This window comes from Solanum lycopersicum, chromosome 11, assembly GCF_036512215.1.
Source record: "Solanum lycopersicum chromosome 11, SLM_r2.1".
NCBI classification, from domain to species: Eukaryota; Viridiplantae; Streptophyta; class Magnoliopsida; order Solanales; family Solanaceae; genus Solanum; species Solanum lycopersicum.
In genome coordinates, this window is record NC_090810.1 from 28,044,891 (window position 1) to 28,333,248 (window position 288,358).

The window sequence follows — 288,358 nt, forward strand, 5'->3', positions numbered from 1 at the left end:
ATGAGCCATATCAAGGCGTCGTGAGTTGCATATGACACCTATTTTAGAGGTAGAGTTGTTTAATGTATGGGGAATTAATTTCACGGATCCCTTTTTGAGTTCACATGGAAAGAAGTATATTGTGATAGTAGTGGACTATGTATCCAAATGGGTGGAAATTGTAGCATTACCTAAGAATGATGGAAAAAGTGTTGTCGTGTTCCTAAAGAAGAACATTTTTTGCTAGATTTGGAACACATAGAGCTATTATTAGTGATAGTGGTTCTCATTTTTGTAACAAAGTGTTCAGTGCGCTTTTGACCAAGTATGGGGTGAAACAACACAAGGTATAAACACCATATAACCAACAGACCAGCGTCCAAGTGGAAGTGTCTAACTAAGTGCCAAGGAAATTTTTGCCAAAGGAGTAAATGCTAATTGGATAGATCAGGCAAGAAAGCTGGATGATGCATTATGGGCATACCAGACAGCTTTTAAAACACCTATTGGTACATATCCATATCAAATGGTGTTTGGAAAAACATGCCACTTGCCTGTTGAACTTGAGCATATAGCAATCTATGCATTGAAGAAGCTTAATCTCAACTAGAATAAAACAGCAAATTTAAGGCTAGATCAGATATATGAGATGGATGGGTTTTGTCTGAGAGCCTATGAGAGGCAAGTGGTTTAAGCATATGTAGGTGTCCAAGAAGAGGTCAAGATAGTTGAAGAATGTATGTTTGATGAAGTCTATGTAATCAAGGAAAGTGTGTGGCACCGCGACGTTAAATTCTGCGCTGCTTCGGAGGCAACCCGATGTCTTAATATAGGTATTTTTGCATTTTTTTGTCTTATTTTAGTTTACAAAGTTAATGGGTGCTAAAATGTGTAGGAAAGCTTAGTAAAAAAGTTGCAGAAGAACTGGTACAATTTGCATCTGCCGGGGGACATCACGAATCGTGGTGCACTTCATGGGCGCTTTCACGATCCGTTTAATTGAGGTTCATATACAAAGGCTACTAGAAAACAATTAAAAAGGTTCATGGAAGGGTTCACAATCCATATTAATGTAAACGGAACCCTTAAACCTATCGTAAATCGTAGGTGAAACTAAACGAGTCAAAGTATTTTCGATGTGCAGCCTTATGGACCGTGAACCTCTTTACGGGAGACTTTACTGTACGTCATCTGTCCCAAGTAAGTATAATCACAAAAGTTATTTCCAAGGGAAGTTTGACAGGCCATGACGCCTTTCACGGGCTATTTCATGATCCGTCGTCATGATTTTAACTCATTTAACCCGACCCCACCCGAAACTAGACCCATCCAAAATTTGTAATGTATTTAGGTCCAAAATCGATTCTTTTGACTTTTTCCTCTTTTCTTTTCCATTTTTTTCTATGTAACGGTTCCCTCCCACCACTACAACCAAATTCCACTTACTACAGTCGTGGAGTCTTGTGATTTTATCAAGAACCCCACTTTACAATTGCTAAGTGTGATGTTCAAGATTCCCCCAAGTATGTAGCATTTTGCGTGTTTAGTTCTCTCTTTTGGTTTGATAATTTTCTTCATTAATAGTTTCTCTTAGTTAAATATGGTAGTAATAGGATGATTGTTGAAGTTAAAATTGACTACCTTGGTGTATTGGGTTGAATCCTGTTAGTTAGTCGTCTGGGTAAGGAAATTGGGTTTCAATTAAGGTTCTTCTAGATCAATAAGGGGGGGGGGGGTTGAATGTTTATACCTATTTAGCATTGGTTTTGGGTTTAAGAAAGGTGTATTGAGTGATTTGCATGGTAATGAGGGTATTAGTGGTCTGAACCTAATGAATGGTGAGCCCATGTTAGACTTCACGGATTGTAGAAGTGTCTATGTACCGTGGACCATAAGCATAGTACACTGAGTTCATGAACAAGATCACAGCTCGTGGTTACCACCACAGACCATGAACGTGTCCGTGAACATGACTTGGAAAATAACAAAGAGGGTCACTTATGCATTGATTCTGCCCTAATTTCACGGAGGCCTTCACTGTTAGTGGTTCCTCCACGATCCGTGAAATCAACTGTGAACATTACTTGAAGTTTTTCTTTTATTTTTCTTAATATTTCAAGTATTTCATAGTATGTTTTGTTGATCCTGTGAGCCTTTACGATGATAGAATGGGTTGTCACCATGATATTAAATATAGGGGAAGTCTGAGTACCAGATAATGTGTCACATATTTGCACTCCTGCTAAAAATTGTTGTCCTTAGAGGTAAAATGCCACGCCGATCAAGAATGAAGAATGCCAATAAGCCTGCCCCCTACAACTTCCAATCTGAGGGACATGTTGCATCTAAAGCTAGTGAGTCTAAGGTTCAATTAAATGTCACTTCGGCACAACATTCACCTCGGACTATTAGATCACATGTAATGCAATTCACATTGTACAAAATAGATAATAAATTGAAGAGAACAAAACAGAAGATGGAGATAATGACAGTTATGTACACTAAATAATAATATTGTGATGATTGTTTTTGAAAATTCTCTTCACAATATCTAGGCATAGTTGCAAAACAATGTTCGTCCATGCTTTGTCAAGATCTACTTCTCTATCTTCTTTGAAAATGTTCGTAGCAATAATACAATGAACCGATCATATTTTCTCATTTATTAATTGTTGAATCTTGTCAAGTTGGTTACAAGTTGACATACGAGTATTACGCTTGATACTTGAAATTGATGCTTGAAGAATTATCTACTTTGATTCATCATCTCCGTCTATATTTGTTTCTTCCCTTAAAAATATGTCCATTTCAGGGACACCGATAAACCATCAGATTCCTATGGTGTAATCTGCATCTCGATTGAAAATTCTTCGCACCTCATCCACTAACCTTGGGTGCAACACAAATTTAAAGAAGAGTTTTATTTAGTAGAACATATATTTGGTAACCAAAAGTATTATTAAGAAAATTATATAAGAAAAGTTTTTAGCTAGCTGCATGATAGTATATCTTGTTTGATACATAAAATAATTACAAAAATTATCTGCTTTGACCATTTGATCAACCCTAATGTCAACTCTACGGTTCAAGACTGATTTCTAAGCATCAATCCAAATAAAGCAACTATCATACTTAGATTTGCACATGAAGACTAGGTCTTCCACAAATTTTCAATATACGAATTTGACCCTCCAACAATAAGTGGAACACATTGAATCTTTAGTATTATTTCTATATAGAGGACAGCTTGCAAATAAAAATCTCCAGCTGTGAAGTCTGAATCTGACTCAATTTCACCTAAGAAAATGTGATCAAATTAACATTCTCTGAATTCAAATAAATAATTTTTTAGTAGTAAACTATATTTATCACTAGAATCAATAATTACTACTATAAAATTATCTAGGTAGTCATTTGATATAAGTATTCTTGAAAATAAACATAAATACCTAACAAATAGTGTCGTACACATTGCTTCTCAGTGCGTGATCTTGTTTGTAATAATTTCAGGTCCCTTGTAAACATGCATTTTATCCGAGTTGATTATTTCTCATCGAAAATGGATGGCAAGGTAAATAGAGAGATGGAATTTCCGCGTTCCTTTGGCCCCCATTATGAAGATCACTTTCTTCTTGTTGAACTCTTCATTGTTGATGAAAGTATTCATTTTATCTACACAAAAAATAATAATAATTAGTTTATAATAGTGAATTCATAAATTCAAACATTAAAGAATCTTGTAAATATAAAGCTTGTAAGTATAAAAATTGCTTGATTTGGAAAAAAATACTATCTAAAAACATAAAATTTTCTTGATGGTGGATGTGAAAAAAAATTACATTCAGCTTTATTAGTAAAATCTGTTTGTGGACTTATTAATTAACATACCTTTTTCATAATTACAAATATATTATTGGATAAGAATGGATTTTTAAAAGTTTATAGATATGTCAACTTGAATTTTTGTAATTATTATTAATATATTTTACGATAAAGTTATTAGTGTACGTTGTTAGGAGATCACATAGATTTAGGCTTTTATAGAGAAAATTGTATTTTTATTGACTTATAAATTAGTAAAACAAATCAAATATATATAAATTTCTATCTTTTAGAATAAGAATAGTTCATTAAAAAGTTTAGAGATATGTCACCTTAAATTTTTGCGATTAAGCTTAAATCATTTTAGGATGACATTTCTAGATGTATATTGTTTTGAGATCACAAATAGTTACAAAAAGATTGAACAAAGAACTCAATAATATTTTTGACGGAATATATTCAAGTGATTATGCATCAAATCTTGCACTATTTAACAACACATCATAAGTGTTAAGTCTAATTTCATAAGAGGGAAGTGAACAATTATCGATAACTATTTCAATTACGAGTATTTATATTAACTTGTGCAACATATAATAATAGATAAGGACTTTATTTAATGAAGTTTCAATCACCGTGATAGACTTAGGTAGAATATATTCATTACCGATAAATTATAAATTTACTATTTTATCTTCTTTGACTATGTAACATTTTTAAGTATTGAGTTAAAAAATTCTTTTCTTTAAAATCCTTTTAGGGTGAAATCTTCCGAATCATTTATGGTGATTTATTATTTTGTAATGCTTGACATTATGGGTGATCTCATGTGATTGTGTACATACGTATTTGTATTCATATATATTAAATGTAGAAGACTTTGACTTGGACTTTGGGCTTGGGCTTGGATCCGAACATATAATAAATATTTCATATATAGATTAAAAAATTTTTAGACAAGAATAACATATATAGAAATAAAGGTCATATCATACATACATATTTGTAATGCGATAAAAACTGTACAAAATAGGTCAAAAATTAAAGAGACCAAAACAAAAGATTGAGATAAAGACAGTTTATGTACACCCAATAATAGTAGTGATGATTGCTTTTGAGAAATCTCTTCGTAATATCTAGGCATGGTTGCAAAACAGTATACGTCCATGCTTCGTCAAGATCTTCTTCTCTATCTTTTTTGAAAATGTCCATAGCAATAATATGATGCACTTACCACATTTTCTCGTTTATTAATCGTTATATCTTGTCATGTTTGTTACAAATTAACATACGAGTATTACGCTTGATACTTGAAATTTGAGCTTGAAGAATCATCTGCTTTGATTCATCATCCCCGTCTATATTTTTTTCCTTCCTTAAATATCTTTTCATTTCAGGGACACCGATGGACAGTTGGATTCTTACGGTGTAATATGCATCTAGAATGAAAATTTGTCTCACCTCATCCATTATCCCTACATGCAACACAAATTTAAATATATATAAATTCATATGTTTTAAAATAATAATAATTCATTAAAAAATTTAGAGATTTGTCACCTTAAATTTTTGCGATTTAGCATAAATTATTTTAGAATGACGTTTCTAGATATATATTATTATGAGATCACAAATACTTACAAAAGGATTATACAAAGAACTCAATAATATTTCTGATGGAATATATACAAGTGATAATTCATCAAATCTTACACTATTTAACAACACTTCATAAGTGTTAAGTCTAATTCCATTAGAGGAAAGTGAACAATTATCGATAACTATTTCAATTACAAGATTTTTTATTAACTAGTGCACTATATAAAAATAGATAAGGGCTTTATGGATTCAAACTTCAATCACCGTTATAGAATTAGGTATAATATATGCATTACAAATAGATTACAAATTTACTATTTTATCTTCTTTTTCTATGTAACATTTTTAAGTATTGCGTTAAGAATTATATTCTTTAAAATCATTTTAGGGTGGAATCTTCCTGAACATTTATGGTGATTTACTTTATCCCTCTATTAGCTTGACAGTATGAGTGATCTCATGTAATTGTGTACATATGTATTTGTATTAATAAATATTAAATATGGAAGACTTGGACTTGACTTGCGGCTTGGGCTTGGATGGGCTTAAAATATATATTTCATCTATTGATAAGAATTTTGTACAAACAAGATTAACATATATAGACATAAGGGTCATATGATACATATATATTTGAAATGCGATACAAACTGTACAAAATAGGTCAAAAATTTAAGACCAAAATAGAAGATGGAGATAATGACAGTTTATGTACACTCAATAATAATATTGTGATGATCATTTTTGAGAAATCTCTTCAAAATATTTTGGCATGGTTGCAAAATAATATTCGTCAATGATTCGTAAACATCTTCTTCTCTATATTCTTTAAAAACATTCGTACCAATAATATGATGCACTGACCACATTTTCTCGTTTAATAATCATTGAATCTTGTCAAGTTGGTTACAAATTAACATACTAGTGTTACACTTAATACTTGAAATTGAAGCTTGAAGAATCATCTATTGATTAGTCATCTTTGTCTATATTTATTTCATCCCTTATATATCTTTCCATTTTAGGGGCACCGATGGACCGTTGAATTTATTTGGTGTAATCTACATTTGGAATTAAAATCTATCGCACCTCATCCACTAGCCCTGCATGCAACACAGATTTAAAAAAGAGTTTTTATCTAGTAGAACATATATTTTAAAACCAAAAATATTATTAAGAAAATTATATAAGAAAAGTTTTAGCTAGTGCATGATAGTATATTTTGATTGATTTATAAAATAATTACAAAAATTACCTTCTTTGACCATTTGATCAACCCTCATGTAAACTCTATTGTTCAAGATTCATTGCCCAACATTAATCCAAATAAAGCAACTATCATACTTATATTTGAACATGTACATAGGGTCTTCCAAAAAAATTTCAATATACGAATTTGATCCTCCAACAATAATTGGAACACATTGAGTCTTCAGTATTTTATCTATATAGACGACAACTTGCAAAAAACAATTTTCAGCTGTGAAGTATGAATTTGACTTAATTTCACCTATGAAATTGTGATCAAATTAACTTTCTCATAATCGAAAGAAATAATTTTTTAATAGTAAAATATATTTTTCACTAGAATCTATAATTACTACTATAAAATTATCTAGTTAGTCATTTTATATGAGTATTCTTCAAATAAACATGCATACCTAATAAATAGTGTGGTACACATTGTTTCTCAATGTGTGATCTTGTTTGTACAATTTCAAATCCCTTGTAAACTTGCATTTTATTTGAATTGATTATTCCTCATCGAGAATGGGTGACGAGGTCAATCGAGAGACTGAATTTTCCCATTCCTATGACCCCCATTATTAAGATCACTTTATTCTTGTTGAACTCTTCATTGTTGATGAAAGCATTCATTTTATAAACGAAAGAAATTAGTTTATATTAGTGAATTCATAAAGTCAAACATTAACAGATCTGGTAAATATAAAGCTAGCAAGTAGAAACCTTTCTTGACTTGGAATATACTATCTGAAAATATAAATTTTTCTTGAGGGTGTATGTGAAAAAAAATTAACATTAAGTTTTATGGTAAAATCTGTTTGTGGACTTATTTATTGACATACACATTTCATAATCACTTATATATTTTAGAATAAGTTTATAGATATGTCAACTTGAATTTTGGTAACTATTATTAAATATATTTTAGGATAATGTTATTAGTGAACGCTGTTATGAGATCACATAGAGCTGGGCTTTTATAGTAAAAATGTGATTTTTTATAGAGTTATTAATTCGTAAACTAAATTAAATATCGATAAATTCATATCTTTTAGAATAAGAATAGTTCATTAAAAAGTTTAGAGATATTTTTTACCTAATACTTTGGCGATTAAGCTTAAATTATTTTGGAATGACATTTCTAGATGTATATTCTTATGAGATCACAAATAGTTAAAAAAGAATTGTACAAACAACTCAATAATATTTTTGACAGAAATATATTAAAGTGATAATGTGTCAAATCTTACACTATTTAACAACACATCATAAGTGTTAAGTCTAATTCTATAATACGGAAGTGAAAAATGATCAATAACTATTTCAATTACGAGTAATTATATTAACTTGTTCACCATATAATAATAGATAAGGACTTCATTGAATCAAGCTTCAATCACTGTGCTATAATTAGGTAGAATATATTCATTACCGATAAATTATAAATTACTATTTTATCTTCTTTGTCGATGTAACATTTTTAAGTATTGAGTTAAGAATTCTATTCTTTAAGATCCATTTAAGGTGGAATCTTCCCGAGCATTTATGATGATTTATAATTTTATCACTCTATTAGCTTGACATTATGAGTGATCTCATTTAACTGTGTAAGTAAGTATTTGTATTAATATGTATTAAATATAGAAGACTTGGACTTCTACTTGGGGCTTGGGCTTTAATCGGAATTTAAATAAATATATTTTATCTGTAGATATGAATTTTTTTATAGACAAGAGCATATACAAATATAAGGGTCATATCATACATATATATTTGTAATGCGATACAAACTGTACAAAATAGGTTAAAAACTAAAGAGACCAAAACAGAAGATGGAGATAATGACACTTTATGTACACTCAATAATAATATTGTGATGATCGTTTCTGAGAAATCTCTTCACAATATCTAAGGCATGGTGGCCAAACAGTACTCGTCCATATTTCGTCAAGATCTTCTTATCTATCTTCTTTGAAAGAGTCCATAGAAAAAATATGATGTACTGACCATATTTTCTCATTTATTAATCATTGAATGTTGTAATGTTGGTTACAAATTAACATACGAGTATTACACTTGACACTAGAAATTGAAACTTGAAGAATCATCTACTTTGATTCATCTTCTCTGTCTATATTTTTTTCTTCCCTTAAATATATGTCCATTTTAGTTACATCGATGTACCGTCGAATTTCTTTGATGTAATCTGCATCTTCAATGAAAATCTGTCGGACCTCATCCACTAGCCCTGCATGAAACACAAAATTAAAGAAGAGTTTTATTTTGTAGAACATATATTTGATAAAAAAAACTATTATTAAGAAAATTATATAAAAAAGTTTTTAGTAGCTTAATAATAGTATATCTTGATTGATGCATAAAATAATTACAAAAATTACCTGCTTTGCCATTTTATCAACCCTCCTGTCAACTCTACGGTTTAAGACTGATTGCTCAACCTCAATCCAACTAAAGCAACTATCATACTTATATTTGAACATGAACACAGGGTCTTCCACAAATTTTTCAATATATGATTTTGATACTCCAAAATAAATTGGAACACGTTGAGTCTTACGTATTTTTTGTATATTGACGACAACTTACAAACAAAAATATTCCGATGTGAAGTCTGAGTCTGGCTCAATTTATCCTTAGAAAATGTGATCAAATTTACTTTCTCAAAATTGAAAGAAATAATTTTTTAATAGTAGAGTATATTTTTCAGTAGAATCTATGATTACTACTATAAAATTATCTATGTAGTCATTTGATATAAGTATTCTTGAGTATAAACATAGATACCTAACAAATTGTGTCATACACCTTGTTTCTCAGTGTGTGATGTTGTTTGTAATAATTTCATGTCACTTGTAAACTTGCATTTTATCCGAGTTGATTATTTCTCCTCGAAAATGGATGGCAAGGTCAACATAGAGACTGGATTTTTCAGATCCTGTGGCCCCCATTATGAAGATTTTTTCTTCTTGTTGAACTCTTCATTATTGATGAAAGTATTAATTTTATCTACACAAAAAAAATTAGTTTATAATAGTGAATTCATAAAATCAGACATTAAAAAATCTTGTAAATATAAAACTAGTAAGTAGAAACCTTGCTTGACTTGGACTATACTATCAAAAAATATAAAATTTTCTTGATGGTAGATGTTAAAAAAAATTACATTCAGATTTTATAGTAAAATCTGTTTGTGGACTTATTTATTGACTTACCAATTTCATATTATTGATATATTTTAGGATAAGAACGAATTTTTAAAAGTTTATAGACATGTCAACTTGAATTTTGGTAATTATTATTAAATATATTTTAGGATAATGTTATTGGTGTACTGTAACATTCCGAAAAATCATATGTCTAAGGAAGAGCAAGTAAGTCCGTTAGAATACTTATTAAGGATACATAGGCATTCCAATGCCCAATATTGACAAATATTGGGCATAGTATAGAAAAATGGCCAAGGGGTGGTAACCAATTTCTATATATACCTATATAAAAAAAATATAGTCCAACCTTTCTATAAATATACCTGCAAAGAAGACCCTAAGCTAAAATAAACTGTGATAATTATCTCCAACATACTTATTAGGTACTACGCAACCAAGTGTGAAGCCTAGAACAATAGTACATAACCATTTTAAATTATCATGTAAAGTAAGAAGTACCCAAGGACATAATGAGTTTTCTTGGAACAATAAGAAAACATTCCCAAAGGAACCATAAATAATAGTTATTTAGGAAATTTTAACCAACCCATGTGCAAGCACATGTGCAAGACATGTGAAGAAGCACCTAAGAAAGGGACCACCCTAACCGAATTTGGTTAGGGTAGTTAAGGGGACAAAAACGTACATAATGGACTACTCCATGTGGGTCCTAACATCCTAACCAACTTAAGACTCTAACATAGTGCCCCAAATAGCTAACTAACCAAAATGGATGAAACTAGTACACCCGACAACTTAGTACAAAAACCTAGGATGGTCAAAAATGTTAGTTATGGTCCTATCAACTGAGGGGTACTTTATTAATTCCCCTAGGTTACTTGATTAATTTATTTAGAAAATAATTAATTAATTTAAAAGGTCTAAAACAAAAATTACAAAGGAAATTTTCAGATTTTTGTTAGGACAAGAAAGGGACAATCTAGTACCTAACCTATGATGGTCCAAAGAGTTAGTTATGCTCCTACCAACTTAGGTATACTTTCGTAAGTACCCTAGGCTACTTAATTAATTAATTTATCATCTTAATTAATTAATTTAATGGGTCAAAACTGAAATTACAAAGAAGTTTCAATATTTCGGTTGAGACTAGAAAAAGACAACCTAGTATTTAACCTAGGATGGTCCAAAGGATTTGTTATTGTTTTTACTGACTTAAGGGTACTTTGATAATTACCCTAGTTTTCTTAATTAATTATATTCAAGGGATCAAACGGAAATTCTTATGCTAACCTACTATAATGCAAGAAACATCCTTGTACTTAACCTGGGATGGTCCTAAAGGGTTGATTATGGTTCCAATGACTTAGGGATACTTAAGTAATTACCCTAGGTTCGTAAATTAATTAAATTAAGGATTTAATTAATTAATATAAAGTCAAATTTTTTACCTAAATCATAGTCAACACCAAAATTTCAGATTTTAGGTCAAGTCAACATTCTCCTATGTTTAGTCAATTTAGGAGGGTTTTTTTAAACAATTAGTAAATTTATTTATTTAATTAACTTATTAAAACCTAAGTTGAAAAAGAAAGGTCAGTTACTAAACCTAAAAACCACGTTCAAACTCAAACAAATACACGACTAAAACTAGAAAATAAGCGTGAGCAAAACAATGAACAAAACAAAACAAAAAAAATAGAAAATTTCTTAGATGATTTTCAAAGGTTTCTTCAAGGTTCGTGCAAGGTGGTATTCCTATATTAAGTTCTACTTAAGGTATGAGTTTCTCTCTTGGACTACTTTCCCCAAGACAACTTTCTTTCGAACGATTCAAAGATCTTGAAAACTAGGGTTTTTTCCTGTCATTCTTGTTGAACTCTTTTCCCTAGTATCCTTGTTACAATTTCAATGTTGAATAGGTTAGAAATCATGTTATTGGTATGTGGTGCTGGCTGTTCTTAACATATAATGTTCTTGAATTATGAGTATCGAATGAACTTATGAACTTGGAATTGCATAAAGTTAATCTTATCATGATAATTAAGAATCGATAATATACTAAGTTAAGTCCATAATGTGTTAAGTGAATATGTATCTTTGGCTTAATGTTGACTTGATGTTGTTGTGATGTTATGAAGATTTTAAAGCCATCAAATTTTAATATAATTCTTTCCAATATGTTCTTAAAACGTTACACTAAAATCCATAAACTAAGAATTGGCTCAAAGACATCTAGGAAATCATATCTCGGATAAATTGGTTATCTGGCTCCAATAAAGTTGGCTAACTTTATGTGGTAAAAATGAATACATACTAATGGATAGGAACTTATGTAAATGGTTAAAAGATTGACTAAGGGTTCATGCATGTGGCAATTTAAATATGAACATACGTAAAAATTGGTTTATGCCAAAAAGAATGCATTTGCTAGTCTAAGATCCCAAATCGTGAGCCCATACTAATTATATGTCAATTCTTGTGTAGTAAGAGTATCAAATATGTATTAAACACTTCTAAAGTAATATTAATGAATCAATAAACAAGGTCATGAAATTCATTGGGACAGCTCCCAACATGCTCCACAAGAATGAACTATGAACACATGAAACTCATTGAATGACGTGCCCATCATCCATAAACGGTGATATGAAGCTACTACACTAAAGTAATTAAGTAACATGAGTTATAACATAATTAAAGGGGTCTAAATTATGTAAGTGACCAGAATGGGGTATTAACTGAAGTTAGACAAGTCTTACTTACACCAAAACTAATTTGTTAAAAGAATACTCACGAATGAAGGTGTTAGAATGTGTGAAACTAGTCTCATTATAACCCGAGGATGATATGTAAGGACAATTGACATTCATCAATATAAATAAAGGATGATGTGAAAGAACAATTCACATTTCATAAATGTTAAGTAAGGATGACTAGTCATCAATAATGTAAGTGGATTCAATCTAGAAGCAAGCCTCCATAATGTTTGAGTCAATGCTAAAAGATGATGAAATGAACATTCACGTAAAAGGTATGTGTAATAATGAAAAGAAAATATTCTAATGCTAATGAATGTGGTGACAATATGATAAGAGGATAATGTGAAAGATAAGAGAAATCTCAAATGAGCCTAAGTAAATGTTACAAAAATGTACTCACCTATGAGAGTGTAAAGCTAATGAAGAGACCAATCTCTATGTACACTCTAATGAAAGTATTGAGACTGATGTATACGCAATACTAATGATGAAATGAGAAATAATCTATTGAGTTATGATGTCCTCATACTAGAAGCCATCTTCCATGACGTATGAGCTGAATGAAATGGAACTTTATACTGAGCACCGATAGGCTAGCTATGAGAGGTGATGCCTTCTTTCCGAAAGGGCGGAGGTTCATGTAAATCTCGTGAGATTATACTATCCAACATGCCGGGTATGGACTCCTTATATCTCCTAGTCTTCGAACCAATACTGCCAATATAGGAATCAAGCAGAGTTCAATTCCCATGTACGCTAGCATGTTTTGGGTCAGCTTGGCCGGTGATTCCACCTCTTTTCGGTGTGGGGTAGACACTGAATTTCATGATGCTCACATGATCTATGTCGGTTAAGGTTGGAGTTCCTCAAAGAATGAAATATACTGAAATGAACGATACTGAGGTGTTTGTGCAAGACAATCAGGAGGTGAAATTAGATTCAAGTAATGACATTAGGTCATTCTTGGTCATTGCACTTCATGATCCAGATGAGAGTCTTAAACTTCATTATATGTATAGATGGTGTTTAAATCAGCCTACGAATTAATGAAATGAATAATGTGAAGTACGAATGAACGAATGAAGAAGACTCTATATTTACTAAAGAAGGCCCTCGGGTTGAGGTCCCATATGTTGGGCACTCACTTGAGATGTCTTATGCTACATCAATGATTCCAAAGTCTCGTATATATTAAATGTATTATGTATAAAACATAAAAGTAATGAAATCAATGGAATGATCAATAGAGAAATTCTTATGAAAGGTAATGAATATATAGTGTAAAGAATGATTCACTACAAAGTAGGGAAATCATTCCTTAGTCCTTGGATTACTTACATTGATTCATTGTGGGTATGGGACTACAATGAATCATTGCACTTGTACGTAAAAAATAGGACCAAAATAATAATTTAACTACAGAACAAGAAGAAGAAAAAAGATTGAAAAATAATCGAAGTGTACAAAGAGGAGGTCTCGTCCTAAGAGGATCAAAATCTCAATCTTCGCCCGAGTAGTTCTAAAATTATGTGGATGATACTAATATTTTGTAATTATATAGAAAATTAGTTGTGTGCTTTGAATGCATTAAAATAAATCATATCATACAACAATTCACATCTAACAATTTAGGAAAGTCTAGTAACCAGGCTTTCCAAAAATATCATGTTGTTTAGGAAGAACTTTCTATGATCATGCATAGCCTTATGTATAAGTGTGCATACACCGATACTTAGTACAAGTGGTGTACTAACCCTTACTATTTACTATATTATAGATGCAGGTGAAGGAACAGATTCACGACTCTTGCAATGGTTTCGACATCAGCATTTCTCGAGACCATTTGGTAGGTTCCCTTGATTTAGAGGATGCTACAGTTTTAGTCTAGCCTTAGTTTTAGACATAGCTAGTGGATGTTGTCCCTAGATTTTCTTTCATACATTTATTCGAAGCTTTGTAATAAGGCTATTTTGGTAAACTTCTATGATATGTTATTTTTTATTTGAATTGATTCCGAAATTGTTAGATGATTGTTTCTTTATGTTGAGCTTAGTATATGATAAATTCATGAAATAACTGTATGAAGTCTATGTATACTTCATCCGTTTAAAAGTTTTAAATTTTCCACTAAAATTAACCATATGAATGTGATGAATGCAACATGAGGTGTTGGCGACCTCTGAGTGGTCAACGACGCCTGTTGCGATTCGGATTCCAGAATCCGAGTCATGACAAACTTGGTATCAGAGCATGAGGCTAAATTACCTAGGAACTAAAGCTCAACACAACCACGTTACATAGTTTCTAGATTATGGTTGTGAAGCACGCCACAATCATGACATAGAGACTATGCGATGATAGGAAATTCTCCTTTTTCTTCTAGCTTAATCAAGCTATCTAGAGCTTTAACACTTTTGTCATTATAAGTATCTAACTTCGTCCTTGTGTTAGCACGTAGAGGGTTACACACAAGAATTAGGATGGCCAAGTGGTCTAAGGAGCTAGAATCAAGATCTAGCCTTCCCAAGAAAGGGCCCTAATGGAATTGCTAAAGTGGATGAAAGCCGTATGGTGAGTGTGGTTGTGCGCATGGAGGTAAATACATGGTAATGTCTAAAATCCTTCTATGAGTATTAATGAGGAAAAGAAGGATAAGTTGGCTGCATATCAACACAAGAATATGGCTTAGAAATGGATTTGCTTCATAAGTGTTATTCTATAATAAACTATAGAAATAGGGTAGTAAGGATTCACATTCCAAATAAGTTGGATTAAAATGGGAAGGTCATGGTTGAAATCCAACAGGTCAAGGTAGATGCTCAGCCTCGGTCAAATGTTGTAGTCGAACCCCCAAAGAGAAACAAGTTCTATGTGTTGAGAGGAATACGGAACAAGAGAAGTACATGGATGTGGACAATGGTAACTTGCTTGTATTTTTTTGTGTGTGTTTATACATTATTAGATCCAGGATCTACTTTGTGTATGTTTAATCCTTTTTGGCTAATTAATTTTAATTACTTCCTGAACTCTTACATGAATCGTTTCTAGTTAATACTCTCATAGAAGACATTGTTAAGGCTGAAGGGGTAAGTATAGAAGTTGATGACATAGTGGCAAGTCCCTTTGTAGTTAACTTGGGCGTCATTAGGTTCAAATCTTAAGGACAACAAGATGTTATCTACGAGGTTAGATATACTCTTACTAAGTGTGGTTTATTCTTAAGAAACTGTAACTTCTAGCGTTTTAGTGGATTTGGTGTGGTAAATCCCAAATCATATGTCTTATAGTAGAACTATGTGAGTTAAAAAGAAGTTATGTTGAATTTTGTGTTGATGTTTTTGTGTAGCATAGGGATGTTTTCTATGTTGCATGATTTTTGATGTTCATTAAGTTAAGTGTGATTGAGAAGGAAATTACTCAATCTCAATTATGAAGATTAAGATTAGCTTGAATGATATGCATCATCCAAATATGTGTTAATAAGATATTCACAAAGGATAAAAGTTTAAGCGTGATAAAGTAACTTTCAAATATCACCCTATTTGTTAAAATGATATGTAAGTGTCATTTGGAGACGAATGTTCCTAAGGGGGGATAACGTAACATTCCAGAAAATCATGTCTAGTAAAGAGCAAGTAAGCCCGTTAGAATACATATTGGGGATACAGAGGCATTCCAATGCCCAATATTGAAAAATATTGGGCATAGTATAGAAAAATGGCTAAGGGGTGTTAGCCAATTTCTATATATACCTAAATAAGCAAAATATAGTACAAGATTGCTATAAATGTACCTACAAAGAATACCCTAAGTTAAAATAAATTGTGATAATTATATCTAACATACATATTAGGTACTAGGTATCAAAGTATCAAGCCTAAGACCTTAGTACATAATCATTTAAAATGATCGTGTAGAGTAAGCAGCTTAAGGACATAATGAGTTTCCTTGGGATAATAATTAAACATTCCCAAAGGGACCATAAATAATAGTTAGTTGGAGAGTACAACATACCTAGTACCTAACATAGGATGGTCCAAAAGGTTAGCTATGGTCTTATCAACTAAGGGTTACTTTATTAATTCCCCTAGGTTACCTAATTAATATATCTAGAAAAATAACTTATTAATTTAAAAGGGCTAAAACCAAAACTACAAAGGAAATTTTCAGATTTTGGTTAAGACAAGAAAGGGATAACCTAGTACCTAACCTAGGATAGTCCAAAGAGTTAGTTAAGGTCCTACCAACTTAGGGACACTTTAGTAAGTACCCTAGGCTACTTAATTAATTAATTTTAAGGGTCAAAACTGAAATTACAAAGATGTTTGAAGATTCCGGTTGAGAGAAGAAAAAGACAACCTTTTATTTAACCTAGGATGGTCCAAAAGATTAATTATGGTTATAAGGACTTAAGGGTACAGTGGTAACTATTTTACAGATGCAGGTTAAGGGAAAGATTGACGACTCTTGCAACGGTTTGAACATCAACATTTCTCGAGACCATTTGGTAGGTCCACTTGATTTCGAGTATGCTAGAGTTTTGGTCTAGCCTTAGTTTTAGACATAGCTAGTGGATGTTGTCCCTAGCGTTTGTTTCATAAATTTACTCGTAGATTTGTAATAAGTCTGTTTTGGTAAACTACTATGATATGTTATTCTTTGATTTGAATTGATTCCGCAATTGTTAGATGATTGTTTCTTTATGTTGAGCTTAGTATATGAAGAATTCATGAAATATATGAAGTCTATGTATACTTCATACGTTTAAAAAATTTAAATTTTCCACTAAAATTAACCATATAAATGTGATGATTGTGAGATGAGGCTTGTCTGCGACCTCAGAGAGGTCAACGACACCTGTTGCTATTCGGATTCCAGAATTCGGGTCGTGACATGTACATTGTTAGGAGATCATATAGAGCTAGGATTTTATAGTAAAAATGTTTTTATAAACTTATTAATTAGTAAACCAAATTAAATATATGTAAATTCATATCTTTTAGAATAAAAAAAGTTTATTAAAAAATTTAGAGATATGTCACCTTAAATTTTGGCAAGTAAGCTTAAATTATTTTAGGATGATGTTTCTAAATGTATATTGTTATGAGATCGCAAAAAGTTACAAAAGGATTGTTCAAAGAACTCAATAATATTTCTGATAGAATATATTCAAGTGATAATACATCAAATCTTACACTATTTAATAACACGTAATAAGTGTTAAGTCTAATTCCATAAGAGGAAATTAAAAATTATTGATATATATTTCAATTACGAGTATTTATATTAACTTGTGCCCCATATAATAATCGATAATGTCTTTATTGAATTAAACCTCAATCATCGTGATATAATATATTCATTATCGATAGATTACAAATTTACTATTTTATCTTCTTTCTCTATGCAAAATTTTTAAGTATTGTGTTCATAATTCTATTCAGTAAAATCCTTTTAGGGTGGAATCTTTCCGAACATTTATGGTGATTAAGTTTATCACTCTATTATCTTGACATAATGAGTGATCTCATGAAATTGTGTATGTACGTATTTGTATTAATATATATTAAATATAGAAGACTTGGACTTGGACTTCGGGCTTGGGCTTGGATCAAAACTATAAATGAATATTTCATCCATAAATAAGAATTTTTTGACAGACAAGAGTAATGCGATACAAACTAAAAAAATAGGTCATATCATACATATATATTTGTAATGCGATACAAACTGTACAAAATAGGTCAAAAATTAAAGAGACCAAAACAGAAGATGGAGATAAGGACAGTTTATGTACACTGCATAATAATATTGTGATTATCGGTTTTGAGAAATCTCTTCAGAATATCTGTGCATGGTTGCAAAATAGTATTTGTCCATGCTTCGTTAAGATGTTCTTCTTTATCATCTTTGAAAACGTCAGTAGCAATAATATGATGCATTGACCACATTTTCTAGTTTATTAATCATTGAATCTTGTCAAGTCGGTTAAAAATTAACACAAGAGTATTACGCATGATACTTGAATTTGAAGCTTGAAGAATCATCTACTTTGATTCATCATCTCCGTCTATATTTGTTTCGTCCCTTGAATATCTGTACATTTCAGGGACACCGATGGACCGTCGGATTCCTTTAGTGTAATCTACTTTTGGAATGAAATCTATCGCACCTCATCCACTAGCCCTGCATGCAACACATATTTAAGAAGTTTATTTAGTAGAACATGTATTTTATAACCAAGAGTATTATTAAGAAAATTATATAAGAAAAGTTTTAAGCTAGATCCATGATAGTAGATCTTGATTGATACGTAAAATAATTACAAAAATTACCTGCTTTGACCACTGATCAACCTTCATGTCAACTCTACAGTTCAAGACTTATTGCTCACCATCAATTAAAATAAAGCAACTATCGTAGTTATATTTGAACATGTACACAGGGTCTTCCATTAGTTTTCCATTATACAAATATGACCCTCCAACAATAATTGGAACAAGTTTAGTCTTCAGTGTTTTTTCTATATAAACAACAACTTGCAAACAAAAATCTTCATGTGTGAAGTCTCAATCTAGTTTAGTGTCACCTAAGAAAATGTGATCAAATTAATTTTCTTACGAATTGAAAGAAATAATTTTTTAATAGTTAAGTATATATTTCACTAGAATCTATAATTAGTACTATAAAATTATCTACGTAGTCATTTGATATAAGTATTCTTGAGAATAAAAGTATATACCTAACAAATAGTGTCCTACACCTTGTTTCTCATTTTGTGTGATATTGTTTATAACAATTTCAAGTATTATGTAAACTTGCCTTTTTACGAGTTGGTTATTTCTCTTCGAAAATGGGTGGCAAGGTCAACAGAGAGACGTGCTTTCTCCGTTCCTGTGGCACCCATTAAGAAGATTACTTTATTCTTGTTTCACTCTTCATTATTTATGAAAGTATTCATTTTATTTACACACACAAAAAAATAATTAGTTTATAATAGTGAATTCATAAAGTCAACATTTAAAAATCTTGTAAATACAAAGCTAGAAATTAGAAACCTTGCTTGACTTGGAATGTACTATCTAAAAATATAAATTCATAATGGTGGATGTGAAAAGAAAAATTACATTCAGCTTTTATAGTAAAATTTGTTTGTGGACTTATTAATTGACATCCCAATTTCATAATTACTGATATATTATAGGAGAAGAATGAAATTTTAAAAGATAATAGAAATGCCAACTTGAACTTTGGTGATTATTATTATATATATTTTAGGATAAATTTATTAGTATACGTTGTTAGGAGATCACATAGAGCTGGTCTTTTATAGTAAAAATTTGATTTTTATAGACTTATTAATTATTAAACCAAATTAAATATATATAAATTCATGCCTTATAGAATAATAAAAGTTCATAAAAAATTTATATATATGTCACCTTAAATTTTGGCGAGTAAGCTTAAATTATTTTTGGATGACGTGTCTACATGTATATTGTTATGAGATCACAAATAGTTACAAAAAACTGTACAACGAACTCAATAATATTTCAAACGGAATATATTCAAGTGATAATGCGTCAAATATTACACTATTTAATAGCACATCATAAGTGTTATGTCTAATTCTATAAGAGGAAAGTGAACAATTATCGATAACTATTTCAAGTATGAGTATTTGTACTAACTTGTGCACCATATAATAATAAATAAGGACTTTATTGGATCAAGCTTCAATCACCATGATAGAATTAGGTAAAATATATTCATTATTGATAGATTATAAATTTACTATTTTATCTTCTTTGTCTATGTAGCATTTTTAAGTATTGAGTTAAGCATTTTATTCTTTAAAATCCTTTTAGGGTGGAATATTCCCAAGTATTTATGGTGATTTATTTTAGCACTCTATTAGCTTGACATTATGAGTGATCTTGTGTAATTATGTATGTTCATATTTGTTTCAATATATATTAAATATAGAAGACTTGGACTTGGACTTGCATCAGAACTTAAAATAAATATTTCATATATAGATAAGAATTTTTTACAGAAAATAGTAACATATATAGATAAGGGTCATATCATACATATATAGTTGTAATGCGATACAAACTGTACAAAATAGCTAGACAATGAAAGACACCAAAACAGAAGATGGAGATAATGACAGTTTATGTACACTCAATAATAATATTGTGATGATCATTTTTGAGAAATATCTTCATAATATTTACTTATGGTTGCAAATGAGTATTCATCCATGCTTCATCAAGATCTTCTTCTCTATCTTCTTAGAAAATGTCCGTAGCAATAATATGATGCACTGACCACATTTTTTCATTTATTAATCGTTAAATCTTATCATGTTGGTTACAAATTAACATACGAGTATTACGCTTGATACTTGAAATCGAAGCTTGAAGAATCATATGCTTTGACTCATCATCTCCATCAATATTTTTTTCCCTTAAATATCTTTAAATTTCAGGGACACCGATGGACTGTCGGATTCTTTTGGTGTAATCTGCATCTGGAATGAAAATCTGTCGCACCTCATTCACTACCCTTTCATGGAACACAAATTTAAAGAAGAGTGTTATTTAGTAGAACATATATTTGATAACCAAAAGTATTATTAAGAAAATTATAAAAGAAGAGTTTTTAGCTAGCTGCATGATAGTATATCTTTATTCATACATAAAATAATTACAAAAATTACTTGCTTTGACCATTTGATCAACCCTAATGTCAACTCTATGGTTCAGACTGATTGCTCAACATCAATCCAAATAAACCAACTACCATACTTACATTTGAACATCAACATATGGTCTTCCACAAGTTTTTAATATACGAATTTGACCCTTAAACAATAATTGGAATACGTTGAGTCTTCAACATTTTTCCTATATAGACGATAGCTTGCGAACAAGAATCTTCAGTTGTTAAGTTTGAACCTGGCTCAATTTCACCTAAGAAAAAGTGATCAAATTAACTTTTTCAAAATTTAAAAAAATATTTTTTTAATAGTAAAGCATATTTTTTTTGTAGAATCTATAATTACTACAATAAAATTATCTAGGTAGTCATTCGATATAATTATTATTTGAGTATAAACATATATACCTAACAAATAGTGTCGTACACCTTGTTTCTCAGTGTGTGTGATCTTGTTTGTAACAATTTCAAGTCCCTTGTAAACTTGCATTTTTTCCGAGTTGATTATTTTTCTTCGAAAATGGGTGGAAAGGTCAACAGAGAGATGGGATTTTCCCATTCTTGTGGCCCCCATTATGAAGATAGCTTTCTTCTTTTTGAACTATTCATTGTTGATGAAAGTATTCATTTTATTTATACAAAAAAATAAAAAAAATAATTTGTTTATAATAGTGAATTCATAAAGTCATACATTAAAAAATCTTGTAAATATAAAGTTGGTAAGTAAAAACCTTGCTTGACTCGGAATATACCATCGAAAAATATAAAATTTTCTTGATGCTGGATATGAAAAAAAATTACATTAAGCTTTTACAGTAAAATATTTTTCTGGACTTCTTAATTGAAATACTAATTAGATGATTATTGATATATTTTAGGATAAGAATGATTTTTAATAGTTTACAGATATGGCAACTTGAATTTTTGTAATTATTATTAAATATATTTTAGGGTAATGTTATTAGTGTACATTGTTAGGAGATCACATAGAGCTGGGCTTTTATAGTAGAAAAGTGATTTTTATAGACTCATTAATTAGAATAAGAATAGTTCATTAAAAAATCGGAAAAGGATCTAAAATAGCCTTGCAGTATTGGAAATGGTACAAAACTACCTTCCATCCACCTATTGGCTCTAAAATGCCCTCTTAATCTACCTATGGCTCCAAAATACCTTTGTCATTGTAACGACCTGTTTAGTCGTTTCGAGCAGTAGAATCATTTGTGATAAAAACTTACTGGGTCAACGGATCACGCGACGGACCGTCATGGTCATGCCGGACCATCATGGTCATGCTGGACCGTCATGGACTCCGTCATCCCACACTTGTGTAATTTTCATATCGGTTATGGGATCAACTCTCTGAACTTCGCGATGGAATTGCAGCACGAACTGTTGTAGACACGACGGATCATCACAAACAAACTTACTGAATTTGACTCTCTGAACTGTGTGACGGATCTGCAAGACGGACTGTAACACGTACGACGGGCCGTCACGAGCGGCGTAACCTCGACTGGGTCGGATTTCTGCTAAAAGTTTTAAGGGGTGTTTTGGACTATTTATGACAAACTGTATGAAATTAGTGGGTAAGTTTAATAACTTATTTACTTGGGGGTTAAAGGAGGTAACCTTTAAAATAAATAATGGGCTACTTTTATCATCTTTCATACTTGATTATATGATAATTAGGGTAAAAGAAAAAGAATCTGGAGAAGGAAAAATAAAAAGAAAACAGAGAGGAAGAACGAGCGAGAAAAGGGAGAAGCGAAGAGGAAAGCAAAGGCATTGAGAAGTAGCTTGCTTGATCACAATTCTTCGGTAGAGGTAGGTTATGGTTTATGCTATTTCATAGTAAACTCTAAGTAGCGATTGATATGTATTGAGTAGTATTGTAAAGTCTTCTATATGCTTGATTGTGTGTTTGTATGTTGTGATTGTGGAATCCTAAATCTTATCCCTCTCTATTAAGATGATGCATTGACATAAAAGAGGCTTGATGAACTAAAGCAATGAGATTATGGGATCGGGTGTCACGTTCCGACACGTAGTATTAGGGGATCGGGTGTCACGTTTTGACATGTAGTATTAGGGGATTGAGTGTCACGGTCTGATACGTAGTATTAGGGGATCGGGTGTCACGTTCCGACACGTAGCATTAGGGGATCGGAGTGTAACATTCCGACACGATAATAATAAAGACGTTGAATCTTGAATTACGTAAAGAACCTATTTCCCAAATGAGTATGGTGTGGAGGCTTGAGTCCTCATGGGTGTGTTTGGTGTTGTTGCCAATGATTCTTGTACTTGTTGTTGTCACCAGTTAAGTGTGGTAGTTGATTTTATATTATTATTCGATATATATTGCTTTCTATTTTGAGTTGGCCGATGATACCTACTCAGTACGTGTTCCTTGTACTGACCCCTACTTGTATTTTCTTCTCTTTGTTATTTGTGGAGTGCAGCAAACGTGCCATCAACTTCGACTCGTCCGCAACTCTAGCCAGTCTCCAGCATATCAGAATTCAGGGTGAGCTACTGTTCCTAGCTCGTGCTGGATTCTCTACTTCACGTCTTGATGTCTCGAAGTTCGGACATGGACCATCTGTTTTACTTACTTTAGCTTCTTAAATACTCTTAGATTTAGAAACTTGAGAATAGATGTTCTTGGTGTGATGACTTCCAGATTTTGGGGATAGTAATTGATAAACTTTAGAAGCTTAATTACTGGTTATATTAATAAGATTTTTAGTCTTCCGCATTATATTTTTTTCATTGTGGTTGAAATGTTGGGGTTTAGATTTGTTGGTTCGCTCACATAGTAGGATAAGTGTGGGTGCCACTCGCGGCTCGTTTTGGGTCGTGACAAACTTGGTATCAGAGCTTTAGGTTCATTGGTCTCATCACACAAGAACGAGTCTAGTAGAGTCTTGAGGAACGGTAGGGGGACACCCTTACTTTTCTTTGAGAGGCTATAAGACTTTAGGAAAATTTCCATTCTTTCTTCCTTTCGTGCTATTACTTGGATCCAATTGGTATCTGGGTGATACAAATTGGTATCTGACATCCTCACTCTATTTCGCAGATGGCTAGAACTAGAGCAATGGTTGTGCCAACACCAACACCGGCAAGACAGGTTGCGTCTGAGCCAGCCACAGGGGCTGTAGCTCGAAGAGGAGCAGTGGCAAGAGGCCGTGGTAGAGGCCGCGGAAGGACGTCCTTTAGAGGTAGAGGACAAACATCTGGTCCAGCTAGTACTAGGGCGGTAACTCCTCCACCGACTGATGAGGTAGTAAGAGAGGGTGAGGGAGGAGAAAATGAGCAAGTGCAAGATGAGGAATTACCACCCCAACCTACCCTAGAGATGATTAACCAGGTTCTTGCTTATCTTAGCGGGTTATCTTATCAAGGCAAGACACCACCAGTGTTTTCTGCACCAGCACCTCAGGTTCCGAGAGTACAACATGCAGCTGCTGTGGCTCCTTGCATGGATGCCTCATTGGGAGTAGGCACGTTTCCTCGATTGACTGTAGGGCCTATAATGACGAGTGATCAGCATGAACTTTTCAGTAAGTTCTTGAAGTTGAAACCTCCAGTCTTCAAGGGTGCTGAATCTAAGGATGCCTATGATTTTCTTGTTGATTGTCATGAACTGCTACACAAGATGGACATAGTGGAACGATTCAGTAGTGAGTTTGTGACCTATAAGTTTCAGGGAAATGCCAAAATGTTGTGGCGGTCGTATGTTGAGTGTCAACCCGCACAGGCACCACCTATGACGTGGGCATCACTCTCTAGCCTATTTATGGAGAAGTATATACCCTGGACTTTGAGAGATAGGAGGAGAGATGAGTTCCTGAGCCTAGAGCAAGGCAGGATGTCGGTTACTGCTTATGAGGCTAAGTTTCGTGCACTATCCAGGTATGCCACCCAGCTTTTCTTCAGTCCACAAGAGAAGATTCGCCGTTTTTTGAAAGGATTGAGGTCAGATTTGCAGATCCCAGCCTTACAGGTAGCTGCTGCAGCAACATCCTTTCAGGAAGTGGTAGATTTTGTGATAGAGGTGGAGGGGGTGAAGCCAGATAACTTCACTATGGCGTCGACCTCTAAGAAGTTTTGCACGGGAGGTGAGTTTAGTGGTTCTTACTGCAGAGGGCAGAGTTCAGGAGGTTACCCAGCCCGACCTATTCCATCTTCACTGCAGGCTGTAGTTGGGGGTCCACCGCAGACCGGTCAGCATTTCTCTGAGTTTGGAGGTTATCCCCAGACTTCGTCGTTCTCACAGAGGCCTATGCTTGACTCTAGAGAGTGTTACAAATCTGGAGAGACTGGACATATTAGGAGGTTTTGTCCAAAATAGAGTTGCAGACCCCCAATAATTAGGGGTAGAGGTGGTCATGGGAGAGGCCGCCATTCTGGAGGGCGCATTGGTCAAGGTAATGGTGGTCACCAAATCAGCCGAGGTGATGAAAAAGTTGGAACTACTTTAGAACAACATGGTAGGGGCAACGGACAGACAGGTGATAGGGCCCATTGTTATGCTTTCCCCGAGAGGTCTTAAGCAGAGAAACCTGATGCTGTTATCACAGGTAATCTTTTGGTTTGTGATTGCATGGCTTCTGCATTATTTGATCCTGGATCCACATTTTCATATGTATCTTCCTCATTTTCTACTGGACTTGATTTACATTGTGATTTGCTTGACATGCCTATTCGTGTCTCTACTCCTGTGGGTGAGTCTGTGATAGTTGCGAAGGTGTATAGGTCTTGTCTTGTGACTTTTATAGGGAGCAATACTCATGTAGACTTGATTATACTAGAAATGGTTGATTTCGATGTAATTCTGGGTATGACTTGGCTTTCTCCAAATTTTGCAATCTTAGATTGTAATGCAAAAACTGTGACATTTGCCAAGCCTGGGACAGATCTGCTAGTGTGGGAGGGTGACTATACTTCCACCCCAGTTCGTATAATCTCCTTTCTTCGTGCTAAGAGAATGGTTAGTAAGGGTTTTTTATCTTTCTTGGCACATCTCAGGGATGATACTTCCTAAGTACCCTCGATTGAGTCTGTCTCGATAGTCCGTGAGGTTCTAGATGTGTTTCCCGCAGACCTTCATGGTATGCCACAAGATAGGGATATTCATTTTTGCATTGAACTGGAACCGGGTTCTCGCCCAATTTCCATACCCCCTTATAGAATGGCTTCAGCTGAGTTAAGGGAGTTAAAGGCCCAACTTCAAGAGTTTTTAGGTAAAGGCTTTATTAGACCCAATGCATCCCCTTGGGGTGATCCTGTTTTGTTTGTGAAGAAGAGGGAATGAAGTTTTAGGATGTGCATCGACTACAGGCAACTGAATAAGGTAACTATTAAGAACAAGTATCCTCTTCCTCACATTGATGATTTGTTCGATCAGTTACAAGGTGCTTGTACCTTCTCAAAAATCGATTTGAGATCTGGTTATTATCAATTAAAAATACGTACAGCAGATGTGCCAAAGACTGCTTTTCGAACCAGGTATGGGCATTATGAATTCTTAGTAAGGACTTTTGGACTTACGAACGCCCCTGCTGCTTTCATGAGCCTGATGAACAGGATTTTTAAGCCATATCTAGATCTCTTTGTCATTGAATTCATTGATGATATACTTATAAACTCAAAAAGCAGGAAAAGAACATGAGGAGCATTTGAGAATGGTATTGGACGTGTTGAGAGAGAAAAAGCTTTATGCCAAATTCTCCATGAGTGAGTTTTGGCTAGATTCAGTGTCCTTCTTGGGGCATGTAGTTTCTAGGGATGGAGTGATGGTGAATCCTTCTAAGATTGAAGCAGTGAAGAGTTGGGTAAGACCTACTAATGTCACAGAGGTAAGGAGCTTTGTCAGTTTAGCAAGCTACTACCGTCAATTTGTCAAGGGATTTTCTTCTGTTGCTTCCCAATTGACAAACTTGACTAAGAAGAATGTTCCATTTGTATGGTCGGACTAATGTGAAGAAAGCTTCCAGAACCTCAAGACCTTGTTGACTACTGCACCAATTCTTACCTTGCCAGTGGATGGTAAGGATTTCATTGTTTATTGTGATGCATCTTATTCTGGTTTGGGTGCAGTGCTAATGCAGGAGAGGAATGTAATTGCTTATGTTAGAGGCAATTAAAGGTGCATGAACTTAACTATCCGACCCATGATTTGGAGTTGGCTGCAGTAGTGTTTGCATTGAAGCAATGGAGACATTATCTATATGGGGTTAAGTGTTAAGTCTATACAGATCATTGTAGTTTACAGTATGTTTTTACTTAGAAATATTTGAATTTGAGACAGAGGAGGTGGATGGAACTATTGAAGGACTATGATATTACTATTTTGTATCACCCAGATAAAGCTAATGTTGTGGCAGATGCCTTAAGTAGAAAAGCAGGGAGCATGGGAAGCCTAGCTCACCTACAGGTTTCTAGACGCCCATTGGCCAAAGAGGTTCAGACATTGACTAATGACCTCATGAGGCTGAAAATACTAGAGAAAGGAGGATTTTTGGCCTGTGTGGAGGCAAGATCTTCCTTTCTTGACAAGATTAAGGAAAAGCAGTTAACTGATGAGAAGCAAAAATTGATGAGGAAGTCATCTTGAGAGTTAAGGGAAGGGTATGTGTGCCCTGCATCGATGATTTGATTCACACTATTCTTATAGAGGCTCATAGTTCAAGGTATTCTATACATCCTCGTGCAACCAAAATGTATCATGACCTAAAGCAACATTTTTGGTGGAGTAGGATGAAGCGTGACATTGTTGATTTTGTTGCTTAATGCCCGAATTGTGAGCATGTAAAGTATTAACACCAAAGGCCTAGATGACACTTCAGAGAATGCCCATTCCTGAATGGAAGTGGGAGAGAAGTGCAATGGACTTCGTAGTTGGTCTTCCAAAGACATTGGGTAAGTATGACTCCATTTGGGTAATTGTTGACAGATTAACTAAGTCTGCTCACTTCATTCCGATCAAGGTGACCTACAATGCAAATAAGTTAGCCTAACTCTATATCTCAGAAATTGTTCGATTGCATGGAGTTCCATTTTCCATGATATCAGATAGAGGTACGCAATTTACTTTTAAGTTTTGGAGAACATTGCATGCTGAATTAGGTACTAGGTTGGATCTTAGTACTGCATTTCACCCTCAGACCGATGGTCAGTCTGAGCGAACGATTCAAATGTTGGAAGATATGCTTCGTGCATGTGTGATAGAATTTAGTGGTCATTGGGATAACTTCTTACCCTTAGCAGAGTTGTCATACACCAATAGCTATCACTCAAGTATTGATATGGCCCTATTTGAGGCACTGTATGGGAGGAGATGTAGGTCTCCCATTGGTTGGTTTGATGCATTTGAGGTAAGACCATGGGGTACCGATCTTTAGAGGGAGTCATTAGATAAAGTAAAATACATTTAGGAAAAGCTTCTAGCCACTCAGAACAGGCAGAAAGAATATGCAGATTGAAAGGTTAGGGACTTGGATTTTATGGAGGTTGAGCAAGTCTTGCTGAAGGTTTCACCCATGAAAGGGGTGATGCGGTTTGGTAAGCGTGGTAAAATTAGTCCAAGCTAAATTCATCCATTTGAAGTTCTGAAGCGCGTGGGGGAGGTGACTTATGAATTGGCATTGCCTCCAGGACTGTCAGGAGTGCACCCGGTATTTCATGTGTCTATGCTGAAAAGATACCATGGGGATGGAAACTACATTATTCATTGGGATTTAGTTCTTCTTGATGAGAATTTTTCTTATGAGGAGGAGCCTGTTGCCATTCTAGATAGAGAAATCCGCAAGTTGAGATCAAGGGAGATTGCATCCATCAAGGTTCAATGGAAGAATTGGCCTGTTGAAGAGTCCACTTGGGACAAGGAGGCTGATATGAAAGAAAGATATCCACACTTTTTTACAGATTTAGGTACTCTTTCTCCCCCTTATTTTTCTTCTAGTGATTGTTCGAGGATGAATGATGGGTAAATTCGTATCTATTGTAACGACCAGTTTAGTCGTTTCGAGTAGTAGAATCATTTGTGATAAAAACTGACTAGGTCGACGGATCACGCGACGGACCGTCATGGACTCCATAGTCCCACACTTGTGTAATTTTCCTGTGGGTTATGGGATCAACTCTCTGAACTTTGCGATGGAATTGCAGCACGAACCGTCGTAGACACGACGGATCATCACAAACATCGTTACTGAATTTGACTCTCTGAACTTTTTGACTGACGTGCAGAACGGACCGTCGCACGTACGACGGGCCGTCATGAGTGGCGTAACCTCGACTGGGTCGGATTTCTGCTAAATGTTTTAAGGGGTGTTTTGGACTATTTATGACAAACTGCATGAAATTAGTGGGTAAGTTTAATAACTTATTTACTTGGGGGTTAAAGAAGGTAACATTTAAAATAAATAATGGGTTACTTTTTTCATCTTTGATACTTGATTATATGATAATTAGGGTAAAAGAAAAAGAATCTGGAGAAGGAAAAATACAAAGAACAGAGAGAGGAAGAACTAGCGAGAAAAGGGAGAAGCGAAGAGGAAAGTAAAGGCATTGAGAAGTAGCTTGCTTGATCACAATTCTTTGGTGGAGGTAGGTTATGGTTTATGCTATTTCATAGTAAACTCTAAATAGCGATTGATATGTATTGGGTAGTAGTGTAAAGTCTTCTATATGCTTGTTTGTGTGTTTGTATGTTGTGATTGTGGAATCCTAAATCTTATCCCTCTCTATTAAGATGATGCATTGACATAAAATAGGCTTGATGAACAAAAGCAATGAGATTAGGGGATCGGGTGTCACGTTCCAACACGTAGTATTAAGGGATCGGGTGTCACGTTCCGACACGTAGTATTAGGGGATCAGGTGTCACGTTCCGACAGGTAGTATTAGGGGATCGGGTGTCACGTTCTGACACGTAGCATTAGGGGATTGGAGTGTCACGTTCCGACACGATAATAATAAAGAGGTTGAATCTTGAATTACGTAATATACTCAAATTCAAAGAACCTATTTCCCAAAATGAGTATGGTGTGGAGGCTTGAGTCCTCATGGGTCTGTTTGGTGTTGTTGCCAATGATTCTTGTACTTGTTGTTGTCACCAGCTAAGTGTGGTAGTTGATCTTATATTATTATTCGATATATATTGCTTTCTATTTTGAGTTGGCCGATGATACCTACTCAATACGTGGTCCTTGTACTGACCCCTACTTGTATTTTCTTCTCTTTGTTATTTGTGGAGTGCAGCAAACGTGCCATCGACTTCGACTCGTCCTCAACTCTTGCTAGTCTCCAGCATATAAGAATTCAGGGTGAGCTACTGTTCCTAGCTCGTGCTGGATTCTCTCCTTCACGTCTTGATGTCTTGAAGTTCGGACATGGACAATCTGTTTTACTTATGTAACGACCTATTTAGTCGTTTTTGAGCAGTAGAGTTTATTCTGGTAATAGTTGTCTGGGTCGACGGATCCCACGACGGACTGTCGAGGGGGTCTCGTTCCAAAACACTTAGATCCTGGAAATTTTGGTACTGAGATCAACTCTCTGAACTTTGGGACAGAAGAGCAGCACGGACCGTCATAGGCACGACGGACTGTCACAGGGTCTTAAATGAAATTGAGTCTCTGAACTCTGTAACGACTCAGCAGGAAAGACTGTCGCAGGCACGACGGACCGTCACAGACACGACGGACCATCACAGGCTTCGTAACCCTAACTGGGTCGGATTTTTGTTAAAAGTTTTAAGGGGTGTTTTGGACTATTTATGTCAAACTGTTTGAAATTAGTGGGTAAGTTTAATAACTTATTTACATGAGGGTTAAATGAGTTAACCTTTAAATAAATAGTGAGTAACTTTTACCATATTTTATACTTAATTATATGGTAATTAGGGTAAAAGAAAAAAGAGTTTGAATAAGGAAAAATAGAAAGAACAGAAGAGCGGGACGAACGAGCGAGAGAAGGGAGAACGAAGAGGAAAGCAATGACCTTGAGGAGTAGCTTGCGTGATCACGAATTCTTCGGTGGAGGTATGTTATGGTTTATTCTTTTCCATAGTAAACTCTTAATAGCGAATGATATGCATGGGGTAATATTGTAAAGTCTTCTATATGCTTAATTGTGTGGTTGCATGATGTGATTGTATAATTGTGATGAATTAGCATGATGAGACTGTTGAATCTTAAACCTTAAAACCTCTTTGTTAATGATGATGCCTTGATATGAAGGAAGGCTTGATGAACTGAAAATAATGAGAGTAGGGGATCGGGTGTCACGTTCCGACACTAGGATAGTAGGGGATCGGAGTGTCACATTCCGACACAAGGATAGTAGGGGATCGGAGTGTCACGTTCCGACACCAGGATAGTAGGGGATCGGAGTGTCACGTTCCGACACCAGGATAGTAGGGGATCGGAGTGTCACGTTCCAACACCAGGATAGTAAGATGAATGAATATTGAGGGGATCGGAGTGTCCTGTTCCGACACCAGGATAGTAAAGAGAATGAATCTTGAATTATGCTAATATACTCAGGTTTGAAGAACCTAATTTCTAAGTGAGTATGGTGTGGAGGCTTTAGTCCTCATAGATGTGCTTTGTGTTGTGGCCAATGGTTATGGTACTTGTTGTTGTCACCTATTATGTATTTGGTTGGTTTTATGTTATTATTCGATATATATATTGCTTTCTATTTTGAGTTGGCCGATGATACCTACTCAGTACTTGTGCCTTGTACTGACCCCTACTTGTAATTTTCTTCTTTGTTATTTGTGGAGTGCAGCAAACGTGCCATCGACTTCAACTCGTCCTCAACTCTAGCCAGTCTTCATCACGTCAGATTTCAGGGTGAGCTATTATTCCTAGCTCGGACTGGATTCTCTCTCATTCATGTCTTGATGTCCTTTAAGTTCGGACATGGACCATTTATTTACTTATTTTAGCTTCCTGGATACTCTTAGATTTAGTAATTTGAGGATAGATGTTCTTGTGATGATGACATCCAGATTTTGGGAATAATAAGTATTAAATTTTAGAAGTTATTTATTGGTTATATTAATGAGTTTTAAGTCTTCCGCATTATTTTATGTTTATTATGGTTGAAATGTTGGGGTTTAGATTGGTTGGTTCGCTCACATAGTAGGATAAGTTTGGGTGCCACTCGCGGCTCGTTTTGGGTTGTGACAAACTTGATATCAAAGCATTAGGTTCGTTGGTCTCATCACACAAGAACGAGTCTAGTAGAGTGTTGAGGAACGGTAGGGTGACGCCCTTACTTTTCTTTGAGAGGCTATAGGACTTCAGGAAAACTCCATTCTTTCTTTCTTTGGTGCTATTACTTGGATCCAATCGGTATCTAGGTGATACAAATTGGTATCTGACCATCTTCACTCTATTTCGCAGATGGTTAGAACTAGAGCAACAACTACGCCAACACCAACACCGGCAAGACAAGATGCGTCTGAGCCAACAACTGGGGCTGTAGCTTGAAGAGGAGCAGTGGCAAGAGGCCGCGGTAGAGGTCGTGGGAGGACGTCCTCTAGAGGAAGAGGGCAAGCACCTGGACCATCTGGTACTAGGGCGGTGACTCCTCAACTAACTGCAGAAGTATTAAGAGAGGGTGAGGAAGATGAGAATGAACAAGTGCAGAGTGAGGAATTACCACCCCAACCTACCCCAGAGATGATTAACCAGGTTCTTGCTTATCTTAGCGGGTTATCTGATCAAGGCCAGACACCTCCACTGTTTTCTACACCAACACCCCAGGTTCTAGGAGTACAAAATGCAGATGTTGTGGCTCCCAGCATGGATGCCTCATTGGGAATAGGCACATTTCCTCGGTTGACTACAGGTCCTATAATGACAAGTGATCAGCACGAACTTTTTAGTAAGTTCTTGAAATTGAAACCGCCAGTCTTCAAGGGTTGAGTTTGTAACCTATCAGTTTCAGGGAAATGCCAAAATGTGGTGGCGATCGTATGTTGCGTGTCAACCAGCACAGGCACCATCTATGACTTGGGCATCATTCTCTAGCTTGTTTATGGAGAAGTATATACCCCAGACTTTGAGGGATAGGAAGAGAGATGAGTTCCTGAGCCTAGAGCAAGGCAGGATGTCGGTTACTGCTTATGAAGCTAAGTTTCGTGTATTATCCAGGTATGCCACCTAGCATTGCTTCAGTCCACAAGAGCAGATTAGCCATTTTGTGAAGGGATTGAGGTCAGATTTGCAGATTTCAACCTTACAAGTAGTTGCTGCAGCAAAGTCCTTTCAGGAAGTGGTAGACTTTGTGATAGAGGTAGAGGGGGTGAAGCCAGATGACTTTTCCATGGCATCAACTACTAAGAAGTTTCGTAAGGGAGGTGAGTTTAGTGGTTCTTACTCTAGAGGGCAGAGTTCAGGAAGTTATCCAGCCCGACCTATTCAGTCTTCGCTGCAGGCTGTAGCTAGGGGTCCACCACAGACCGGTCAGCATTTCTCTGAGTTTGGAGGTTACCCCCAAACTTCATCATTCTCACGGAGACCTATGCTTGAATCTAGAGAGTGTTATGAATGTGGGGAGACTGGACATATTAGAAGGTATTGTCCAAAACAGAGTTACAGACCCCCATTAGCCAGAGGTAGAGGTGGTCATGGATGAGGCCGTCATTCTGGAGGACGTGGTGGCCGAGGTAATGGTGGTCACCAAAACGGCGGGGGTGACGGGCAAACTGGAACTACTGCAGCGCAACATGGTAGGGGTAACGGGCAGACAGGTGATAGGGCCCATTGCTATGCTTTCCCTGGGAGGTCTGAAGCGGAGACATCTGATGCTGTTATCACAAGTAATCTTTTGGTTTGTGATTGCATGGCTTCTGTATTATTTGATCCTGGCTCCACATTTTCATATGTATCTTCCTCATTTTCTACTGGTCTTAATTTACATTGTAAATTGCTTGACATGCCTATTCGTGTTTCTACTCCGGTGGGTGAGTTTGTGATAGTTGAAAAGGTGTATAGGTCTTGTCTTGTAACTTTTGTGGGGAGTAATACTCATGTAGACTTGGTTATCTTAGAAATGGTTTATTTTGGATGTAATTCGGGGTATGACTTGGCTTTCTCAAAACTTTGCGACCTTAGATTGTAATGCTTAAACTGTAACGTTGGCCAAGCGTGGGACAGATCCGTTAGTGTGGGAGGGTGACTACATTTTCACTCCAGTTCGTATCATCTCCTTTCTTCGTGCTAAGAGAATGGCAAGTAAAGGGTGTTTAGATTTCTTGGCACACCTCAGGGATGATACTACCCAAGTACCTTCAATTGAGTCGGTTTTGATAGTCCGTGAGTTTCTGGACATGTCTCCTGCAGACCTTCCTGGTATGCCATCGGATAGGGATATTGACTTCTGCCTTGATCTGGAGCCGGGTACTCGCCCCATTTCCATACTTTCTAATAGAATGTCTCCCGCTGAGTTAAGAGAGTAAAAGGCCCTACTTCAAGAGTTTTTAAGCAAAGGCTTCATTAGACCAAGTGCATCCCCTTAGGGTGCTCCTGTTTTGTTTGTGAAGAAGAAGGATGGAAGTTTTCGGATGTGCATAGACTATAGGCAACTGAATAAGGTAACCATTAAGAACAAGTATCCTCTTCCTCGCATTGATGATTTGTTCGATCAGTTACAAGGTGCTTGTACCTTCTCAAAAATCTATTTGAGATTTGGTTATAATCAATTAAAAATACACGCAATGGATGTGCCCAAGACTGCTTTTCGGACTAGATATGGGCATTATGAGTTCTTAGTAATGTCTTCTGGGCTTACGAATGCCCCTGCTGCGTTCATGAGCTTGATGAACGGGATTTTTAAGCCATATCTAGATCTCTTTGCCATTGTATTCATTGATGATATATTGGTATACTCAAAGAGCAGGAAAGAACATGAAGAGCACTTGAGAATTGTATTGGAAATGTTGAGGGAGAAAAAGCTTTATGCCAAATTCTCCATGAGTGAGTTTTGGCTAGATTCAGTGTCCTTCTTGGGACATGTGGTTTCTAAAGATGGAGTGATGGTGGATCCTTCTAAGATCGAAGCAGGGAACAGTTGGGTAAGACCTACTAATGTTACACATATGAGGAGCTTTGTTGGTTTAGCTATCTACTACCGTCGATTTGTCAAGGGATTTTCTTCTATTGCTTCCCAATTGACAAACTTGACTAAGCAGAGTGTTCCATTTGTATGGTCGGATAAGTGTGAAGAAAGCTTTCAGAAGCTCAAGACCTTGTTGACTATTGCACCAATTCTTACCCTGCCAGTGGAAGGTAAGAATTTCATTGTTTATTGTGATACATCCTATTCTGGTTTGGGTGCAGTGCTAATGCAAGAGAAGAATGTAATTGCTTATGCTTCGAGGTAATTAAAGGTGCACGAACGTAATTATCTGACCCATGATTTGGAGTTGGCTGCGGTAGTGATTGCATTAAAGCAATGGAGGCATTATCTATACGGGGTTAAGTGTGAAGTCTATACGGATTACCGCAGTTTACAGTATGTATTACTTAGAAAGATTTGAATTTGAGACAGAGGAGGTGGATGGAACTACGGAAAGACTATGATATTACTATCTTGTACCACCCAGGAAAAGCTAACGTTGTGGTAGATGCCTTAAGTAGAAAAGAAGGGAGCATGGGAAGTCTAGCCCACTTGCAGGTTTCTAGACGCCCATTGGCAAGAGAGGTTCATACTTTAGCTAAAGACTTTATGAGGCTAGAAGTAAATGAGAAGGGAGGATTTTTGGACTGTGTGGATGCAAGATCTTCCTTTCTTGACAAGATTAAGGGAAAGAAGTTTACTGATGAGAAGCTAAGCCGAATTCGGGATATGGTGTTGCGGGGAAAGGCCAAAAAGGCAATAATTGATGAGGAGGGCATTTTGAGGATTAATTGAAGGGTATGTGTGCCCCGTGTTGATGATTTGATCCACACCATTCTTACAGAGTCTCATAGTTCAGGATATTCTATAAATCCTGGTGCAACTAAGATGTATCGCGACCTAAAGCAACATTTCTGGTGGAATAGGATGAAGCGTGACATCGTTGACATTGTCGCCCAATGCCCGAATTGTCAGCAGGTAACGTATGAACACCAGAGGCCCGGAGGAACACTTCAAAGAATGCCTATTCCTGAATGGAAGTGGGAGAAAATTGCAATGGACTTCGTGGTTGGTCTTCCAAAGACATTGGGTAAGTTCGATTCTATTTGGGTAATTTTTGACAGATTAACTAAGTCTGCTCACTTCATTCCGGTCAAGGTGACTTACAATGCAGGAAAGTTAGCCAAGCTCTATATCTCATAAATTGTTTGATTGCATTGAGTTCCACTTTCCATCATATCAGATAGAGGTACGCTGTTTACTTCTAAGTTTTGGAGTTCATTGCATGCTAAATTAGGTACAAGGTTGGACCTTAGTACTGCATTTCACCCTCAAACCGATGGTCAGTATGAGCGAACGATTCCGGTGTTGGAAAATATTCTTCGTGCATGTGTGATAGAATTTGGTGGTCATTGGGATAACTTCTTACCATTAGCAGAGTTCTCATACAACAAGAGCTATCACTCAAGTATCGATATGGACCCATTTGAGGCACTGTATGGGAGAAGATGTAGGTCTCCCATTGGGTGGTTTGATGCATTTGAGGTTAGACCTTGGGGTACTGACCTTCTGAGGGAATCGTTAGATAAAGTGAAATGCATTCAGGAAAAGCTTCTAGCGGCTCAATGTAGGAAGAAAGAATATGCAGATCGAAAGGTTAGAGACTTGGATTTTATGGAGGGTGAGCAAGTTTTGCTGAAGGTTTCAGCCATGAAAGGGGTGATGCGGTTTGGTAAGCGAGGTAAGCTTAGTCCGAGGTATACTGGTCCATTTAAAGTTATGAAGCGCGTGGGGGAGGTAGCGTATGAATTAGCCTTACCCCCAGGACTGTCAGGAGTGCATCCGGTATTTCATGTGTCTATGTTGAAAAGATACCATGGGGATGGAAACCACATCATTCGTTGGGATTCAGTTCTTCTTGATGAGAATTTGTCTTATGAGAAGGAGCCTGTTGCTATTTTAGATAGAGAAGTCCGCAAGTTGAGGTCAAGGGAGATTGCATCTATGAAAGTTCAATGGAAGAATCGGCCAGTTGAAGAGTCCACTTGGGAGAAGGAGGCTGATATGCAAGAAAGATACCCACACCTATTTTCAGATTCAGGTACTCCTTTTCTCCCTTGTTTTTCTTCTTGTGATCGTTCGAGGACGAACGATGGGTAAATTGGTATCTATTGTAACGACCTGTTTAGTCGTTTTTGAGCAGTAGTGTTTATTCTAGTAATAAATTTCTGGGTCGACGGATCCCATAACGGACCGTCATGGGCACGACAGACCGTCGAGGGGGTCTTGTTCCAAAACACTTAGATCCTGGAAATTTGGGTACTGAGATCAACTCTCTGAACTTCGGGACGGAAGAGCAGCACGGACCGTCGTAGGCACGACGGACCATCACAGGGTCTTAAATGAAATTGAGTCTCTGAACTCTGTGACGACTCAGCAAGACGGACCGTCGCAGGCACGACGGACCATCACAGGCTGCGTAACCCTGACTGGGTCGGATTTCTGTTAAAAGTTTTAAGGGGTGTTTTGGACTATTTATGTCAAACTGTTTGAAATTAGTGGGTAAGTTTAATAACTTATTTACTTGAGGGTTAAAGGAGTTAACCTTAAAATAAATAGTGGGTTACTTTTACCATCTTTTATACTTAATTATATGGTAATTAGGGTAAAAGAAAAAATAGTTTGAATAAGGAAAAATAGAAATAACAGAAGAGAGGGATGAACGAGCATGAGAAGAGAGAATGAAGAGGAAAGCAAAGACCTTTAAGATTAGCTTGCGTGATCACGAATTCTTCGGTGGAGGTAGGTTATGGTTTATACTTTTCCATAGTAAACTCTTAATAGCGAATAATATGTATGGGGTAATATTGTAAATTCTTCTATATGCTTATTTGGATGGTTGCATGATCTGATTATATAATTGTGATGAAATAGAATTATGAGGCTGTTGAATCTTAAACCTTAAAACCTCTTTGTCAATGATGATGCCTTGATATGAAGGAAGGCTTGATGAACTGAAAATAATGAGAGTAGGGGATCGGGTGTCACGTTTCGACACCAGGATAGTAGGGGATCGGAGTGTCACGTTCTGACACTAGGATAGTAGGGGATCGGAGTGTCACGTTCCGACACAAGGATAGTAGGGGATCGGAGTGTCACGTTCCGACACCAGGAAAGTAGGGGATCGGAGTGTCACGTTTCGACACTAGGATAGTAAAATGAATGAATATTGAGGGGATCGGAGTGTCACGTTCCGACACCAGGATAGTAAAAGAGAATGAATCTTGATTTATGCTAATATACTCAGGTTTGAAGAACCTAATTTCTAAGTGAGTATGGTGTGGAGGCTTGAGTCCTCATAGATGTGCTTGGTATTGTGGCCAATGGTTTTGGTACTTGTTGTTGTCACCTGTTAAGTATTTGGTTGGTTTTATGTTATTATTCGATATATATATTGCTTTCTATTTTGAGTTGGCCGATGATACCTACTCAGTACTTATGCCTTGTACTGACCCCTACTTGTAATTTTCTTCTTTATTATTTGTGGAGTGCAGCAGACTTGCCATCGACTTCAACTCGTCCACAACTCTAGCCAGTCTTCATTTCGTCAGATTTAAGGGTGAGCTATTGTTCCTAGCTCGGACTGGATTCTCTCTCATTCATGTCTTGATGTCCTTGAAGTCGGACATAGACCATTTGTTTACTTATTTTAGCTTCCTAGATACTCTTAGATTTAGTAATTTGAGGATAGATGTTCTCGTGATGATGACTTCCAGATTTTGGGAATAATAAGTATTAAATTTTAGAAGTTATTTATTGGTTATATTAATGAGTTTTAAGTCTTCCGCATTATTTTCTGTTTATTATGGTTGAAATGTTGGGGTTTAGATTGGTTGGTTCGCTCACATAGTAGGATAAGTGTGGGTGCCTCTCGCAGCTCATTTTGGATCGTGACAACTTACTTTAGCTTCTTAAATACTCCTAGATTTTGAAACTTGAGAATAGATGTTCTTGGTGTGATGACTTCCAGATTTTGGAGATAGTAATTGATAAACTTTAGAAGCTTATTTACTGGTTATATTAATAAGATTTTTAGTCTTCCGCATTATATTTTGTTCATTATGGTTCAAATGTTTGTAAATGTTGGGGTTTAGATTTGTTGGTTCGCTCACATAATAGGATAAGTGTGGGTGCCACTCGCGGCTCGTTTTTGGTTGTGATAGTCATCCACCTTTGGGTTATAATTTAATTTATTTTTTAAAATACTTGGCACTCAAGTATTAGTTATATTTTAATTTATTAATATAATTTATAAACCAACCCCCTACTGACTCATTATTAACTAAACCCACCGAATTAATAAACCAATTATACTATCAAAATTTTCATAAACACTATTAAAACACGACAAAATTATAGATTCCTGAAAATGACATCCAAACTTATTCGAGTATGAATCAAAGCCCCAATTAAATTTTGGTTGAGCCCCTTAATTAGGAGGACACTTTCAATAGGATTCTATTTCAAGCTTGAAATCAAAATCTATGATTAAAGTTAAAGAAGTAGTACATCCGAATTAATTCATGCACTTTTTTCAAATATAATTTTATAAATATTTATGGTTTGTTTTAAAACATTAATACATTATTTATAAAAAAATTATCTATGAAGTAACATCACATAATTGAGACGAATGAATAATTAAGATGAACATAGTCACACTTTTAAGTTTATCGTTGATTTTTATTTAGACACATGAATGTATGATAATTTACTTCTCTAGATATTTTCGCCTCAAATTTTCAAAAACTCTCATTGGAAGTAGCTTTCTTATTGTTGCATTAGTAATGTGATGGGTTTATTATTTTGGTGTGATTTAATTAGTAATGGGTGGGTAGTGAATTGATTTATAAATTATATTAATTAGTTAAATTATAAAAAATAGTTGAGCGTAACGTATTTAAAAGAATATTTAAATAGTTTAAATTTAAAACCGTTAAATAAGTGGTCAATTTTGAACCCCAAAGGTGGATGACAGGGGTATTTTGGAGACAATAGGTTGGTGGGGAGAGTATTTTGGAGCCAATAGCTGGATGGAGGGTAATTTTGTACCTTTTTTAATACTACGAGGGTATTTTAGGCCCTTTTCCGTTAAAAAATTGAGAGATATGTCACCTTAAATTTTGGCGATTAAGCTTATATTATTTTAGGATGACGCTTCTAGATGTATATTGTTATGATAACAGAAATAGTTACAAAAGACTTTTACAAAGAACTCAATAATATTTCTGACGAAACATATTCAAGTGATAATGCGTGAAACCTTACACTATTTAACAACACATCGTCGGTGTGAAGTCGTATTCCATAAAACGGAAGTGAGCAATTATAGATAACTATTCAAATTACAAATATTTATATTAACTTGTGCACCATATAATAATAGATAAGGACTTTATTAATCAAGCTATAATCACCGTGATAGAATTAGGTAGAATATATTCATTAACGATAGATTAAAAATTTACTATTTTATCTTTTGAGTCTATGTAACATTTTTAAGTATTGAGTTAAAAATTCTATTCTTTAAAATCGTTTTAGGGTGGAATTTTCCTGAACATTTATGGTAATTTATTATTATATCACTCTATTTGCTTTACATTATGAGTGATCTCATGTAATTGTGTACATACATATTTGTACTAATATATATTAAATATAGAAGACTTGGACATGAATTTGGGGCTTGGGCTTGAATAGAAACTTAAATAAATATTTCATCGATAGGTACGAATTTTTTTACAGACAAGAGTAACATATATAGAAATATGGTTCATATCATACATATATATTTGTAATGCGATACAACATGTACAAAATAGGTCAAAAATTAAAGATACCAAAACAGAAGATGGAGATAATGACAACTTATGTACACTCAATAATAATATTGTGATGATTGTTTTTGTGAAATCTCTTCACAATATCTAGGCATGGTTGCAAAACCGTATTCTTCCATGCTTCGTAAAGATCTTCTTTGAAAACATCCGTAGAAATAATATGATGCACTGACCATATTTTTTCTTTTGTTAATCGTTGAATCTTGTAAAATTGTTTACACATTAACATACGAGTAATACACCTGATACATGAAATTGAGGTTTGAAGAATCACCTTCTTTTATTCATCATCGCTGTCTATATATGTTCTTAAATATCTCTCCATTCAGGGACACCGATGGACGATCGGATTCCTTTGGTGTAATCTACTTCTGGAATGAAAATTTGTCGCACCTCATCCACTAGCCCTGCATACAACAAAAATTTAAAGAGGTGTTTTATTTAGTATAACATATATTTGATAACCAAAAAAAATATTAGGAAAATTATATAGGAAATTTTTTTAGCTATCTCCATGATAGTAGATCATGATTGATACATAAAATAATTACAAAAATTACCTGCTTTGACCATTTGATCAACCCTCATGTCAACTCTACAGTTCAAGACTTATTGATCAACATCAATTCAAATAAAGAAACTATCGTACTTATATTTGAACATGTACAAAGGGTCTTCCACAAGTTTTTAAATATACGAATATGACCCTCAACCAATAGTTGGAACACGTTGAGTCTTCAGTATTTTTTCTATGTAGACAACAACTTGCAAACAAAAATCTTTAGGTGTGAAGTCTGGCTCAATTTCACCTAAGAAAATGTGATCAAATTAACTTTCTTAAGAATTGAAAGAAATAATTTGTTAATAGTTAAGTATATATTTCATTAGAATCTATAATTACTACTATAAAATTATCTAGGTAATCATTTGATATAATATTCTGGAGAATAAAAGTATAGACCTAACAAATAGTGTCGTACTCCTTGTTTCTCATTGTGTGTGATATTGTTTATAACGATTTTAAGTCCCTTGTAAACTTGCCTTTTTTCCGAGTTGATTATTTTTTCTCAAAAATGGATGGCAAGGTCAACAGAGAGACGGGATTTCTCCGTTACTGTGGCCCCCATTATGAAGATCACTTTCTTCTTATTGAACTCTTAATTTTGACGAAAGTATTCATTTTATCTAAAACAAAAAAAAAAGTTTATTGTAGCAACCCATTTCATCGTATTGAGTACTAGAACTTTTTATTTCATAAAGGACTCCTTCGATAGATTCTAGATGGATTTTTTTTGGAATATTCGTAATTATAATCATAAGATTAGTAACGTAATTTTAATAATTAATTAGATGGTGGTTAATGAAATAACATTATAATTTATAGTAGGTTACTTTCACACATTTATAATTATTGATTAATAATCAGGGTTCCTATCTTGAGTCTTAAACTCAAAAGGAACTTAGAGATGGAGACATGATTTGCAAGAAGAGGACGAGGTCCCAGATGGGAAAGGTTTGGAAGCATTGAGGAGAGGAAAAGCATGGGAGTAGTTGGTTGACTTCGGTTCTTCAGTTGAGGTAGGTTATGGTTTATGTTGTTTGATAGTAAACTGTTAATAGTGATTGATATGTATTGAATGATATTGTGAATTTACTATGTACTTGATTGTCCTTGGTTGTGTATTATGTAATTTATCTGAAATCCTAAAATCGTAGAATTTATATTCTTGAATCCTTCTTATCGAAGTGATGCCTTGAATAAAGAAGGCTTGATGAAATATAATCAATGAATTAAAAGTGGTGATAAAAAATGATAAATTAATGATATTATTGGATCAAAGTGTCACGTTCTGATACGGTATAATTGGATCGGAGTGTGACGTTTCGATATGGTATAACTTGATTGGAGTGTCACGTTCCAACACGGTATAATTGGACTGGAGTGTCACATTCTGACACAGTATAATTGGATCAGAGTGTCATATTCTGACATAGTATAATTAGATCAGAGTGTCTCGTTCTGACACAGTAACATTTTAAAGGAAAAGGATATTGAATTAATTTAATGTACTCAATATCAAAGAACTCATTTCTCAATGAACGTGGTGTTGAGGCATGAGTCCTCGCATGTGCTTGATATTGTGATTGATTACTTGCTTCAGTGGTCACTTGTTCATGTTGTTTGTTGCTTCTCAAGTACTATAGTTTATTTTATATTATTATTCTTTGTATATTAGTTACTATTTTGGGTTGACCGATGATACCTACTCAGTACATGTTGCCCCGTACTTAATCCTACTTGTGTTTTTATTTATTTTCCTTTTATTAAATGCTGCGAGTGTACCGATGACTTCAGATTTTCCTCAGCTCTAGCTAGCCTCCGGTATGTCATGTCCCAGGGTGAGCTATTCATTCAAGATCGTGTTGGATTCTCTCGGTAATGACATGTTGTCCTATACTTTCCGACATATACCATTTTATTCTTTTATTTCAGTGTATTTGATATTCTTAGATTTATTGGAGATTAGATCTCCTTGAAGTGGTGACTTTCAAGTTTTGGGAAATGATATTTAGTAACATTTGAGTTTTTGCGTTATGTTTGTATTTTGTAAGTTAGATTAAATTGGTTGGTTTGCCAACTTGGAAGGTTAAGTTTGGGTGCCACTCACGACTTGTTTTGGGTCATGACAAACTTGGTATCAGAGCAATAGGTTCACTGATCTCATCACACAAGGACAAGTCTAGTAGAGTCTTGCAGAACGGTACGGGGATACCTTTACTTTTCTTCGAGAGGCTAGAGGACATCAGGAAATTTCACTCTTTCTTTCTTTCGTGCAACTACTTGAATCCAATTGATATCTGAATTTCTTCACTCTTATTTCACATATGGTTAAACTAGAGTATTAAAAGTTGAAATAGCAGCAACAGAAAGAAAAAGAAATGTGTCCTTAGAAATAGGTATATTTTCTAAATTGAATACAGAGCCTGTAATGACTAGTTATCAACATGATTTATTATATTAAGTTCATACAGTTGAACTCTTTACTGGTATTGATTATGAAGATATTTTTGCTTTCATTTTTATTGATTTGAGTTGTGCCATAAAATGAATAACGTGGAAAGGCTTAGTGTTGAGTTTGACTTAATAGTTTTGGGGAGATGCAAAATGTAGTGATCCATTTTGTAGCTTCTTTATTCAAACCCCAAACTTTTAGCTATAAGAAGAAAGATGACGGAGGATATGTGTTGCAGCCTATGAGGTAAAATTTTTGTACGATATCTAGATATCTTACAAGATGCAAGAAATTTCGTAAAGAACAACTAGAAAATGAACATCATTAAATTAGAAAATTCAATTAGCAGAGTTTTCCTAACATATACAGGTTGTATAGTGAATGATGAAATTATGTTGAGGCAATTGAGGTATAATATCTTTTATGATTTCATAGATTGTGTGTATATCAAAAAGGGTCATGATTGACTACTACAATAATACTAATTCTATCGGTGCTTAATTAATTAAAGTTATAGATTGTGTTACTTTAGTTGTCAACCTAAGCTACGAAAGAATGAATATAGCTTTGGATGAGAGACCAAAAAGGTTTGGTGGTGTATTGTAGTCACTTAATGGGAAAAAACATTTAAGTACAATTTTGCGAGGGTATGATGTATTCTACTGGTGAATTTAATGGACTTTCATAGTTGCGGTACTATGGGTATATGAAAATGGATATATCGATTACCAAGTGTGAATACTAACTACTTAAGAAGTTATTAGTAGCAAGACATGTTTAGATAATGAGATTTCAGTGTTGCTTTCACATTTGAGAAAGCAACTAGTTTATTACTTCAAGTACTTGGATGGTATTATTTTTAAGAAAATTTTTTGTGTGAATCTTTGGTACAATATTAATTCATTTAGGTTGTGAAATGTATCTTAAGGGTTCTGAATGAGGACTGTCGACTTTATCTAAAACTCCAAATAAGTAGATTGATATCATAATGACAATCGTATGGGTAAAAGAAGTCTCATTGAGTATAGTTGTGTGAAGGTGACTAAGAATTTTGATAGACTATGATTTGGAGTAAACTATATGATTAAAGATAAAATTGTTTAAACGAGTTGAGTATGGTAATAACAACTTGAGAGTATCTAAGGTTATTATTTTATACTATTGAGTTAGGATTGTGGTTGTATGACAAGTTTAGAGATGTTTGGACACCACTCGAATAGAATTTAAAGTAGGTAGAGCCATAATTAAAATAAGATCAAATTTGTGAGGTGTGTAGCCTTCAAAAATAGTTGATAGTAGGAATATTTTCTGAAATTGGAATTAACAAAAATGTATCTTTGAAAGGGTTGAAAATTAGGTTCATCGACACTTTGTTTCATCTGCTCTATTCTTGTTATGATAATGGTGTCATGGATTCGTCGGATTAGTTAAAAACTAGAGGACAATACTTCACCATAAAAAAGTTTGTTACTTCTGATTGTTAAAGGATCTAAGGAATAGTTTCCCTCAAAGTTTTGATTTAGAGTGTGAAGTAAAACGTCATGAGTTGTTGGTAAAAGGATGAGATCGGTAGGCGAGCTAGAGAAACAAGAGAGTGATATATTGAAGGATTGAGATATTTAGAATTTTGCATAATGAGAATAATTTGGAAAAGTGAAAGAATAAGACCTCTCATATCAACCCTTGAGGTGTAGTTGAACGTTGTATTGATTTTTTGTTATGATTTTAGATATGACTTTAAGATGTGAACTAGTCCGGTACACATTAATTAGAAGTTTATATTATCATCAACTTTTATAAAGTTTGAATTTTGATTTAGGTGACAAACATTGAGGTATGTAAAATTTAGTGTTTTACATGGGGTTAGATTGCTCAAATTATGATAGATAATTTAAGAATGATGCACGAGGTGAGATATAATTTCACATGCTTATTAATAGTTTAGAGTTATTAAGAATTTAGAGTTGGGTTAATGTTACTATATTAATGGGTCTACATAGAATGCTAAGATGTGTTACCTATACATATGATGGTGAAAAAAAATTATGACCTTATAGGATACAAAATAATTCGAGTGACCAAGAACTTCCCTAAGTATTGACATGATGTATGTGATTGCGTTGAATGGTAGCTAAAGCATGGTATGTGGAAGTGGTCAGAAGTTGACTTTGAGTGTGATTTAATAGTTTTATCTCGACGGAAAGGTATCATTAAGTTTTAAATTAGTGTTATTATCCTTGTATGGAACTCATACTTTTCATCAAATATTTAAATAAAAAGGGAGATAGCCATAGTTTGAACATATATGTGACAACAATACTTTGATACTAATGATAGTTTTAGAGTAAGGTAGATGATTGGTGTGGTTATGACTTTTTATAGTATTAATGTGTTAACTTCAATGGATGTGGGGTTCGATAAATTAAGTATTTGTGCACATAGAATAGGGACTAAATTAGTGATTGTGGGTACCTAGAAAATGAAAGAGATCGAGTCAGATAAATGAAATTGTTTGATATTGGAACTATGAAAGGAGTATCTGGAGTTATTCAACCTTGGTTATGTACATTCTTATGTGACCAAATACTTCATTCTTGATGTGGTTTACAGTATGATTACTTTCGACACCCGCTTGTGTTTTTCGCTTCTATTGGTGGAACTCGTAGGGATCGGATGTACCACTTCTATGATTGTCCTACTGGTAGGATGTTTAGGAATACTTGGTTATATTAAATGACATATTTGGTGTTGTGTTTAGTCTATTTAAATATATGTGGTTCTACATATAACTTTCTTATGAGAACGTATATGAGAGCTACCATGAAAATTTACATTTGTTCGGTAGAATTAAGATTTATCTCTTCATTAGTATCATGTTTTGACAATGCATAATTGAATGTGAGGATCATTAAGTCTTATTTTTTCATTCTTAAAGTTTGTATTTAATATCTACTTATCTAACATTTCGATAGTGTTGTTGGAGGTTCTGAATACTTAGGTATATCACTCAATAATGGGTACTTCATCATTTCTATATTTGGATCAATCAGATTAGTTCCGTTCTCCTTAATAATTATTAGATGTCTAAAGATTATGTTTTTATAGCTTATTCTCGAGGAAATATTATGATGTGAGGATGTAATCTTGATAAGATTTATGATTAGTTGTGTATTATGAGAGTGTGGTGGATGATATAGGTTCACTATTGATTGTAGCCAATGTTGATTCAGTATTTTATCAAAGTTATGTTTAATAATATTTATCCTGATGGTTGTATCCAGTTCTAGTTAGAAAATCGATCATTTGAAAAATCCACATGAGAATAGTTTTGTTGTTAGTTGCGCTTGCATACAACAAGAGTTATCATTCGAGTATTGAGATGGCCCCATTTAAAGTATTGTATCGGAGGAGGTGTAGATCTCCAATTGGTTGGTTTGATACTTTTGATATGAGAGCTTGGGTACTAATATTTTTAAGGAATTCTTTAGACAACTATTCTTTCTTACCATCAACTTTTTTGGATCGTTCGAGGACAAACGATGGATAAATTGGTATCTAATGTAACAACCCATTTCATCATATTGAGTAGTAGAACTTTTTATTTCATAAAGGACTCCTTCGATAGATTGTAAATAATTTTTTTGGACTATTTGTAATTATAATTAAAAGATTAGTAGGGTAGTTTTAATAATTAATTTAGTTGGTGGTTAAAGAAATAACATTAGTGTTTCGGTATGATATTGGTTTCCCTTGGTTAGTTTATTTGGCAGGTTCATGTGTTGGCTTCCACTGGTATCATGATAGTGGTCGCTTTACCACCTTATAAACAAAAATTTGATATGTTCAAATAGTTAATTAAATATAAGGTGTAGTTATTATAAAATGTAGCACATGAAAATTATGCTTATAGAGACTTACCCTTATATTTTAAATTTAGGAAATTGATTATAGAATTAGGAAATTATTGGGACTAAGCTAGACATATCATAACATGAGTATTAATAGGATTGTTAACTTACACACTATGTATATACACTTGATAGATGGGAAAGGTTCGGAATCATTGAGGAAAGGAAAAGCATTGGATAAGTAGTTGGTTGACTTCGGTTCTTCGGTTGAGGTAGGTTATGGTTTATGCTAGTTGATATTAAACTCTTGATAGTTATTGATATCGATTGAATGATATTGTGAAGTTTACTATGTACCGTATTGTGTGGTTGTGTGACTTGGTTGAGTATTATGTGATTGATCTGAAATCCTAAGATCGTAGAATTTATATTCTTGAATCCTTCTTATCGAAGTGATGCCTTGAACAAAGAAGGCTTGTTGAAATATTATCAATGAATTAAAAGTGGCGATTAAAATGATAAATTAATTATATTATTGGATCGAAGTGTTACATTCCGACATGGTATAATTGGATCGGAGTATCACATTCCGACATGGTATAATTGGATCGGAGTGTCACGTTCCAACACGGTATAATTTGATTGGAGTGTCACGTTCCGACACGGTATAATTGGATCGGAGTGTCACACTCCTATACGGTATAATTGGATTGGAGTTTCACGTTCTGACATAGTAACATTAAAGGAAAAGGATATTGAATTAATTTAATACACTCAATCTCAAAGAACTCATTTCTAAATGAACGTAGTGTGGAGGCATGAGTAATTGTATGTGCTTGATATTGTGATTGCTTACTTACTTGTTTCAGTTGTAACTTGTTCATGTTGTTTGCTGCTTATAAAGTACTATAGTTTATTTTATACTATTATTCTTTGTATATTAGTTACTATTTTGTGTTGGGCGATGATACCTACCTAGTACATGTTGCCCTGTACAGACTCCTACTTGTGCCTTTGTTTGTTTTCCATTTATTAAATGCAGCGAGTGTACCGATGACTTCAGATTTTCCTCAACTCTAGCTAGCCTCCCGCATATCATGTCCCTGGTAACTATTAATTCAAGCTCGTGTTGGATTCTCTTGGTAATGACATGTTTTCCTATACTATCGTACACATACCATTATATTTTTTTATTTTAGTGTATTTGATATTCTTAGACTTATTGGAGACTAGATGTCCTTGATGTGGTGACTTTCAGGTTTTGGGAAATGATATTTAGTAACATTTGAGTTTCTACATTATGTTTGTATTTTGTAAGTTAGGTTAAATTTGATGGTTCTCCCTCTTGGGAGGTTAAGTGTGGGTGCCACTCACGGCTCGTTTTGGGTCGTGACATACCTATTTGTATTAACATATATTAAATATAGAAGACATGGACTTGAACTTGGGGCTTGGGTATGATCTTGGATCAAGACTTAAAATAAATATTTCATCTATAGATAAAAAATTTATTACAAACAAGAGTAAGATATATAGAAATAAGGGTCATATAATACATATATATTTGTAATGCGATACAAACTGTACAAAAGAGGTCAAAAATCAAATAGACCAAAACAGAAGATTGAGATAGTAATAGTTTATGTACACTCAATAATAATATTGTGATGATCGTTTTTGAGAAATCTCTTCACATTATCTAGGCATGGTTGCAAAACAATATTCGTCCATGCTTCGTCAAAATCTTCGATTCTAGTTTCTTTGAAAACATCCGTAGCATTAATATGATGGACTAACCACATTTTCTCATTTATTAATCGTTGAATCATGTCAAGTTGGTTACAAATTAGGATACGAGTATTACGCTTGATACTTGAAATTGAAGACTGAAGAATCATCTGCTTTGATTCATCATCTCCGTCTACATTTGTTTCTTCCCTTAAATATCTGTCCATTTCAGGGACACCGATGGACCGTCGGATTCCTTTGGTGTAATCTGCATCTGGAATGAAAATTTATCGCACCTCATCCGCTAACTCTGCATGCAACACAAATTTAAAGAAGAGTTTTATTTAGTAGAACATATATTTGACAACCAAAAGTATTATTAAGAAATTATATAAGAAAAGTTTTTATCTAGATGCAGGAGAGTCTACCTTGATTGATACATAAAATAATTACAAAGATTACCTGCTTTGACCATTTGATGAACCCTCATGTTAACTCTATGGTTCAAGACTGATTGCTCAACATCAATCAAAGTAAAGCAACTATCATACTTATATTTGAACATGAACACATGGTCTTCCACAAGTTTTTCAATATATGAATTTGACCCTAAAATAATAATTGGAACACGTTGAGTCTTCATTATTTTTTCTATATAGACAATAGCTTGCAAAAAAAAAATCTTCAGCTGTGAAATCTGAATCTTGCTCGATTTCACCTAAGAAAATGTGATCAAATTAACTATCTCACAATTGAAAAAAAATATTTTTAATAGTGAAGTATATTTTACACTAGAATCTATAATTACTACTAAAAATTATCTAGGTAGTCATTTGATATAAGCATTCTTGACAATAAACATATATACCTAACAAATAGTGTCGTAAACTTTTTTTCTCAGTGTGTGTGATCTCGTTTGTAACAATTTTAATTCCCTTGTAAACTTGCATTTTATCCAAGTTGATTATTTCTCCTCGCAAATGGTGTCACGACCCAAAACGAGCCGCTAGTGGCACCCACACTTATCCTATAATATGAGCGAACCAACAAATCTAAACCCCAACAATTACCAACATTTCAACCATAATTAACAAAATATAATGCGGAAGACTTAAAACTCATTAACAAAATCAATTAATAACTTCTAAAATTTATCAATTACTATTCCCAAAATCTGGAAGTCATCACATCAAGAACATCTATCCTCAAGTTTCTAAATATAAGAGTATTAAGAAGCTAAAATAAGTAAAAGGACGTCCATGTACGAACTTCAAGACATCAAGACGTGAAGGAGAGAGTCCAGTCCGAGCTAGAAACAGTAGATCACCCTGAATTCTGATATACCGAAGACTGGCTAGAGTTGCGGACGAGTCGAAGTTGTTGGCACGTTTGCTGCACTCCACAAATAACAAAAAGAAACATACAAGTAGGGGTTTGTACAAGGAACACTTACAGAGTAGGTATCATCGGCCAACTCAAAAATAGAAATCAGTATATATTAAACAGTAGTATAAAATAAACTACAACACTTAACTGGTGACAACAACAAGTACGATAATCATTGACAACAACATGACACACACCCATGAGGACTCAAGCCTCCACACCATACTCATTTGGGAAATAGGTTTTTTGAATTTAATTACATTTACATAATTCCAGATTCATTCTCTTTATTCCTCTTGTTTCGGAACGTGACACTCCGATCCCCTAATACTACGTGTCGGTTCATGACCCCCGATCCCCTAATACTACGTGTCGATTCGTGACACTCGATCCCCTAATACTACGTGTCGGTTCGTGACACCCGATCCCCTAATACTACGTGTCAGTTTGTGACACCTGATCCCCTAATACTACGTGTCTGTTCGTGACACCCGATCCATTAACCTCATTCTTTTAGTTCATCAAGTCTTGTTTTATATCAAGGCATCATCATTAATAGAGTGGATTTAAGGTTTTTAAGATTCCACAGTACCATCATTATAATCCATCACCATTTACATAATCACAACATGCAACAACACAATTAAGCATATAGAAAACTTTACAATACCACCCAATACATATCAATCTCTATTTAGAGTTTACTATGAAATAGCATAAACCATAACCTACCTCCACCGAAGAATCGTGATCAAGCAAGCTACTTCTCAAAGTCTTTGCTTTCTTCTTCGCTTATCCCTCTCTCGCTAGTTCTTCCCTCTCTTCCTTCTCTTTTTCTTTTTACCCTAATTATCATATAATTCATTATGATAAAAGTAACCCATTGTTTATTTTAAGGTTATCTCCTTTAACCCCCCAAGTAAATAAACTTACCCACTAATTTCATACAGTTTGTCATAAATAGTCCAAAACACCCCTTTAAAACTTTAGAAGAAATCCGACCCAGTCAAGGTTACGCAGCTCGTGACGGCCCGTCGTGCCTGCGATGGTCCGTCTTGCAGGGTCGTCACAGAGTTCTGAGACTCAACTTCAGTAAAAAGGTTTGTGACGGCCCGTCGTATCTACAACGGTCCGTGCTGCAGTTTCGTTGCAAAAGTCAGAGAGTTGATTCCCCGTACCCAAATTTAAGAGTTAAGTGTTTTGGCACGAAGACACTCGACGGTCCGTCGTGGCCATGACGGTCCATCGTGTGATCCGCCGACACAGTGAGTTATTAACAGAAGTAATTCTAATTTCTCAAAACGACTAAACAGGTCGTTACAATAGATACCAATTTACCTATCGTTCGTCCTCGAACGATCACAAGAAGAAAATAAGGGCGAGGAAGAGTACCTGAATCTGTAAAAAGGTGTGGATATCTTTCTTGCATATCGTCCTCCTTCTCCGAAGTGGACTCTTCAACTGTCTGATTCTTCCATTGAACCTTGATGGATGCAATCTCCCTTGATCTCAAATTGCGGACTTCTCTATCTAAAATAGCAACAGGCTCCTCCTCATAAGAAAAATTCTCTTCAAGAAGGACTGAATCCCAACGAATGATGTAGTTTCCATCTCCATGGTATCTTTTCAGCATAGACACATGAAATACCGGGTGCACTCCTGAGAGTCCTGGGGGCAATGCCAATTCATAAGCCAACTCCCCACGCGCTTCAGAACTTCAAATGGACCAATGTACCTCGGACTAAGCTTACCTCGCTTACCAAATCGCATCACCCCTTTCATGGGCGAAACCTTCAGCAAGACTTGCTCACCCTCCATAAAATCCAAGTCTCTAACTTTTTGGTCTGCATATTCTTTCTTCCTGTTCTGAGCGGCTAGAAGATTTTCCTTAATGCATTTCACTTTATCTAACGATTCCCTCAGAAGGTCAATACCCCAAGGTCTAACCTCAAATGCATCAAACCACCCAATGGGAGACCTACATCTTCTCCCATACAGTGCCTCAAATGGTGCCATATCGATACTTGAGTGATAGGTATTGTTGTATGAGAACTCTGCTAAGGGTAAAAAGTTATCCCAATGACCGCCAAATTCTATCACACATGCATGATGCATATCCTCCAAAACCTGAATCGTTCTCTCAGACTGAACATCGGTCTGAGGGTGAAATGCAGTACTAAGATCCAATCAAGTACTTTATTCAGCATGCAATGTTTTCCAAAACATAGAAGTAAACTGCGTAACTCTATCTGATATGATGGAAAGTGGGACTCCATGCAATCGAACAATTTCTAAGATATAAAGTTTAGCTAACTTCTCGGCATTGTAAGTCACCTTGACCGGAATGAAATGAGCAGTCTTAGTTAATCTGTCAACAATTATTCAAATTGAGTCATACTTACCCAATGTCTTTGGAAGACCAACCACGAAGTCCATTGCAATTCTCTCCCACTTCCATTCAGGAATGGGCATTCTCTGAAGTATCCCTCCAGGCCTCTGGTGTTTGTACTTTACCTGCTGAACATTCGGGCATTGAGCAACAAAATCAACAATGTCACGCTTCATCCTACTCCACCAAAAATGTTGCTTTAGGTCACGATACATCTTGGTTGCACCAGGATGTATAGAATACCTTGAACTATGAGCCTCTGTAAGAATAGTTTGAATCAAATCATCGACGCGGGGCACACATACCCTTCCCTTAATTCTCAACACGCCTTCCTCTTCAATTTTTGCCTCTTTAGCCTCTCCTCGCAATACCATATCCAGAATCCGGATCAGTTTCTCATCAGTAAACTGCTTTCCCTTAATCTTATCAAGAAAGGAAGATCTTGCCTCCATACAGGCCAAAATTCCTCACTTCTCTAGTACTTCCAGCGTCATAAAGTAATTAGCCAGATTCTAAACCTCTCTAGCCAATAGGCATCTAGAAACCTGCAAGTTATCTAGACTTCCCATGCTCCCTGCCCTTCTACTTAAAGCATCTGCCACAATATTAGCTTTTCCTGGGTGGTAGAAAATAGTGATATCATAGTCCTTCAGTAGTTCCATCCATCTCCTCTGTCTCATATTCAAGTATTTCTGACTAAAGACATACTGTAAACTCCGATGATCCGTATAGACTTCACACTTAACCCCATATAGATAACGTCTCCGTTGCTTTAATGCAAATACTACTGCAACCAACTCCAGATCATGAGTCAGATAGTTACGTTCATGCACATTTAATTGCCTCGAAGCATAAGCAATTACATTCTTCTCCTGCATTAGCACTACACCCAAACCAAAATAGGAGGCATCACAATAAACAATGAAGTTCTTACCTTCCACTGGCAAGGTGAGAATTGGTGCAGTAGTCAACAAGGTCTTGAGTTTCTGAAAGCTTTCTTCGCATTCGTCCGACCATACAAATGGAACACTCTGCTTAGTCAAATTCGTTAGTTGGGAAGCAACAGAAGAAAATTCCTTGACAAATCGACGGTAGTAGCTAGCTAAACCAACAAAGCTCCTTACCTCTGTAACATTAGTAGGTCTTACCAACTCTTTACTGCTTCAATCTTAGAAGGATCCACCATCACTCCATCCTTAGAAACAACGTGCCCCAAGAAGGACACTGAATCTAGCCAAAACTCACACTTGGAGAATTTGGCATAAAGCTTTTTCTCCCTCAACACTTCCAATACAATTCTCAAATGCTCCTCTTGTTCTTTCCTGCTCTTTGAGTATATCAGTATATCATCAATGAACACAATGACAAAGAGATCCAGATATGGCTTAAAAATCTCATTCATCAAGCTCATGAAAGCAGCAGGGCCATTCGTAAGCCCAAAATACATTACTAAGAACTCATAATGCCCATACCTGGTCCGAAAAGAAGTCTTGGGCACATCCGTTGCCCGTATTTTCAATTGATGATAACCAGATCTCAAATTGATTTTTGAGAAGGTACAAGCACCTTGTAACTGATTGAACAAATCATCAATGCGAGGAAGAGGATACTTGTTCTTAATAGTTACCTTATTCAGTTGCCTGTAGTCTATGCACATCCGAAAACTTCCATCCTACTTCTTCACAAACAAAACAGGAGCACCCCAAGGGGATGCACTTGGTCTAATAAAGACCTTACCTAACAACTCTTGAAGTTGGGCCTTTAACTCTCTTAACTCAGCGGGAGCCATTCTATAAGGGGTATGGAAATGGGGCGAGTACCCGGCTCCAGATCAATACAGAAATCAATATCTCTATCCGGTGGCATACCAGGAAGGTCTGCAGGAAACACATCCAGAAACTCAAGGACTATCGAAACAGACTCAATCGAAGGTACTTGGGAAGTATCATCCCTGAGATGTGCCAAGAAAGATAAACAGTCCTTACTAACCATTCTCTTAGAACGAAGAAAGGAGATGATACGAACAGGGGTGGATGTGTAGTTACCCTCCCACACTAACGGATCTGTCCCAGGCTTGGCCAATGTTACAGTTTTAGCATTAAAATCTAAGATTGCAAAATTTGGAGAAAGCCAAGTCATACCCAGAATTACATCAAAATAAACCCTTTCTAGGATAATCAAGTCTACATGAGTATTGTTCCCCACAAAAGTCACAAGACAGAACCTATACACCTTCTCAACTATCACAGACTCACCCACCGGAGTAGAAACACGAATAGGCATGTCAAGCAAATCACAATGTAAATCAAGACTAGTAGCAAATGAGGAAGATACATATGAAAATGTGGATCCAGGATCAAATAATACAGAAGCCATGCAATCACAAACAAAAAGATTACCTGTGATAACAGCATCAGATGTCTCTGCTTCTGACCTCCCGGGGAAAGCATAACAATGGGCCCTATCACCTGTCTGCCCGTTGCCCCTACCATGTTGTGCTGCGGTAGCTCCAGCTTGCCCGCCACCCTGGCTGATTTGGTGACCACCATTACCTTGTCCACCACGTCCTCCAGAATGACGGCCTCTCCCATGACCACCTCAACCTCTAACTATTAGGGGTCTGTAACTCTATTTTGGACAAAACCTCCTAATATGTCTACTCTCTCCACATCCGTAACACTCTCTGGAGTCCATCATAGGCCTCTGTGAGAATGACAAAGTCTGGGGATAACCTCAAAACTCAGAGAAATGATGACCGGTCTGCGGTGGACCCCCAGCTATAGCCTGCAGTGAAGACTGAATGGGTCGGGCTGGGTAACCTCCTGAACTCTGCCCTCTGGAGTAAGAACCACTCAAATTGCCCCCCCTTACAAAACTTCTTAGGTGTCGATGCCATGGTGAAGTCATCTAGCTTCACTCCCTCCACCTCTATCACAAAATCTACCACCTCCTGAAAGGATTTTGCTGTGCCAGCTACCTGTAAGGCTGAAATGTACAAATCTGACCTCAATCCCTTCACAAAACGGCGAATCCTCTCTTGTGGACTGAAGCAGAGTTGGGTGGCATACCTAGATAGTGCACGAAACATAGCCTCATAAGCAGTAACCGACATTCTGCCTTGATCTAGGCTCAAGAACTCATCTCTCCTTCTATCCCTCAAAGTCTGGGGTATATACTTCTCAATAAATAAGCTAGAGAATGATGCCCAAGTCATAGGTGGTGCCTGTGCTGGTTGACACTCAACATATGACCACCACCACATTTTGGCGTTCCCCTGAAATTGATAGGTCACAAACTCAATGCCAAATCGTTCTACTATGCCCATCTTATGTAGCAGCTCCTGACAATCTACTAGGAAATCATAAGCATCCTCAGATTCAACACCCTTGAATACTAGAGGTTTCAACTTCAAGAACTTAGTGAAAAGTTCATGCTGATCACTTGTCATTATAGGCCCTGTAGTCAACCGAGGAAACGTGCCTATTTCCAATGAGGCATCAATGCAGGGAGCCTTACTAGCTGCATGTTGTACTCTCGGAACCTGAGGTGCTTGTGCAGAAAACACTGGAGTTATCTGGCCCTGATCCGATAACCAGCTAAGATAAGCAAGAACCTGGTTAATCATCTCTGGGTAGGTTGGGGTGGTAATTCCTCATTCTGCTCTTGCTCATTCTCCCCTTCCTCACCCTCTCTTACTACATCCTCAGTCGGTGGAGGATTCACCGCCCTAGTACTAGCTGGGCCAGGTGCTTGTCCGCTTCCTCTAGAGGATGTCCTCCAGCGACCTCTACCACGGCCTCTTGCCACTGCTCCTCTTCAAGCTACAGCCCCAGTGGCTGGCTCAGACGCACCTTGTCTTGCCGGTGTTGGTGTCGGCGCAGTTGTTGCTCTAGTTCTAACCATCTGCGAAATAGAGTGAAGATGGTCAGATACCAATTTGTATCACCTAGATACCAATTCGATCCAAGTAATAGCATGAAAGAAAGGAAGAATGGAATATTCCTAAAGTCCTATAGCCTCTCAAAGAAAAGTAAAGGCATCCCCCTACCATTCCTCAAGACTCTACTAGACTCGTTCTTGTGTGATGAGACCAACGAACCTAAGACTATGATACCAAGTTGTCACGACCCAACACGAGCCGCGAGTGGCACCCACACTTATCCTATAATGTGATCGAACCAACAAATCTAAACCCCAATAATTACCAACATTTCAACCATAATGAACAAAATATAATGCTGAAGACTTAAAACTCATTAACAAAATCAATTAATAACTTCTAAAATTTATCAATTACTATTCCCAAAATCTTGAAATCATCACATCAAGAACATCTATCCTCAAGTTTCTAAATCTAAGAGTATTAAGAAGCTAAAATAAGTAAAAGGATGTCCATGTCCGAACTTCAAGAAATCAAGATGTGAAGGAGGGAGTCCAGTCCGAGCTAGAAACAGTAGCTCACCCTAAATTCTGATATACCGAAGACTGGCTAGAGTTGCGGACGAGTCGAAGTTGTTGGCACGTTTGCTGCACTCCAAAAATAACAAAAATAAACATACAAGTAGGGGTCAGTACAAGGAACACGTACTGAGTAGGTATCATCGGCCAACTCAAAAATAGAAATCAGTATATATTAAACAATAGTATAAAATCAACTACAACACTTAACTGGTGACAACAACAAGTACGATAATCATTGACAACAACACCACACACACCCATGAGGACTCAAGCCTCCACACCATACTCATTTAGGAAATAGGTTCTTTGACTTTAATTACATTTACATAATTCCAGATTCATTCTCTTTATTGCTCTTGTGTCGGAACGTGACACTCCAACCCCCTAATACTACGTGTCGGTTCGTGACACCCAATCCCCTAATACTACGTGTTGATTCGTGACACTCGATCTCCTAATACTACGTGTCGGTTCGTGACACCCGATCCCCTAATACTACGTGTCGATTTGTGACACCCGATCCCCTAATACTATGTGTCGGTTCGTGACACCCGATCCCCTAATACTACCTGTCGGTTCGTGAAACCCGATCCATTAACCTCATTCTTTTTGTTCATCAAGCCTTGTTTTATATCAAGATATCATCATTAATAGAGTGGATTTAAGGTTTTTAAGATTCCACAGTATCATCATTATAATCCATCACCATTTACATAATCACAACATGCAACAACAAAATTAAGCATATAGAAGACTTTACAATACCACCCAATACATCAATCACTATTTAGAGTTTACTATGAAACAGCATAAATCATAACCTACCTCCACCGAAGAATCGTGATCAAGCAAGCTACTTCTCAAAGTCTTTGGTTTCTTCTTCGGTTCTCCCTCTCTCGCTCGTTCTTCCCTCACTTCTTTATCTTTTTCTTTTTACCCTAATTATCATATAATTCGTTATGATAAAAGTAACCCATTGTTTATTTTAAGGTTATCTCCTTTAACCCCCCAAGTAAATAAACTTACCCACTAATTTCATACAGTTTGTCATAAATAGTCCAAAACACCCCTTTAAAACTTTAACAGAAATTCGACCCAATCAAGGTTATGCAGCTCGTGACGGCCCATCGTGCCTGCAACGGTCCGTCCTGCAGGGTCGTCACAGAGTTCAGAGACTCAACTTCAGTAAAAAGGTTTGTGACGGCCCGTCGTATCTACGACGGTCCGTGCTGCAGTTTCGTCGCGAAGTTCTGGAAGTTGATTCCCCGTACCCAAATTTCAGAGTTTAAGTGTTTTGGCATGAAGACCCTCGACGGTCCATCGTGTGATCCGTCAACACAGTCACTTATTAACAAAAGTAATTCTACTTGCTCAAAATGACTAAACAAGTCGTTACAAATGGGTGGCAAGGTCAACAGAGAGAGTGAATTTTCTCATTCCTATGGCTCGTTTATGAAGATCAGTTTCTTCTTGTTGAAATCTTCATTGTTGATGAAAGTATTCATTTATCTACATAAAAAAAATACTAATGAGGTTATAATAGTGAATTCATAAAGTAAGACATTAAAAAATCTTGTAAATATAAAGATAGTAAGTAGAAACCTTGTTTTACTTGAAATATAGTATCTAAAAATATAAAATTTTCTTGATGGTTGATGTTAAAAAAAAAATACATTTATCTTTTATAGTAAAATCTGTTTGTGGACTCATGAATTGACATGCAAATTTAATAATTACTGATATATTTTACGATAAGAATGAGTTTTTAAATGTTTATAGATATATCAACTTGAATTTTGGTTATTATTATTAAATATATTTTAAGATAAAGTTATTAGTGTGTTGTTAGGAGATCACATAGAGCTGGGATTTTGTAGGAAAAATGTGATTTTTTATAGACTTATTAATTAGTAAACCAAATTAAATATATATAAATTCATATCTTTTAGAATAAGAATAGTTCGTTAAAAAGTTTAGAGATATGTCACCTTATGTTTTGGTGATTAAGCTTAAATTATGTTAGGATGAGGTTTCTAGACGTATATTGTTATGACATCACAAAAAGTTACAAAAGGATTGTACAAAGAACTCAATAATATTTGTGACGAAATATATTCAAGTGAAAATGCGTCGAATCTTACACTATTTAACAATATTTCATAAGTGTTAAGTCTAACTCCATAAGAGAAAAGTGAACAATTATCGATAACTATTTCAATTGCGAGTATTTATATTTACTTGTGCACCATATAATAATAAACAAGGAGTTTATTGAATCAAGCTTGAATCACCGTGATAGAATTAGGTAAAATATATGCATTACTGATAGATTACAAATTTACTATTTTATCTTCATTGTCTATGTAACATTTTCAAGTATTGAGTTAAAAATTCCATTCTTTAAAATCCTTTTAGGGTTGAATCTCCCCGACCATTTATGTAGAATTATTATTTTGTCACTCTATTAGCTGGACATTATCATAGATCTCATGTAAATGTGTACGTACGTATTTGTATTAATATATATTACATAAACAAGAATTTGACTTGGACTTGGGGCTTGAGCTTGGATCGGAACTTAAAATAAATATTTCATTCTATAGATAAGAACATTTTTACAGACAAGAGTAACATAGATAGAAATAAGGTTCATATATTACATATATATTTGTAATGCGATACAAACTATACAAAATAGGTCAAAAATTAAAGATACCAAAACAGAAGATGGAGACGATGACTGTTTATGTACACTCAATAATAATATTGTGATGATCGTTTTTGAGAAGTCTCTTCAAAAAATCTTGTCACGACCCAATTGAATCGTGAGTGACACCCATACTTACCCCCCCTAGCTGGGCGAACCAACACGTCTGAACCCCAACGTATACCAATAATTCAACTATAAATAACAAAAATAACGCGGAAGCTCCAAAAGTTATTAAGTAACCAATTTAAATAAGTTTCTAAAGTTTAATACTTATTATCCCAAAATTTGATAGTCATCACATGAAGGACATCTAATTCCAAATTACGAAGTCTAAAAGTTTTAAGAAAACAAAATAAGCAAAATGAGGGCCCATGTCCGAAATTCAAAGACATCAAGATGTGAATGAGAGAATCAAGGACGAGCTACAATTAATAGATCACCCTGAACACTGATATGCTAGAGACTGGATAGAGCCGAGGTCGATTCGAAGTCGATGGTACACTTGCTGCACTCCACAAAAGAACAAAGAAGAAAATACAAGTAGGGGTCAGTACAAGGAACACGTATTGAGTAGGTATAATCGGTCAAATCAAAATAGAAATCAATTTATATTGAATAATAATATAAAATCAACTACAATACTTAACAGGTGGCAAGCAACAAACATATTAACCATTCACAACAACAACACCATAATAGGTACAACATCAAACACACCTATGAGGACTCATGCCTCCACAGCATACTCATTTGGAAAATAGGTTCATTGAGATTACGTATATTAATTTACTTCAAGATTCCTTTCCTTTAATGTTATTGTGTCGGACCGTGACACTCCGATCCCATAATACCGTGTCGGAACGTGACATTCCGATCCAATAATATCGTGTCAGAACGTGACACTTCGATCCAATTATCTTATTATTTTATTTCATCAAGCCTTCTTTATTTAAGGTGTAATTTTCGTAAAGAGGGTTCAAGATTAGAAATTCAACAGTCTCATAATTTTAGGCCAACCACACAATCAACAAATACAACAACACAATTAAGTACATAGGAGACTTTACTATATCACTCAATACATATCAATCGCTATTTAGAGTTTGTCTATCAAATAGAAATAAACCATAACCTACCTCCACCGAAGAAGCGTAGTCAAGCAACTACTTCTCCAAAGCCTTTCCTTTCCTTATTGCCTCCGAACCCTTCCAATCTATCAAATATATATATATATATATATATATATATATATATATATATATATATATATGGTGTAAGTTTACAAGGCCATAAACATTACGATTATTCAATGTCCAGCCTATATCCATAAAAAAACTAATTCTAAAATCAATCTCTTAAAGTTTAAGCCTAATCGTAAGTCTTAATTCCTCCAATTACCACAAATTTAATGATAAATTCAAACAGTATGATACACCAAATATTTAATTACCTATCTCAATATATTCACATGTAATTTATAATCTTAAATCAAAACATTAATACCAGAAGTTTGAAGCCACTGTAATGAAACTAGGGTCGGTCAACACCAAACTGTGCACTCATACGTGCACTGTACAACAAAAACTCCTCAACATGCATGTTGCCTCCATTTTGTATATAATAATATTATTCCTACTAATAACCATTTGCTCCAGTTAACTTTCCTTCTTTTCCAATTTTATTAAATTCCATTACCAACACTTAGTTGTTCCTCATTAATGGCAGATGTCCACCTTCCAATAAAAATGAATATTTAATTATCCAATTCACACCCTTATATAGCCATAATATTTTACTATATGACAACCATATAACAATACAAATGGATAAGCTCCATAAATTATAATCACTAACTTGATCCGGAGAAAAACAATACTTAAGTCAAAACAATCATATACTCTTATGCCTAAAATCTATCACATACGTCTAATGATCATTCTCTAATATACAATATTTATAATAAGGCGTCTTAATATATCTAGCGAATCTACATATGAACGCATACCTAACTTAATCGCCTTTACTTTGTTCTCGTCTTACTCTTCGTTCTTCTCTTCCCCTTTTTTCCTTCTACAGAGTATGTTATTTTCTACCCTAATTATAATATAACCAATTATAAAAATATTACAAGTGATCCACCTTACTTCTAATGTTACTTTTCTTAACCACCAACTAAATAACTATTAAAAACTTCCCCACTAATTCATAATTATATTTCCGAATAGTCCAAAATATTCACTTAGAATATATCGGAAAGTATTTTATGAAACATAAGTTTTTAACACACGAAACGACCCAAAGAGTCGTTACAATAGATATCAATTTACTCATCGTTCGTCCTCGAACGATCAAAAGAAAGTGAGAGTAAGGAAAGGTACCTGAATTGGTAAAAATATGTGGATATCTTTTACGCATATCAGCCTGACTCTCCCAAGAGGACTCTTCGAGTGGCCGATTCTTCCATTGAATCTTGATAAATGCAATCTCCTTTGATCTCAACTTGCGGAGCTCTCTATCTAGAATATCAACCGGATCCTCTTCATAAGACAGATTCTCATCAAGAAGAACTGAATCCCAACAAATAATGTAATTTTCATCACCGTGATATTTTTTCAGCATTGACACATGAAATGCCGGGTGCGCTCCTGACAGCCCTGGAGGCAAGGTCCATTCATAGGCCACCTCCCCCACGCGCATAAGAACTTCAAATGGTAAAATATAACTCGAACTAAGCTTACCTCTCTTACCTAATCGCATCACACCTTTCATGGGTGAACCTTCAACAAGACTTGTTCACCCTCCATAAAATCCAAGTCCCTAACCTTTCGATCTGTATATTCCTTCTTCTTACTCTGAGTTGCTAAAAGCTTTTCTTGAATAAGTCTCACTTTCTCTAATGATTCCCTCAGAAGATCAATACCCAAAGATCTAACCTCAAATGCATCAAACCAACCAATGGGGGACCTACATCTCCTCCTATACAATGCCTCAAATGGCACCATATCAATAATCTAGTGATAGCTATTGTTGTATAAAAACTCTACTAAAGGTAAAAATTTATCCCAATGACCACCAAATTCTAACACACATGCACAAAGCATGTCCTCCAACACCTGAATCGTTTACATAGACTGACCATAGGTCTGAGGGTTAAATGCAGTACTAAGATCCTATCTAAGACCTAATTTAACATGTAAGGTCTTCCAAAACATAGAAGAAAATTGTGTACCTCTATCTGATATGATGGAAAGTTGAACTCCATGCAATCAAATTATTTCCGAGATATAGAGTTTGGCTAACTTCTCTGTGTTGTAAGTTATTTTGTCGACAGTTAACCAAATAGAATCAAACTTAATTAATGTCTTTGGAAGACCAACTACGAAATCCATTGCAATTCTTTCCCACTTTCAGTGATGGGCATTCTTTGAAGTATCCCTCTAGGCCTCTAGTTTTCATACTTAACCTGCTGACAATTCGGGCATTGGGCAATAAAATCAACAATGTCACTCTTCATTCTACTCCACCAAAAATGTTTCTTTAGATCACGATACATCTTGGTTGCACCAGGATGTATAGAATACCTTGAACTATGAGCCTCTGTAAGAATAGTGTGAATCAAATCATCTACACGGGGTACACATACCCTTCCCTTAATCCTCAACATGCCTTCTTCATCAATTACTGGCTCTTTAGCCTCTCCTCGCAATACCATAGCCTCTCATCAGCAAACATATTTCCCTTAATCTTGTCAAGAAAAGAAGATCTTGCATCCACACAGTCCAAAAATCCTCCTTTCTCTAGTACATACAGCCTCATAAAGTCATTAGGCAAAGTCTTAACCTCTCTAGCTAATGGGCGTCTAGAAACCTGTAAGTGGGCTAACCTACCCATGCTCCCTACTTTTCTACGTAAAGCATCTACCACAACATTAGCTTTTCCTGGGTGATATAAAATAGTAATATCATAGTCTTTCAATAGCTCCATCCACCTCCTCTGCCTCAAATTCAAATCTTGTTGAGTAAAGACATATTGTAAAGTACGATAATAAGTATAAACTTTACATTTGACCCCATATAGATAAGTCTCCATTGCATTAATTCAAATACAACTGCAGCCAACTCAAAATCATGGGTCTGATAGTTACGTTCATGCACTTTCAATTTCCTTGAAGCATAAGCAATTACACTCCTCGCCTGCATTAGCACTGCACCAAAACCATAAGAAGATGCATCACAATAAACAATAAAATTCTTACCTTCCACGGGCAAGGTAATAATCGGTGCAGTAGTCAACAAAGTTTTGAGTTTCTGGAAGCTTTCATCACATTCATCCGACCATACAAATGGAACATTCTGCTTAGTCAAATTAATCAGCTGGGAAGCAATAGAAGAAAATCCTTTGATGAATCGACGGTAGTAGCTAGCTAAACCAAAAAAATCCTTACCTCTGCAACATTAGTAGGTCTTACCCAACTCTTCACTGCTTCAATCTTAGAAGTATCCACCATCACTCCATCCTTAGAAACCACGTGCCCCAAGAAGGACACTTAATCGAGCCAAAACACACACTTGGAGAATTTGGCATAAAGCGTTTTCTCCCTTAACAACTCCAATACAATTCTCAAATGCTCCTCATGTTCTTTCCTGCTCTTTGAGTATATCAGTATATCATCAATATATACAATAACAAAGAGGTCCAGATATGGCTTGAAAATCTCGTTCATCAAGCTCATGAAAGCAGCAGGGGCATTCGTAAGCCCAAAAGACATTGCTAAGAATTCATAATGCCCATACCTGGTTCGAAAAGCAGTCTTTGGCACATCTGTTGCCCGTATTTTCAACTAATAATAACAGAATCTCAAATCAATTTTAGAGAAGACACAAGCACCTTGTTATTGATCGAAAAAATCAGCAATGCGAGGAATGGGATACTTGTTCTTAATAGTTACCTTATTTAACTACATGTAGTATATGCAACATCCGAAAACTTCCATATTTCTTCTTCAAAAATAAAACAGGAGCACCCCAAGGGAATGCACTCGGTCTAATAAAACCTTTACCTAACAACTCCTGAAGTTGGGCCTTTAACTCCCTTAACTCAGCAGGAGCCTTCTATGAGGGGGAATGAAAATGGGGCGAGTACCCGGCTCCAGATCAGTACAAAAATCAATATCCCTATCCAGTGGCATATCGGGAAGGTCTGTAGGAAACACATCCAGAAACTCACGGACTATCGAAACAGACTAATCGAAGGTACTTTGGAAGTATTATCTCGGAGATGTGACAAGAAAGCTAAACAAACCTTAATCACCATCCTCTTAGCACGAAAAAAGAGATAATACGAACTGGAGTGGAAATATAGTTACCCTCTCACACTAGCGGATTTGTCCCAGGATTGGCCAATGTCACAGTTTTAGCATCCATCTAAGATTGCAAAATTTTGCGAAAGCCAAGTCATACCCAGAATTACATCAAAATCAACCATCTCTAGAATAATCAAATCTACATAAGTATTACTCCCCACAAAAGTCACAAGGCATTACCTATACACCTTCTCAACTATCACAGGCTCACCCAAAGGAGTAGAGACATGAATAGGCTTGTTAAGCAAATCATAATATAAATCAAGACCAGTAGCTTATGAGGAAGATACATATAAATAAGTGGATCCAGGATAAAAAAAATATAGAAGTCGTGCAATCACAGACCAAAAGAGTACCTGTGATAACTGCATCAGATGTCTCTGCTTCTGACCTCGCGGGGAAAGCATAACAATGGGCCCTATCACCTGCTAGTCCATTGCCCCTACCAAGCTGCGTTGTAGTAGTTCCAAGTTGCTTGCCACCCCGATTGAACTAGTGACCACCATTACCTTGGCCACCACGTCCCCCAGAATGGCGGCCTCTACCATGACCATCTCTACCTCTAACTACTAGGGATCTATAATTCTGTTTTTGACAATATTCCTAATATGTCCAACTTCTCCACATCCATAACAAGTCTTGGAGTCAACTATAGGTCTCTGTGAAAATGACGAAGTCTGGAGATAACCTCCAAACTGACAAAAAGGCTGACTTGTCTGCGACGGACATCCAACTGAAGCTTGCAATTAAGACTTAATAGGACGGGCTTGATAAGCTCCTGAACTCTGCCCTCTGGAGTAAGAACAACTAAACTCACCTCCCTTACGAAACTTCTTAAATGTACATTTTGTGGTGAATTCGTCTGGCTACACCCCCTTTACCTCTATCACAAAATCAACCACTTCTTGAAAGGATTTCACGGCAGCAGCTACCTGTAAGGCTGGAATATGCAAATCTGACCTCAATCCTTTAACAAAGTAGCGAATCCGCTCTTGTGGACTGAAGAAAAGCTGAGTGGCATACCTTGATAGTGCACGAAATTTGGCCTCATAAGCAGCAACAGACATCCTTCCTTGCTTTAGGCTCAGGAACTCATCTCTCTTCATATCCCTCAATGTTCAGGGTATATACTTCTCCATAAATAAGCTAGAAAATGATGCCCAAGTCATAGGTGGTGCACTTGCTGGTTGACACTCAACATACACCGCCACCACTTTTTGGCATCCCCCTGAAACTGGTAGGTCACAAACTCAACACCGAATCGCTCTACTATGTCCATTTTATGAAGCAGCTCATGACAATCAACCAGAAAATCATAGGCATCTTCAGATTCATCACCCTTGAAGACTGGAGGTTTAAACTTTAATAACTTAATGAAAAGTTCATGCTAATCACCTGTCATTATAGACCCTGTAGTCAATCGAAGAAACGTGCCTGCTTCGAATGATGCATTGATGCGGGGAGACAGAGCAGATGCATGTTGTACTCCCTAAACCTGAGACGCTAGTGTAAGAAAACACTGGAGGTGTCTGGCCCTGACCAAATAACCCGCTAAGATAAGTAAGAACCTGATTAATCATCTTTGGGGTAGGATGGGTGGTACATCCTTATCCTGAACCTACTCATTTTCCCCTTCCTCACCCTCTCTCACTACCTCATCAGTCGGTGGAGGAGTCACTGCTCTATTCCTAGATGGACCAGGTGTTTGTCCTCTGCCTCTAGTGGGCGTCCTTCTGCGACATCTACCACGGCCTCTTGCCACAACTTCTCCTCGAGTTATAGCCCCAATGGTTTGTTCAGATGCACCATGTCTTGTCGGTGTTGGTTTTGGCACAATTGTTACTCTAGTTCTAACCATCTACGAAATTGAGTGAGAATGTCAAACACCAATTTGTATCACCTAGATACCAATTGGATCCAAGTAATAGCACGAAAGAAAAAAGAATGGAGTTTTCATAAAGTCCTATAGCCTCTCAAAGAAGAGTATAGGCGTTCCCATACCGTTCCTCAAGACTCTACTAGACTTGTCCTTGTGTGATGAGACCAACAAACCTAACGCTATGATACCAAGTTTATCACGACCCAAATGAATCATGAGTGGAACCCACACTTACAACCCTAGGTGGGAGATCCAACACGTCTGAACCCCAACATATACAAATAATTCAACTATAAATAACAAAAATAATGTGGAAGCTCCAAAAGATATTAAGTAACCAATTTAAATAAGTTTCTGAAGTTTAATACTTCTTATCCCAAACTCTAATAGTCATCAAATCAAGGATATCGATTTCCTAATTACCAAGTCTAAAACTGTTTAAGATTTCAAAATAAGTAAAAAGAAGGCCCATGTCCAAAATTCAAAGACATCAAGATGTGAATCAGAGAATCCAGCATGAGCTAGTATTAATAGCTCACCCCGAACTCTGATATGATGGAGACTGGCTAGAGCTGAGGACGATTCGAAGTCGATTGTACACTTGCAGCACTCCACAAAAGAAAAGGGAAGAAAATACAAGTAGGGGTTAGTACAAGGAACACGTACTGAGTAGGTATCATCGGTCAACTCAAAATAGAAATCAATATATATGAATAATAATATAAAATCAACTACAATACTTAAAAGGAGGCAAGAAACAAACACATGAACCATTGACAACAACACCGCTATAATAGGTAGAACATCAAACACTCCTATGAGGAATCATGCCTCCACACCGTACTCATTTTGAAAATAGGTTCTTTGAGATTAAGTATATTAATTTACTTCAAGATTCCTTGCCTTTAATGTTATTGTGTCGGAACGTGTCACTCCGATCCCATAATACCCTGTCAGAACGTGACACTCCGATCTAATAATACCGTGTCTGAACGTGACACTCCGATCCAATTATCTCATTATTTTATTTCATCAAGCCTTCTTTATTCAGGCGTCATTCAACAGTCTCATAATTTTAGGCCAACCACAAACCACACAATCAAAACATACAACCACACAATCAAGTATATAGGAGACTTTATAATATCACTCAATACATATCAATCACTATTTAGAGTTTATCTATCAAATAGAAATAAACCATAACCTACCTCTGATATACCGTGGTTTCACGGTATTATTAATACGTTTTCCTTAAGTTTAGTGTGTCCATAAGCCTTTTTGTGCTAATTTTTATATAAGTTTCTCTTTATTTTGCAGGAAATCTGTCCAAAGATAAATGCGGGGATTTTGAGTGAAGAAATGCAAAAGAGACCACCTACAGAGCTTGTGACGATCCGTCGTGCTTGTGAAGGTCCGTAGGTGGCAGCGTAGTGCAGTTGCTGAAGGAAGATGGGGAAGTCTGACCAAGTGTGGGGTTACGAAGCTTGTGACGGTCCGTCGTGTCTATGGTGGTCCGTCCTGCAGGTTCGTCATGAAGTTCAGAGAAGTAATCCTTGTACCCATATTCCAAGAGTTGAAGTGTTTTGGAACGAAGACCCTCGACGAACCGTTGTGCCTATGACGGTCCGTCATACTTGCCGTCGAGGGTAATGAATAGAGCAGCAGAAGAAATTGCATAAGTATGGGACGACGGAGGCCATGACGGTATGTCGTGACCACGACGATCCGTCGCGAGGTACGTCGACCCAGCCGCGTTTTGGCAAATTTCCAGCAAAAAGAGTCCTTGTTTAATTAGGGTTTTATTTTTTATAAATAGTTCGAAAAACCTCTTTTTTGAGGTTAGACTCTGGATCATTGTTAGACTACGTATTGTTAAACATTGTATTGTTAGACTTTTCATTATCATTGATTGTTGGTGATTTTTGGTGATTAATCAAGAAAACTCTCGGATTTTACTCTTTCTCATTAAAGTAAGTATATGAATTCTTATATAATATTTTTGAATATTGTAATTATGACTATGGGTAATTAAACTCCATAACTAGGGTCGTGGGAACCATAGGAAAATAATGAAGTAAAACCTAACTAAAATTACAATTCTAGAATAGTGTCTTGCGTGTATTAATAATTCTTTCACTTAAAAGTCTTTTTAACGGATGGCCAACGTTAGAACTCGCCTTAATGCTACTTGCCGGACCAAGAAGGTAGATAATAGGAAAAGAATTATCAACATAGATTTAGTATATACTATCTAATAGGCTAGTATTGATTGGGACGAGGTAATAACTTAGTCAAATATCGAATACGATGCTTAATATGAGGTAAATATAAGGGTTAGGAAAGCAACACATGTAGCCGGACCAAGGTGCGGACTGAGATTTTTTAGATTCCGGACCAAGGATTTAGAAAAACATAATTTATCACTTTGCATGCAAGATACACGGAAAGAATTGTTATAGTTAGAATTATCAAGTTATGAACCTGTGGGGAACACGTAAACCCTAGTTACTTTGATTAATTGATTAAAATCCAACATTCAAAGATGTTAAGTGTCTCTTTCAATTGAGGTAGTTATTTTCATTCATTTAGAAATAGAAAACCCCCTTTTATTGTTTTTACTTTCCAAGGAAGTAATTGGCTGAATAAAAGTAATAATAGATTGAAGTTAAGTCTAAACTATTTTCCTCGTGGGAACGATACCAACTTCACTAGTTGGGTTATTTACTTGACACGGCCGCTTTACTTCTTATATGAGAAGTAAGTTTGAGCGTATCAAATTTTGGCGCCGCTGTCGGGGATTATAGCTTTTAGATTAACTTGAACTTATTACTATAATTTAGTTGATATTTTCTTGATTTTACTTTGTTTTATTGTTTTTGATTTTTTTCAGAACTATCCTCCTTGTATGCCAAATACACGGAGAGGAAGAGAACCATTGTTTCCCTACTATCACGAATTAGAGCGTAGACTGCGCAATATGAACTGAAACTTGGGAATAAATGATGATGATCCAAACCAGAACATCCCAGCTCCAGTTGATGTTCATGGTCAGTTGTTACCCGATGCTCCGGGTGAACACCAACAGAGGGGACAAAATCCCGCTCCACGGCCCCAAGCATACTACAGAGGCTATGATAACATAACAGACTCCGATTGGCCGTTGGTATTGCCTCCTCTACCCACAGGCCATACTTTTGTGGTAACTAGTAGCCTGATGCAAATGTTAACTGCCAGAGGTTTGTTTTCAGGGCTACCTTCTGAGGATCCACATGCCCATATAGCTAAGGTAAGGGTAGTATGTAAAAGCTGTGTAGGGAGGCTTGATTTGGATTTAGATGTAATAGTGCTCATAGTGTTTTCTCTCTCACTGACAGGAGAAGCTGCTATATGGTTCACTAAGCTCCCATACAACTCAGTCTTCACTTGGAACCAACTAAGGGATTTTTTCTTAGCTCGCTACTACCCGGTCTCCAAGAAACTAAACCACAAATACAGTGAACAACTTTGTGGCACTACCAGGAGAGTTCAGTTAGTAGTTCTTGGGATAGATTAACCTCATTCTTAAGAAGTGTTCCAAATCACCGTATAGATGATGAGTCACTAAAGGAATACTTCTATCGGGGACAGGATGATAATAATAATGCGGTGTTGGACACTATAGCAGGTGGATCTTATGGGGAATGCCCTTATGCTGAGATTGCTGAAAAATTAGAGAAAATCTCCTGGAATAATAAAGCTTGGACTACTAGGAAGTCTAATACAGAGAGAAACACCTTCGCAGTGCAGTCTACTCACAACCCAGCCACAGATGAGATGCGCGAAGAAATGGCTCAGATGAGAACTGAGCTTGGGGTTGTACTAAAACATGTCACTAGGGGTGCAAAAAAGATAAATGCAGTCAACTACTTGGCTAAACCACCACCTCCTAATAATGAATGTTATTATGAGGAGGACACTTATGCAGTAAATGAACAGACGGGGGATTTCTGACCGAGCGCCCAAGGCTCAAATTAGGTAATTGGCGCCAAGGTCAAGGGAACCAAGGTCGAAACTATGGTAACTATAACCGTGAGGGTCATTACGTCTGAGATGGAAACTACAACCGCGACAACAACTTCAACACGGGTAACTATGGTAACAGAAATGATAGGAATGGGCCCTATGTCACTCCCCAAAATCGTGAAGTTACTCCTACGGATAGTGGAGATAGTATGGCGCAAGTTGAGGATATGTTGCACAAAATGATGAGGAGGTTCAATGCTAGTGATGAGCACATTAAAGAGTTAAAGTGTGATTTAGCTAGTATTGGGCAAAAAGTTGATACACATGCAATATCGATTAAACAGTGGAGTTGCAAATGGCCCAATTATCTGCGACAGTGAACACACGGCAAACGGGCACTCTTCCTAACAAAACTGTCCAAAATCCAAAAAATGATGCGCACTGTATGGCAATCACTACTCAGGGTGGTAAGCAAACCATTGACCCACCTATGCCGTCTAATGAAGAAAATGTGAGAAAGTATGATGATAAGGTGGTAGAGGGTAGTGGCGAGGAAGAAGAGAGCAATGGAAAAGATGTAGAAGTCCCTACGAAAGGTAATTTTTATGCCCAGACCACCACCACCCTTCCCTCAGAGATTAGTTAAAAGACCGAGGATGGTAAATATCAGCGTTTTATAACAATGCTGAAGCAGCTCTCTATCAATGTCCCTTTGGTAGAAGCTCTAGAACAAATGCCCGGTTATGCCAAGTTTATGAAAGATCGGGTCACAAAGAAAAGATTGGTCACTTTCGAGGATGATGATAGACTGCAGCATTGTTGTGCTATTGCTATAATATCTCTCGTGCAAAAGAAAGAAGATCCGGGTGCATTTACTATTCCTTGTACAGTTTAATCATTACATTTTGCGAAAGCATTATGTGATCTGGGGGGAAAGAATAAATCTCATGCCCCTCTCGATCTACAAGAAGTTGGGTTTGGGGGATCCAAAACCCACTGCGATGCGGTGACTGATGGCTGATCGGACAGTGAAAAGGCCTATAGGGATACTCCACGATGTGCAAGTAAAAGTTGAGTCATTCATCTTTCCTGCTGATTTTGTTATTCTTGATTGTTAAGTCGATTTCGAAGTGCCTATTATTCTTGGGAGACCATTTCTTGCTACAGGTAGAGCCTTAGTTGATATGAAAAAGGGGCAGATGAAATTTCAGTTCTGGGGTGCCTTGTCTTCTGGGCAAGCTCAAGTCCAAATAGACTGGCCCTTACTTGATTACCCATGTATTCCCTCATGGAGCAGTTGAGTTAAAAGATAAGAAGGGAGTGTGGTTTAAGATTAATAGAGAACGAATAAAACTCTATTTTGGGCATAAAGCATCGGGGAATGAAGTGATAGAGGCATACCATCTTGATGAAGTCTGAGTAATCAAGTGTCCCCAGTCGTGCCGCGACATTAAATCAGGCGCTTGTTGGAAGGCAACCCAATACTTATAGTCTTTTTAGTAATGGTAGCATGTTTCTACTAATGGGTTTTTAAGTTTGCAGGCACATCACCAGGTACTTCTGCAGAAAATTACTGTGCAGCAGTCATTGACGGATACATCGACGGACCGTTGTGCCTGCGACGGACCGTTGCGCCTGCGACGGACCGTTGCGCCTGCGACGGACCGTTGCGCCTGCGACGGACCGTTGCGCCTGCGACGAACCGTTGCGCCTGCAACGGACCGTTGCGCCTGCGATGGATCGTTGCGCCTGCGACGGACCGTTGCGCCTGCGACGGACCGTTGCGCCTGCGCCGGACCGTTGCGCCTGTGATGGACCGTTGCTGCTGCGACGGACCGTCGTATGCCTCCGTCGTACCAGGTACGTCTTTCTGTTATTTTCAAACAAGGGCATACACGACGGAACCAATGACGGGTCGTCACAACAGCGACGGACCATCGTCAGGGAATTGTCGCGTCATTAGTGAGGCGTACCCGACCTGACCCAGTTGGAGTTTATTGTAAAATTTCACCATTTAAACTTCCCAAGACCTCATTTCACCCCCATTTCTTCATTATTCCTCCCATTGCCCTCTCTTTTCAATTTCCACAATATCTCCCTCTATCAACCGATGATTGCCCCCCCCCCTCAAAATTCTCCAAAGCCGTAAAAGTTATCATCTACTAGTTGGAGTTGTTGTTGTGGGTGTCTTCTTGGTCATCGAGTACTTTCCCATCTTGTTTTTCTCCAATTCTAAGGTATGTGTCTCTAATTTCTACTCATTTATCTTGCACCTTTATTTATTAATTAGTATTAGCTTAGTTGTTTGTGATATGTTCGTTTCTTCTATAAAAGATTCTATCTAATCTAGGTTAAAAATATTTGAAATTGTCGTGTTTACAATCCTAGACATAGGTGCTTTGGCATTGCTAGTTTCCTAGGATGTTGGGTTAGATAAATGTAGGTCCAAAACACTACAAGTTCGATTTGGGTTCATCGAGGATGAATGGGCTACCCCAGTTCTGCAAGTGATCTACAGAACGAGGCCCCGATGACGGACCGCCGTACCCATGACGGACCGTCGTAGGGTCCGTTCTAAAAGCCCTAACACCCCACTGCCCATTTTTGTTAAGTGTCCTCCAATGGATAGATGTGACGGACCGTCGTGAAGCCCTGTTCCTGAGGGTCTCTCATTTTTTTTCCAAGTGTCCTCTAACGGACACATGTGACAGACCGTCGTCTTCACGATGATCCGTCCTGCACAACCGTTCTAGTTGTCAGAGACCCTGTTTCTAAGGGTCTCTATCCATTTTTCTAAGTGTCCTTCAACTGACACATGCGACAGACTATCATCTTCACGACGGTACGTCCTGCAAGACCGTTATGACGGTTAGAGACCCCTCTCCTAAGGGTCTCCATATTTTTTCCAAGTTCCCTCTGACGGACACCTACGACAGCCCATCATACCTGTGACGGTCCGTCCTGCATATACAGTCATACTAGTCAGAGACTCTCCTTCAGGGTTCTCCATATATACATAATCTAAGTAAGACACGACGGACCCCATGACGGTCCGTCATAGTTACAACGAGCCATCACCAGGCCCATCGTGTATCACTGTTACTATAGAAATGACAAACTATTTTCAATTTTTTTTTGTATGGTTTTGCTTCTCTTGATTGCCACAACTCGTTCTAATATTGATCCTTTACAGGTACTATCTACTATGGCACCCAAGAAAGATCGAATCTATGCATGCGGGCGCTCAAAGTCTGTCACCCCGTCTGCCCGCATGGTCATTGGCTTTGATGATGAGCGTGACCCTGAGTACGTGCCCCCAGACACTTCCACCCCTTCCCGTGCTGCGCGTTCTCCAAGAGCCACACCTAAAAAAGTGGCATCCGGTGTAGTCACTGCCTCCCAGTCTAATGAGGAGTGCACACTGACCGGCACACCCTCTGGGTCTTCCACAAATAAACAAGGAGTGTCTGGCTCCTTAGGAGTATTGTGGTCAGAGGAAGCCTCCGGCTCTGTTGAGGTTCCCGCACCCGCCACCGCTGCAGCGTCGGACTCGTCTGATGAGGCTGACAGTTCGGAATCCACATCAGGTTCACCAGCTCAGGCCCCCACCCTAGCTACTGACCAGCCCAAACGGTGATGTATCGACGGGCAATTTCAAGTCTACTCTGACGCCAAGTTCCTGACTAACAGTGGAGTTATGACTCGAACACTCACCTTGGAGCGGTGGGTCCTTACACGGAGTCTCCCGACGATGCCTGAGATCCATAATCTCTTCACCAGGCATCGCATGGAGTGGACAGCACGTCCGTTGAGATGTTACAGTGAAGAAATGGTCCGAGAGTTGTACGCATCCTACGTAGCGACTCTCCGATCAAAGATAGATAGCGGGCTGCCCCCACCAAACAGGCCCCACTGGAGCAGGTCTGAGTACGGGGCGTGCAGGTTGACATTTCCCTGCCTTCCATCCGCCGGTTTCTATATGGAGAGGGTGTTTATGCTACTTGGACCCCTCTCACTGCCGAGTTTAACTAAAGATGGCAGCTTGTTAAAGATGGCTCATTCCTACGCGAGCCATCGTTGAGAGAGACCACCAAGAGGTGGATGGCCCTGCACCTGTAAGTTGATGGAGTGGGTGCCGACTAGGTGACCGAGCCAAAGGGGGCCATTAAGAAGGCCAATCTCACTTTCACGGCGAAGTTACATGGGATCGAGCAGTATTGATGGCGGCGATGATAGCCGGGTTCGAGGTGGATTTCATGTTGCTTCTACAGGCAGTCATGCACGAGAGGGCTTTCAAGGTCACTACTACTTACCCTTTCCCTTGCATGATCTTTTCTCTATGCAGGTCCGCAGGTGTGCCTATATGGCACGTAGATCAGCTCAAGACCCCGCAGGGCATTGTTTACGTCGGCCTCATCAGAGATGCGGCCAATGAGTTTGCTACACGTAGAGGGCCCCATCCAGAGCTTCCCCCACTTGCTGATGATCTTGCTGATACGGTAGCCCAGGCCCGCACGGCTACGCAGGCGGCATCCACTGACACTACCCCAGTCGAGTCTATCCCGGGTAGTAGTACTGCCCCGAGCTCCCCTTGCACAGCCCCTCTACTGGAGCTGGTCCCGCTTGCTGGGGTCCAAAAATTAGAGGCGCAAATGGCTACACTTGTATCATATCCAGCCGTGGATGCAGAAGTCTATTACTGAGTCAGAAGAGCACCTAGAGCGGAAAATGGTCCAGTATACAGAGGGAAGATCGCTGAGGTTCACCAGCGCTTGGACGCCTTTGAGTTGAGGGTGCTAGCCCGGCCAGCCCCTCCGGTGCGGTCGACAGCGTTCGCAGATATTGACACGATCTTAGAGTCTAGGGTGCCTGAGTTTGAGGTCAATTCTGTCGAGCCTACTGAAGACACAGTGTTGGAGGCCCTATTCGCCACCTTAGAGATTCCACCACCTCCCCCTCGAGAGCATGCCAAGAGGCGTAGGGGTCGAGCAGAGGACGAGGCACGAGCACGGAAAAAGGAGCACCGTGAAATGGATGAGGTGTCCACTTAGAATGTATCGGAATGTATTTTATGAAAATAAGGTTTTACACATGTAACGACCCAAAGGGTCATTACTAATCTAGGCATGGTTGCAAAATTATTTCATACTTCGTCAAGATCTTCTTCTCTATCTTCTTTGAAAACGTCCGTTGTAATAATATGATGCACTGACCATATTTTCAAATTTATTAATTGTGGAATCTTGTTATGTTGGTTACAAATTAACATACGAGTATTACGCTTGATACTTGAAATTGAAGCTTGAAGAATAATCTTCTTTGATTCATCATCTCTGTCTACATTCTTTTCTTCCCTTAAACATCTGTCCATTTCAGGACGATCGGATTCCTTTGGTGTAATGTGCATCTAGAATGAAAAACTGTTGCACCTCATCCATTAGACCTTCATGCAACACGACTTTAAAGAAGAGTTTTATTTAGTAGAACATATATAGAATAAGCATATATACCTAACAAATAGTGTCGTACACCTTGTTTCTCAGTGTGTATAATCTTGTTAGTAACAATTTCAAGTCCCTTGTAAGCTTGCATTTTATCCGAGTTGATTCTTTCTCCTCAAAAAAGGGTGGCAAGGTCAACAGAGAGACGGAATTTTTCCGTTCATGTGGCCTTCATAATGAAGATCACTTTTTTCATTTTAAACTTTTTATTGTTGATGAAAGAATTCATTTTATCTACACCAAAAAAAAAATAGTTTATAATAGTGAATTCATAAAGTCAGACATTAAAAAATCTTGTAAACATAAATCTAGTGAGTAGAAACCTTGCTTGACTTGGAATATACTATCTAAAAATATAAATTTTTCTTTATGGTGGATATGAAAAATAAAATTACATTCATCTTTTATAGTAAAATCTACGTGTGGACTTATTAATTAACTTACAAATTTCATAATTACTGATATATTTTAGGATAAGAATGACTTTTTAAAAGCTTATAGACATGTCAACTTGAATATTTGTAATTATTATTAAATATATTTGATGATAAAGTTATTAGTGTACGTTGTTAGGAGATCAATAGAGTTGGGCCTTTATACTAAAAAGTGATTTCTTATAGACTTATTAATTAGTAAACTAAATTAAATATATATAAATTCATATCTTTTAGTATAAGAATAGTTCATTAAAAAATTTAGAGACATGTCACCTTAAATTTTGGCGATTAAGCTTAAATTATATTAGGATGATATTTTTAGATGTATATTGTTATGAAATCTCAAATAGTTACAAAACGATTCTACAAAGAACTTAATAATATGTCTGATGGAATATATTCAAGAGATAATGTGTCAAATCATACACTATTTCACAACACATCATAAGAGTTAAGCCTAATTGCATAAGAGGAAAGTGAACAATTATCTATAACTATTTCAATTAGGTGTATTCATATTAGCTTGTTCACCATATAATAATAGATAAGGACTTTATTGATATCCTCCAACACTTGAATCGTTCGCTCAGACTGACCATCAGTCTGAGGATGGAACGCGGTACTAAGGTCCAACCTAGTACCCAATTCCGCATGCAATGTTTTCCAAAACATAGAAGTAAACTGCGTACCTCTATCTGATATGATGGATAGTGGAACCCCATGCAATCGAACGATTTCTGAGATATACATCTTGGCTAACTTCTCGGCATTGTAAGTCACCTTAACCGGAGTAAAATGAGCAGACTTAGTTAACCTATCAACAATCACCCAAATAGAGTCGTACTTACCCATCGTCCTTGGAAGACCAACCACGAAGTCCATTGCAATCCTTTCCCACTTCCATTCAGGAATGGGCATTCTCTGAAATGTTCCTCCGGGCCTCTGGTGTTCATACTTTACTTGCTGACAGTTTGAACATTTGGCAATAAAATCAACAATATCCCGCTTCATTCTACTCCACCAAAAGTGTTGCTTTAGGTCACGGTACATCTTGGTTGAACCAGGATGTATAGAATACCTTGAACTATGAGCCTCTGTAAGAATAGTGTTGATCAAATCATCGACACGGGGCACACATACCCTTCCCTTAATTCTCAAAACACCTTCCTCATCGATTTGTGCTTCCTTAGCCTCTCCTCGCAATACCTTATCTTGGATTCTGCACAGTTTCTCATCATGAAACTGTCTTCCCTTAATCTTGTCAAGAAAGGAAGATCTTGCCTCCACACAAGCTAAAAATCCTCCCTTCTCATTTAATTCTAATCTCATAAGGTCGTTAGCCAGAATCTGAACTTCTCTAGCCAATGGGCGTCTAGAAGCTTGCAAGTGAGCTAGACTTCCCATGCTTCCCGCCTTTCTACTTAAAGCATCCGCTACAACATTCGCCTTCCCCGTATGATACAAAATAGTGATGTCGTAGTCCTTCAGTAGTTCCATCAATCTTCTCTGTCTCAAGTTAAAATCTTTCTGAGTAAAGACATACTGTAGGCTACGATGATCCGTATAGACCTCACACTTAACCCCATATAAATAGTGTCTCCATTGCTTTAATGCAAACACTACCGCGGCCAATTCCAAATCATGAGTTGGATAGTTACGTTCATGCTCTTTTAATTGTCTTGAAGCATAAGAAATCCCATTCTTCTCTTGCATTAGCACTGCACCCAAACCCGAATAGGATGCATCACAATAGACAATGAAATTCTTACCTTCCACTGGCAAGGTGAGAATGGGTGTAGTTGTCAACAGAGTCTTGAGCTTCTGAAAGCTTTCCTCGCACTCATCCGACCATACAAATGGAACATTTTGCTTAGTCAAGTTCGTCAGTTGGGAAGAAATAGAAGAGAATCCCTTGACAAATCGGCGGTAGAAGCTAGCTAACCCAACAAAGCTCCTTATTTCTTACACATTAGTAGGTCTTACCCAATTCTTCACTGTCTCAATCTTAGAAGGATCCACCATCACTCCATCCTTAGAAACCACGTGCCCCAAGAAGGACACTTCATCTAGCCAAAACTCACACTTAGAGAACTTGGCATAAAGCTTTTTCTCCCTCAACATTTCCAATACCATTCTCAAATGCTCCTCATGTTCCTCCTTACTTTTAGAGTATATCAGTATATCATCAATAAATACGATCACAAAGAGATCCAAATATGGCTTAAAAATCCCGTTCATCAAGCTCATGAAAGCAGCAGGGGCATTCGTAAGACCAAAAGACATTACTACAAATTCGTAATGCCCATACCTAGTTCAAAAAGCAGTCTTTGGCACATCCGTTGCCGGTATCTTCAATTGATTATAACCGGATCTCAAGTCAATCTTAGAGAAGACACAAGTACCTTGTAACTGATCGAACAAATCATCAATGCGAGGAAGAGGATACTTGTTCTTAACCGTTACCTTATTTAGTTGTCTGTAGTCTATGCACATTCGAAAACTCTCATCCTTCTTCTTCACAAACAAAACCAGAGCACCCCAAGGAGATGGACTTAGTCTAATGAAGCCTTTGCTCAACAACTCTTGAAGTTGGGCTTTTAACTCTCTTAACTCCGCGGGAGCCATTCTATAAGGGGGTATAGAAATGGGGCGAGTACCCAGTTCAAGATCGATGCAGAAGTCAATATCTCTATCCGGTGTCATGCCTGGATAATGCACGAAACTTAGCCTCATATGCATTGACCGACATCCTACCTTGCTCTAGGCTCAAGAACTCATCCCTTTTCCTATCCCTCAAAGTCCGGGGGATATACTTCTCCATAAACAAGCTAGAGAATGAGGTCCAAGTCATAGGTGGTGCCTCTGTTGGTTGACACTCAACATGTGACCGCCACCAAATTTTGGCATTTCCTTGAAACTGATAAGTGACAAACTCAACACCAAACCGTTCTACTATACCCATCTTGTGTAGTAGATCATTACAGTCAACTAGAAAATCGTAGGCATCCTCAGATTCAGCACCCTTGAAGACTGGAGGTTTCAATTTCAAGAACATACTGAAAAGTTTATGCTGATCATTTGTCATTATAGGCCCTGTAGTCAGACGAGGAAACGTGCCTATTTCCAATGAGGCATCCATGCGGGGAGCCGCAGTTTCCGCATGTTGTACCTCCGGAGCCTGACGTGCTGGTGTAGAAAACACTGGAGGCGTTTGACCTTGATCAGATAACCCACTAAAATAAGCAAGAACCTGATTGATCATCTCTGGGGTAGGTTGGGGAGGCAATCCCTTGTTCTGTACTTGTTCAGTTTCCCCTTCCTCACCCTCTCTTACTACTTCTTCAGTCGATGGAGGAGTCATTGCCCTAGTATCAGATGGGCTAGGTGCTCGTCCTCTTCCTCTAGAGGACGTCCTCCCATGACCTCTACCACGGCCTCTTGTCGCTACTCTTCCTCGAGCTACAGCCCCAGTGGGTGGCTCAGACGCTTCTTGTCTTGCCGATGTTGGTGTTGGCATAGTCGTTGCTCTAGTTCTAACCATCCGCGAAATAGAGTTAAGATGGTCAGATACCAATTTGTATCACCTAGATACAAATTGGATCCAAGTAATAGCATGAAAGAAAGAAAGAATGGAATTTTCCTAAAGTCTTATAGCCTCTTAAAGAAAAGTAAAGGTGTCCCCCTACCGTTCCTTAAGACTCTACTAGACTCGTTCTTGTGTGATGAGACCAACGAACCTAATGCTCTGATACCAAGTTTGTCACGACCCAAATCCGAGCCGCGACTCGCACCCACACTTTCCCTCCTATGTGAGCGAACCAACCAATCTAAACCTTAACATTTCAATATAATATCAACAGAAAGTAATGCGGAAGACTTAAACTCATTAATAAAACCAATTCAATAACTTTTAAAAACTCAACAACTATTATTATCCCCAAAATCTGGAAGTCATCATCACAAGAACATCTACTTCAAATTACTAAATCTAAGTGTTTCTAAGAATGCTAAAAATACATAAAAGCTAGTCCATGCCGGAACTTCAAGGCATCAAGACTTGAAGAGGAAGATCCAGTCCAAGCTAGAAGCATTAGCTCACCCTGAAATCCGAAGTGATGAAGACTGGCTAGAGTTGCGGTTGAGTTGAAGACGATGGCACGTTTGCTGCACTCCACAAATAAAAAAGAAGAAAACATAAAAGTAGGGGGTCAGTACTATAGACAAGAAAATTCGCGTTCAGAAAACAATAATCAAGAACGGAAAATTATAGCGACAATCGTTTTATTATTTCAAATGCGAGTGTTACAATCTCTATAATTCCTCTGAATTCGCCTTTTCAAATATAAATTCAAGGGCTCTAAAGCTTGTTCTTGAATCTATGATGAACTCAAACTTGAACTTTATCTTGATCTTGACTTTTATTTGAACTCAAGGGCTTCGAGCTTGTTCTTGAATTCGGTGGTCTTGATCTTGATCGTTCTTGAACTTGAATGCTTGAATTCTTAAACTTGTAGCTTTGTAGAGAATTAAATGGCGTTTGTACCACAGAGCTTCTCTAGCTTCTTGTTTAGAATTTTCTCCCTCTTTTCTGAATTATGAGGACCCCTATTTATAGTTTTAGAATAGAGGAGTTGCAATTTGAATAGGATTCCTTTCAGCCAATCAGATTGAAGTGACATGGCATTTGGGCTTTATGGAGCGGGCTTGTCATCTTTGACACATGTCATGATTCTATTGGTTTTCTTATTTGACTTGGCATGCCACATCATCTGCACACGTGGCGCCAAGATGGGCTCTAGAATGAGATGAGATTGGGTTTAACCAATTGGGTTCATCCAATGTAGCCCAAATCAATTAATTTAGACTTTAATTAAATCCATATTTATTGGACTTAAATATTTAACTCAATTATACAAATCCACAATATTTTTTTGGATTAATATATTTATGAATTCAACATAATTCGAATCATTTTATAAATTTATATTTAATAAATTTTAAATGATTACAAATGCCCCCTGCTTCAAGTCTTGTCGAAATATTTTATTTTTTAGAGACTAGGCTTGAAGTATTACTTACACGATATTTATATACCATGTATTTTAGCTTATTGGTATACACTTCAACGTAATTGAAACATATAAATGATATTTAGCTATCATATTGCCAACCTCCAATTATCCTTAGTCAATTAGATGTAAGCAAACAATCTAATTGTAGCATGAAAGGATTCTTTAGCCGTATTTTTTTAAAAAAAAAATACATTTATTTAATCATTCAATTCCAACTGTCATACTTCCTTAGGATATATATATATATATATATATATATATATATATATATATATATATATATATATATATATATATATATATATATATTCTTCTTTTTTTAGCAAAAAGGAATTATAATTGGTATAGAATATATATTCTTTTAATGGCATATTAACACCTAAAATAGAGTTACAATTGGTATTGGATTCCTCCACCGCCATTAACATCTATAAATAGAGGCCAGCATATATTTTTTTATTCTCAACACCAATCATCACGAGCTTCTTTTTCTCTCGCGAAATATTTTCGAAGTGCAATACGAGCCTACATGTATGTCTTTATGTATTTTTTTTACTTCGTTCCCTTTTTCTTATGTTTGCAGGTCCTGGGTTTATATATATATATATATATGCATAGGAAGGTATGTAATGGAGAGTTGTCTTGACACACACAAAAAAAAATTTGATTTTGAAGTGTGAAGGTATATATATATATATATATATATATATATATATATATATATATATATATATTATTTTTTTTAAAAAAAAACTTCTCCGCTTTAAAGATCACAGACTTGAGGCTAAACTAGAATACCGTGTAACGCTCCCGCTTTGAAAATAAATTCAAGGTGTTACTAGGTCCCGAATGCTTGATCAACTTGAAGCTTTAATAGGATACCGTGTAACGCTCCCGCTCTGAAAATAAATTCAAGGTGTTACAAGGTCCCGAATGCTTAACCAACTTGAAGCTTTTACTAGAATACCGTGTAACGCTCCCACCTTGAAGATAACCTCAAGGTGTTACAAGGTCCCGAATGCTTAACCATGAAGCTTTACTAAAATACCGTAACACTCCCGTCTTGAAAATAAATTGAAGGTGTTACAAGGTCCCGAATGTTTGACCAACTTGAAGCTTTAATAGGATACCATGTAACGCTCCCGCCTTGAAGATAACCTCAAGGTGTTACAAGGTCCTGAATATTTGACCATGAAGCTTTACTAGAATACCGTGTAACGCTCTCGCCTTGAAGATAAACTCAAGGTGTTACAAGGTCTTGAATGCTTAAATTATTCGCCCCTTCTTAATAACCCTCTCTTTCGAGTTTTATTTTCTTTCGTGCATTATTGTAAATAAACATTAACACTTTTATTTACTTCTTATTTTCTACAGTTTGAACAATGGTTTTCTTCAAGGATTATACTTGTCCATCTTCTAAACTCGGATATCTCATTGTTGGATCAGAGGGTAGTACGATGGAGACTAAGTTTTTGGTCCAGGAATCTTTTGTTGGTCGTTATGTTGATCAATGGCAACAATTGAGAAACACACTTTATATGAAAAGTTGGACATCTGAATACGATCATAAATCTAATAAAACCTCTAAAGTATGGTATCTTGAGAAACCAATTCCTCATCGTATAAACGTTGCGAAAACCTTTTCAAATTTTGGTCGCCGCTTGATTCAAGAAGAACTGCGTTGGGGAGACAATATTGTGGTTGAAGGTGAATATCGTTGCATTCCGGGGTACTTGGAATGGACAGAAGATGTCTTAAGCAAAAATGGGCAAACTCTAAATAATGCTTGTATTCGTGATGCTGTATTTGCTTCTCTTTTTACCTATGATCGGAACTCCAATATTATACAAGCCTTTTGTGAGGCTTGGTGCCCTCAAACAAATACATTACTTACATCTGCTGGGGAAACATCCATATCTCTTTGGGACTTGCATATTCTTGGTGGTTTGCCAATTAACGGATACCCTTACGAAGAAGTGATACCAAACTCCACTGAACTTACAGGATTTAATGATAAGAGGGAAAGATTTCTTCCTCGAACTTGTGAATATATCTTTGCTGCCTTTCATCACCTTAAAGAGGAAAATCATGGTAATATGGGAATCTCTTTCAATGAATGGATACAATTTTGGTGCAAGAAAGATCTCAAATATGAGCTAGCTCCCCCAAGAAAAGAGAAGAAATCTCGGCGTCTGTCGTCTACTCATAATGCTACAGGCGAAATACCTACTGAGATAAATACATGGTCAATTACTCAAGAGATGGTATTTTCTAAGCTTGGAGCGAAACATCAGAAATATGAGACTTATCTGACAGCATTTTTGTCATGTTGGTTATGTGCCTTTGTACTTCCGTCTGAGGAAGGAAATTTCATTCGACCTGAGACTTTCAAGATAGCGAGTTTAATGGCGAGCGGTAAAAGGGTTAGCCTTGCGATTCCAATTTTAACAAGCATATATCATGGCTTAAATAAAATTTCAAATTCTTCACAGTTGGACCATGTAAGAGTTTGTTTTCCCATTCACTATGTCTATGGTTGGCTTGCTTATTATCTCAAAACACACTATCCGCTTACTAGTGGACCTTCTTTACCACGAATGGTGGTATATTCTGGAGAAGGTGCTGCAAAGTATTTTTACAAAGATGAGGCAAGAAAGCGTGTTCATCGGGGGGAGAACATTGTATGGAATGCAACCATGCTTAGTAGACCTAACCCAACTTATTATATTGATGATGAAAAATCATCAGAGTTGGATCAAGCATATTTTATGAGCATTCGTTTTAATTATCTTCCATTGAGGAGGGGAGGTTCCTTTGTCATTGAGTCATATAGTCCGCACCGATTTAGTCGCCAATTTGGTTTCCATCAAGATAATCCTGGCTATTTAGAAAATGATATTCGTTTTGAGTCACTTGATGAAGGCCTTAGATACTGGCGCATTTGTGTATCACGTGTGACTATGTCTAAAGCGACATTTCCTCCTGCGGTAACTTCCGCAAAGAAGCTTTACACCACCCAATATTCATCTTGGTGGGTGAGGTCCTATGGAAAGTTTCTTGAGGATAATTTGGATGTTATGGTGGAAAAAGCTGGGTCAGAATTCGTTACCCTTCTAGAAGACAAAAGTCAAGATATCGAGAAAACACTTTCAAAAGTCAAGACACCACTTGCTCCCCAACATCAAAGTAAGAAGCTTAATTTTTCTAAGGCATCTAAGAAAGAACTGGTTCATACTCCTACCAATAAAGAGAAATCCCCCCAATTTCTCTTCTCTAGTAAACAATCCCTTCAAGAAACAAGCAAAACTAGCAAGGATCGATGTTGGAAGAGGAAAAGAATTGAACTATCTGGGGCTGAAATTGTAGAAGTCCGAAGTGTCGATAATCCTTCTAGATCATTGACAATTCAGAATAACAAGGTATGTATATATATATATATATTTTATATTTATTTATTTATTTATTATTTTTTAAAAATAAATAAATAAAATGAAATGACCTTGCTAAACTGCCCCTTTCGTTTGTAGGTTGATGCTGATGGACATTTACAAGGATCACCGCATGAGAGGCCACAAGTTAGCGAAGAGTCTACCGCAATATTGAGACCTAAGGCAAAACCAATTTCAAATATCGAGAAAGATCAAGAGTCATCGTCTACTTCTCGTGGCCAAACTTTAAAAGGGTTGGCTCCTAATTCAAATGAGCTTTCTCAAGTTCTTCCCAAGATAAATGGTGCTATGTCTGTCTTCGAAGGAAGAGGTGTGGTGTTTAATCACAAAAGAAAGTACATCTTGGGTCTTTGGGAAGAAATCTGTAGAAAACTTTCCAGAACTTCTCTAAACAATATTTCATCTTACAAAGATGATATTTATGAGATTTTCAAGGAGATGAGTGAGATGAATTTATTAGATCTTTCACCATTAAAAAGCTTGGTAGATTCTCTTTTTGATCATGCTACTTCTTATGATCAAGAACACTCTAATTTTGTTGACAAGGCGCCTGAAGATAGGAAGATAGAACTGCTTTCCAATGCCAAAGAGCGTCTCGAATTATTCAAAGTAGAGGAATATGAGAAGGCAAAACATGTCTCTTCTAGCAAAAAATCGCTAAAGAAGGTTAAGCGGAAGCTAGCAACTTTACAAGGAGAGCGAGAGGGTCTTGAAGCTGTTTTAGACGCTGCTAAGAAGAACGTCGAGGAGATTCAAGCGAAGATTTTAGCTACGGAAGATGAGATATCCTCGTATGAGAATATGAGTTTATTAACGCTTGAAGATTCAATTCGCATGGAACAGAAAAGAGAGTGCTTGGAGGCTAGTCGACAAGATTTGACCAACTACAAGTTACGCTTAGATTAGACTTTTTTTTTTATACTTTCGATTGGTCGTTATTTCTTGATTGCAAGCTTTTATTAATTCAAAGTCATGTCGCATTTTCCATGTCAATATTAATGAATATAGCGCAAGTTCCACATTTTTATTTAGTTTGCACATTTAAACTTGACTTATGAATTTTGTGGAATCCGATGCTTCAACTCGTAACAAGTTTTAGAACCTTTAACTTGTAAATTCAAAAGAAATATAAAGGTTTGATCCTTCCATAAACCCATCAATACTTCGTACAAGTCTAAGATTTGATGAGACAAAAGATAATATACATATCGCTTTGACTTTTCTTTGAATTTAAGTGGGAACTTTTTTTTATTTTTTTGACACTCATGCAACTGAACTTAGAATATGGTTCTAAGCGCCTACGTACCTCAATAAAGAGGATCAAGTCACAACGTAGTTCTGGGTGTTTGAGTGATTTTTTTTTGTTTTTGTTGTGCCGTACACAGTTTATACTCTTGCGGGCCAGGAGTGACATGCAGTTTAGGCTCGTACCTTAAGGAGCATTATCTTTCTTCAAGGATAGTATCTCTTTAGAAATTTGGCATTAATAGGACCGATCCTTAAGCCATCAGCATCAATAAGCTTGTAAGCACCATTTGAATATGCTTCTTGTACAACATATGGTCCATCCCATTTTGAGGTAAATTTGCCCCCAGACTTGTGCGAAGTAATGATGGGTCTTCTTACCACGAGAACTTGATCTCCAACTTGAATGCACCTCAAGCGAACCTTCTTATTAAAAGCACGAGATAGACGAGCTTGATAACATTCAAGGTTTTGTTGGGCTTGTAACCTCTTTTCATCAAGTGCTTCTAACTCAGCAAGACGCAATCGAGCATTTTCTTCCTCAGTGATCCCTTCTTGTATAGCAAGTCATAAGGAGGGTATTTGACGCTCGAGTGACAGGACTGCTTCAACTCCAAAAGCACGTGAATATGGTGTTGCTTGAGTTGGTGTGCGATATGTTGTCCTATATGCCCACAAAGCTTCTTCCATTCTTTCATGCCAATCCCGTTTGGATTTGGAGAAAACTTTCTTGAGCAAGTTGCATAGAGTCTTATTGAATGCTTCAGCAAGACCATTAGCGGCAGCATGGTACATAGAAGATTTACGCTGCTTAAAGTCAAAAAGATCACAAATCTTGTTCATTAACTTGTTATCAAATGATTTGCCATTATCTGTTATTATATAGCGAGGGATGCCAAAGCGATAGATAATATTTACTCGGATAAAATTTGCAACATTCTCTTTTTTTACCTCTTTAAGAGCGACAGCTTCAGCCCATTTTGAAAAGTAATCATTTGCAGCCAAGATGTACAAGTGTCCACCAGAAGACTTTGGTAATGGTCCTACAATATCTAGTCCCAAAGCGTCAAATGGCCAAGATGCGATGGTTGGGTGCAATACACGGGTGGCTGATGAATGAAATTCGCATAAAATTGACAAGCATCGCATTTCCTGGCATAATATAAGCAATCTTTCACCATGGTTGGCCAGTAATACCCCGTCCTCTTTATGTGAAAATGAAGTTTTGGTCCAGATTGATGTGATACACATACTCCTGAGTGTGCTTCTTGCAGAGCTTGAATTGTTTCTTCCTCTCCCAAACATCGTAATAACATACCCTCAAATGATCTTCTATATAATGTATCCTTGTAGTAAAGGAAACGAGGTGCACGACGACGTATGTCAGTTCTTCTTCTAGGATTTTCTGGAAGTATCCCGTAACATAGGTAGTCAATGATGGGTTGTCTCCAATCTTCCTTCGTAGCTTCAACCATGGCGACGATATGATCAAGCTTATTTTCAATATAATCTTCCTCATTTGACGGTGGTACTATCCATTTCTGACAGACAGTTACTTGCGTCTGATCAGGAAGGGTTAGAGTTGAAGCTAGAGTAGCCAATGCATCAGCTTTCTTATTCTCTGTTCGACGCACATGTTGAAGAGTTACATCCCCAAGCCATCTTATCAACTTTTGAGCATAATCATGATAAGGTCGCAATTCAGGCTTTTTTACCTCATAACTTCCTAAGAGTTGATTAATCACCAACTGAGAGTCACCAAAGACCTGTAAATGTAATTGTTTCATGTCAACGGCCATTTCAAGTCCAAGTATCAGTGCTTGATATTCAGCGACATTATTTGAGCAACATTGTTTTAGAGTAAAAGAGAATGGTAGAATCTCTTCTTGTGAAGTGATGAACACCACGCCAGCACCAGCTCCATCGCGATGTGCAGCCCCGTCAAAGTACATTTTCCAAGGAGGTTGAACTTCAATTAACATCGCATCTTCATCAGGAAACTCATCAGTTAAATCCCAATCATTTGGTATAGGATGGTCTGCTAAGAAATCCGCTAGTGCTTGTGCCTTCACGGATTTTTGAGGGATGTACACAATCTCAAATTGTTGGAATTGGAGGTACCATCTTGCTAGTCGGTCACTAAGGACAGGTTTTGACATAACAAACTTGATGGGATTTGCTCTAGAAATAAGGCGGACAACATGAGCTTGAAAATAATGCTTCATCTTTTGAATTGAGAAGACTAGTGCCAAGCATAACTTTTCAATTGGCGAATAATTTAGCTCATTTGGCGTCATCGTTCTACTTAAGTAATAAAGAGCATTTTCTTTTCCTTCACTATTCTCTTGAGCTAACAGGGCTCCTACAGACCTTTCTTGTGCTGCAATGTAGAGTATCAATGGTTTTCCAGGTATAGGGGCTGCCAAAACCGGAGGTTTCTCTAGATACGATTTGATACTTTTAGAGGCTTCGCTACATGTTTGGTCCCAATTAAAAGGAGCACCTTTCTTCATGAGATGACTGAATGGTTGACATCTCCCTGCTAGATTTGAGATGAACCTTCTCAAGTAGGCTAACTTTCCTTGGAGACTTTTTAACTCATGAATATCTCGAGGTTCAGGCATCTTTGATATTGCATCGACTTTGGCTTGATCAATTTCAATTCCTCGATGTCTCACAATAAAGCCAAGGAACTTGCCGGAAGTAACTCCGAAGGCACATTTCAATGGATTCATCCTGAGTTGATATCGTCGGAGTAACTCAAACACCATCCTTAAGTCTTTCAAATGATCACCCCTCTTTCTCGACTTTACTACCAAATCATCAACATAACATTCAACATTTTTATGGAGCAAGTCATCAAAGATATTTTGCATAGCCCTTTGATAAGCGGCACCAGCGTTCTTTAAACCAAATGGCATCACTTTGTAGCAATAAATACCTTTTGGCGTGCGAAATGCAGTGAGCTCTTCATCTTTTGGTGACATGCGGATTTGATTATATCCGAAAGAACCATCCATGAACGACATTGCCTCATAACCAGTGGTGGCATCAGTTATCAACTCTGGAATGGGAAGAGGAAACTCATCTTTAGGGCATGCATTATTGAGATCTCTAAAGTCAACACAGACTCGAATTTGACCATTCTTCTTCCTCACAGGAACAATACTTGAAATCCATGTAGGATATTTGACCTCACGAATAAATCCTGCCTCAATGAGTTTGTTAACTTCATTTTCTATCAATGGAATCAAGTCTGGTCTAAAACGTCTTTGAGCTTGTTTAACTGGACGAGAACCATTTTTGACTGCCAATTGATGGACCGCTACTCTAGGACTCAATCCAGGCATTTCTTTGTAACTCCAAGCGAATACATCTCTATATTCTTTGAGTATATTCATGTAAGCGACTTCTTCATCAATTTCTAGAAATGCACTCAAGTAAGTTGGCTTCGGATCTTCATCAGTGCCAAGGTTAACTTCCTTCAAAGGATCTATTGTGATCTTTACTCCTTCTTCAAGTTCTGGAGGAGCATCTTTAGCATCTTCCTCTTCCACAGGATCATTGTCATTGACCGATATATGACAACACGAGAAAATATCTTCTACCTCTTCTTCAATCTTCTTTTGAGGCAAAGAATCGTACTCATTTTGAATTGTAACATGATTTGAGGAACCTACACTTTCTTCATCTTCCTCGCGCTCTTTGGTGTAAACCACAGTATGAACCTTTGCCTTGAGTTCCTCTTTACAGGAAACCACAAGTTCCACTTGTCGCCTCATCCTAGAAGGAATCAAACATTTGAAATCCTTTCAAACCAAATGTGAAGTAGGCCTTGTAACTCTTAAATGACTTCTCATGTTATTGTTATTTTTCTTCAGAGGACCTAACCTCTCAAACACAGAAATTCTCGTTGTCACTTCACCAAGTCGATCAAAGACGGAAGGCCTTTTATTGGGAGCAGTCATGTCATCTTCAAAAGTTATATGATTATTACTGGCCCTTCTTATGGAAATGCGAATTGGCGGCGGTTGGCTATAACCTAGGCCTTCACGCGCTTTCCTAGTTGTATCATCTGATGGTAGTTTCCCTAGCGCTGATAGCTCACTAGGGTTGTATCCTGCCTTCACAAATAACTTGTAGGCATTGGGATCAAAACCTTCTTTTGTGCGTTTTGTAGGGAGAGCCATATCTAGCACTTGATCTTGAGCGACTGACTTTTCTGGTAACTTTGCAGACAAGTTTATTGCATCAATCCGTTTGATAGGAAAAGTTAGCCCTCTTAATGCATTTTTTTCAAGGTTAGATGGTTGATCTTGTTTTTTCTTCTCCTTTGGAACATAGCAAAGCCTAGAAGTCTGCTTCTTCTTTGAAGACAAGATATTCCCTTCATTAAGAATGGGACAGGAGTCTTTAGTGTCAATTTTAACCTTTTTGATAGCTGCATCAATTCTTTTTTTACGATATTATCAATCTTGATTGATTTGACGTCATTTGATTTAACCCCTTTAACAACATAACTTCTCATATAGAATTTCGCATCCGCAAAGTGTGTCTCCACTTCGGTGAAAGGATTATCATCTGCAACTATCTTTCTTTCAATTCCACCTTCAAGATATTTCAAACATTGATAGTAAGAAGATGAGACAATTCTGTTCTCATGTACCCAAGGCCTGCCAAGTAATATGTTGTATGATGTCTTTGCGTCAATCACATGCATCCATGCGCTTGATCGCAAATCTCCCATGTGGATGTCTAATTTAATAGAGCCTATGGACCTCTGTCCACCTTGATTAAATCCTTGTATCAACAGACGACTTTCACTAAGTTCCCCAGTCGTGATGCCAAGTTCATTCAATGTGTGGATAGGCAAAATGTTGACTCCAGATCCTTCATCTATTAAGATTCTATTTATCTTCTTCTCTAGCACATGACCCACCATATACAAAGGACGATTGTGTAGTGCTTCACCAAATAGAAGATCGTTTTCTGTAAATGTGATTTTAGTATCACAAACATGTGCTTCTTGGGAAGAAAGTTCAATAGATTTTTCAGAAGATGAAAGAGACATCATTTCTGAGATTTCCCTTGTTTCTTTTTCTTCTTCCCAGGAGACACTTTTGGTGAGGATTCACTCATTGTTCCTTCTTTTACAGCAGGAGGCACCTTCATTGATTGTTCTTTATCCACATTGAAACATGATGCCTCGACATTTCCTTGAGTAGACTTTGTGTCAAATGAGCTTGGCAAGAATTCCTCTAGAGTCACAAGACGTCGAGGTCTTTGGTAGTGATGCACTTCAACCTTTGCCCTTTTGGGGCGTTTGATTGATTTTTGCTTCTTTGATTTCTTCACCATTTTTTCTCTAACCGGTTGTTCGGATAATTCTTTTTGTAAGCTTGACTTGTTGCGTCTTCGCCTAGTTACAAGAATCCAACCCTCATCATCATCTATGTCAACGTTCTGGTCTACAGGCTCTTCTTCATGCTTTTCAGAGATATATATTTGGACCGGATCCAGTGACCCAAACGTGATAGAGGTATGGTTAGAACTAGCCTTCTCATCATCAAGGATAATTTTATTTTCGTTAGCCAATCGCATCACTCTATCCTTAAAGACAAAATATTTTTTAAGAGGATGACTCACAAGTCTATGATACTTGCAATAATTTGGGTCATCAGTTTTTCCAGCTTCATCGGGTCGCTTCATCTCTGGCAACTCAATGAGCTTTAACTCAAGCAATTCATCAAAAATTTCAGAAACGTCAGAATCCAAGAAGGGATACTTTTTTCCTTGCATCTCCCTTAGCGTCGACTTTTGATTTGAACGTGCTTGGAAAGTCGTTCTCACATTTTGTTTTACACCCTCATTCATGGTGAACTTTGCGGGTGACACATTTACACTCATGGATTCTTTGTTGTCATTTTTAGGCAGAAACTTGCTCCATCTTTTGGGTTCCTGTTTGTCCTTTCCTTTGTGACGGTCATGGACAATAGTCATATCTTTTTCGGCAGATGTCATGCTCAACTCCATATCATGAGCGCGAGTAGCTAAATCCTCGAAAGATTTTGGTTTTATTCCTTGCAAGATGTAAAGAAGCTCCCAGTGCATTCCTTGAATACACATTTCGATTGTAGAAGCTTCACTAAGCCTGTCCTTGCAATTTAGGCTCGCGTTCCTCCACCAATTTATGAAATCTATGACTGGTTCATCCTTCCTTTGGCGAGTATTCGTGAGTTCTACCATGCTCACCGTGCGCCTTGTGCTATAGAAGCGATTAAGAAACTCATGTTCTAGTTGCTCCCAACTATCAATAGAGTTAGGTTCGAGATCCGTGTACCAATCAAAGGCATTTCCTTTTAGAGAGCGAACAAACTGTTTAACAAGATAGTCTCCATATGTTCCAGCATTGTTACATGTCTCCACAAAGTGCGCGACATGTTGTTTTTTATTTCCTTTTCCCTCAAATTGTTGAAATTTTGGAGGTTAATAACCAGCAGGCATTTTAAAATTATCAATCCTAGCAGTATATGGCTTAGCATACATATGAGAAGACTTGGTGGAGACTTCATACTTATCTTTGATAGTGCCTTCAATAAACTCCTTCAAGCGATCGAGTGAGATCATTCCTTTAGAAGAAACTGGCATCTCTTTAACAAACGGGGCTTTCTTAGCAGGATCTTCGATTTCTTGAACTTCAATGCCCTTTCCAGGTGCATGGCTTGCATCTCCATCTAAAAGTCCTTCTATCCTGTCCATCAACTTGTCAATTCGAGATTCTTGGTGGTGTACGTGCTTCGTCAATCCTTTAACCAACTTTGTCAGATTTGCGAGTTGTTCTTCAGGAGAGGAAGCAGCAGTCACCATCGTTTGCATGATCATCGGAGATGTAGGAGAGTAAAATGGATTGTCGCGTAAGTTAATTTTCAGTGGACTCGATATACGTGGAGATGATTCACAAGTTGAATCACAGTTCTCCCTTGTGGTAGAGTTCTTGGGACCAGATTGCTCAAGTAGAGCCAATGTCTTCTTGATCTTTTCAGCAACACTACTTCCTCCTTCTAGAGAATTTGTGGAGGAACTTGCTCCTTTTGGAGTCGAAGTCCCAAAAACAGGGGTTGATGCAGATGATACTTGAAGCGTTTGTTGCCCTAGTGTAGCAGCCTTGCTTTTCGTAACAGCCCCAAAACTTCCAAAGGTAACACCAAGGATGTCTTCAACTTCAGTAGAGAACTTGGAGCTAGTGACCTTAGAGGCGGTTGATCGAGAGTTGTTGTTCATGGAAGTCATCTTGATATTCTTTGACGTTTGAAAAGTTGAGATGAGAGGTAGAGATTGTCCCACTGGGCGTGCCAGAATTTGTAGACAATAAAATTCGCGTTGAGAAAACAATAATCAAGAACGGAAAATTATAGCGACAATCGTTTTATTATTTCAAATGCGAGTGTTACAATCTCTATAATTCCTCTGAATTCGCCTTTTCAAATATAAATTCAAGGGCTCTAAAGCTTGTTCTTGAATCTATGATGAACTCGAACTTGAACTTTATCTTGATCTTGACTTTTATTTGAACTCAAGGGCTTCGAGCTTGTTCTTGAATTCGGTGGTCTTGATCTTGATCGTTCTTGAACTTGAATGCTTGAATTCTTAAACTTGTAGCTTTGTAGAGAATTAAATGGCGTTTGTACCACAGAGCTTCTCTAGCTTCTTCTTTAGAATTTTCTCCCTCTTTTCTGAATTATGAGGACCCCTATTTATAGTTTTAGAATAGAGGAGTTGCAATTGGAATAGGATTCCTTTCAGCCAATCAGATTGAAGTGACATGGCATTTGGGCTTTATGGAGCGGGCTTGTCATCTTTGACACATGTCATGATTCTATTGGTTTTCTTATTTGACTTGGCATGCCACATCATCTGCACATGTGGCGCCAAGATGGGCTCTAGAATGAGATGAGATTGGGTTTAACCAATTGGGTTCATCCAATGTAGCCCAAATCAATTAATTTAGACTTTAATTAAATCCATATTTATTGGACTTAAATATTTAACTCAATTATACCAATCCACAATATTTGTTAGGATTAATATATTTATGAATTCAACATAATTCGAATCATTTTATAAATTTATATTTAATAAATTTTAAATGATTACAAGTACAAACACAAGTACTGAGTAGGTGTCATCGTCCAACTCAAAATAGAAAACAGTATATATCAGATAATATCATAAAATCAACTAATATCCTTAGCATGCAGCATTTACAATTACCATAACCCTTGGTTACAACACCAAGCTCATCAATGAGGACTCACACCTCCTCATCATACTCATTTGGGAATTAGGTTCATTAGATTGAATATATTAACATCTTTCAAGATTCATTATCTTTATTCCCCTCGTGTCGGTACGTGACACTCCGCTCCTCAATATACTATCCTGGTGTCGGAATGTGACACTCTGATCCTCATTCTATCCTGGTGTCGGAACGTGACACCCGATCCATATTCTATCCTGGTACCAGAACGTGGCACCCGATCCATATACTATCCTGGTGTCGAAACGTGACACTCTGATCCTCATTCTATCCTTGTGTCGGAACGTGACACCCAATCCATATTCTATCTTGATACCGAAACGTTGCACCCGATCCATATTCTATCCTGGTGTCGGAACGTGACACTCCGATCCTCATTCTATCCTGGTGTCGGAACGTGACACTCCGATCCTCATATTCTATCCTGGTACCGGAACGTGGCACCCAATCCCCTAATCTCACTACTTTCATTCATCATGCCTTCTTTTATACCAAGGCATCATCATTAACAAAGTAGATTAGGGTTTCTTTTTCAAGATTTAGGATTCAATAGCTTCATGATGCTTATTTTATCACAATTATATAATCACAACATGCAAACACACAATTAAGCATATAGAAGGGTTTACAACACTACCCAATACATATCATTCGCTATTAAGAGTTTACTACGAATAGTGTAAAAACCATAACCTACCTCCACCGAAGATTCGTGATCAAGCAAGCAAATTTCCCAAGCTTTTGTTTTTCCTCTTCGTTCGTCTCTCTCTATCGATTCTCCTTCTCACTCTTTGTGTTCTTTTCTTTTTCTTATTCAAAACCCTCTTTCTTTTACCCTAATTAGCATATAATTAAGAATAAAAGATGGCAATAATAACCCACTAATTAACTTAAGGTTACCTCTTTTAACCCCCAAGTAATTAGACTTATTAAAATTAACCCTCTAACTTTATAATTAAAGTAGGAATAGTCAAAAACGCCCCTTAAATTACTTAACAGAAATCCGACCCAGTCTGGGATTACGCAGCCTGTGACGGGCCGTCGTGCCTGCGACGGTCCGTCCTGCTGCTCGGTCATAGAGTTCAGAGACTCAATTCTCTGAAGAGTCTGTGACGGCCCGTCGTGCCTGCGACGGTCCGTCCTGCCATTCCGTCACGAAGTTCAGAGAGTCAATTTTCAGTATCCAATTTCAGAATTTCTAAGTGTTTTGAAACGAGACCCCTCGACGGTCCGTCGTGGGTTCCGTCGTCTCAGCCTGTTTTTCAAGAAATAAAATCTGCTGCTCAAAACGACTAAACAGGTCGTTACAGCTCAACAATATTAGTGATGAGTCTTTATTCTCTAAAAATGACAAACATGTTTCCTTTGCTTTTAGTATTATTTTTTAGTTTTTGCTAGATTTAGTTGGGGGCATGTCCCATCACTTCTGGTCAATTAGAGGCTATTTTCAGACATAGTTATATTCAACTTTAGCATTTGAGACTTTACAGTTGTTGTTAAACTCTCGATTTTTTTATATATTCATATAGTTTATGAGTATTCCTCATCATTTTAGTTTATCTTATGATTTAGCTTTCGCACAATACTGTCCTAATTCAATTTGTTTAGTATAGTTATAAATGCTAGCAGGGTTAGCTTGGGGTCACTCGTGATCCTAGATCCCGTGTCAACGTTCTGGGGGTAACTTTAGGTTTGGAGCGTGATTTTATATATATATATATATATATATATAATTTCAACATGACTGCTTATTGGTCATTCAATTGGCAGTTGAGGATATTTTTGTCATTAAAAATTTTCAAAGTAATAAGTATTATGGTCCTTCAAAGATATTTTGAGTTCAGTTTGCATAGAAAAATTGTACTATTATCCTTCAAAGAAAATGATGCATCCTGGACTTGGTTTTTTGAACATTAAGAGAAGCTCACGGCGTTAAAGATAACATGTGTGTTGTATCCGATCAAAACAAAAGTATTATAAAGGCTGTTTCGAGGGTATATGAAGGAGTTGTTCATCATGGATTTTCTTGAAATTTGTGGAAAAATATAAAAAATACTATTTAAAAAGTCGCACTACAGTCTGCCGGAAGTTTTTTATGAGATGACAAAGGCATACAAACAATCTGAATTTGATGAACAGATCGAAAAGGTTGAACAAGTTGATGTTCATGTAAAAAATTACTTGGAATCAGCTAGGTTATGAAAAATGGGCTACTGTATATGCAACAGTTGATCGATGAATGGTTATGACATCAAACATAGTTAAGTGCATAAATGCTTGTCTATTTGAAGCAAGGAAATTACCAATATATGATTTCCTTGATGAAGTAAGAAAGATGTTTGAAAGCTGGAATTTGAAAAATATATGTCTGCTTCACATACTTTCACCACACTTGTGGTAGACCACAAGAGATGCTTGTTGCTAATGAAGAAGTGTCATTACGTATGAAGGTATGTTGTTACAATTTATATGTTCATCAACATTATATAACATGACTGTTTATTTATTTTTGTAGGTTGTACCATCAAATAATTATGTGTTCAATGTTCATCACGAAGGTCGAACCTATATTGTTTGTTTGGAAAATAAAACTTGTACTTGCAAGAGCTTTCAAATAGATGAATTACCATGTTCGCACGCTTGGGCCTTTTTAAAGAAGAAACATTTTGATGATGGACCATATTGTTCCGACCTGTACAAGTCAAGTAACTTGTTGGATACATATAGCATTCCAATTCGTCTTTTACCTGATAAAAACGAGTTGAATGGACATGGGTATATTAAGGACCAGATAGTGCAGCCTCCAAATCACAAAAAGCTTCCTCGAAGGTTATTGAAAATGTATCGTGACAAGACATATAGCGAGCTATATGGAATGAAGAGAAAGAATTCTTGCAGTACGTGTGGGTTTAAAGGTCACAATAGGCGTTCGTGTAGGAATAAACCGCGTATTGTATAGTTAATGATATTTCATTTTTATATATTTTTAGAGTTTGGTTTCTTGCAGATTTCTAATGCCTTCTGGTTAATACAATAAATTGGAATTCTTTGTTCATAGTTGTATCTTGAAATATATTCGCTCTATGTCTTCTCTAGTATACTATTATTTGTATTCAAAACCTAATTGTATCTATATTATAGTACCAAGTGTTGCATCCATTTGAATGCATACAATTGTTGGATTCTTCATTTGAATTCGGAATATTTTTTGGTATGCGTTTTCTTTCGAGAAGTGTTCATATACATGATTTTAATCTACATTATATTTGTTCTATCTAAATTTTATGTGTGAACTTGTATGAGTCACAAACATAAACATTACAATTACTTATTTTCAATCTTAATTGTATTTATAATTTAATATCAAGTGTTGTTATGTTACATTTAGTTGAATTTAAAATTGTACATACTAATTCTTTACATAATTTTATTTTATAAAAGTTCATTGTGTATTTCAATGTTTGGTTGAATCCCAAACAACTGATTACATCCATCTGTAACATTATAGAAGCATACAACTTTTTTTTAATTTCCGTTTTCTTTCGAAATGTATTCAAAGCCGTGGTATTAATCTATATTATATTAGTTCTATCTACATTGTATGTGTTAACTTATATTAGTCACAAACATAAAGATTACATTTATTGTTTTAGTTTTAGTACCAAGGTTGAGTAGGTAGAAGCATATGTATTGCAGGTAAACTTCAAAAATGAGCTTTGTGTACCCAACATGCAATACTTAAGCTTGACACACAAATAAAATGCTCTTTTATCCTCACTTTCCACAAGCCTCCTATAGGCTCTTTTGGTAAGAAAAATGTGTAGCAAAGATTCATTAACTGGAACAACAAAGAAATAGATCAAAACAACACTGTCAGATAAACTGCACAAAGACTGAAACACTTTAATATTAAACCAGAACTTGAAACATTGTAATTATATAAACTAATAATACTTAACCAGAACTCCAAGATTTTATACATTAGTAAACAGAAGAACTGGAACCCTTTAAAATCGTTTCATAGCAATACAAAAACTAATGTATAATGATATACCAAAAAATTGACAACGACTAATCTATTTGAATTGTATCAATATCCTCCATTGCTACATTAAATCTGATATATCGTGGAGGTGTTTCATTGTCACTTGTTGCTCCGGCATCATTCTTGTGTTAGCCATAATTCCAAAGAAGTGTAGCGTATCTGGACCGTAAACATGATGCATCCAAAATATTCGCTGGAATCCCTTGGCCATAAGATAGGTATTCGGCAAAAGCTAACATATAAATACTGCAATCCCTATAATACAATAAATTAAAAGTTAGTAAACAATATAATATTGATGATTTAATGATAGTAAAATCAAAAGAAACACAAACTTACAGAGACCCATGCGACTGTTGAGGAACATTATCTATGAATACTTTATTAAAGAACTCATTCTCTTGTTGAGCTTGTGATACATCAATTCCTTTATTGTTGTAATAGTCATTGACTGTTAACTTCAAAGGGATCAATTGAGACAATTTAACTCTCTCTGCCTTGATAGAGGCATCGTGACCTACTGCCCTGTATGAGTCATACATGTTGATACACTTATCATTCAATGAGATCACAACCAACACCCAATGAAATTCCGCCTTAACATAGACAGGAACAAAAATATAATCAACTGTATGCCAAGGTGTAGTAGCATGCATTTTGTACCCTTTAATGTAATCACCAATGACATGTTCTTCATCGGCACAACCAACAGCGCTATCTAAATTCAAATATTTTCCCCAAATAACAGAGATCTTTGAACTAAAGACACAATCTACAGTTGTGTATTTATAGCTGCCTCCAACATCAAACTTGGCTTTTTTACGGAGATAATATAAAATCACATCAACATGCTTACAAATTTAAAGAAAAATGTATAAATACTATCACTACTAATCAACATTGTTAGTAAAGATAAAGCTAAATAGTTCTTACCGAATCGTTCAATAATTGTCCTTTGAAATACAGATTATAGAACCAATTCTTATTGTCTATTAGGAGAACGCCTAATTCAATGGCCACAAGAATTTCAGCTAGATTCCTCTTGTAAGGGACTTGATCATGCTTCCTAAAAAAAGAATAAAAATAGAAACAATATACCATTCATTAAAAAAAGTAACGACTATCAACATTTGAATATAAAAAAGATATGAAGAAAACCTATATATAAGTTGCACCTAAAAAACTGTTGTTGAAACACGAACAAACATTTAACTGAATACGAAGATTAAATAGTTATATTGTAAAAATATCTTGTAATTATTCACCAGCTACTTACTTTTTGTCATGCTTTGTAAGCAATCCGTCTCGGATCCATGATCGAAACGCATCCCACAACATTATATCATAATTGCCAGAGATCAGATCAAATATGAATGGGTGTTTCAATTCAAAAATGTGGGGCTGACTTGATGAACTACCTGAAATGGTTCCAAAAATAATAATACACACTAACAAAAAAAAATATGATTACATTAATAGAAGTATTAAAAAATTGAATATTGTACCAGCAGATGACCAAAAATTGGTCAGATACGGAGATGTATTATAAGGACCTGGATGTCTATTCATACGTGTAGGTTATGACGTCTGTTCGTTATTGCTGATAGGGTTATATATCATCAATCTTTCACAATTTGTACCAAAATGGACATCGATAGTGGCCTGATCTGCCTTTGTTGTAATGCATCCTACAATTGTTGTTGGCAGTTGTGCGGTGTATCCTGCAAATACAGTTAAATGTAGTGCGATGCTAATCTTTATTGAATTGAGACTAGGCATGAATTGATCGTCCAATTCAAACGTTGAATCAATTGTCACATTCATGTGATTCAAAAGCCCGGATAGGGACTGGACATGGCAATTGTTCAACATCGACCTCATGTGAATTTTCAGATACTCCCAACACTTCTTGGGGGTATATCAAATACAAAACTTGGTTGATTTACCTATTAATTTCATAAAAATAACATCTAAAAACTAATGACCCAAATAATTATATATGAAATACTTATAAAATTAAATAACGTACCCTAGGAATTGTAAGTCTTAGAGCACTTAATTCATAATCCACTTCAATCAGATTTCGAACAAGGGTGTTTATACAAAAAACCTTATAAAATGAAGGTTATAAATGAAATTGTTAATATGATATTGAACATTTATTGAGAACTGAAATTTAAGAAAAATTTATATATTGTAATCATACATTAGGATGCACAACAAAACAAACATAAAATTTGTCTAAAACCTGACTTACCTCATGATCATCGGATTTGGAGTCTACTCCATCTGGATTGTTGATGGTCTTTTAATAATATATAAAAACAAAGAAACATGAAAAAAATGTTAGTGGATACAACATTGAAATGTCCTTGAAAATTGTAAATGATAACAGTTATTAACTAAAAAATTATTGTTTTTACAATATGTGTAAGCATAAACCGAGTTACGATTGCTTGATACAGTTTGATAATAATTATATAAATGTATAATTATATATATATATATATAGGAGGGTTATTAAGGATATTTATTATACAAGAATTGAGTATAAAATCATGTACAAATCTTGACTTACCTGGGACACACCATTTTTTGATTTACTGTAATTTGGAGCCTTGAGTGTTTTGTCATAAAAATAAAAATCCAAAAAACATGTCATCAAATGTTAAAAGTTACAAATTCATAAAAGTAAATAAATTTAAAATTAAAATTTGCGTAAAAAAAACACCAAAATAAGGGTCATATATACAACCTAAATAAATAAAAGAAAGTACAATTACCTCCGAATTCTCAGATTCCAATTTGTCACACTGAACTACCTGAACTTGATTTGATGAGATTCTTTATTTGAAGTATATGGTGGTGTATACCCATCTTCATCGTTTGAATTGGAGGGACAATATGATCATTAGAATGCTCGACCTGTGTTATATTACAACGTAAATCATTAACAAAAATATACATTTGGAATACATTACATCATATTATTTTTTTATAACAAACCTCCTGCTCATTCCGTCTTGAATTAATGACTGTCAAAACAGTCTTGAAGTTGTCATTGATCAAATTGCGAATTTCAACAAACTCTTGTTTAACATGAAAATATGACACAATGCTTTAGCTTATTAAAAATTTAAAATTCTAATAAGTGTATAACTATGAAAGATGTACTATATGGTAAATACTTTTTTTCTGAACTCTGACAGCTATTTCAACTAGCCTTGCACTTCAGATCCGCTTGTTCTTTGAATATCAGAATCACTCGAAGTTGTATTTGCTAGATCTGCATGTACACATTCAGTTTGTTTTAATACAATCTTAGATTTCTTCAGTACCTTTTTGGATACAATATTTTTTTTCACAAGCTGTTTAACAGCAACCCTAAGTTTCAAATTTTGTGCAACCTATTTGGATCCTCCAGTCAACTGCTTCTTTGTCCTTTTTCTAACAGGTGACGTTGAAGAACCAACTTTTTCTCTTTTTTTTACCTTTACTTCTTGTGGAGGAGGTGTTTGAAAGTCATCGTCATAATCTTTATCATCACAACTTCCCTCACCTCAATCATCATTACTATTAATTATTTTATCATCTAGATCATCATCTGATGAATCAGAATACTGAGCTGAAGTTTGATTCTCGATACCCTCCGGTGGCAGTTGCAATACTGCAAGTTCCCTTTGATTGAGGATACTATTCCTGAATTTAATCTGAAGTCCAAATATTTTGTTACTATTTTAAATAAAAACAATAAGAAACAATATAACTTTGTCATTATTAAACATATGTCAATTAAGTACCTTGTTATTCACATCACTAAATATGGTGTTCATAAGTTTCTTGTATCTACTACTCTCATTGGTCGTCTTCCAGTTGAACAATCTCGAAATATGGTCATCAACCTTTTGAGCGACCTGGAAATCAATACTCGAACTGCACTCAAACAACCATACTTTGAATACAATAGGCTTTCGACCGATTCTGTAAAATTGTTTTTTACTATTCAACTTCTTGCTCAAGCACTTCATCAGCAAGTAAAAAGTTTCCCCCCCCCCATGGAAACTGATTGTACCTGCAACTTTCAACAAGATCAAAATATAATCTAGGAACTTTTTTGGTAGCTCTTGCACCGAAAAAAATCACTGTCTGGATGAAGTATAATTTTGCAAACTTCAGGACATCCTGATCGTTCTCCCCCCTCACTTTTCGATGAAAACTCCTCATTATATCAATTTTTTTGATCAACTTAACACCCTCAAAATATTGTTCCATGAACCTATTTGGTTCTGACTCATCAAAGATGAAATCATTTTCTTCGTTGACATAGTTTAATCCACTAATCAAATCAAATTCTCTCAAAGTGAAATGTAGCGTAGATCCATTTACACGCATTACAAATGCTTGGCGAGAACTAAAATTGAATTCTAAATCCATGTAACACCTATGTATTTTTTCGCGAGCACGACATTGATGCATTTGCATATAATTATCAAAACAGGTGCTCTCACAAAATACATTGTATACATGACCATGTAAATACTTCACCAAGTCAGCTTTTATGTCATGTTTAAAGAAACAATGAATATGGGGAGCTTTTTTGGTTTATTTTTGACATAAAATTCATTTGCCTGCACATGTTCAACAACAAAATGAATACATATTTAAAGATTTACTAATATATAAATCTATTTCTAGTTAACCAATTAGAATAAGAGAAACTACATTGTATACAAAAGATAGAATGTTCATTCAGATTCACGAATATTGATGACCTAAAAATTAAAAATGAAGCAAATACAAAAATACATACTAGACTCATACTACAAATCTATTAAAATTTGAATGCATAAAGATGCTAAATAATATAAATACACTATTCAACAATCAAATATATGTATAAAACAAAATATGAGTAATTATAATTGCTACTAGAATACAGTTTGATGGAAATCTAATAAATTGAAATCAGGAAAATGCACAAGTACCCCCTCAACCTATGCCCGAAATCCCAGAGACACACTTATACTATACTAAGGTCCTATTACCCCCCTGAAGTTATTTTATAAGTAATTTTCTACCCCTTTTAGGCCTACGTGGCACTAGTTTGAAAGAAAAAGTCAACCAGTGTTGGGCCCACAAGATAGTGCCACGTAAGTCAAAAAGGGGTAGAATATTACTAATAAAATAAGTTCAGGGGGTAATAGGACCTTTGTGTAGTATAAGTGTGACTTTTTGGGCATAGGTTGAGGGGGTAGTTGTGCATTATCCCAATTGAAATCTATAAAGATAAATATTGTATTCCTTTTCTTAATATTAACAAGCAAATGAGAAGAGTCTTAAGTATAAGGTAACTTGTAGCACCAATATTAGTGTTTTGGTATTTTTAGTTTTAGTGATACGAGCACATTTTTGGTTGAAAGTTTTTTTTACATGAATATTTTTATTGGACTAACAAGTTCTATGTTGAGAACTGTACAAAACTAACAAAGGTCTGGAAGAAGCAAAATTATAAAACTCGTGTAAGCTTTTTATCTTTTTACTTAGATGCACACAGAAAATGTAATTTGCATATTTGCACAACTGACAAATATTAGACCTTGTTTTAATTGTATCCATAATTTATCACATCACATTGAGGGATACAAAAATATTTTCTGTATTCAAAACCATAAGCTTCCGATCTGAAAGAAATATATAATTTCAAACACAAAAACAATAATAGAAATAACATAAAAAATTCGTTTCATTAATAATTTAATACCTCTTCATCGTCATGACGTAAAACTTCATCACTTCAATATTTTTCTTGATCATTAGGGGTTTCATAGCACAACACTTTCCTTTTTTTTAAGAGCTCTCTATTATCATTTTATACTCTTGTGTCATTCTAGCCGCAGATCATATATTTTCGATCAATCCTTGAGTAATGCACAAATCAAATGAGGGAAATTTTAAAATTTTTTGACTGTTGTTATTTATACCTCTAGTAATTCTGACCGAATCAACCATGACATACAATACAATTTTCTTTTTCAACAATCCAAAAATCTGGAAAAAAAAAAGAAATTTTCTTTTAACAACTGTTAAACCGTATTGAACATCAAACAAAAATAATTCTATATATATGAATTTTCATAATCTACTTAATCTTAAACATTGATAGAAAATCACAAAAAAGGGAAAAAAAGTACAAAATCATAAATATATGATGGATATTAAAACAAAATTACATAAATAATCCATAAAATCGTGAAATGTAAAATCAGAGCTTTAACAAAAAAATTAAAAAAAATCAAAATCGAAAATTGAACTAACCTTGCCACCACGAAATCTACTTTAATAATAATATTTCATGATCTCAAAAATCTGCTTGAATCCTTGATAATCAATGACTTTGATGAAGAATCTAGAAATTTTCATGAAAGAAACTTGAAAATTGGAAATAATCGAAAAATTTTGAAACGGATTAAGTTTACATTTCTTGAAACGGTAAATGTAATTATTAATTTCTTTTTTTCTTTTTCATTAAATGATTATTGGATCATTTTTTTTTCCAATAAATGAATTTCCTTAAATACATTAAATTAATAATATTAATATATACTAAAATCTAAAATACATAAATTTAATAAAATTAAAATCTAAACTACATAAAATAAATAAACATATTGCTATTTTGTCATTTTCACTAAAACTTTTAAATTGTTGTTATTTTAATTAATTATGTTCTTAAAGTTATCTTAATTACTAAATTTCTCTTATTTGAATCTTCTTAACGTCTTTAGAATAAGCCTACACTTTCTACTAAATTAAAGATTGTGCCATCTATCATTGAGTATACTGGGGTTCATTTAAGTTTACAATTGATACGTATACAATGATAACTTTATTGAGTTCATATAAATTTCTATTTTTATTCTTTACATATAAAATTGTTTAAATTTGATATAGTTAAATACTTTGATAAAATTTTATCATTTAGATTTTATATTTAAAACAGCTTATTTTTTATAGTACATATATCATTAAATAACTATATAAGATTATTATTTGTCATATTATATTTTAAAGTATAATGCATAAAATTATTTTTTTAAAAACTCCTAATTAATAATTTATTATAAAAATAGAAATTAATTTAAATCAAATATAAATTTATTAATGTAACGTAAATATTCAAATAAAATTTTGCCTTTGTGAGGCGTAAATATTCAACAATATTTAATTATTAGAGTTTATATTCTACACACAATTTATCTGCATAAAAGAATAAGAAATCATAACATGTTTTTTTTTTTTTTTTTGCAAGTAACTTTTTAAAAAAATTGTGTAACTGAACTTTCAATACTCTTTCAAGATCAATAAGAAGTTTTTCTTATTGAACAATATTGAATTGTTTTTTATTATTTAAATGACGTTATGGAAGGAAAGAGAAAAAAAAAGAATCTTTCTTTCTTTTAAATTTTGTTGTATATTTTAGAGTAACATTCATATATAACAAACATAAAAATCATATTCATACGTTATAATTATAGTTTGCAAAATTGCGCTCTATAATAAATTTTATGTTTACTATTGAGCTTTTAATTTGTATAATTTTCTACAAACATTCAATTTTACACAAATTGGCCAGTATTTTATGAATTCATATATACTTTATAATTTGTATGATAAGATTTGTATTTATAAGTGTATAAAGTAAAAACATATGTATTTGTATTTGTATATATATTTTCTCTCACTTTATATACAAACACAAACACATTTTCTATCGAAATATATAACATGACTAATTGTATACCAAAAATGGCTAGTGGTATACCAAATCAGATGACAAAAAAAGGGATATTTGCTGCAATTATAATTTAAATAAACTATGACTATGTCATTTAATTTGAATTAATAGTTTGTTATTTCATACAGTTTTCCCTATAATTTAACAAAAAATATATAAGTCATTTATTTCATTTTTGTGGTGTAATTTAACTAAATATTGATATACTTTTTTTACTCTTTGAAATATTAGGGAATTTTACGTTGGAATAAAAAAACTCTATATCAACATATTTGAGTCGATAATTATAGCTTCAAATGTACACGATTTTGATAATTTAAAAATTTTAAAGTTAAAATTATTTTTAAGCATAATAATGTTTTCAAAATATTGAAGAAATGTCATACTAAAAAAAGTAATAAATTCAGATTTCTTCGATGAGGGGTTTGATCCTTACTCCTCAAAGAATTAACTATAAGGTTGAAAAACATCAATGCTTATTATAATTTTAAAATATTATTTCCGTTCCGTATATGTCATCATTTTCCTTTTAATTATGCAAATAAAATATAAATATCGATCTTATAAAACTTGACTCCAACAACTAATATATAAATGGGAAAATTGTATAAAATAACAAACTAATAACCTAAATTAAATAGAATAGCTAGGGTTTGATTTAATTGTGCTCCATAGCAAACATTATCTAAAATTTGCCAGCATCTCTCTCTCAGGAATCTCGCTCGCCACTCTCCATTCTCGCTCGCCTCTCTCGCTTTATACACAGAAGTATATAATTTTGTTTCTGTTTTGTACAAAGCGAGAGAAAATTGTATATACACATGCAAAAATGTATATCTTCGTGTTACATACTTAATTATACAATTTACAAACATTTTACTTCAAAAATTGCAGAGAAAAAGGCCAACGAATTATACAATTGCGAATTATACAATTGCAGTGAAATACAATTTTCTCTAGCTTTATACAACAGAAATGTATATATTGTGTTTCTGTTTTTGTATAAAGCGAGAAAAACATATATTTTTTTGCTATAAACTTATAATTATGCAATATACAAACATTTTAATTCGATTCAACTATATGCAAAATAAATTATACAATTGCAGCGAAATAGGCCAGCGAATTATACAATTTAGGCCAGCGAATTATACAATTTAGACCAGCGAATTATACACTTGTATATGTATAGCGAATTATACAGTTTTTATGTTTGCTATGGAGCGCAATTATGCAAAGTTTGCTATATTATACAAATATGAATTTATTGTTTGCTATATGTGAAAGTTGCCCTATATAAATTTGATATATATTTGTGTCACACTAGCTATGTTGGGCCTGGAACGGGCCATCCAGTTCTAATATATATATATATATATTAATCAATGATCCTCTCAATCTTATACTCTGTCTTTAAGATATTTATATAGTACCATATCACTATCGAATTAAATATTTATTGTTGATAAACATAGGTTATAAAATCAACATACAAGTGAAACAAAGTTGGAGTATCCTTATTGATATACCGTGGTTTCACAGTATAATTAATACATTTTCCTTAAGTTTAGTGTGTCCGAAAGTCTGTTTGGTTTGGTGTATTAAAACTAGTATGCATTGTATAAAAATATTTATTTACTAAAATATCACTCACAATTATGGTGGAAAAGATGTAAAAGTATTTTTGAGGGGTAATTGAGTCTTTAATCATATCAATGCATGCATTAAATCATTTGCATTACTAATACCATAAATTTCTAGGTATTATTAATTAACTCCTCAATGCACAATAGAGTGTATAACTAATGCATTAGTTATACATACCATGAAAAAATGCACTAATCAAAAGAATACTAATACATATAATTAATGCAAGCATTATTTTTACCAAACGATCCCTTATAATTTTATTTAATACCCATAAACTAATTATGTTGGAACACTCTTTTCTATATATATATATATATATAGAAAAGAGTGTTCCAACATAATTAGTTTATGGGTATTAAATAAAATTATAAGGGATCGTTTGGTAAAAATAATGCTTGCATTAATTATATGTATTAGTATTCTTTTGATTAGTGCATTTTTTCATGGTATGTATAACTAATGCATTAGTTATACACTCTATTGTGCATTGAGGAGTTAATTAATAATACCTAGAAATTTATGGTATTAGTAATGCAAATGATTTAATGCATGCATTGATATGATTAAAGACTCAATTACCCCTCAAAAATACTTTTACATCTTTTCCACCATAATTGTGAGTGATATTTTAGTAAATAAATATTTTTATACAATGCATACTAGTTTTAATACACCAAACCAAACAGACTTTCGGACACACTAAACTTAAGGAAAATGTATTAATTATACTGTGAAACCACGGTATATCAATAAGGATACTCCAACTTTGTTTCACTTGTATGTTGATTTTATAACCTATGTTTATCAACAATAAATATTTAATTCGATAGTGATATGGTACTATATAAATATCTTAAAGACAGAGTATAAGATTGAGAGGATCATTGATTAATGAGAGGATACATTGTAAGGTTACGAGGAAAATTTGAGGAAGGACAATGACATGAAATATGTTTAATTGTGATGAAATTTGAGATGGTAAGACGTATGAAAATTTTTTATTCTATATTCTTTGTAGATGTATATTGAAGATAATTTGAACAATTCAACTTGAGTGGCACAATGACCATATTGATACTCATTTTATAGAAACCATGAGTTCTGTCAAGTCTAATACATCAAGAAATTACAAAGGCTATTTTTGGATATCAATCAATAAGAATATATAATGTCTAATAATGATAGATATTTGATAAATCATATTTTGAGGTGCTTTTCAGATATTGGATTGAGGATTATTAATAATAATTGAAAATTAGAGAGGAGAAAGATTCTTTTGTTAAAGGATTTTGGAATGGATAGTTGTATGAAGTTACATGAGACCACCTATAGAGATGTATGCATGGTAGTTATGAATCTCTAATTAGATCATAGACCAATATAACAGTGATTTGAAATATTATTTTCATAAATAACTAATTTTATTAGGATAATCAAGGTGGTTCAAAGTATCATTCGATATGCTCTCAACTATCTATAATTTAATTTCGAGTGTAGATCTACTTTATCAGTACATATGTAATTTGGATTTGAATATGTTTTGAAGATCTTCTTCTATGTTTGCACTTATCTTAACCGGTAGATGATTCTTAATGGTAGATCAATTACATCGATCTTATGTTGTTGACTTGGTAGTACATGACACGTGGACAGACTTAACTATTTTCGAAAGTGTTAGACTTCAATAGCATATCAAAAATTGAAAAGACCCAAAAATCACGAGTTGTGATGGCACCTATGTTCCCAACCAATAGGTAAGCCAACCAATAAATTTTAACAGACTTAACTAACTAATGAGTGAAAAGACAACAATTAGCCAATCTCCAACATGAAGTTCCTTATAAGTACGAATGCGGAAAACTTAAAAAAATACTATCAAAGAACTGGTGGCATAAGTACAAGCAGCTCACCACAACTCCAAGACACTGCAAACTCAGACTCAAACTGCTCCTCCAGATCTGCTCCTACTCGAAATCGAATCTGCACAACAAGAAATGCAACAAGTGTAGTATGAGTACAAAACCATGTGTACCCAGTATGTCTCATTGACTGACAAAGAAGAAGTTGTGACTGGAGTTTATGTAAGACAAATAAATTCTCAAATTTTATAAGCATATCTATATATTACACTTACTTTTTGAGTTTCATAAATAAAGGTAATCAAACATAGAGTACTTTCCAACACCAAACAAAACACATAATCATCAACCATATATACATGATACTCCTCAGAACTACATCGGAAGCTCATGACCCATGAGGGACTCGCGAGGTCCATATACCGACACAGACGATCTCCACGTGTCTGTGCGGAAGATCTCAACGCACTATCATAGTATCAAATAATTTCGGCACGGATGGTCTCCACGTGCCCAAATTACAAATCTTAACATGTCACCATCCCTAGCACGAACGATCTCCACGTGCCCAACTTATACTCAGTCTCATTTCTATGCATGTGCACAATATTATTTCAACATAAGGGGATTATGATGCATCTCAATCAATCAATATCAACATAATACATAACCACCTCAATTATCACAACTATACGGGTGAGATAAAGAAAACACAATCACACAATAATTTCAAGTCAAAAATATATCAGCTAGTGCCCATATGCTTTGGAAATTCTCAAATTACAATCCACATTCTATAATAGTAACTTTCCATTTTATAGAACCGGTACTTGTACCAATGCCTGTCACACCATTGATACGAGACCCCCATCTTTCTCCCTTATCCCTTTTTCTATTTTCATTTTTTATCTTTAATTAGGAAAACATCCTTCAACAAGTCTAAAAGTCTTAACATACGTTAAATGCCGAACCTCGTGCCAGGAATCTTCAAGATAGTTCCTTCCATTTTTGCAAAGTTTAGGAACGTTCACGATCTATCAATGATGGAATATTCGTAGGTGAGCGAGTTTGTAGATATTCAAATTATTACAGGTATACCATAGACCCTAAAACTTACTCATATCTCTAATCAAGTCTCAAATCTTGATTTAATTTATATGCCTAAATTTTCACATTGACTAAATTTCAAGTAAAGAATTGAACCTTAATCTCTCCAATAATCATAATTTTAATGGTATTCATACAACACTATTCAAATAATATTTAGTTACCTACCTTAATATATTTAACTTAAATATTTATTTGATATTTGACTGAAGCAGGTCAATGTAATATCTACACTACGAACAGGCAGAATGCACTGCAATGTGACAATCTGTATAAATTGTCAAATCCCAAAAAAATCATAACAAGTGCCAATCATTGGCAAGCTTTCCAAATGATTGATTCATGATTCTGATTATCAATGATTGACTCATGATTTTCTCATGATTTCCCACCAATATTTTTTTTATATTAAATAAACTTAAAGTGCATCAAATTGGCTGCCAAAATTTTCTAATAAAATTGAATAATTCCTTTAATAATTAGAAGGAATAATTTAATGCCAGTTGCCAACATCTATACCACCGAACAAACAATTTCTTAGTTCTTAATTTCAACACGACGAGAACATTCACTTCGTGCACATTGTTTTAATCCCTTGCACCAAAATTTATAATCAAGTTCATACATCTTAGTGTTAACTATACGTGCCAAGTCTCGTATTCCTAAATTTTAAATATAGGTTAAGTCTAACTTTCCCAAGATTCATAATATCTAATAGTATTCCATCGAATATAATATGATACAATATAATATAATGCAACTTCTCTATATATAAGTACCTAATATATTAATATGTAAATCTATACTACAATAAATAATAGATATAAATTGATAGGAGGAACCACTGGTTACAAACTAGTGGCGACCTCAGGATCAAACAAAACAACGTTTCCCTTCCAAATGATATAATCACATGACCCCAAATATTTTCCTCAACTTCATTAAGTATAACAACTACACTTCGAACAATAATAATAACAGGAACTACATACTCCAACTGGCAACTACGAAGAAAAACTGTATATATCATTCCCTGTAAATTTTCTTATAAATTCCCTTGTTATAATAATAAGTAGAAGAACAAGTGATCAACATTCTATCTACCTTAAATTCACTATGATCCATACTGCTTCTTACCTGAAGAGTTTGTTGGTTCCCTCACGTTCCGTATTCACACCGCTCAGGTAGTTTTCTAACCCTTTTATTTTCTGCCTTTCTGATGTTGATTAAGTATAATAAATAAATTAATCCCACTAATTTAAATCAATTGATGGGTCAAGTAAAAAGTTATTAAATGAATTATGGATATGACCAACTAACTATTCACTATATTAATTCATTGCTAAATTTTTTTTATTAACTAAATACTCTTAGTCTTCTAATAGTTTAAAAATACCTCTTTAAATTTTTCAAAGGAGTCAAAATAGTCCTAGTTCTCAAAACGACCTAGCGGGTCGTTACATCACCTACCACTTAAGAAAATGTTCGTCCTCGAACGAAAAAAAACAAGAGCTAACCTGAACACTCAAAAAGATGAGGATATTTATTCCTTATATCTGACTCGGTCTCCCATGTATCCTCCTTAACCGGACGATGCTTCCATTGAACCTTCACTAAAGCAATCTCTTTTGACCTCAACTTTCGAATTTGCCTATCCAAAATGTAAACCGTGACCTCCTCAAAAGTCAAATTATGATCAAGTAAGACGGAATCCCATTGAATCACATGAGTACCACCCATATGATACTTCTTTATCATCGAAATATGAAATACAGGATGGATACCTGACAAACAAGGTGGCAAAGCCAACTGATACGCTACCTCACCAATACGCTCCACAATCTCGTAAGGAACAATATACCTTGGACTCAACTTGCCATTCTTTCCAAATCTCATCACACCATTCATGGGTGAAACCTTAAGTAGAACCCTCTCTCCAACCATAAACTCCAAATCACGAACCTTCCTATCTACATAACTATTTTGCCTACACAGAGCTATGAGAAGTCTATCTTGGATCAATTTGACCTTGTCCAATGAGTCCCTCAACAAATATGTACCCCACCGTCTAAACTCAAATGCATCAAACCAACCAATTGGAGATCGACATCTCCTACCATACAAAGCCTCAAATGGTGCCATCTCAACTCTCGAATAATAACTACTATTGTAAGAAAATTAGCTAATGGCATGAACTGATCCCAATGACCACCAAAGTCAATCACACATGCCCGCAACATGTCCTCAAGAACCTTAATAGTCCGTTCAGACTAATTATCAGTATGAGGGTAAAAGGTTGTACTAAGATCCACTCAAGTGCCCAACTCTTTCTGCATAGAACGCCAGAAATGAGATGTAAATTGGGTGCCATGATTTGAAATAATAGATATAGGAACTCCATGAAACCGAACTATCTCTTGAATATAGATCTTGGCCAACTTCTCTAAGTTATAGGTACTCTGAACAGGTACAAAGTTTGTAGACTTAGACAGTCGATCCACGATTATCCATACGGCATCAAACTTACCCAAGGTACGTGGCAACCCTACCACAAAGTCCATAGCAATACACTCCCACTTCCGCTCGGGTATGGGCATCCTTTGAGTCATACCTCCAGGCTTTTGGTGTTCATACTTCACTTGCTAACAATTAAAACACCGAGATACAAAATCTACTATGTCTCTTTTCATAAGACACAACCAATAATGTTTCTTCAAGTCACGATACATCTTAGTAGCCCTTGGATGAATAGAGTACCTCGAACTATGGGCCTCCTCCATGATCAATCTAGTTAAATCACCTGTCCGAGGAACACAGATACGACCTTTAATCATCAAAACTCCCTCACTATCAAGAATTGCAGTCTTGGATTCTCCTTTTAACACCTTGTCTCTAATCTTACATAAATCACCATCATCAAACTGTTGAACCCGAATCGTTCCAACAAGGATGACCTAGGCTTCATATAAGCCAACATCTTACGAGCTTCTGAAATATCAAGTCTCACAAAGCTATTGGACAAGCATTGGATATCCCTATCTAAATCATGGATAGGGTAGTTCTTCTCATGAACCTTCAACTGCCTCGAAGCATAAGCTATCACCTTTCCCTTATGCATCAATGCACAACCCAGACCAATCCAAGAAGCATCACAATATACAACAAAACCCTCTCCCTTCATGGATAGGGTCAAAATCTGAGCAGTAGTCAATAAAGTCTTGAGCTTTTGGAAACTAACCTCACACTCGTTAGATCACTGAAAAGTCACTTCCTTTTGTGTCAATCTAGTTAATGGTGATGCAGTAAATGAGAAACCCTCTACAAACCGTCTATAATAACCAGCAAGGCCTAAGAAACTCCAAATCTCAATAATTTAAGCAGGTCTTACCCAATCTCTAACTACATCAATCTTCCTAGGATCCACCATGATACCCTCCTTGGACACTCCATGTCATAAGAATGCTACTGAACTAAGCCAAAACTCACACTTTGAAAACTTTGCATAAAGCTTTTTCTCCTTTAGAATCCTAAGCACAATCCTCAAATGATGCTCATGTTCCTCCTTACTATGTGAGTATATTAATATATCATCAATGAATACAATAACAAAGGAATCCAAATACAGTTTGAATACTCCATTCATCAAGTCCATAAAATATGCAGGGGCATTAGTCAATCCTAAACACATCACCAAAAACTCATAATGGCCATAACATGTTCGAAAACCTGTCTTAGGGATATCCTCCGCCCTAACCTTCAGCTAATGATATCCATATCTCAAATCAATCTTGGAGAAACCTTAAGCACCCTGCAACTGATCAAATAAGTCATCAATATCAGGTATCGGGCTTTTATTTTTGATGGTTACCTTGTTCAACTGTCGATAGTCAATACACATATGCATAGATCCATCTTTCTTATACACAAATAACACTGGAGCACCCCAAGGAGATACACTCGGTCGAATAAAACCTTTGCTCAACAAATCGTGCAACTGCTCCTTCAACTCTTTTAATTCAGTCGGTGCCATACGATAAGGAGGAATGGAAATAGGCTGATTGCCTGGCTCTACATCAATACAAAACTCAATATCACGATCTGGTGGAAGACATGGCAAATCATCCGGGAATACCTTTGAAAGTTCACTCACCACTGGAATAGACTCAAGCATAGGAGAGTCTCGACACTAGTATCTTGAATGTGTGCCAAATAAGCCAAAACATCCTCTGTGTACTAACAGACGAGCATTAAGAAATGATATCACACCCTTAGGAGGGTGACTAAGAGAAACTCTCCATTCTACTATAGGAATTCCAGGCATACCTAAAGTAATTTTCTTGGCATGGCAATTTAAAATTGCGTGGTAAGAAGATAACTAATCCATACCAAGAATCACATCAAAATCTATCATATCTAAGACATTTAAATCTGCATGAGTGTCATACCCCATCAAGGCAACAATATATAATCGGTACACCCAAACTACAACTACAGAATCCCCGATAGGAGTAGAAACATGTATCGTCAAATCAAGAGACTCACATATTATATTCAGACTAGGAGAGCAATATGTGGATAGATAAGAATACGTAGAGCCTGGATCAAATAACACAGTAGCTGGTCGATGACAAACCGGAATAATACTTGTGATAACAACATTTGAAGCCTTAACCTTTGGCCTACCCGGAAAAGAAAAACAGTGAGAACGACCTCCATCAGATTGTGAACCTCCACGACCACCACCTCGATCAGAAGGAGAACCACCTCTACTTGAAGGAGAACCACATCTACCATTCTGTGCACCACTCATAGCTGGAGGTTGTGCAGCCCTGGAAGTCGAAGCCTGAGAAACCTGATGTAAGCCATCATGTGACTCTCACAAAGTGTCTCGTATCACAATAATCCAAACAGCCCTATGAGACGCAGGCTGATGAGAGGACCCTTGCTGACCAGAATGCCCTCCAGGAACTATAGTCCTAGAAGATGAACCCTGTGAAGTATGCATTGAGCTCGAAGAACTATGCCTAGTGTAACCAGCCTCAGACGCAGGTATAGCAGCATGAATAGGTTTTCTGGACTGAGACTGATAACCTCTCCCTACATAACCTCGACTCTTAGGCGGCGCACCAACAAATTCACTGAATAACGGGTCCTCTTGCCCTCACGCTGCTCAAACCAACTCCTTAGCAGCATCCACCACGACCTAAAAATTACGAGTCGTGATGGAACCTATGTTTCCAACCAATAGATAAGCCAACCAACAAATTTTAACAAACTTAACAAACTAATGAGTGAAAAGACAACAATTAGCCAAATCTCCAACACGGAGTTCCTTATAAGTACGAATGAGGAAAACTAAAAAATTACTATCCAAGAATTGGTGTCATAAGTACAAGAGGTTATAAAATACGATGCAAGTCAGAAACTAGAATGACAAATCTAACATAAGGGATATCCTGTATGAATACTGATAACATAATAAGTAAAGATAGAGGGAGTGTGGGCCACGGAACAGCCAAGCAGCTCACCACAACTCCAAGACACTCCAAACTCGGACTCAAACTGCTCCTCGAGATGTGCTCCTACTCGAAATCGAATATGCACCATAAGGAGTGCAACAAGTGTAGTATGAGTACAAAACCATGTGTACCCAGTATGTCTAATTGACCGACAACGAAGAAGTAGTGACGGAAGTTTATATCAAAAAAATTCTTAAATTTAATAAGTATATCTATATATTAAACTTACATTTGAGTTTCATCAATAATGGTAATCAAACATCAAGTACTTTCCAACAACAAACAAAACACATAATCATTAAGAATAAATGATATGATGAAATGCAATGCAATATGATACATTGTAATGATATATCTCAGAAAACCCAATACTCACTCAACCATATATACATAATACTCCTCAGAAATACATCGAGAGCATATGACCAATGGGAGACTCGCGAGGTCCATATACCGACACAGAGGATCTCCACCTGTCTGTGCGGAAGATCTCAACGCACTATCATAGTGTCAAATAATTTCCGCATGGATGGTCTCCATGTGCCCAAATTACAAATCTTAACATGTCACCATCCCCAGCACGATCGATCTCCACGTGCCCAACTTATAGTCTGTCTCATTTCTATGCATGTGCACAATATTATTTCAATATAAGGGGATGATGATGCATCTCAATCAATCAATATCAACATAATACATAACAACCTCAATTATCATAACTATACAGGTGAAATAAAGAAAACACAATCACACAATAATTTCAAGTCAATAATATATCAGTTAGTACCCATATGCCTTGGAAAATCTCAAATTACAATCGCATCCTATAGTAGTAACTTTCCATTTTATAGCACTGGTACTCGTACCAATGCCCATCACACTATTGGTACGAGATCTCCTTATTTCGCCCTTATCCCTCTTTCTATTTTCATTTTTTATCTTTAATTAGGAAAACGTCCTTCAACAAGTCTAAAAGTCTTAACATACCATAAGTACCGAATCTCGTGTCACAAATCTTCAAGATATTTCCTTCCCTTTTTACAGAGTTTCGTAACGCTCACGATCTACCAATGATGCAATATTCGTAGGTGAGCGAGTTTGTAGATATTAAAATTATTATAGGTATACCATAGACCCTAAAACTTACTCATATCTCTAATAAAGTCCCAAATCTTGGTATAATTTATATGCCAAAATTATCACATTGGCTAAATTTCAAGTCAAGAATTGAACCTTAATCGGTCCAAAAATCATAATTTTAATGGTATTCATACAACACTATTCAAATAATATTTAATTACCTACCTTAATATATTTAACTTAAAACTTTATTTTATTTTTGACAGAAGCAGGTAATGTAAGATCTACACTACAAAAAGGCAGAATGCACTGCAATGTGATAATCTGTTAAAATTGTCAAATCCCAAAAAATTCATAACAAATGCCAATCATTGACAAGCTTGCCAAATGATTGACTCACGATTCTGATTATCAATGATTGGCTCATGATTTTCTCATGATTTCCCACCAACATTTTTTTTATATTAAATAAACTTAAAGTGCATCAAATTGGCTGCCAATACTTTCCAATAAAATTGAATAACACCTTTAATAATAAGAAGGAATAATTTAATGCCAGTTGCCAATATATATACCACTGAACAAACAATTTCGTAGTTCTTAATTTTGACCAGACGAGAACATTCAGTTCGTGCACATTATTTCAATCCCTTGCACCAAAATTTATAATCAACTTCATACATCTTAGTGTTAACTATACGTGTCAAGTCTTGTATTCCTAAATTTTAAATATAGGTTAAGTCTAATTATCCAAAGATTCATAATATCTAATAGTTTTCCATCCAATATAATACGATACAATATAATATAATGCAACATCTCTATAAATAAGTACCTAATATATTAATAACTAAATCTATTCTACAATAAATAATAGATATAAATTGATAGGACGAACCACTGGTTACAAACTAGTGGCGACCTCAGGAACAAACAAAACAACGTTTCCCTTCCAAATGATATAATCGCATGACCCCAAATATTTTTCCTCAACTTCATTAATTATAACAACTACACTTCTAATAACAATAATAACACAAACTACATACTCCAACTGGCAACTACGAAGAAAAACTATATATATCGTTCCCTGCCAATTTTCCTATCAATTCCCTTATTATAATAATAAATAGACGAACAAGGGATCAACTTTATATCTACCTTACATTCACTATGATACATATAAAAATCAAGAAAATCTCCAAATTGCTTCTTACCTGAAGATTTCGTTGGTTCCATCACGTTGTGTATTCACGCCACCCAGGTAGTTTTCTAACCCTTTTATTTTCAGCCTTTGTGATGTTAATTAAGTATAACAAATAAACTAATCCCACTAACTTAAATCAATTGATGTGTCAAGTAAAAAGGTATTAATTGAATTATGGATATGACCCACTAACTATTAACTATATTAATTTTTCACTAAAATTTTTTTATCAACTAAATACTCTTAGTCTTCGAATAGTTTAAAAACACCCCTTTAAAGTTTTCAAAGGAGTCACAATAGTCCTAGTTCTCAAAACAACCTAGCGGATCGTTACATCACCTACCACTTAAACAAATGTTCGTCCTTGAACAAAAAAAACATGAGCTAACCTGATCACTCAAAAAAGCTGAGGATATTTGTTCCTCATTTCTGAATCGGTCTCCCATGTATCCTCCTTAACTGGAAGATGCAACAATATACAACAAAACCCTCTCTCTCCACGGATCGGAGTAGTAGTCAATAAAGTCTTGAGCTTTTGTAAACTAACCTCAGACTCATCAGACCACTGAAAAGTCACTTCCTTTTGTGTCAATCTAGTTAATGGTGATGCAATAGGTGAGAAACCCTCTACAAACTGTCTATAAAAACCAGTAAGGCCTAAGAAACTCCGAATCTCAGTAACTGAAACAGGTCTGACCTAATCTCTAATTGACTCAATTTTCTTAGGATCCACCATGATACCCTCCCTGGACACTACATGTCCTAAGATTGCTACTGAACTAAGCCAAAACTCACACTTTGAAAACTTTGCATAAAGCTTTTTCTCCTTTAGAATCCCAAGCACAACCCTCAAATGATGCTCATGTTCCTCCTTACTGCTTGAGGATATCAATATATTATTAACAAATACAATAACAAAGAAATCCAAATACGGATTGAACACTCCATTCATCAAGTCCATAAAAGCTGCAGGGGTATTAGTCATTCCAAAAGACATCACTAAAAACACATAATGGCCATCACGTGTTTGAAAAGCTATTTTAGGGCTATCCTCCGCCCTTATCTTCAATTGATAATATCCATATCTCAAATCAATCTTGGAGAAAACTGAAGCACCCTGCAACTGATAAAATAATTCATCAATACAAGGTATCGGGTTTTTATTTCTGATGGTTATCTTGTTCAACTGTCGATAGTCAATACACATACGCATAGATCCATCTTTCTTCTTCATAAATAACACTTTAGCACCCCAAGGAGATACACTCAGTCGAATAAAAAGTTTGCTCAACAAATCCTGCAACTGCTCCTTCAACTCTTTCAATTCAGCTTGTGCCATATGATAAGGAGGAATGGAAATAGGCTGAGTGCCTGGCTCCACATCAATACAAAATTCAATATCACGATCTGGTGGAAGACCAGACAAGCATAGGAGAGTCTCGACACTGGTATCTTGAATTTGTGCCAAGTAAGCCAAACATCCTCGGTGTACTAACTGACGAGCCTTAAGAAATGATATCACACCCTTAGGAGGGTGACTAAGAGAACCTCTCCATTCTACTATAGGAATTCCAGGCATAGCTAAAGTATTTGTCTTGGCATGGCAATTTAAAATTGCGTGGTAAGAAGATAACCAATCCATACCAAGAATCACATCAAAATCTATCATATCTAAGACCTTTAAATCTGCATGAGTGTCATACAACATCAAGGTTACATTACATAATCGATACACCCGATCTACAACTATAGAATTCCCGATAGGAGTTGAAACATGTATCAGTAAATCAAGAGACTCACATAATATATTCAGACTAGGAGCAAAATATGTGGACATATAAGAATTCGTAGAGCCTGGATCAAATAATATAGTAGCTGGTTGATGACAAATCGGAATAATACCTGTGATAACAGCATCTGAAGCCTCAACCTGTGGCCTATCCGAAAAAGCATAACAAAGAGAATGACCTCCATCAAATTGTGAACCTCAACAACCACCACATTGATAAGAAGGAGAACCACCTCTACCTTAATGAGACTCACCTCTACCATTCTGTGCACCACTCCTAGCTGGAGGTTGTGCAGCCCTAGAAGTCGAAGCCTGAGAACCCTGATGTAAGCCACCACATCTGGTCCTAGGACAGTCTCTCACAAAGTGTCCCATATCACCACACTCAAAACAGCCCCTACGAGATGCAGGCTTATGAGAGGACCCTGACTTACCAGAATTCCCTCCACGAACCATAGGCCTAGAACATGAACCCTGTGAAGTATGCACTGGTCTCGAAAAAAAATTCCTAGTGTAACCATCCTAAGACGCAGGTATAGCACCATGAACAGGTTTGTTGTACTGAGAGTGATAAAATCTCCCTACATAACTACGACTCCTAGGCGTAGCACCACCAAAATCACCTGAATAACGGGTCCTCTTGCCTTCACGCTGCTCAAATCCTTCACGTCGAATTCTCTCCAACTCCATAGAAGAATCCACCACTTTCTGGAATGGAACACCAGAAGCAGCAACCTGAAATACTCCCAGACGAATCGGAATAATCATCCCCTTAAAAAAACTCACTCTCTCAGCCTCTAATGAAGTATCATTGAAGCATGCCTAGCAAAGGCATGAAATTTACCCTCATACTTTGCAATTGACATACCAACTTGCTGCAAACTCTCAAACTCGGTCCTCTTGTGCTCCCTCTCACTGCGTGGAACAAATTTTGATAGAAATCCCTGAGTAAACTGAGTCCAGGATAGTGGAGGAGATCAAGCTGGCCTACTGCTAATACAATCCCTCCACTATTTCTTGGTAGAGCCATTCATCTGAAAAACTGTATAGTCAACTCCATGAGACTCCTCCAATCCAAGATTATGCAACCTCTCATGACAATTAACTATAAATTTATATGCATCCTCAGTTAAGTCACCAGTATAAGTAGGAGGATTCATTAGTATGAACCTCCCTAACATATTTTGCTCATCAATTGTCATAGAAGGCTTGTTCACCAAATGTGATGTCATATTTGGAAAGTCCATACTATCCAAATGAGGAGCTACAGAATTAGCTGGTTGATTCTTGGGAGTCTGAGAATCTAGAGCAACTATCAGATTTGGAGTCTGGCCTCCGACACGGGTCTATGAGCCATCAGAAGTGACAGGCAAAGCTCCTTCCTGAGCCATTGTCTCTAACGTTTCAATGTGTGGGAACAAGGGTTGCTTCATCTATTCATCTTATGTTGTGATACTAGTGATGATATATCTCCTTTTAAGCCAATTTCAATAGTGAAAGAGTTTTTTTGGGTAATCCATGTGAGTTTGATATCATATTTAGCATTGACTTATAGTTATACACTTGGCCTAATTCTACTATTTCTTTTTGGAATACTCTGGTGAATTTGAAAGAGCGGTTACAAGACTTGTTGAGTAAGAGATTTTTTGTTGGATCAAGTATACTTCTATTGGGTGTTTTTATCATATTGGGATTCCTTTGTTATTATTTTCATCGAGGATATATTGGTATACTCCCGTAGAAGGAAGGGTCACGAGCATTATTTGAGGATGGATCTTTCAAATATGAAATTAAAAATAATGTAAAGCTTTATTCATGTTTTTTTTAAAAAAGTGTAGGTTTCTATTAGTTTGATGGTTGAAATGTGTAGTAATCAAGAAATGTATTATGAGGGATTCAAAGATAATTGAGTCTATTCAAATTTGGGTCTGACCTATTTTAGTTGCGATATTTAGAGTTCTTAGTCCTAGTTGATTTTCACTTGTAAGGAAAATCACAACTTTATAAATAGAGGAGCGTCTTGAGAGAATAATTTAATTACTCATTACCATGTTCTTTGAAAGACATTGGGATATAAGAGAGGTTTTTTTGAGAGAGCATTAAACAAGATAGAAGAGAGAAGAGAGGATAAAAGGGTTTGTTTTGTTGCAGTCTTTTCTCCAACCAGCAACCTTCAGATCATGTTTCCCGCTTAACTAACCATCGGATTGGGCTGAAAATTGGACTGAGCGGTCTTGACATCTTTATGGTTTATTTGAACAATGGAGATCGAATTTGGGGATCACAAAGATACTTTTTTAGGTTTCGATAGAAACTGAGTTTGAGTGGTGTTTCTTTCTAGTTATCTTTTGGTTGGGTATTTATGTAGAAAGGTAAATGATAGTTTATACTTTGAGGTAGTTGAAACTGATTAACAAGAAGAACTATCATATAAATGATTTGAAGTTGACAATTGTAGTATCCGCAATGAGGATTTGAGAGTATTATTTTATAGTGTATATTGTGAGGTGTTCAAGGATCATGGTAGTATCTAATATATATTCAATAAGAGGAATATCAATTTGGGACGACAGAGATGATTTTGATTTTCTTCGGGACTATTCAATATACTTTTTATTATGCGATGTGGTTAATATGGTAGCAGATTCATTGAGTAGAAACACTATGAGCATAGAAAATTTAGCTTTGTTATAGGTGGGTGAGCTTCCTTGGGTTATGAATATCAAATCTTTAGCTAGTGGTTTTGCGAGACTTCATATTTTGAACTGGGGTAAATTTATATAATACACAGAGATGAGGTCATACTTATTTGTTTCGGACCTAATTGTTTGATGATAAAAATTGGTGTAATCCAATGAGAAAATTCTTAATGGCGAGGGAGTTTTGAGGGGAAAAAACTTAATTTATTTCTTCGAATAGGTGAGTTAACTAGAATGATCATTAAGTATGCCCTAAATTCAAGGTATACAACTCAATCGAGGTGTTCTAAGATGTGTCATTTATCAGGAAATATGGACAACAAATATTACTTAAATGACATCTATACTAGAGTGGAAGTAGGAGATGATTTTACGATAAAACATTGTGGTTGGGTTGCCATGGACATTGGAAAGGATTGATGTTATTTGGGTCATTGTGGGTTGATTGAGATAGTTTACTTATCTCATCTCGTGTCTATTCATACTATTTATAACTTAGATAAGTTAGTTCAGTTTTACATTCGAGAGATAGTTTGATTACATAGGGTGCCTGTACCCATTATGTTTTTGTTGAGACATATATTTTATATCACATTTTTATGGTCTAATCATGTGGAATTGAGACCCATCTGGATCTTAGTACATACTTTCATACACTAACGAATACTTAGTCTGAACAAATTATTGAGATTTCTTAGAACGTGTTGCAGGTATGTGTAGTGTTTGTTGGGAATAAATATTTATAGTTAGTGGAGGTGCACACAAAAACAGTTATCATTCGAGTATAGAGTTGGCAACATTCGAGACAGTGTATGATAGAACATGTGGATCTTTAGATGGTCAGTATAATGCATTTGAGGCTAGGTTGGGGGGCACATATTTGGTGAGAGAGTGCTTGGATAAGATGAGGTTATTGAGGATAGGTTTCTCATGGTTCAGAGTAGGAAAAAGAAAAGATACCCAGATCAGAAGGTTAGTGAATTGAATTTCATGGTTGAGGAGCAAGTTCTACTCTAGAGGATTTACCCATAAAGGTTGTGATAAAAATTGCAAAAAAGAACAACTACAATTTAAGCTATAATTGTCCTTTTTCGAGACTGTTTAACCATATAGTATAGGAAATTTAATAGTTGAGAACGAAAGAAATTATTCCAATCAAGATTGAATGGAAGAATCATCCAGTTGAGCAATAGGAACTTACAGACTCTTATCCCCATATTTTTAGTTTATGTACTTCCTATTTTTCTACCGTTCATGGATGAACGTTTGTTTTAGTGGTAGATGATGTAAAGACCTGTTAAGTCATTTTGAGCAATAGGACCTTTCTGAATCTTCTCTTATAATTTTTAATGGGGTTTTTGAATTATTCGATCGCTAAGTGTACTTAATTGATGAATACCTACTAAATAATGAATATATATGAATAGTTAATGGGACAAATCTGTAAATTATCAAATACCTTATACCTTTTGGCCCATATTTATTTAATATAAGTAAGTGGGTTTTATACAAAATTATTTTAGAAAAGAAAATTAAAGAGAGAAATGAAACCTAGCAACACTTCTTGACATTCACGCCGATCAGGAAAACTAATGAGATTATCTAGTGACCGGTAAGTTCCAAAATAAATTTTTCTTGATTCTTTTTTTTGTTTTGTTAAAATAGTTGATATTGTGTACACAATCAATTAATATTATATTATTTGATGGAGGAAAATTTGATTTGCTGGTAAATTACGTATAATATATTGTTCAACATACATATATGGCAGTTAAAGTTGACGTTTTGAGTAGTAATTATGTATGAACAATTATAAGTTTCTCGGTATAATTTTTGACTTGGTGGTCACATTTACACATGGAGAATTTATGATGATTTAATATTGGTTTTCATTGTTTAGAAACTATTTTACATAATTTTGATAAATTTTGAAATATTTCTCATAGTTATTACATTATGTTACAAGTTTTGACATAGTAAACTAAGTAATTAATTTAAGGTATATTATATTACGTGAATAACATTAATATTATGTATTTGGAGGATTTAAGATTTAACATTAGATTTGAGATTTAAGAAATTGGTGTTATATACACATATATATACTCATCTCTCTCTCTCTCTCTCTCTCTCTCTCTCTCTCTCTCTCTATATATATATATATATATATATATATATATATATATATATATATATATATATATATTAATGTTAATTTTTCTTTTGGTCATGGTTAAGGCTACAGGTTCTGTAACTAGTGGGTTAAAATTCTGGAAATTTCTTATAGTCATTACTTATTGTTGTAGTGTTAATATAGCTAATTAATTTTGTTATTTAATTGTATTATCTAAATATCATTAAAATAATGATATTTCGATAAATTGAGATTTAATCCTAGGCTTAAAATTTAGGAATATGAGACTTGACATAAATTAGAGGACACTAAAATTTATGAATTTAGTTATTTATCATGGATGTTAGTTTTTGGTATCATTAGGTCGAATGAGCTTTGGGGTTCGGAATAGAGGTATAGCTCTATGGATGTCTATAAATTTACTTGCTTACGAATAATGCATAATTGGTATATTGGAAACTTTGCAAAAAGGGAAGGAAAAATCATGAGGATTGGTGGCACGTATTCAGCATTCAAGGTATGTTATGACTTTTTTGACTTCTTGAAGGACATTTTCAATTAAAGATTAAAAATGAAGTAGCCATAGGGGAAAGGGTGAAAGATGGGGGTCTCGTATCAATGGTGTGACGAGCATTGGTACGAGTACCGGTGTTATAAAAGGGAAAGTTATTACTATAGATTGTGAATTGTAATGTGGGAACGCCAAAGATATGGGCATTAGCCGATATATTATTGACTTGAAATCCTTGTGTGATTGTGTTTTGTTTATTTCACTCATATATTTGTGATAATTGAGATTGTTATGTATTATGTTGATATTTGACGGATTGAAGTGCATCATCATCTCCTTATTTGAAATAATATAGTGCAATTGACATGAGATTGAGAATAAGTTGGGCAAGTGGAGATTGTCTGTGCTAGGGATGCTGACATGTAAATATTATAAATTTGGGCACGTGGAGATTGTTCGTGCGGAAATTTTTTAATTTTATGATAGTGCATTGAGATCGTCCGCACAGAAAAGTGGAGATCGTCCGTGTTGGTATATGGACCTCACGAGTCCCCACTCTCGATGTATTTCCGAGGAGTATCATGTATATACGGTTGAGAGAGTACTGGATATTCTGAGGCATGTCATTTCATGGTGTCATATTGTATTGCATCTCATGATATCCTTCATTATTGATGATTATGTATTTTATTTGGTGATTGAAAGTTACTTGATGTTTGATTACCTATATTTGATGAAACTTGGCTGGTAAGTGTAATATAGTCTTCTATAATTAAAATTTTTTTTACATATAAACTCTCGTCACTACTTCTTCGTTGTCGGTCAATGAGATATACTGGGTATACTGGTTTCGTATTCATACTACACTTGCTGCACTCTTTTGTGGTGCAGATTAACTTTTCATTCGGGCACGTTCTTTGAGATCGAATATCATTATGAATTATCTTGGAGTTATGGTGTGCTGCTTGATATATTATGCGGCCCACACCTTCAATCTACCTCTATTTATTAGGTTATTTTGTTATTCTAATAGGATATTTCTTATGTTTAGATTTTATACTAGTTGGAATTGTATCCTATTGGAGAAGCTCTTATACTTATGACACTAAATCTTGGGGTAGTTTCTTTTATATTCCGCATTTATTTTGAATACTTAGTATGTTAGATATTAGTTTGATACTTACCTCTTCACGTTTAAGTTAAATTGGTGATATTTGCTTGGTTGACTTACCTATCAGTTGGGAACATAGGTGCCATCACGACTCGTGATTTTTTAGTCGTGACGTCCTAACAAAGTACACTAATAACATTATCCTAAAATATATTTATAATAATTACCAAAATTAAAGTTGACATATCTATAAACATTTAAAAAGTAATTCTTATCCTAAAATATATCAGCACTTATCACATTGGTATGTGAATTAATAAGTCCACAAACATATTTTACTATAAAAGCTGAATGTAATTTTTTTTTTCATATCTACCATCAAGAAAATTTTATATTTTTAGATACTATATTCCAAGTCAAGCAAGGTTTCCGCTTACTAGCTTTATATTTACATGATTTTTTAATGTCTTAATTTATGAATTCACTATTATAAACTAATTACTTTTTTTTTGTAGATAAAATGAATACTTTCATTAACAATGAAGAGTTTAACAAGAAGAAAGTGATCGTCATAATGGGGGCCACAGGAACGGGAAAATCACTTCTCTCTGTTGACCTTGCCAACCATTTTCGAGGAGGAATAATCAACACGATAAAATGCAAGTGTACAAATGACTTGAAATTGATATAAACAAGATCACATACGCTTAGAAACAAGGTGTAGGATACTATTTGTTAGGTATATATGTTTATTGTCAAGAACAATTATATCAAATGACTACCTACATAATTTTATAGTAGTAATTATAGATTCTAGTGAAAAATATACTTAACTATTAAAAAAATATTTCTTTCAATTTTGAGAATGTTAACTTGGTCACATTTTCTTAGGTGAAATTGAGTCAGATTAGGACTTCACAGCTTAAGATTTTTGTTTGCAAGTTGTCATCTATATAGAAAAAATACTGAAGACTCAACGTGTTCCAATTATTGTTGGAGGGTCTAATTCATATATTGAAAAGTTGAGGAAGACCCTGTGTTCATGTTCAAATATAAGTATGATAGTTTCTTTATTTGGAATGACGTTGAGCAATTAGTCTTGAACCGTATAGTTGACATGAGGGTTGATCAAATGGTCAAAGCAGGTAATTTTCGTAATAATATTATGTATCAATCAATTAATACTATCATGCAATTACCTAAAAACTTTTCTAATATAATTTTCTAAATAATACTTTTGGTTATCAAATATATGTTCTATTAAATAAAACTCTTTTTTAAATTTGTGTTGCATGCAGGGCTAGTGGAAGAGGTGCGATAAATTTTCATTCCAGATGCAGATTACATTAAAGGAATCCAACGGTCCATCGGTATCCCTGAAACGGATAGATATTTAAGGGAAAAGACAAATATAGACGGAGATGATGAATCAAAGCCGATGATTATTCAAACTTCAATTTCAAGTATCAAGCGTAATATTCGTCTATTAATTTGTAACGAACTTGACAAGATTCGATGATTAATAAATGAGAAAATATGGTTAGTGTATTATATTATTGCTACGGACGTTTTGAAAGAAGATAGAGAAAAAGATCTTGACGAAGCATGAACGAATACTGTTTTGATTCATGCCAGATATTCCAAGAGATTTCTCAAAAACGATCATCCCAATATTATTATTGAGTGTACATAAACTGTCACGACCCAAAACGGGCCGCGAGTGGCACCTACACTTATCCTACTATGTGAGCGAACCAACCAGTCTGAACCCCAACATTTCAACCATAATAAACAGAATATAATGCGGAAGACTTAAAACTCATTAACGAAATCAATTATATTTTCTAAAATTCAAAACTTATTATTATCCACAAAATCTGGAAGTCATCACCACAAGAACATTCTATCTTCAAACTACTATATCTAAGAGTATCTAAGAAGCTAAAATAACTAAACAGCTAGTCCATGCCAGCACTTCAAGGCATCAAGACGTGAAGAAGAAGATCCAGTCCAAGCTAGAAACAATAGCTCACCCTGAATTCTGGGGTGATGAAGACTGGCTAGAGTTACGGTTGAGTTGAAGTCGACGGTACGTTTGCTGCACTCCACAAATAACAAAGAGAAAACATACAAGTAGGGGTCAGTACAAAACACAAGTACTGAGTAGATATCATCGGCCAACTCAAAATAGAAAACAATATATATCAGATAATAACATAAAATTGACTACTATACTCAACAGATAACAACAACAAGTACTATAACCATTGGCCACAACTCAAGCACATCTATGAGGACTCACACCTCCACACTATACTCTTTTGGGAAATATGTTCTTTAATTTGAGTATATTATCATAATTCAAGATTCATTCTTTTTACTATCCTGGTGTCAGAACGTGACACTCCGATCCTCCTCATACTACGCTGGTGTTGGAACGTTACACTCCGATCCTCTACTATCCTGGTGTCGGAACGTGACACTCTGATCCTCTACTATCCTGGTGTAGGAACGTGACACCCGATCCACTACTACTATCCTGGTGTTGGAACGTGACACCCGATCCACTACTACTATCCTGGTGTCGGAATGTGACACCCGATCCACTAATACTATCCTGGTGTCGGAACGTGACACCCGATCCACTACTACTATCCTGGTGCCGGAACGTGACACCCGATCTATTAACCTCATTCTTTTAGATCATCAAGCCTTCTTTTATACCAAGGCGTCATCATTAACAGAGAGGGTTTTAGATTTAAGCTTCACAACCTCATCTTTCCAACCCATTACAATTACATAATCACATCATGCAAGTATACAATTAAGCATATAAAAGACTTTACAATACTACCAATACATATCATTCGCTATTAAGAGTTTACTATGAAATAGCATAAACCATAACCTACCTCCACCGAAGAATCGTGATCAAGAAATCTACTTCTCCAATGCTTTGCTTTCCTCTTCGTTTCTCCCCTCTTCTCGTTCATTCTCCCCTCTATTCTCTGTTCTTTCTATTTTTCCTTATTCAAACTCTTTTTCTTTTACCCTAATTACCATATAATTAAGTATAAAAGATGGTAAAAGTAACCCACTATTTATTCCAAGGTTGTCTCCTTTAACCCCCAAGTAAATGAATTATTAACATTAAACCACTAACTTTATAATTATAAGCAAAAATAGTCCAACACGCCCCTTAAAACATTTAATAGAAATCCGATCCAGTCAGGGTTACGCAGCCTGTGACGGCCCGTCGTGCCTGCGACGGTCCGTCCTGTTGCTTCCGTCACAAAGTTCAGAGACTCAATTCCTTGAAGAGTCTATGACGGTCCGTCGTGCCTACGACGGTCCGTCCTCCCACTCCGTCGTGAATTTCACAGAGTCGATCTCAAAACCCAAATTTTCAGAATCTAAGTGTTTTGGAATGAGACACCCTCGACGGTCCGTCGTGCCCATGACGGTCCGTCGTGGGATCCGTCGACTCAGACAGTTATTACCAAAAATAAACTCTACTACTCAAAATGACTAAACAGGTTATTACATAAACTGTCATAATCTCCATCTTCTGTTTGGGTCTCTTTAATTTTTGACCTATTTTGTATAGTTTGTTTCGCATTACAAATATATATGTATCATATGACCCTTATTTTTATATATGTTACTTTTGTTTGTAAAAAAATTCTTATCTATAGATGAAATTTTTATTTTAAATTTCGATACAAGACCAAGCCCCAAGTCCAAATCCAAGTCTTCTATATTTAATATATATTGATACAAATACGTATGTGCACAATTACATGAGATCACTCAAAATATCAAGCTAATAGAGTGATAAAATTATAAATCACCATAAATGTTCAAAAAGATTCCACCCTAAAAAGATTTTAGATAATAGAATTCTTTTAACTCAATACTTTAAAATGTTACATAGACAAAGAAGATAAAATAGTAAATTTATAATCTATCGATAATAAATATATTCTACCTAATAAAATCACGGTGACTGAAGCTTGATTCAATAAAGTCCTTATCTATTATTATATGGTGCACAAGTTAATATAAATACTCGTAATTGAAATAGTTATCGATAATTGTTCACTTCCCTCTTATAAAATTAGATTTAGCACTTATGATGTGTTGTTAAATAGTGTAAGATTTGACGCATTATCACTTGAGTATATTCCGTCTGAAATATTATTGAGTTCTTTGTAGAATCCTTTTGTAACTATTTGTGATCTCATAAAATACACATCTAGAAACATCATCCTAAATAATTTAAGCTTAATCGCCAAAATTTAAGGTGACATATCTCTAAATTTTTTAATGAACTATTATTATTCTAAAAAAATGAATTTACATATATTTAATTTGGTTTACTAATTAATAAGTCTATAAAAAATTATTTTTTTACTATAAAAGCCCAGCTCTATGTGATCTCCTAACAACGTACACTAATAACTTTATCTTAATATTAATTTAATAATAATTACAAAAATTCAGTTGTCATATCTATAAACTTTTAAAAAATCATTCGTATCCTAGATTATATTAGTAAATATGAAATTGGTATGTCAATTAATAATTCCACAAACATATTTTACAATAAAAGCTGAATGTAATTTTTTTTTCACATCCACCATCAATAAAATTTTATATTTTTAAATAGTAAATTCCAAGTTAATCAAGGTTTCTACTTACTAGCATTATATTTACAAGATTATTTAATGTCTGACTTTATGAATTCTTTATTATAAACTATTTATCTTATTTTTTTGTATAGATAAAACGAATACTTTCATTAGCAATGAAGAGTTCAACAAGAAGAAAGTGATCTTCACAATGGGGGCCACAGGAACGCGAAAATCCCGTCTCTCAGTTGATCTGGCCATCCATTTTTGTGGAGAAATAATAAACTAGGATAAAATGCAAGTTTACAAGGGACTTGAAATTGTAAAAAAACAAAATCACACAATGAAAAACAAGGTGTACAACACTATTTCTTAGGTATATATGTTTATTCTCAAGAATACTTGTATCAAATGACTACCTAGATAATTTTATAGTAGTAATTATAGATTCTAGTGAAAAAATGTACTTTACTATTAAAAAATTATTTCTTTCAATTCTGAGAAGGTTAATTTAATCACATTTTCTTTGGTGAAATTGAGACAGATTCAGACTTCACAGCTGAAGAGTTTTTTTTTACAAGTTGTCGTCTATATAGAAAAAAATACTAAAGACTTAACGTGTTTTAATTATTCTTGGAGGGTGAAACTCATATATTGAAAAACTTGTGGAACACTGCGTATTCATGTTCAAATATAAGTGTGATAGTTTCTTTATTTGGATTGATGTTGAGCAATCAGTCTTGAACCGTACAATTGACATGAGGGTTGATCAAATGGTCAAAGCAGGTAAATTTTGTAATTATTTGATGTATCAATCAAGATATACTATCATGCATTTACCTAAAAAGTTTTCTTATATAATTTTCTTCATAATACTTTTGGTTATTAAATATATGTTCTACTACATAAAACTCTTTTTTTAAAATTTGTGTTGCATGCAAGGCTACGGGATAAGGTGCACAGATTCTTATTCCAGATGCATATTACACAAAAGGAATCCGAAGGTCCATCGGCCTTCCTGAAATGGACAGATATTTAAGGAAAGAAACAAATATAGACGGAAAGGATGAATCACAGTAGATGATTCTTCAAGCTTCAATTTCAATTACCAAGTGTAATACTCGTATGTTAATTTGCAACCAACTTGAAAAGATTCAACGATTAATAAACAAGAAAATGTGGTCAGTGCATCATATTATTGCTACGGACATTTTCAAAGAAGATAGAGGAGAAGATCCCGACGAAGCATGGATGAACACTGTTTTGCAACCATGCCTAGATATTTTGAAGAGATTTCTCAAAAACGATCACCACAATATTATTATTGAGTTTACATAAACTATCATTATCTCTATCTTCTATTTTGGTCTCTTTAATTTTTGACCTATTTTGTACAGTTTTATATTGTATTTCAAATATATATGCATGATATGACCCTTATTTCTATACATGTTACTCATGTCTGTAAAAAATCTTATCTATAGATGAAATATTTATTTTATGTTCCGATCCAAGCCCAAGCCCCAATTCCAAGTCCAAGTATTCTATATTTAATACATATAAATACAAATAAGTACGTACACAACTACATGAGATCACTCATATTGTCAAGCTAATAGAGTGATAAAATAATAAATCACCATAAATGTTCGGGAAGATTCCACCCTAAAAGGATTTTAAAAAATTGAATTCTTAACTCAATACTTAAAAATCTTACATAGATAAAAAGATAAAATAGTAAATTTGTAATCTATTGGTAATGCATATATTCTAACTAATTTTGTCACAGTGATTGAAGCTTGATTCAATAAAGTCCTTATCTATTATTATATGGTGCATAAGTTAATATAAATACTCGTAATTGAAATAGTTATCGATAATTGTTCACTTTCCTCTTATGGAATTAGACTTAACACTTATGATGTGTTGTTAAATAGTGTAAGATTTCATGCATTATCACTTGAATATATACCGTTAGATACATTATTGAGTTCTTTGTACAATTATTTTGTAAATATTTGTGATATCATAACAATATATATCTAGAAACATCATCCTAGAATAATATAAGCTTAATCGCGAAAATTTAAGGTGACATATCTCAAAATTTTTAAATGAACTATTCTTATCCAAAAATATATGAATTTATATATACTTCATTTGGTTTACTAATTAATAAGTCTATGAAAATAACATTGTCACTATAAAAGCCAGCTCTATGTGATCTCCTAACAACGTACACTAATAACTTTATACTAAAATATATTTAATAACAATTACCAAAATTCAAGTTGACATATCTATAAACTTTTAAAAAGTCATTCTTATCCTAAAATTGTCACGACCCAAAGCGGACCGCGAGTGGCACCCACACATACCCTCCTATGTGAGCGAACCAACCAATCTAAACCCCAACATTTCAACCATAATAAACAGAATTTAATGCGGAAGACTTAAACGCATTAATGAAAATCAGTTAAATAACTTCTAAAAACTCAATACTTATTATTCCCAAAATCTGGAAGTCATCACCACAAGAACATCTATCCTCAATTACTAATTTTAAGAGTATCTAGAAAGCTAGAATAAATAAAAAGCTAGTCCATGCCGGAACTTCAAGGCATCAAGACATGAAGAAGAAGATCCAGTCCAAGCTAGAAACGTTAGCTCACCCTGAAATCCGGTGTAATGAAGACTGTCTAGATTTGCGGTTGAGTTGAAGACGGCGGTACGTTTGCTGCACTCCACAAATAACAAAGGAAAACAATTACAAGTAGGGGTCAGTACAAAACACGAGTACTGAGTAGATATCATCGACCAACTCAAAATAGAAAACAATATATATCAGATAATATCATAAAATCAACTACAATACTCAACATGCGGCATTTACAATTACCATAACCCTTGGTCACAACACCAAGAACATCAATGAGGACTCACGGCTCCCCATCATACTCATTTGGGAATTAGGTTCATTAAATTGAGTATATTAACATCTTTCAAGATTCATTATCTTTACTTCTCTCGTGTCGGTACGTGACACTCCGCTCCATATACTATCCTGGTGTCGGAACGTGACACTCCGATCCTCATCATACTATCCTGGTGTTGGAACGTGACACCCGATCCATATTCTATCCTGGGGCCGGAACGTGGCACTCTGATCCATATACTATCCTGGTACCAGAACGTGGCACCCGATCCATATACTATCCTGGTGTTGGAACTTGACACTCCGATCCTCATCATACTATCCTGGTTTTGGAACGTGACACTCCGATCCTCATCATACTATCATGGTGCCGGAACGTGACACCCGGTCCCCTAATCTCACTACTTTCGTTCATCAAGCCTTCTTTTATACCAAGGCATCATCATTAACAAAGTAGATTAGGATTTTCAAGATTTATAATTCAATAGCTTCATCATGCTTATTTTATCACGATTATATAATCACATTCATGCAAGCATACAATTAAGCATATAGAAGGGTTTACAACACTACCCAATACATATCATTCCCTATTAAGAGTTTTCTACGAATAGCATAAACCATAACCTACCTCCACCGAAGAATTGAAGTCAAGCAATCTACTTTCCCAAGCTGCGTTCTTCCTCTCTCCCAATCGATCGTTTCTCCCCCTCTCTCTGTTCTTTTTCTTTTTCTTATTCAAACTCTCTTTCTTTTACCCTAATTAGCATATAATTAAGTATAAAAGATGATAAAATACCCCACTACTTGTTTGAAGGTTCTCTCTTTTAACCCCCACGTAATTAAATTATTAACATTAAACCACTAACTTTATAATAATAATCAGGAATAGTCCAAAACGCTCCTTAAAATATTTAACAGGAATCTGACCCAGTCAGGGTCACGAAGTTTGTGACGGACCGTCATGCCTATGACGGTCCGTCCTGCTGCTTCCGCCACAAAGTTCAGAGACTCAATTCCTTGAAAAGTCTTTCACGACCCGTCATGCCTGTGACGATCCGTCCTTCCATTTCGTCGCGAAGTTCAGAGAGTCGATCTCAGAACCCAAATTTCAGAATTCTAAGTGTTTTGGAATGAGACACCCTCGACGGTCCATCGTTCTCATAACGGTCCGTCGTGGGGTCCGTCGACTCAGACAATTATTACCAGAATTACTCTATTGCTCAAAACGAATAAACAGGTCGTTACAATAGATACCAATTGACCCATCGTTCGTCCCCGAACGATCATAAGAAGAAAAACAAGGGCGAAAAGGAGTACCTGAATCTGTAAACAGATGTGGGTATCTTTCTTGCATATCAGTCTCTTTCTCCCAAGTGGATTCTTCAACCGGCCGATTCTTCCATTGAACCTTGATGGATGCAATCTCTCTTGACCTCAACTTGCGGACTTCTCTATCTAAAATAGCAACAGGCTCCTCTTCATAAGACAAATTCTCATCAAGAAGAACTAAATCCCAACGAATGATGTAGTTTCCATCCCCATGGTATATTTTCCACATAGACACATGAAATACCGGATGCACTCCTGACAGTCCTGGGGGTAAGGCTAATTCATAAGCTACCTCCCCCACGCGCTTCAGAACATCAAATGGACCAATATACCTTGGACTAAGCTTACCTCGCTTACCAAACCGCATCACCCCTTACATGGGTGAAACCTTCAACAAAACTTGCTCGCCCTCCATAAACTCCATGTCTCTAACCTTTTGATTTGCCTATTATTTCAGCCTACTTTGAGCCGCTAAAAGCTTTTCTTGAATGCATTTCACTTTATCTAACGATTCCCTCAGAAGATCAGTACCCCAAGGTCTAACCTCAAATGCATCAAACCACCCAATGGGAGACCTACATCTTCTCCCATACAATGCCTCAAATGGGGCCATATCAATACTTGAGTGATAGCTATTGTTGTATGAGAACTCTGCTAAGGGTAAGAAGTTATCCCAATGACCACCAAACTCTATCACACATGCACGAAGCATATCCTCCAAAACTTGAATTGTTCGCTCATACTAACCATCGGTCTGAGGGTGAAATGCAATACTAAGATCCAATCTAGTACCTAATTCATCATGCAATGTTTTCCAAAACTTAGAAGTAAACTGCGTACCTCTATCTGATATGATGGAGAGTGGAACTCCATGCAATCGAAAAATTTCTGAGATGTAAATTTTGGCTAACTTCTCTGCATTATAAGTCACCTTGACCGGAATGAATTGAGTAGACTTAGTTAATCTGTCAACAATCACCCAAATAGAGTCATACTTACCCATCGTCTTTGGAAGACCAACCACGAAGTCCATAGCAATTCTCTCCCACTTCCATTCTGGAATGGGCATTCTCTGAAGTGTCCCTCCAGGCTTCTGGTGTTCATACTTTACTTGTTGACAATTCGGGCATTGAGCAACAAACTCAACAATGTCACGCTTCATCCTACTCCACCAAAAATATTGTTTTAGGTCACGATACATCTTGGTTGCACCAGGGTGTATAGAATACCTTGAACTATGAGCCTCTCTGAGAATAGTGTGAATCAAATCATCGACGCAGGGTACAAACACCCTTCCTTTAATCCTCAAAACACCTTCCTCATCGAGTTTTGCTTCTTTAGCCTCTCCTCGCAACACCTTATCTCGGATCCGAATCAGTTTCTCATCAGTAAACTGCTTTCCTTTAATCTGGTCAAGAAAGGAAGATCTTGCCTCCACACAGGCCAAAAATCCTCCCTTCTCGTTTACTTCTAGCCTCATAAAGTCATTAGCCAGAGTCTGAACCTCTCTAGCCAACGAGCGTCTAGAAATATGCAAGTGGGCTAGACTTCCATGCTCCCTGCCTTTCTACTTAACGCGTCTGCCACAACATTAGCTTTTCCTGGATGATACAAGATAGTGATATCATAGTCTTTCAGTAGCTCTATCCATCTCCTCTGTCTCAAATTCAAATCTTTCTTAGTAAAGACATACTGTAAACTACGATGATCCGTATAGACTTCACACTTAACCCCATATAGATATTGTCTCCATTGCTTTAATGCAAATACTACTGCCGCTAGCTCTAAATCGTGGGTCGGATAATTACGTTCATGCACCTTTAATTGCCTCGAAGCATAAGCAATTACATTCTTCTCTTGCATTAGCACTGCACCCAAACCAGAATAGGATGCATGACAATAAACAACGAAGTTCTTTCCTTCCACTTGCAAGGTGGGAATTGGTGCAGTAGTCAACAAAGTATTGAGTTTCTGAAAGCTTTCTTCACATTCATCCGACAATACAAATGGAACATTTTGCTTAGTCAAGTTCGTCAATTGGGAAGCAATAGAAGAGAGTCCCTTGACAAATCGACGGTAATAGCTGGCTAAATCAACAAAGCTCCTTTTTTTCTGACACATTAGTAGGTCTTACCCAATTTCTCACTGTTTCAATCTTAGAGGGATCCACCATCACTCCATCCTTAGGAAGCACGTGCCCCAAAAAGGACACTGAATCTAGCCAAAACTCACACTTGGAGAATTTTGCATAAAGCCTTTTCTCCCTTAACACTTCCAACACAATTCTCAAATGCTCCTCATGTTCCTTCTTACTCTTGGAGTATATCAGTATATCATAAATAAATACGATCCCAAAGAGATCCAGATATGGCTTAAAAATCCTGTTCATCAAGCTCATGAAAGCAGCAGGGGCATTCGTAAGACCAAAAGACATTACTACAAATTCGTAATGCCCATAACTGGTTCGAAAAACAGTCTTTGGCACATCCGTTGCCCGTATTTTCAATTGATGATAACCGAATCTCAACTCAATCTTAGAGAAGACACAAGCACCTTGTAACTGATCGAACAAGTCATCAATGCGAGTAATGGGATACTTGTTCTTAATAGTTACCTTGTTCAACTGCCGGTAGTCTATGCATATCCGAAAACTCCCATCCTTCTTCTTCACAAATAACACCGGAGCACCCCAAGAGGATGCACTTGGTCTAATGAAACCTTTACTTAACAACTCTTGAAGTTGGGCCTTTAACTCCCTTAACTCCGCTGGAGCCATTCTATAAGGAGGTATGGAAATGGGGCGAGTACCCGGCTCCAGATCAATGCAAAAGTCAATATCCCTATCCGGTGGCATACCAGGAAGATCTGCAGGAAACACATCCGAAAACTCACGGACTATCGAAACCGACTCAATTGATGGTACTTGGGTAGTATCATCTCTGAGATGTGCCAAGAACGCTAAACAACCCTTACTTACCATTTTCTTAACACGAAGAAAGGAGATGAGACGAACCGAATTGGAAGTGTAGTCACCCTCCCACACTAACGGATCTGTCCCAGGCTTGGCTAACGTCACAATTTTAGCATTGCAATCTAAAATTGCAAAGTTTGGAGAAAGCCACGTCTACCCAAAATTACATCGAAATCAACCATTTCTAAGATAACCAAGTCTACATGAGTATTTCTTCCCACAAACGTTACAAGACAAGACCTATACACCTTTTCAACTATCAAAGACTCACCCACCGGAGTAGAAACACGAATAGGCATCTCAAGCAATTCACAATGTAAATTAAGACCAGTAGCAAATGAAGAAGATACATGTGAAAATGTGGATCCAGGATCAAATAATACGGAAGCCATGCAATCACAAACCAAAAGATTACCTGTGATGACAGCATCAGATGTCTCCGCTTCAGATCTCCCAGGGAAAGCATAACAATGGGCCCTATCACCGGTCTTTCCGTTGCCCCTACCATGTTGCGCTGTAGTATTTCCAGTTTGTCCGTCACCCCAGCCGTTTTTGTGACCACCATTACCTCGGCCACCACGCCCTCCAGAATGACGACCTCTTCCATGACCACCTCTACCTCTGACTATTTGAGGTCTGTAATTCTGTTTTGGACAATACCTCTTAATGTTTCCAGTCTACCCACATCCATAAAACTCTCTGGATTCAAGCATAGGTCTCTGTGAGAATGACGAAGTCTGGGGATAACCTCCAAACTCAGAGAAGTGTTGACCGGTCTGCGGTGGACCCCCAACTACAGTCTGCAGTGAAGACTGAATAGGTCGGGCTGGATAACCTCCTGAACCCTGCCCTCTGGAGTAAGAACCATTAAACACACCTCCCGTACGAAACCTTTTAGATGTCGATGCCGTGGTGAAGTCATCTGGCTTCACTCCCTCCACCTCTATCACGAAGTCTACCACTTCTTGAAAGGATTCCGCTGTAGCCGCTACCTGTAAGGCTGAAATCCGCAAATCTGACCTCAACCCCTTCACAAAACGGTGAATCCGCTCTTGTGGACTGAAGCATAGTTGGGTGGCATACCTGGATAATGCACGGAACTTAGCCTCATACGCAGTCACCGACATCTTGCCTTGCTCTAGGCTCAAGAACTTATCTCTCCTCCTATCCCTCAAGGTCCGGGGGATATACTTCTCCATAAATAAGTTAGAGAATGACGCCCAAGTCAAAGGTGGTGCCTGTGCGGGTTGTCACTCAACATGTGACTGCCACCACATTTTGGCATTTCCCTGAAACTAATAGGTTACAAACTCATCTCCAAATCGTTCCACTATGCCCATTTTATGTAGTAACTCATGACAATCAACTAGAAAATCGTAGGCATCCTCAGATTCAGCACCCTTGAATACTGGAGGTTTCAATTTCAAGAACTTACTGAAAAGTTCATGCTGATCGCTTGTCAATATAGGCCCTGTAGTCAAACGAGGAAACATGCCTATTTCCAATGAGGCATCCATGCGGGGAGCCTCAGCAGCGGCCTGTCTCACTTCTGGAACCTGAGGTGCTGGTGCAGAAAACACTGGAGGTGTCTGTCCTTGATCAGTTAACCCGCTAAGATAAGCAAGAACCTGATTAATCATCTCTGGGGTAGGTTGGGGTGGTAATTCCTCATTCTGCACTTGCTCACTTTCCCCTTCCTCACTCTCTCTTACTACTTCCTCAGTCGGTGGAGGAGTCACCGCCCTAGTACTAGATGGAACAGGTGCTTGTCCTCTTCCTCTAGAGGACGTCCTCCCATGACCTCTACCACGACCCCTTGTCACTGCTCCTTCGAGCTACACCCCAGTGGCTGGCTCGGACGCACCCTGTCCTGTCGGTGCTGGTGTTGGCGTAGTTATTGCTCTAGTTCTAACCATCTGCAAAATAGAGTGAAGATGATCAGATACCAATTTGTATCACCTAGATACCAATTGGATCCAAGTAATAGCACGAAAGAAAGAAAGAATGGAATTTATCCTAAAGTCTTATAGCCTCTCAAAGAAAAGTAAAGGCGTCCCCCTACTATTCCTTAAGACTCTACTAGACTCGTTCTTGTGTGATGATACCAACGAACCTAATGCTCTGATACCAACTTTGTCACGACCGAAAGCGGGCCGCGAGTGGCACCCACACTTACCCTCCTATGTGAGCGAACAAACCAATCTAAACCCCAACATTTCAACCATAATAAACCGAATATAATGCGGAAGACTTAAACTCATTAATGAAAATCGGTTAAATAACTTCTAAAAACTCAATACTTATTATTCCCAAAATCTGGAAATCATCACCACAAGAACATCTATCCTCAAATACTAATTTTAAGAGTATCGAAAAAGCTAGAATAAATAAAAAGCTAGTCCATGCCGGAACTTCAAGGCATCAATACATGAAGAAGAAGATCCAGTCCAAGCTAGAAGCGTTAGCTCACCCTGAAATCCGGTGTAATGAAGACTGGCTAGAGTTGCGGTTGAGTTGAAGACGACTGTACGTTTGCTGCACTCCACAAATAACAAAGGAAAACAATTACAAGTAGGGGTCAGTACAAAACACGAGTACTGAGTAGAAATCATCGGCCAACTCGAAATAGAAAACAGTATATATCAGATAATATCATAGAATCAACTACAATACTCAACATGGGGCATTTACAATTACCATAACCCTTGGTCACAACACCAAGCACATCAATGAGGACTCACGCCTCCCCATCATACTCATTTGGGAATTAGGTTCATTAAATTGAGTATATTAACATCTTTCAAGATTCATTATCTTTATTTCTCTCGTGTCGGTACGTGACACTCCGCTCCATATACTATCCTGGTGTCGGAACGTGACACTCGGATCCTCATCATACTATTCTGGTGTCGGAACGTGACACCCGATCCATATTCTATCCTGGTGCCGGAACGTGGCACTTCGATCCATACACTATCCTGGTACAGGAACGTGGCACCCGATCCATATACTATCCTGGTGTCGAAACGTGACACTCTGATCCTCATCATACTATCCTGGTGTCGGAACGTTACACTCCGATCCTCATCATACTATCCTGGTGCCGAAACGTGACACCCGATCCCCTAATCTCACTACTTTCGTTCATCAAGCCTTCTTTTATACCAAGGCATCATCATTAACAAAGTAGATTAGGGTTTTCAAGATTTAGGATTCAATAGCTTCATCATGCTTATTTTATCACAATTATATAATCACATTCATGCAAGCATACAATTAAGCATATAGAAGGGTTTACAACACTACTCAATACATATCATTCGCTATTAAGAGTTTACTACGAATAGCATAAACCATAACCTACCTCCACCGAAGAATTGAAGTCAAGCAATCTACTATCCCAAGCTGCATTCTTCCTCTCTCCCAATCGATCGTTTCTCCCCATCTCTCTGTTCTTTTTCTTTTTCTTATTCAAACTCTCTTTCTTTTACCCTAATTAGCATATAATTAAGTATAAAAGATGATAAAATACCCCATTACTTGTTTCAAGGTTCTCTCTTTTAACCCCCAAGTAATTAAATTATCAACATTAAACCACTAACTTTATAATAATAAGCAGGAATAGTCCAAAATGCCCCTTAAAATATTTAACAGGAATCCGACCCAGTTAGGGTCACGCAGTCTGTGACGGCTCATCGTGCCTGCGACGGTCCGTCCTGCTGCTTCCGTCGCAAAGTTCAGAGACTCAATTCCTTGAAGAGTCTGTGACGGCCCGTCATGCCTGTGACGATCCGTCCTGCCATTTCATCGCGAAGTTCTGAGAGTCGATCTCAGTACCAAAATTTCAGAATTCTAATTGTTTTGGAACGAGACACCCTCGACGGTCTGTCGTGCTCATGACAGTCCATCGTGGGGTCCGTCGACTCAGACAATTATTACCAGAATTACTCTACTGCTCAAAACGACCAAACAGGTCGTTACAAAAATTCATCAGTAATTATAATATTGGTATGTCAACTAATAAGTCCACAAACAGATTATACTATAAAAGTTGAATGTAAATTTTCTTTTTTCATCCACCATCAAGAAAATCTTATATTTTTAGATAGAATATTCCAAGTTAAGCAAGGTTTCTGCTTACTAGCTTTATTTTTACAAGATTTTTTACTGTTTGGCTTTATGAATTCACTAAAATAAACTAATAATTTTTTTTGTGTAGATAAAATTAATACTTTCATCAACAATGAAAAGTTCAACAAGAAGAAAGTGATCTTCATAATGGGGGCCACAGGAACGGGAAAATCCCGTCTCTTTGTTGACCTTGCCACCCATTTTCGAGGTGAAATAATCAACTCAGATAAAATGCAAGTTTACAAGGGACTTGAAATTTTTAGAAACAAAATCACACACACTTAGCGACAAGGTGTACGACACTCTTTGTTAGGTAGATATGTTTATTCTAAAGAATACTTATATCAAATCACTACCTAGATAATATTTTAGTAGTTATTATAGATTCTAGTGAAAAATATACTTTACTATTAAAAAATAATTTCTTTCAATTCTCAGAAAGTTAATTTGTTTACAGTTTCTCAGGTGAAATTGAGCAAGATTCAGACTTCACAGCTGAAGTTTTTTATATGCAAGTTGTCGTCTATAAAGAAAAATATTGAAGACTCAACGTTTTCCAATTATTGTTGGAGGGTCAAATTCGTATATTGAAAAACTTGTGGAAGACCATGTGTTCATGTTCAAATATAAGTGTGATAGTTGGTTTATCTGGATTTATGTTGAGCAATCAGTCTTGAACTGTAGAGTTGACATGAGGGTTGAACAAATGTTCAAAGCAGGTAATTTTTGTAATTATTTTATGTGTCAATCAAGATATACTATCATGCAGCTAGCTAAAAACTTTTCTTATATAATTTTCCTAATAATACTTTTGATTATCAAATTTATGGTATACTTAATAAAACTTTTATTTAAGTTTGCGTTGCATGCAGGGCTATGGATGAGGTGCCACAAATTTTCATTCCAGATGCACATTACACCAAAGGATTCCGACGGTCCATCGGCGTCCCTGAAATGGACTGATATTTAAGGAAAGAAATAAATATAGACGGAAATAATGAATTGAAGCTGATGATTTTTCAAGCTTCAATTTCAAGTATCAAGCGTAATACTTGTATGTTAATTTGTAACCAAGTTGAAAAGATTGAACGATTAATAAACGAGAAAATGTGGCATGTGCAACATATTATTGCTACAAACGTTTTCAAAGAGATAGAGAAGAAGATCTTGAGGAAGCATGGACAAATGCTGTTTTGCAACCATGCCAAGATATTGTAAAGAGATTTTTTGTCACGACCCAAATCGGGCCGCGACTGGCACCCACACTTACCCTCCTATGTGAGCGAACCAATCCATACAAAACCCAACATTTCAATATAATAACACAACATAATGCGGAATACTTAAACTCATTAATGAAAATCAATTGAATAATTTCTAAAAACTCAACAACTATTATTATCCCCAAAATCTGGAAGTCATCATCACAAGAACATCTATCTCAAATTACTAAATCTAAGAGTATCTAAGAAGCTAAAATAAATGAAAAGATAGTCCATGCCGGAACTTCAAGGCATCAAGACATGAAGAAGAAGAACCATTCCAAGCTAGAAGCATTAGCTCACCCTGAAATCCGGTGTAATGAAGACTGGCTAGAGTTGCGGTTGAGTTGAAGACGACGGTACGTTTGCTGCACTCCACAAATAACAAAGAAAGAAACATACAAGTAGGGGTCAGTACAAACACAAGTACTGAGTAGATATCATCGGCACATTCAAAATAGAAAACAGTATATATCAGATCATATCATAAATCAACTACAATACTCAATCTGTTGTAACAACATGTACAAGAATCTTTAATAAATAACGTCAACTACACTCATGAGGACTCAAGCCTCCATATCATACTCATTAGGGAAATAGGTTCATTAAATTGAGTATATTAGCCTCTTTCAAGATTCATTATCTTTATTCCTCTCGTGTCGGTACGTGACACTCCGATCCTCATCATATTATCCTTGTGTGTGAACGTGACACTCCGATCCCCTAATACTATGTGTCGGAACATGACACTCTGATCCCCTAATTCTACATGTCGGTTCATGACACCCGATCCCCTAATTCTACATGTTGGTTCGTAACACCCGATCCCCTAGTTCTACGTGTCGGTTCGTGACACCCGATCCCCTAGTTCTACGTGTCGGTTCGTGACACCCGATCCCCTAGTTCTACGTGTCGGTTCGTGACACCTGATCCCCTAATTCTACGTGTCGGTTCGTGACACCTGCTCCCCTAATCTCATTTTGTTAATTCATCAAGACTTCTCTTATACCAAGGCATCATCAATCTCATTAATTAAGTTCATCAAGCCTTCTCTTATACCAAGGCATCATCATTAAAAAAGTAGATTAGGATTTTCAAGATTTAGGATTCAATAGCTTCATCATGCTTATTTTATCACAATTACATAATCATATTCATGCAAGCATACAATTAAGCATATAGAAGGGTTTACAACACTACCCAATACATATCATTCGCTATTAAGAGTTCACTATGAAAAGCATAAACCATAACCTACCTCCACCGAAGATTAGTGATCAAGCAAGCAAGTTCCCCACGCTTTGTTCTTCTTCTCGTTTCTCCTCTTTCTCGTTTTTCCCTCTCTTATTCTTTCTATTTTTCTTATTCAAACCCTCTTTCTTTTACCCTAATTAGCATATAATTAAGTATAAAAGATGGCAATAGTAACCCACTAATTAACTCAAGGTTACCTCTTTTAACCCCCAAGTAATTGAGTTATTGATACTAAACCACTAACTTTATAATTAAAGCAGGAATAGTCCAAAATGCCCCTTAAATTACTTAACAGAAATCCGACCCAACCCGGGATTACGTCGCTTGTGATGGGCCGTCGTGCCTGCGACGGTCCGTCCTGCCACTTCGTCACAAAGTTTAGAGAGTCGATTTCAGTACCCAAATTTCAGAATTCTAAGCGTTTTGGAAAGAGACCCCCTCGACGGTCCGTCATGCCCATGACTGTCCGTTGTGGGATCCGTCGTCTCAGCCAGTTTTTCCAGAAATAAAATCTGCTGCTCAAAACGACTAAACAGGTCGTTTCATTTTTCAAAAACGATTAATCACAATATTATTATTGAGTGTATATAAACTGTCATTATCTCCATCTTCTATTTTTGTCACTGTAATTTTTTTGCCTATTTTGTACAGTTTGTATCGGATAACAAATATATATGTACGATATGATTCTTAAATCTATATATGTTACTCTTGTTTGTAAAAAAATTCTTATCTACAAATGAAATATTTATTTAAAGTTGTGATCCTATCCCAAGACCCAAGTCCAAGTCCAAGTCTTCTATATTTAATATATATTAATACAAATACGTACGTACACAATGACATGAGATCACTCATAATGTCAAGCTAATATAGTAATAAAATATTAAATCACCATAAATGTTTGGGAAGATTCCACCCTAAAACGATTCTAAAGATTTGATTTCTTAACTCAATACTTTAAAATAATACATAGAAAAAGAAGATAAAATAGTAAATTTGTAATCTATCGGTAATGAATATGTTCTACCTAATTCTATCACGGTGATTGAAACTTGATTCAATAAATTCCTTGTAACGACCTGTTTAGTCGTTTTGAGCAGCGGATTTTATTCTGGAAAAACTGTCTTGGTCGACGGATCCCACGACGGACCGTCATGGGCACGACGGACCGTCGAGGGGGTCTCATTCCAAAACACTTAGAATTCTGAAATTTGGTTACTGAAATCGACTCTCTGAACTTCGTGACGACATGGCAGGACGGACCGTCGTGGGCACGACGGACCGTCACAGACTCTTCAGGGAATCTAGTCTCTGAACTCTGTGACGGAAGCAGCAAGACGGACCGTCGCAGGCACAACGGGGCGTCACAGACTGCGTAATCCCAGGCTGGGTCAGATTTCTGTTAAATCTTTTAGGGGGCATTTTGGACTATTCCTGTTATAATTATAAATTTAGTGGGTTTATGTTAATAACTTAACTACTTGAGGGTTAAAGGAGATAACCTTGAATTAATTAATGGGTTGATTTATCATCTTTTATACTTAATTATATGCTAATTAGGGTAAAAGAAAAAGGGGGTTGAATTAGAAGAAAAATAGAAAGAACAAGAGAGGGAGAATTGATCGAGAGAGAAAGAAGAACGAAGAGGAAAACGAAAAGGCTTGGAAAGTAGATTGCCTGATCACTATTCTCCGGTGGAGGTAGGTTATGGTTTTTATACTATTCGTAGTAAACTCTTAATAGCGAATGATATGTATTGGTAGTATTGTAAACCCTTCTATATGCTTAATTGAATGCTTGCATGAATGTGATTATATAATTGTGATAAAGGAAGCATGATGAAGCTATTGAATCCTAAATCTTGAGAAACCCTAATCTACTTTGTTAATGATGATGCCTTGGTATAAAACAAGGCTTGATGAACGAAAGTAGTGAGATTAGGGAATTGGGTGCCACGTTCCGGTACAAGGATAGTATATGAGGATTGGAGTGTCACGTTCCGACACCAGGATAGTATATGAGGATCGGAGTGTCACGTTCCGACACCAGGATAGTATATGGATCGGGTGTCACGTTCCGACACCAGGATAGTATATGGATCAGGTGCCACGTTCCGGTACCAGGATAGAATATGGATCGGGTGCCACGTTCCAGTACCAGGATAGAATGAGGATCAGAGTGTCACGTTCCGACACCAGGATAGTATATGAGGAGCGGAGTGTCACGTACCAACACGAGAGGAATAAAGATAATGAATCTTGAAAGATGTTAATATACTCAATCTAATGAACCTAAATCCCAAATGAGTATGATGAGGAGGCGTGAGTCCTCATTGATGTGCTTGGTGTTGTGACCAAGGGTTATGGTAACTGTAAATGCCGCATGTTGAGTATTGTAGTTAAATTTATGATATTATCTGATATATACTGTTTTCTATTTTGAATTGGCCGATGATATCTACTCAGCACTTGTGTTTTGTACTGACCCCTACTTGTATGTTTCTTTCTTTGTTATTTGTGGAGCACAACAAACGTACCATCATCTTCAACACAACCACAACTCTAGCAAGTTTTCATTACACCGGATTTCAGGGTGAGCTAACGCTTCTAGCTTAGACTGGATCTTCTTCTTCATGTATTGATGCCCTGAAGTTCCGGCATGGACTAGCTTTTTATTTATTCTAGCTTTCTAGATACTCTTAGAATTAGCAATTTGAGGATAGATGTTCTTGTGATGATGACGTCCAGATTTTGGGGATAATAATAGTTGTTGAGTTTTTAGAAGTTATTGAATTGGTTTTTATTAATGAGTTTAAGTCTTCCGCATTACTTTTTGTTGAGATTATATTGAAATGTTAAGGTTTAGATTGGTTGGTTCGCTCACATAGGAGGGTAAATGTGGGTACCAGTCGCGATCCGATTTGGGTCGTTACAAACCTTGTATCAGAGCATTAGGTTCGTTGGTCTCATCAGACAAGAACGAGTCTAGTAGAGTCTTAAGGAACGGTAGGGGGACACCTTTACTTTTCTTTGAGAGGCTATAAGACATTAGGAAAATTCCATTCTTCTTTCTTTCTTTCGTGCTATTACTTGGATCCAATTGGTATCTAGGTGATACAAATTAGTATCTGACCATCTTCACTCTATTTCGCAGATGGTTAGAACTAGAGCAACAACCGCGCCAACACCAACACCGGCAAGACAAGAAGCGTCTAAGCCAGCCACTGGGGCTGTAGCTCGAAGAGGAGTAGTGGCAAGAGGCCGCGGAAGAGGTAGTGGCAGGACGTCCTCAAGAGGAAGAGGACAAGCACCTAGCCCATCTGGTACTAGGGCGGTGACTCCTCCACCAACTGAGGAAGTAGTAAGAGAGGGTGAGGAAGGGGAGAATGAACAAGTGCAGAATGAGGAATTGCCACCCCAACCTACCCCAGAAATGATTAATGAGGTTCTTGCCTATCTTAGCGGGTTATCTGACCTGGGCCAGACACCTCCAGTGTTTTCTGCACCAGCACCTCAGGTTCCAGAGGTACAACATGCCGCTACTATGGCTCCCCGCATGAATGCCTCATTGGAAATAGGCATGTTTCCTCGTCTGACTACAGGGCCGATAATGACAAATGATCAGCATGAACTTTTCAGTAAGTTCTTGAAAATGAAACCTCCAGTCTTCAAGGGTGCTGAATCTGAGGACGCCTACGATTTTCTAGTTGACTGTCATGAGCTACTACACATGATGGGTATAGTAGAACGGTTTGGTGTAAGTTTGTGACTTATCAGTTTCAAGGGAATGCCAAAATGTGGTGGCGGTCACATGTTGAGTGTCAACCAACAGAGGCACCACCTATGACTTGGGCATCATTCTCTAGCTTGTTTATGGAGAAGTATATACCCCGCACTTCGAGGGTTAGGAGGAGAGATGAGTTTCTAAGCCTAGAGCAAGGCAGGATGTCGATTACTGCTTATGATGCTAGGTTTCGTGCACTTTCTAGATATGCCACCCAGCTTTGTTTCAGTCCACAAGAGCGGATTCGCCGTTTTGTGAAGGGGTTGAGGTCAGAGTTTCGAATTTCAGCCTTACAGGTAGCGGCTACAACAAAATCTTTTCAAGAAGTGGTAGACTTCGTGATAGAGGTAGAGGGAATGAAGCCAGATGACTTCACCATGGCATAGACATCAAAAAGGTTTCGAAAGGGAGGTGAGTTTAATGGTTCTTACTCCAGAGGACAGGGTTCAGGAGGTTACTCAGTCCGACCAATTCAGTCCTCACTACAGACTGTAATTGGGGGTCCACCTCAGACCGGTCAACACTTCTCTAAGAGACCTATGCTTGAATCCAGAGAATGTTATGGATGTGGGGAGACTGGACACATCAAGAGGTATTGTCCAAAACAGAATTACAGACCTCCCATAGTCAGAGGTATAGGTTGTCATGGAAGAGGCCATCATTCTGGAGGACATGGTGGTCGAGGTAATGGAGGTCACTAAAACGGCCGGGGTGATGGGCAAACTTGAGCCACTACAGCACAAGATGGTACGGGCAACGGGCAGACAGGTGATAGGGCCCATTGTTATGCTATCCCTGGGAGATCTGAAGCGGAGACATCTGATGCTGTCATCACATGTAATCTTTTGGTTTGTGATTGCATGGATTCTGTATTGTTTGATCCTGGATCCACATTTTCTTATGTATCTTCCTCATTTGCTAATGGTCTTAATTTACATTGTGAATTGCTTGACATGCCTATTCGTGTTTCTACTCCGGTGGGTGAGTCTGTGATAGTTGAAAAAGTATATAGGTCTGGTCTGGTGACTTTTGTGGGGAGCAATACTTATGAGACTTGGTTATCTTAGAAATGGTTTATTTTGATGTAATTCTGGGTATGACTTGCTTTCTCCAAATTTTGTGATCTTGGATTGTAATGCTAAAACTGTGACGTTAGCCAAGCCTGGGACAGATCCGTTAGTGTGGGAGGGCGACTACACTTCCACTTCGGTTCGTTTCGTGCTAAGAGAATGGTAAGTAAGGGGTGTTTAGCTGTCTTGGCACATATCAAGGATGATACTACCCAAGTACCTTCAATTGAGTCGGTTTCGATAGTCCGTGAGTTTCTAGATGTGTTTCTCGCAGATCTTCCTGGTATGCCACCGGATAGAGATATTGACTTCTGCATTGATCTTGAACAAGGTACTTGCCCCAGTTCTATACCCCTTTATAGAATGGCTCCCGCTGAGTTAAGGGAGTTAAAGGCCCAACTTCAAGAGTTGTTGAGCAAAGGCTTCATTAGACCAAGTGCATCCCCTTGGGGTGCTCCTGTTTTATTTGTGAAGAAGAGGGATAGAAGCTTTCGGATGTGCATAGACTACAGACAACTGAATAAGGTAACAGTTAAGAACAAGTATCCTTTTCCTCGCATTAATGACTTGTTCGATCAGTTACAAGGTGCTTGTACCTTCTCAAAAATCGATCTGAGGTCTGGTTATCATCAACTGAAAATACAGGCAACGGATGTGCCCAAGACTGCTTTTCGGACCAGATACGGACATTATGAGTTCTTAGTGATGTATTTTGGGCTTACGAATGCCCCTGCTGCATTTATGAGCTTAATGAACGGGATTTTAAGCCCTATTTGGACCTCTTTATTATCGTATTTATTGATGATATACTGATATACTCCAAGAGTAAGAAGGAACATGAGGAGCATTTGAGAGTTGTGCTGGAAATGTTGAGGGAGAAAAAGCTTTATGCCAAATTCTCCAAGTGTGAGTTTTGGCTAGATTCAGTGTCCTTCTTGGGACATGTGGTTTCTAAGGATGGGTGATGGTGGATCCATCTAATATTGAAACAGTGAGGAGTTGGGTAAGACCTACTAATGTGTCAGAGGTAAGGAGCTTTGTTGGTTTAGCTAGCTACTACCGCCGATTTGTCAAGGGTTCTCTTCTATTGCTTCCCAATTGACAAGCTTGACTAAAAAGAATGTTCCATTCGTATGGTTGGACGAGTGTGAAGAAATCTTTCAGAAGCTCAAGACTTTGTTGACTACTGCACCAATTCTCACCTTGCACGTGGAAGGTAAGAATTTCATTGTCTATTGTGATGCATCCTATTCGGGTTTGGGTGCAGTGCTAATGCATGAGAAGAATGTAATTGCTTATGCTTCGAGGTAATTAAAGGTGCATGAACGTAACTATCCAACCCATGATTTGAAGTTGGCTGCGGTAGTGTTTGCATTAAAGCAATGGAGACATTATTTATGTGGGGTTAAGTGTGAAGTCTACACGGATCATCATAGCCTACAATATGTCTTTACTCAGAAAGATTTGAATTTAAGACAGTGAAGGTGGATGGAACTACTGAAGGATTATGACATCACTATCTTGTATCATCCGGGAAAGGCTAATGTTGTGGCAGATGCCTTAAGTAGAAAGGCAGGGAGCATGGGAAGTCTAGCCTACTTGCAGGTTTTTAGACGTCCATTGGCTAGAGAGGTTCAGACTCTAGCTAACGACTTTATGAGGTTAGAGGTAAATGAGAAAGGAGGATTTTTGGCTTGTATGGAGGCAAGATCTTCTTTTCTTGACAAGATTAAGGGAAAGCAGTTTAATGATGAGAAATTGATCCGCATCTGAGATAAAGTGTTGCGAGGAGAGGCTAAAGAAGCAACAATCGATGAGGAAGTTAATTTGAGAATCAAGGGAAGGGTATGTGTACCCCGCGTTAATGATTTGATCAATACTATTCTGATAGAGGCTCATAGTTCAAGGTATTGTATACATCCTGGTGCAACCAAGATGTATCATGACCTAAAGCAACATTTTTGCTGGAGTAGAATGAAGCGTGACATTGTGGAGTTTGTTGCCAAATGTCCAAATTGTCAGCAAGTAAAGTATGAACACCAGAGGCCTGGAGGCACACTTCAGAGAATGCCCATTCCTGAATGGAAGTGGGAAAGAATTACAATGGACTTCGTGGTTGGTCTTCCCAAGACAATGGGTAAGTATGACTCCATTTGGGTAATTGTTGATAGGTTAACTAAGTCTGCTCACTTCATTCCGGTCAAGGTGACTTACAATGCAGAGAAGTTAGCCAACTTTACATTTCGGAAGTTGTGCAATTGCATGGAGTTCCACTTTCCATTATATCAGATAGAGGTATGCAGTTTACTTCTAAGTTTTGGAAAATATTGCATGCGGAATTGGGTACTAGGTTGGATCTTAATACCGCATTTCACCCTCAGACAGATGGTCAGTCTGAGCGAACGATCCAAGTGTTGGAAGATATGCTTCGCGCATGTGTGATAGAATTTGGAGGTCATTGGGATAACTTCTTACCCTTAGCGGAGTTCTCATACAACAATAGCTATCACTCAAGTATCGATATGGCCCCATTTGAGGCCCTGTATGGGAGAAGATGTAGGTCTCCATTTGGGTGGTTTGCTGCATTTGAGGTTAGACCTTGGGGTACTGACCTTCTGACGGAATTGTTAGATAAAGTGAAATGCATTCAAGGAAAGCTTCTAGCGGCTCAAAGTAGACAGAAAAAGTATGCAGACCGAAAGGTTTGAGACTTGGAATTTATGGAGGGTGAGCAAGTCTTGCTAAAGGTTTCACCCATGAATGGGGTGATGCGGTTTGGTAAGCGAGGTAAGCTTAGTCCGAGGTATATTGGTCCCTTCGAAGTTATGAAGCGTGTGGGGGAGGAGGCTTATGAATTAGCCTTGCCCCCAGGACTGTCAGGCGTGCATTCGGTATTCCATGTGTCTATGTTGAAAAGATACCATGGGGATGGAAACTATATTATTCGTTGGGATTCAGTTTTGCTTGATGATAATTTGTCTTATGAGGAGGAGCCTGTTGCTATTTTAGATAGAGAAGTTCACAAGTTGAGGTCAAGGGGATTGCATCCATCAAAGTTCGATGAAAGAATCGACCAGTCAAAGAAGCCACTTGGGGGAAGGAGGCAGATATGCAAGAAGGACACCCACACCTGTTTAGAGATTCAGGTACTCCTTTTCGCTCTTGCTTTTCTTCTTATGATCGTTCGAGGATGAACGATGGGTAAATTGGTATCTATTGTAACGACCTGTTTAGTCGTTTTGAGTAGCAGATTTTATTCTGGAAAAACTATCTTGGTCGACGGATCCCACGACGGACCGTCATGGGCACGACGGACCGTCGAGGGGGTCTCATTCCAAAACACTTAGAATTTTGAAATTTAGGTACTGAAATCGACTCTGTAAACTTCGTGACGACATGGCAGGACGGAACATCGTGGGCACGACGGACCGTCACAGACTCTTCAAGGAATCTAGTCTCTGAACTCTGTGACTGAGGCAGCAGGACGGACCGTCGCAGGCACGACGGGCCGTCACAGACTGCGTAATCCCAGGCTGGGTCAGATTTCTGTTAAATATTTTAGGGGGCGTTTTGGACTATTCCTGCTATAATTATAAATTTAGTAGGTTAATGTTAATAACTTAACTACTTTAGGGTTAATGGAGATAACCTTGAATTAATTAATGGGTTGATTTATAATCTTTTATACTTAATTATATGCTAATTAGGGTAAAAGAAAAAGGGGTTTGAATAAGAAGAAAAATAGAAAGAACAAGAGAGGGAGAATCGATCGATCAAGAGAAGAACGAAGAGGAAAACGAAAAGGCTTGGAAAGTAGATTGCTTGATCACCATTCATCGGTGGAGGTAGGTTATGGTTTTTATACTATTCGTAGTAAACTCTTAATAGCGAATGATATGTATTGGTAGTATTGTAAACCCTTCTATATGCTTAATTGTATGCTTGCATGAATGTGATTATATAATTGTGATAAAGGAAGTATGATGAAGCTATTGAATCCTAAATCTTGAGAAACCCTAATCTACTTTGTTAATAATGATGAACGAAAGTAGTGAGATTAGAGGATCGAGTGCCACGTTCCGGTACCAGGATAGTATATGAGGATCGGAGTGTCACGTTCCGACACCAGGATAGTATATGAGGATCGGAGTGTCACGTTCCGACACCAGGATAGTGTATGGATCGGGTGTCACGTTCCGACACCAGGATAGTATATGGATCGGGTGCCATGTTCCGGTACCACGATAGAATATAGATCGGGTGCCACGTTCCGGTACCAGGATAGAATGAGGATCGGAGTGTCATGTTCCGACACCAAGATAGTATATGAGGAGCGGAGTGTCACGTACCGACACGAGAGGAATAAAGATAATGAATCTTGAAAGATGTTAATATACTCAATCTAATGAACCTAATTCCCAAATGAGTATGATGAGGAGGCGTGAGTTCTCATTGATGTGCTTGGTGTTGTGACCAAGGGTTATGGTAACTGTAAATGCCGCATGTTGAGTATTGTAGTTGAATTTATGATATTATCTGATATATACTGTTTTCTATTTTGAGTTGGCCGATGATATCTACTCAGTACTTGTGTTTTGTACTGACCCCTACTTGTATGTTTCTTTCTTTGTTATTTGTGGAGTACAGCAAACGTACCTTCGTCTTCAACACAACTGCAACTCTAGCCAGTCTTCATTACACCGGATTTCAGGGTGAGCTACCGCTTCTAGCTTTGACTGGATCTTCTTCTTCATGTCTTGATGGCTTGAAGTTCCGGCATGGACTAGCTTTTTATTTATTCTAGCTTTCTAAATACTCTTAGAATTAGCAATTTGAGGATAGATGTCCTTGTGATGATGACTTCCAGATTTTTGGTATAATTATAGTTGTTGAGTTTTTAGAAGTTATTGAATTTGTTTTTATTAATGAGTTTAAGTCTTCCGCATTACTTTTTGTTGAGATTGTATTGAAATGCTAAGGTTTAGATTGGTTGGTTCGCTCACATAGGAGGGTAAATGTGGGTGCCATCGCGATCTGATTTGGGTCGTGACATTCCTTATCTAGTATTATATGGTGTACAAGTTAATATCAACACTCATAATTTAAATAGTTATCAATAATTGTTCACTTCCCTCTTATGGAATTAGACTTAACACTTATGATGTGTTTTTAAATAGTGTAAGATTTAACGCATTATCACTTGAATATATACCGTTAGATACATTATTGAGTTCTTTGTACAATCCTTTTGTAACTATTTGAGTTCTCATAACAATATACATCTAGAAACGTCATCCTAAAATAATTTAAGCTTAATCGCCAAAATTTAAGGCTAAATTTTTTAATGAAACATTGTTATTCTAAAAGATATGAATTTATATTTATTTACTTTTGTTTACTCATTAATAAGTCTATAAAAAATCACATTTTTACTATAAAAGTCCAGTTCTATGTGATCTACTAACAACGTACACTAATAACTTTATCCTAAAATATATTTAATAATAATTACCAAAATTCAAGATGGCATATATATAAACTTTTAAAAAGTTATTCTTATCCTAAAATATATCAGTAATTATGAAATTGGTATGTCAATTAATAAATCCACAAACAGATTTTACTATAAAAGCTTAATGTAATTTTTTTTTTCAAATCTACTATTAAGAAAATTTTATATTTTTAGGTAGTATATTCCAAGTAAAGCAAGGTTTCTACTTACTAGATTTATATGTACAAGATTTTTTAATGTCTGATTTATGAATTCTGATCCAAGCCAAAGCCCCAAGTCCAAGTCCAAGTCTTCTATATTGAATATATATTTAAAAAAATACGTACATATGCAATTACATGAGATCAGTCATAATGTCGAGCTAATAGAGTGATAAAATAATAAATTACCATAAATGTTTGGAAAGATTCCACCCTAAAAGTATTTTAACGAATAGAATGTTAAGTCAATACCTAAAAATGTTACATAGATTAAGAAGATATAATAGTAAATTTATAATCTATCAGTAATGAATATATTCTACCTAATTGCATCACGATGATAGAAGCTTGATTCAATAAAGTCCTTATCTATTATTATATGGTGCACAAGTGAATATAAATACTAGTAATTGAAATAGTTATTGATCATTGTTCACTTCCCTCTTATTGAATTAGACTTAACACTTAAAATGTGTTGTTAAATAGTGTAAGATTTGACGCATTATCACTTCAATATATTCTGTTTGAAATATTATTGAGTTCTTTGTACAATCTCTTTGTAACTATTTGAAATCATATTGTATAACATTCAACCAGATTGTTGTTCTTCCAGAATGTGATAATGGAAAAACCCAAAAGGATGCCAGTTCTAACATTGGGCATCTCCAAAGACTTATAAGTACCCATAAATTTCATCACAAGCAAGTGCAGATTTTCTAAATAAAACCTTACTCGCAGAGCCTACACTTTAGACATGCGTAGAACTCGAGAACCATCGTTGGTCCATAAGCGAACCTTTGTCTTGACTCACTGAAACTCCTACTCAATCAAAATAGGAACTTTAAATGTAAAGATTAACTCATAAAGTCTCAACTATAACACAACTCAGTATAAGTCTAAAACAATATTCAAGTAGCTAAAAGAAGGCAATTCTAGTCTCAAACAATAAGAAGAAATGGTAAAATACCCATCAAGTACTATACTCTATGAAGCCTCTAATACCTATGTTAGATATTGGGAAAAAGATCCACAACATCTTCATAAAATTGGAATAAAATATTTGTGGAACCCTATGTAAGCAAAGAAAATCACCAAAGCTAGGTGGAACACAAGCATATGAACATAATGTCTATTGATGACCTTGAACACATGTATCTACGTCATAAAATGGTGCAAGTTGAATGACGTCAGTATATTGAATGTACGAGTTTGTAAGAGAAAGTTGAAACATAAACAACTGAACTATAACTCTAGAAAGTCATACTCACCTTATCACAACTAAACTCAATCTGATAGCAACAGTAAGAGATGAAGTATATAGAACATTAAAAAGTAGGAGATATATTCAATGATGTAGAAAATTACCATAAAAATACTCTTTACTATTAATTGGGAACTTCTCTAAAAGATAATCATCACTTTGAACAGCGTAACGATACAACGCCTCGCCCATGCTGTCAAAACTATTATATACCTTGTTGGGGGTATACGACACCTCAACTAATTCGATCCACTAAACTATGCTTAAAATAATTAAGTAATTATCTAAAAAAGTATCATCCTTTTCACATGTTGGCTTACATGGTTATGATGATTTTGAATTTTATGAACTTATTCTCATATCGGTGCTCAATACTACTCCAAATGATATGTATACAACTCATTCTCATATGTTTAGAGACATAATATCTTCCTCAATTTGAGATAATTACACAAATCATCCTCTAAAAAGAGGTAACTGCTCAAGAATATCTTTTAAACTCATAAACTCTTTTTAGAAATCAAAATTTTTATCTTTTTCCAATGTATAAAATGATACATTTTGGAATACTTAGTTCCTGTAAACTTTAACTCAAAACCGCCTCTTTAAATATTTTCCTCAAAATTCAGTTTAGAACACAAAAATCGACATTCAAATGCTCTCAAGACTTATAAGTAAAGATAGAGTTCATTTTAAGGTGGAATTATAGAATTAACACCATTGTTTTCCTTTTTTGTTTGATATTAACTATATTTTATGTAAGTGTTACTAGTAATTAATCTTAGTTTATAAAGCCTCTCATAAGGGGTCTTTGAAGCATACATGTATGTATGATACATATATATGTTGTTCTTCAAAATAAAGGTTTGACAAACAACATATTTGAGGATCTCCAATTTTAGGTGGCCCTGGTTGGCGTTGGGTATTGTTGAAGATCTGAAATAATTTGTGAGTAATCAAATAAAACAAATATTTTGTATATAGATAGAATGAAATTATTCTAATTAATTTGTGATGAATTGAATTCATTTTTCTCATTGTAGCTTTAAAAATAATATGACATTATTTGTGAACAATCAAACAATATTAACACTTTGAATATGATATGAAGTTATACGATATTGATTCTATCATGACTCATGACTTACATGTCATAATTCATTAGTTATGACTTGGTGATTTTAAAGAGAATCATTCAATTAACTCAAAATTATTTTTTCAAATCATTTAATTAATCATCAAATTTTAGCATATTCATCTTCTGTTTACTTTATATACTAGAGGAGTGTGCGGGAAAATATAGAAAAGTAAATACATACCAAATCGAAGAAAAAGAGCACTATTTTCACAAATTGTCTTACCATATCCAAAGAGTCTGTTTTTCAATATTTTACTTAATAGAGTTATTTTCCTTATCCCAAATTAACCTTATTACTTTATTAATTGGGTCAATTTGAGATACAATAGACAAATTTGCTAAGTAAAATACTGAAAAGGATCTTTTTAAGAGACAGTAAGACAACTTTATGAAAATATTAATAGTCTATTTCTTTGATTAGATGTCGTATATATTTACTTTCCTTATGTTATTCCACATTATTCTTGTACACAAAGTGAAGGGAAGATGATTTGGTTAATGTTTTTTGAATGATAAAATTAGAGAAACTGATCAGAATGGTCTGTCATGTATAGGGGTTGGATTATTTTGATCCTTAATATATACCACTTGATAGAAATAGTCCTTAATGTATGCAAAAATAGTTATGGTTTTGGTCTCAACCCTAAAGTGAATTGTCCTCTATTAAAAACTAAGGACCCCTGCCTTTGCTCTGCCCATTTCTGTTTATCTCTCAATTACATCCTCTTCCGAAAAAAGATTTAAATTCAACACTCATTGGAATACTTGGATGAGAAATTCAATGATATATATTTGAGGAACTTGTTTCATTTTATGATAATAAATTCCATTTTTTTATAATGGTATGAATGGCAATATTTTTAGAAACTTTGATTGAATTTTAAATAAAGAGTTATCCATTTGAGAACGATTCATTGGATAAAATTAGTACGATAATCACATACAATAGTAGTAGATCAAAGCTTAAGGATGGATACACCCACAAAAAATATCCATTATTTTAATACTGTTAATTTACAATATACTTATAATCGCTTTTAAATGAATCAAATGATTTTTGGATTGAACAATTCCAATTAATTAATTCTACGAAACATAAAATCAGCAGGTATGTGTGCTTTCAGTAAAACAGTGATTAAATTTGACCCACAAGGCAGAAGTTGCTTAATAGGAGAAGAAATGATTTTTTTGTGGCAAAAATTATGAATAAGTTTCAAATAGATTTATAAGGTGGACTATGATCCTCTTATTGAGAAAGAACATACGCCGAGGAAGAAGAACAAGAAAAGGAACAGGCCAAGCAAACTGAAGAGAGATGACTTGGGAGGTAGGCCACTAGTTTTTAATAGAGAAATGTTAAATTTAGTGGTTGGGATCAAAGTGATACCCATCTTGCATACATTGAGGACTATTTCTATCAGTGGTGCATATTAAGGATCAAAATAATTCAACCTCCATAAATGAAGAACCACTTTGATTATTTTCTCGATCAAATCATTTTAATTTGGTTTAGGTTTCAGGAACGTGAGTCGATAGAAACAAAATTCAAACACAACTAGGTTTAGAAAAAATTACTTACACTATGTAATCTAATACATGAATTAGTCAATTTGGTATGTTTCAATATATAGTGTATTTCTTGTCCAATTCGGGAGGTTTTGCTTACGAAAACTCTTACAGATTTTTCACCGACTTCCAAGAGATTCTAATTCTATCCTACTAGAACAAATTAGGAAATAGTAATTGTAACTTAATTAAACACCTTCTATTACCAAAAGTACAAAATTTCCCTTAAAAACATACATTTACATATTCCTTTTGTTTTTCTTATTTATTAGTAGCATTGCAATATTTCGCATATCAACATTATGAAAAAAAATATATCATAAAATGTTAGTCAATATTTTTATAGTTTGACTCAAAAATGGAAAGTATGAAAATTAATAGTAAAAGGAGATAGTAATACTATAAATTTTCAACTCAAAATTATTGTCATTTATTTTTTCATAAATAATTTGATTAATCATCAAACATTAACCAAAAGAACTTCTATTATTTTATATACCAAAGGTATATGGGAGAAAATATAAGTGTCATGCCCCGAGCTATCCTTGAGATGCGAACACGGAACCTAGGACAACAACTAATCCCAAGCTAACCCCGTTGGCATGATCATGAACATACTAAAGATAATAAACTAAATCCGGAAAGTAAATCATAATTTAAACTAAAAATATGAGGAATAGCCATATTCTATGACTGAGATAAATGAAATACTAATGAGTTTAATATAAAGAAACTATTAACTCAACACTAAGCTGAAACTGACTATGTCTACAATAAGCCTCTACTCGACTAGAAATACTAGGATAAGCCGTACCTAAGTCTAGCAAAACTGAAACTAAATGACTAATATACAGAAATGAAACTCATGACTGTTGTCCTCAGAGATTGAGGACTCACAAATGAATCTGCTAAACTGGAGATCATAAATCGATCTCAGTCGGATCTAGATGTCGTCAACCTGAACCTTTATCACGAGAAGATGTCTCAGACGTATGCGTCATTACTTGAAGGTACTGAGCCTGTAGGATAGAATAAAGTTGAAATAAACCATAATTGAATAAGCACATAAGCGAGTATAATAATATGAACATGATATACTAGATTTCTGAGATAACTGAATGAATTGACCAATTATAACATGCTGAAACTGAATACTTAATATACTAATAAATGGTCAATATAGTGGAATTTGAGTGATCCGTGGGAGATACTAATAACCAATAGCAAAACCATGTAATCAAAATATGTAGTCCAATGTATACGCCCCATCGAGAGGATCCAATATACCTTGCCAGAGGTATAAAGGCATGCTGATGGGAGCACTAAAATGATGCCCACAGAGGAGACTTACAACCTACTTGACTAGTAGTTCTGGGACTATTTGGGTACGTTAAACCCTAGTCCAACTCGGTATTATGCTACTCCTGTTGATTTACGTAGTCAACTGATTATGTCTAAATTTATGTAAATACTAGATAGCTCAAAAATGAACATGCAAACTGAGAATGCAACATTTAATTTGATAATGATGCATTAAAACTGAGGCATGTATAACTGAATAACTGTAATATTTGACCTAGCATGTGTAATTCAAGAATTAATGAAATACATAACTAGGGTTTTGAAATTCATTAGATAAAATGAATAATAACTTCATAATATGATGTCCAACATAAATTTAACTAATTAATGAAGGTCTATCAAAGTTCTAGAAACCCTAGGTTTTATCATGATAAGAGAATCAAGAACTGACTGAAAACTAGGGACCCAGAGGGTGAAAGGAACCCACTAGTGAAATCTCACATACCTGATGATGAAATTTACGGAGAAATATTCATATTTTGAGCTGGAACTACTGTAACATTGTTGTGTTCTTGAATTAGGGTTCTTGACCTTTTTCTTCTTTCTTGCTTTTAATTTTCTAAGTTTTGATTAATGATTTGACTTAGGTAAGTTTTAGTTATATTTCTAGGCTTAAACTGACTAAATTCTGATGATTTAGGGTCAAAACGATGTATCTTAGGGTTTAAACAAAGTGAGAAAAGACCAAAAGACTCCTGAGTCAATTTCTATTGGGCCAAACAACGACATGGATAGACACGCCATCGTTCAATTGAATGTCCGTTGTTTGGGTCTGTTCGACAATACTTTACTAAAATAGGCATAACTTTTTACGTGGAGGTCTGATTTTATCAAGGTCGGTGTCTATGGAAAGCTTATTCAATTATCTATATCTTGGTATGTCATGGTACACCTAATTCATTTTTTTCTAAGGTTTATGATCAATTCAAGTTTACCCAACTGCATTTCCCCCCTAACTGTCTACTAATTTCCGCCTATGGTCAGACCCATGGACCCTAGATCAAACGACGGTCCATGCTGGTCAATCTTCGTCTGTATCAGAGATTAGGTAAAGTGGGTATTGATCGATGGACACTGACTATGGTCCATAGTCTGACCTACGTACCGTAGGTCTGTCTGTCGTTTGACACTTAGTCAAATTAATCTGGGTTGAGATTGTATGGGTTTCTAACTCAATCGACGGATGTGCAGGACGGGCCGTAGGTCAAGCTATGGTCCGTCGATGGAAACCGTCGACTGTACCTACAGATTTTTTTGAAAAACTAATTTTTTATCTGTTTTGGATGCCGGCTTTTACAATAAGAAAGTAAATGCATAAATAATTACACAAAAAAACCACTAATATTTTCACAAGATTGTCTTATTAAATCTAAAGGGCACTCTCATTTAATATTTTACTTAATAAAATTGTGTACCATATTCTAAATAAACTGGATTTATTAAGTTGAATTTGGATTGTTTTACCTGGGTTGGTTCCAAGAAAAAAGAATGCATCCCACTAAGTTTTACATAGACAATCTAACCCAGCTTTCACTAAACTTGGAAAGTTACAATTACTATTTTACTATATTATATTTCTTTCCCAATTCGAGATACTTACATACCAAAACTTTTAGCTGATTTTGACCAACCATCCCAAGAGAATTTGATTATCTTTCCTATTCAAATATGCAATACTAATAATAATTTTAATAGACAACTTATATTACCGAAGGTATAAACTCCCCCAAAAGATCTATATATACGTACTCATTCTTCTCAAGACACTACAACCGGTCAAGCTATGGCTAAAGAAGATGAAAGCAAGAAGAAAATAAACAATCCCAAGTATTATCAAGGGAGGAAAGAATGCTTAAAGAGGAAATCAATGGAGCTTCCAACTCTCAGCAATATCAAGGTTTGTACTTTTATCACTGGTCCTAATGGGAAACTCCAAAGTTGGCCTTACAATTGGGATCCTGTAAAAAAGTTTTTGATCTATACTTTAGAAATATGAAATGCGAAAAAGAAGAACAAGGAATCATCAACACCACTACCAGAACAAGAAGAAGAACAAGGAGAGAAAGATCTCTTGATGCTAATTGAATCAAACCTTGCTGCTTTAAACAAGAGAATTCATTTCATGGAGAACAAGAATGTTGTTGTTTCTGAGAAGGGGAAAAGAAAGAGAATCAAGGGATTTCTTTGTATGGGTTTTTATTTTCGGTGTATTTTTTTTACTATTTTAGAGATTAGGATCGTGTCATTCTTTTTCTTGTTTATTTGAGGATTTACGATAGTTAAAAGATTTATAAATTATATGCGAATCCTTTTTTCATTTGTGGTGTTTGTTTTATCAACTTTTGGTCCAATATGAATATAATCCATATATTTACACCTTTTATTCTTATGTATTGAATTGAATGGTGATTAATCCCTCTAGTAGAATGGAAAACCCATATGATTTTAATTAAAATGCAATACCTACATGAAAAATTACTGTCAAATCGATAATAGGTAGGGTACAGTTAGGCTTTGCTAGGCATGGGTGCCATGTGCCATAAGACTATAACTTGATAGAAAGTTAAAAATTAACAAGAATGTTTTTATTGCACTAAGAAGAACCAACATCACGGTCAGCCTCTTTTTGTTTCAGAGTGAGGTTTGCAAATTTTTTATCGAGATCGCTAGAAGTAATTCGACATGGATTTAAGATGGCTTGTGGATGTGGCTGTTGGTGTTGTTGCTGATACAATGCTCGTAATCTTCCTCTTTCTATTTCTAGAACTTCATGTTGCACTGCATATAAATTTATTAGTTGCATATTTCGATTATAAAGATGAAAATAAACTATTGGTTGTATATACGTTCAACTTCTCCGAAACACCACCTATCCAACAAAATAGAACAATTCTCATTTCAAAATAGCTAAATTCAATAACAAAGATTTACTCTAGGTGTTTGAATCAAGTCATTGGTTCTCTCGTGGAACCTAAATCCAAAGTGTTAGCATGTCGAAATGTAGTAGCTGATCCAATGTTTATGCTGGAATGTGGCATCCGATCCCATAGTTATTTCAGAACGTGAAAATCAATCCAAGTTACTATGTCAGAACGCAACACCCGATCCATTGAACAAGCCACAATCATAATCAAAAGTATAATCTCAAAATCATACAATCAAGTCATTATTCATGGTATTTATCACTCCTCTATCACATTTACAACAAGTGTGATCAATAATGCAACATTTTCATGCATACACGTACTATAAAGTAAGAACAAACATATATTACATTATCATAAAATCACTATCATCACCTACCTCGAAACAAGCTTGAAATCCCTAAGTTTGTTACGCTTTTTCTTGGTCTACAAATAATTATTTAACTTGAGAATAAATAAACAATAACTAATTACCCGAATTACAAAAATTCTGTAAATCCTAGATCAAACCCGTGATCCACATACCCATATTAGAGCTTTTTCCGCCACAATTTCCAGATCAAAACCCTCCCCCATCCATAATTACTCATTAGATTATGTTCTACGGATCAAAAATTTGATTCATAAAAATTAAACCCTTATATTTAACCTCATGAATGGTGGAAATCTATCAATAAAACCCATAGGTTTGTTCGGTAGCTCTCTAGTTCAAAAATCACAAAGTAAAACATTTTTGGCATTTATTTCTAACATAAGTCGTGACTGTCCCGCCACAGCGTCACCCGCCTAGTGTAAAAAATCCTGCCTTAGCGGCTTAAACCTAACCATTAAGAAAATTTTATAATTTCATGACCCTCATTTCAGAACACACCTTCAACCAATGACACTCAGAAACTACCCATTCACGCTAAGATCAATTTCGAGATTTCTACTTGCCCGAATTTAATTCTGTAAAGTTGTATGGGTTCCTTAATGACTCAGCTATCTACTCATCTGATCAAATTAATAATTCAATCACCCAAGTGTTACCATATTTCTCTGAACTTCAATGATTACGGTTTCGTCCAAATCTGGACGAGGTTAGGAAATTTCAAGTTACTACGAAAAAGTTTTCCAACCCAAAGTTTTTCCCACGTTGGATTTTCTATAACTACGGGAACCGATCATTACAATTTCCCTTGATACAAAGACACATTTTTCTCTCATTTTCACTAAATTTTAATAAATGTGAAGTAACGTAGTTTTTACGCCATATAAAAACTGTAAAATTTTGTATATGGGATGAGGTATAGGATTAATCATACGATGATAACATAATACTACCTTTGTCCACTTTTAATTGTAATATTTTATTTTTTTAGAGTTAAACTATAAAATTTTAACTTGCCATGTTACGATGTATTTTTTAATCATAATGATATGCAAAAAATTTGGAATTTTGTAGTATTTTCCATATAGTTTTTAAATATCTAAATTTTTTATTGAAAATATAAAAGATGTAACGTAATTTAACTATGATAAGTAATCAAATTTACTTTCGAAAAGTGAAAACTGATAAATAAAATTTGACAGAGAGAGTAGTAAATTTATTAATAAGAAACCTTAAGCAAACATGCAACATCTCGCAAATTAAAGTGACTAGGAAGAAGTTTAAATTCGGAAATAGTCTTTTTTCAGAAAGAATTAAAAAAATTAAAATTTAGTTATGTTAGAAAAAATGAATTTTTTCAACTTCGAACAACCATAATTTCTAGCTCAAGATGAAATAGTTATGATTCCAAATATATTTCACAAGTCGTTCGAACAATCTTTCCAACGCCGATGATTTTGCGCGATTTCAAATTCAGATAAGTGAATTATGGTCTTTGGAGGTTGGGTTGTTGGTATTAGTAAAGTCCATCCGGAAATTTTTAGGGTGGTTTTGTTAATTCCTTATCCATATGAATTAATTTGTTTTTGAACATCTCTGCCTCGCAGACTTGTTCCAAGATGATGATTTCGTAACTTTTCTCAAGTTTAGATATTTCAAATCACTACTTAACATCAAGAAATCCTTTCAAACATAAATATAATCCTTGAATACATAATTCAATTCAAGGACGATTAATAGTGAATTCAAGTATGCGTTAAGATCAAAGTCAGAAGTCAAGTAAGAGAAGTTCACTTAAAATTTCATGAGTCTTTTGCAAATGCTTTAACTTTGTTTTAAGACTTAAGAGTAGAGTTCATAATAGAGTAAAATTGAAGTTCTTTCTTCAATGAAGAATATGGGGACTATGTATTCCCAAAAAAGTTTCCCAGAAATGTTTTGACATTCAAACAAGAACAAAGACTGAGATTTCCAAATAGCATTCAAGCTAGTTTTATGAAAGGAGTTATAACTTTCTAAAATGTATCAAGTAGTGAAATGGAGATTTCCAAGATAGACTTTCAATTATGTTTTTGAACACTAATCTCAAATCCGAGAAGAAATATGTTTTGAAAATATAACAGACACTATCTTTTGGAAGTAATATTGAGCACCGAATTGGAGACGAGCATGAGTTCATATAACTCACATATTCATAAAACCATGTTGTCACCATAGGTAGAAGGGTCATACTTTTTAGATGGACCATTTTCACAGTAAACTAGTGGATTCATTAGGAGGTTCAGGTCATATTCCTTTGGCCGGGTTTAGGATGCGCTAACAACATGAGATAGATCGTTGTATCATCACTATAACTCTTATGTGATGGTTGTCATTTGGAGAAACTCTCACATAAGTTATTGTGCTTTATATACACAGTTTATTTGTATTTTACATACACCTTAGAGTTAATTGTCTATTTGCAAATATATAGAGTTTACAACTTTTTCTTTATATTGCACTTGCTAATAAATTGATATATTGAAATGAGTCAATTATGTTGAGTTTAGTTGATCCAGGTATGTTCTTCAGTTTCTTTCAGATTCTTTCTAACCTAATATACTAATACAAGTTGGTTTGCATTGTATTATGATGCAGACACAAGTAACCAGGATCATTATGCATCGCCCCGTTGATCCAGCTTGAGCATTTAGATTCTATTGGTGAGCCTCATGCATACCAAAGGACTCTTTTATTTTTATTTATAGTTTGGTTGTGAGGATGATTTAGGGTCTGTCCCAAAATTTATCTCAATTATTTAGATTCTTCATAGACACTCAATTGTTAGTCCTTTGAGTCTTTTCATATTCATCTATTATGTTAAAGACTCTAGTTTCAGTTTTTGCCTAGTTGAATGTTTAATCTTTGGACATTCTTAGATTATATTATAATTCAGTTTAGTTAGATGCTATTAATCCTTATAAATATAGATATTCCGTAGATTTAAGTAAGCCAGGCCTAGGCTCCGCTAGAGAACTGTCTTCGAGTGTCGGTCATGCCGAGGGTGCAGCCTAGGGGCGTGATAAACTTGGTATCAGACCATAGATTTCAAGAGTACAAGGGAGTCTATGAATCCATGTCTATTAAGTAGTAGTTATCGATGTGAAGGCGCCACACCTATAATTAAGAGGTTGCAACATTTAGGAATTTCTTCACTTCTTTCATATTCCTTTCGTAAGTTAGAGTTTTATATCTAAAATTTTTCTCTATAATTTGTGATTGTGCGTGTTTTCATATAACCATGCCTCTATAGAAGATCAGCCAGAGGTCGTCCACTAGGAAAAATGTTGAACCTCCGGGACAAGAGTTACCTAATGCACCTGAAGTGCTACCTCAAGGAGAAGTTAGCATGCCAAACTAGAAAGGCTATTAGGATGTTGAGTCAGACTGTGAATAATCACGTCGGTCAACAAAGAGGAGCTCAACAAGAAGGGGCTGACACTTCAAGGTTTTTAGAATTCTTGAGGATGAATCCCCCAAGTTTCACTGGTTCAAGCACTATTAAGGATCCAGAGAACTTATCTAAGGAACTAAAAAGGTGTTCAAGCTGATGCATGTTCCCGACACTAAGAGCATTGAGCTAGCTTCTTATCCACTCAAAGGCATTGCTAGCACTTTTTTTTATTAGTGAAAAGAGGGTAGAGATGAAGATGGACCACTTGCAAGTTAGGCATGTTTTGAGGAGGCCTTCTTGGGGTGTGTCTTTCCCTTAGAACTGAAAGAGGCTATGGTGTGTGAGTTCATCACACTTAAGAAGGATTCTCTTAGTTTGCATGAGTATGTATTGAAATTCACCAAACTATCTCGTCATGCTTCAGAAATTGTTAAGGACATGAGAAGTAGGATGATTGTGTTTGTTGCTAGATAGGGTCGTTCTTTAATCAAAGAGGGTCGGGAAGCAATTCTTATTAAAGACATGTACATCTCGACGTTGCTGATCTATATGCAACATGTACTAGAGGAAAAACTAAGAGATAGAGAGGAGTTCAAAAACAAGAGAGATAAGACAGGGAATGAGTCTAGGCATCAGAAGAGTAATGCCAACTGGTCGTCCTTCCAAAAGAAACAGAAAAGTCGGTCTACCTCATCTTCTAGTACATATGCACCTAAGAACAAGGGTTAATACTACGGTCAGATTTCTAGAGTTAAACCTACATATGCACAGGGTAGTGTGGCGCAAGGGGGTAGTAAGCATCCTGCCTGCACTAAGTGTTATAGGAACCACTCGGGAGTTTTTCATGAGGGCTCCAATAGTTGTTTCAAGTGTTGTAAGAGTAGGCATGCAAGATTGTCCAAAGAGAAAGTAGGAAATGGTAAGGGGGGCAATAAATCCCAGTATTTATAAGTTGCTCCACCATATAGTGTACCTAGAGGAGTTACATCCTGTATTGGTAGATGAACAAACCGCTTCTATAGTCTAAAACATTCGCCAAGAGAAAGAGGATTCACCAGATGTTGTCATTGATACGATCCAAGTCTTTGACTTTAAATTTTATGCCTTGGTAGACCCATTAGTAAATTTATCTTTTGTATCTTCATATATTGCTATGAGCGAATTTATCTTTTGTATCTTCATTTATTGCTATTAAATTTGATAGTATTCTTGAGAAACCTAGTGAACCATTCATTGTTTCTACACCTGTTGGTAAATCCATTCTAGCAGAGAGAGGTTATCATTATTATCCCGTTTCCATCAATCACATGAGAACCATGGCTGATTTATTTGAGTTAGACATGGTAAACTTTGATGTCATTGGTTATATGTACTGACTTGATACTTTTTATGACTCATTTGATTGTAAACCTTGAGTAGTTAAGTTTTAATTTTCAAATGAGTAAGTTTTAGAGTGGAAAAGCAGTTCAGTAGTGCCTAAGGGTCATTTAATTTCGTACCATAAGGCAAGGAAGTTAGTTTCTAAGGGGTGTGTCCATCACTTTGTTTGATTTCATGACTCAAGTGTTGAGGTACATCCCATTCAGTCATTTCTAGTGGTAAAAGAGTTTCCAGAAAGAGATAAACTTCAATATAGATGTTCTTCCAGATACGCGTCATATATTTATTCTGTTATATATAATGGTACTAGCAGAGTTGAAAAAGTTAAAAGAACAGTTTAAAGACCTTTTAAAGAAATGTTTTATTCGACCAAGTGTCTCAACTAGAGGCGCTCTGATCTTGTTTATGAGAAAGAAAGATAGTTCCCTTCGGATGTTTATAGACTACCATCAGTTGAACAAGGTTACCATCAAGAATAAGTAGCCTCGTACTAGAAGTTATGATCTTTTTTTATCATCATGGTGCTTCTTGTTTTTCGATTGTCCTCAAATCAAGATACCACCAGTTGCGAGTAAGGGAATGTGATATTCTTTTGGGTTGACCAATGCTGCTCAGTATTCATGGATCTTTTCAATTTAGTACTAAAACCTTATTTAGATATGTTTGTTATTGTATTTATTGATTATATATTAATCTATTCAAGGAATGAAAAAGATCATTCTAGTCATCTAAGAATATTTCTTCGTAATTTGAAGAATAGAGAGTTGTATACCAAGTTCTCTAAGTGTGAGTTTTTGCTTGAGTCACAGGAATTTTTGGGTCATATAAATTCAGGTGATAGCATTAGAGTTGATAACCAAAAAATTAAGATAGTGCAGAATTGTCCTACACCCACATATCCAACCAATATTAGTAGTTTCTTTGGTTTGGCTGGCTATTCTAGAAGATTTGTAGATGGTTCCTCGTCCATTTCGTCTTCCTTGACGAAGTGGACTCTGAAAAAAATCAAGTTTCAATAGTATGAAGCTTGTGAGAAAAGCTCTTAAGGATTGAAGAAGAGGTTGACTACTGTCCCAGTTTTGACTTTATCGTAAGGTACTCAAGGTTTTGTGGTGTTGTCATGCTCAAGTCTACACCCTGGGTGGGACTGATACTCGATAATCATTGCTGGACTCGACCGGACCCTTGTCCTACCTTACTTAACTCAGCGGAAGACAACAATCTTATATTGAGAAAAGAACTTATCTCAACTTCATAACAAAAAAACTGGGTATGTCTTAAATATTTAAAGATTCAACTTGGCAAAAATTGAAACCCATATCTTGACCATAAGAGGAAAACGTAAAGACTACTGAACTACTAATTGTCTATGAAGCCTCTAAACTAACTGAGATGAATGTTGGGATAAACCCCACAACATCCTATTTAACTAACTAGAAAGCAAGAAAAGATATCCTTCGGAGTGCAAGGAGGATCACCAATTGACTCAGGAGTTCTTACCTAGATCAACGGTGCGCTAGATGTCAATCCTCGTTATCTCCGTCTGCATAAAAATACGGCGAACTGACATCATTGAATATACGAGTATGCAAGCTGGAATGCTAATACAACATAGTCTAGAATGAGATTCTGAAAGGAACACTTACCTTCGATCTCCTCAACTCATGAGTATTTAATAACTGATTTGATTATAAAGAAAATTTAAACAAGTGGAATATAAAGAAAATTTGTTTGCAAACATGCTATAAACTCTGTGTTTATGCAATGATACAAGATACTAGGAAGTGTATGTAAAAATAAAATGAAGTGATGTACATGAAAATACAATAACTGTTGCGGGAGTTTCTCTAATCGAAAACCATCACATAAGAGTTATAGTGATGATACAGTGATCTACCACACGATGTCAGCACATCCTATATCCGGCCAAAGGTATAAAACTTGAACTTCTGATATACCGTGGTTTCACGATATTATTAACATTTTTTCCTTAAGTTTAGTGTGTCAAAAAGCCTTTTTGTGCTAATTTTTATATATATTTCTCCTTATTTGCAGGAAATTTGTCCAAAGATGAATGCGAAGGTTTTTGAGCGAAGAAATGCAGAAGAGACCACATACAGAGCTTGTGACGGTCCATCATGCTTGTGACGGTCCGTAGGTGGCAGCATATTGAAGGTGCTGAACGAGGATGGGGAAGTATGACTAAGTGTGGGGTTACAGAAAACGTGATGGACCGTCGTAGCCATGACGGTTCGTCCTGCAGGTTCGCCTTGAAAATCAGAGAAGTAGCCCCAGTACCCATATTCCAAGAGTTCATGTGTTTTGGAATGGAGATCCTAGACGGACCGTTGTGCTCGTAACGTTCCGTCATACCTGCAGTCGAGGGTAATGAACACAGGTACTTGGTTCACTTAATTTCTTTATCTCGCCATGAATCGTATGTTTGTAACAATGGGGACAGAATTTTTTCAATTCAAGAGCAGTAGAAGAAATTTCATCAAGTATGGGACAACGGAGTCCATGACGGTCTGTCGTGACTGATACGCTCAAACTTACTTCTCAAATAAGAAGTAAAGAAGTCGTGTCAAGTAAATAACCCAACTAGTGAGGTTGGGATCGTTCTCACAAGGAAATTAGTCTAGACTTAACTTCAACCTATTATTACTATTGTTTGGTTAATGACTTCCTTGGAAAGTAAAAACAATAAAGGGGGGTTTCTATTTCTAAATGAGTGAAAATAAATAATGAACTTGAAAGAGAAACTTAATAGCTTTGAATGTTGGGTTTTAATCAATTAATCAAAGTAACTAGGGTTTACGTGTTCCCCACAGGTTCAAAAATTGATAATTCTAACTATAACAATTCTTTCCTAGTATCTTGCAAGCAAAGTGATAAGTTATGTATTTCTAAATCCTTGGTCCGGCATCTAGAAAATCTCACTCCGCACGTTGGTCCGGCTATGTGTGTTGCTATCCTAACCCTTATCCTTACCTTATATTAAGCATCGTATTTGATATTTGACTAAGTTATTACCTCATACCAATCAATACTAGCCTATTAGATAGTATACACTAAATCAATGTTAATAATTCTTTTCCTATTATCTACCTCCTTAGTCCAGCAAGTAGCATTAAGGCGAGTTCTAACGTTGGCCATCCGTTAAAAAGACTTTTAAGCGAAAGAATTATTAATACATGCAAGATACTAATCTAGAATTGTTATTTTAGTTAGGGTTTATCTCATTATTTTCCTATGGTTCCCACAACCCTAGTTATGGAGTTTAGTTACTCATAGCCAGAAACATAATATTCAAATATATTAAATACGAATTCATGTACTTACTTCAATGAAAAAGAATAAAATCCAAAGATTGCTTGATTAATCTCCAAAAATCACTTGCTTCAATCTCAAAATCTAACACTAATACCCAAAGTCTAATAATACGGAGTCTAACTATCTGGTGTCTAACTATCTGGTGTCTAACCTTAAAAACGAGGTTTTTTCAAACTATTTATAAAAAAACAAAAACCTAATTAAACAAGGATTCTAATTGCTGGAACTCTGCTAAAACGCGGCTGGGTCGACGGACCGTCGTGGTTACAACGGACCGTCGTGGACTCTGTCGTCCCATACTTGTGCAATTGCTACTGCTGTTCTCTTCATTCCCCTCGACGGCAAGTATGACGGACCGTTATAGGCACAACGGTCCGTCGAGGGTCTTCGTTCTAAAACACTTCAACTCTTGGAATCTGGGTACTGGGGTCACTTCTCTGAACTTCACGACGAACCTGCAGGACGCACCGTCAGAGACACGACGGACCGTCACAAGATTCGTAATCCCACACTTGGTCAGACTTCCCCATCTTCCTTCAGCAGCTGCACTACGCTGCCAACTACGGACCGTCACAAGCACGACGGACCGTCACAAGCTCCGTGAGTGGTCTCTTCTGCATTTCTTCGCTCAAAATCTTATATTCAGCTTTGGACAGATTTCCTGCAAAACAAAGAGAAACTTATATAAAAATTAGCACAAAAAGGCTTTTGGACACACTAAACTTAAGGGAAAAGTATTAATAATATCGTGAAACCACGGTATACTAGTGACCACGACGATCCGTCGCGATGTCTGTCGATCCAGCCGCGTTTTGACAGATTTCCAGCAAATAGAGTCCTTGTTTAATTAGGTTTTTATTTTCCATAAATAGTTTGAAAAACCTCGTTTTGGAGGTTAGACTCTGGATCATTGTTAGACCTTTGAATATTGGAAGTCTCTTGATTATTTTGTAGACTCTTTGAGAGATTATTGATTATCTTGAGACTTTTATCATTGATTGTTGGTGACTTTTGCGGATTAATCAAGTGAACTTTCGAATTTTACTCTTTCTCATCGAAGTAAGTGCATGAATTCTTATATCACATATTTGAATATTATAAATATGACTATGGGTAGATAAACTCCATAACTAGGGTTGTGGGAACCATATGCTAATAATGAGGTAAAACCTAACTAAAATAATAATTCTAGAATAGTGTCTTGTATGTAGTGATAATTCTTTCGTTTAGAAGTCTTTTTAATGGATGAAAAACGTTAGAACTTGCCTTAATGCTACTTGACGGACCAAGGAGGTAGTTAATAGGAAAAGAATTATCAACATTGATTTGGTGTATACTATCTAATAGACTAGTATTTATTGGTACGAGGTAATAACTTAGTAAAATATCGAATACGATGCTTAATATGAGGTAAAGATAAGGGTTAGGATAGCAACACACGTAGCCGGAACAAGGTGAGGAGTGAAATTTTCTAGATGCCGGACCAAAGATTTAGAAATACATAACTTATCACTTTGCATGCAAGATACTAGGAAAGAATTGTTATAGTTAGACTTATCAAGTTATGAACCTGTTGGGAACACATAACCCTAGTTACTTTGATTAATTGATTTAACTCTAACATTCGAAGCTGTTAGTTGTCTCCTTTTATTTCGCTAGTTATTTTCATTTATTTAGGAATAGAAACTCCCCTTTTATCATTTTTGCTTTCCAAGGAAGTAATTGACTGAACAATTGTAGTAATAGATTGAAGTTAAGTCTAAACTGTTTTCCTCGTGGGAACGATCCGAACCTCACTAGTTGGGTTATTTACTTGACACGACCGCTTTAATTCTTATTTGAGAAGTAAGTTTGAGCGTATCAAATTTGGTGCCGCTGTCGGGGAAAGTAGCTTTTAGATTAACTTAAACTTATTACTATAGTTTAGTTGATATTTTCTTGATTTTACTTTGTTTTATTGTTTTTGATTCGTGCAGAACCATACTCCTTGTATTCCAAATAAACGGAGAGGAAGAGAACCCCTGTTTCCTTACGATCACGAATTAGAGCGTACACTATGCAACATGAATACAAACTTGGGAATTCATGATGATGATCCAAACCAGAACATCCCAACTCCGGTTGATGTTCATGGTCAGTTGTTACCCGATGCTCCGGGTGAACACCAACAGAGGGGACAAAATCTCGCTTTACGGCCCAAGCATACTACAGAGCTATGACAACATAGCAGACTTCGATGGGCCACTTGTCTTGCCTCATTTACCACCAGGCCATACTTTTGTGGTAACTAGTAGCATGATGCAAATGCTCACTGCCAGAAGTTTGTTATTCAGGGCTACCTTCTGAGGATCCACATGCCCATATAGCTAAGGTAAGGGCAGTGTGTAAAAGCTGTGTAGGGAGGCCTGACTTGGACTTGGATGTAATAGGGCTTAGAGTGTTTCCTCTCTCACTGACGGGAGAGGCTGCTATATGGTTCACTAAGCTCCCTTATAACTCAATTTTCACTTGGAACCAACTAAGGGATGTTTTCTTAGCACGCTACAATCCAGTCTCCAAGAAATTAAACCACAAAGACAGAGTGAACAACTTTGTGGCACTACCAGGAGAGTCAGTTAGTAGTTCTTGGGATAGATTCACCTCGTTCTTAAGAAGTGTCCCAAATCACCTTATAGATGATGAGTCACTGAAGGAATACTTCTATCGAGGACAGGATGATAATAATAAAACGGTGTTGGACACTATAGCAGGTCGATCTTATGGGGAGTGCCCTTATACTGAGATTGCTGAAAAATTAGAGAAAATCTCCCGGAATAATAAAGCTTGGAGTACTAGGAAGTCAGATACCGGGAGAAATACCTTCGCAGTACAATCCACTCACAACCAAGCCAGAAATGAGATTCGTGAAAAAATGGCTCAGATGAGAACTAATCTTGGGTTGTTACTAAAACATTTCACTAGGGTGCAGAAAAGATAAATGCAGTCAACTGCTTGTCGAAAACACCGCCACAAAATGATGAGTGTTATTATGAGGAGGATTCCTATGCGGTAAATGAGAAGACGGGGGGTTTCTGACCAAGTGCCCAAGGCTCTAATCAGGAGAATTGGTGCCAAGGTCAAGGGAACCAAGGTCGGAACTATGGTAACTACAACCGTGAGGGTCATTATGTCTGAGATGGAAACTATAACCGCGACAACAACTTCAACAGGGGTAACTATGGTAATAGAAATGACAGGAATGGGCCCTATGTTCCTCCTCAAAATCATGAAGTTACTCCTAGGGATGGTGGAGGTAGTATGGCGCGAGTTGAGGATATGTTGCAATAAAATGATGAGGAGGTTCGATGCTAGTGATGAGCACAATAAAGAGTTGAGGAATGATTTAGTGGGTATTGGGCAAAAAGTCGATACAAATGCAATATCGATAAAGCAACATAAGTTACAATTGGCCCAATTATCTGCGACTGTGAACACACGGCAATCGGGCACTCTTCCTAGCAACACTGTCGAATATCTGAAAAAGGATGGACATTGTATGACAATCACTACTCGCGGTGGCAAGCAAACCATTGACCCACCTATGCCAACTAATGAGAAAAAGGTGACCAAAGATACTCATAATGTGGTAGATATTAATGGTGATGTAGAGGATAACACTGCAAAAGATGCTGAAGTGTCTAAAAAGGTAACTCCCATGCCTAGGCCACCACCCTATTTCCTCAAAGATTATTGAAAAAGACCGAGGATGGTAAATATAGATGTTTTATAAAAATGTTGAAACAACTTTCTATCAATGTCCCTTTGGTAGAAGCTTTAAAACAAATGCCCGGCTACGCCAAGTTTATGAAGGATCTGGTTACAAAGAAAATATCGGTCACTTTTGAGGATGATGATAGAATGAAGCACTGTAGGGCTATTGCTACAAGATCTTTGGTACAAAAGAAAGAAGATCCGGGTACGTTCACTATTCCTTGTACAATCGGGCTATTACATTTTGCGAAAGCATTATGTGATCTGAGGGCAAGCATAAATCTCATGTCCCTCTCGATTTACAAGAAGTTGGGTTTGGGTGACCCAATGCCCACTGCGATGCGGCTACTGATGGCTAATCGAACAGTGAAAAGGCCTATATAGGGATACTCCATGATGTGCTAGTAAAAGTGGAGTCATTCATATTTCCGGCAGATTTTGTTATTCTTGATTGTGAAGTCGATTTTGAAGTGCCTATTATTCTTGGGAGGACATTCCTTGCTACAGGTAGAGCCTTAGGTTATATGGAAAAGGGGCAGATGAAATTTCAGTTGAACAATGAGGAAGTGACCTTTAACATTTGTAGGTCCATGAGGAAGAGTGGTGAGATCCAATCGGTATCTGCTATATCCTACAACATTAGTGAGACATTTGAGACACAAATAGAAGAACGTCTAGGTGTAGAAGCATTAGCGGCAATGATAATGAATTTTGATAGAGATTGCATTGAAGAGTATGAGTCATTAGTCGCGGATCTTGATCAAGGTGATGTTCGGTTTAAACCGAAGAAATATGAGTTAGATATGAAGAATCGAGAGTCCCCCCCCCATGAAACCATCTATAGAGGAGGCTCCAAAGTTAGAACTAAAATCTCTCCCACCTCATCTCAGGTATGAATTCTTAGGAAATGGTGACACTTTGATGATAATAATTGCATCAGACCTGAATGAACAACAAGTTGAGAGTTTGGTGAAAGTGCTAAAAAGGTTTAAAAGAGCTATTGGGTGGACTATTGAGGACATTATTGGGATCCCTCCTGGTATTTGCTCTCGTAAAATCCAACTCATGCCTGATCATACGCAAAGTATTGAGCACCAGAGACGCTTAAATCCTCCTATGCAAGAGGTCGTGAAGAAGGAAATCATTAAGTGGTTGGATGCCGGAGTGATCTATCTGATCGCCGATAGTAGTTGGGTATGCCTTGTTTAGTGTGTACCTTAGAAAGGGGGAATGATTGTTGTCCCCAACGAAAGAAATGAACTTGTTCCAATGAAACCTGTTACTGGATGGAGGGTGTGTATGGATTACCGCAAATTAAATTCATGGACTGAAAAAGACCACTTTCCTATGCCCTTCATGGATCAGATATTGGATAGACTAACCGAAAAAGGGTGGTACTGTTTTCTTGATGGATATTCGGGGTATAATAAGATTTCTATTGCACCATAAGATCAAGAGAAAACCATTTTTACTTGTCCATATGGGACCTTTGCATTCAAAAGAATGTCGTTTGGGTTGTGTAATGCACCCGCCATATTTCAGAGATGTATAATGTCGATATTTTCCGACATGGTAGAAGATACTATAGAAGTTTTTATGGATGATTTTTTTGTGGTTGGTGATTCATTCGAGCGGTGTTTGAACAATTTATCTGAGGTCGTTAAGAGATGGGAAGACTGCAATTTAGTACTAAATTCGGAAAAATGTCATTTCATGGTGAAAGAAGGTATTGTTTTGGGTCATCGTATTTCAGAAAAAGGCATAGAGGTTGATCGAGCTAAAGTTGAGATAATAGAGAGACTTCCCCCACCGATCTCTGTGAAAGGTGTGAGAAGCTTTCTTGGACATGCAGGTTTTTACCGGAGATTCATCAAAGACTTTTTAAAGATTGCACATCCATTGTGCAAACTACTAGAGAAAGATTGTAAATTTTGTTTTGATGAATCCAGTCTTAAAGCATTCGGTGAGCTAAAAGAAAAAGTGGTGTCTGCACCTATCATTATTTCTCCAGATTGGAACAGTCCGTTTGAGTTGATGTGCGATGCTAGTGGGGTTGCTCTTTGTGTAGTATTGGGACAAAGAAATAACAAAATCCTTCACCCCATTTACTATGCTAGTAAAGCCCTAAATGAAGCTCAGCAGAAGTACACAGTGACTGATCAATAACTCCTTGCAGTAGTCGTTGCTTTTGAGAAATTCCGCTCCTATTTGCTAGGTACTAGAGTTATAGTGCATACTGACAACTCAACATTGAGATATTTGATGTCAAAGAAGGATGTGAAACCTAGGTTGATTCGTTGGGTATTACTGCTACAAGAATTTGACTTTGAAGTGATGGATAGAAAAGGAACTGAAAATCAAGTTGCTGATCATTTGTCTCGTCTAGAGGATGAAGCTATTAAAGAGTTGGGGGATAAGACTAGCATTGATGATATTTTCCCCGATGAGCATGTATTGGCTGCTTCACAAGACTTGATTCCATGGTTCGCAGATTTTGCGAACTATCTGGCTAGTGATATTGTTCCATTGGACTTGTCCTTTCATCACAGAAAAAAGTTCATGTACGATGTGAATAAGTTCTTTTGGGATGAACCATACTTATATAGGAGTTATGCCAACGGGCTTATTCGGCGTTGTGTTCCAGAATGTTAGATGTTGAGTGTGTTGGAAGCATGTCATTCCTCACCCGTTGGTGGACATCACAACGGTATCCGAACCGCTCATAAGATATTACAATGTGGTTACTATTGGCCAACTCTTCATCAAGATGCTCATGAGTTTGCTAAAGCATGTGATCGATGCCAACGACATGGTGGCATTTCAAGAAAGCAAGAGCTCCCTCTAAACCCTATTCTTGTGATTGAGTTATTTGATGTTTGGGTTATTGACTTTATGGGCCCTTTGTGAGTTCTCATGGAATGAAGTACATTCTAGTTGATTATGTATCTAAATGGGTCGAAGCCATCGCCCTCGCAAACAATGAAGGGAAGAGTGTCACTCCATTCTTAAAAAAGAATATATTCTCTCGTTTTGGCACCCCAAGGGCAATTATTAGTGATGGGGGCTCCCACTTCTGCAAGAGATCGTTCAAGGGGTTATTGGAGAAATATGGGGTTCGCCATAATGTGGCCACTCCTTACCACCCTCAAACTAGTGGGCAAGTTGAAGTGTCGAATCCGGAGATCAAATAGATATTGTCAAAAACAGTGAACGCTAGTAGAACGGATTTGTCAAGGAGGCTTGATGATGCCTTTGGGCCTAGCAGACAGGGTATAAGACTCCCATAGGTATGTATCCATACCAACTTGTATATCGGAAAGCTTGTCATCTTTCGGTTGAGTTAGAGCATAAAGCCATGTTGGCTATGAAGAAGTTAAAAATGGATTGGAGCGAAGCTGTAGAACAACGGTTAACTGGGTTGAATGAACTCGATGAATTTCGCTTGAAAGCTTATGAATGCTCAGCCCTATACAAAGAAAATATGAAGAAGTACCATGAAAAAAAATTGAAAAACGAGAGTTTATGGTCGGGGATTTGGTGCTTTTATTCAATTCTAGGTTGCGCTTGTTTACGGGCAAGCTCAAGTCCAAATGGATTGGTCCTTACTTGGTTATCCAACTATTCCCTCATGGAGCAGTTGAGTTGGAAACTAAGGAGGGTGTGCGGTTCGAGATGAATGGACAATGTATAAAAATCTATCTCGGGTATGCTGAATCGGCGAATGAAGTGATCGAGGCATACTATCTTGATGAAGTCTGAGTAATTAAGTGTCCTCAGTCGTGCCGCGATGTTAAATCAGGCGCTTTTTGGGAGGCAACCCAATACTTATAGTTTTTCTTTCTAGTAATGGTAGCATTTTCTACTAATGAGTTTTTAATTTGGAGGTACATCACCAGGAAATTCTGCAGAAAATTTTTCTGCAGCAGTCACTGACGGATACAGCGACGGACAGTTCCAACTGTGACGAACCGTTGCATGAATCCGTCGTGCCAGGTACGTCTTTCTGTTACTTTCAAACTAGGGCACACGCGATGGAACCAACGACGGATCGTCACATATGAGACGGACCGTCGTCATGGAATCGTCGCGTCCTTAATGAGGAATACCCGACCTGACCCGGTTAGGGGTTTTTTAAAAAAATCAACATTTAAAACCCCCAACCCTTCATTTCACACCATTCCTTCACTCTTCCTCCTATTTCCCTCCCTTTTTATCTTCCAAAACCATCTCTCTCTTCAACCGATCATTTTCCCCAAATTTTCCAAAATCCTAAAAGTCATCATCTACTAGTCGGAGAGCTGCTCTTGTGGGTGTCTACTTGATCATCAAGTACCTTTTCCTCTTGTTTTTCTCAAATTCTCAAGTATGTGTCTCTTATTTCTACTCATTTATATGGCATTTTTGTTTATCAATTAGTAGTAGTCTAGTTCTTCTTGATACGTTCATTCTTTATCAAAATTTGTCTAACCTAGGTTAAAAAGATTCCCGAAATTGCCGTGTTAAAACCCTAGAAATAAGTGCCTTAGCATTGCTAGTTTACTAGGTATTTGGGTTAGACAAATGTAGGTCAAAACACTACCAATTCGATTTGGGTCATAGGGGATGAATGGGGAATCTCCAGTTTTGTCCCTGAGTTACAGAACAAGACCCCGATGACAGACCATCGTATTCAGGACGGACCGTCATTGGGTCCATTCCAATCTCCCTAATACTCCACTGTCCAATTTTTCTCCAAGTATCCACCACCGGCCACATGCGACGGACCGTTATTCCCGCAACGGTCCGTCCAGCACAACCGTTCTGGTTGTCAGAGACCCTATTCTTAAGGGTATCTCACTTTTTCTAAGTGTCCTTCAACGGACACATGTGACGGACCATCATACCTACGACGGTCCGTCCTGAACAACCGTTCTGGTTCTCAGAGACCCTTTTCCTAAGGGTATCTCTCTATTTTTCTAAGTGTCCTCAAACGGACAACTATGACGGAGCGTCCTACCCTCGACGATTCGTCCTGCATGACCGTTATGACGGTTAGAGACCCCTCTCCTAGGGTCTCCATATTTCTTTCAAGTGTCCTCTGACGGACACCTACGACGGACCGTCGTACCTGTGACGGTTCGTCCTGCATGACCTCTTCGATGGTCAGAGACCCCTCTCCTAAGGGTCTCCATATTTTTTTCCAAGTGTCCTCTGACGAACACCTACGACGTACCGTTGTACCTGTGACGGTCCGTCCTGCACATATCGTCATACTTGTTAGAGACTCTCCTAGAGGGTTCTCCATATAAACATAGTCTGAGTAAGACACGACGGACCCCATGACGGTCCGTCGTACTCACGACGAACCGTCACCTGGTCCGTTGTGTTTCACTGTTACTATAGCAATGTCATTTTATTTTAAATTTTTTTATTTATTTTGTGTGGTTTTGCTTATCTTGTTTGCTCCTTCTAGTACTAATATTGATCCTTTACAGGTACTATCTACTATGGCACCAAAACAAGATCGAGTCTATGCACGCGGGTGATCAAAGTCTGTCGCCCCATCTGCCCGCCTGGTCATTGGCTCTGATGATGAGCGTGACCTCGAGTACGTGCCCCCAGGCACTTCCACCCCATCTCGTGCTGCCAGAGGCACACCCAAAAAGGTGGTGTCCGACGTTGTCACTGCCTCCCAGTCTGATGAGGAGTGCTCACTGAATGGCACACCTTCTGGGTCAGCCACTAATGAAGAAGGAGAGTCTGGGTTCTTATGAGTTACATGGTCGGAGGAAGCCTCCGAGTCTGCTGAGGTTCCTGCACCCGCCACCACTGCAGTGTCGTCCTTGTCTGATGAGGCTTACAGTTCGGAATCCACACCCAATTCACCAGCTCGTGCTCTCACCTCGGTTACTGACCAACCCAAACGGTGGTGTGTCGACGGGTAGTTTCAAGTATATTCCAATGCAAAGTTCCTTAATGAGAAAGGAGTTATGACTCGGACACTTACATTGGAGCGGCTGGTCCTCACGGGAAGTCTCCCAACGATTCCTGAGATCCACAATCTCTTCACAAGACATCGACTGGAGTGGATAGCACGTCCATTGGGACGTTATAGTGAAGAGCTGGTCTGAGAGTTCTACGCATCCTATGTAGCGACTCTTCGATCGCAGATTGATAGGCGGGATGCCCCCGCCAAATAGGCCCCACTGGAGCAGGTCTGAGTACCTGGCATTCCGGTTGATATCTCCCTGCCTACTTTACGCTGGTTTTTACACGGCGAGAATGTTGGTGCTAATCGGACCCCTCTCACTGCCGAGTTTGACTACCGATGACAGATTGTCAAAATGGCCAATTTCTGCGTGAGCCATCGCTGAGAGAGACCACAAAGAGTTGGATAACCCTGCACTTGTACGTGATGGAGAGGGTTCCGAGTGGGTGACTGAGCCGAAGGGGGCCATCAAGAAGGCCAACTTGACTTTCACGGCGAAGTTTTTGTGGTTGATTGTCCTCCAATGCCTTTCCCCTACGGCCGCTGATAATATCGTCACATGGGATCGAGCAGTACTGATGGCGGTAATGACAGCCGGGTTCGAGGTGGATTTTGTGTGGATTCTACAAGCGGTCATGCACGAGAGAGCTTTTAAGGTCACAACTACTTACCCTTTCCCGTGCATGATATTTTCTTTATGCAGATCCGCAGGTGTGCCTATATGGCACGTTGATCAGCTCAAGACCCCTCTGGGCACTGTTGATATCGGCCTCATCAGAGATGAGGCCAATGAGTTTTCTCCACGCAGAGGTCCCCGTCCATAGCTACCTCCACTTGGTGACAATCTGGTTGATACGGTAGCACAGGCCCACACGGCTACACAGGTGGCTTCCACTGACACTACCCCGGTCGAGTCTATCCCCGGTTGTAGCACCGCCCCGAGCTCCTCTCGCTCAGCCCCTTTACCCACTCTGGTCCCGCTTGCTAGGGTCTAGAAATTTGAGGCGCAAATGGCTACACTTCTGCATCATATCCATCCATGGATGCAGAGGTCTATTACCGACGCAGAAGAGCGCTTGGAGCTGAGAATGGTCCAACACACAGAGCGGAAGATCACTGACGTTCATCAGCGCTTGGACGCCTTTGAGTTGCGAGTGCTAGCCCATCCAACCCCTTCGGTGGATGTGTCGACCCTTCAGGCTGCGGTCGACAGTCTTCACGTAGATATTGATATGATCTTAGAGGCTAGGGTGCCTGAGTCTGAGGCCCCTTCTGTAGAGCTTGCTGAAGACGCAGTGATGACAGCCCTATTCGCCACTTCAGAGATTCCACCACCTCCCCCTCGAGAGCATGCCAAGAAGCGCATGGATCGAGAGGAGGATGAGGTGCGAGCACGGAAGAAGGAGCGTCATGAGATGGAGGCTGCGAGGAGAGCCTCGCTTGCTGAATAGGAGGCGCGTTAGATGAGAGCAGAAGAGTTAGCTGCAGGGGCGTCTAGCTCCAGAACTGTAGAGATAGCGGGAGGCCCTGCTGATAGTGCTGTTGATGCTGAGAACACCACTGAGGGTGTCCAGATTACAGAGGTAATGGGTTCTGAGGAACCGGACCCACCAGCTTGCTGATCGTCGGCGCTTTGCGCCCCAGGTTTTCTTCACCTACCACTCTAGTATTTAAATTTTTTTATACATTGGGGACAATTGCATGTCTTTTGTTGGGGGTGGGGTAAATGAAAAGTGAGTGCTAGGGTGAAGTTTGAGTAGCCCAATTCACTATCCTCTTTTGGGGTTTTCTTGCGTGTGTTCTTTTTCCCCGAAAGACTAATTACTTTTTCCGTGGAACCGGCATGTCTATATCTTGTGTACATAGTTTAATTCTGAATCATGATGGCTAAATGATATCCTGATAAAATGGAAAATGATGCATGACTAGGCATAGTAATTGATAAATGTGTGGCTCTAAGCATGACATAGATGTACACCACTGCATGACCCTAAGTCTAAAATTCGAACTAGGTGTCTAATAATCTGGTAGAGTGATGAGATGTCAAGTGAGTGTGAGGAAGATTTGAATAGTCCACTATTTGTACTGAGCTAGAACTTGCCTGGTTAGTCCTGCTAAAAGTAAGCTGTAATAGAAAATTAGGAATGGATCATAGGCCATTATTCAATATAGCCCATTTTTTAGCCTAAATAAAAAAAACCAAATGAAATTTATCCTTCTTTGATCCAAATGATTTGAGCTTAAATTAGACCTTTCTTTTTCACCCAACTGATCTTTTCCAGGAGTAATGTGTTGGCCCTTGTCCCTCGTTGGACATGTGCACCTCAGCTTATGCCAAAAACATAAGTTGAGGGTGGCTAATGCAGTAAACAACCTTTTTATGGCCCTGAACCAACTTTGAGTATTGTGTACTTTGACTCATGGCAAGGCCATGAGTTGAGGGTGGCTATTGTGAGGAATGCTCTAGAAAGTGGGGTTGAAAGAATAAAGAGAGATGAAGAACAAAAGTAAAATGACTCAAATATTAGTTGAAAGAAAAGTAAAAATGAAAAAAATATACAAGCAAGAAAAGAAGAGAGTCACTTACACAAATGAAGAAAAAAGGGAAAATAGCAAGGTGAAAGAATGTGGGAAACTGGGCAAAATAAAATGATAGAAAATGGTATGTTTAGCCGATATGTCAAGGAGGGAAAAAATTCACTAAAGTATACCTAAATATACCCTACCTGAACCTGAGCCTATGTTACAAGCTAAGAAAGTTCTATCGTGGTCCTAAGTGTTATATAGCGAACTTAAAGTAGTGAAAATAAGGGCAAGCTTATGGCAATAGGTAGAATGAGTGTGAATTTGTTCTGAGAGTGAGTATTGAAAAGGAATCCTTTTACTCAAACTGAAATAATTGTGTGAAAAATGAGGATTTTGTTTTGAAGTAAGGACCTAGTTGCATTATCAGAAATATTAGCACCTCGGTGAGAAATTGAAGAGGATAGGTGTTAGTGCATGGTGAGTTTGTGTCATGGTCCGATTCCACATAATTCAAGCCTAATAGTGATAGCATGCATAAATATGATGAGATTAATCGGGATTGATATCCAAATGATTGCAAAGGATAAAACATGGATAGTATTGTACAAAGATTATGTATTGAGTCATAGTGCATCGCTTGAGGACAAAAAATGAATTTAAGTTGAGGGTATTGATATACCGTGGTTTCACGGTATTATTAATACTTTTCCTTAAGTAAAGTGTGTCCAAAAGCCTTTTTGTGCTAATTTTTATATAAGTTTCTCCTTATTTGCAGGAAATCTGTCCAAAGATGAATGCGGAGGTTTTTAAGCGAAGAAATGCAGAAGAGACCACCTACGAAGATTGTGACGGTCCGTCATGCTTGTGACGGTCCGTAGGTGGCAGCGTAGTGTAGCTGCTGAAAGAAGATGGGTAAGTCTGACCAATTTTGGGTTATGGAAAACGTGACGGACCGTTGTAGCCATGACAGTTCGTCCTGCAGGTTCGTCATGAAGATCAGAGAAGTAGCCCCAGTACCCATATTCCAAAAGTTCAAGTGTTTTGGAACGGAGAACCTCGACGGACCGTTGTGCTCGTAACGATCGGTCATACCTGCCGTCGAGGGTAATGAAGAGAGTAGTAGAAGAAATTTCATCAAGTATGGGACGACGGAGTCCATGACGGTCCGTCGTGACCACGACGATCCGTCGCAATGTTCGTCGATCCAGCCGCGTTTTTGACAGATTTCCAGCAAATAGAGTCCTTGTTTAATTAGGTTTTTATTTTCTATAAATAGTTCGAAAAACCTCGTTTATGAGGTTAGACTATATAGCATTGTTAGACCTTTGAATATTGGGAGACTCTTGACTATTTTGTAGACTCTTTGAGAGATTATTGATTATCTTGAGACTTTTATCATTAATTGTTTGTGGCTTTTGCTTATTAATCAAGTGAACTTTCGGATTTTACTCTTTCTCATTAAAGTAAGTGCATGAATTCTTATATCACATATTTGAATATTGTAATTATGACTATGGGTAACTAAACTCCATAACTAGGATTGTGGGAACCATAGGCTAATAATGAGGTAAAACCTAACTAAAATAACAATTCTAGTAATGTCTTGCATGTATTGATAATTCTTTCGTTTAGAAGTCTTTTTAACGGATGGCCAACGTTAGAACTTGACTTAATGCTACTTGCCGGACCAAGGAGGTAGATAATAGGAAAAGAATTATCAACATAGATTTAGTGTATACTATCTAATAGGCTAGTATTGATTGGTACAAAGTAATAACTTAGTAAAATATCGAATACGATGCTCATATTATGAGGTAAAGATAAGGGTTAGGATAGAAACACACGTAGCCGGACCAAGGTGCGGAGTGAAATTTTCTAGATGTCGGACCAAGGATTTAGAAATACATAACTTATCACTTTGCATGAAAGATACTAGGAAAGAATTGTTATAGTTAGACTTATCAAGTTATGAACCTGTGGGGAACACGTAAACCCTAGTTACTTTGATTAATTGATATAACTCCAACATTCGAAGCTGTTCGTTGTCTCCTTTTATTTCGCTGGTTATTTTCATTTATTTAGGAACAGAAACTCCCCTTTTATCATTTTTGCTTTCCAAGGAAGTAATTGACTGAACAATAGTAGTAATAGATTGAAGTTAAGTCTAAACTATTTTCCACGTGGGAACGATCCCAACCTCACTATTTGGGTTATTTACTTGACACGACCGCTTTACTTCTTATTTGAGAAGTAAGTTTGAGCGTATCAACTTCCTAATGGATCCACTAGTTTACTCTAAAAAGGGTTCATCTAAAAAGTATGAATCATTTCTACCCATGGTGGTCACATGGTTTATGGGGGTTATGAGTTATATGAACTCTCCTTCATATCGGTGTTCAATACTACTCCCAAAAATATGTTGGCTATTATGTTTCGAATACATACTGATTCTGTGGTTTTGAGATTAGTACTCAAAATACTTAGCTCAAAGTTATCTTGGAAATAATAGTTTCCCTGCTTGCCTCTTTTAAAAAGCAATAATTCTTTTCTGAAAACTTGTCCTAAGGATCCTTGGAATCAAAGTTTCCTTACTAGTTAAATGTTAAAACATTTCAAGTCACTTTGGAAATACTTAGTCTCCTTATACCTTTGAAGAAAACAACTTCCACTTCATTGTTTACAAACTCAAAACTTAAGTTATAAAACAAAGTAAAAATGTTTGTAAAAGACTTACGAAAACTTGAAATGACTTCTCTCATTTGACTATTTATGTGTCAGTCTAGTTTGCGGCAATTGTGTTGGCTATAAAAGAATATTCATATCGGCTAATTATTGTCTATTAGCGTCCGTTGATTTAGTCGATAAATCAAAATAAATAGTTGCTAACGTTATATTTTTAAGGGCAACAAAATAGTTGCTAAAAGTAGTAGTTTTAACGGCAATTGTTTTGCCGTCATTAATAATAACTACTACTTTACCGATAAAATGTATATATAAAAAATCAACAAACATGCTAGCCAAAGAGAGCCTCATAGTAACAACAAAATTTGGCAAAGTGATAAAAACATAGATATTACTATTAATCCATAAAATAGAATATATCTCTTTAAATCTACACAAACGAAAGGAGATATTGATCAAAAATATGAATATCACAACTTATAAACATAAACTTATATTGTTCAAACTATTTAATACTGTCTTCAAATATGTTTTGTTACTCTTCCTCTAATGATGTGTTTGAAATCACATAATATGAAATTTTCGAGCTAGAGGTTGTGTCACTAGAAATAAAAAAGAAATGTGTTAATAGATGAAATGCAGAGAATAAAAATAAGTCTAGATCCACGTTAAAACAAGACTATGACGAATTACATACATAACATCACCAATACACAGCTAGTGCATTGAAAATTGAAACAAAATGAACATCAAACCTACTCGAGCAAAACAAGAAAGATTCAGCTAGCTCTCATACAAAAGAATAGATCACACCAAAGCAAACAAACTAATATAGAATATAGCATTTCACCATTTTGCATACAACAACTCGTGTCATTTTTTGTTCCAAGACAAACAGAGCAAAGCCACCCTTAGAGTTGGATAAAAGATATCTCAAACACTTGGCCAGCTTGCTCATTTTTTACTAACAAAGAAAAATTGCCTTGAAGTTGGATAACTTTCACGAACTTCCATCTGAAGATAAGAAGATTTTGAACACTAATAAACAACAAATTCCAAGCATACGATTCCTGACGATTAGATAAAGGGAACCAGATTAAATGGTTATTTCCAACACTAGGTATGGGAATAATCTTGGGGCCCGTTTGGCCATAAATTTTCCAAATAATATTTGGGAAAAATTTGGCAAATAATGTTTGTCCATACAATTTGCCATTGTTTGACAAATATTTTTGGCAAATATCCCAAATTTCCAAATACTAGTTTTTTCTAGTATCTGGGTCAAATCTCATTATTTGGGATATTTTAAAAATTAAAATTTTACCCCAATCTTTTATCTTTTACAAAAACACCCTCTCTAGTAGTTGTTTGCGTTGTATTACATCATTTTTTACGTGAACACCAAAATAGTGGTGAAATATGTAGTGAATATTAAATAATGATATGATTGTTGATGAAAATTATTAAAAATTGGCTTTAGGTAACAAAGACATGTACTTTGTCTACTTCACGATGTATGAAATAATTCTTGTTGCACTCACTCCAAATTACCACATTGCTTTAGTGTCATGGACATTATTTGTTATTGTTGTAACGAACATTCATTGACTTGTAATACAAACTTTTAGTTAATTTTGATAGTTTTTAAAACTTGTGTGTATAAATCATATTTTTCTAAAAAGGTGAAATATATTTCCCAAATTTTATGGCCAAACACATGGTGAAATTTCACCCAAATTTTCACTCAAATAATATTTGCCAAGAATATTTGGAAATATATGGCCAAACGCTAACATGGACTGATTAATAAAATTCACTAAGCTACAGGTTCAGACATTATAGACAAACTCAAATACGCAGAAAGAAGTTCTTATATCAGTTTGTACCATAATTTTATTTGGACAGCTCGTTTGTGAATTCTATTGTGATTTTTCTTATGTGTGGTATCAGCTTCTTCGGAGGTTAATTCTTTTAGAATAAAAACAATGGAAATCACAGATTGAACGCTTCGAATACAACTTACATCAATAATTAGGATTATCGACCAACTTAAACTACAAAGTCATCTGGATTCTCTTCTCTTCAAGTTTAAAAAAATAAGTATTTTGAGCAAGATGTCACAACACCTGGAGTGATAGGCGAAGGTTTGACAAATAATGGAATGCATGAAAGACAAGGCCAGGCGGCAAAGAACAGGTCTTTCATGATTGCTCATTCAGCCAAAGAAAAAACACATGATAAGATAAGTGGAGCAGCCAAAACACCTAGAGACTCTTCCTGTTCATTCGACTGAAGATTCTTCCCAGCCAACCAATGTATACCCCCACTTCCGAATCCCACAATACAGAAGAAATCAAGGTTCATCATCAAACCAGCTAGCTAACTAGAAATATTGGTACTTCTAACAAGTCGCAAATGGTGGTGTACCTAGCTAATTGATGTTCAAAAATTTATATAATTTATCTTTTACTTGCTGGAACAGAGATAAAAGTTTATCCCTTTTTTTGTGAGTCCTTAGTCTATAATTTCAGAAGATATACTACTAATACAAAATGAATATTAAATTGGCGGACAAATTTTAAAAAACAAAGACAAGACACACTTGTAATGAAATCAACCATTATTAGAGCTCTTACAAGAGCTTTAGTTGATGTAAATGGATTATAACTAACTAAACATCTTTACATGTGAATTGAGTTTACATGCTCTCCTTATTATATTTTGTCACCTGATAATGGGAGTAATATCTGATTTGGAGGATGGTCATTTCTACTTGGAAGACATTACTGCAGCTGTCGAAGTAAATTTATCCAGTGCAATATCCTTTTCAGATGTTTTTATCTTTTCTCATTGCTCATGATAGTTTATACAACAACAGAGACTAATATACTTGTGTATGAGTAGTTAATGACTTCATTAGAAGCTTTTTCTCTTATGATGTTGAATCATTACTGATGATTGGTTGTCTCTATTGAGTTCATTGGTTGTCTTAGAATCTTATCCCCTTTCTTATAGCAGGTATGGTTTTTTCTAAAGCCCTTAGTTGATGGTTTGCTTTACGCATTTACTCCTGTAATTCGTCTATCTTACAATTTTACTTCTTGATTATGTTATTACTAGGTAAATTACCCGTTCTTCGCATGAGATTGAACTATTTTATTAATATTACATATGATCATTCAGTAATATTCCTATTTTGTTACAAACACTACATTTTAAGGCATAACATTCTTCTAAAATCTTAAAGTGCTATATTTTCTAATTTTTATTTTTGTTATATAAAAACTGAGTCATAGAGAGATTTTAAGTATAACAAAAAAGTCTAAGAAAATCTTCATAGAATAGTTGGTCAGAAGTAATGAAATTTGCCAAATTTCAAAAAGTTATAAAGAACAACATTAGACGTTAAAAAAGAGAGCAAAAGCATGGAACAACATTACTCTCAAGTAAAGTGGAACATCATATCCATACAAGAACATATTTAAGTAAACTCAAATTGATGACCTTCATCTCCTTTCATATGAACATCCATCAAAAAGTTTTTATTGTAGTATGATGCATCATGTATATTTTCAAAATGACCCTAAAGTTATTAGTACGATAAATGTTTTTCCTCATTGTATTATAATCGGTATTATTATTTCTTAGCGCCGAACTTATTTGGAATTCAACCATAGTTATTGTTATAGTTATAGTGTGCAGTTATACAAATGTAGTTATCAACCAAGAAGTAGGTGGCCTCTGAATGGGAGTGATCATAGTTTGATATTCTAAACTAATAGACATTTAACATATTAAAGTCTCACAGCATAATTTTGTGAGTACTTGAACTCAAAAGCATACACAAATAATAATAAAGACAACGATGCTGTCCTAGCAATCAAGAAGAAAAAGACATGTTGCTTAACATTATTTTCAAAAAGATTGTCTATCGGGTTCTATCCAAATTTAAAGTTCACAAATTTAATTGAAATAACAGAAAAGAAAGATATGTTACCTCTTTATAGTTTAAAAAACATAAAAACTTTCTCAACATAAAGAGCTATCACTACATTAAAAATGATCTTTAACGTCGCTAAATAAGTTTTTTTTAGATGCAATTGGTACTCTCTATAAGTATACCTAAAGTTCGTACCAACATTAAATTTAGTGACAATTAATTAAGTCGGTAAAATCTCTAGTACTCTTTGTTAATGTGCATATTTATTGGTAATAAAAAATTGTTTTTGTTATAATATATTTTTGACATTTTTTTACTTCAGATAAATTTAATCTCTTATCATGCGCAAAAAGAAGAGGCAAACAAATATGAAAAATTCCTTAAATTGCGACAAAAGAAATGGACTAATTGTGTCTATACTATTTTGATTGTTTTTCTTAGGTACAAATAATTTGTATCTCGCAATAAGATAGGAATTATTGGTTCCTAAGAAAAAAGCAATAATATGCTAACCCCGGAAAGAATGAGAGCAATATGTTTGGTTCTTTAACAAACTTCATCATTGGATTTGTATTAGCTATACATAATTATTGTTGTGTGCTATGAAATATATAACAACACACAAGAAATTTGCCCAAAAAGTATTTGAAAATATATGTAGAATGAGATAAGACAGAAGATGAATTTCAATCATCTTCACTGATTTTTAATAGAGTTAAAAAAAAGCCACAAAAATAGCATATAGAAATTGCAATAGATAAATGAATCACTATTACTTACACTAAATGAATAAGCTTCATGAAATGTGAGAAATGAAGTTTCATAAGAAGTTTAATTAATGTATTTCCATTCGACACCCCTATAGAAAACAAATTTACAAATAATAGTAGCAGAAATAAATGTTTTGTTTTCTAAAGAACAAAATATAATGAATTCAACCATTTCAATAGCGTATGAGTTTTGGAATTAGAGGTGGAAGAGTAGTAATGTGTCATTGCAATCAAAATCAATTTTTTATATACAAAGAAACTTGTAGAAAGGGAAAAAAAAGAAGATCAATTTTCAATCATCTTTACTGAAACGTTTCACAAAGTAAAATAAGTGACCAAAATGACAAAAAGAATCGTCACAATTACATGAATAACTATGACTCATAGTAAATATTAAGCACCATTAAATAGGAGGATGAAAACTTTGAGGAAAGAAACAACTTCATACAAAACTTAATCAATGTATTTGAGTTCGACTATCCAATAGTGGGAAAAATCTAAAAATAATAGTGGCAGAAAATCCCTCAATTTAAAGACAACAAAGGGTAGTGAGAATAAATTGTTATTGTGCATTATCGAAAAGGCAACAAATCTTTTCAAAAGTTACAACCATTCGGAAAGGTCACAACCTTTTATAAATGTCACAATTTTTTAATGAAAGCCGCAACAATTCATAATAGTCATAACTTTTTAGAAATGTTACAACTATATATCTGTTGCAACTCTTCATAATAGTCACAACTTTTCATAAAAATGACAATTTCTCATAAATGACACAATTTTTCATGAATAGGGAATCACTTCTCATAAAAAGTCACAGTTTTTCATGAATGTGGATGGCTAGTTTGAAAATAAGATAAATTACAAGAAATCCTTGTTTGTGGTTGTACCACATAGGCAATATTGAATCCATCCCATTTTTTGGTCAACTTTAGCTATTCAATTCCTACAAGCAATTGTTAAAAAGGAATAGTAATTGGAGTTGAAAATAAAAGATTTGGTGGTTGGCAAATTGGTAAGATTTGAAACAATTTTTGACTTTGATATATTTACCTATGTCATTAGTGACATAGGCACGATTTTTTCTTCTTATAAATAGAGCATTCTTGTTCATTTGTAGAACACACAAAGTCAGAGAGAAAAAATTATTTTAAGAGCAAAGTGAGGTATTCCATAGACTATACAAGAAAAAGAGTCTGTGAAGAAAAATAGAGTGTGAGTGATATTTTAATATGGTGAAAACAAAAAGAGTGTTGTTTGTTTTGAGTGTGTAGTAGTAACTTTTGAGTATTGTATTTGTGACTACAAAGTGTAAAATTCCTTACTATAGTAATATCAGTTGCTTCTCTTGGCCTTTGGTTTTTTCCCTTATTCAGAAGGGTTTCCACGTAGTATTCTTGGTGTCCTTATTTTCCCATTTTATTTCTATTATTTTTACCATATATATTGTTGTGTTTTATCCGCGTTTTCTCAACAAACTGATATCAGAGTCAAGGTTTTATCTGAGTATGCTCTGTGGTTGCAGCGCAATCTGAACTTCCACATCAGAAAAGATTTACTTTAATTTGTGATAGCTATATTTTTGGAGAAAACAATGGAAGTCAACACAAGTAGAATGGTTACTTTGGATGGTTTTAATTATGTCATTTGGGAAGAAAAAACAAAAGATCTGATTTATGTTAAGAATTTCTACAAATAAGTATTTGCCACTGTAAAGCCGTAAAATAAAATAGATGAAGAGTGAAATCTATTTCACAGAAAAGTTTGTGGATTCATTAGGCAATGGGTCGACGATAATGTGTTGAACCATATTTCTGGAGAGACACATGCTCGGACCTTATTGGAGCATCTTGAAAGTTTGTATGCTCGAAAGACTGACTAAAACAAAATGTTCTTAGTAAGGAAGATGTTGAGATTAAAGTATCATGATGGTTCTCCGATAACTGCCCATCTGAATAATTTTGAGGGGATCATGAACCAATTATCTTCTATGGACATCAAATTTGTTGAATAAATTCAAGGTCTTCTTCTACATGGTTCCCTACCAGACTTTTGGGAAACATTAAAAACCTCATTGTCAAATTCTACTCAAGATGGTGTAATCTCTATGGATTTCGGCAAAAGTATTGGCTTTAACGAAGAGATGAGAAGAAAAACTCAAGGTTCTTCTTCGTCAGATGTCCTGTTAACTGGTCCCAGGAGGAGAAATAAAACTAATGGTTCTCAATGTAGAGAAAAAACCAAGATCAAATCGAGAGGCATACTTAAGGATGTTGAGTGCTATCATTGTGGTATTAAAGGTCACACAAAGAAGTTCTGTAGGAAGTTGTAGAGGGAGAACAAAAACAAAGAGGAAACTAAAGAAGATGGCAATGAAAATTTCCTAGCCACCTTCACCAACAAAGATCTTATTACCGTTCTTTATGCAGACATTATAAATATTGCTTGTGATGAGTTAAGTTGGATTGTGGACACTGCTGCCGCATCTCATGTGACATCAAGGAAGGATTTTTTCTCTTCCTATACTCATAGTGATTCTGGAACCTTGAGTATGAGTAATGATATTGTTTCTAGAATTATTGGTACTGGTACAATTTGTTTAAAAACTAGTGTTGAAACTAAACTGGTTTTGAACAATATGAAACATGACCCTGATATTCGTCTGCACCTAATTTCTGTTGGTGTTTTAGATGATGAAGGATATGTTAGTACCAACGGTGATGGAAAATGAAAGCTCATCAAAGGGTCCTTGGTTGTGGCTCGTGGTGAAAAACATCGTAGTCTATACTGGACTACTCCTCTGCTTGTGTTGATATGGTGAATGCGGTTGAGAGCGATAACTCTTCAACATTATGGCACAAGAGGCATAGACACATCAGTGAGAAAGGACTTACCGTTCTAGCCAAGAAGAAATTATTGTCAAATTTCAAAAAGTGCTAAATTAGAAAAGTCTGAGCACTGCTTGGCTAGTAATCAAAATAGAGTTCCCTTTAAGTCCTACCCTCCTTCGAGAAAGATAGAGTTACTTGAGTTGGTGCACTCTGATTTATGTGGTACAATGAAGACAAAGACATTGGGTGGTGCACTCTACTTTGTCACTTTTGTTGATGATTTATTGAGAAAACTTTGGATCTATGTGTTGAAGACTAAAGACTACGTGTTAGGTGTCTTCAAGCAGTTTCAGGCTTCTGTTGAAAGAGAAACTGGAAAGAAACTTAAATGTAATCATACTGATAATGGTGGTGAATATTGTGGACCATTTGACGAATACTGCAAGCATAAAGGTATTAGACAACATAAGACTCCTCCCAAGACTTCTCAACTTAATGGTTTGGCTGAGAGAATGAACAGGACCTTGATGGAAAGATTTAGATGTTTTCTTTCTGATCAAGGTTACCAAACTCATTTTGGGGTGAGGCTTTATTGACCGCTGCACATGTTACTAATCTATCTCCGACTGTTGCTTTGCAATGTTATGTACTAAATGGTGTTTGGTACGGAAAGGATGGTTCCTATGACCATTTGAGAGTATTTGGTTGCAAAGCTTTTGCACATGTGCCAAAAGATGAAAGGTCAAAGTTAGATGCCAAGACAAGGCAGTGCATCTTCATTCGATATGGCCTTGATGAATTTGGTTACAGGCTATATGATCCAATTGAAAAGAAACTTGTGAGAAGTCGTGATATTATTTTCATGGAGAATCAAAAAATTTAAGATATTGACAAAGCGGAGAAGGTAGAATCTTCAAGTTTTGATGGTAAAGTTAATCATGGTGATGTTGCTAACACAAGTATGCATGATGTTGTTGGGCTTGATAATCATTGTGACATCTTGAATCATGTATCGAATCAACATGTTGATATTTATAATAACAATGATATTGTTATTGATGATCTTGTTGCTCATGAAGTTGTGGACAAATCAAATATTCTGCTTCGAAGGTCCACTAGACAACAATTTGCTTTCTCCCGTTATTCACCCAATGAGTATGTATTATTCACTAACGGTGGAAAACTCGAATGTTATGAGGAGGCCATGGAATATGAGCACAAGAATTAATGGATTGAAACCATGCAAGATGAGATGGAGTCTCTGTATGATAAACACACTTATGAGCTGGTAAAATTGCCCAAGGGCATGAGAGCTTTGAAGAACAAGTGGGTGTTCAAAGTTAATGTTGAAGAACACAACTTGAAGCCTAGGTTCAAATCTAGATTGTTTGTTAAAGGATTCGTCAAAGGAAGGGTATTGACTTTGAAGAACTGTTTTCTCCTATTGTGAAAATGTACTCAATTTGCACAGTTCTAGGTTTGGCTGCTAGTATTAATTTAGCGATTGAGCAGATGGATGCGAAGACGACATTCCTTACGGTGACCTAAAAGAAGAGATTTATATGGAACAACTTGAGGGCTTCAAAGTAGATATAAAGAAAATTTTGTCTGCAAACTCAAAAAGAGTCTATATGGCCTAAAGCAAGATCCTAGACAGTGGTACAAGAATTTTGGATCTGTTATGGGTGAGCAAGGCTATAAGAAGACGTCTTGTGTATTTGTACCAAAATTTTGTGGTATTGATTTTATCATCCTTTTGCTTTATGTGGATGATATGTTTATTGTGGGCAAGAATACTTTCATTATTGACGAGCTGAAGAAAGAGTTGTGTAACTCTTTTTCTATGAAAGACTTCGGCCATGTCAATCAAATTTTGAGCATGAGAATTACTCGTCTCAAGAATAAAATGAAGATTTATTATCTTAGAAGAAGTATGTTGAACGTGTGCTAGAGTGTTTTAATATGAAGAATGGTAAGCATGTTAGTACAACTCTTGCAGGTCATATGAAGTTGAGCAAGAAGATGAGTTCTACAGCTAGGGAGGAAATAGAGAACATGGTCAAAGTTTCATATTCCTCCGTCGTCAGAAGTCTAATGTATGCAATGGTATGCACTAGACCTAATATTGCGCACATAGCTGGCGTTGTTAGTAGATTTCTCAACAATCTGTAAAAAAACATTGGGAAGCAGTGACTCAGGTATATTAGAGGAAGCTCCAATGAATGCTTGTTTTTTGGAGCGTCAAATCCAATCTTGAAATGCTATACAGATACTGATATGGCAGGTGACCTTGATAACAGAAAATTCACCACTGGATATTTGTTTGCTTTTTCAGGTGGAGCTATATCATAGTAGTCGAAGTTGCAGAAGTGTGTTACACTATTTACAACTAAAGCTAAGTATATTGCAGCTACTAAAGCCGGCAAGAAGATGATATGGCTTAAGAAATTTCTTCAACAACTTGGTTTGAATCATATGGAGTATATTGTCTATTGTGACAGCCAAAGTGCAATAGACTTTAGTAAGAACTTCATGTAACATGCAAGAACAAAACATATTGACGTCAGATATAATTGGATTCGTGAGAAAGTCGAGTGTGAATCATTTCACATCAAAAAGATCCACACAAGTGATAATCCTGCAGATATGCTTACCAAGACGATATCGAAAGATAAGTTCAAATTATGCAAAGAACTTGTGGTATGAGCTCTCTCTAAAGAAGATGAAGATACCTTCTTACAGTAAATGGGACTGGAGGGGGAGATTTGTTGAAATCATCCCATTTTTTTGTCAACGTTAGCTATTCAATTGCTACAAGCAATTGTTAAAAAAGGATTAGTAATTGAAGTTGAAAATAAAAGATTTGGTGGTTGGAAAATTGGTAAGGTTTACAACCATTATTAACTTTGCTATTTTTACCTATGTCATGTCATTAGTGACATAGCATGGTTTTATCCTTCTATAAATAGAGCATTCTTGCTCATTTGTAGAACACACCAAGTTAGAGAAAAAACCATTTTAAGAACAAAGTGAGGTATTCCATAGACTATACTAGAAAAATAGTCTATGAAGAAAAATAGAGTGTGAACGATATTTTATTAAGGTGGAAAACAAAAGAGTGTTGTTCCTTTTGAATGTGTAGTAGTCACTTTGAGTATTGTATTCATTACTACACAATGTAAAATTTGTTACTATAGTAATATCAGTTGTCCTCTTGGCCCGTGGTTTTTTCCCTTATTCATAAGGGTTTCCACGTAAAATTCTTGGTATCGTTATTTTCCCATTTATTTCCATTACTTCTAGTCTTTTACCATATATATTGTTGTGTATGTCCCCGTTTACCCAACAGGCGAGTCTAGGATTCTCTTATATATATATATATATTTATACAACGTAAATTACCTGCGCTTTGCGCGGTGGTGAGCTACCTTATTATGCTTATGTATGATCATTAACTCATATTGCTTTCCTTTTGTATTTTGTATACCAATGAAATTGTATGTGTGATCATTAGGTTATATCGCTTTCCTTTTGTGATAAATATACCAATAAAACTTTGTTGTCATATGTTTATACAATAAATTATAAAAATGTTCACTACGTACATGATTTATTTGAAATAAAAAAGTTAAAAATATATATAGATAGTTTGTATTTCTATGCTTACACTAAATTGCCAAGAAAATTTATCCCAACTTTGAAAGGTTTTTCACAACTCTAAAATGATATTAAAATTTATTTTGTTGTTCAAAGGATAAAGGAAACCTCAAGTATAAGAATGAATAAGGAAATTACCATGGACATTAGTTGATGCCACAAAAATAAAGCAATTATGTAACTTCTCATAAATTATAAAGAACATTTACAATGAACACAGTCATAGACCTTTTAAAAGATTTATAGCCCCAACACATTATAACCATGAAATTTACTGTATAATCATGTTTCTCTAGTCTTACTTATTTTAATTGATACTCACATGAGGTTTATAAAAAGAATTAAGTTACAATCTTTCATAGCACTATTTATTGGAACCAAGTCGAAGTAAGATGGTGTTGTTTTACAAAAGTACTATTCTAAAAAATTGATTTAAGATGGTGAGTAGCAATTAATTATGGCGACACATGTAACCAACCACCAAAAAAACTTAATGAATAGAACCTTTGATTTTATCGCAAACGAAATTGGCTTCTCATCTATTGATTTATTTTATTCCTCAGAGATGCTAGATTTGTAAACCTATAAGTTTGGGTGCATTAAGGTTCTTCACAGTGTATATTTTCTATTTCTACAAATTTGTTGATGTGGTAAAACGAATTGTGACACTGTATCGGGAAAGAGCAAGTGACGTTTGGAGAGGCCCAATACACTCTTTTGAAGCGGTGTATTTTTGAACCCTTTATTAGGAAAGAGTAAGTGATGACTGGGGAAGAGACGTCAATTATGTCTCCTTTGAAAAGGTTTGTTTTGAGAGCGAAGAGTGCCCTTTTGCATTGTGAATTTGCAGAAAAATAATAACTGTAAAAGAAAAGAAGATAAAAGTCAATTTCTGATCACTGTCACTTAGATGGCATACCTGTTGTTTGAAGGAATTCGGGTGGCATTGTGGGAAACATCAAAGACAGCAAAGGCAAATTCAAACGCATATGGACTTGTCAAGGCGGGGCAAAACTAAAATTTTATGCATGGGCGGGGATTTAAAAGTAAGAAACAGGGTTATAGGGAGGACACCGTTAGAACAACATACATGGATGTTTAGGACAATATATGTGTTGATTAGCTTCAACGGCCGCAGATTTAGCCTGATGGTGATTGGTACGAACAACTCGAATGCAGCAAAAGTATAGGATGATGTAAATAATTAACAGAAAGGAGTTCTGGAAGAAGGACAAAACGTAGTCTAGAGGAAATCTGGGGTGAATGGGTTTATATCTCAGTTGTCCAAGGACAAGCGTGTACACACTGTTTGATAGCGTCGTTTGTGAATGAGTGCGTTAAGCATGGAAAAGCATGAAACTTAATTTTAATTGTTGTGGTGGGAAGCAAGGACACTTTTGGAACTATATTAAAATAAAAGGGTTTCCTGTTTGCTTGTGAAGCCACGTAGGCACTATAAGGTTCTCTATTATACACACGCACGCACCCACCCACATATATATATATATATACTAATTTTCGAGAACATGTGTTATGCGTTAATCATAAAATGCTTCCTAAAATGTTTGTAATAAATTTAAACAATATGTATATATATATATATATATATATATATATATATATATCAAGAATTAGCTATTATGCATGAAAAATACTATTTTCAATCACATTTGTTACGACCCAAAGGTATATATGTACATTTCACAAATTTCGTCAATTATTTATTTCCTCGTAAATTTATATAATAATTAAGTTACAATGGTTCATCAACTTATAAGATACCATTGAATCTCTTCTTCTTCAATTTTATTCTCTTCATCTTCATTTTTTTCTATCTTACTTAAATTTTTTTTGTTAGTGAGTTGGATTCACTTGTACAAAATAACATCGACTTTTTGTCTTGTAGAATATTCCATTGATTGTCATGAATGCAATCATAAAGCTAGAAGTCTTTCTTCTTGTCATTGTGTAAAAGACTTTTTTTTCGAGAATCCAATTAAGTGTACCGTCTCAACTTTTATAAAATAATTTTTTTTAAAAAATCAAACCAAAATTTTTTTAAGTACATATCAACTCACATACAAATAATTAATTGCATGTAAGGAACAATGATTTATTACCTGAAAATCGATACCACTTGAAACAGTTCAATCTGTGTTGCTTCACTTACTGCATCATCACTATGAAATATTAACGTCATTTCTTAATTGTATCTTCATAAAAAAAAGTCAAATTTATAATATTCATTAGTAGTTGAAATATTCAATAATTTAGATGAGTTCAAATAAAAATAAATAAAACATTGATCATAACAAATTCATATAATAGAATAAAATAAAAATCACATGATTACATGAGAAAGTATAATATATAATATAGGAATATGGAGAATCTGCTAATAGAAAATAAAAAGGTTATAAATTAAGTAATCCAAGAAGTGACCTTTTGATATCTTTAACCTAACAGGCTAACACCTTAATATGACTTGTTTTTAAAAAAATAATTACAATGCTTAAAGAGCATAATATAGGTAACTTAAAAGCCTAACTAATTATTGCTTTATTTTTTAAATTATTTACTCCAATGCATGTATACTTTTTTATCTAGTAGAATTTTATCTAGAAATCAATTATGAATGCTTTCACTCTTTCACCTTTCGAGCATATTAAATAGTTTTTAGTGCATTCGGTCTATTAAGAATGAAAGACGATAAATTAGCACTTTCAAAGCTACATATGGTTTTTATTATGTTATTAATTTCAGTAAGTATAATTTAATAATATCATATGAACTAATATTTAAAAAATAATTAACTATTATAAAGGTATAATGGTAATTCAACTATAAATTTTATAGCTTCACAATTATAATAGTATATGATATATATATGATATGATTTCTTTAAAGTGGTCTATCTTATAATAGAGTTATAGAATTAAAGCACATTGAATCCGCCCCCTCTTTATTAATGGCAGTGTTCGAAAATTGTGCTCTTAGAGTTAATGACAGTTACATGTTGTGTCTCAAAAACCTGCAGTCCAAGCTCATGTGTAACTTATCCTACCATAAGTTCATGTAATTGTACAGCAGAAGAGATTTGCCAGAATCGCTTGACACTTTGACTCTAATAGGCGATGAGCTATATTATCATGCTTCTTTTCTTAGTTACTACTATTTTTCATCTTATCTTTTCTGGATACAATGTGGATTTGAGTATGAAAAATGGATTATATAGTAATATTGATTAGGCTTCCCTTGTATGTCTTTCTTCTCGTTCATTTATAAAACGATCAGCCAAAACTTCACTACAAATCAATGAGAAGTTGGTGGAAACACTAGGATAGAAACTGATGCTCAACTGTACTACGAAAAATCAGGAATTTGAATCAACATATAATCAAACAAATAGTACTCATTTGGTTTTTAGAACTGACTCTGGTTATGAAAATCGTGAATATATGATAAAACCAGTCCAATTTTTCGGCAAATGTGTTATAGAGCAGCCGATTGCAGAGTATAAGATGGAAATGGACTAGAGAATGGGGCAGAGTAACGCAAAAAGAAGTGTTGAGTAAGATGCCAATGTGAGAGGGCCAAACACAAAGGCCAAAAACTAAACCATTTTCGCTTAGTTTGAAGGTGGTGGAGTGTTTAACAGATCATCGTCATGAAAATATTAAACGAGGAAACTTTCCTGCACCAGCTAGTATTAAAGGAAATCCCCTGTTATGAAGGTGAAACACTGGTTGGAGAGTTATGACTTACTCGTATTCACAATATTCTGCTGCTCCTTGGTTATAACTACTATTCTTTGACTTGGTGTGTATTGAATTTCCATGGTGTTGACATTGTACCGTCATCAATCAGAAATCTAATATAATTAACTTATATTGACCTATTGGGATTTACAAAATTCAACAGAACAAAAAGAAGAAAGGATCACCATCAGACAAAACTATCTAGCTATAAATATTGGTACTTCTAACAAGTCGGAAATGGTGGATGTAGCTAACTAGTTACTGCTCAAAAGTGTATGTAATTTAGTTTTTCTATCCAGGAAGACAGACAAGATTTTATATTGTTTTCTCAATGATGATGGAGTAAATATATATGAATGTGAAGCACCAGTTGGAGAGGTATGTCTGACTCGTATTCACAATATTCTGTTTCTCCTTGCTTATAACTACTATATTTTTACTGTGTGTACTAAATTTCCATGGTGCTGACACTGTTGAGTTACTGTAATCAATGAGAAATATGATATACTTTACATATCTTGAACTATTGGGGATTCCAATTTCAACACAATAGAAAGACGAACAGATCATTATCGACAAACTATCTAGGAGTGAATATCGGTACTTTTAACAAGTCGGAAAGAGTGAGTGTAGCTAACTTGTTGCTGTTCAAAAGATTACGTAAATGAGTTTTTCCATCAGGGAAAAGAGACACTTATTATATTTGCTCAATGCTCATGGAGTAAAAATCTTGAAGGTGAAGCACTGGTTGGAGAGGTATGACTTACTCGTATTCACAATATTCTGCTCTTCTACTTGCTTAAAACTACTAAATTTTTCTTTAATAAACTTCTTATTTGTATATATTTCTGTGCTACTTTCTGATTTTGTGCACATATGTTTGAATGTAAATTTAATTTATAACTTCCAACACTTCAATAATGGCTTTCCATAAGCAGAGCAATAGAGCAACTGAAACCAAGGGTCGAATGCCTCCCCGCGAGCAAAGATACATAGTTTTCATACTACTCTTTATGTCTCAAACTATGTGACTATTGGGAAAAAACACGGATAAACACAACAATATATATGATTAATGTAATGGAAAAAAATGGAAAAATAACGACACCAAAAATTTTACGTGGAAAACCCTTCTGAATAAGGAACAAAATCACAGGCCAAGAGGAGCAACTAATATTACTATAGTAAGGAATTTTACACTCTGTAGTCACGAATACAATACTCAAAGTGACTATTTCACACTCAAAAGGAACAACACTCGTTTTGTTTCCACCTTACTAAAATATCGCTCACACTCTTTTCTTTTTAGATGCTATTTTTGTTGTATAGTCTATGGACTACGTCATTTTACTCTCAAAATTGTTATTCTCTCTTATTTGGTGGGTTCTACAAATGAGCAAGAATACTCTATTTATAGAAGAAATTTACAACTAATGATGTCACCAATGACATCATGAAATACATAAGTTTCACACTTTGCAACTTAAGTAGTTATCTTGTTAGATTTAGTTGGTATGTTGTTGTACCAAATTAAGACTTTGACAGTTAATTTTGGGTTGGAACCCCACCAATCTCCCTGTAAGACCCCGTAGCCAAAACAGACCAAAAATTAGTTTTTTCAGAAAAATCTGCAGGTGCAACCAACTGTGGCATTGACGGATCATAGCCTGAACCATGGTCTGTCCTTCACAACCGTCAATGGGATAAGAAACTCCGAAAAATTTCAGCCCAGAAAAATTGGTTAAGTCTTGGACGACGGACGGACTTACAGTCCGTACGTTAGACGATGGTCCGTAGTCCATGACCGTCGATCGAAACCTCGATTCACCCAGTCTCTGACAAGAGCTACGCATGACCAGCATGTCCGTAGGTTGACATACGTTCCGTAGGTCTGACCATTGGTTGAAAATTTACAAACAGTTAAGGGGAAATGTAGTTGGGTCAACTTCAAATGGTCATAACTCTTAGAACACAATGAAATAGGTGTCCCATTACCTACACATAGATAGATAATTTTATTATCTTTCCATAGCCTATGACCTTTCTAAAATCACCTCTCCGAATAAAAATTTATTTCCATTTTAGTAAAGGACTGTCGAACATGCCCTAACGACGGACCCAACGACGGGGCGTCGGGCAGACAACGGACCGTCAGTCTTGGCCGCCGTTTGGTTTGACAGCAACCTTTCCAGGGGTCTTTTGGACCTTTTCCACTCCGTTTAAATCCTAAGTTGCGTCTTTTTGACCCTAAATTATCATATTTACTCAGTTTAAGCCTAGAAACATAATTAAAACATATCTAAAACAAATCATAAAATCAAAAGTTAAAAAACTAGAAGCAAGAAAGGAGAAAAAGCTCAAGAACCCTAGTTCAAGAACGAAACAAGTGTCCAGCAGTTCCAGGCACTGATCTTAAGTATTTTTCCATGGATTTCATCACCAGGTATGTGGGATTTAACTAGTGGGTTCTTTTCACCCATTGGGTCCCTAGTTTTCAGTCAGATTCTTGATTCTCTTATCATGATTAAACCTAGGGTTTCTAGAACTTCATGATTTAGTTAAATATATGTTCCAAATTAGATTATAATGTTATTACTCATATTATCGCATGAATTTCAGAGCCCTAGCTATTTATTTCTTTAGTTCTTGAATTACACATGCTAGGTCATATATTTCAGACACTTCAGATATACATGCCTCAGTTATAAATGCATAATTACAAGATTAATTATTGCATTCTCAGTTTACATGTTAAGTTTTGATCTTTCCAGTATTTACAGAAACTTAGACATAATTAGTTAATTTACAAAATTCATTGGGAGTAGCAAATACCGAGTTTGACTAGGGTTTAGCGTACCCCATAGTCCCACAACTTCTAGCCAAGTAGGTTGTAAGTCCCCCCTGTGGGCAATCAGTTTAGTGATCACGCCAACATGCCTTTATACCTCTAGCAGGGTATATTGGGTCCTCTTGATGGGGCGTATACATCGGACTGCACATTTAGCTCATATGGTTTTATTATCGGTTATTAGTAGATCCCACAGTTCACTCAGACTCTTAGCATTGACCATTTATAAGTATATTCATTATTCAATTTCAGCATGTTATAAATTGTTCATTGCATCCAATCATCTCAGAATTCAGTTTATCATGTCAGATTTTTTACTTGCTTTCATTCTTGTTCAGTTCTATTTTATTTCAGCTTTACTCTATCCTGCATGCTCAGTACCTTTCAAGCACTGACGCATATGTGTGCTACATCTTCGCGTGATATAGGTTCAGATTCTCAACATCCAGATCACGCATAGATCGATTTCCTGACCTCTAGTTCAGCAGATTCAGTAGTGAGGCCTCATTCTCCGAGGACAACAGTCATGAGTTTCATTTCAGTCTTTAGTCATTTAGTTTCAATTTTTGCTAGATTTAGCTGGGGCTTGTCCAAGTATTTCTAGTCCAGTTTAGAGGCTATTTTCAAACATAGTTAGTTCAGCTTAGTAGTGAGTTAATATTTCTTTGTATTAAACTCATCAATTTTTCATATATCACTATTTCAGCATATGGGTATTACCCATCTTTTCATTATAATTTATGATTTAGCTCCCACAATAGTTTATTATCTTTAGTATGCTAATGATCACGCTAGCAGGGTTAGCTTGGTATCACTTGTGGTCCTAGGTTTCGTGTTTGTGTTTTGAGGGTAGCTTGGGGCGTGACAACACTTTGTATTAGAGCACCAGGTTTATGTGTCCTAGGATGTCTGAAAAGCCGCACTAAGTAGAGTCCTTTTCATGGGTGTGAAGTGCACCACATCTAATTAGAGGGAGGCTACAAAGAGCTTTTAGGAAAACTTAACTTTCTTGTTACTCTTATCGTGCGTAAGGCATGATCTAATTCTATTCTAACTTGACGTTGAGTGCTTAAGATCATGCCTTGTCGTAGAGCATAGGCATGGAATGTTAATGCACGCAATGCTAACGTAGTTCCTCTAGTACCAGATAAGAAAGTTCAAATGCAGAGTTTCTCAATGCCAATTCAGATTTTGTCTCAGAGTATGACCAACCAGAACAATAAGAAGGTTGTAGTTCCTACTAATTGAAATGACCGATTAGTGGCAGCCAGAGTTTGTGATTTTGTTAGGATGATTTTGCTGAAGTTTTTAGGGTCGCAAGTTGGTAAGGACCCACAAAAGTTCGTTGATGAGGTCAAGAAAATTTTTGGTGTTATGTAAGTAACTGGTAGTGACAGGTGAGATTAACATCCTACCAACTCAAGGATGTTACTAACATATGGGTCGCTCAGTGGAAAGACAACAGACATGACTTTGTCTTTTATAACACAGTAGTCCAATTCAATGTCTGTCCAGAAACACTTTCAGAAGCTTTCTCAATCTCTACTTCAGTCGGTGACCCAGTTATAAATAGACAGGTATACAAAAATTACTCTGTCACAGTCGCTCAGAAAGTCACCTCAGCATATCTAGTAGAATTAGAAATGGTAGACTTCGATGTCATTCTAGTCCTTGATTGGTTACAGTCATGTTATGCCTCAGTCGATTGTAGAACTAGGATTGTTCGTTTTCAGTTTCTAGAAAAACTAATCTTAGAATGGAAGGGTAGTAGCTTAGCGCCTATGGGTCGAATCATTTCTTACCTTAAGGCCAAAAAGATGATATCTAAGGGTTGTCTCTATTATTTAGTTCGGGTTAAGGATTCTATCCTTGAAACCCCAACTCTTGAGTCAGTTCCAGTAGTTTGTGAGTTTCTAGAAGTGTTTCCAGAAGATAATCCCAGAGTCCCTCCCGATAGGGAATCAACTTCGGAATTGATATCCTTCCAGATACCCATCCTATTTCTATTCCTACTTATAGACTGACTCAAATAGAGCTTAAGGAATTAAAAGACTAGATAAGGGCTTCATCAGACCTAGTATTCACCATGGGGTGCACCAGTGTTGTTCGTAAGGAAGAATGATGGTTCTCTCAGAATGTGCATTGACTATAGACAGTTGAACAAGGTCACAATAAGGAATAAGTATCCCATCCCCAATATTGGTGACTGATTGGACCAACTTCAGGGTGCTAGTCATTTCTCAAAGATAGATCTAAGATCGGGTTATCATTAGCTCAGAGTCAGAGATAATGACATTCCGAATTAGCCTTCAGAACTTGATATGGTCATTATGAATTTGTAGTTATGCCATTCGGACTAACCAATGCTCGTGCAACTTTCATGGATTTGATGAACAGAGTGTTCAAACAGTAGTTGGACTTATTCGTTATCGTGTTCACTGATGATATCCTCATTTACTCTAGGAGTGAGGAAGAACATGCAAGTCATTTGAGAGTTTTTCTGCAGACTTTTTAAGATCACAAGTTATTTGCTAAGTTCAGTAAATGTGAGTTTTGGTTGCACTTCATTGTTTTTCTTGGTCACACTGTATATAGCGAAGGGATCTGAGTGGATTCACAGAAGATAGAAGCAATGGAACAGTGTCCCTAACCTTATCAGAAGTTTCTTAGGTCTAGCAGGTTATTACAGAAGGTTCGTGGAAGGATTTTCATCCATAGCCTCACCATTGATTAAGTTGACTCAGAAGATGGTCAAGTTCCAATAGTCAGATGATTATGAGAAAAGCTTCGCAGAATTGAAAAGTAGATTGACTACAACTCCTGTTCTGACTCTACCAGAGGATTCAAATGGTTATGTGATATATTATGATGCATCTTGAGTTGGCTTAGGTTGTGTGTTGATGCAGCGAGGTAAGGTGATAACTTATTCCTCTATAAAACTTAAGGTGCATGAGAAGAACTATCCAACTCATGACCTTGAGCTTACAACAGTGATGTTTGCACTCAAGATATGAAAACACTACTTGTATGGTGTTCATGTATATGTTTTTAGCGATCATAAAAGCCTTCAGTATGTGTTCACCCATAAGGAGTTGAATCTTTACCAAAGGAGATGACTTGAGTTCCTTTAGGATTATGATATTAGTATGCATTAGAATCCTAGTAAGGCGAATGTAGTAGCAGATGCTCTTTGTAGATTATCCATGGGTAGTGTATCCCATGTTGAGGAAGAAAGGAAGGAGCTAGTGAAGGATGTTCACATGCTTGCTCGCTTGGATGTTCGCCTAATGACCATTGAGACAGCAGTGTAACAGTTCATAATGGGGCAAAATGTTCATTGGTGGTGGAGGTTAAGGAGAAGCAAGAAAGTGATCCAATCTTGCTTTAACTCAATGGTGCAGTCCTCAATCGAAGTGTGGAGGTTTTCTCCATTGGGGGAGATGGTGTACTTCGCTACCATGGCAGATTGTGTGTTCCTGATGTGGGTGAGTTGTGAAAACATATTCTTGCAGAAGATCATAACTCCATGTATTCTATTCATCCAGGTGAAACTAAGATGTACATAGATCTGCGGAAATTCTATTGGTGAAATGGTATGAAGAAGGATATAGCAGGTTTTGTCAGTAAGTGCCCACATTGCCAGCAAGTCAAGGTAGAACATCAGAAACCAAGGGGTATGACTTAAGAGATAACTATTCCTACTTGGAAGTCGGATGTGAGCAATATGGACTTCATCACACGGTACCTCGTACTCGCAGACAATATGACTCCATTTGGGTGATCGTTAATAGGATGACTAAGTCTTCTCGCTTTTTAGCGGTCAAGACTACAGATTCAACAGAGGACTATGCCAAGCTTTACATCAATGAAATTGTGAGGTTGCATGGGGTTCCTCTTTATATCATCTCATATAGAGGTCCTCAGTTTACCTCTCATTTTTGGAAGTCATTGTAGAAAGGTCATGGTACTCAAGTTAACCTTAGTACAACATTTCATCCACAGACGGATGGGCAGACAGAGCATACTTTTCAGACCTTAGAGGATATGTTTAACGCTTCTGTGATCGATTACAAAGGTAGTTGGGATGATCACCTTCCTCTTATTGCCTACAATAGTAACCACCATTCCATCATTTAGATGACCCCTTATGAGGCTTTAAATGGGCGTAGATGTAGATCTCCTGTTGGTAGGTTTGAAGTAGGTGAAGAAGCTTTGATAGGGCCAGATTCAATCCTTTATGCTATGGAGAAAGTACAACTCATTAGATATAGACATAAGACAACCCAAAGTCATCAAAAATCTTATGGAGATGTAAGGTGAAGGGAACTAGAGTTCCAAGTTGATGATTGGATTTTTTCTGAAAGTCTAACTTATGAAAGAGGTGATGAGATTTGGAAAAGAAGGGAAGCTCAGCCCTTGATATGTAGGCCTTTACAAGATCTTGAAAAGTGTTAGAAAGGTGGCATATGATTTAGAGTTGCCAGCAGAATTAGCAGCAGTACATCCGGTCTTCCATATCTCACTCTTGAAGAAGTGTGTTGGCGATTCAGCCTCTATAGTGCCATTAAAGAATGTGGCGGTGAAAGATAGTCTTTCTTATGAGGATGTACCAGTTGACATACTTGAATGTCAAGTCAGAAGGTTGAGAAACAAATAAGACTCTTTAGTCAAGGTTCTGTGGAGGAGCCAATCCATAGAGGGAGCTACTTGGGAAGCAAAAGAAACCATGAAATCCAAGTCCTCACCTGTATCCTTCCGATTCCACTCCAGCTTGAGGTAATAGTTCCTCTTTATTTTTCCAGTCATTCATGTGTGAATTCAGTTTAGAATCATGTTCCCTCAGTTTGTACTTGCATTTTCAACGTAATTGCATGTACTCATAACTCAATTAAGTCAGAAACACAGTTCTCAGTGTTTAGTTGTGGGACTTGCAGCTCTCTCCCTCTATTTCAGCTAGATTAGTCTTCATTCGAGGACGAATGTTCTCAAGGAGGATATGATGTAACACCCTGTATCGAAAACAGACAAAAAATTAATTTTTAGAAAAATTCGCAGGTGCACCCAACAGTGGCATTGACGGACCTTAGCCTGAACCATGGTCCGTTCTGTACAACCGTCGATAGGATAAGAAACTCCAAAACATTTGACCCCAGAAAAATTGGCTAATCTTGGACGATGGACGGACTTACGGTCCGTAGGTTAGACGACGATCCATAGTCCGTGACTGTCGATTGAGACCCCGATTCACCCACTCTCTGACAAGAGCTATTGATGACCAGCACGGTCCGTAGGTTGACCTACAGTCCGTAGGTCTAACCATAGGTGGAAAATTTGCAAACAGTAAACGGAAATACAGTTGCATCAACTTCAAATGGTCATAACTCTTAGAACACAATATATTATATTTTCCATTACCTACCCATAGATAGATAATTGAATTAGCTTTCCATAGCCACCAACCTTTCTAAAATCATGTCTTCGAGTAAAGAGTTATGTCCATTTTAGTGAAGGCCTGTCGAACATGCCCTGATGACGGACCCAACGATGGGGCGTCGGGAGACGACGGACCGTCAGTCCTGGTCGTCCTTTGGTCTAACAGCAACCTTTCCAGGTGTCTTTTGGGCGTTTTCCACTCTGTTTAAACGCTAAGTTGCGTCATTTTGACCCTAAATCATCATATTTAAGTAAGTTTAAGCCTAAAAATTTAATCAAAAGATATCTAAGTCAAATCATTAAATTAAATCAAAACATAGAAAACTAGAAGAAAAATAGGAGAAAAGCCTCAAGAACCCTACTTTATGAACGAAACAAGTGTCCAGCAATTAGAGCCACAAAACTTAAGTATTTTTCCGTGGATTTCATCGCCAGGAATGTGGGATTTTAACTATTGGGTTCTTTTCACCCATTGGGTCCCTAGTTTTCATTTAGATTCTTGAATATGTTATCACGATTAAACCTAGGGTTTCTAGTACTTCGATAGAACTTCATGATTTTGCTAAATGTATGTTCTAAATCAGATTATCATGTTATTACTAAGATTATTGCATGAATTTCAGAACCCTAGCTATGTATTTCTTTAGTTCTTGAATTACACATGCTAGGATAGATATTTCAGACACTTCAAAATACATGCATCAGTTATAAATGCATAATTACCATATTAATTGTTGTATTCTCAGTTTGCTTGTTCAGTTTCGAGCTATCCAGTATTTACAGAAAGTCAGACATAATTAGTTAATTTACACAATTCATTGGGAGTAGCATAATACTGAGTTGGTCATTGCATCCAGTCAGCTAAGAATTCAGTTTATCATATCAGATTATTATACTTGCTTTTATGCTTATTTAGTTATGTTTTATTTCAGCTTTTTTCTATCCTAAATGCTCAGTACCTTTCAAGTACGTACGCATACATGCGCTACATCTTCTCGTGATGTAGGTTCAGGTTCTCAGCATCTGGATCACACATAGATCGAATTCCCGACCTCCAGTTTAGCTGATTCAGTGGTGATTCCTCATTCTCCGAGGACAACAATCATTTCATTCTTTATTCATTTAGTTTTAGTTTTTACTATATATAGCTGGGGCTTATCCTAGTATTTCTAATCCAGTTTAGAGGCTATTGTCATACATTGTTAGTTTAAGCTTAGTAGTGAGTTAATATTTCCTTGTATTAAACTCATCGGTTTTTCATATTTCACTGTTTCAGCATATGGGTGTTTCCCACATTGTTATTATAATTTATGAATTAGCTTCCACAACAGTTTATCATCTTTAGTATGCTCATGATCACGCCTGCAGGGTTAGCTTGGGATCAATTGTGGTCCTAGGTTCCGTGTCCGCGCCTCGGGGGTAGCTCGGGGCATGACACTCCCCCTCCAGTCCCATTCACTGAAAGGAGGTATCTTCATCCTCTTAAGAGATAGCTCATACCCACACGTTCTTTGCATAACTTGAACTTGTCTTTCGGTATCGTCTTGGTCCGCATATCGCAGGATTGTCACTTGTGTGGATCTTTTTGACGTGAAATGATTCACAATCCACTTCCTCACAAATCCAATGATATATGACATCAATATTCTTTTTTATTGCATGGTACATGGATTTCTTACTCAAGTCTATTGCACCTTGACTGTCACAATAGACAATATACTCCATCTAATTTAAACCAATCTAATGAAGAAATCGCTTAAGCCATATCATCTCCTTACCGGCTTCCGTAGCCGCAATACACTTAGCTTCAGTTGTAGATAGTGCAACAAACTTTTTAAACTTCGATTACCATGATATAGCTCCCCCTGAAATGGTAAATAAATATCCAATATCCGGTGGTGGATTTTCTATTATCAAGGTCACCTACCATATCACCATCTGTATAGATTTTCAAGATTGGATTTGATGCTTTAAAACACAAACATTCATCTGAGATTCCCCTAAGATACCTGAGTATCCACTTCACAACTTCCCAATGATCCTTCCCGGATTATCAAGAAATCTACTGACAACACCAACTACGTGAGCAATATCAGGTCTAGTGCATACTGTTGCATACATTAGACTTCCGACAATTAAAGAATATGTAACTTTGGCCATGTTCTCTTTTTACTTCCTAGATGTAGGATACATCTTCTTGCTCAACTTTATATGACCAGCAAGAGGTGTACTAACAGGCTTAGCATTCTTCATATTGAAGCACTCTATTACACGTTCAATGTACTTCTTCCGGGGCAAATAAATCTTTCTTTTATCTCTGAGACGAGTAATTCTCATGCCCAAAATTTGCTTGGCATGACTTACATAACTCTTTCTTCAGCTCGTCAATCTTCGAAGCGTTCTTTCCCATAATTAACATATCATCCACATATAGCAAAAGGATGATAAAATTGTCTGAAATTTTTCGTACAAATACACAATGATGTGAAGAAGTCTTCTTATATCCTTGCTCCTCCATAACAGATTCAAACTTCTTGTACCAGTGTGTAGGAGCTTGCTTTACGACATATAGACTCTTTTTGAGTTTGCACACAAAATTTTATTTACCGTCTACTTTGAAGCCCTCAGGTTGTTCCATATAAATCTCTTCTTCAAGGTCACCGTGAAGGAAAACTATCTTTACGTCCATCTTCTCAATCTCTAAATTAAGACTAGTAGCAAAACCTAGAACTGTACGAATCAAGGACATTTTCACAACAGGAGAAAATATTCCACCAATGTGAATACCCTTCCTTTGACCAAATCCCTTAACAACTAATCTAGCTTTGTACCTGGCTTCAAGTTGTGTTCTTCAACTTTAAGTTTGAACACCCACTTGTTCTTTAAAGCTCTCATGCCCTTAGGCCATTTTACCAACTCAGAAGTGTGGTTCTCATGCAGAGACTTCATCTCATCTTACATGGATTCAATTCATTGATCATTGTACTCATCTTCCATGGCCTCCTCATAACATTCAGGTTCTCCCCCGTCAGTGAGTAACACATACTCATCGGGTGAATAACGGGAGGAAGGAAACCTCTATTTTGTGGACCTACAAAGCGGAATATTTGATTCGTCCACAACTTCATGAACAATAGGATCATCAATATCATTGTTATTGTCAACGTCTACACGTTGATTCGATACATGATTTTAGGTGTCACAATGATTATCAAGACCATCAACATCATGAACACTTGTGTGGGGAACATCATCATGATGAACTATACCATCAAAACTTCAAGATTCTACCTTCTCCTCTTTGTCAATATCTTCAATTGTTTGATTCTCCATGAAAATAATATCATAGCTTCTCAGAAGTTTTTTTCATTTGGATCATATAACTTGCAGCCAAACAAGGCCATATCCACTGAAGATGCTTTGCCTTGTCTTGACATCTAACTTTTACCTCTCATCATTTTTCATATGTACAAAAGCTTTGTGACCAAATACTTTCAAATGGTCATAAGAAACATTTTTTCCATGCCAAATACTATTTGGTACATCACTTTTCAAAGCAACAGCTGTAGATAGATTAATAACATCTGCATCGGTTCATAAGCCTCACCCCAAAATGTGTTCGGCAACTTTGCTTCAGAAAAAAACATCTAATTCTCTCCATCAAGGTCCTGTTCATTCTCTCAGCCAAACCATTAAGCTGAGGAGTTTTGGGAGGAGTCTTCTGGTGTCTATACCTTGATGCTTGCAGTATTTGTCAAATGGTCCACAATATTCACCACTATTATCAGTACAAATACATTTAATTTTCTTTCCAGTTTCTCTTTCAACTGAAACGTGGAACTGCTTGAAGACACCTAACGCTTGGTATTTGGTCTTAAAGACATAGACCCAAAGTTTTATCGAGCAATCATCAATGAAAGTGACAAAGTAGAGTGCGCCACCCAATGTCTTTGTCTTCATTGGACCACATGAATCAGAGTGCACCAACTCAAGCAACTCTGTCTTTATCGAAGGAAGGTAGGATGTAAAGGAAACTCTATTTTGGGTACCAGCCAAGCAGTGCTCATACATTTCTAATTTAGAACTTTTGAAATTTGACAAAAAATTCTTCTTGGCTATAACATTAAATCCTATCTCGCTGATGTGGCTAAGTCTCTTGTGCCATAATATTGAGGAGTTGTCTCTCTCAACCCCATTCACTATATCAACACAAGCGGATGTTGTATTCCAGTATAGACCACAATGTTTGTTACCACGAGCCACAACTAAAGAACCCTTAATGATCTTCCATTTTCTATCGACGTTGGTACTAACATATCTTTCACCATCTGAAACACCAACAGAAATTAGGTGCAGACGAACATCAGGAGCATGTTTCACATTGTTCAAAACTAGTTTAGTTCCACCACTAGTTTCCAAACAAATTGTACCAATGCCAACCACCCTAGAAATAGTCTCTCTACCCATACTCAAGGTTCCAAAATCACTAGAAGTATAAGAAGAGAAAAAATCCTTCCTTAGTGTCACATGAGATGCCACACAAGTGTCCATAACCCAACTTGACTCATCACAAGCAATATTTATCATATCCGAATCAAGGACAATAACAGGATCTTTGGTGGTAATGATGGCTAGGCAATTTTCATTTCCATCTTTTTTAGTTTCCTCTTTGTTTTTGTTTTTCCTCTTCAACTTTTTGCTGAACTTCTTTGTGTGCCCTTTCATGCCACAATGATAGCACTCAATATCCTTAAGTCTGCCTCTGGATTTGCTCCTATTTTGTTCTTTATACTGAGAACCGTGAGTTTTGTTTCTCCTCTGGGACCAGTTACCAGGACATGTGATGAAGAAGAACCTTGAGTTTTTGTTCTCATCTCTTCGTTCAAGACACTAGTCTTGGCGGAATCCATAAGGATCACACCTTTCAGAGATGGATTTGACAATGAAGTTCTAAATGTTTCCTTAGAGTCTTGTAGGTAACCAAGTAGAAGAAAGCCTTGAATATCTTCATCAAATTTGATGCCCATAGCGATAATTGATTCATGATCTCCTGAAAATTATTCAGATGGTTTGTTATCGGAGAACCAACATGATACTTTAAACTAATTATCTACTTTATTAAGAACATTTTGCTGTTGCTAGTCTTCTGAGCATACAAACTTTCAAGATGCTCCCATAAGGTTTGAGCGTGTCTCTCCCCAGAAATATGGTTCAACACATTATCGTCGACCCATTGCCTAATAAATCCATAATTTTTTTTTGTGCAACAGATTCCACTATTCATCTGTTTTATTATAAGGCTTTACAGTGGTAAATACTGGTTTATAAAAAGTCTTAACATAAAGCAGACAATCCATTTTCCCCTTCCAAATGGCAAAATTAACACAATGCAAATTAACCATTCTACTTGTGTTGGCTTCTGTCATTTTTCCCTAAAAATATTGTTATCGCAAATCAAAGTAAATCTTTTCTAATTTGGAAGTCAGACTATGCTGCAACCACAAAGCATACTCAGATATAACCTTGGCTTTGATACCAGTTTGTTGGGAAAAAATGCGGATAAACACAATAATATATATGGTAAAATTAATGAAAATAAAATGGGAAAAAATAACGACACCAAGAATTTTACGTGGAAACTCTTCTGAATAAGGAAAAAAAACCACGGACCAAGAGGAGCAACTGATATTACTATAGTAAAGAATTTTACGCTATGTAGTCACGAATACAATACTTAAAGTGACTACTACACACTGAAAAGGAACAACACTCTTTTGGTTTCAACCCTACTAAAATATCGCTCACACTCTATTTTTCTTCACAGACTATTTTTTTTGTATAGTCTATGGACTACCTCACTTTCTCAAAATGGTTTTTCTCTCTAATTTGGTGTGTTCTACAAATGAGCAAGAATGCTCTATTTATATAAGAAATTTACAACTAATGATGTCACCAATGACATCATGAAAATACTTAAGTTTCAAACTTTGCAACTTAAGTATTTATCTTGGTAGATTTAGTTGGAATGTTGTAGTACCAAATTAAGACTTTGACAATTAATATGGGGATGGAATCCCACAGTGATAATATATCATCCTAATTTATGCAAGATTTTGAGTATAGGCGAACGTTGGTTTAACAATGGACTACATGAAAGACAGGGCTCAAGAAGCAAAAAATTGGACTTTTGAGATGGCTCAGTTCGCCAAATAAATAGCGCACGATAAGATAAGTAGAGCAGCCTATACAACACAAGATAAGATGACCAGAGCAGGTCAAGCTACGAAGCATACGGTCGCTTGAGTAGTTCAGTAAGCTAAAGAAAAGATAACCAGAAAAAAACACTTACCAAGCACAAGATAAAACTTCAGCAAAAATTCACTACTTTAGCTAAAACAAGGGTGCCATAACAAGTATCTCAAATAGATTTTACCCTTTACAGCAACAGTTAAAAGAAACATAATTTGGTTGTTGTTGTTTAGGTAGAGAGTTTCCTCAAGAATGTGGGTTGAGTTCGATTTTGATTAGCATTTACTTTAATAGCTATAAGGAGATGCGACAACTAAGGCTTAAAATGAGTTGGGGGAATCTGAGAGTTGATGCTAATAACCTTGCTGAGGGATATCAAAGGAATGATTTCTATAAGCCACTGAAGATCTATGCATTTAGATATTTTGATGAGATATTGGTTGTCATGTCATGGACAAAGATGACGACTTTGGACTCAAAGAGTAGGCTTGTTCAGATTCATGAAAGAGATAGAATTCAATATTGATAAGGTTAAGATAATTATTCATAGTGGAACTTTTGAGAAGATAAAATTTTGGGGATGGAGCTTCAGGAAGTTAAACCGTCTGCCTTGCACCCACGTATGTCACAAAAGGAAATTAGGGTGAGGAAGAAGTACCTTCAACAGAATGAAGCTTCAAGCAGTTAAGTCGTCTATCGTGAACCCACCAATGTCACAAAAGGCAACTGGGGCGATGAAGAAGTACCTCCAATAGATAAAAAGTTAGATCTTCAAAGTTGAGAAATGATAAAGAAAATAATAGGAATAAATTAGGAATGAACATATTCAGTCAAGTACTTGAGAAAATAAGGAGCGCCATTGATTTCAAAATTGAGCGTGAACTCAACCAAATCTTTGATTTTTGGGCTGAAGAGGTAATGTAAGACTTTTTGGAATCTGTCTACTGTCAATGATCGTTGGGAATGGCATCAGATGCTTTCGGTTGGTGACTTGCTTTCTTTGAAGAGGATCATAGATCAACTACCCCGTAAACTAGTAGATGCTTATTAAAACTTTCAAGAGCAACTTGACAGGAAGTTAAATCCCAGCAAAGCGAAAAGTTTGTTAGAGAAACAGATAGTAGAGGAAGAAGAGGAACACATACACTCTGATCAAACAGTGGTAGATCTGACAAAGTTATGCGTAATAGTTGAGCCACCTAGAATACTTCTTCATAGTTTATTGATGGGTAGTGAGAAGGGTGGATATATTTTCTGCAATTCTATGCTCACTCCATATACCACTATTTACATTCATATCAGTGAAGCCAATAGAGTTTTTTGTACAAGCTAATAGTGAAGCTAACAAAGAAATGTTCTAATAAACATCTAAAACATAAAGTTAAATGAACGACAAGAGTATTAAATAGAAGATTTAAGGAAAAATCTAAAGCTACTAGAAAACATACCAAAGTTTTAAAAGTCTTGTAGTTATGGATAGTCACAAAAAAAGAGAGCTCGTGGAGTCGAAATATAAATTTTTGTACTAACATGAATCTAAACAACAGAGGATGTATGTAATCTCTAAACTTGAAATTTTCGAAAAATAGATCTTAAGTCATGGAAAAATGAAAAAAATTGTTTTTTTTCTAGTTCTCCAATTCAGAATAGAAAATTTGAATGATCAAAGTTACAGACGAACTAAAAGTCACTCACCTGAATATACTATGTAACACCAAGCTGTTGTAATAATAGAAAAGATTGTTGTAAAAACATGAATCTTAACAACAAAGGCCTATATAATTGATAAACTTGAAAATATTAGAGAAGAGATCTTATGTGGTAGTCAAAACAAAACAACTATTTTCTTGTAGTAGTTCTCCTAATCACAATAGAGCCTTTCAATGATTTTCACATGCCTTAACATAATATCCACACGCCTTAATGTATATTAGCAGAGGAACTGATTCAATCAAGTGTAACCAAATTTAAAAGCAACAAGATATCACATACACGGAAAAAATATACTTTTACGAATCTCAAATCACTTGAAAATCACAATTAATGCTAAAAACAGATAAGTTTGTCAAGTATATTTTCTGTTTTCTTCCCAACTAATGACTAAATTCTCATTTATGAACTTGGTAGAAACAAGTTACAACGTTTAATTCTTGATGAATATCTGCAGAGAAACAAAGATACTAGAACGTGATTTAAACATAGGAGTGGAGGAGAGTGATTTACAGACCTACAAAATTCTTAAAATCTCGTTGTTACTGGATTTTGTTGTAGTGAAAGAAAAATATATTGATGAAAGTCGTTGCGAGAGCATTATATGCTGTGAGACGTGCCAATATGATGATTTAGGTTTGGGAATCCTTTTTAGTGTAGGAGATCATTTTAGTACTACATTTTCCTTAATCGTGTAAAGAGCGCCGTGGTAATTAATATTCTCCTCAAAGCTTAGGAAAACCTTCTTCTTTCGAATTTAGAGAAAAGTGCGACTAGAAAAAACAAGGAAATGCGGGAGTTTTTATTTCTAGAATTTTTTTTTGCAGCTATTCTTTCTAATTGAGACTAAATATATACTTATTATTGACCATTACACAATAGACAATGATCTTTTGCCTCGCATAAATATATTAGTTGCAATTAGCTTATTTCCATAAAATAATAAATGTCACTAAAGTTAATATTTGTAGTAGCGGCGTTTGCCACTATATACACCTCCCCTATGTGAAGGTTGTGCAACCTAAACCTCGAAGCCTGAGAACTCTGCTGTAAGCCCTCACACCTAGTCCTAGGACAATCTCTCACAAAGTGTCTCATATCACCACACACAAAATAACCCCTACGAGACGTAGGCTGATGATAGGAACCTAAATGAGCACAATGTCCAGCACAATCTACACGTGTAAAAGATGAACCTTGTGAAGTATGCATCGAACTCGAAGAACAATGCACAACAGAATCAGCCTCAAATGCTGGTATAGCTGCATGGATGGGTACACTAGACTGAGAGTGATAACCTCTCCCCAAGAAACATCGAATCCTTGGCAGACAACCACCATAAGGACCTGCATGACGGGTCCTTTTACCCTCAAGCTTCTCAAATCCCTCACGTTGAATCATTTCCAACTACTTAGCAACATCTACTACCTTCTCGAATTGAGCAACTGAAGTAGCACCATGAGAAACACCCAGACGAATCGGAATAATCATCCCCTTAAGAAATCTTCTCACTCTCTCAGCCTCTATGGGAAGTCTCATTGAATCATGACTAGACAAGGCAAGAAATTTACTCATCCCTATTGCGCTCACTCTATTTGCGTGGAACAAACTTGTCTAGAAATACCTAAGTAAACTGAGTTCAGGATATTTGAGGGTATCCAATTGGCCTACTACAAATATAATCCCTCCACCACTGCTTTGTAGAGCCACTCATATGAAACACTGTGTATTCCACTCTATGAGACTCCACTAGTCCAAGATTATGCAATCTCTCATGACAACTAACTATAAAATCATACGCATCCTCAGTTATGTCACAAGTATAAGTTGGAGGATTCATTAATCTGAACCGCCCAAACATTGTTTGTTCGTCAATGGTCAGGGAAGACCTGTTTACCAAGTGTGATTCAATACCCTGAAATTCCATACTGTCTAAACGGGGAGATAAAGTAGTAGTTGGTTGAATCCTGGGAATCTGAGAATTTTGAGAAACCACCGGATTTAGAGTTTGACCTCCAACACGGGTTTGTGAAGCATCAGAGTGACAGGCAAAGTTCCCGCTTGAGCCATCCCCTCTAGAACTCTTAACATACAAGAAAAGGTTACTTGAAGCACTGGGGTGAAAATAATACTAGGTGGATCCTGAGTTGGTCCATCCCCTTTGACATGATCCTGCACATTCCCATGAATAACATTTACATTAGGAGGCACTGTCCTATCACGACCTTTGGTAGCTATTGGTATCTTGGTCTTCCACCGGTGCTGCAATATGGCCCCTACCCTGACCTCGATCTCGAGCTCATCCCCTAGATACCTTGGATATTGATCCCAGAAGCAGACGTAGGAATAGGCTCCTGATAACCACTTGTCGATGTATGAGTCCTCTTTCTCTAAGAAAGAATTATATATCAAGATTAGAATTTTAATAAGGTCAAGTAAGCATGATAATGAATAAAAGAACAGAATTTTTCTAAATATTCTATAGCCTCTCGAAGATAGGTATGGATGTCATCATACCGATCCGCAAGTTTCTACCAGACATTACTCTTGTACTCGTGAGATCGATAAACCTAGCACTTTGATACCAATTTTTCATGACCCAAATTCACTAATAAGGATGACACATATTTTCCCAACCAATAAGTAAGCCAATCCAACAGAGTTTACCAATTTTAACTAAAATAATGAGACAAAGCTAAACACTAAGTGGAATTCTCCAACACTAAGTTATTTATAGAGAAAAGACATAAAGTGACACCTAAAGTTGTCTCGAATTTTTTAAAAGACACCTTAACTATATCGGTGTCCTATTACCCCACAAAAGTATTAAATATCGTTGTAAAAGAGCCATTCTGATCCATTTTCTCACCCGGTTTGTGAACACGCACAACAGGCACATGAAAGTTTGTTTTTGTTGACAAAAACCATTCAAAAACTGCCATATTACACTTGTTTTATTTATTAATTATTTACTTGCTTTAAATTATATTTTTCCTCAAAATATTAACATTTTCAAGCTATTCTTTGTGGTCATCTCCATTAAGAACTTCCTTAAAGTCCCAATTCAGCAATAAAATCTCAAATTTCCTCTATTTTGAAATCATAATTTTGACTGAGAAAACTCAAACCTAGCAAAAAATTTTCACACCCAAGTGAGAAAATGCTAAAACAAAATTCAACACAAAAACATAGAAAGACAATTATCAAAGCAAAACCTAATTACAACACAAAGAAATAGAAAGAAAAAAGAGAAAAAAATCACATAAAAAGATAATTATATACTAAAGCGAGAAGAAGATCTGATTAGAGGAAAGAGTAGGGGTAAGCAGAGATTGAAGGAATGAAATTATATAAATAAACAAATAAAATGTCTGTGAAAATGGCAAATTTGATAGGGGAGAGAAGTTAATTTAGGAACATTTTTTAGTTTTAATGGAAATTCGATATATTTTGTGTGTATCACATGTGACTATCATTTTTTAAACAAATCGGGTCGGATTTATATAAGCGTGAGCCTCACGCACGTCTGACTAGGTTTGGAAATGGCCTTAAATGACCCATTTTCATTGATATTTAATACTTTTGTGGGGTAATAGGATACCCACAAAGTTAAGGTGTCTTTTTTAAAATCCAAAACAACTTCAATGGTGAATTTATATCTTTTCTCTTATTTATAATTACGAAATGCGGAAAGCTGAAATACCACCCACGAATTAGTGTCATAAGCAGGAGAGCTTCTAAAATAAGATGTAAGTCTGAAACTAAAAATGACAAATCCAACATAAGGAATATCCTGTCAAAATACTAAAATAACATAATAACTAAAAGATGGAGGGATATGCGGGTAACAAAATGCAATGCAATATGATACCACGTAATTATATGTCTTAGAATATCATTACTCTCTCAACCGTATATACATGATACTTCACGGAGAAACATCGAGAGTTCATAACCCATTGGGGACTCGCGAGGTCCATAGAGCAATACGGACGTTTTCCACGTGTCCATAGACCAATCCTAAAATGAGCAATTTCTGCATTGTGGTCTCCACGTGCCCAAATTAGAATCATAACCCACCCCCAGCACGGACGATCTCCACATGCCCAAATTATACTCAATCTCATGTCAATGCATGTACACAATATTATTTCAATAAAGGTGATGATGATTCATCTCAGTCAGTTAAACTAAGAATAATACATAACCACCTCAATTATAACAACTATACAAATGTAATAAAGAAAAACACAATCACACAAAGAACTTCAAGTCAATAATAAATCATCTAATCTCATATGCTTTGATATTCTCGGGTTTCAATCCGCATTCTATAGTAATAAATTTTCCCTTCATATCCATGTTGCTCGTACCAATGCCAATCACACCATTGGTATTATACCCTTATTTTCTCTCTTACCCATTGTCTATTCCAATTTTAATCTTTAAGTAAGAAAATTTCCTTCAACGAAGTCTAAAAGGCCTTTATATCCCTTAAATGCTGAACTCGTGTCATTAATCATCAAGATTGTTCCTTCCCTTTTTGTAAAGTTCCGGAATGTTCCCAATCTGCCAATGCTGCAACATTTGTAAGTAAGTGAGTTTGGAGAAATTCGAATTATATATGTCTATTATAGACCCTAAAACTCACTCATATTTGAATCAAGCTTCAAATCTTTATAAAATTTATATGCCAAAATTATCATATTTGCTAAAATTCAAGCAAAGAATTGATTATTTATCTCTCCAAATACCTTAAAATTCAAGGTTAAATCATATAATTTCCACCTAATAAATAATTACATACTAAATATATAAAAAACTAAATTTATAATATGATAAGAAAATAAACCAACTTTAAAACCATTTACGAAGAAATAACTTGCAGCATCTCAATTTCCTATCCACATTCATCTCTGCATACACAACTAAAATCTAATAAAGTAAAAGAAAACTATCACTGGCATCCAAATGGGAATTCACTGGCAACTAATTAATATGAAACCTTTTAAACAATATAACTTACAAAAATCCCCAAAAAAAAATATTAAACCGAGTATTAGTAAGGACCCAATATATGGTAATCATTTTTATGTGAATTAAAAGAATAATCTCTTCCAAAACTCTTATATGCTCCTCACTATATGAAACTGAAACCAAACCCCAACCCTGCATAACTTTTCTAATTCCTACCTTGGTCTGTCTAATCACTAATTACCCTTATCTAATCTTTAACCTTACAAATTGATTTCCACTACCTATTTTCTCCAAAGATAATAAGTACAAATTTTACAACCATTAAAAATTCCTCCCTAAATTCCTTATCACCAACAATATTATAATTAATTATGAAACAAAATATGCAATACACAAATCACAACTCACCTGACAAGGAAATTATTTTACGTTATTTTTGAAAGATCTTTTACTGGTGTTATGCTAATCACCCCTTTAACTTAATTCAATAAGTGGGCCAAGTGGACAAAGGGTCTTAATTAAATTAGGTATGGTCTTGGCCCATTAACTATTTAGCTATCTTAAATATTAACAAATATATGACAACTAAACAATAAGGGTTATCAAATATTTCAAAATTTTTATTTTAAATTCTACGGAAATAATTAAAATAGTTCTAGTTCTCAAAATGAGCTGACGAGTCGTTAAACCCCAACTCTACGAGACAATAACATAAAATCATATTCTAAATAGTCTATCTTTATCGGAGATAAAATAACATATTTATAGTAGGTTCAATTATTGAAGATATTCTGAAAGATGACTAGTGAAGATTTTGTAAGGAAAAGAATATTAGGGAGCCAATTTTTTTTAAAAGAATGAAGTAATGCATAAATTCAAGAGAATATATGTTGTTCTATATATACATACAAAATAATTTATTTTTGTGTATCTAATGTAATTCCTAGAAGAAGGAGTTTGAATGAACTTTCTTCATCCCCAAGCTTTGGCTATGAAAGAAATCATGCAATTCTCAAAGTCTTTGGTGCCACAATAATCATGAACATAATAATTTCAACTTTCAGAACCTTAAATTGGGATTAAGGCTATATTTTGGAATAAACTTTTAGACATCATAGATCAATAATAAAAAACAATAACAATCATAGATAAATAGAAAAAGCATTAACGATTACATTCCAATACATATCATTATCGCTCACCCATATTGTTTGAATCTTGCCTTCCCTTTTTGAAATAAAGTGACAGAATTAGATTTTCTAGCAGGTTGATATGATTTTCTACTAGAACTATGATTTTGTTGCTTAAATTTTTACATCTGGAACACCATACATTAAAAAATATTTCATATTTGAAGGATTTTGTGTTTTCTATATTGTCTATTTAATAGATCAATTCATTTAGTTCTTATGTCAAGTAAATTTCAAGAACATAAATATTAGTATAGTGGGGAAATGGATGCTTCTTCAATGAAAAATTCATGTTCTTCTTAAGTTTCTAGCATATCCTCAGCCATACAAAATCTCATGAAGTCATCATAAACACAATGAATATGAAAGAAAAAATTACGGAAGATTCTCAATTGAAACCACATGAATTAACCTCTGGTACAGTACTTCTTGATCTCAAAGTCCATAATGATTACATCGATGAGAAGAATTTAACATCGGTTCATGTGAGTGAGACTTCCATTGAGAATACTCCCACGTTCCTCAAAAACAAAGATTTTCTCTTGAGGCTTTTGCAAGAAAGAATTTGCCACTACGCAAGCCCTAGGGGAACAACAAAATGCTCACAAAAAACAGAGGAAATTATCTAAAAGGCAAAATAAACTTGTCGATGTTGTACAACAAGCCCTAGGGGAACACCAAAATTACCTGTACTCAAAATTCAACTCACACATTCCATTCCACAGTTCTTTTGCCAATCAATCCTCATTTAACATTGAAGTAGATTCAAATATCGTTCATAACCCTACTTTTTGTGAGACACAACAATTTCTGTTAGAATGTCGATTTATGCTGAAAAGTGGTCATCATCATCAAGCTCATCAGTTTTTAGTACAAAAATCTCTTAGAAATAATAACATTGACATGGTTGGAACCAGAGTTGATGTGTTGAAGAATTCCCTTAATTTTGAGGGTAAATATATTGTAGAGGGTTTAAATATAAGGGATTCATTTGTCAATATTGATGATAATCTTAGTGGAAATAATTACATGTAACTTAAATTGGATGAGGGGGTTGCAAAAAAGAATAATGAAAATGAGGAGGATCTTGATTTAGATGTAAAGATTTAATGTTAGTTTGTCGCTTACATTGAATTATTTTTTATTTTGTGGAGGTTTTATTTATTAGCGATTTGTTTTTATTAGAACTTGTGGTATTGTTTTAAAAATTTCAGGTGAATTCATTAAATCATTCTCTTCATGTTAAACCAGAGATATGTGACACCTTTTTCTTTTTGTATCTTATTCTATCTAGACTTTAATAAGCCTGAATAAAAATTTACATTTGTTTTAACAAAAATTTCTATATTCAAACCCATGATATGACTATTAGAAACAAGCATAGTTACCTCAAAAAGGGAAGGCCACATCTAACACAATATATGTGAACGATGACTATTTGGTTTGAGACTTATCTTTGATTGTTTTTGTATTAATCTATGACGTGTAAAATATAATTCTATAATAGAGGTTCAATCCACCTGAAGTATCTTAAAGTGTTCATTTATTACCTTTAATATTATTGCGGCATCAAATACTTTGACAAGTGCACGATTCTATCCTTTCAAAAGCGTGGGCATATATGAAGTTTATTAATCAAATACTTCCTATAGAAAATACATCTCATCTTTAGAACATATATTTAGCTATATCTTTATAAATTCTATCGCACGAGCATTCCTCAACTTATACACATAAGAGAATTATTTATATGTATATTGCACAACATATAATCCTTGACTTTTCAGTATGTTGCCTTTTTATAAGATAGTTTCTCTGTGGGAATTCTTACTCCCTGGTCCCGATATTCTTTTCTTTAGAAATTCTTTATATGTCATCTATTTTAATATCTCCAATAATTTAACCTAGTATAAATAGGTTATCATGTCTCTCATAAAGATAGATTGTTTTGAATTATGAGTTTATGCTATTGTCTCTAAGAGTTTGGGATTTGTCCCACATTATTATCTACTCTTGAACATTCCTTGAGTGACTATTATGTCTAGTAATTCTTGTATGAGTTCGTATCTCTTCTCCCATTGGATTATATCTGGTGTTGTAATGTAACATTACTTAGTTCTTAGATCATTTCCAATGGTTCTTTTTGTTAACTAAAAACATTTCAATTCAAGAGTATCCTTTCTTTCTTTGTATTATAGATTTAAGATTTATGGGTGCAATTTTAATGACTAGGTAATTAGCATCTTTGATGTGTATTTACCACAATAATTTATCTTGATCTTCCAATATTCTTAATGTTTTGCATGATAATTCTTGGTGTTAATATGTGGTTGAAGAATTTATATTCAACTTCATTCAATTCCAAGGCCAGTTTCACATCATGCAACCAGACACTTCATGTGATCAATAATGTTTTTATATTTAAACAACAATGATCTGATCAATCATTTACGGTTATTCGTAGAAATTATCGTTTCCCCATCCTTATATTGACCCCGACGTTTTTATTTGAGTTTTAAAAGAGGTTTCAAACTTGGAATTAAAATTTGAGATTTTTGGTTAGTTTTGAATTTGGAAGTCCAAGTTATCAACAAAGTAATTTTTGGTGTCTTTTGGAGTTACGTGAATTGGAATGGAATCTCATCAATTCCATCAGTCCCAAAATGTGAAGTCTAATCTGTGAGATTTTTCAGGTTCTGATTACAAATCCTTTTTAAGATTTGAGTCCCAATGTTGTGAATTTGTGGAAATTTAGCATTTGAATAGACTTTGGTCGATATTTAGGGTTTAAATGCTCGAATCGATATTCCGAGAGTTTTGTGGGATCCACAGATGATTTTAGGCCTAGGTGAAATCTTTGTTGATTTTGAGTTGTCCAAAGTTTGTTTATAATATTTAGGTGTGAGTTAGTTTAGTGTAGTTTTTACGGATGTCGGGTGACTTTGGATTCGTGTTTTCATTTTTCAATTGTGTTCATAGAGTCGATTTTTATGATTTTCATATGTGATTTTTGTGTGTGGGGTTCTAAACAAATCTCGAGGGTCCTTTCAAAGTTTGGGAATTTGGCCGAGGTTGTTGCTGTCTGCAGGTTTTGCTTTTAAGAAGGCCAGACACTTCAGTGACCGTCGCTTAAGTGATAGGCATCTCACTTAAGCTACCTTTGTTTTTGTTAAGGAAGCTTCTCTTAAGTGATGCACACATTTTTGTCAAGGTTTGGTTAAGAAATAGTAGAGATTGGTTTTGCTGCTCATTTCTGAATTTAAGCTTCATTTCACCATGTTTGAACTTAGGTAATCTTTGATGGCGAATTTTGAAGGGATTTTTGTTCCAAATCAGTTGGGTATGTTTTATTGATCCTAAACCTTAATTTTTTTCTTTTATTAATTATTAATATTAACATCAAAATAGAAGGTTTTTCAAGAACCCTAAGAAATACAACTTGTATAGATACATACCCTCCCTAACATAGTTGAAAGGGAAATTTCATGAAAGCTTGTTATAAAATCTTGTGATTTTTGCATCCCTAGATACAGTATGTTCTTGAAGATGTTTTCTTTGACCAATGTCTTCGTAAAGATGCCAGCCATCTGGTCTTTTATCTTGCAGAATCTCATCACTATATTCTTCTTCAAAACATTATCCTTTAAAATGGGATGCCTCACGTTCATATGTTTAGTTATCTTATGCTGATAGGTTTCTTTTCCATGTTCATTGCACTTGTGTTGTAACATATAAAAGGTATAGTGTCTATGATAATACAAAATTATTTGAGCTATTACCTAATCCATAAGAGTTAAGCATTACTTGATGTAGCAGCCACATATTCTACTCCTGCTGTATATAAAGCTACTGAATTTGGTTTTTTGGTTCCCCATGAAATAAGTCATGATGTAGGAAATGTTCCATGCATGAAGTGCTTTTTCTATCAACAAAAAACATGCATAATTATAATCATCATATTTAATTCGATTAAAGGAGTCACTAGAAGGGTAGAAGAGGACCAGGTATGAAGTTTCCATCAAATATCTTAGTATTCGCTTTGCTTCCTTCAACTATGATTCCTTTGGTGGTGCTTTGAAGCCAAAACATATCCCTACACTTAAAACTATGTTAGTTTCACATTCGGATTTACCCCCTAGACGTAACCGACGCGTCGTCCTCTTTCAGAACTAAAACTAGCCTCTTAGTCTCATGTCATTACATTCAAAGGTTGAAAAATGCGGAAAAATTTAAATTTTTTATTACATCCACTTGGAGGTTTTCATAGACCTCTACATACACATAATATATATAGTCTTTTCGAATATACATAGACCCTTCGTATAGGAAGGTTATATAGACTTCTAATTTTATTACACACATATATAAAAAAAATAGAAAAATAGTCTCAAAGATTATCTCATCTCATACCATCTAAACGATTATCACAATATAGGTATGACCCTACATCAAATGTAAAGAAACCACATATAGGCTTATACAAGTCGCAAAAATGAAAGTGAAATAAACATAAAGTCTTAGAAAAATAAATAAACTTCGTAGGCAAGATATTGACATTGCCCTCGGAAAGTGAGGACCTACCCACTTGGATGATAGGGAATATCCAAGCCTTCTTCATGTCGTCCCGAATAAGACATCAACAACTGGAACCTAAAATGTTTGGGAAAAGGGAAGAAAATGGGGTTAGTACTCCACCTGTGCTAAGTATGAGACCATGTTCACATATAATATCAAAATATGCTAAAAGGGGAATTTAGTCAAAAGATGCCATTTTACCCTTTTAAAAGTCTAATGCAAAGTCAAGCAAATCATACCAACCAACAAAACATTCTTACTAACTCAACCAAGTAACATGTATCCCAACATACTTGAACCCATGATTTACTACAACCTTACCATCAAGGAATGGCATCAGAAATAGGATAAAAAATTAATCACATCATATAAGCAAAACAACTACTCATGAACCCTTATCAAGTCAACATGTGCAATTACCAAGAAAAGCCCCATAACCTTACTCAATCAAGCAACTTCAACAAGAAATCATAATCAATGTCCAACTTCACATATATACCATTTAGATATATATTTCATCTTATGTTAAAAATATAACCCAATACATACTTATAAGTGAACTAACCAACATATAGTATCAACAATGTGAAAGTTCATCATGTACATATCATATATCATTATGACATAACCATATATAAGAACATCATCCAAAGACTCCCCTCAAGGCTAACTAGTGCAATGCATTGGTAGAGTCCCATACCCTTACCTAGACTAAGGTAGACCCCTTAGGTTATCTAAGTTAGAGTTCAAGACCTTTAAATCATTTCACCTTTTGGGAACATGTTTCCCTAATCGAAATAGAACACATGAGGTAGTGTGGAATCCGTGTCATAAAACCTACACCGAAGGAAGGCGGACTAATTGTTAAGGTAGTACAAAAACATAAAACATAGCAACTACGTGGATTCACTAGCAAGTATTCCTATGGGGGCAACATAGTTAAAGAACTAGGAGATATAGTTGGGAACCTCTTTATGCTATCTGCATTATAGTCTCCAATCTCAAGAGTAATTTAGTTCTCCTACCTTCCCTATGTGGGAAGAGACACTCTTCAATCTAGATCGCGCGGTGCTAAGCTAGAGACCCTTTTTGAAATGTCTTTAACCCTTTAATTATAAAAATCATATCTTAGTTTAGGTCATAGGGTCTACACCTTGTATATTATTCATCATCAATAGCTCAATAAGAATTGCATGAGTATAAGTCTTTTCTTCACAATTCATATAAGTGAGGTTAACACATTGCATATCATTTCATAATAAGGCACATTGGCACCAGCCTTATAACCTTTACATCTTAACAACCTCAGAACCATAATCAATACATTTCAATTCAACATCATAATACCCTATCAATCGTAATACAAGACATACATAAGCATAACATCACGACTTAACTACAATTAATCACAATTGGAAGTAAAGATAGACATTCTAAGACTTACCAAGACTTCTGCATAGTTCATCATCAAGGACTCACCATACAACCTCGATTCAATCCAATTTAAATGTTCACCATCATAATTCAATATTCAACATGATAAAAAGACTAGAATAAACACTATAGCACAATTCAATACTAGATAATATCTTAAAATAAGATGCCTAGGTCAACTCACCTTCTAACCTAGATCATCTTCTCAAGATTAGTATGAAAGACTACAAGTCACTCCAATTTGTTAATGATTATTTTTTCTACATCATTTATTAGTTATTTAACCCATAAGCAAGACAATTTAATCAATCATAACCCAATTTACATCAAAATCAAACATAGGGTTAAGGATTAAAGATCACATTCTTCAATATAAATAAAAACATTGCAATTAATCATAATAAAGTTCAATTAAATGTTAATCTATTCATTATATCCTAATAAACCATAAACAACTCAATTAAAAACATCAATTTCGTAATTGGAAGAAACCCACATATAAACTCAACTTTTAAAATCCACGTTGAATGAAACCTTTGAGGAAAAAGTCTCAAAGGTTTATTAGATCCCATAACTTAACGTTTTATGAAGAATTTATGGTGAATTCGTCCCTTTCCAGCCCTCAAACCCCTTTACTTGATAGTCTTCAATGGTGAGTTCAAGTAGAGAGGGAAGGAAGAGAGTTTATATTTGAGGGTTATATTCGGATTAATTGGGGTTGGGACCTTTATATGGGATTTAAATTAGTTAATTAGTCTCCCCTTAATCCCTAAATAACCACTAAACTACTTAATTAATTAAATGAACTTAAAAATATGCGGCAAACTCAAAAACTGTCACGACCCAACCCGGTGGGCCGTAACTAGTGCCCGTTTTGGACACCCACATACAAACCTGCTACGTATAACCAACTGAAACTAAGACAATATGGAATTTAATCAAATCAAGCCAACCCCAACGTCATATATATATAAAGAGGACCTGTCTCATAAGGAGTCATAACTATTCAACCATAACAGCATACGCGAGCCGACAAGGCCGCCACTATTCAAAGCACAATAACATACATAAGCCGACAAGGCTGCCACTACACAATACACAATGATGAACACAGCCGACAAGGCTGCCCCTGTACAAGCGGACATCCCAAACAAACCATGCCCAGACCATTATCCAAAACATATATATACAACCCACATAATGTCCACAGACCTCTAAGAGTAAATTAGTGAAACTCGACGTAACAGGGCCCCGCCATACCCATAGACGAGCAAAAGACTACACAAAATTTTATGTACCAAAACGACTGGGCTCCGGAACAGTGGAGCTCTCCCAATCAGCAGAGTATATATCCTAGGCGGAAGGATCACCGAACTGTGCGTCTACACCTGCGGGCATGAAATGCAGCCCCCCGAGGAAAAGGGGGTTAGTACAGACAATGTACTGAGTATGTAAAGCATAAGGTAAAGATGACAGGATACCAATATGGCAAGTCGAAATAAAATATCGCTACACATGTACCCTTTTAAGTGAAAATCATGCATATCTTTAACATATAAGGTGCCCAGCTTCCCTAGTAAGGGGCTCAGCAAAATAATCATCACATCATCTCCGTCATCATCATCATCATAACCATCGTCATCACCAATCATATATATAATATACATACTCGGCCCTCTAGTGAGGAACTTGGTGACATATGCAAGAAACTCCGCACGAACATTACCTGGCCCGGGACTCGGTGAAATGATAAATGACTCTATGCACGAGCAGAATATTATGAGCAACCATATGCAATTAAAATCATTTCTTATAACTCAATAGAACAATCAACGTGAACCAGCAAGGAGTATTACCAAAGATTAATGTTTTATCAAGATTATGAACCTTTAATACGATATGGAAACGTAAAATCTCAATGACTCTAAGAAGCACTACCATAGATATTAGAGATCATCATAGACTTAGATATAGCCGATATATAGAGGAATAATTGTGGAAGCAAGAATATACGTCACCTAGACGCTCCAGAGGTAAGTATCAAACCTGTCCGTTATTCGCTTATTTTTAAAAGTCATGTCATACAAAGAAAGAAGGGACAGCGTTACATACCATATAATCAGGCCGCACGTCCAATATTTACTGCTCAAGATATTATTCTATAACAAGCAACAATTGTGCCACAATTAGATAAACATCGCGCTTTACTTTCTTGTAAGCTAGCTAATAATCTAACGAAAATTCGGCAGCACTTTCCCTATTTTCCTTACTTCGTCCCAATACGACAACAACCCAAATTATCCAAAGCAATACCAATAACACATATAACCCAACGAATCATATTAAACAGCCCCCTCCCCAAAATAGTTCCATCACGACAACCATAGCAGCGAAGCAACGACACAGCGAGCGATAACTTGTTTTATAATTCGCAACACATCTACCTTATCGTATTCATCCTTTGGAGTATATACTCATAATCACATTTAACATATACATAATGCCAAAACAGAATTTTTCCGCAGTTTGCTTTAATCAAAACAGCCCAAGCACCAACACGGCACCACTAATAATCCGATTATAGTTTCCGTTCATACTTAGCACATTCAATAACTAAAACAAACTTCCTAAGCTACTGGTCACGCCCCCTTCTTAAAATTAATGGATAATTAACAAAGGTATTCTAAAGAATTAACTCACCAAAAAAGGAGATTACTAACCAAATTATTTGCAGTTGCTGGCCAAGAGTTGCAGGGTTGGTTTCTCTATTTCCATGGCTGCCTAAGACAAGTGGTGAAGAAGAAGATGATATGCAGCAATGCATTTCACCACTTTATTTAGCATGGAGTAGATTTTCCCACCTCATTTAATAGTATGAAGTGGAGGCAGCCCCCCTCTACACCTGTCCACTAAGGCCAACTCATAATCTGATCTTTTTGATTTTTTCCTTGAGTGGTGGGGCCCACTAGATTAAATATTAATCAGCCACCAATTATGAGTGGTGGAGCCCGGAGGATTAAATTAATCCTAATCATCCACTAATTAATCCCTCACTTAAAGTTAATGACACTTTCATTAGCCAAATCATACTTAATATCACATTTGGAATTAACATCCTTGCCTAATCTTTCTTTAATCACTTCGAACTTAAAATAAAATCTCATTCCCCGGACATACGTCTACTAGATCATTATGCGCACTACGTATAAAAAAAGTACGAGGCATAACATCCTTCCCCCCTTAGGAACATTCGTCCTTGAATGTTAAGTTAGCGTCTTACAAAAAAACCAATTCCAGTGAGTCTCTCTAAAAGTTATACCTATAAACCTGCATTCCGCAAGTTACAGATGCCTCACAGCTACATAATCTCATTATCTATCAATATAGTCAAGCTAGGAATTGAATTACCTGTAGAGGTACGGGGAACAAGTAAGGATACTTATTCTTCATTTCGTCTTCTGCTTCCCAAGTCATCTCCTCCTTATTGTTATTTTGCCACAAAACTTTGACGGAAGCGACATCCTTAGTACGTAACCTTCTAACCTGGTGATCAAGTATAGCTACGGGTTTCTCCTCATATGACAACTCTTCTGTTACCTGAACATCATCTACGGGGAATACTCTAGAAGGATCACCAATACATTTACGTAGCATTGATACATGGAAGACTGGATGTACCGCCTCCAAATCAGATGGTAGATCCAACTCATAGGCAACCTTGCCTATCCTACGAACAATCTGATAAGGCCCAATGTATCTCGGACTGAGCTTCCCTTTCCTATCGAATCTCATCACACCCTTCATGGGTGATACCTTCAGGAATACCCAGTCACCAATCTGAAACTCCAAATCTCGACGCCAATTATCTGCATATGACTTCTGTCGACTCTGGGCTGCTAATAATCTTTCTTGAATAAGCTTCACCTTGTCAACAACTTGCTGAATCACATCTTGGCCTATTAACTTAGTCTCGCCAATATCAAACCAACCAATAGGTGATCTGCACTTCCTCCCACATAAGGCCTCGTACGCTGCCATCTGGATACTAGAATGGTAGCTATTATTATAGGAAAACTCAATGAGCGGCAAGTGGTCATCCCAGCTACCTTTGAAGTCAATAATACAGGACCGCAACATATCTTCTAATGTTTGAATAGTACGCTTATCCTGCCCATCAGTTTGAGGGTGAAATGCTCTGCTAAGGTTCACCTGTGTCCCTAATCCCTTTTGAAACGATCTCCAAAAGTTGGCTGTAAATTGAGCTCCTCTATCTGATATAATGGACGTGGGAACCCCATGAAGTCTCACTATCTCCCTGACATATAACCTCGCATAATCTTCAGCCGAATAAGTTGTCCTGACTGGAAGAAAATGGGCCGATTTCGTCAGCCTATCTACAATAACCCATATAGAGTCATACTTCCGTTCAGTGCGAGGTAAGCCTGTAATGAAGTCCATATTAATCATCTCCCATTTCCAAGTCGGGATCTCTATCTCCTGTAATAATCCACCAGGTTTTTGATGTTCGATTTTGACTTGTTGACAATTCGGGCATTGAGCAACAAACTTCGCTATGTCCTTTTTCATGCCATCCCACCAATATAAGCATCTGAGGTCATGATACATTTTCATTGACCCTGGCTGAATAGAATAACGGGCAGAGTGTCCCTCTCCCATAACCTGCCGTCGTAGCCCCGCAGTATCGGGTACACATAATCTGCCTTCATATCGTAACACTCCGTCAGGTGTAACCTTAAATGGGGTCTTTTCCTTTTGAAGAGCTGCATCTCTATACTGTGCCAGAATAGGGTCCTTGTATTGGTGTCTCTTTATCTCATCTATGATTGAGGACTCAGCAACCTCTCGAATAGAAACTCCACTATCTTATGAATTAGCTAGACGGACTCTAAGGCTAGATAGACGCTGAATCTCCCGAACCATATCCCTCCTTTCTGGTTGTACATCTGTCAAGCTACCCATGGACTTACGACTAAGAGCATGTGCTACAACATTCGCTTTCCCTGGATGATATAAAATATCAACATCATAATCATTTAAAAACTCTAACCACCACCTCTGTCGTAAGTTCAGCTCCTTCTGTTTAAAGATATATTGGAGACTCTTATGATCTGTATAGATGTCCACATGGACACCATATAAATAATGCCTCCATATCATCAAGGCTTGAACCATGACCGCTAACTCCAGATCGTGAGTAGGATAGTTCTTTTCATGCTTCCTAAGCCGTCGGGAGGCATAGGCTATAACTTTGCCATGCTGCATCAGTACACATCCTAGCCCAACACCCGAAGCATCATAATAAATAACATAGCCGTCTGGTCCCTCTGGAAGAGTTAGGACTGGAGCTGTAGTCAATTTGTCTTTCAATAGATGGAAGGTTCACTCACAAGCATCAGTCCACTGGAAATTGGCTGCCTTTTGAGTTAGCCTTGTCAAAGGCGCTGAAATTGAGGCAAACTTTTCTTCTAATCTCCTGTAATATCCTGCTAAACCCAGAAAGCTGCGTACCTCAGTAGGTGGCGTAGGTCTGGGCCAAGTCTTTACCGCCTCAATCTTCTACATGTCTACCCGAATACCATCAGCTCCAATAATATGCCACAAGAATGCCACTGAAGTCAACTAGAACTCGCACTTAGAAAATTTAGCACACAACATCTGGTGCTGAAGCACCCTAAGTACCGTCCTTAAATAGTCTGCATGCTCCTCTTCTGAACGTGAATAGACTAGAATATCGTCTATAAATCCAATAACAAACATATCAAGGAATGGATTAAATACTCAATTCATTAAATCCATGAATACCGCTGGAGCAATAGTCAGCCCAAAAGACAACACTCTAAACACATAATGCCCATATCGGGTCCGGAATGCCGTCATTGGGATATCTGCCTCCCTAACCCGCACCTGATGATAACCTGACCGCAAGTCTATCTTTGAAAAACCCTTTGCACCCTGCAACTGGTCAAATAGATCGTCAATCCTTGGGAGGGGATACCTGTTCGTTATTGTTACTTTGTTCAGCTGCCTATAATCAATGCACATCCGGAGCGACCCATCCTTCTTCCTCACAAATAGTACCGGTGCTCCCCAAGGTGACGTACTAGGCCTAATGAAGCCCTTTTCTAGTAAATCCCTCAATTGCTCTTTCAATTCTTTCAACTCAGCAGGTGCCATTCTATAAGGAGGTATAGATATAGGTTGGGTATCTGGTAGTACATCTATAGTAAACTCTATCTCCCGTTCTGGAGGAAGGCCTGGAAGTTCCTCGGGGAATACATCAGGAAATTCATTAACTACCGAGACTGATTGAAGAGTCAGTGCCTCTGCCTTTATGTCATGCACCCGAATCAGATGGTAAATATAGCCTTTTCTAACCATCTTCCCGGCCTTGAGGTATGAAATGAACTTACCTTTCGGCGATACTGTACTTCCCTTCCACTCTATAATTGGTTCCCCTGGAAATTGAAATTGAACTATCTTTCCTCTGCAATCAACATTAGCATAACGAGCAGCCAACCAATCAATGCCCATGATAATATCAAACTCAATCATATTTAACTCTATTAGATCTGCTACGGTACGACGACTATATATAACTACTGAACAATTCCTATATACTCGCGTAGCTATGACAAAATCTCCTACAGGTGTAGCTACATCAAATGGTTCTATCAACTCAGACTCTATTCCGATCCTACTAGCAACAAAGGGAGATATATATGATAAGGTGGAACCTGGGTCTATCAATTCATACACACTTCGGGAGAATAGTGATAATATACCTTTTATCACATTAGGTGACGCCTCCTGATCCTGCCTATTAGTCAAAGCATATATACGGTTCGAGGGACCGCTAGAACTGGAAGCTCCACCACGTCCTCTACCACGGCCTGCTGGCGTCTGAATACCCTGCCCCATAGGGCGCATAGCCACAGAAGAAGATGAACCAGCAACGGACCCTGTAGACTGTGCCATACCACCTGCACTATCTCTAAGGTGACGCTCCCTCATAGTATGGCCTTGACGGCCGCAAGAAAAACACGCACCTATAGGCCAACGACATTCCCCAGGATGGGACTTACCACAACGAGAAAACCGAGGCAAAGGTGGCCTCGACTGGCTCAAACCCCTGCCCATCTGTGACCCTGACGCCCTAGAGCTCTGACCAACTTCCGAATATCCCATACGATCGAACCCCCTACCCATGAAACGTGGGGGTGCACTCTGTGCTGGCTGGGAAGAAAATCTAAAATGCTGCTGAGACTGCCCGCTTCGAAACTCGTCAAGATAACCTGCTGATCTAGCCCTCTTATGCTGACCTCTATTATAATCTCTATCTGGCTGACGTCCCCGGTGCCGATCCTCTACCCCCTGTGCATATGCCTGCACCCGAGCAATGTCCATACCTGGCTGAAGAGTCACTGCCATACAACTGTCAATCAGATAACCATCCAATCCCATCACATAACGATGTACCTGTCTGCCATATCAGCCACAATAGTAGGCGCATGCCTAGCCAATGAATCGAACTCGAGGCTATACTCTCGAACGCTCCTGCCATTTTGCTTCAAACGCAAGAATCTATCGACTCTAGCTCGCTTCATCTCTGGAGGCAGGAAGTGGCCCTGGAAAGCCTCCACAAATTCATCCCATACCACTGGAGGAGCACCCTCACCCCTAGATAACTCCCAAGACTCATACAAATTAATAGCTACATCCCGCAAACGATACGTAGCCAACTCAACACACTCGGTCTCCGAAGCCTTGATTATCCTCAATGTACGCTGCATCTGATGAATAAACTCTTGCGAATCATCTTGGGGCCTTGACCCAAAGAACTCTGGAGGATTACAACTTAAGAAGTCACGAGCCCATAAGCTATCAGATCTGTCCGCATGATCAACTCCTAGTCCATGCCTGCGAGCCTGATCTGCCACTAATCTAGTCACCAATTGAACCGCATCTCTCAAGGCCCTATCCTCCGCCCCTGACTGAGGAGCTGGAGGTTCAGGTGTTGGGGCCTCGGGGGCTGGTGGTGTTCCCCGAACTGGAGCTGTAGCTGCTCTAAGCTCCTCTGGCGGTGGCGGTGTAGCAGAGCTCTGGAGCATAATACCAGGCATAGACTTGGCACGGGCCCTAGTAACTCTCCGGGTCTGACTAGTACCTTCTGGTACTGATTTGCCCTTCTAGGAGGCTGTCGCTTTCTTTGGAGGCATAGCTGAAAACACACGGATTCGTTAGAGAAGGATTATCCTGTTAATATAGCTCTATCGCACGATCTAGAATAAGAAGAAAGAATGACATCCTAAATGTCCTGTAGCTTCCTGTTTATAGATGTGGTGCACAACACACCGATAAACAAGACTCTACTAGACACAGTCTGTAGACACTTCCGAGGAAGAACCGCTCAGATACCACTCTTTGTCACGACCCAACCCGGTGGGCCATGACTAGTGCCCGTTTTGGACACCCACATACAAACCTGCTAAGTATAACCAACTGAAACTAAGACAATATAAAATGTAATCAAATCAAGCCAACCCCAACGTCATATATATATAAAGAGGACCTGTCTCATAAGGAGTCATAACTATTCAACCATAACAGCATACGCGAGCCGACAAGGCCACCACTATTAAAAGCATAATAACATACGTAAGCCGACAAGGCTGCCACTACACAATACACAATGATGTACGCAGCCGACAAGGCTGCCCCTGTACAAGAGGACATCCCAAACAGACCATGTCCAGACCATTATCCAAAACATATATATACAACCCACATAATGTCCACAGACCTCTAAGAGTACATTAGTGAAACTCGACGGGACAGGGCCCCGCCATACCCATAGACGAGCAAAAGACTACACAAAAGTTATGTACCAAAACGACTGGGCTCCGGAATAGTGGAGCTCTCCCAATCAGCAGAGTAGATATCCTAGGTGGGAGGATCACCGAACTGTGCGTCTACACATGCGGGCATGAAACGCAGCCCCCCTAGCAAAGGGGGGGGGGTAAGTACGGACAATGTACTGAGTATGTAAAGCATAAGGTAAAGATGATAGGATACCAATATGGCAAGTCGAAACAAAATATCGCTACACATGTACCCTTTTAAGTAAAAATCATGCATATCTTTAACATATAAGGTGCCCAGCTTCCCTAGTAAGGGGCTCGGCAAAATAATCATCCCGTCATCTCCGCCATCATCATCATCATCATAACCATCCTCATCACCAATCATATATATAATATACATACCCGGTCCTCTAGTGAGGAACTCGGTGACATATGCAAGAAACTCCGCATGAACATTACCCGGCCCGAGACTCGGTGAAATGATAAATGACTCTATGCACGAGCAGAATATTATGAGCAACCATATGCAATTAAAACCATTTCTTATAACTCAATAGAACAATCAACGTGAACCAACAAGGAGTATTACCAAAGATTAATGTTTTATCAAGATTATGAACCTTTAATACGATATGGAAACGTAAAATCTCAATGACTCTAAGAAAAACTACCATAGATATTAGAGATCATCATAGCCTTAGACATAGCCGATATATAGAGGAATAATTGTGGAAGCAAGAATATACGTCACCTAGATGCGCTAGAGGTAAGTATCAAACCTATCTGTTATTCACTTATTTTTAAAATTCATGCCAAACAAAGAAAGAAGGGACAACCTTACATACCGTATAATCGGTCCGCACGTCAAATATTTATTGCTCAAGCTAATAATCTATAACAAGCAACAATCGTGCCGCAATTAGATAAACATCGCGCTTTACTTTCTTGTAAGCTAGCTAATAATCTAACAAAAATTCAGCAGCACTTCTCCTATTTTCCTTACTTCGTCCCAATACGACAACAACCCAAATTATCCACAGCAATACTAATAACACATATAACCCAATGAATCATATTAAATAGCCCCCTCCCCAAAACAGTTCCGTCACGGCAACCATAGCAGCGAAGCAACGACACAGCGAGCGATAACTCATTTTATAATTCGCAACACATCTACCTTATCGTATTCATCCTTTGGAGTATATACTCATAATCAAATTTAACATATACATAATGCCAAAACAGAATTTTTCCGGAGTTTGCTTTAATCAAAACAACCTAAGCACCAACACGATACCACTAATAATCCGATTATGGTTTCTGTTCATACTTAGCACATTCAATAACTAAAACAAACTTCCTAAGCTACTGGTCACGCCCCCTTCTTAAAATTAATGGATAATTAACAAAGGTATTCTAAAGAATTAACATACCAAACAAGGAGATTACTAACCAAATTATTTGCAGCTGCTGGCCAAGAGTTGCAGGGTTGGTTTCTCCATTTCCATGGCTGCCTAAGACAAGTAGTGAAGAAGAAGATGATATGAAGCAATGCATTTCACCACTTTATTTAGCATGGAGTGGATTTCCCCACCTCATTTACTAATATGAAGTGGAGGCAGCCCCCCTCTACACCTGTCCACTAAGGCCAGCTCATAATCTGATCTTTTTAATTTTTGCCTTGAGTTGTGGGGCCCACTGGATTAAATATTAATCAGCCACCAATTATGAGTGGTGGGGCCTACAGGATTAAATTAATCCTAATCAGCCACTAATTAATCCCTCACTTAAAGTTAATGACACTTACATTAGCCAAATCATACTTAATATCACATTTGGAATTAACATCCTTGCCTGATATTTCTTTAATCACTATAAACTTAAAATAAAATCTCATTCCCCGGACTTACGTCTACTTGATCATTATGCGCACTACGTATAAAAAAAATACGAGGCATAACAAAAACCTCATAGACGGAACCCCGCCAACGGGCTGTCTGTGAATCATCAGATTGCCCCCCCTCTGTCCTGCACTTCTAGGTAAGTTCAGAGACTGTGAAGGTGACGGGATTCCTAGATTTATCTATGTGTGGGACGATGGTGTCATCGATACCCCGTCAATCCATACATGGGACGTCCCTTGTCCCGTCGATGCACACTTCCTAGGCAGTGTTGCCTCAACCTGCAGGGGTCCTCCTAAAGGTCCCTTGGTTGGTCCTTGCGGAGTCGTACAAGACGTTTCAACCATGAATCAACTTAAACATCTATTATCTACCATTTCACCACTTTTCATAAATTTCTGACTCCTAAAAGCTAGTCAAAAGGGCTAAGGCTGCTAGTACCTCTTTGAACCAACTTCCGGAAGTCATGGATGTTCTTGGACGTTTTGGTTCTTAAACTTCCTAAATGACCTAAATTCATTAAAATGGACTTAAAATAATACTTATACCTCATGAAATGTTAGGATTTATGCCACTTCTTGTAATTTCAAAGTGTTATAGTTAAGCCTGCTTGTTGTTAGGTAAACGAATGACACAATTATTCGCCTATACATGGTCTAGTTCACGTCAATCATTTCTTCATCTATATCCCATATGACACATTCTCATGGAGGTATCACGAAATTTGGCTTCAATATTTTTGAATTTATTGAAAAATTATAGACTTCATTTTGCATATTGATGTACCTGGGAGGACTGTTTGATTTGCAGCCCTAAGAAAATTTAACACCCCCATAATGCTCATTTGAAATTCACTACTCATCAAATCTGAAAATTCATTGCATAATGAATATTAAGTAGCTCTAAATTTAATGGCATCTACATATACCTTAATAATCAACAAGTTGTTACATCTGGACATTCAAAAAAGATTAATATCAATTTTACCCCTCTTGAACCTATTTACAAGAAGAAATGTTTACAAGCATTCATACCAAGCTTTGAGAGCTTGCTTTATATTGTACATGTCTTTGTTCAGCTACAACACATGGATTGGTAGATCAACATCTTCAAAAACTAGAGGTTGCGCAACATAGACCTTAACTTTAAGATACCCATTTAGGAAGGCACATTTAATGTACATTTAAAAACAGTTTGAACTGCATGTAGGTAGAAATGGCTATTAAAATATTGATGGCTTCAATTCTTGCTATAGGAGCAGAGGTTTGATCAAAGTCAATCCCTTCCTCTTGATTATATCCTTGTACCATAAGTATTGACTTGTTTCTGGTAATGATTTCATGGTTATCAAGTTTATCTCTAATGACCCATCTAGTCTCGATAATGGTTCTTCTCTCAAACTGATGGAGTTCTTCCTGTATTAATGTAACCCAATAAGAAGCGTTGATGTTCTTGAGTTGAATGATAGACCTGAAGGCTGAATATGTATCTAGATTTCTTGTTCTGGATCTATTTTCTATTCCAGAGTCAAGTGGACAAACAAAATTATCTAAACGATGAGAAAATTGATGTTTCCATGCGGACTTTCTAGTTATATTATCTTCAATATCAGCAAGAGATTCTTTCATAATGGGCCTACCATTTAACGTATGTATGTCATGTACCTTTTGTTTTTGTACCTTTATTGTCCCTCAGCCCCTCTCCCGTCATTTCTATCTATCATTATAAGTACGGCGATTGACATATCTCACTTAGCTATCGATCGCGAAGCTATCACTTGGTTTTACCAACCTTTAAGAGTCTCTCTCCTGAGTTGCACCAGATGGACCATGGTCCTCTTTCAGTTTTGCACCTTTTACATCCTTCAAAAACTCTTCACTTCCAGGAGTTTGGATTACCATATCTTATTGTCCATTGATTAGTTCCTCCAATTCAATGTCTTCATCGTGCATACTTTCTTCAACACATAGAGTTCTTTTATTGAAAACTCAATATGCCTTGCTGGTAGATGAATACCTAATACACAACCTTTCATCACTTATGACATCAAATTTGCCGAGACCATCCTTTCTATTATTCAATACTTAGAATTTGCAACTAAAAGGATTCAAATGAGCAATTGAATGTTTCTTGTTACTGACGAACTCATAAGAAGTTCTCTTGTTCACTGACCTGATGAAACATCTTTATGTAATATAGCAAGGGGTGTTGACTGCTTCTGCCCAAAAATTCATTGCATGTCCAGAGTTAATCAACATGGTTCTAGAAATATCCACTAAGGTCCTGTTCTTTCTTATCACAACCCCAATTTGCTAAGGAGTTCTTTGTGCAGAAAAGTTATGACTTTCATTTTTAGAACAAAAGCCAACAATTTGAGCATTTTCGAATTCTGTGCAAGCTTGCAGTTATCCTTCAATTGAATTGATTTAACAAAATTGATCAGTAGTCCGTCTACCTCGTCTTTGGTCTGCAAAATCATATTCTAGGTCAACCTTGAGAAATCATAAACAATTACCATAAAGTAATTCTTACCTTCTTTGTTTTGGATTCTAACCGGTCCACTTTGGTCCATGTGGATAACTTCTAGTGGTCTGGTTGTACGTACACTTTTCTTGGATGTGAAGGATGATCTCATTTTCTCCTATTTATGCAAGCTTCATAACCTTTGTTGTCTAAAAACTTTAGCTTCGGCAGTCCGCGGATCAACTCACCAGCAACAAGCTTCTTTAGCAAGGAAGACCTCATGTCTTCTAATTGTATATTCCATATATTTGCACTGTTAGTCTGAGCGATTAGATAAGTGAGATTGTCCCCTTCTGTTTAGTAAAGATCTGCATCATACATACTTTTGACTCTTTTGATAAACTTAACAACTTTGTAAGTTACAAAGTTGGTAACTAGGAACATTTCAGATAAGAATTTAATATCATTTCCCCTTATAACATATTTGAGATAAACATAACAGATTGTATTAACCATTCACATAATGAACAATGTCTATGGAATGTTCATCTAATCTTTCTATTTTCCAATTCCTGAGAATCAAACCTTTTATCCCATCACCAAACAACACACCACCACCCTGGTGTGCTTCTAAAGAGAGGGAGTTTGAGTGTCTCCAGTAATATGTCTTGAGCATTCACTATCCATTTGACACCTATGAGTGCTTTATCTCTTTTGCACAATAATAACTTAAGAGACTTAGAAATCCAATTGAGATGGAGTTCCCAAACTAGAACAACTCCCATGTTCAAAAAATTTAAATAAAACTAAGGTAGTGTAACAACCCAATTAAGAATCGTAACCAGCGATGCTAAGGGGAAAGAATCCCAAAGCAAGACTTACCATATATTTATCAAAAATTAGGCAGAGTTTCCATTTTTTATATCTATTCTGACTTTTCCCTGCATTAGAAATTCACAACACAACTAATAGAACCTAAAAGCAACGACATAATATCCATAAATGATCTAATGGTCCCGCAATAGAAACAATTCATCTGTAAAATACAAAAAAGAAGTTCCAAACTAGTCACTTAACTATAGTACGAAAGACTAATCACAAGTTAAAGCAAAGTAGTGACAAATGGAGAGACTCTAATAGTTTTAAAGAAATTAAATAATCAATAGATATCAAAAGTTCTCTTACCGCGTGAAGAAATGTGGGGCGCAACAGATTCGACAAAAGAACACACTCTAGTTAATGAAATGCTCTTCAATACAACGGGAGTTTTCTATAAAAATATTATAGAAATGGGACACTAGATGAGTAATAATACTTAACCACAACAATTTTGATGAGGGACTAGTCACAAAACGTGTTAGTATAAAAATGATGACGAAATAATGCTCTTTGATAATCAATAACAATATTCAATCTAATATGCCTCATATAAGAAAAATCAATATAAATACTTATTATTAAACTCATTAAAACATTTCCATATCAATCTTAGAGCTATGAGGGTCCAAGGATGAGTCCTGTAATCTATGTGGCCTTCTCTTTAAGAAGTAACGATTAACAATGAAGTTTGGATAAAGGAGTTAAATATTCATATCAGTAGATCTCTACTGTAAGAATATCAGTAAGAGTATAGTAGTTCTACCTTTCCACAAGCAAGGACTTTTTTAGTAATAACTAGCAACAAGGTATACCTGGTCTAACGAACATGTAGTTAGCTACGGTATTCATCAAGGTCTACTCCCACATATATTTTTTTCTTGTAATCAATAGAACCAGTTTCAATCTTATCAAAATCATGAGATTAACAATCACCTGCCAGAATACTATTTCTCAAATAACTTTAAAGACTTTTCAATAACAGTAATGATATCTTTTAACAATCAGATCATCTCAAATAATATTTCAATATCATTATTTGTAAAAGACTTGTCCCACATGAATGTTCAAAAAAGTAACACATTTTACTTCATAAACTATTAAAATAATAAAATCTGTAAAATATAAATCGTGGTAAGATTACAACTTACAGTAATGGTGCTGAAATATCAAGATCATAACTTGTATAATCCGTATGAATCCCTTTGGTCAATCTATAATCACATTTGTATCAATTTCTAGTTAGATTCTATGATTAATATTATTATATTACTATTTTAAATACCCGACCCTCAAGTTCAATTTTTGTTCTTAATATGTCAAATTATCTTATTCCATAATGATAGATTCCTTCAATTTCAGTAGAAACAATTTAAAAGCTTTAAGTATTCATATCTTGCGGTTGCTCAAACAATTTTCTTTCCTATTACTATAGTTAAGAGCAACTCAAGCTCAACATTACAATGAAATTCCAAGTAATGTTGTTTGGATCATATTTAGCAGTAGGAGTAATATAAAATATAGTTCTATTTATTTGTACACTCATACCCAAATTCATTGATCAATCTATATATCTTGGTTATCATAAAATAGATCGAATAAAATATATATGATTTATCCGTCTGGAGAATCCTTGCTGCAAATACATTAGCTTTTAGTAAATTAGATATCTACACGTACAATGAATGACCTACCTAATATTCTTGGAGAGGATGTACGTAGGAAAAGAAAAGCAACAAGGATTAACCTCGTACCTCGAATCGAAATATTCGAATAAGTCTATTTCTCCTGGTTCTCCCTCACCCTTCCTTCATTCTTCTATTTCGTAGTCCTTTGCTATCATGACCCATACCGTTGTGATTGGCACCCACACTACAACTCGATGGGAGAACCACAACTAGAAACCAATCAAATCAATAAATCTAAAAACTAATACATTTATATTATGGAAGCAAGTTAAATAACTAAGCTAAGTTCCATTACTAATTAAATATCTACGAACTCACTAACATTCTGAAAGATTAACCTAGAATCTAAAAGTTAATATACAAAAACTAGAAACGAGAAAAAAATCTAACATGAATTTCTAGTGAACTATATAAAAAAATAAAACAACGTCTAGGCACAAAAATGATGGACATAGACTAAACAGAATTTCAAGGCAACCCGAACGATGTGGCTCACCCTTAAACTCAAAGCGATCATTGATCTCCTAAGTGACGTCTGTCTACAGTCGCGTGAAGATTCCATGTACTCAACAAAAATAAGACAAAGTGCCGAATCAATAAACAACAACCGTATACTAGTAGGATCACAGTGTTATCCCTCTAGTGTAATATAGAAGAGCACTTACAATATTATAACACATGCATAAATATCAACATATTTAATCTTATAATAAGATTCAACATCACAATAACATGCATCATCATATAGTTTGTCCTCACATAGAACACAAAGTCAGATTGTTAGCATGCCGGAAAGTGGCAGTTCAATCTAATTTTTATGCCGGAACATGGAAACCTTGTAACACCTCTACAACGACTTAGGTGAATCTAGAGCCTAAAAAGTGTCTAATGAGGTTCTAAAGTCATAAGTGGATTATAATGCTGTATAGAAGCAGTGTCTAATGTTTGGTGATGTTTGGAGGTCAACGTTCAAGAATTTCCACGACGTTCGAAAGTTGTTCCTTGAGACATGTTTGTGTGTCTTAGTGTGTTTTGGCATGTTTTACGTGTTTGTTTTGGTTGAAATCGATGTCATAGGTTCCTAACATGTATAAGACTATACTTTGTTTGGAAACATCCATGCACAACTCTCTAAGGACCATCCAAAGGGTCCTTGAAGAGGACCTAACTTGTAGCAAAAACGGTCAAAAACCAGCCCTACCAATGGAGGTGATCGATGCCAAGTAGGTAAGTGATGCTTCGTCGATGGAGGGCGTGGGTTTAGAATTAATATAGGGAGTTAAAGATCCCATTTGGGATTTTTTGACCCAATCCGTGACTTGCCATTATGGCTTGAGTAAGTATCTACGCCTTGTCAGTAGCAACCATCCATTGATACCTTCAGATTCTCCGCAGGTGTCTCGGTCAAGCAAGGGTGTTTTCGGAATTTAACCTAGCGTTGTAAAATATAATTGGGCGGTTTCCTAAGTTTTTTTTTAGTTGTAAATCTTGAACACTTAAATGAATTCATGATTTTAAAATCAAAATCCAAGACCCCTAAATAACTCTCTAGAACTCCATTGAAGTTTGAAGGAAGAATGGAGCTTGGAGCTTGGAGCTTGATTTCTCCATCAAATCTTCTCATATTTCATGGTCTAGAATCAATTAAGGTATTTTTTTAATCCTTTAATCTTCTTTCTTTACGGATCCAAACTTGAAAGTGGTTTTTCAAGACTTTCTCAAAAGATGAACTTCTAAAATGAATTCTAGCCATGGGTTTTTGCATAAAATGTTTTGAATCAATGATATATGATTGAATTGATTCTAAGTTGATGGTTATAGGTTAAAAATTCCATGAACCCATGAAAATCATGAACTTCTTATTTTGACTACTTTATGGGTTATTTGATCATGTCTCTATACTATAAAGTTCTGATGTAGTTATGAAAGAATCACGTTAGAATTGTATGTAGTCTATATTAAATTGATGAATTTCATATATTATTATATTATATAATGGTACATTGTCATTATTGGATTGAATTGGTGACTATGGCTATTGGTTAGAGCCTTTGTATGTTGGATTGGGTGAATTGCCTATGGATTGGAGTTGTTGAGATTAAATTGGGGGTATGTTGACCTATATTCTCTATATTGTGTAGTATAGTTGTTTCACTTGTTATATTTGGTATGTTCCACTTATGGTGGCAGTGCTTATGTGCTATATTTGTGAATAATATGGCCTCGTTGGCATTACTTTATGAATTGTGAATGAATGTGGCCTTGTCGGCATTACTTTCTCAATTATGATATTGTCATGTTATATCTTGGATATGTGACAATTGTGAAGGTATTTATGAGTTATGTGTATTTATAAAGTCAAGTATGGGTTCTTCTAACTAAATATATGTGTTAATGATAGGCTATAGTAATGCCTTATATGCGTACAATTGATGTTGGAGTGTGAATCTTCCTAGTTGACTAGATGAACATTATGATGATTATTCTATAGAAGTGTGTAGGATGAATTTAAAGTATACAAATTTATCCTTATGTGCTTCTAGAATGATATGCTATATGTGACTATGTGAAGTATGTATGTCTTGTTTTGATAGACTTGTGTCCCTTACTTGATACATGAAGAATATGTATATGAATTGTAAGACCATGAAAATGACTTAGGTGAAGCTAGAGCCTAACGTGGTTATCATGATGATATAAGGTCCTAAAATGGTTGATAATTTGGGTTTGAGGCAGTGCCTAAGAGTTTAGGTTCATTTGAAGTCAATCGTCAAGGGACGACCAAGACGTTCGACGACTAAGTCACCTATGTTCCTCATATGTGGTTTTATGTTTTTATGTGTGATTAACGAGGTTATAAGGTTATTAAATGAGTTATTATAGTGTATTTATGCAGTGTGTCATGTTTCATGAAGTTTGGAGGTCAAACGTCCAATAACGTCCATGACGTTCGAAAGTCTTCCCTTAAGACAGCCTTGTGTGTCTATGCATGTTTTGTCAAGTTTTACTGTTCGTTTTGTATGAAACTCAAGTGGTAGGTCTTAAACTCCAAATAGATCTTTTTTTGGTTGGAAACGTCTAGGTACGACTTCACATAGGACCCAAAAGGGGCCCTAATGAAGGACCCCTATTTGGAGCTCAACACTACGAGGTAGTGCCAATGGACGACCCAAACGACGGCCAGTATACAAGTCAAAGGCCCATCGATGGGTGGCATTATGGAGACTGAAATGTGGAAGGTTTAGGAGTTGCAGGAGCAACAAACGAGACCTTATCGACGGAGCGTGGGTGAGAGCATGGACCGTCGATGTAGGCATCGATGGTGCTGAGGTTTCCTGCCAGCTTTACTAGTAAGTTGAGGGGTGAACTTGTAATTTAACCCAAGATATTATAAAGTGTGAGGATGGTTGTTTTGAGTTTTTATGGGTGTTTTAAGAGTATATAAGTCATTAAACTCTCATTATAACCCTAACACCTAAATCAAAATACATTCCTTCCCAAAGTTTATTCAAAAACCTCCATGAGAGTTCAAGGTGAAGATGGAGCTTGAAGATGTTTATTCAATGGAGTTTCCTCTTCAATAAACATTGGGTTCATATAATAAGGTGTGGGAGTTCATATAAGGATTGCTATCAACTTAGATCCAATTTCAAAGATGTTTTTCAATGATTTCAAAAAGATGAAAAGTCCAATTTCTACTCTAAGTCTTGGGTTCTTGCATGAAACGTTTTGATACAATATGATATGATAATATTGAAGTTTAATTGATGTTTTCCAATGAAATTCTCCATGAACCTTTGAGCTTCACAAATATCTCAACTTGACAAAAATATGGGTTATGTGATCATGTTTGGATATTGGTGAATTCATATGTAGATCCTTATGGGCTTTTGCTTCATGTATAGATTATGGTAATTGGTTTATAGGATGCTTCAGTTTGATCAATTGAATATTATACATTCTTATATCAATTGAATATTAAGATTATTGAATTGATATTAACTTAAGCTTTATTAATTCTAATGTAGTTTCATATAGGCTTTTGATTGATGTAATACTTATAGTAAATTGATAACTAGGTTACATTAGATTTATGAAGTTGTAGTAAAGTGACCTAGTTTCATAATTATTCTTACAATTATGTTGTGTTGTTGGTTATGGACATAGGTAGGGCCTTGTGATAATGAATTGGATGATTTAGCCTTGAAATTGAGATGGTAAGATGGAGTGGGGGTATGCTGTCCTAATTCCTTTTATTTTATGTTAATTGGAGTTCAATTATGTTGTTGTTGGTATAGTCCACTTAAGGTGGCGGTGCTGTGTGAATTAATGTGGCGTTGTTGGCGTTACTTTATGCAATATGATGATCATGGCCTTAGAGACACATAATTGTACTATTATGTTTTTTATAGTTGTGTAATATGAAGTATGAGTATGTCTATCTATTTGTAAAATAATGTGAACGTATGTGCTCTTTCAATGAATGTTAGGAAATCATGTAGATTATGACTATGTGCTTCTATGTATAGTTTTAAAGTTTATACGTGGTTCTTCCTACATGACTATATAAGTTTATAATTGTTATATTGATGATGATATGCTAGGGTGTCGGATGACTTAAAAATGATAATGGTTATTTGTATTAGCTTATAGAATGACTAGTAATATGTGTTAAGGTGAAGTATGTGGTGTATTGTTTTGGTTGACTTGTGTCCCTTACTTGATGCATATAAGAATATGAATATTCTATGTCATAACTTAGGATGCTAAAGTCTCTTAGACTTGAATGTATGAATGATAAGTGAGACGTTGAATGATGTTAATGGGGTCCTTAATGTGAAACCTTAAACGTAGTTCTAAGGTTATGTATGTTGAAATCGAAAGTCGTTACTATCACATCCTGGCTTACCCCCTAGAAGTAACTGGCGTCGTTGACCTTTTTAAGGACTAAGACTAGCCACTTAGTCTCATATCATTACATTCATAGGTTGAAAAATGTGGAAAAATTTAAAACTTTCATTATCTCTACTTGTAGGTTTACATAGACCTCTACATACACGTAATATACATTCATATCGAGTACAAATAGACCCTTCGCATAGGAATATTACATAGTCCTCTACTTTTAATTCACATACATATACGAAAAATATTAAAATAGTGTCAACGATTCTCTCATATTTTACCATGTAAACGAATATCACAATATGGACATAACCCTAACATCAATCCAACAAGACCATGTATAGGTCATACAAAAGCACAATACTCAAGTAAATGGGAAAGGAATGAAAGATTCAATAAGCTCATAACAAAATCCGTAAGCTAGAGGATGACATTTCGCTCTAAAGTTGAGGACCTACTCCACTTGGATGAAAGGAAAAATCCCAGCCTTCAACAATGTCTCCTTCAAAGGAGGTCAACGACCGGAACCTAAAATGTTTGGGAAAAGGGAAGAAAATGGGAATAGTACTCCACATGTACTGAGTATGGGATCTTATGCACATACACAAGAAAAACATGCTAAAAGGGACTTTTTAGTCAAAGCATGCCATTTTACCCCTTTAGGAACAATGCAAAGTCAAATAAGTCATATGAACAAACCAAACATGCTTACTATCTCAACAAATAATAATTATCCCAACATACTTGAAACCATGATTTACTACAACCCTAACATTAAGGAATAATATCACAAGAGTGAATCAGCGTTAAACATATCATAATAAGCAAAAGAACTACTCAAAAGTCCTTATCAAGTCAATAAGTGCAATGACCAAGCAAAGTCCCATAACCTTACTCAATCAAGTATCCTCAACAAGACACATGATCCAACTTTACATATCATGGCATTTAGGTTTACATTTTATCATATATCAACATTATAACCCAAGGTATATTAATAAATGAACTAATTAACATATAGTATCAACAATATGCCATGGTCATCATATATAAATCATATATTATCATAACATAAACATATATAAGAGTCTCCTCCTAAGACACCCCTCAGGGCTAACTAGTACAATATTAATGTAGGATCCCATACCCCTACCTAGACTAAGTTAGACCCCTTAAGTTATCCAAGTTAGATTTCAAGTCCTTTAATTCATTTTACCTTTTGGGAAAATCTTGCGCTAACCGACATAGACCACTTAAGATAGTGTGGAATCCAGTGTCATAACACCCTACACCAAAAGAAGACGGACTACTTGCCAAGGTAGTACCAAAACATAAAACATAACAACTACATGTATCCACAAGATAGTATTCCTATGGGGGCAACATAGTTCAACAACTAGGAGATTTAGTTGGGACGCTCTTTATGCACCTTGAATTATAGTCTCCAATCTCAAGAGTAATGTAGTGTTCCTACCTTCCCTATGTGGGAAGGGACACTCCTCGATATAGTTCCCTTAGTGCTAAGCTAGAGTCCCTTTCTGAAATGTCTTTAAGCCATTAATTATCAACCATAGCTTAATATAAGCCATAGGATCTACCCCTGGTATAATCATCATCATCAATAACTCAATAAGAATTGTATGAGTATAATTTCTTTCATAACAATTCATATAACTGAGGTTAACACATTAGCATTTCATAGCATATCAAGGCACATTGATGGTTTTCACCATCCTTATATAACATACACCATAATAAGCCTTACAACATAGTCAAGACATTTCAATTAAACATCATACCACCCTATAATCCTAGTATAAGGCATACTTATATGTAATATCATGACTTAGTAACAATTAATCACAGTTGGAAATGAAGATAGAGATTCTAAGATTTACCAAGTCTTCCTTATAGTCTATCATCAAGGTGTTACCATCAACCCATAATTCAAGCAAATTTGGGGATTAACATCATCACACAATTATAACCAATAGAATAACAAGGAAAATTGCATCTCTATAACACAATTAAACTCTAGATCACAACTTGAGACAAGATATATAGGGTAATTTCACCTTTACAATTCATATCCTAAACCAAATCTCAAGAACTAGAATAATAGGCCTATAATTCATCTTAATTTAATCATAATAACACCAAAAGATAGTTATGAAATCAACAACAACCTCAATTGAGTGATCACAATATAATATAGGTGAAGATAACTACTTAGGATTAGGGATGGAGGATCATACTTTTAATCTAGACAAAACAATCAACAATTACCATAAACAAGTTAAATTACACGTTAATATACTCAATATAAACCTAAGAAGTCATTAACAACTCAATCCATAACTTCAATTTCGTAATTGAATGACACCCACAATAAAAGTCAACTTTTGAAATCTATTTTGAAGGAATCCTTTGAGGAAAAAGTATCAAAGGTAAATAGAACCCATACCTTAATGTTTTTCAACAATTCGACGGTGAATTCGTCCCTTTCCATCCCCCAAACCCTAATCCTTGATAGTATTCAATGGTGAGTTCATGTAGATAGATAAATAATAGAGAAGGAAAAGAGTACATTTGAGAGTTGTCTTTAGGTTAATGACGGTTGAGGGTATTTATAGTAGGACTTAATAAACTTAATTAGTCTCCGTTTAATCCCCAAATAACCCCTAAATCACCTAATTAATTAAGTAAACTTAATTTAAAACATGAAGCAACTTAGGACCCTCACAGACAATACCCCGCTTACGGGCTGTCTGTGAATCGACGGACACCCCCCTGTCATGGAATCCATCGTACTCGTCAGAAAATGTGAAGGCGAGGGGCTTCCTAAAATTGTCTATGTTTGGGATGAAGGTGGCATCGACACCCTGTCGATTCACACATAGACCGGTGCGTGTTAAGGCACCTCTGCACTATGTTGTTGAGTTCAGAGGCTATGCGGGTGAAGGGAACTTCTCAACTATCCTAAGTGTGGGACGATGGTGGAATCGATGCCCCATAGATCCACACACGGTCCATCTTCTGTCCCGCCGATGCACTGTGCCAAGCAGTGTTGCATCAAACTACAAGGGTCCTCCTCAAGAGCCCTTAGTTGGTCCATGGGTGTCGTACCAAGACGTTTCAACCATGAAACAACTCAAACATATATTAGCTACCTTTCCATCAATATTCATTCATTTACGACTCTTATAAGTTAGTCAAATAAGCTAAGTCATACTAACATCCATTAGAACCAACTTCTGGGATGTCATCGACATTTTTAGAGGTTTTGGTTGTTAAAACTTCTAAAACCTATATTAATCAAAATTGGACTTAGAAACAGTACTTAGACTTTAAGTTACCTATATTAGGCTTTACAATGTGTCTTGGATTTTCAAGGTTTTACATTATCCTCCTCATAGGAAGATTCATCCCCGAATGTCACTAAAATTCTTTTGAAGGAAGGAATAGACTCAAGACTAGCATCCAAACCAATCAACAATATCAAATCAAGATAAATCATATCATTTGAACAAGGCAAATATCAAAACTCATATTACCACGTATAAGGCTCAAAACACTCCATCATGATGCATTCCTTCTATTAACACGTGTGAGCTCAACATACATTACATGAGTCAATTAGCACAATGTCCAACTTAACAACATGATACCTATTATTTTATAGAGACCCACCATATTAAAAAGCACAACATAACTCAAAACTAGGAAAAAGAAAAATTTCAAGTTTAAAGAGAAGTACTACAATAACTTCACTGTAAATTCTTCAAAAAAGCATAATGTTCAAAACTTCACTCAAAAAACAAGAAACTTCGATTTCTAGTCATATTAATATTATTAAATAGAATGATTAACCTTAATTCTCAAAAAGATTTGGGTAACGGGATTTCATGTCGGCCTCGACATCCAATGTTTCACACTCAACTAGATGATTTTTCAATAACACCTTTATGGAAACCACCTCTTTATTCTTCAACTTCTTGACTTGCCTATCAATAATTTGAATTGAAACATCCTCATAAGAGAGATTATCCTTAACACCAAGACCCTCAATAGGAATAATGGACTCCGGATCACCGTTACACTTTTAAACATAAAAACATGGAAAACCGGATGAATAAAAGCCAATTCACTAGGAAGTTTCAATTCATAGGCAACCTTACCAACCCTTTGCAAGATTTCAAAGGGACATACATAACGAGTACTCAACTTACCTTTCTTTCCAAATATAACCACCCCTTTCTTTGGTGAGATTTCCAAATACACCTTATCACCCTCTTCAAACTACAAATCCCTTCTCCTATGATCGGCATAAGACTTTTGCCGACAATAGGCTATTTGCAATGGGTTCCTTATGATATGAACCTTTTACAACGTCTTATAAATAACCTCAGGACCATGAAATGATGGTTCACTCACTTCAAACCATCAAATAGGATACCTACACCTTCTACCATACAAGGCTTCAAAGGGAGCCATGGATATGGATGAATGAAAACTATTGTTGTAGGGAAACTCCACCAAAGGTAAATGTCTATCCCAACTCCCTTTAAAATCAATTATGCACTCCCTAAGCATATGTTCAAAGATTTGTATCGTACTTTCTGCTTGACCATTAGATTGGAGATGAAAATCAGTGCTAAACTTCAGCGTAGTACCTAACCCTTTTTGGAACGACCTTAAAAATCTAGATGTGAATTGTGCGCCCCGATCCGATATGATGAATAACGGAATGCTATGGCGGCATACAATCTCATTTAGGAGGATTCTTGCATAATCCTCCGCCGAATATATAGACTTGATGATAATAAAGTGAGTGGACTTAGTCAATCGATCCACAACCACCCATATGGAATCATATGAATTATGAGTCCGAGGTAAACCTACTCCAAAGTCAATATTGATGTCTTCCCACATCCTAGTAGGAATTGGATCTCTTGTAGTAAGCCACCCGACTTTTGATGTTTGGCATTTACTGTTAGCATTGTAGACACTTAGCGACAAACTCTGCTATGTCCATTTTAAGACCTTCCAACCAATATATCTCCCTTAGAACATGGTACATTTTTTTGACCCATGATTAATTGAGTAGCGAGAGCCATGTGCTTCTTGTAGGATCCGATCCGTCAACCCATCTACATCGGGAACACATAATCTCCATTGGTACCTTAACACACCATCCTTACCTAAGGAGAATGATTCATTCAACTTGTAGATAACCGATTCTTTTAATTTTATTATGGCTAGATCAAGGTGTTTTTTGGACTTCACCTCAACCACTAAAAATGACTAGGAGGTATGATGAGCTATAGCACCCCCATCCGGAGAACTCTCCAACCTCACCCAAAACCTAGAAATCATATGTACTTCCCTTTCTAGGTCCTTCTTTGCTTCGTCAAGATGGTATACACTACCAATAGTCATACGACTTATGGCATCCGCACCTACATTAGCCTTGTCGGGATGATAAAGGAACTCATATCATAATCTTTCAACAGCTCTAGTAACCTTCTTTATCGGAGATTCAACTCCTTTGGGTAAACACATATTGGAGACTCATATGATCGGTAAAAACATCAACATGAACCCCATATAAGTAATGCCTCCAAATTTTCAAAGAAAATACCACGACCTCAAATTCAAAGTCATGAGTGGGGTAGTTTCTCTCATGCACCTTTAGTTTCCTAGAGGCAAAGACTATTACTTTCCAATGTTGAATAATTACACACCCCAAACACACTCAGGATGCGTTACAATACACTACAAAACCCATTGTGCTTTCCAATAAGGTCAACACCAGAGCCGATGTAAGCCTATCTTTCAACACATACAAACTTTTCTCACATGCATTCGACCACTCAAACTTCTTACTCTTTTGAGTCAAAGTAGTCAAAGGAGACGCAATGGACGGGAAACCATCCACGTACCTCTGATAGTAACCCGCTAAATCGAAGAAACTCCTACTGTTAGTCGTAGTCTGTAGTGTAGGCCAGTTTTTCACCATTTTCGTTTTCCTTGGGTCTACCTCAACTCCCTCACTAGATATGATATGTCCAAGAAATGTCACCGACCTCAACCAAAACTCACACTTACTATATTTTGAATACAATTGATGTTCTTTAATGGTTTGCAATACCACCCTCAAATGACCCATATGATTACCCTAATTCTTCGAATATACCAAGATATCATCAATGAATACAATGACAAATGAATCTAGGTTATTTTTAAATACTCTATTCATTAGGTCCATAAACGCCGCCGAAGCATTGGTGAGACGAAAGACATGACCTAAAATGCATAGTTCCCATACCTAGTTAGAAAGGCTGTCTTTGGTATATCCTCACCTCTCACCCAAAGTTGGTGATACCCCGATCTCAAATAAGTTATGAAAAGTAACACGCCCCTTGGAGTTGATCCAACAAGTCGTCAATCTGAGGGAGATGGTACTTATTCTTAATGGTAACCTTGGTTAGTTGGCAATAATCAATACACATTGTCAAGGACCCATCTTTTTTCTTTACAAAAAAAAAAGAGGAGCACCCCACACAAAATACAAGGCGTTACAAAACTCTTGTCTGGTAAATCCTTGAGTTGAGCCTTCAACTCTTTCAACTCGGCCGAAGTCATCCGATAAGAAGGAATTTATATGGGATTTGTATCTGTTAGCAAATCAATGCCAAAGTAAATTTCCTGTTGGGAGGAATACCAGAAAGGTCATTAGGAAATACCTCAGGAAACTCACTCACCACGGGTATCGACTCGAGGGGAAGAACTTCAGAGTCTATATATTTGACTCTTACTATATGATAGAGACAACCTTTTGAGATCATTTTGCATGCTTTGAGACACGAAATAATACGACCTCTGGGAATAAAATTTCCCTCTATCCACTCAACAACGGGTTCATATGCGAAGTTAAAGCTCACCACTCTTGTCCTACAACCATTGGATGCAAAACATGCATGCAACCAATCCATACAAAATATAATATCAAAATCAAACATATCGAGTTCTACTGTATTAACATAAGAAACATTTTGGGGCAACATTATTGGACAATTTCTATACACCCATTTTGCAATAACCGACTCACCCACCGGAGTAGACACTATAAAAAGTTCAAGCAACATATCCGTTAAAATATCAAATTTTTTGGCTACTAGAGGTGTAACAAAAGATAAAGTAGCACCTGTATCAAGTAAGGCATATACATCACAAGAGAAAACGTTCAACATACTGGTCACCACATAGGTAGAGGTCCCTTGCTCACCACTAGAGCGAAGAGCATAAAAGCAGTTCTTCTTTGGAGCATTACTAGAACAACTTGAGTGATATTGGCCACTACCCTTGTCTTGACGCTTCATGTTTGGACAATCTCTCATCTTGTGACTACTATTTATATAACTAAAGCAATTATCTGCCCCTTAAGGAAATCACCATAGTGAATTTTGCATACTTTCAAAGTAACGATTCAAATTTTTTTTAAATAAATAAGAATAAATAGGTATTTACGGGCATAATGGTCCTTTCACGTTTTAAATGAATAAATAAATAAATAAATCAAAAATAGGTTTGTATTTATTTATTTTAAATGGTATTTGACTAATTCTTTAATTAGTCTCCTAATCCTAATAGTTTTCTCTTTTTCACACTTAATAACTCTCTCTCTCTCTCTCACATTCTCCATCTAATCAAGACGTCAAGGCTAAGAGAGGTTCGTCGAGTGAGGTGTACGTTGAAGTGAATTGGGAGTGGTTTGGAGGAGTTTTCCGGTCAGCAACATCAAAGTTTGAACATCGATTAAGGTATAGGTTTCTTCTCTCTTGGTCCCTTTCCCAAGAGACCGCTTAAGGTTCAAGATATTCATTCTGAAAACTAGGGTTGTCCCCTTTTGTATGTCCTTGTCACTAGCTCCCAATGAATTTTAGGTTGGTATGATTGCTGGTAGATGTAGGTGTATATTATGTTTTCACGATGAATATGGTTATGTTTGTGTACTTGGAATCGTATGAAAGGCAACCATGTTTTTCTTGAAATTTTGTGTAAATATGTTACGACGAATGAGGTTTTCTATGTTATGCTCCAAAAGTTTAATGTTATATGATTGTATATTTTTTTGTGAATGAAATTAGGTAAGGCATGAAGTTCATATGAAATGTTAGGTGGCTTGTTTGAGGGAGAAATTCTTGGTTAGATGAATCTATAAAATTATAACTAAAGCATTATGAATAAAACCATGAAATCACTCTAAAAAGTTAATGTGAAAGTTGATGAAAAAGTGCAGAAAAAATGTGTAATAAAGTTCCAGAATCTGGAAATTTGCTAATGATGAAATCTGGAATTTTGGGTGTCAAAAAATTTAAAATAAAATAGTTGAGGTCTGCAGGGATCGAACCCAGGACCTCACCAACGCCTATTTTTTTTTAAAAAAAATATGCGCACTAAGAAGGATTTGAACTGGGATTGGGGACCAGCGAAAATTAAAAAAAAAAAGAGAAAGGAAACGGGGCTGGGGGGAATCGAACCTTTGGCCCTGTTATGCAAGAAATAATAAAAAAAAAAGGGCTGGGGCGGGGATCGAACCCACGACTCCCAGTTCGCGAAAAAAAGAAAAAAAAGGGAGACGCGAGGAGTGGGAATCGATCCCACGACCTCAAGGCTGAAAGAGGGGCGGAATTAATTAAGAAAAGAAGTTAGGCTGTGGGGATTCGATCCCACAACCTTACTGTTGCTCGCCCCATTTAAATAAAGCAATGATAGAGGGGCTGTGGGGGTTCAAACCCACCACCTCACAGCCTCCTCTTCAGCGAAAATGAGAGGAAAATAAGGGGGTTGTGGGGGTTCGAACCCACAACCTCCCCAATGAGACGAATTGAATGAATAAATTTTTTTTAAAAATAAGGATTTGAATTAGAATTCTAATTAAAATAGAAAATTAATTCTTTCATGTATTGATGAAGATTCAATTTAGAATTCTAATTAAAATAGAAAATTTATTATTTTACGAAAATGTTGAGATTTAATTTAGAGTTATAATGTTATGAATATTAGAAATAAAGTCAATGAAAAAATATAAATGATATCCAAATGATTCAAGAGTGGGGTTCCCGTGCCTAAACCTCCGTATTGATACATAAGTTATACGTGAGTAAAATATTCAACAATAATATAGTCTACTTTGATCAAAAATCAAGATCTTGGTATATATATGCAAGATACATAAGTCTTGTAATACATAATTTTAGGAAAATAAGAATCACTTAACGAACTATAAATGAAGCCTCATGGCTTGTACGTATAGACACATAAGTTTAACATACGTTCAATAATAAGTGAACCTAAGATATACGTAATAAAATGAAGAAATGAACATTCGCATAATAAGAGATGAGTAACTATGCAAAATAAAGGTGCTAATAATGAAGAATGTAGTGACAACATGACGTGAGGCGAATGTATATGATGAGAGCAATCTCAAATGAGCCTAAGTAAATGTTACCAATACGCACTCACCAATGAGAGTGTAAGATAATGAAGAGACCAGTCTCTATGAACACTCTAATGAAAAATATTGAGTTTAAGACACTTAATACAAATGATGAGATGAGAAATCATCTATTGAGCTATGATGTCCTCATACTAGAACTCAACTTCCATGATGTATGAGTTTAATGTAATGAGACTTTATACTGAGCACCGATAGGATAGCTATGAGCGATGATGCCTTCTTTCGGGAAGGGCGGAGGTTCAGGTAACTCTCATGAGATGAGACTGTCCGGCTTGCCGGGTATGGGTCACCATACGTCTCCTAGTCTTTGAACCTATATTGCCACTATAGGGATCTGGCGGGGTTAAATTCCTATATACGCTAGTATGTTATTGAATCGCCTTAGCCGATGATTCCACCTCTTTTCGGTGTGGGGGAGACACTGGATTTCATGATTCTCACATGATCTATGTCGGTTAAAGTTAAAGTTCCCAATGAGTGAATGAAGCCAGCGTCAAATGAATCATATAAAGAAATGAATGATACCGAAGGTGTTAGGATAGGATAATCAAGAGGTGTGTTAGATTCAGGTAATGACATTAGGTTATTCTTGATCATTGCATAGCAAACCCGATGAAAGTCTTAAACTACATCCTAGGTATAGCTGGTGTTCGCACTGGCCTATGAATGAATTGAAATGAAATACGTATGAATGAATGAAGCAGACTCTGTGTTTGCTAAAGAAGGCTCCCTAGTTGAGGTCCCATATGTTGAGCCCTCATTTTGGAAAGTCTTAAAGCTAAGTGTATGATAATAAGGTCTCATGGTATATGAATGAATAATATGAAAGAAAGTATGTGTTATATGTTATGTGCTATATGAATATGTTATGTGTTGTGTGCCATACGATATTTATAATGATGCATGTCACTCTCATGGAATAACTTTCCTAATCTCATTTTATCAAGTCCACTAACTTGATTTCCAAACATCATGTTGTTAGGAAAGAGCTCTTCTTCATCATGCATGTCCCTGGTGTGCGCTTGCATATACCTATACTTAGTACAAGTGTGTACTAATTCCATACAAACATATACTTTTAGGCACAGGCACAGGTGGACGGTAGAGTGACAGGTTCGTTGTTGCAGCTATCTGGACGTCAGCATTCATCCGGAGTTTGGTAGGTCCTCATGCTTTCGAGGATGTTACTGTTTTAGATTCTAGCGTAGTTTTAGAGTTAAGATAGTGGAGCATGTTCCACTAGCGTTTCTTTCCTATTTTGGTTCAGACTTTGTATTGGTGCTATTTTGGCTGATATACAATTAATATTTAATGAATTATTTCTTTCAGTTGCTTATCTCTTAAATGTTAGTTTGTTGATGATGAACGATTATGAACTATAAAGAATGTTTAACAAGTATGATTAAGGAAATCAAAAATTTCAAATTTTCCGCTAAAATTAATCTATGTAAAGTAAGAATGACGTAAGTAGGCTTGTTTGCGACCTCTGAGAGGTCAACGACGCCGGTCTCGTCTAGGGTCTAGATTCCGGTCGTGACATTCAACAAGTAGGCTTCTGATTTAGTTAATTAGTACCTTTTCCCTTCTTGAATTTAGGTTTAGACATGGTATCACCACTAGATCTTGGGATATTGGAATGGACTTGATTAGAAACCCGCTTCTGAATCTAGGCTTGACTTGTATCTCAAGCATATTCTTTGAAGAACCTCCATCAAATGACCTTTCTCTCTTAGAATCTCTACTTTTTCGCTTAGACCTTGCCTTCTTAACCCTTTTCGCATACACCATAAGACAAGATATATTCATGTTGCGAAGTAACATGGCTGACTGACACTCCTCTTGTAAGTCCTCTGACACCCCCATAACAAAATGGCTCATTTGGTCTCTAGGATCGGACACCAAAAAAGGAGCATAGTTGGACAACTTAATGAATTCCAAAGAGTACTCATGGACACTCTTTCCACATTGCCGAAGATTAATAAATTCTGTCACTTTTTCCTTCCTCATCTACTTAGGGAAGAACCGATCTAGAAAATCAGCCTTAAAAATCTCCCAAGTCACAGAACCTCCCCTCAACGGCCTATTATACCTCCATTGCACATACCAAGTTTGAGCCACATCCTATAGTTTGTATGTCGACAACTCAACCTTCTCACTTGAAGACACCCCCATAGCATATAGTATCATGTAGATGTCATTGATGAATTCTGCGGGGTCTTCATCAATATTAGACCAATAGAAAGTAGGAGGGTTGATTTGAGAGAACTCCCTTAGACATAAAGTAGGAGGTTTCATTCGGGTGAAGTCCCTTAGAAGGAAATCCATAGTATTGACTTGTTGATAAGGACGGGGAGCAATATCCTAACTAGTTTAGGTCGTCATTGCTTGCTCTTGAACCATCACAACTTGTTCTTGAGCAGTCATGGATTGGACCGTTTGAGCATGAATAGCCCTCATCTCAGCCTCTATCATAGTTGGAGGGTTAGCCGGGGCTTGACCAACATTAGCATTTTTGTGAAGTGGAGGAACTTGGTCATTAATGGGGAGGAGCTCCCGCATCAGCAATATCCACCACAAGTTTTCGAGCCACATTCCTTCTTGTGTTCATGCTTCCTTTAAGAATAATAATAGGATTAGATGCGAAATCTCACCATAAGTATACTCTATTGGCATGATATAATATTTCAAAGAAACAGAGCGATTCCTAAGCATCATATCGGTTCCTACTCGTAGGTGTGGCACGCTTCAAAATTATAAATACAAACCTACATAGACGTGGTAGAGAGAGAGACATAACTCATTAATATTCAACATCATGCTCCGATACCAAGATTGTCGCATCCGTATTTACACCCTAGACGTAATTGGAGTTGTCGTCCTTTTTATGGACTAAGACTATCCTCTTAGTCTCATGTCATTACATTCATAGGTTGAAAAATGTGAAAAAAATTTAAAACTTTTATTATCACTACTTGGAGGTTTACATAGACATCTACATAGACATAATATTTATTTATATCGAGTATATATAGACCCTTTACATAGGAAGGTTACATGGCCTTCTACTTTTAATGCACATACATATACGAAAAATATAGAAATAGTCTCAATGATTGAATCATCTCATACCATCTAATTGAATATTACAATATGGGCATAGCCCTTACATCAATCCTACAAGATTGTGTATAGGTTATACAAAAGTACAATAGTCAATTAAAAAGTAAAGGAATGAAAGAGTCAATAAGCTTATAACAAAATCCATAAGCTAGAGGGTGACATTGCCCTAGAAAGTAGATGACCTACCCCACTTGGATGAAAGGAAAATCCAAGTCTTTAACAACGTCTTCTTCTAAATTCTTTACTGATCGGAACCTAAAATGTTTGGGAAAAGGGAATAAAATGGGGTTAATACTCCACATGTACTAAGAATGGGATCTTATGAACATACACAAGCAAAAAATTCTAAAAGGGAGTAGTCAAAGCATGTCATTTCACCTATCTAGGGACTTAATGCAAAGTCAAATAAGTCATATCAACCATCTAAACATGCTTACAATCTCAACAAGTAATATTTATTACAACATACTTGAAACAATGATTTACTACAATACTAGCATCAAGGAATAATATCACAAGAATGAATAGCAGTCAAAACATATTATAATAATCAAGAAAACTAATCACAAGTCCTTATCAAGTCAACAATTGCAATGACCAAGAAAAGAACCATATCCTTACTCAATTAAGTATCTTGTAGAAGAAAACATGACCAATGTCCAACATTACATATAATGGCATTTAGGTTTACATTTCATCATATTAACATTATAACCCAAGGAATATTCTTAAATGAACAAATAAACATATAGTATCACTAATGTGCCATGGTCATAATATATACATCATACATTATCATAACATAAACATATTTATACTCCTCCTCCTAAGACTCCCCTCAAGGAAAACTAGTGCAATGTTTAGGTAGAGTCCCATACTCCTACAACGACTAAGCTAGACCCCTTAAGTTATCCAAGTTAGAGTTCAAGTCCTATAATTCGTTTTACCTGTTTGGAATATCTTGCCCTAACCGACATAGATCACATGAGCTAGTGTGGAATCTGGTGTCATAAAACCCTACAATGAAAGAAGGCAGACTACTTTCCATGGTAGTACAAAATCATAAAACATACCAACTACGTGGATCCACTAGCTAGTATTCCTTTGGGGCCAACATAGTTCAAAAATTAGGAGATTTAGTTGGGATCCTCTTTATGTGCCATGCATTATTGTATCCAATCTCGAGAGTAATTAGTGTTCCTACCTTCCCTATGTGGGAAGGGACACTCGTCAATCTAGTTCACTTGGTGCTAAGCTTGTATCCCTTTTTGAAAAGTCTTTAAGCCATTTATTATTAATCATAGCTTAATTTAGGCAATAGAGTCTACCTTTTGTATAATCTTCATCATCAACAGCTCTATAAGATTGTATGAGTATAAGTCCTTTCATCACAATTCATATAAGTGAGGTTAACACATTAGCATGGCATAGCAAGGCATATTGATAGTTTCACCATCCTTATATCACATACACCTTAGTCAACCTCACAACATAGTTAAGACATTTCAATTAAACATCATACAACCCTATAATCCTTGTAAAATACATACTCCAATGTAATATCATGACTTAACAACAATTAATCACAATTGGAAATAAATATAGTGATTCTAAGACTTACCAAGTCTTCCTCATAGTCTATTATCAAGGTCTTACCATCAACCCATAATTCAATACAACTTGGGGAGTAACATCATCACACAATGATAACCAATAGAATAACAAGGCCAATTGCATCTCTATAACACAATTCAACTCTAGATCACAACTTGAGACAAGATACGTAGGCTTATTTCACCTTTACAATTCACAACCTAAACCACTTCTCATGAACTAGCATGATAGACCTACAACTCATCTAAATTTAATAATAATAACACCATAACAAAGTAATCAAATCAACAACCAACTCAATTAAATGATCGCATTACAATATAGGTCAAGATCACTACCTATTGTTAGGGATGGAGGATCATATTATTCAATTTAGACCAAACATTACCATAAACAAGTTGAATTACATTTTAATATACTAAATATAACCCTAAGAAAGCAGCAACAACTTAATCCATAACTTCAATTTTGTTATTGAATAAAAACCATACCTTAACGTTTGTAAATAATTTGATGGTGAATTCGTTTTTTTCGGGCTCCAAACCCTAATCCCTGCTAGTCTTCAATGCTGACATCATGTAGAGGGAGAAAAAACAGAAAAGGAAGAGAGTTTATTTGAGAGTTGTCTTTAGGTTAGAGGATTGAGGGTATTTTATAGTGGGACTTAATCAACTTAATTAGTCTCCATTTAATCCCCAACTAACCCCTAAACCACGTAATTAATTAAATAAACTTAATTATGAACGTGTAACAAGTTAGGACCCTTACAGATAACACCCGCTTACGGGCCATCTCTGAGTTCAGGGACACACCCCCTCCGTCCTTCACTCCGTCGTCTTGGTTAAAGACTATGTAGATGAAGGGCTTCGTCCAATTTTCTAAGTGTGGGATGACGGTGGCATCCATACACGGACCGTATGCTGCCCCTTTGCACTCCATAGATGAGTGTAGAGGTTGTGCGGGTGAAGGGACCTTCTTAACAAGGCTATGTGTGGGACGATGGTCGAATCGATGCCTCGTAGATCCACATGTGGTCGTCTTCTGTCCCGTCGATGAACACTTCTAGGTAGTGTAGCATCAAATTATAAGGGTCCTCCTTAAGTGCCCTTGGTTGGTTCTTGGGGAGTCATACCCGGACGTTGCAACCATGAAACAACTCAAAAAACTATTATCTACCTTTCCACCAATCTTCGTACATTTCCGAATCCTAAAAGTTAGTCAATAGGCTAAGGCATATTAACATCAATTTGAACCAACTTCTCGAATGTCATGGATGTTTTTGGATGTTTTAGTTCTTAAACCTATTAAATGACCTATATTAATTAAAATTGGACTTAGAAATAGTACTTAGACTTTAAGACACCTATGTTAAGCTTTACAATATGTTTTTGATTTTCAAGATGTTACAGTAATGATGTCCTTCAAGTAAAGAAATGATGTACTTAAGGTTGATTGGCTTGAATGACATGATATCAAACCTTTGAAAATTCATCATGATGTTCTTGTCACCATTATAAGGTAGCCCTAAGAGGACATATTTTGTAGGGTAAATGTGATTGAGTTATTAACTAGATATGGAACCCAATTGTACGAACCTTTAATGAGAAATACTCAATGAGAACAAAGTCTAGAACCGAGTAAGTATTGTAAGGGAAGTACTTCTTGTTAAATATGAGACTAGAATACAAAGCACACCCTTCATGTTCCATAACCATGTTCCTATATGGAATGTGTCCCAATTCAACCATTAGAAAGTAGAAAACCCTCATCGGAGTAGGTTAGAACTCCAGATCCATGCCTAGCTATCATGATCGATGTCAGTTACTGCCTATTCCATCATATGGGATACCTATTAGAATTTGAGAAGTTCAATGAATTTTAGGAGGTGGTATGGGACACTATATAGAAATCACACAATAGTCTTTTAAGGTGTTAGTTTGAGTTTCTAGGTCTTGTCCAAGACCATAACTAAGATGTCCTTTATGTGATGAATGTGTCTTAAATGAACTAACAGATGTAATGTTTTAAGTTAATAAAGTATGTTAAATGATAAGTACTTACCTAGAGTAGTTAAGAATTGTCTAATTAAGTCATGAAGGGGGCATGGAATGGTCACTTCTTATTTTACCTAGTTAATTCTTAAGAATGACTCTAGTTAGGGAAGATGATTGTTTGTGTTGACATTATCCAAACATCAGAAGTCTTAAGCATTTTAGGTAGTCTTGAAGAGGTCAATCATGGACATTATTTTCATGATCTACTAAAGCAAGTCTTTTTATAGCCTTTGATGAGGAAATGTCATATTATCTATATGTTGATATGTTTTATGTCTTGTCAGTGTGTGTGTGACTCATTATAAGTAGTCTTGAGAATCATTTAGGCATGCTTAGAAAGGATATATGTGCGGTATCTCGTTGTTTTGATTAAATGAGTCTTAGGATAACTTTAAGTGGGATGATTACATACTAGAATATGTCTAAGGTGAAAACTAGCAACTTTACTATACCGTGAAGGTACTTCATTGTAATAGTTAATGGAGTTATTGTAGAGTGACTCTAAAATTATGATATTTGTCTTAAATTATTCCTTATGTGTTTTTAAGTTGTTAAATGTTATTCTTATGTTTATAGTATACGATGTTTTAATATAAATTCATGAAAGAAATGTTATTTACTAAATGTCCCTTTTACATGGTTTTTGCATGCTTTCATACTTAGTACATCTAATGTGCTAACCCCTTCTTTTCTCGTTTTGACTAAATTGTAGGGAATTGGAAGTCTTGATTTGCCATGGAGTATGGATAGGTTTCTAAGTCTTGAAGATGAAATATTAGTGAGTCGTGATCGATACGAGGACAATATCCACATGTCCCTTATATCATAAAGTTTATTTTATTGTCTTGTATGTTATTAGTTCCAGGTGTTATATACTCTAAAGTTTAGATGAATCAAGTAGTTATTGTAAAGATTCAATGTTTTAAATGAAAGTCTTCTGCTTGTGCAATGTTTATGAAAGAGTTCTTCGTGTGTGAAGAAAGTTTTAAATCCTTACCTATTTTAGTATGTTTATTATGAAATGAATGATACTAAAGGCTTTGATGAGACTTCTTGAAGTCTCATTTGCCGTTTGACGACACAAGGATTCTCTAACTTCTAGCGTGTACTTGCGGGTCGTGACATGAATATTTACTTAGTAGGCTAAAGCACTTTTGTCATGAATTTATATGTGTAAATTGAATGTGACCTTGATAATAGAGAAGAGGGTCATTTATGTGGAACCTAAAACCTATTTGGAAGAATATGATACTATTGAAGTTGAAAGTCGTAATGGAATGTATCCTTCTTGTGTAAATGGTGAACTTAGGGATGTTTGGCTGGAACGACAGGAAATCATCCTTAGGTATTTGATGATTTTTTATGAACGAGATATGGTACCTCTTCATATGCTCTTTTATTGAATTATTATATGAGAACAATGGCTAGCACCGAGAGAGTATGGTTGGGGAGTGACTCTTCTTGAGATGAGAAAAGAGTAAACGAAACCCTTAAGATTCCTTAATAATGTGAGTACAAGAGTGTGTCCTATTTCTAACATTGGCAAGTAGAACACCCTCTATCAGACTAGAGTAGATTCAGGATTCCATGCATAGCTAGTATTGTCTACGTCAGTTATTTCCTATTCTCATTATGTAAGGAGCATTCTAGTGTTGGATAAGTTTTATGCAATTTACATAGTTGAATGGGACGCTATATAGACATTTCACGATTAGGATTCCAAGATGTTAGTATGTGAGTTCCATAGGTCTTCTCCAAGACGATTATGTGAAAGTCCTTATTGTGGAATGTCTCTTAAATGGTTTAATGAACATTATAAATCAATTAAATGTATGTTAATGAAATGGTATGTATCTAGAGTAGCTTTGAGGATTGTTTAGGTAGGCTTGGAGAGGGTGTATGCGTGTTCTCTTCTTATCTTACTTATGTGAGTCTTAGAGGAAATCTAGGTAGGCAGTCTAGTTTATAAATATAGCAATAATACTATCTTCGGTAATCTAAAGGATGTCTTTGCAGTATGTAAAGGGAGTTTATGGGCGGTCGCTTCATAACTCTCTCAATAGATCCTTAGAGATTACCTTTGGTCAGAGGGTCTCATGTTTATGTGTTTTGATGTGTTCTTGATGTTATGTTGTGGGATGTCAATTATATGTAAAGTTGGTTTATATGTGGTTCTTATAATTATGTTATGTTGTTTTACTAAAAAAAGCATATTTTATATAAATGTCTGACTTATCATGATTTTATGCATTCTCTCATACTTAGTACATTCTAATGTACTAATTAGATATATTTTGTCTCTCTCTAAAGGTGTAGGGGAATTTGAGATGAGTAGGCAAAATGAAGCTTGAATCGTAGCCTTTCATTTAAGAAAGCGGTTGTATGTACTCACTAGATCTGAGGATATCACATTCTTTAGTTTCTTTGATAAAAAGTATTGTAATAGACTTAGTATTTCTATATTTGGAATTATGGTCCATGTCCCAAGATATTCGGTTGTTTAAGATGCCGACATTGAGATTTAGCCTTATTCCTTATGTTTTCTATGGAAGATATTTTGAATTACTATTTCATGTAAAATGTTTTAATTTCGCACTATTTTTAATACATGTATGGAATGAATGATGTCTAAGGGCTTGTACAAGAACATTGAGAGGTTAAGTACGTCGTGTTCTGACCAAAAGGGTGCCCTATCTTTTAGGGTGTGCTCGCAGGTAGGGACAAGCTTGGTATCAGTTCATAGGTTATAGAAGTAGTCTTAGGGATCCAAAGTCTCAAAAATCCATGTCTAGTAGAGTCTTGTTCATCAGTGTGAGTCGCAACACATCTATGTGCGAGTGGATATTGGTCGATAGAGTTTAACTCTCTTCATCACTCTTCTGTCATTCTAATAGAATTAAAAGTTATAAATGTCCTTCTTAATGTATTTCCTTGTGTTTATAGGAGATTACTACTAGAAGGATGGCCACTAGAGGAGTTGAAGAGGGTAAAGTGAATGAGGGAGTTCCTCTTCAAGTTGAGCAGGTTGAAAAAATTCCACAAGGTGTTAAAGTCCCTTAAGGTGAGTAAGTTCTTATTGAGGGTCAAGGGAATGAGGTTCCAGTTCTTCCCCAGGAAATAAATAATAGAGACATTATGGATTCTCTTCTTACCCTAACATGGGCTATCACAACTTATGTGACTAGAGCCATTGGGACCTTGAATGCTTTGCAGAGTATTATGTCCTCTTCGTTTAGAGACTTTGTGAGGATTAATCCTCTTATCTTTCTAGGATCTAAAGTGGGACTGGTGTGTGTAAGGTGTTCAGTGCCATGGGGATGACTTCCCGGTAGAAGGCATAATTGGCTTTGTACCAATGGAGGGAGCATGCTCAAGTATGGAACACTCATTAGAAAGATAATTGGTCGGTTGATTCAGGTCCCATAAAGTGGGAAGATTTTAAGGAGGCTTTCTTACAAAAGTAATTTTTCCCGTGAGAGGAGGGAGGTGAAGGATGAGGTGTTCATTAACCTTAGACAAGGGAACATGAGTCCGGAGGAGTATTCTTTGTGTCATATTGTCTAGGTTTTCTCTATCCTTGGTGTTTAACCCTAGGGATGAGATGAGTAGGTTTGTGACTGGTGTTGCCAACCTTGTGAAAGAAGAGTTTTGTACGTTCATGCTCCACAATGAAATGTACTTTTCTAGTCTTATGGTGTATGATCAATCAATTGAAGAGTCTAAACTTAGTAGGATCTCAAGGAATTTGAAGAGGAGTGAATCCAATGAGAAAAACCAACCTAGGTTCAAGAAGAGGGATCCAAGCCAAGAAGGACCTACTGCTCCTAATGTCAAGAGTGAGGGTAGTAGTGGCTTTCTAGGTTGTAAGCCTACTTGTGTTACTTGTGGGAAGAAGCACTATGGGAAATATATAGCTGGTATCGGTGCTTACCGTGGTTGTGGTAAAGACGTTAATAAGGTGAGGGATTGTCCTACTATAGCATCTAGAGGAAGAGAATCAGATCAAGATCCTCGTAGTGCTTTGGAAGGTTGTTCTCCAAAGAGGAATCACTTCTATGTTCTTCACTAAATGAGAAGATTATGGGATGATACCGGTTTACAGTTTTCTCTCTTGTTTTGTGATGGGCTAGTTCTAAATGGGGAGAGGGGGGGAGGTGTGGTGAGTAGTAGAGTTTGGATTTGTTGTCTGTTCTATTCTATTCAATTTAAGTTTGAGAGATAGAATGTCATAGTAGCATGTTGCATGTTTTATTTTGTTTAGTAGTCTTGTTGAAAATAAATTTCATTGACTCCTTGCTTTACTCATTTTATGAACATATGATTACATTGTCAAATGAGTTTATATGTTTTTATCTCTCATATTTCAATGCTTTCATAATAAATTGCTTAAGAGTTGTATTTTTGAAAATTTGAGCATGTTTCACTATAAAATTTGGTAGTTCACTGTAAAGATTTTGAAATTTTGACTGAATTTTGTTTTTATTAAAAATTGTTATAATTTGCATAGAGTTGATGTATATTATAATGATAATGTGCGTAGAAGGAGTTCCTCCTAGATAAAATAAAGAATGTGAGTCTTATTGCATGATAAGTTCTGGATTAGTTTCTACCTTCTTGTTGTGTTTTGAGTGTCTTTATAATGTAAAATTGGTGTTCCTTCTATAAGTGTATTGCCTATTGTGTGGTACGCTTATGTGCTTCTAGTTTTGAGTTTCTTATCTCTTTGTAGTGCTTAAAGTGCAGCAAGTGACATTCGCGGACCAATGTTGTCCATGTGAGGGAGAATGTAACACCTCTAAAACGACTTAGGTGAAGCTAGAGCCTAACACTTGTTTAATGAGGTTCTAAACTCCAAAAATTGTGTATAATGATGATTAGCCGCAGTTTCTAAAGTTTTGTGAAGTTTTGTGGTCAAACGTCCAAATCCATGACTTCCAAAAGTTGTGCCTTGAGACGTGCTTGTGCTTAGTGTGTTTTGGTAAGTATTACGTGTTCATTTTAGTTGAAATTGATGTGAGAGGTTTATACCACGTGTAAGACTATATTTGGGTTGTAAATGTCTAGGAAAAACTCCCCACGGACCAACCAAAGGGTACTTGAGGAAGACCCAACTTGTAGATAAAACTGTAAAAAACCATCCCCACCAACGGAGGCAATCAACGCCCAGTAGGTCAGTCGATGCTCCGTGAATGGAGGGCATGGGTAGAGATTTAGTCTAGGAAGTTTAAGGTCTCATTTTTAAGTCTCTAAACCAATTGATGACTTGGCAGTATGGCTCGTCGATTGGTCTACGCCCATCAGAAGCAACTGTCGATATCTATGTATGTATGTATGTATGTGTATATATATATATATATATATATATATATATATATAATGATTGTCTCGTCTCATACCATCTAAATGAATATCACACTATGGGCATAGCCCTTACATCAATTCAACAAGACCATGTATGGCCATATGGAAGCAAAATATTCAAATAACAAGGAAAGAAATGATAGAGTCAATAATCTCATAAAAAAGTCCAAATCTAGAAGATGGCATTTCCCTCTAAAGTTGAGTACCTACCTACTTCGATGAAAGGATGAATCCAAGCCTTCAACAATATTGCATTCCAAATTGTTCAATGACTGGAACCTAAAATGTTTGGTGAAAGGGAAGAAAACGGGGCTAGTACTCCACAGCTACAAAGTATGAATCTTATGCACATAAAAAATAAAAACATTCTAAAAGGGACTTTTTATCAAATCATGCCATTTTATCCCTTTTTGGGATTAATGCAAAGTCAAGTAAGTCATATTGATCAACCAATGATGCTAACTATCTCAACAAGTAACAATTATCCCAATACACTTAAAATCATGACATTCCTGAATCCTAACATCAAGGAATAATATCAAAAGAATAAATAAGAGTTAAACATATAATAATAATAAATTCAACTACTCCCAAGTCCTTATCATGTCAACAAGTGCAATGACCAAGAAAAAAAGTCATAACTTTACTCAATCAAGTATTCTCAACAAGAAATAATGTCCAATGTCCAACTTTACAGATCATGGCATTTAGGCTTACATTTAATCTTAGATTATCATTATAATCCAATGCATATTCATCAATGAACTAATCAACATAAAGTATCAACAATATGACATGCTTATCATATATATATATATATAAGCGTATAAGAACCCCTCATAAAATTACCCTCAAGACTAACTAGTGCAATGTCTAGTGTAGAGTACCATACCTCTACCTAAACTAAGCTATACCCCTTAGGTTATGCAAGTTAGAGTTCAAGTCCTTTAATTGGTTTTACCTTTTTGGAACATCTTGCCCTAACCGACATAGACTACATGAGCTAGTGTGGGATTTGGTGTCATAAAACCCTACTCCGAAAGAAGGCAGACTACTTGCCAAGGTAGTACCCAAAACATAAAACATAGCAACTACGTCAACAACTAGATAGTATTCCCATGGGGTGAACATAGTTCATGAATTAGGAGATATAGTTGGGACCCTCTTTATGCACCTATAGTCTCCAATATCAAGAGTAATGTAGTGTTCCCACCTTCCCTATGTGGAAGGGACACTTCTCTATCTAGTTCACTCAATGCTAAGCTAGAGTTCCTTTTTGAAGTGTCTTTATGCCTTTAATTATCAATCATAACCTAATTTAGGCCATAGGGTCTACCCCTTGTATAATCATCATCATCAATAGCTTAGTAAGAATTGTATCAGTATAAGTCCTTTCATCCCAATTCATATAAGTGAGGTTTACACTTTAACATTTCATAACATATTAAGGCACATTGATAGTTTTCACCATACTTATAGCACATAAACCTTAATCAACCTCACAACATAGTCAAGACATTTCTAGTCAATATCATACAAGCCTATAATCCTAATATAATGAATACTCCAATGTAATATCATGGTTTAACAACAATTAATCACAATTGTAAGTAAAGATAGATATTCTAAGACTTACAAAGTCTTTCTCATAGTCTTACATCAACATCTTACAACCAACCCATAACTCAAACCAACTTAGGGAGTAACATCCTAGCTCAATGATAACCAATAGAATAACAAGGCCAATTGCATCTCTATAACATAATTCATCTTTAAATAAAAACTTGAGACAAGGTAGATAGGCAAATTTCACATTATAATTCATGACCTAAACTACATCTCAAGATCTAGAACGATAGGCCTATAATTCATCTAAATTAAACCATAATAGCACTATAGGATAGTAATTTAGTCAACAACCAACTCATTTGAATGATCACCATACAACATAAGTCAAGATCACTACCTAGGGTTAGGGATAGAGGATCATGTTCTTCAATTAGACAAAACCATCAACAATTATCATAAAAAAATTGAATTAAATGTTAATTTACTTAATATAACCCTAAGAATTCATTAACAATTCAATCTTTGACTTGAATTTCGTAATTGAATGAAACCAATAAGAAAACTCAACTTTTTGAAATCTATTTTGAAGGAAATATTTGAGGAAACGATCTCAAAGGTGAATAGACCCCATACTTTAATGTTTCTCAACAATTTGTTGAAGAGTCCACCCTATTCGAGCTTCCAAACCCTAGTTTTTGCTAGTGTTCAATGCTGAGTTCATGTAGAGAGAAAAATAAGAGAGAAGAAAGAGAGTTTATTTTGAGAGTTGTCTTTAGGTTTATGAAGGTTAAGGTATTTATAGAGGGGTTTAATTAACTTATTTAGTCACCCTTTAATACCTAACTAACCCCTAAACCACTTAATTAATTAAATGAAACCATTTAAAATTCATCAGCGAAATTCGACACTCACCGACGAGTCCCCGGTCGACGGTCCGTCGGTGAGTCGACGAACGGCCCCACCTATGTCCTGCACTCCATCATCTATATCAGACTTTGAAGGTGAAGGCTTCCTCAAGTTTTTCTAAGTATGGGATGACGGTGGCCTCGACGCCCCGTCGAGCCAATGACACCCCGTCAACCCCTTCCGTCGCTTGTAATAGTAGCTAGGTAAAGAAGGGGCTTCACGTTTCTTTCTAAGTGTGGGATGACAGTGGACTTTACACACCGTCGATCCACTTACGGACTGTCGTCTACCCCGTCGATGCACACTGCCAGGCAGTGCTGTAGCAAACTGCAGGGGTCCTCCTCAAGGGTTCTTGGTTGGTTCTTGGGGAGTCGTAGCAAGAAGTTTCAATCATGAAACAACCCAAACACCCATTATCTACCTTTCCACCCATTTTCATATTTTTCTGACTCCTAAAAGTTAGAAAAAAGTCTAAGGCACTCTAATATCTTTTCGAACCAACTTCCCGGACGCTTTAAGACCTTTTGGTTCTTAAACCTTCTAATGACCTATATTCATTAAAATGGACTTAGAGAAAGTGTTTGGACTGTATAACACCTATGTGAGGCTTTACCATGAGTTTTGGATTCTCAAGGTTTTGCATTATTCCCGCCTTCGGAACATTCATCCCCGAATGACACTAAAACTCTTTCGAAGGAATACAACCAAGACTTGTAGCCCAATCAATCAACAATATCCATTTAACATAAATCATGTCACTTCAACAAGGCAAAAATAAAAACTCATATTACAACACTAAAGCTCTAAACACTACATCATGAGGCATCTCCTTCTCACAACACTTATGAGCTCAACATACATCATATGAGTCAATTAGTACAAACTTCAACTTAACAACATGCTATATATAATTTAAAGAATACTCAACATATCGAAATTCACAACATAACTCAAAGCAACCACAAAGAAAAATTTCAAGTTTTTAATAGCAATCCTAGAGTGACTTTACTGTAAAACTTACTGTGAATTTTTTTTTCGAAAATGCTATTTTTGAAGCACTTCACCCAAAAATCAAGAAACACAAATATTTGTCATAATTATACAATTAAAAAGAATTGCTAACCTTACTTCTCAAAAAGATGAGGATAATGGGACTTCATATCGTCCTCGGCCTACCATGTGAAACCCTCAACTAATTGTTTATTTCATAAAAGTTTTATGGATACCAATCTTTTATTACTCAACCTCTTGACTTGCCTATAAAGAATTTGTACCGAGAATTTCTCATAAAAGAGGTTATCCTTGAAACCAAGACCCTCAATAGGAATAATGGACTCGGGGTCATCGATACACTTTTTCAACATAAAAACATGGAAAATCGGATGAGCCAACTCCAATTTTTAAGAAGTTTCCATTCATAGGCAACCTTACCAAACCTTTGCAAGATTTAATAGGTACCCACATAAGAAGGACTCAATTTCCATTTCTTTCCAAACCTAACCACCCTTTTGTTGGTGAAACTTTTAAATACACCTTATAACCTTATTCAAACTCCAAATCCTTTTTTCTATTATCGGCATAAGACTTCTGCCGACTATAGTCCATTTGTAACCTGTTTGTTACGACATGAATTTTTAACAAAGTCTTCTAAATCAACTCAAAACCAAGAATTTATGGATCACCCATTTCAGACAATCCAATAGGAGACCTACACCTCCTACCATACAAGTCTTAAAAAGGATTAGTGGAAATGGATGAATGAAAATTGTTATTGTAGGTAAACGCCTATGAAACTCCCTTTAAAATAAATAATGCAAGCTCTAAGCATATCTTCAAGGGTTTGTATCGTACGCTCCGCTCGACCATCCGTTTGGGGATGAAAAGCGGTGCTCAACTTCACCGTTGTACCTAACCCTTTTTGGAATGACCTCTTAAATCTAGATGTGAATTGTGCGACCTGATTTGATATGATGGATAATAGAATACCATGGCGGCACACAATATCATCTAGATTGCATAGTCTTCCGCCGAATATGAAGATTTGACGTGGATAAAAAGTGTGTGGATTTAGTCAATCAATCCACAACCACTCATATGGAATCATAGGACTTTTGGGTCCAGGGGTAAACCTGCTACAAAGTCCATTTTGATGTCTTACTACTTCCAAGTTTTAATTTGAATCTCTTGTAGTAAGCCACCCGGCTTTATGTGTTTGACCTTTACTTGTTGTCAATTCGGCCACTTCGCGACATATTATGCTATGTCTCTTTTTAGACTTTCACACTAATATATTTCCCTTAGGTAATGCTATATTTTTGTCGACCCCGGATGAATTTAGTAGCGGGAGCCATGTGCTTCTTCTAAGATTCGAACCTGCAACTTATCTACATCGGCAACACATAATATCCCTTGGTACTTTAACATACCATCCCCCCCAGGGAGAATGATTCATTCAACTTGTCAAGAACTGATTCTTTCAACTCCAGCAAGGCTAAGTCAAGGTGTTGTTTGGACTTGACTTCAACCACTAAAGATGACTCGAAGTTATGATGAACTATGGCACCCCCATCCAAAGCACTCTCCAACCTCACCCTCAACCTAGCCAACCTATGCACTTCCCTTGCTAGATCCTTTTTGTATTCATTGAGATGAGTACATTACCCTTAGTCATCAAACTTAGGGCATCCTCAACCACATTAACGTTACCAAGTTCTAAAGGACACAAATATTGTAACGACCTGTTTAGTCGTTTTGAGCAGCAGATTTTATTTATGGAAAAACAGGCTGAGACGAAGGAACCCACAATGGACCGTCATGGGCACGACGGACCGTCGAGGGTGTCTCGTTTCAAAACACTTAGAAATTCTAAAATTGGGTACTGAAAATCGACTCTCTAAACTTCGTGACGGAATGGCAGGATAGACCGTCACAGGCGTGACGGACCGTCACAGGTGTGACGGACCGTCATAGACTCTTTGGTGGAAATTGAGTCTCTGAACCTTGCGACGACCTACAGGATGGACCATCGCAGGCACGACGGGCCATCACAGGTTGCGTAATCCCTGTCTGGGTCGGATTTCTTTATACGTTTTAAGGGACGTTTTGGACTATTCCTACTTTAATTATAAAGTTAGAGGGTAAAGGTTAATAAGTCTAATTACTTGGGGGTTAAAAGAGGTAACCTTAAGTTAATTAGTGGGTTATTATTGCCATCTTTCATTCTTAATTATATACTAATTAGGGTAAAAGAAAGAGGGTTTGAATAAGAAAATAGAAAGAACCAAGAGAAAGACGGAGAATCGAACGAGAAGAGGAAAACACAAGGCTTTGGGAAATTCATGCTTGATCACTAGTCTTCGGTGGAGGTAGGTTATGGTTTCTCTTACGATATTCGTAGTGAACTCTTAATAGCGAATGATATGTATTGATAATATTGTAAACCCTGCTATGTGCTTAATTGTATGCTTGCATGAATGTAATTATATAATTCTGATTATATAAGTATGATGAAGTTATTGAATCCCAAATCTTGCAAAAACCTAATCTGTTTGTTAATGATGATGCCTTGGTATAAAAGAAGGCGTGATGAACTAAAATAATGAGATTGATGACGCCTTGGTAAGAAAGAAGGCTTGATGAATTGATTGAAGGATATTAGGGGATCGGGTGTCACGAACCGACATGTTGATTTAGGGGATCAGGTGTCACGAACCGACACATAGATTTAGGGGATCAGGTGTCACAAATCGACACGTAGATTTAGGGGATCGGGTGTAACGAACCGACACATAGACTTAGGGGATCGGGTGTCACAAACCGACACGTAGATTTAGGGGATCGGGTGTCACGAACCGACACGTAGATTTAGGGGATCGGGTGTCACGAACCGACACGTAGACTTAGGGGATCGAGTGTCACGAACCGACACGTAGATTTAGGGGATCGGGTGTCACCAACCGACACGTAGATTTAGAGGATAGGGTGTCACGAACCGACACATAGATTTAGGGGATCGGAGTGTCACGTCCGACACATAGTAGTAGGGGATCAGAGTGTTACGTATCGACACAAGAGGATTAATGAATATGAGGGATCAGAGTGTCACGTACCGACACAAGAGAAATAAAGATAATGAATCTTGAAAGATGTTAATATACTCAATGTAATGAACATAATTCCCAAATGAGTATGGTATTGAGGCTTGAGTCCTCATGTGTGAACTTGACGGTAATTGTTAATGATATAGTACTTTCTGTTGCTACATGTTGAGTATCATAGTTGATTTTATGATATTACTTGGTATATATTGATTTCTATTTTGAGTTGGCCGATGATATCTACTCAGTACCCGTGTTTTGTACTGACCCCTTCTTTTATATTTTCTTATTGTTTATTTGTGGAGTGCAGCAAATGTGCCGTCATCTTCGAATCAACAGTAACTCTAGCCAGTCTTCATTACTCCGGATATCAGGGTGAGCTAATGCTTCTAGCTTGGACTGGATCTTCCTCTTCATTTCTTGATGCCTTGAAGTTCCGGCATGGACTAGCTTTTATGTATTTTTAGCTTCTTAGAAATTCTTAGATTTAGTAATTTGAAGTGGATGTTCTTGTGATGATGACTTCTAGATTTTGGAAAATAATAGTTATTGAATTGGTTTTTATTATTGAGTTTAAGTCTTCCGCATTACTTTAGGTTGATATTACATTAAAATGTTAAGGTTTAGATTGGTTGGTTCGCTCACATAGGAGGGTAAGTGTGGGTGCCAGTCGCGGCTCGGTTTTGGGTCGTGAAAAACTTGGTATCAGAGCATTAGGTTCATTGGTCTCATCACACAAGAACGAGTCTAGTAGAGTCTTTAGGAACGGTAGGGGGACGCCTTTACTTTTCTTTGAGAGGCTACAAGACTTTAGGAAAATTCCATTCTTCCTTTCTTTCGTGCTATTACTTGGGTCCAATTGGTATCAAGGTGATACAAATTGGTATCTGACCATCTTCACTCTATTTCGCAGATGGTTAGAACTAGAGCAACGACTGCGCCAACACCAACATCGACAAGACAAGAAGCGTATGTGCCATTTACTGGGGCTGTAGCTCAAGGAAGAGTAGCGGCAAGAGGCCGTGGTAGAGGTCGTGGGAGGACGTCCTCTAGAGGAAGAGGATGAGCACCTAGCCCATCTGATACTAGGGCGGTGACTCCTCCACCGACTGAAGAAGTAGTAAGAGAGGGTGAGGAAGGGGAAACTGAACAAGTACAGAATGAGGGATTGCCTCCCCAACCTACCCCAAAGAGGATCAATCAGGTTCTTGCGTATCTTAGTGGGTTATCTGATCAAGGTCAAACACCTCCAGTGTTTTCTGCACCAGCACCTCAGGGTTCGGAGGTACAACATGCGGCTACTGCGGCTCCCCGCATGGATTTTCCATTGGAAATAGGCACGTTTCCTCGTCTAACTACAGTGCCTATAATAACAAATGATCAACATGAACTCTTCAGTAAGTTCTTGAAATTGAAACCTCCAGTCTTCAAGGGTGCTGAATCTGAGGATGCCTATGATTTTCTGGTTGACTTTTATGAGCTACTACAAAAGATGGGTATAGTAGAACGGTTTGGTGTTGAGTTTGTGACTTATCAGTTTCAAGGGAACGCCAAAATGTGGTGGCGGTCACATGTTGAGTGTCAACCAACTGAGGCACCACCTATGACTTGGGCATCATTCTCTAGTTTGTTTATGGAGAAGTATATACCCCGCACTTTGAGGGATAGGAAAAGAGATGAGTTCTTGAGCCTAGAGCAAGGTAGGATGTCGGTTACTGCATATGAGGCTAAGTTTCGTGCATTATCAAGGTATGCCACCCAACTTTGTTTCATTCCACAAGAGCGGATTTGCCGTTTTATGAAGGGGTTGAGATCAGAGTTGCGGATTTCAGCCTTACAGGTAGCGGCTACAGCGAAATCTTTTCAAGATGTGGTAGACTTCGTGATAGAGGTAGAGGGAGTGAAGCCAGATGACTTCGCCATGACAACTACATCAAAAAGGTTCCGAAACGGAGGTGAGTTTAATGGTTCTTACTCTAGAGGACAGGGTTCCAGAGGTTACGCAGTTTGATCCATTTAGTCTTCACTACAGACTGTAATTGTAGGTCCACCTCAGACCGGTCAACACTTCTCTGAGAGACCTATGATTGACTCTAGAGAGTGTTATGGATGTGGGGAGACTGGACATATTAGGAGGAATTGTCCCAAACAGAGTTATAGACCCCCAATAGCTAGAGCTAGAGGTGGTCATGGTAGAGGCCGTTATTCTGGAGGACGTGCTGGTCGAGGTAATGGTGGTCACCCAAACGGCCTGGGTGATGGGCAAACTGGAGCCACTACATCACAACATGGCAGGGGCAACAGACAAACAAACGAAAGGGCCCATTGTTATGCTTTCCCTGGGCGGTCAGAAGCGGAGACATCAGATGCTGTCATCACAGGTAATCTTCTGGTTTGTGATTGCATGGATTCTGTATTGTTTGATCCTGGATCCACATTTTCATATGTATCTTCCGCATTTGCTAATAGTCTTGATTTACATTGTGAATTGCTTGACATACCTATTCATGTGTCTACTCTGGTGGTGAGTCTGTAATAGTTGAAAGGATATATAGGTCTTGTTTGGTGAATTTCGTGGGGAACAATACTTATGTAGACTTGGTTATCTTAAAATGGTTGATTTTGATGTAATTCTGGGTATGACTTGGCTTTCTCCGAATTTTGCGATCTTGGATTGTAATGCTAAAACTGTGACGTTAGCCAAGCCTGGGACAGATCCGTTAGTGTGGGAGGGTGACTACACTTCCAATCCGGTGCGTATCATCTCCTTTCTTCGTGCTAAGAAAATGGTTAGTAAAGGGTGTTTAGCTTTCTTGGCACATCTAAAGGATGACACTACCCAAATACCTTCGATTGAGTCGGTTTCGGTGGTCCGTGAGTTTTTTGATGTGTTCCCTGCAGATCTTCCCTGTATGCCACCAGATAGGGATATTGACTTCTGTATTGATCTTGAATCGGGTACTCGCCCCATTTCTATACCCCCTTATAGAATGGCTCTCGCGGAGTTAAGAGAGTTAAAAGCCCAACTTCAAGAGTTGTTGAGCAAAGGCTTCATTAGACCAAGTGCATCTCCTTGGGGTGCTCCGGTTTTGTTTGTGAAGAAGAAGGATAGGAGTTTTCGGATGTGCATAGACTACCGGCAGTTGAACAAGGTAACCATAAAGAACAAGTATCCTCTTCCTCGCATTGATGATTTGTTCGATCAGTTACAAGGTGCTTGTGTCTTCTCTAAGATTGACTTGAGATTCGGTTATCATCAATTGAAAATACGGGCAACGGATGTGCCAAAGACTACTTTTAGAACCAGGTATGGGCATTACGAATTTGTAGTGATGTCTTTTGGTCTTACGAATGCCCCTGCTGCGTTCATGAGTTTGATGAACGGGATTTTTAAGCCATATTTGGATCTCTTTGTGATCGTATTTATTGATGATATACTGATATACTCTAAAAGTAAGGAGGAACATGAGGAGCATTTGAGAATGGTATTGGAAATGTTGAGGGAGAAAAAGTTTTATGCCAAGTTCTCTAAGTGTGAGTTTTGGCTAGATGCAGTGTCCTTCTTGGGGCACGTGGTTTCTAAGGATGGAGTGATGGTGGATCCTTCTAAGATTGAGACAGTGAAGAATTGGGTAAGAACTACTAATGTGTCTAAAATAAGGAGCTTTGTTGGGTTAGCTAGCTACTACCGCCGATTTGTCAAGGGATTCTCTTCTATTGCTTCACATTTGACGAACTTGACTAAGCAAAATGTTCCATTTGTATGGTCGGATGATTGTGAGGAAAGCTTTCAGAAGCTCAAGACTCTGTTGACTACTGCACCAATTCTCACCTTACCAGTGGAAGGTAAGAATTTCATTGTCTATTGTGATGCATCCTATTCGGGTTTGGGTGCAGTGCTAATGCAAGAGAAGAATGTGATTGCTTATGCTTCAAGAAAATTAAAAGTGCATGAACGTAACTATCCAACTCATGATTTAGAATTGGCCGCGGTAGTGTTTGCATTAAAGCAATGGAGACACTATTTATATGGGGTTAAGTGTGAGGTCTATACGGATCATCGTAGGCTACAGTATGTCTTTACTCAGAAAGATTTAAACTTGAGACAGAGGAGATGGATGGAACTACTGAAGGACTACGACATCACTATTTTGTATCATCCGAGGAAGGCGAATGTTGTAGCGGATGCTTTAACTAGAAAGGCGGGAAGCATGGGAAGTCTAGCTCACTTGCAAGTTTCTAGACGTCCATTGGCTAGAGAGGTTCAAACTCTGGCTAACGACCTTATTAGGATAGAAGTAAATGAGAAGGGAGGATTATTGGCTTGTGTGGAGGCAAGATCTTCTTTTCTTGACAAGATTAAGGGAAAGCAGTTTAATGATGAGAAATTGATCCGGATCCGAGATAAAGTGTTACGAGGAGAGGCTAAAGAAGCAATAATGGATGAGGAAGGTGTTTTGAGAATTAAGGGAAGGGTATGTGTGCCCCGTGTTGATGATTTGATCCACACCATTATTACAGAGGCTCATAGTTCCGAATATTCTATACATCCTGGTGCAACCAAGATGTACCGTGACCTAAAGCAACACTTTCGGTGGAGTAGAATGAAGCGTGATATTATGGATTTTATTGCCAAATGTCCAAACTGTCAACAAGTAAAGTATGAACACCAAAGGCCCGTAGGAACACTTCAGAGAATGCCCATTCCGGAATGGAGATGGGAGAGAATCGCAATGGACTTCGTGGTTGGTCTTCCAAAGACGATGGGTAAGTACGACTCTATTTGGGTGATTGCTGATAGGTTAACTAAGAATGCTCATATTGTTCCGGTTAAGGTGACTTACAATGCCGAGAAGTTAATCAAGATCTATATCTCAAAAATCGTCCGATTGCATGGGGTTCCACTATCCATCATATCAGATAGAGGTACGTAGTTTACTTCTAAGTTTTGGAAAACATTGCATACGGAATTGGGTACTAGGTTGGACATTAGTACTGCATTCCATCCTCAGACCGATGGTCAGTCTGAGCGAACGATTCAAGTGTTGGAGGATATGCTTCGTGCGTCTATGATAGAATTTGGTGGCCATTGGGATAACTTCTTACCCTTAGCGGAGTTTTCATACAATAATAGCTATCACTCAAGCATTGATATGGCTCCATTTGAAGCATTGTATGGTAGGAGATGTAGGTCCCCCATTGGTTGGTTTGATGCATTCCAGGTTAGACCTTGGGGTACTGATCTTTTGAGGGATTCGTTAGACAAAGTGAAATCTATTCAAGAAAAGCTTCTAGCGGCGCAGAGTAGACAGAAGGAGTATACAGATCGGAAGGTTAGAGACTTGGAGTTTATGGAGGGTGAACAAGTCTTACTGAAAGTTTTGCCCATGAAAGGGGTGATGAGGTTTGGTAAAAGAGGCAAGCTAAGCCCACAGTACATTGGTCCCTTTGAAGTACTTAAGCGAGTAGGGGAGGTGGCTTATGAGTTAGCCTTGCCTCCAGGGCTGTCCGCGTACATCCGATATTCCATGTGTCGATGTTGAAAAGATACCATGGGGATGGAAATTACATTATCCGTTGGGACTCAGTTTTGCTTGATAAGAATTTGTCTTATGAAGAGGAGCTTGTTGCTATTTTAGATAGAGAAGTTCTCAAGTTGTGGTCAAGGGAGATTGCATCCATCAAGGTGCAATGGAAGAATCGACAAGTTGAAGAAGCCACTTGGGAGAAGGAGGCAGATATGCGAGAAAGATACCCACACCTGTTTACAGATTCAGGAACTCCTTTTCGCCCTTGTTTTCCTTCTTGTGATCATTCGGGGACGAACGATGGGTAAATTTTATCTATTGTAACGACCTATTTAGTCGCTTTGAGCAGCAGATTTTATTTCTGGAAAAACAGGCTGAGACGACGGAACCCACGACGGACCGTCATGGGCACGACGGACCGTCGAGGGTGTCTCGTTTCAAAACACTTAGAAATTCTGAAATTGGGTACTGAAAATCGACTCTCTGAACTTCGTGACGGAATGGCAGGACGGACCGTCAAAGGCGTGACGGACCGTCACAGACTCTTTGGTGGAAATTGAGTCTCTGAACCTTGCGATGACCTGCAGGACGGACCGTCGCAGGCACGACGGGCCGTCACAGGTCGCATAATCCCAGTCTGGGTCGGATTTCTTTACACGTTTTAAGGGACGTTTTGGACTATTCCTACTTTAATTATAAAGTTAGAAGGTTAAGGTTAATAAGTCTAATTACTTGGGGGTTAAAAGAGGTAACCTTAAGTTAATTAGTGGGTTATTATTGCCATCTTTCATTCTTAATTATATACTAATTAGGGTAAAAGAAAGACGGTTTGAATAAGAAAATAGAAAGAACAAAGAGAAAGAGGGAGAATCGAACAACAAGAGGAAAATACAAGGCTTTGGGAAATTCTTGCTTGATCACTAGTCTTCGGTGGAGGTAGGTTATGGTTTCTCTTATGATATTCGTAGTAAACTCTTAATAGCGAATGATATGTATTGATAATATTGTAAACCCTGCTATGTTCTTAATTGTATGCTTGCATGAAT

At 36.3% G+C, this 288,358-nt stretch overlaps 2 protein-coding genes across 3 annotated transcripts; both read right to left on the minus strand.

The window, feature by feature from the left end:
• Positions 1-100,118: 100,118 nt before the first annotated feature.
• On the minus strand, positions 100,119-104,816 carry LOC138339671 (uncharacterized). Of its 2 annotated transcripts, XR_011212534.1 has the most exons (12): positions 104,010-104,816; positions 103,701-103,919; positions 103,398-103,495; positions 103,216-103,298; positions 102,993-103,134; positions 102,788-102,826; positions 102,467-102,514; positions 101,715-101,930; positions 101,486-101,627; positions 101,143-101,275; positions 100,549-100,734; positions 100,119-100,464 (listed from the first exon to the last, which is right to left on the minus strand). XR_011212534.1 is itself a non-coding variant. In XM_069291542.1 (11 exons), exons 7-10 carry the CDS (start codon positions 101,776-101,778, stop codon positions 100,693-100,695), a joined length of 381 nt encoding a protein of 126 aa, XP_069147643.1. In that variant the 5' UTR covers positions 101,779-101,930; positions 102,467-102,514; positions 102,788-102,826; positions 102,993-103,134; positions 103,216-103,298; positions 103,398-103,919; positions 104,010-104,816; the 3' UTR covers positions 100,119-100,464; positions 100,549-100,692. The 2 variants fall into 2 exon arrangements, 1 of the variants encoding a protein (XP_069147643.1); XM_069291542.1 differs by having other exon boundaries at positions 103,398-103,919.
• A 6,713-nt stretch (positions 104,817-111,529) lies between these two features.
• Positions 111,530-114,762, minus strand: LOC138339338 (uncharacterized). Its single transcript, XM_069290930.1, has 3 exons — positions 114,138-114,762; positions 111,687-111,724; positions 111,530-111,634 (listed from the first exon to the last, which is right to left on the minus strand). The coding sequence occupies exons 1-3, from the start codon at positions 114,760-114,762 to the stop codon at positions 111,530-111,532; spliced, it is 768 nt and encodes a 255-aa protein (XP_069147031.1).
• Positions 114,763-288,358: the final 173,596 nt, after the last annotated feature.

Excerpts from the sequence above, each read along its gene's own strand:
- LOC138339671 (XM_069291542.1), bottom strand. The coding sequence starts at position 101,778 with ATGAATAGACATCCAGGTCCTTATAATACATCTCCGTATCTGACCAAT. Across the intron at positions 101,276-101,485 it reads CTTACAAAGCATGACAAAAA|GAAGCATGATCAAGTCCCTT; the intron begins GTAAGTAGCTGG and ends TTCTTTTTTTAG. Across the intron at positions 100,735-101,142 it reads GACAATTATTGAACGATTCG|GGCAGTAGGTCACGATGCCT; the intron begins GTAAGAACTATT and ends TGACTCATACAG.
- LOC138339338 (XM_069290930.1), bottom strand. The coding sequence starts at position 114,762 with ATGGCACCATTTGAGGCTTTGTATGGTAGGAGATGTCGATCTCCAATT. Across the intron at positions 111,725-114,137 it reads TCATCTTTTTGAGTGTTCAG|TCACAACTTCTTCTTTGTCA; the intron begins GTTAGCTCTTGT and ends CATAAACTCCAG. Across the intron at positions 111,635-111,686 it reads CAGTCAATGAGACATACTGG|ATTCGATTTCGAGTAGGAGC; the intron begins GTACACATGGTT and ends CTTGTTGTGCAG.